Here is a 233260-nt window from a genome sequence, read left to right on the forward strand (position 1 = left end):
TATGATTTCATACGTTTGTATTAGAATTAACCACATTAACTATATTTCCGTACCAACATACAGGGTACATACAGAAATCCTTCCTTTTGAATTGAAAAGTAAAGCAGGTACAGTGCCCGCAGATTATAAGGATATTCATCCATCCATTTGCTTTACCGCTTATCTTCACTAGGGTCGTGGGCTGCTGGACCCTATCCCAGCTATCTACGGGCGGGAGGGAGGGTACACCCTGAACCGGTCGCCAGCCAATCGCAGGGCACATAGAAACAAACAACCATTCGCACTCACATTCACACCTATGGGCAATTTAGAGTCTTCAATCAACTTACCACGCAAGTTTTTGGGATGTGGGAGGAAACCGGAGTGTCCGGAGAAAACCCACCCAGGCACGGGGAGAACATGCAAAATACACACAGGCGGGGCCGGGATTTGAACCCCTATCCTCAGAACTGTGAGGCAGATGTGCTAACCAGTCGTCCACCATGCCGTATAAAGATATTATTCAATTTATTTTATATTACTGTATTACATTGTTCTAAGTATTCATAATCTCACTATTCTATAGCCATCTTCTAACAGCAAACCAATAACGATGAAGCACTGATTTTGGGTGTTTTCATGACTGACCTGGGAAATGTGTTTGTCCTTTCAGAGGAGCCTTATCAGAAACTGGCAGTGGAGACTCTGGAGGAGCTGGACTGGTGTCTCGACCAGCTCGAGACACTTCAGACCAGACACTCGGTCAGCGAGATGGCGTCTAATAAGGTGAGAATACGGACCGCATAGCTGTATCAGCTAATCACAGGTCGTATTAGCTGTATGCTTTTGCTTTAAGTAAATAAGTTGATAAATACATAAAGCACACTTAGATGTGAGCTGTCCATTTTTATTAGTTTTAATGTTAAGATGTGAGCTTTCCATTTCATTCAAAAGTTTTTCTTTCCTAGAATAAACTGTGGTATGTATTTGGGTAGCTCATGTCAGCGTCATCTCTCATTCCATTTAAAAAAAAAAGTGGCACACTTAATTGTGTTTGTTTCGCCAAATAAATTCTGGTCAGCAGCAATTTCTGCATTCAGCAGTGTCCACTCTGACAAGAAAGATTAAGCAGATGGCAAGGAATGGCATACATGAATGCAAAAGACGAGGATCTAAAACTCTAAGCCACAGTGCAAAGCATAAAATCTTCAATATAAACCAAAAATGGCAGCACTGTGTGCCAGTGGTTCGCATGTCTGCCTCACAGTTCTGAAGTTTGGGGTTAGAATCTCGCCTGCGGCCTTACAGTGTGGAGTTTGCATGTTCTCCTTGTGCTTGTGTGGGTTTTGTGCGGGTACGCTGGCTTCTTTCCACATTCCACAACACAGAATATGCTCATGCTGAACTAACTGGTCAGTGCCCAACTGCCACTCACTAGGCCACACCTTTTATCATGTGTTATTTACAGTATATATGTGTGTGTGTGTGTGTAATTTCTTTATATTCCCTTTTATTATGTTTTTATATTTATATTTTACAATACAGTGGTATTTTTCTTATGACAACATTTAACAAAAAATGGTGGGTTTTTTTTGGAGGAGGGACTGGAACACATTGGCATTTAATTTCAATAGGGAACATTTATTTGATATAAAGTGCTTTCTCACTATATCTACTGCGAATTCAGTGCATTGCAGATTTTTTTTTCATATTCCACCTAATTCGCCATATCGTGGGATTTTAAACATGTGAGCTGTCATTTTTTTGTGATAAAATAAACGCTTCCTTGCTTAACATTAAAACTAATAAAAACAAAAGCACATATCACAAGGAATAAAATACAAAGTGTGCAGTACTACTGTGCATTAATGTATGTTTAAGAGTATAGAAAGTCTTTATAAGAGTATAGTAGAGGTCTATAGTGTGTAATAGAGTGGGGTAGATAGTCTGGGAAGTATGAAAATGTCCGTATAAAATATGTATAAATAATCCCCCAAATTATGTGGTTGCTACTTTGTGGATTTCACTTATTCCAGGGGTCGGAACCTATTGTACGAGTAAATTAATTACGAGCTTGGTGAACAAATGACACTCATCAGTTAAGGTAACCATTATATGATATATCTGTACTGCTGCTTGTGTTTTTGGGTATACACAAAGTCATCTTCCAGCCACATTTAAGGCGACAGAGCCAGTGGGAGTGGCTCCTGTAAAGTGATTTCGGTTAAAGAGTTAACCCCCACCCATCCCTGGCTGCGTCTTTCAAACCGCCCCCATTTCCAAGTCGGCGAATCAGCATCCTCTCTTCTGCCCGGCCTCTGAAGGCGGCCAATCTGATTGGACAATGGCGAGCAAAGACTGTGTTGGCCGGGGGAGGGACTCGGGATTCTCACAGACTCTGCTTTTTTTTTTGTTTTTCATTGACAGTGTGGGAAAGTACTTGAATGGGCGATATCAGTCGCTCCTTTTGTCACCCTTTACCACACCACATTTCCAGTTCTCCCTGATGCACCCCCACCACACTCTTGCCTTGACCACCCACTCAACCTTTGTAACACCTTCAGGACTGTAGAAACTTTCATTTTGATGCGGGTTTCTTTTTTTTTTTTTTTTCAACCATCCATGCTGAGTGTAAAGCAGTGCAGGGAGCAGTTATAGCCTGGAACTGAGCAAACCATTAATTTGTCTGCCCACTGGATTGGATTTTAAGCAGAAAAAGATCAACATGCATGGAATGGCATGCCCCTGTTGGTTCTCTGGGGTTGTCTGTGCTGGGGACTCAGATAGGTGAGCATGCCTTGTTTACATCTGTATCGTTCTTTGTATTGATCAGTAGGGCGGGCTTTGCAGGGGGCTGTGTGACAAATGACGCAACGAACAGATGAGCAGGACATGCATGTTGGAGATGAGAGCAGGCATTATATAGAAAATGTTGCATTTTTATGTGGAAAGTGTAGAGTAAACCAGGAATGACATGACAGAGTGAGAGCTTGTATTAAGGAGTTAGAAACAAACTAAACCAGATAAAACAGAAACAAAATGTTTGCAACAAGACTATCATTATCCTTATGTATATGTGTTTGCAGCGATGTCACGCGGTATGTGTTACCGCTGCACCATTACACCCAGATTCCCTCCTTATTGCCATACTTGCCACGTGCCACTGATGTTACATAACCACTTGTGCTGTGATCAAACATAAATGCTCAATGCTTATATTTTGGGGGAAAATGAAGGGTAAAGTTATGAGGTTTTTATGTTTGCGCAATATTCTCCCAGTTGAGACCAAACATGCTGCATAGCTGAGTGTGTTGTTGGATGGACATAACTGGCTCCACATCTATGAGCCAAATTATAGCAGTGATCTTGCGTCTTACGTAGTAAACAATAATAATAATAATAATAATAAAATAGTAAATGAATTGACTGTGATTACAATGTTTAGTTACTTGAGATTACTTGACCACTGATCACTTCAATATTGTCTAAATGCATATACTGTTTCGTCAATAACAGTCATTCTCAAACCTGTTATACCAAGTACCACTTGAAAAAAATAGAGTGCTCCAAGTACCACCATCATGACCAACATTAGAACACAATAGTGTAGTAGGTGTCTAAGTGTTCATTAAAATAATATTATTGTAAGTCATTGTAAAATTATGCACAGTGTGAACATTAAACTACACTTAAAAAAAGGAAATTTGTCCTAAAAAGTTAACAGTTGAGCTGCACTTGGGCAGTGATTCTTTTTAGAGTGAGCCTGAGTACCACTACTAGTACTAGTACCAAACTTTGAGAATTCATCCATCCATCCATTTTCTTTTACCGCTTATCCTCACTCGGGTCGCGGGCTGCTAGAGCCTATCCCAGCTATCTTCGGGCGGGAGGCGGGGTACACCCTGAACCGGTCGCCAGCCAATCGCAGGGCACATAGAGACAAACAACCATTCGCTCTCACATTCACACCTACGGCCAATTTAGAGTCTTCAATCAACCTACCACGCATGTTTTTGAAACCGGAGTGCCCGGAGAAACCCACCCAGGCACGGGGAGAACATGCAAACTCAACACATTTTTAAAATGTTCACATAATATCCATCATTTTTGATGTGGTAAGTATAGCCGGTTATGTCACTTACTGTACTGTCGTTCGTGCAAGTGTTCAAAAATGGTTCACTTCCTGGCCTCTTACTGTATGATGCTAAGAAATATGGTTTCCGGTATAGAATCCCAATAGCGCTCTATTATTTCGTTGCACATAGTCCAGCCCACATATCAAAACAATTATTGCATTAACCACTTTTAATGTTGTTTTTGTTGTTGTTGTTGTGTCCGCACAGTTTAAGAGGATGCTAAACCGAGAACTGACTCAACTATCGGAAGCCAGTCGCTCAGGGAATCAGGTGTCAGAGTTCATCGCCAATACCTTCCTTGGTGAGTTTTCACACAAAGCTGAAATAACAAAAGAAACACAAGCAATAATATGACATCATTGATATCATATAAACACTAAGAAAAAAAATAACTTTACGTAATTTAATCCGTGTTATCAAATATAAAATGCAAATCATGTACAGTACTGTGCAAAAGTCCCCACTAGCTTTGTTTTTATAAACATTTCAGAGCATTAATTTTGTCATTATAAACCAGTAAATAGTAGGGCAAATACACTTGGCAAAACTATACAAAAACTACAAAACCATTATCCTCAAACCTTCGTACAGAGGTGGTATATGAGACAAGGAAGAAAGAACACAAAACTGGTGATAATCTAACTAATGAAACTGTCCGCTCATCAGAATCATAATGGCACCTCTCATCTGTTTGTCATCCTCCATGAACCTGGAGATAGCCTGCTAACTAACTGACAAATAGGCAAACCAACACAAACGCTGTACGGTGCTCTATGAATTGTTTTCATTTTTATTATCAGTTGAGCTTTTGTGAAGGTCTGCTCTATACTGAGACGTTATAGTTAGTGTTCCCTCGCTATATGAGGGTTCACGTATTGGACATTCAGTGCAATGGATTTTGTTTTTTTATATTCATATCACGCATAATTCACCATATCGCGGGATTATTTTTGTATATGGCATAGTATTTTATTTTTGTGGTAAATGAAACGCTTCCGGCGGCACGGTGGCCGACTGGTTCTAGTGTCAGCCTCACAGTTCTGAGGAGCGGGGTTCAATCCCCGGCCCCGCCTGTGCTGAATTTGCATGTTCTCCCCGTGCCTGCGTGGGTTTTCTCCGGGCACTCCGGTTTCCTCCCACATCCCAAAAACATGCATTAATTGGGGACTCTACATTGCCCGTAGGTGTAAATGTGAGTGCGAATGTTGTTTGTTTGTATGTGCCCTGCGATTGGCTGGCAACCAGTTCAGGGTGTACCCCCTCGTGTCAACATTAAAATTGTAAAAAAGAAACGAGAAAAATTAAAACACATATTACAGGAATAAAATGTACATAGTGTGCAATACCACTGTGCCTTACTCTATGTTTAAGAGGGTAAAATGCGTTTAAGAGTATGGAAAGTGTTTATAAGAGTATGGTAGTGGTTGATAGGAGTGTGAGGAAGATTAATAAGTTTCTGGGGAGGTTCATACAGCTTTACAATATGCACATATAAGGCAAAAATATGTGGTCCCTACTTTGCGGGTTTCACCTTTTGCAGGGGAATTTACTATTGTTAACTGTATTCAGTATATGGTCATTGTAGCATTAATAACACAACAATACTAATGGTGGTCAAAGAATTTTTCATGAACAAAGCTCAGTTTTATTTTTGATTTAACAAACAAATTATATCAGTGATGCCTAAAGTGTAACATTAGAATAGTCTTCATCACGGTGGGAATGAAGAGTATTCTTCAATTGTGTCCATATGCTCTGTCTGAAGGGAGAAAATAGTATCATTTAAACATTTTAAATCCAAGGTTCGAAGAAGAAAGGTAAATATCAGAACAGATCTGGATTGGAATACGGAGATTTTTTTCTAAATGAGAGCTGGGAGAAGAAAATTGCTTCTTAAGCAGACAGAGAGCACCAGGATTATTTTCCTACCCTAAAAAAAGGAGGCACCGTGACAGACAGCATTCTCGGACACATTGTGTGGCGTTGTCGTAGCAACAGGGTGCAATATTATTAGAGGGCATGTTGCATCAATAGAAGAATCATTCTACATCAGCCCTGGTGGGAGGATGGCGGTTGAGCTGAATAAGGAGGGAGCCGTCACTCAAGCAGTGTTTTGATATGGATGCCTCGACTTCAAGCCTGGCTGTGCTCGGAGATGACCACCATGGTTTCTGGTGTGAGAAAAAGAAGGCACTATGAGAGAGGTGAGCGGGGCCACACAGCTGCTTATGTGATGCCAACACTCTGCTTGCTGTGCATCCTTGTGGTGCCATGTGTTTTTCTAGGCTTGGGTTTTCAAGGTATTTGATCGTTCTTATAAATATAAGGCATGCTTCGTAAATACCGCAGAGTTTACGTGGATGTGATCTTAGGCTGGTTGTCCAATCTTGCGACTCCGGTTTGGCACATGGAATATTTTTTCTGCATATGTATATAAAAAAAAAAAAAACACACACACACACAAAAACTGATGAGTCACTTTGAACACGCATGTGCCTATGGGAACAGCATCTTTGTGTCAATGATGCGTTCTTTTTATTATTCTCATCTTTTTGCATAAAAGAATGACAAGCTGTACTCACTGGGCACAAAAAAAATGACAAACTGTATATTAAATCCCAAATCCAATAAAAATGCTAACTTATGAATCAGTTTACTGAACGTCACTTTCTGCTGCTGTTTACACAATCCATCCATCCATTAATTTTCCGTGCCGCTTGCCCTCACTGGAACCTATCCCAGCTATCTTTGGGCGAGAGGCACGGTACACTGGTACATCTTCGCCAGCCAATCGCAAGGTACATATAAACAAACAACCATTCGCACTCACATTCACATCTACGGGAAAATTTAGAGCATAGAATTTTGAGTCTTCAATGAATCTTCAATGAACCTACCATGCATGTTTTTGGGATGTGGGAGGAAACCGGTGTACCCGGAGAAAACCCACTCAGGCACGGGGAGAACATGCAAACTCCACACAGGCCAGGCAGGATTTGAACCCAGGTCCTCAGAACTGTGAGGCAGATGTGCTAACCAGTCTTCCACCGTCCCGGCCACACAATCCATATACATGTTAATAATGTAACGAATACTCCAAAGAACAATGGTAGATTGGATTAGACTCTACTTACTTATTACTTTCGTATTCGCACAGTATACTTTATATTATAAACACTGAGTTAAACATATGATTTGTTTTGTCTGTATTACACCGAGGCTTTATTTGAATCCTTTCATTGAAGAATATAGGCTGTACAGCTATACAGCCTTTTTTTTGTTGATTGTTGATTAGGATTGGGAGGTTTTGGTCTTGAGCAAATCCCAGTGGAGAAACACCTTGCTATTTAACAATATTGTGACCCACATTTGAGGTGCGGTGTCAGAAAGAGAATTTGAGGGGAATTTGTCTGGCATACTGCCTGGAGAAGAAGTGTAAATCACAGTTTATTTCTCTGCTAAATGCAAAAATATTTCAACATTCACAACATGCATGGTTAGAACAAAAATCACAGATAGATGACCAAGTAATTGACATGTACTGTACAGTATATGATGCGTATCATCATGTGTGCCTGCACTCAAGATGGACATGAATGCCATACCAATGTCGGCTTTTAACTGTTTTATCCTGGTTTTAAATTTGTTTTCTTTCTTTTTATTGGGAAAAACATTTGGTTGCATAAGTGTGAATTAAATGTTTCTTTCTGAAATGAACACAGGTTAAAGAATATAATCACAGCAAACTCATTGCAGTATTTCACAAGGTGACTTCCTTTGGTTGCTCTCTGACTGAATATGTGACCTTTTTTCTGAATGGATCCAGACATTCATCTTGTTCATCTTCTTTTTGTAAATCGTCTTTCTCAGGCCTTTGACGTTCCCATCGAACTGCACTGTTCAATGTCACTGGGCTACCAAAGTGCCAATTACAAAATATATATATGTTTTAAATTGAAAATAGAAGTGAAACAAATATGTTGTAAAACAGGCCCAGGGATTACATTTATACAAACACACAACTATTTGTATGTCCTGGATGATTACTTATGTACATGGAATTTATGGAATTACAACAGCATAGGCCACCTGAGGACGTGTTGCAGCTTCACATTTTCGAAAGCAGCACAAATTTAGTACATATACGTTGCAGGTACAATTCTACAATCTATACTGTTCTTATTGCAGAGAAACAACATGATGTGGAAATCTTGTCTCCGCCGCCTAAGGAGAAGGAGAAGAAGAAGAGGCCCATGTCACAGATCAGTGGTGTGAAAAAGGTCACACAGAGCCCCAGCCTTGCATCTACCTGCGTCCCTCGTTTTGGAGTCAACACCCCACAGGAGAATCTGCTGGCCAGCGTGCGTCTACAAACAGAAAAACACACAGAAGGAAAGAAAACGTGTTATACATGTCATGTTTCACTTCCTCAGGAGATTGAGGACCTTAACTGTTGGGGTCTGGATGTATTCAAGATAGCAGAACACTCTGGAAACCGCCCTTTGACGGTTATCATGTTCTCCATCTTCCAGGTAGGAACACTGACATGAAGTTGAACCTACTGAAAGAATTAAGAGTTACAGTGACCCCCGCAGGTGATACGTTCAACATCAAATATGCAATACCATATTAAAACATGTTTTTCTAGTTTTACACCTTGCACATGCTTTAAACACACTCAAAATATGATTCCCAGCCAGTGTGCGAAGTGTACTGTGGGAAATTCTTCCAATTTTACTAACTTGGTCCCCCATTTTTTTTTGAAACTACAAATAATGTAACTTTCAGCTGGGATAGTCTCTAGCACGCCTGCGACCCTCGTGAGGATAAGCACTACGGAAATTGAATAAAATGGATAATGTATCTTTGTTCATCAATCTGTATAGTGACAGGCAGAACAATTAAATGTTCTCCCACTAGATGGCAGAAAGTACATAATTAACTTGTGTATTCAATTTTTGTGACATTTGTCTGGTGGTGTGCTATTTTCTTCCAACTGCAAAATATTTGCCTTGGCTCTATAAGGTTTGGGAAACAATGCCTTAGCGCTTGTTCTCTCCCTCGCTGTCAGGAAATTAGAGACTGTTTAATAACATCATCAAGAGGAAATGAAAAGAAAACTCGAGCTTGCAGAGTTCTCCAAATAAGATGCGAAGCGTGCAAACTGCTACTTTAACACACAAGGAATAGCAACACATACAGTAAAAACTGAGAATACAAAATGTGTCTGCTCTGTGGGAACAATGACTATTACTGCATCTTAGTAGGTAACTTTCTGTGTCTCTGCTTCTGGATGTACATCCAGTAGACCTCAGTGCTGCCCAGCATGTTGCAACACAGCATTGTATGACACTGAAGGAGCGCAATTCTAAATAGACTGTTTTCTGTAAAAGCCCATTTAAAAAAAGCACACGCTTAGAAATCTGCGATATAGCGGCAGCTCGAACAGTGAACCGCCGAGGGCTGACTGTATTGTGATGGTTGTTTGTGTTTTATACTGTTTGCAAACCAACCTGGATCTCTGAGTTGTCAAGATAGTTAACATGACCCTTCCCTTTTGATCCCGCCAGGAGCGAGACCTTTTAAAAACGTTTAGGATCCCGATTAACACCTTCATCACCTTCATGTTGACCTTAGAGGACCATTACCATGCTGATGTAGCTTATCACAACAACATCCATGCAGCTGATGTTGTGCAGTCCACACACGTGCTCCTGTCTACCCCTGCTCTAGAGGTGAACTGTGTGATGATTTGGAATCAGATGTAACTAATACTTAACAATTCAATATGAGTAAGCCGTTTCCAATACTTTGTGTTTGCCCATTTCTTTCCAGGCTGTATTCACAGATTTAGAGATCATGGCTGTTTTGTTTGCCAGCGCCATTCATGATGTTGACCACCCAGGCGTCACGAACCAGTTCCTAATAAACACAAGTAGGTCTTCTGCTTTTTGTATCTGTATTTAGGTGAAAAAACATGAATGAGATCAGGATACTGTTTGACTGACAATGTCAGAGTGGTATTCATTTGATATTTTGGTTGGGTCTGAAAACGTTGTTGAGTGAGTCTCCTTTTTTTTTTTTTTTTTTTTAAACCTGTCCTGTTTGGCTATTAGGTCAAGCATAATGGATAATCTGTATCCCTTTTATGGCAGAACTGTTTTACTGTGCCACAGTGGAGTTTTTATACTGCCACTGTGGTTCTTTTTATTCTGTTAGACAGTGAGAAGATAACTACATTATAATAAAGGAAGAGAATGTGAGTGTGTTAGCGTAACTCGTGTGTTGAGTGAGTTTCCTTGTCACATTTTTGAAGAAGCTTCCAACATTTCCATCACAGGTTCTGAGTTGGCATTAATGTACAACGATGCCTCAGTGCTAGAGAACCATCACCTCGCTGTGGGCTTCAAACTGCTCCAAGAGGACAACTGTGACATCTTCCAAAACCTCAGCAAGAAACAACGTGACTCCCTCCGCAAGATGGTGATAGACATGGTGAGACCTTGTGCATTATCGTATTTTATCAGTTCGTGAGATAACCTATATGCAACGTGCCAAAGCTGTTCTTTGCTACAATCAATGAACAAATAATGCTTACAAGGGCACCTCGACAGTAGTCAGAAAGCAGCCTTTTTTGTTATTGTTGTTGTTGTCTGGAGCAGGACTTGAATTGGTTCCAAAGACCAAGTCCTTACAGATTAGCTACTGCCAGACCATTAAAATAAATATCATTTTAATGACACAGTATATACAAACCCCAATTCCAATGAAGTTGGGATGTTGTGTACAACTAAATAAAAACAGAATACAATGATTTGCAAATCCTTTTCAACCTATATTTGATTAAATACACGACAAAGACAATAATTTTAATGTTCAAACTGATGACTGTTATTGTTGTTGTTGTTTTTTTCAAATATTCTCTCATTATGAATTTGAGGCCTCAAGCAAATTCCAAAAGGTTACAAAAGACTGGGAAAGTAGAGGAATCCTAAAAAAAAACAAAAACATCTTTTTGGAACATTCCACAGGTGTACAGGTTAATTGGAAACAGTTGAGTGTCATGATTGTGTATAAAATGAGAATCCCCAAAAGGTTGAGTAGTTCACAAACAAGGATGGGGCAAGGTTCACCGCTTTATGAACAACGGCGTGAGAAAATAGTCCATCATTTATGGTGTGTAATATCATCAAAAGATTCAAAGAATCTGGAGAAATCTCCGCACAAGTGGCAAGGCCGAACACCAACATTGTGTGCCCGTGACCTTCGATCCCTTAGGCAGCTCTGCATAAAAACTGGCATAATTGTGTAAAGGATATTGCCACGTGGACTCAGAAACTCTTCAGAAAATCATTGTCAGTTAACACAGTTTGTCGCTACATTTATAAATGCAAGTTAAAACTTTACCATGCTAAGCGCAAGCCATTTATCAGCAACACCCAGAAACGCTGGGTGTTGCTGATAAATGGAAAGATACATACAAAGAAAGTAGGACAAATACGATCAGAAATGAAGTTGTGTGTAATAATTTCAGATAACGATACTTGTCAGAAGTGTAGCTTATTTGTTGCCATGAAGGCTATGATTACTGTCTTACGCTGCATAGACAACAGACGCGAAGCAAACATTTGCCTCTGCGGCTTGGCATTGTAACTATTTGCATTAGCTTTAGCTCGTCGGCAGCTGGGGGGGTGCAACAAGCATTCCCTCGTCGTACCCGAACAGCGGAAAGCAGGGAGGTGAGGCGGCTGTTCGAAGTGGTTACGCCGTATTTTCTTCTTGTTTGTTTTTTACAATATAGTGTACATGAACACACGCTGAACCGCGGTTTTTGCTTGCCTCATAACAACATCCTGTTTCGCCCATATTATTTAGGTGACAAAAGTATTTCGGTCCGAAACCAAAAATGCACTTTTGGGCCATTTCCGGACGAAATATTTTCAGTGGTCGAACATTCGGTGCATCACTAATTGTAATGTATCTGCTCTGATTTTGTCATCAGGTGCTAGCCACAGATATGTCCAAACATATGAACTTCTTGGCAGACATGAAGACAATGGTGGAGACCAAGAAAGTGACCAGTTTAGGAGTTCTGCTGCTTGACAACTATTCGGACCGAATCCAGGTTAGAGTGCCTCCTTTTGACACAAAACACAGGAGGTTTGCAATTGTTGCAAGAACCGGGCTGTTTTTCACACAAAATGGCAAAATGTAACTGGAGTGTAACATCATCTTAAAATGCTTTTGCTACCATGAATATCTAATAATACTGTACTTTAAGTATAAATACAATATATCCTATGATTGTTCATGCACTCACTGTTTTATCACATTGCACAATTTGCATACTGTTCTGGATTACTACAGGCCACTCGTGTTTGAGAACTCCGCACCAGTTGCACAATTGTCACTGTACCAGATCATCACACTATTATTCACATTAAAATGCTCTAAATTGCTGAAGACTGGCTGGCACGGTGGGCGACTGGTTAGCACATCTGCCTCACAGTTCTGGGGACCGGGGTTCAAATCCCGCCCCAGCCTGTGTGGAGTTGGCATGTTCTCCCCTTGCCTAAGTGGGTTTTCTCTGGGCACTCCGGTTTCCTCCCCATCCCCAAAACATGCGTGGTAGGTTGATTGAAGACTCTAAATTGCCCGTAGGTGTGAATGTGAGTGCGAATGGTTGTTTGTTTTTATGTGCCCTGCGATTGGCTGGCGACCGGTACAGGGTGTACCCCGCCTCCCGCCCGAAGAAATAGGGCTGCTGGAATAGGCTCCAGCAGCCCGCGACCCTAGTGAGGAGAAGCGGTAAAGAAAATGGATGGTTGAATGCTTGAAAACTCTGCATCATTTGCACAGTTGCATTATATCAGCATCACCACACAAAAATGATCCACTTCTGTTGCTAAATGACTCTCCGAAAGTGTGTTTTTTAGGTCCAAAATGTATATTTTGTCATTGTGGTTGTTTGTTGTCACACAAGAGTAGCTCCAACTACCGGAGACTTACTCCTTGTGTCTTGTAAACATCCATGCATTCATCCATTTTCTGAGCCGCTTCTCCTCACTAGGGTCGCGGGCGTGCTGGCGCCTATCCCAGCTTTCATCGGGCAGGAGGCGGGGTACACCCTAAACTGGTTGCCAGCCAATCGCAGGGCACATACAAACAAACAACCATTCGCACTCACATTCACACCTACTAGCAATTTAGAGTCTCCAATTATTGCATGTTTTTGGGGTGTGGGAGGAAACCGGAGTGCCCGGAGAAAACCCACGCAGGCATGAGGAGCACATGCAAACTCCACACAGGCGGGGCCGGGGATTGAACCCCGGTCCTCAGAACTGTGAGGCTGACGCTCTAACCAGTCGTCCACCGTGCTGCCTCTTGTAAACATAATTGGCCAATAAAGCTGATTCTGATTCTAATGTGCTCCAGTAAAACCACACCTTTAATGTTGTTATCAGAAAATTTTGATTGAGTTACAAACAAATAAAATAACCTTTGGAACATGTCATCATGTTTATGTCCAGCTATCCCTTTGTCAGCGTTATTGGTTTAGAGTGGGTCTAGAAAAAGATAAGAAGACTAAATTAAAAACTTCCTGTTTCCCGATATCTACTTTTTAAATCCATTTCTCCTCCAGGTTCTTCAGAACATGGTTCATTGTGCCGATCTGAGCAACCCAACCAAGCCTCTGGAGCTTTACCGTCAGTGGACGGACCGCATTATGGTGGAATTCTTCACACAGGGAGACAGGGAACGCGATAAGGGCATGGAGATCAGTCCCATGTGTGACAAACACAACGCCTCCATTGAAAAGAGCCAGGTAACACCCACTTACACATGCATTGAAATTGGGAGCAAACCGAGCTGACGTCTTTTTCTTTTCTTTTAAATACTTGTTTTTAGGAAAAACAACTTTAAATGTTGCTTGTGTTGGAGATTCACCCCCAAAAAACATGTTAAGATTGAAGACTGAACATTTTGTATTTGTGCTACATCCAACAAAACCACTCGCACAATTTAAACCAGTATCCGATTTAATCCAACATAAGAGCTGTATTACAAATTCCCTGTCAGAGGGGGTATGTTAAGACTATCTTGTGCTTGTGATGTAGAACTGTACTGCATCGTATTATAAAAAGTTTTGTTATTCCTCCCATGTAGTCAAAATAAGGTAACCAAACATTTCAAAGCCTAATGCAATGAAGTTCTACACAACTTAGTACGACTCCAATTGCAATGACGTTGGGTCGTTGTATTAAACAGAATACAATGATTTGCAAATCATGTTCGACCTATATTTAGTTGAATACACGACAAAGACAAGATATTTAATTTTCAAACTGATAAACTGGATTGTTTTTAGCAAATTATCATTAACGTTGAACTTTATGGCTGCAACACGTTCCAAAAAAGATGGGACAGGGTCATGTTTACCACTGTGTTACACAGAACAGTTTTACACTTTGCGTCAGTCCATCTTAGATGAGCTCGGGCACAGAGAAGCCGACGGCGTTTCTGGGTGTTGTTGATAAATGGCTTTTGCTTTGCATAGTAGAGTTTCAAGTTGCACTTACGGATGTAGCGCCGAACTGTATTTACTGACATTAGTTTTCTGAAGTGTTCATGAGCCCAAGTGGTAATATCCTTTACACATTGATGTCGGTTTTTCATGCAGAGCCGCCTGAGGGATCAGAGGTCTCAGGCATTCAATATTGGTTTTCGGCCTTGCCGAATCTCCAGATTCTCCAAACCTTTTGATGATATTATGGACTGTAGATGATGAAATCCCTAAATTCCTTGCAATTGTACGTTGAGGAACATTGTCCTTAAACTGTTCGACTATTTTCTCACGCATTTGTTCACAAAGAGGTGAACCTCGCCCCATCTTTGCTTGTGAATGACTGAGCAATTCAGGGAAGCTCCTTTTATACCCAATCAGGGCACCCACCTGTTCGCAATTAGCCCGTTCACCTGTGGGATGTTCCAAACAGGTGTTTGATGAGCATTCCTCAACTTTCTCAGCCTTTTTTTTTTACACCTGTCCCAGCTTTTTTGGAACGTGTTGCAGCCATAAAATTCTAAGTTAATGATTATTTGCTAAAAACAATCAAGTTTATCAGTTTGAACATTAAATATCTTTTCTGTGTATTCAATTCAATATAGGTTGCACATGATTTGCAAATCATAGTATTCTGTTTTTATTTATGTTTAACACAACGTACCAACTTCATTGGAATTGGGGTTGCATATACAGTATACTACTCACAAAAAGTTGAGGTCAAGTAAGGTTCACCTGTAAAGTTCCTTGGTGCATTTTAGGTTCATCCTAAAGTCTCACCCGAAAGCCAAATATTTTTGTGAGTAGGGCATTGTTAAATTAATAGCTCTCTGATAGTGTTTGATACAGCTCATGATTTTCAGTGTCAATGTACGTGTTGTCATCGCAGATATTTTTCATGTCTCTCATTTGTAGGTGGGCTTCATTGACTACATTGTCCACCCTCTGTGGGAGACCTGGGCGGACTTGGTGCACCCTGATGCTCAGGACATCCTGGACACCCTGGAGGACAACAGAGAGTGGTACCAGAGCATGATCCCACGCAGCCCCTCACCTTCTAGTCCCGACGAGTCCCACGACGAGCTCCGACCGGGAGGAAGTCTGGAAGGGCCAAACCCTTCAACCGGGGTGGGCGGGGACAAGTTCCAGTTTGAACTGACACTGGAGGAAGAGGAGGAGGAGGAATTGGATTCTGACCTAGAGAGTCCACTCGAGGATGACCCCCAGTTGGGGATGGAGCGGCACCAGGACTCGTCCTCCCCCTCGATATCCCCAGACCCGCGCAGCAGGTACCGCCCTCCTTCACCTCATCTGTCACGGCCCACCAGTCTGACGCTGCAGAGCCCACACCCTCACAGAACGACAACCTCGCCCAGCCAGGAGGAAGCTAAAAGTGAGGATGACAGTGACCCCTATCTGCATGAAGGCACATAACAACCAGCACAACCTGCCTTGCCAAAGAGACAAACAGCAGCACTGAGAGGAAGGCAGGGCAGGCCCTTACCTACCAAAAGTCTGTAAAATCACCGCAGTCCCTTTACACTGGAGACAGCCTCTCTGTAGACAGAGGGGTGATCCCCCTCTTTTTAATTTCATATTTATATTGGCCTCTCTTTGGGTTCCTACTAAGTCTGTTTTTTCCCACCCTGGTTTGGGAGCTTCAAAAAGAGTGACTCCCTCCCAAAACAAAAGGTAACAGAGATGTCTTCCTCTCAAATAACAAACTTTTGGATGTGAGCAAGTGAGAGTTGCAGTGGTATGACAGGGTCTTGGAAATTATTTTGCACCATTTTAAAACAGAAAAACCGTTATCTAATCTTGTGAAAATCTGATTTTTATTGAAAGAGTTTGAGGTGAATTGATGGACCTAAACCTCAGGGTATGAAGAGAAACAAAATGAATGTAGCATGGATGTTGTTGTTGTGCATACCCTAAAGTCATTCTTATTTACCTCTATCTACACATGACTGGTACTTGTCTAACCAGTTGAAACCCTTTAAATTGGGCACCGAAAGCAATCAAATAATAGACCAGCTTGTACCGCCACAGATTGAGCACTGAAGACACCACCTGTAGTCTAAACTGCATCCCTTTTTTTTTTTTTTCTTTTTTTTTTTAACCTGATATTAATTTATATGGTGCCCTTTTTTCAAACTTATGATGTAACAATTTTTGATCATCCATTTGCTGGTCTTTATGTGGTGAAAATCTTTTTATTTTATCAGGATGCATCCAATCCTCAGTAGCACTTTACTATTCCTGTCGCTTAGCTCTTCGAAGGCGTTACAAAGGGCTTCACCTACTGTAGGCCTACACTTCATAAATGCAGTACAAGTTACCTAAAGATGGGAAGGAAACCATTCTGTTGATTTGGAAGTTAAACTAGATTGAACATCTCTACAGTGAGTTCTAGGTTAAAACACGTTTTCAGGCACAAGAAAGATAAATGTCCCATCTATGGAAAACATGAACCAAAAGCTTTTTCGGACAAGCTTTGATGACCTTCACCAAGCGTGAGCACAGGGCAGTATGTGTCTTAAATAGGGATGCGTATTTGACAACACTTCCTTGATTGGCCAATCATAAAATAAAATAATAAAATAACTCAGTGTTATCCTTGGTCTGTCACTTGCAGGTCCAACAAAAGTTGGGGGGTTGTGGGGGGTCCTGGGTCTTACCCTTTATTGGATTCACCCCTCCACAAAGTTGATCAATATATACCTTTTTCCAACCGATCCGTTTTTTCGTAATGAGGTAATATTGTAGTTTTGCTCATGACAGCTGATTGCATGAAAATACCAAAAACTCAAGGATATATGTCAGTTTTTCTTCCTTGTGGGCCTGCCAGTCCTTAAACCATCATTTGAAACTGGTGCAAATATAGTCCAAAATATTTGATCAGTGACTCAACTATAACTTTGCTTCTATTTTTTTTTTAGAAAATGTAAATTTTTCTTTGTAAATTGAAAAGAAATAAGTAGCATACATTTTAAAGATTTTCATTGGAAAATGAATACAATGTACTTTTTCAGAAGTTCTGCGGTTTGCTCAGGCATACCAACGATATTTGCAAATTCAGAAACAAATTAAAACTGCTTATTACAAACGTAAAAACAATGCACATCAGAAACTAATGCAGCAACATTGGCGATTCACAGAGTCACTGCCAAAACATTTGGCTTTCATTCTTTCAAAGTTGAATTTATATTTGCCCTCAATGCTTAAAGCTTGGTGTTTTTGCCTTCACATCTTAACTAAATTCACAACCACAGTGCCTGATTTGTCAGTGAAGAATCAAGTCACCTCAATTGTTTATTGCTTTAAAATTGTTTTCATCAGCGCTGCACATAAATCAAGCCCTCTTCATGTTAAAGGGACCCGATGACTGCTGATCCTTTAAAGAGTTTTGTAAGCATGACTATGAAAAGAATCAGCCCATCACTATTTCCATTTCACATAGAAAAGGCAGGACCAAGGTTCATAAAACAAACCTCAAATAAATTAATGTCCTTATTACGATTTAAATGTTGGTTCTTCAGCCCATATCCAGCCCACAAGTAGCCTACAGAAGTCAACCCAGAAGTCACTGAAACTATTTGGAAGTGCTAGACTGTGATAATTCTGTGCCAGAGAGGAAGAAGAAGAAGAAGAAAAAAAAACTGCCAGCCTACAATGCTACATTTTTTTTACACTAGAGATTTTAAATGATTGTATCAAATTCATTAACTTTATAGTGATAGTTTCTACCAATGATAGCTCGACTGTATTTAAAATTGGCGATTAGTTTTTGTGCAACTTAGATGTGCTCCGACTTTCTAATCTGATAGTTGAGACTGTGTAGTTTGAGGACTCCTCCTGTCTCTTTGTGTACCAAGTGTGTGTCCATTCTGTAGATGAGCATTTGTGGCCAACAGAGATTTGGGGGAGGTTAACCAGCATTACACACATTTTAGTGCACTTCCTGGCCAGGAAACAGTAGTCGCAAAGTATGTCATGAAAACAGTATGCTTTATTGATCAGCCTTTTTATTGATCATGTGATTTAGGATGTTGGCCGTGAAAGTTAAAGGATCAATTTCCTTTTTTTTTGACACACGACCCACTGGATGTTAAAATAGAAATACTGTATGACTATGCTCGTGCGTTTTTGCTTACCCACAACTGCAACTGTAGGGTGAACCTGAATCAATTGACCACTTTTAATAGTCAAAAACAAACAAACATTTCAGTCTGGCTTTCATCAAGTCAAATGGAAAGAATGGACTGAAAGGCTGGTCAGTTAAACTCAGCACTGCGGTTCTTTACATGTAAACACTAGTGCCAAAAAGTATTAAATGTGTTGTTGCTCACTTGTGTTGAGCCCATGCTGCCATCATGTTATTAATGTTGCTCAGGCTATGTCGTGCAAACTTCTCTAATGCTATTTATTCTTCATAAGTCTGTTGAGGGAAAAGTACTGTTAAAAAAAACAAATGTTGACCAGGAATATCTTATGTTGAGCCTAAAGATCACATAAGTATGTATACAGCTGATCTGCCACTCACATTTTTGTCAAAGAAAAATTTCTCACTTTAAACCAAATGATGGTCAGGAGTTTAGGGTGTTTTCTGGGGAAAATGCCAATAAATGTGGAAATTTATGTTACTGTCTTTTCATGATTGTCTTATTTACACCATGGGTTAGTATGACTCCAATGTAATGCATGTTTAAAAATCAATATATGTCAAGTTAATGCAGATGTTTTCAGCAAAAACCTCTGTCAAGTCTGACCGGGGCTCCGTTGCAGGCTGGCGGCCTCACCCCCTGAAATGATACAGTCACAGCTCAGACATGGGACTGATCTCCATGCCCGATCCAAAAAGAATCTCTACAAACATAGCTGAAGTCACCAGCCACTTCATAAGATACTCATGCACAATCAAACAAGAATTATGTACAATGGTTCTTCTTTTATAATATAGTTGCATTTTTGATTGATGCTGCCAGAGAGATTAATTTAATGGGGCTCTAAGCAGATATCGTTTTTTTTCCTTCTAAATACATTAAATATGTTTGAAGTGCTGAAAACATGCAAACACATAATATCCTGCTAAATTGTTGAGCTATACTGTAGCTTAAGCATCTTTTTCACCGTTTGAATTGTCCTGACATCACGGGCTGGGGCGTATACCTTCGAGCGAGAGTTCCCTCCCCCACTATATAAGGACAAAGTGACGCCATTTCGTTTGTCTGCGCTCAGTTGTGAGTTAGCCGTGCTTAGCTTCCATAAGCCCCATTTATCACTCCAGTTTGCAAGCTAACGATCGCTGCGCCCCAAAAATGGGTCTTAGCTGGATGCCTCAATTTACAGACCAGCTCAGTGGCGTTTTTTTATGCTCTCAAAAAATGAGGAACTAAAAAGTCGATGTTGACTTTTTAAAGAAAAGACAAGCAAACACCACCAGCCAACTCTGCAGTGTGCATTTTACAACGGATAGTTTTGCCAACTTTCACCAAAGACAACATGGCTTCGTGGCTAACTTGATACTAGCGATTGGGGCAGTGCTGACTAACTACATGGGCTGCCTCCTACCGTCCTGCTGTCTCCAGGTGCCGTGTTCGGCAAGGTTAAGTTGACTTGCGTGCTTATTTTTATGATTATCGTCCACAATAACCATTGAATTTTGAAGTTGAGCCTCCTAACGTGATTTTACATCGTATAAGCTATCACCCCCTCGGTATCTTGGATTGTTTTTGGCGCATCCATTCGACACGCCCAAAGCATTTAAGAGCTGAGAGATGGCCCTTATTAACGTTTTGAAAAAGGATTTTATATATGTAGCGATTCAATATTATTACTCTTTTTGTATTCATTCAAATTTGGTTGGGTTGTTAACATTACTCTTTGTGGTGTGGCGAATTTACAAGACATTTTTTGGGCCTGCTTAGTTCTACTTTAACATTAGACTTTGTGGTAGTGCTATCCATATATTTAGTGTATTGAGCTCATCAGATTATGCAGATATACCCCTGTATGTACTATATGTGCATCTTTGTGGTGTGTCAGGTTATTAAAGTCACATTGCAGAAAACAGCATTACCAGTAACACAAAAGCTATTGTCAGAAATTGTGCTAAAATTACATGAATGCAAAATTCAGCAACAAAAATAATGGATCCTCTCTCACCTTGTAAAGTTGACAAACAAAATGGAAGAGGGAGGACATGGCCTTATCTTCATACTCCTCTGCGAATTCCTGCCAAATAGTTAATTTGTATTATTTTATGACACCTTATTCACGATGTCATATCAGTTCTTAACTGTAAAGCAGCTAGATGTATGTCGACTAACAGTTTTATTAACACTGATGATTAACTTGCGCATATTTAATCTTTTTTGGGGACCCAAAATTCTCTCTCAGTAATAAAGGTATGTATAACAATTTTGGTTTGTTTAAAACCTTGTGTTGTCAGATGTTGGACTCACAAATTGAATATTTTGCCTGTAAACAATTGAGCAGTTAAATTGACAGGATAGCAGTTCATTGTTAGTCCTTAGATAGATCAACAGATAAATAGAGAAATATCAATCTCCGTACATGCAGAGGGCATATCTGATTTTGTATTTATTTATTTTTTAAATCCCTCAAATAAGATACTCACTGACTGGGCTGCACCGAGAACATCCGCAGCGGATTCCATGGAGTAGATGGTCTGAAAAGACAAGTGGTCGGCCAAGTGGAGGATGCAGGCCTGAGGGGATGAGCAATTCATTGCAAGAGGTCACTTGACTAAGAAAAGTGATGAGTGCATTAACAAACGGTGGGCAAGGTATGGCCTGTAGGCACATTCATTTAGAGGTTTTCCCCCTAAAATTAGGTATTTAAAATGTATTCATTTTTAGCAAGTAATTAACATTATTTTTTATTAAAGTGGTTAATTAATCGCAATTACATTATAAATACAAAAAGAATTCTGATTTATATGTATTGATTCTTTTTTATATCATTTAAAAATGAATTTTTCAATACAAAAAATAATTCAATACCGCTGATTTGAGTTACCCATTTGTTGTTAAATTGTTTAAACGATTTATAAATAAAATGAAAAATATGCATTTACCCATGTTTTAGTTATTTTGTTAAGTGAGTGAGTTAAATTATAATTCATTATAAATGAAAGACTATCTAATTTTATTATTTTACATGTATTGATTCCCCCACGCACTCATTTCATTAATTGGTTAATTGATTTGTTGATTGAAAAAGCCAAATGTTTGTTTTATCTTAAATATAAAATAATTATAATTAAATACATGACAAATATGAAAAAGGTTATTTGATTCAACCAATTAAATAATTGGTTAATTTATGTAGTGTAAATATTTAAAGTTACTAAAATTAGTAATGTTATTTTAATGACTTGTTGTAATAAACTCGATTATAAATAAAATTTCACTAATTTAAGTTAAAAAAAGTAATATAAATTTGAATGAATTATTTTATTAATATTTAAAAAACATTTTTGTATCTAGTCTAGGAATGAGCTAGCCAATCTGTCCATTTTAGAGTTGTGCAGTAGTTGAGCCACTTTTCCATTCATTTTGTGCGCGTGCGTGCGTGTGCGCGCGCTGAGAGGTCGTCAGCGCGTTTTGACGTGACGTCAAACATCGTGTCAATGCAGAGGGCATCTGACGGTCAGCGTTTTCTATTCGGGACCTTTGACGCGATAAGGTCAAAAAGCCAAGGGCCAATGGGAGAGAGGGTGCTGGCGGAGTGATTTCTCAGTGCTATTTTGGCGGACTATTACTGTAAATGGCAAGGGGGGAAATGGAGGAAAGCGTAATAATTGCGGTGTCCCACTATCCCAAACTTTGGGCCAATAGAAAAATAATATAATGAGACGTCTCTGCGGATGGCTTTCAAAGCTCTCTGCCAACATCCCCGGACTCACTGCTGTGGTGTCCTTGAGCAAGACACCGATACCCCGAAATGCTCCCCGGGCGCTTCAGCTGAACAAATCCGATGATTATAAATATTTAGGATATAGCTGAACACAAAACTGGTGTATGTATTTTTCAAACGTTTGCAGGATCAGTATCGTGTAACTGTGATGATAAATATGATATGGGACTCAGTGAACATTTCAATGTAGATACATTGCTTATTGGTACCAATTTGTTTCTCAGATACATAAATGAGTGTCTGAATGGGTAAACGAGAGGCATGAACTTTGCACACGTTGTAGGTTGTTGCTTTATAGTTTAGTCCTTTTACTTGCTTAGTCTATGGGGCAGACCTTCCACATTCAATATGGTATATTATATATATTATATTAAATATATAACCCGCTCCAAGCGTCAATTATTAGACGTCTATGTCCACGCTGACGACATGGCAAGGTGACGACAGCCAGGTGTGAAAGGCTTATGATGAGTTCAAGGGCCATCGTTCACTCAAATGTCTCGTTACAATCGAAAAGAGTGACTTTTCAATTGGTCCAAAAAAAAAAACCAACATAACCACGTAGTTTTGGGATGTACAGGTTGTCAGCAAAGACGTCTCTCTACCAATTGGTGGCCACTGGAGGGCGCGCGTGCTCCAGCTTGTTCTGCACTGTTGTTTATTAGCATAAATCCCAATCGTGTGCTTCCTCACGCAACACAATCAACTTTATACATCACATAGTCTCATGTCCCATTGAACGGAAACAATTGGTCGTGTGTTTCAAGTTTCATTAGCATCGATTTATGGCGTACCCTACTGTTGTTTTGTTAAATTTTTGAATAAGACCATGAGAAAGCTGTATCGGCCACAGTTTGGTATGTCAGGTCCCCGAAACTTTAACACATTTTCAGTCGTCGTCGTCGTCAGTCCGTCCGCCCCCCTCCCTTGACGGAGAAATGCCGAAAGATTGCATCAATCATAATAATGCTAAGAACACACTCGGAATTCAACAGGAGCTGCTTTTAAGGTAAGACAGAACAATTTTACTCGTTTTATTTGTTATCCTGTACATGTGAAAATTACATGTGGTATTCTGTGTTACACAAATTGTTATTAAGGTGGTTCTGTGTATGATGGCCACTAATAGTCACTAAACATTTTTAAACCTGATTAGTCCTGTAGTGTTTTGTAAGCGTGTGTAGCCACCTAGCGGCGAAATTGTGAATTTTCCCACAAAATATTCAGTAGTGATGAATGGACCGACGAGTTTAATTTGCTCCAGGACCACGCTCGTAACTTAAAACACACATCTCTTAAATCCCCCCCATACACCAAAAGATTGTTGGGGAATTAGTTTTATAACAAGAAAAATAGAACTCCACAGTATTGTACTTTTGAAAAAAAATGTGCAGTACTAAATATAAATTAAATAAAATGGACATAATTAATTTTGTGCATCATGATTACAGTACATGCTTGCAGTGTTGGGATGATTACTTTGCAAATGTAGTTTGTTACGATTACAAGTTACGCTGTTGAAAATTTAATAGTGTAACTATTTGAATTACTTTCTCAAAGTAATATAACTAATTACATTTGATTACATTTTTAATACTTTTCTTAATTTTGAATGAATGCATCAGCAGAACCCTTGGATGTTTCCTCTAAAAAAGTGGATCAACCCAATAGATCATTATTTTGGAATTAACCATATTTGTTTTTTACACAAATAATAAACTTGAAAAACTCAAGTCATTTCAGTTGCAAGTCGAGGTACCACTGTACAGTATTGTACTAATGCACAGGAATGTACAGTATCCTATACACTTACTCGACTTCATTTCATGCACTTTCAACACTGTTTCTTATTGAGGTTAGTGTTTCCAATTATGTATAATTGCTTTTTCCTCGTATTTTGATCACTTTGGCCAGAATATTAGAAATAGTTCTCCAGTACGATGAAGTGTCGTTGTATATTACTGCAAACTGCAAACTACAACAATAATATGTGAACATCTAAAAAAAAAGAAACTTGAGCATGATTGTCTTTTAACGGCAGAGTTGTTTGTAAAGCTTGGTCATTGATGATTTTTGCAGTTGTCTGCCTCTGGAACAATTTCGTGAATTCGACCACTGTGGAATTTTGTCTACAACGAGACACAAATATTGTTAAATGAGATGAATATACACATTTCTTTATAAGCTTGACTTTATTTGGTAGTTAAAGTGCATACATGGACAAAGGTTACTCTGTAAGAAGGCAAACAAGGACAGGGAATTTCACACCAACTTAAACGTTTTAAACCCACACATTTCTTGAGATGACTGACTCCTAAAAGAAAGACAAACTACCACGACACAACACACACTCGCACAGTGTCATTGCATAATTTTAAATAGTAAACAAACATTTACGTGAACCTATATTTCTTCACAGCAACGGACTATTAAGTGCAGCTAAATGATTTGGATCAAAACAGAGGGACAAATTCCTACGGTCACAACAGCAACAAGCCAAGGACACAAAAAACAGTACGTACTTTGTTGTGTGTACTTCAAAAAAAGGTAGAGGTATTTCATCATATGCACAGCTCAAACTGAAACGAAACGTTCCCTTATGTATAAAGTCACAGGCTATTTTCTTGCTAAATAAGTCTTCTGGTTTATCTGCTGTTGACAGGGTTTTGTTGTGGTTTGGAATACTCTGTTTGATGGATCGACAACATTAAAGATAACATCTCTCTTTGTAACACTTCCCTTAATCACACTAATCCATATTTCATTTCCCAAAACGAGCCCTCTTATGGCAATTCATTTATGCCAAATCCACACTCATTCTGCATAACCATTTCCCAAACATATAACATCTACCAACATCCGGCTAACCCTCTAAAAATGTTGATAATCTGATGACTTGTAAAGGTTAATTGTCTTTACAGTTGTGTAAAATTCGATTAATTAGAGCACTCCCACCAAAGGGCCATCATATTCATATGACCTTTTATGTTTTCAAAAAACATTTGGTTCCCCGAACCACGCCCACTGTCATTATTTCGTCATTTTAATCATCCACACCACAAACTAATAGGATCTTGTGCTACTGGTATATGTCAGATCAGTCAAAAACCCAATTTCGAGGCCTGAGTATTTTTTTTTTTTAAGCTTGTAAGAAAATCTGAGGTATTTTAAAGACCATCTCAATGGCTATCCTTTTTAAATTGGTTTGTTCATGCACATGGCCATTAGAATGAGCTTTCACTGCTACCAGAAAACAAAGTGACCATTTTAAGTGGATTTAACTAGGCTATTGTATTTCTTTCCACACAGTGATGAAACATTTAAGGTACAAAACACAACAGCAACAGAAAAGAGAGACCCCACAATTACAACGTTGTCTACATAAAATAATAAAATACTATTGTGATCATGGTAAGGATGCCACACGCAAACACTGTCTCTGAGTCCTCTGTCAGTCATAAGACATCACTCAACACGTTTAGCACCATCACAAATCGGCTTGCTTCGAAAGACAAATAACATGACATGATAGCATGAAGACGGCCCTCATCATCTACATCAATTCAGACGTATTAGTGCAAATTCTGTGCTTCAAATTGCCCCCATTTTAGAGCTGCTGTGCAAGTCTTGTAATGTGCATACATATTTAATATATTATCTTTCATCAAACACTCACTTTTGTCTAATACGTGCATATATGATAATGTGTAGAACAGAAACAACAATACAAGCACTCAACGTACTAACTGACTGAGTATGTATCACACAATATGCCAATAGACCAGGGGTTCTCAAGGCTTTGGGCTCAACAATATAATTAGCAATAAATTATTATTATTATTTTTTTTTTTAAGATAATTTTTTTTTTTAATAGAATAGAAGGCAATATTATGAGAATAAAGTTAATTTTGTTTAAATTCACTTAAAATTTTATTTTATTCCCTTGTTCAACTTTAACTTTAATATCATAATACTGTGACTTTATCTGGGAAAAATACGACTGTCAGTAATTCTCATAACATTGCAACTTTTTGTTGTCTTTAAGGTATAGCTTTGTTATTGTATCGTTACAGATTTTTTTGTTTTTCAAAAATCTGCAACTTTTTATTTCTTCTGACTTTTAGGGGTACACATGGTAGTTATGCTTAGTGGTCGTTACGATCATGAGGGTATCCGTGGAAAAATTTCTCGTTGGACCCAAAATGTTTGAGAACCCCTGCCATTAAGTGACCTACAGTAAGTCCTAGTGTACACGACTTGTGCTGTTTGTTCGATAGCGCTGATCTCACCACAATAACAAACTTCACATTTTGGAGCTTCAAGAGTTACCAAGCACATAGATCAGTCCACAATCTGTGCAGTAGCAGCGCTTACGGGTTATCAAGTACACAGCAGATCCCGCCAGGCATGCATGTCTCTAACCCTAAGCACCGAGTGACTGAGACCAAGCACACACTGTGTAATTTAAAAAAAAAAAATAATAATAAAAACTGCTTCAAACTTGAGAGTGTGGTGGGTGACACACGACAGACCATTAATTATATTGTATTGACTAATGTACATACCCCTAAGACAACCTTTTCCATTTAGGTCATAATGTACTGCTCAATGGTGTTAGTTTATTACTATAAAAATAATTTAGAGTCATTAAGTGTTATTTGATGAGCACCAGTCCACCTCCACTCAGAGAGCACAATCAAAGAGAACAAACCTGTCCAGGGCTGACAGGACCTGGAAAGATCTGAAATGTAAACATGTTTCGAGAGACTAAGAATCCTTATCACGGACCACTGTTTTGATTGTACCTCACAAATGCTTCAAACAACTCATACTAACGTTGCTACTCTGCACCGATGAAAGTGTATTGGATTTCGATTCTACTTGTCAACAGAACAGAAACAAAAGCTTCCTGAAAGCAGAAGTCATGAGTGATCTGAAAGCTAACCTTCCAATACCCCTAATGGACGTTTTGTTTTGCTTTTACTTTGCAAATATAAATATCATTACAAAACCACCCAAAGGCACTTTTAATCCATAATTTCCTGGATTACTTTCTCCAGTCCAAATCATTTAACCTGGATCTATAAATGCAGATGCATTAGAATCAGCAAAACAAATGTTGCTCTAGTTCATATTGTGCATTTTTAATCAATTCATTATTCTGCTTTGTGGTCAGTTCTCATCTCTCATCTCATCTCTTCATTATAACACTTAAAATGGTATCACGCGCCTTTGTCATTGTGTTTTAACTTTTCACAGTGCTGCAATGCGCACGCGTTGTCTTGTGCGACTTAAGGTGCAATGGGGACCAAGCATAACCATGAAGTGGATTTTCTTTTTTGTTTTTTACAGTAAAAGAATGAGCCTATATCTAATTTTATTATGAAAGAAATCCCATGTTTGCCACACAGGCGTAACCTAAAGGGAGAATCTATTAAGTTAAGTATGAACATTTTACCTTTTTTGGGTCAGTTCAATGATCTAATCTTTCGAAATCATGATCAAGTATGTACCCACAACACAGGGAAACTATCAACATATCAAACATATGGAACATACATGTGTGCATGCATGTATTTAGAACAAATACCTCAATACAAACATATTTAGATAGGCCTACCTTAAACAAAAAAGAAAAAGGTTTGTAATGAACGTTGTCATTTGTGTGTGTGTGGATTTGAAATTTTACCACAACATGACCTTAAACACTTCATTTTCAAACACTTTTCTGCTTTGATTTCACCTGTCAAAACTGTCTGAAATCTAAACATTTGGTATTATTTTGACCTACCTTAATTTACAATAAAACAAGTTAGTATGCTAATCCAAAATTCTATGGGTAAAAGAAACATGAATGAACAATAAATATTAGAGGTGCACTAATTGATTGAACAGTTGTTGATCTATCAGTCTTGAGATTTAAACTATAAATAATGGGAAGATCTCTGAAATACTTGACACCATCATCACTCTGAAAAAAGGGACAACACTTAAAGGCGCAAGCAGTTAAATATAACAGAGCTATTCACGATCTCACCTCCTCTATAGTAGCATAAAATCAATGAGAATACTGGCACTGGATGTTGTCCAATATATTTTGCAATATTTTACTTGAAAAATCTGTGTTTTCACTGACAGTCAATCAGAGTTGGTAAATCAGACAATCAGTGCATCTCTAGGAATGATTTAAAAATAATATTTCACCGGTCACTTTTAACCGGCAACTGAGAAACAAAAATGAATGAGAAACATGCCAGACAAATGAAATAATCCAGTTGATTTTAGTCTTGAGAAACGGCCCGATCTATTCTTTAATCTGGCCCAACAACCATTTACATTACCAAGAGTCCTGTACTATTTCTTGCATTAATTTAGCAAATGTATTTTGCCTAAAATTGGTTAATTAAAATGTATTTATTCATTTTGTATTGGTTGATTTAATTAAAGAAACATTTTAAAGTTAATTGGTTTATTGTAATTAATAAAATACAAATATTAAATTAAAATACAAAATAAAAACAATTACATGTACAGTATGTGTAACATTTTGAAATGTATTTTATTTAATTTTAAATAAAACAAGTGAGCATGAATTATTTGGTTATTAAAGTTAACAATTTAATATATTTTACACACTTTCGTTTTTTATAAATATAATTTCAACTGCTTTGGAACATTGGAAATGGTGGTGGGCTTTTTTTTTTTGTATTTTGATGCGGCATCATCATTTTTTCAGTTTGAGCTGATTAAAGGTGTCCCTCTTTTTTTCTTCATTTTTTTCTGAGTGCTCATACAGTGAAGCGTTGAGAAAGTGCTATCAGTGTGACATGCTGGTGGTTTCTCAGCTGGGCTGCTGGCTGAGAGCAGGCCAGGCCAGGGTTACATTCAGCTGCTGGTTGTGTTGGATCAGCGATGTGTGCTGATAGTGGAGGACCAGCTCTCTGAGTGATGAGTACAGGTTGTATGGCTCAGCAAAGCCGTAGCCTGTGGATGTCCTGTTGATCACACAGTGCTTCACATGCCCGTCCACACTGCAGAAGGACACCTGGCTGTCACTTTCTGTAACTTTACTGTTTATAAATAACACGAGCCAATGAAGTAAAGGTAAAGGTACTTACACAACAGAGCAGGCAAAGGATCCTCTTTGACTTTGGCTATCTCTGATGAGGAAGGTGCCATCTCGTTTGCCCTTCAGAAGCTCCTCTGCCTCCCTCCGAGTCATACCTCCAACATACCATGTCCTCTCCTCATGGTGCGTATCATCTGCTAGAGTGTACGGGCTAACAAAAAGTAGAAGAGTCAGTTTTGTTGGAGTAAACTCTGTAAAGCACACAACACATTTATTCTCTCTGTGTTTTATGGTTAATTACACGGTTTATGATCCAATGAACATGCTGACAATAGCCAACCTGTGGTGAGCCTCCTCATTCTCAAATTCCGTTTTTGCAATTTGCATGCAGTACAAAGTGTTCTGCTCACTTTACTTGTGATGTTTCTTCATGAATCAATAGGCAGTTACGAACCAGCATTATGTTTCTGTTCTGTATGGTGTGGTACACATTGTTCATAGTTTCCATTAAGTGACCCAAAATATTTGAACCTTAGCGTCCCACTTTTTTGCAAACTTTCAGTGGCATACTTTCGTTTGTGTAGGGTGGAGCTCGACGTTTTCTGTCTATGTAGGCGATAGAGAATTGTCTGTTTCTTATTAAAAGGGTCATCGGGTTGTGCCGGTCTCTAAGTAGATGAAGAATACAGTAGTTCTTCTTTTTGTTAACTCTTCTTCATTTGATTATTTTATATTTATGGCCTGGAACTGTTTTTTATACAAATATTTGCATACAATATTCCCTGTAATTATGATTTTGCTACTGCAGTAGTGATAGAGCAGGGCTCAACACTAACTTTTCCACTGGCAGCACATGATTTGGTCGCACCTTTTTGGTATTTTTATATATATATTCGAAAACCTTTTTTGACGCCAGAATGACATTCATCAGGCAGAAATGAAGTTCAGTTCACTACGGTACACCGGAAACCAAGAACTCCCTCTCCAGTGGAATATCACACTAGAACTCATTATGCTGTGTCACATTTAGCGTCAAGCTCATTCATTCACAGTCTAGCTGAGTGGTATTTGTGACTAATGCCACTATTGCCATCCAGGTTGTAGTTTTACACTGTTGTGAACAACCATGTGACAATCAATAAGTGTGTTTTATTTATTTATTTTATTTATTTATTTATTTATGTCTTTTAAATGACCTAATACTGCGAACATTGGCACTTATTCCACAGGTCTTAAAAACTATGTCTCCAGTGAAAATCCCCAGCCCCTTGTTTTTTGATGACATATTTGATTTTCAGCCATATTTTTGCCGGGCCACATTTAGGTCGAAACTGTGTCAGAAGGCGAGCACATTTCCTTATACGAGTATTTGTTCCTGGTTGCTTCACAAATCAAACAATTGGTCTGTCCCCCACTTGATCTGTTATTATTATCATGCAGTATTAACCAATTTAACATGGTGAAAATAGCTTGAAAAAGAGCTATAGGTCCTGTAAAACATAATATCTGGATACATGATGACACTCACTCTTCTTCATGCCGTACGCCAAGCCAGTCATCAATCTGGCTCTGCCTGGTTCCTTGCTGAGAGAGCCAGCTGTAACGTAATGCAAAGTCACTGTAGATCACTGGATTTAACATACCGGTACAATATGTACAGTAACTTGCTTTAAGCCAGTCTGCACTTTCTCGGCTAATTTACTGTTCTAACAATGATGCACAATCCTTAAAAAAATGGCCACTTGGCATGCATACATTTTAATGAAGTATACACAACAGCTCTGAAACAAAGAAAGTGTAACCTACAACAAATATTGATCTCTGATCCTCCTGAGGTGCACAAGGTCTGGCTTCAAGTGGTTTATTTTTCTGTCAACCTCTGTGTGGGCCATCACCTTCCTCCTTAATTCCTCCTCCAATTTAATTTTGCTGTTGTGTATTTCCTCCACTCTCAATTGCAGCTCATCAGGGTTGTTCTGCATCCTGGAAGCAGGCAGAAGAATAGCATCCTCAATAAAAAATTATACTTCCCATCTTCCTCTTTTGAATATTTTCTACAAGTTTGCATTACAGAGCCACTTTGAGTTAATCACATTTTGTTCATTAAGAATGCCCAGAGTAATATAACCTGTAAATTACAGATCACAAAAAATAATTCTAAAATGTGGCGTGTGACACTGAAATATTACTAGACAATGTAATGTGTACCAACACATTAATCATTTGATGACCTGCAGTTACTGTTACACTGACAACTAATAAAAGCACGTTTTCTCGACATTGGTAATGTGTCAGGATTTTCAAGACCCAGCCTTTGAGAATACTCCAAAATGACTTACAGTATTGATTTGCAATTGATGGAAGGACATTGTATATGAAGAGCTGATTCCCAAAATAAAAGCCAAATTATTGTTATAATTATTGTGTACAAACTTTAAATTTGTTCAGAGGGAGGCAACAAATATTTTTTAAATTTGCAGATCTGAGTAAAAGTCATTTTTGATAAAATAATCCAAAAGTCTTTATTAAAAGAGTTGTTTATACAGTATGTTATGTAGTCATCAACCCCCGCTATGCAGGCACAGCAACTACAGGACACGTTATACGTTTATAATTTACATAGCCACTCCCCCCAAACTTCCGTTGTAGAGCCCAGTTCAGGACCCTTGTCCAACATGCTTCCCCTCCTGTCCTTGTCCTGTCCTATCTTGTCCTGTCCTTCCCTCACAGGGTGTAGCACTACTGCCCCATACAACATATCATATCTAATGTGTCATTGTTCTAGGTATATAATGATTTACTTTTGTCATCTAGTTTACAGCTAGTGATTTGTCTTTTGTTGTCTTTTCTCACTCCCTTCAAGAAACTTTGTTGTGTTCAACTGATTCCCTTTGATTCTCAATAAATATCCATTAAAATACTAAGAAACCACAGCGGCAGCTTAAAAAGTCCACTGTGACACAGTAAAACTGTTGCAGGATAAAAGGGATACAGATCTTCCTTTCTGCTTGACCAAACAGTCGAACAGGCCAAAAAAAAATACAAAAAATATAGTCATCACATTTTGGAGCATGTAGTTTTGAATAAGTGAATGATATCAACTAATAGTGTTTGGCTCCATACTTGTCAGTCTCCGTATTGTTGTCTAATTTGAGGAACATGTCGATGTACTCCTTGCTGTAGCGTTCCTGCGTTTCACACTCCTCCTCAAAAATCCGAATGATTTCACTAAAAGCCTCAATGGCCATCCGTTTAGTCTGCAGTTCCTACATTGGAGAGAAAAAAAACACATTTTGTTTTAACATATTTCAACTTTACGTGATTTAAAAAAGTACCACTGTACCTGTGATGTTTGGTTCAGCTCCTCATGGAGACGGTCATACTCTTTGCTCTTCTCTTCATATTGGTCCTGAAATACCTTGAGCCGTTCTCCAACTGCCTCAATGTCGACCTCCATCACAGCCTGCTGCACAGTCGAGAGTAAAAAATGCTATTGATAAAAAAATTCTAATATTGTTGGCGGTTAACGACTATGCTAATTCCAGATTTTCCACTAAATGTTTTATCATTGCAGCACAAAGTTGAAGTTGTAAACACTGTGTATATATCTTCATTTCGTCAAATGTGGTCGCAATTACCGGTACATGCATTTGTTGCTGCTTTACATAATGTATTCTGCCTGGCATGAGTATAACATTTTTTTTTTTTTAAAGTCCATAATAACACATTTAATATGATACAGTATAAAAACCACAGACTCACCTGCAGATATTTGGAGATGGGAAACTGCAGTCGTGTGTCCAGTTTAGAATTGTACTGGGCCAGTGAAGTGTGCTGGTAATACTGAATAAGGTCCACTACAGAAGGAAAGGTCAATGGCTCGGAGAAGCCATACCTCCCTCCATGATGGAAGATCTTAATCAGTCTATTGGAGCCATTTTTCCTGTAAGATTCAAGTACAGTACATCTGATGGAAAAAGCTGTAAAAAAAACACTGACAGCAGAGAGCATTACTACTATACATCCCTAACCCCTCATCCTCATCATCACTTTGTGAAACTGTAAAACAGAGTTAGGTACTACTGATCAGTAAGTACAAGAATTGCTACCTTTCACTAACAGATTGCAAACGGGTCATAAAAAAAGAATTTGCCTTCATTTATTTTATGATGACATTTGAAATATTCCCAAAATGAATGCCCGCTGTCTTAACAACGAAACATTATTTGCCAGCAGAATGAAAAGTAGGAAGAGAAGGTTGTGGGGTGGGGATTGAGACTGAGCTAATGGTCTTCACATTGAACTGTTTGAGCCAACTATCAGTAATTCCAACCTACTCCCCCTTGTTGAAAAATATCAGCATGTTCACATGAAAGCAGTGTAATTAAAGGTCAATCCAACAGCTGAAAACCCCTAGCCAGATTGCCAAAATTGCAACGATATTTAGTATGAACCACTCCATTCACTTTTACACCTATATCGTAATGCGCTGCAGATTTTATATCTAGCTTTGAGTGTAGCCTTCAGAATCCTACTGTAGAGAAATAAGTGATATGAGAAATAAAGTAAAGTTAGTATCCATAGCTGGATACTTTTATTTTTTTTAATGAAAGCAAGGCCTCTGATTAAATGTGTCCACAACAGACAGGACTAAAATTCTTTACCTCAGTGTTAGTGTATATTCCCTCTCGACCTTGCTGGAAGCGTCACGGACCAAAAACGTGCCATCGGGTTTGTTTCTCATCATTCCATTCACTTCATCTCTGGTCAGCAACACAACATGGAGTTTTTCATAAACTTATTTTCATAAACAAATTAATATTTCTGGGGAATGTGTATTACTATATGAACTATTAATTATGAATTAACAATACTTGTCTAATGCCCATCTCTGTATTGGTGCATGTATTAAAAGCTTAAAATAAAGTATCTTTCTGGCCAATTCCAGTCCCCATTATCTACATGTGTTTTCTATCAAGTGAGGAAAGCCTGTACACCTTTCGATGTTGCCCCAGTACCACTCTGCATCAGCCAGCTGCTTTTGCTCCAAGCAGGAATCACACGCTGCCATCGCTTTGGTGATGATGTTATTGGGTTGGATCCCTGCTCACAAAAATGTATATATTTAACAATATAATTTTACAAATATTTTTATTAAAGGCATTTCCTACCCTAATGCTCATAGTGTATGCTTATTTATCCAAGTGTCTGGTTTGTTTAGGTAAGAAGATTGTACAAACCCCAATTCTAAAGTTGGGACATTGTGTAAAATGCATATAAAAACAGAATACGAACTGATTTGCAAATGCTTGCCAACCTATATTCAATTGTATACACTACAAAGACATTTAATGTTACTGTTTTTTTGCAAATAGTCTCTCATTTTGATTTCATGCCTGCAATACGTTCATAGTAAGCTGGGACAGGGCCAATAAAAGACTGGGAAAGTTGAGGAAAGCTAAAACAAAACAACCAAAAAAACACTTGTTTGGAACATTCCACAGGTGAACAGGTTAATTGAAAATAGGTGAGTGTCATGAATGGGTATAAAACGGGCATCCCCGAAAGGCTCAGTTGTTCACAAGCAAGGATGGGGCTGAGGTTCACCACTTTGTGAACAACTGTGTGAGCAAATAGTCCAACAGTTTAAGACCATTTCTCAATGTACAATTGCAAGGAATTTAGAGATTTCATCATCGATGCTCCATAATATCATCGAAAGATTCAGAGAATCTGGCGAAATCCCTGCACGTAAGCGGCAAGGCCGAAAACCAGCATGGAATGCCTCTGACCTTCGATCCCTCAGGCACTGCATTAAAAACCGGCATCATTGTGTAAGTTCACTGTGCCACGTTGGATCCTGGAACACTTCCGAAAACCATTGTCAGTAAATACAGTTGGTCATTACATCTACATATGTAAATTAAAACTCTGCCAACCAAAACGAAAGCCATATATCAACAACACACACCGCCGATTTTTCAGGGTCCGAGCTCATAGATGGATTGACAAATGACACTGACAAAGTGGAATAGTGTGCTGTGATCTGAAGCAATAGTCCATGCCTTTGTCACAACCTGGCTGGACTACTGTAACGGAGTCTGTGTGGGGGTCAGCGCGTCTGCCATTAGTCGTCTGCAGATGCTACAGAACGCTGCTGCACATTTTTTAACTGGTACACGTAAATTTGAGCACATTTCTCCCATCTTAGCCTTGTTGCACTGGCTGCCAGTGCACTTCAGGATTTATTTTAAAATTATTTTATTTGTTTTTAAATCATTAAATGGTCTTGCCCCACCCTACCTCACAGAGCTTCTTCACCCTTATGAGCCCACTCACTCTCTCAGTCAGCTAGCCAGCTGCTCCTGACTGTCCCCAAAGTCAGGCTGAAGCTCAGAGGAGAGCGAGCCTTTTCTGTTTCCACTCCAATACTATGGAATTAACTGATTCAGCATATTAGACACGCTTCATCTTTACCTGTTTTTAAATAACTTCTCAAAACTCATCTCTTCTCCTAGGCCTATGCTACCCAGTGAGGTGTTGACTCTTTTCTCTTTATATATATTTGTTTTCAGATTGTATTGCTCTTTTTACGACTGATATTTGTGTTCCAATTTTTTCTTACCCGTTTTTGTATTTTATTGCATTTTATTTGATTGGCTGGTGACCAGTTCAGGCTGCACCCTGCCTCTCGCCCGAAGATAGCTGGGATAGGCTCCAGCATGCCCGCGACCCTAGTGAGGATAAGCGGTACAGCAAATGGATGGATGGATATATTTTATTTTATTTGAACCGCTCTCGTATGTGTTATGTATTTATTGCTTTGTACAGCACTTTGGTGCACCGTGCATACTTTTAAAGTGCTTAACAAATAAATTTGGATTGGATTGGATTGGCTCTGTGAAGGCACAATTAATGCTGAAAGGTACATACAGGTTTTGGAGCAACATATGCTGCCATCCAAGCAACGTCTTTTTCAGGGACATCCCTGCTTATTTAAGCTAGACAATGCCAGGGCACATTTTGCACGTGTTACAACAGCGTGACTTTGTAGTAAAGGAGTGTGAGTACTAGACTGGCCTACCAGCAGTCCAGACCAGTCTCCCCTTGAAAATGTGTGCCCTGCCAGCAGTCTAGACCTGTCTCCCACTGAAAATGTGTGGCGCATTATGAAGTGCAAAATACGACAACAGAGACCCCGGACTATTGAGCAACTGTACATCAGCAACAAGTTGTACATCAAGCAAGAATAGAAAATAATTCCACATACAAAGCTTCAACAAATAATGTCCTCAGGTCTCAAATGCTGTGTGTTGTTTAAAGGACAGATGATGTAACACAGTGGTAAACATGCCCTTGTCCCAGCTTTGTTGCAGGCATCAAATTCAAAATGAGTCTATATTTGCAGAAAATAACCCAATAAAGTTTATCGGCTTGAACATTAAATATCTTGTCTCTGTAAGGTATTCAATTGAATTTAGGTTGAAAAGTATTTGCAAATCATTGTACTCTCCTTTTATTACTTTTTATTTACACATCATCCCAATGTCATTGCTATTGTGTTTTTTGTATGTCTTCCATGATACTTGGTGGGAGACAAACTAATGAAGGACAATAATGTAAGTGGTAATAACTCTATAGCTTAAGAAAACCTATATTTGGAGATATACAAGATCCATTATTTAAGATGCATACTGACGCAACAGAGATTCCGTTAGACTAAGCAAGTTGCAGAGAGTACCGTCTTCCATGGAGACATTTTCCAAGTCTTGAAACACATCATTATCAGCATCTGCGATGGTGGAAAGGTCCTGCAGAAACGCTGCCGGAGATTTAGCCTCGCTGTCATTTCTGTTCATCCTTGGCACTGCAACATCAAATGTAGAAAATTTCAGTGTTAGCCATCCTGTTCACCCAGACCGGTCAATAAATAACTATCTGCACCATGTCTGTGTTGTTCACACACTGCTGTCCTACTGACAAGGACTCCAGAAAGGGATATGGTTATATTGCTGAGTACTACACCATGGAGGAGACACTGCCCAGACTCGTCCACTGACAGGTGACACTGTCTGACTTCCTAGAATACCAGAAATGGCACTCCTCAATGCTCAGGCACACTGGCCCAGAATCCATGTTGCTCAGAGCTCAACCTCGCCTTGCCTCGCCTCGCCTCACAAACAACAGCTGTCTGCAGAGAGATTTCATGTTACACAGAGAGACTCAAGCTGCTGCTGTGTGTTTAGCATGTCTGTGTCTTTAAAGCGGTGTGTCCTTAGGCTTTCCATAAATGTCTAACATCTATTTGAGAAATGATTTCATTCCCCAGAATATGGTATTGCGTGGGTGACCTTCAGATGTGTGCAGACCACCACATGGTAATAGCAGTTGATGAAAGTTTATACCTTTGACACTTCATGATGATCTGAAAAGAGATTTGTTAAATTATATAGCCAGAGCTGTATGTTGAAGGGACAACATGAATGACTTGTTATAAATAGAAAGGCCTAACTCAAGATTTTGTGCCCTCCATGAAGGAAATTTCAATATGGTCATAAATTGTTTGATCCCTCTGGCTGATAAATGTTTAATGTTTGACACACGATGATGTCATCAAAAGTGACTCTACGATCTTCTCTGATCAGTGCCTCGACCCTAGCACTAGTCCCAGAATTAACCGCTGAAGAGGGTGTGCCGCTCCTTTGCTTGTCACGGAGGTCACTCAAAGCAGACTCTTGCTCTTCGGGTTTGACCCTGTACTGTGCTGTAGACTATTGCAGCTTCCCCAAAACACTTTTCAACCTTTCGAAAATGTTTTGTGGTGGTTCCCCCTCAAAAAACAAGAAATTCAATCACACCCCTCTACTTCTGACTAGCATCCAACAGTGAGCTCATTTCCGAAATGGCTGACAGGAAGAGGGCAGGCTTAAACAAAACCTTTTGAAAATACATAAAGTATTTAAACTACAAACTGTGAACATTTCAAGAAAATAAATATGATTTGTAGGTTAAATTAGATTGGACTCTGGTCCGGGTTAAGCTATTTTTTGACTGCCCTTTGTATTTTTGTTGATATTTTTGGGTCAACATATTTGTTGTGCCAATTTGAGTGAGTAAAAAAAAGAAATTTTATATATATATATATATATATATATATTTATATATATATATATATATATATAATTTTTTTGCTACAGTTTTTGTGAGTGTTTTTGTCAGCATTTCAGTGTCAGCACTTTGAAAGCATAAACAGAGTCAAGTTCATACATCCACATGCACCATTTAATGAGATCCAACACAAGAGCTAAATAAAAAGTTCTGCCTTTGCAAATATATTAATGCTTGGTTTTGATTCAAACTGTCATTAAGAGATTAATTTTAGACTATGATTATTATTGTGGTTATAGCTGGGATAGGCTCCAGCAGCCCACGACCCTCGTGAGGATAAGCGGTAAAGAAAATGGAGGGATGGGTGTATTTTTCCGAGGTGGATAACTGTATAATATTGTACAAGAGATTACATGAGAGGCATTTCTAATGTTTTGGTTGCCCTATTTAACTACTGTTCATGAGATAGTCAAAGTGTTGGAAACAGCTGTCATTCTAATCATGCAGTACAGTTCCACACCACTCCAAACGACAACCATAATAATAAAATTAAATTGTTAAATTAATGTCTCAATCAAAACTAAGCATTATGAATGCTTTAAAGGCATAATCTTTCATACAGCTCTTATTTTATGAGATGGTCCTAATGGTCATGTTGTCATTATTTGTGAATAACTAAAAGTATGTTCGCAATATTATGTTAATTTTATTACATTATCTGTGGCCATTTGTTTTTGGGCCACACAAAATGCCATATCCGTTATCTGCTGTCAGCTTCCACAAATAATCCCCATCAGTTAGCTGTTGGAGCACAATTAATTTGGAACAGACTGCAAGATTATTCTTATATTATATAACAATAGCCGGTTATACACTTGACATCTCTTTCCTGCCTTTTTACCATCTCCCTGCTCTGCATTTAAGGTTTGTAACTTAGTGGAGTATGACGTTTAATATCCAAAACTCAGTGCCCATGCCCAGTTGTTCTGAAAAAAATTGCCGCTGTTGCTCTGACGTTGCCTTACATCTAATTGTCTCGTGGCACGACGTCACAGCAGCTGTGTAAATGCCCACTTTGGGAGAATACTGTGTGAAAGGAAAAGGTGAAAAGTTGTCTGCTCTCCTGGTACATTTCTGATATACCAATTTACAGGGAAACCAGTGTGAAACTGACTAAAAGTTACATAGCATACTGGAATATTTGCATCATTTTACAAATGTTTCCCTTAAAAACTAGTTATTCATTTGTTCTAAAAAAATGATCAAAGACATACGCAATTAGATTATGATATGAGAAAGAGAAGATACATATCTATAGCTTTACATTCACTATTTACCATAATTCTGACGTGACCCAAAAGAACATTTGACACCTGGACAACAAGGTACAGTACATAGTTGAAAATGGCTGTCCTGAAAAGATTAGTGTGGATGCTGCCACAGATGTAGTATTATCAGATGGTGGTCATCAGAGGTCATCCAGTTCAAAATTAATCTTGGTGTTCTCCTTTATTTAGTGTATCAAAACATCGAGTGAAAATTTATTTTATTGCATCATTTTATTTTTAAGTCACTGCTGGTGTAGCGGTACACTCGCCTGACTTTGGTGCGGGCAGCGTGTGTTCAGTTCCCACTCAGTGACGGTGTAAATGTGAGTGCGAATGGTTGTCCGTGTCTATATGTGCCCTGCGACTGACTGGCGACCAGTTCAGGGTGTAGTTCGCCTTTCGCCCGAAGCCAGCTGGGATAGGCTCCAGCACCCCGCGACCCTAAAAAGGATAAGCGGTGTTGAGAATGGTGGATGGATGGTTTTTATTTTAATTTCTCCTGTTAAATCTGCTAAATGACATTTGGCCTCAACATAAATGATTACAGCCCCGTAATCATGGAAGATTTTTATCGATTTCTCATTCAACATAAAAACTATTTTCAGAATTTTGATGATTAAACTAACTTGTGGTTCTTGTGAATTAGTTATTTTTTTAATTGTGAAATTTAGCTTTGCTACACTTTCATTGATGTGTCCTCATTTCACTTGAATTACAGTTGAAACAAGACATTTGCATACACTATATAAAAAGACAAGCTCTTTTTTTCTCACGGTCTGACATGAAATCAGATGAAACCTTTTCAGTTTTAGGTCATTTAAAATTACCAAAATTATTTCCATTTGCTAAATGCCAGAATAATGAGAAAAAAATAATTTGAGACAATTTTTCATTACTCTCTTCAAATTCAGAGGTTTACATGCATTTCATTAGTATTTGGTACCTTTGCCTTTAAACTGGAGTTGGCAGGATTTTTTTTAAAAACTGTAGTTGATATGAATTCTTTTTAAACTGTAGTTGGCAGGATTGATGGTGGCTTGATATGATAACGCAATGGGTGCTTGCTTTTAGTGTGTGTGTGTGGGCGGTAGGGGGGGGGAGGTATGGTTAAATTTGCGAGTGGGGACTTCACGCAAAGAGTTCTGTCGAACACATGGATTATCTTTCGCGGTGTTAGGCACTTGTTTGATTTTTTGATGGTGTCAACATGGTTGAATATTAAAAGTAGTGCTGTCAAGGTTAAAGTGTTAACTCATGATTAATCACCCAAAAAGATTATTGGATTAATCATGGATTAACTCAGATTAATCTCACAGTTTATGTTGACCATTTACGCTCCTTTACTTTATCCACGGATGGATATCTGAAATGCGGTGCAGGTTGCTACTGTACAGTATAAGGTCAGTGATCAGGTCAACCCTTACGCCAGTGCAAAGATAAGTAAGGAGAATTTTCCTTCAAAAATCACCCCGATGGGACTTCAAAAAACAGGGCTAATTTGCATATAGTGCAGCGCTGAACTCTCTTAATTGAAGCACGACAAGTTTCAAATATCATCTCAAAGCAAAATGTGGTACTATGTGTGGTATATTTGGTGCCTGTGATTAATTGCAATTAATCATAATTGAAAAGTGTTGATTAATCGGATTTTTTAAAATTAATCGATTGACATCTCTAGTTAAAATGATGTTATTCTTCTTTTTTTTTTTGTCCTATTCAGATGCATGGTCATGCAGAATGGTGAATCTGTGTGTCTTTAAATACTGGAACAGCAAAAAGGGGGGGAAATGCTGTTATTCCACACTGTGGGCTCTGCTTCCACTGGTAGGAACGAGTAGCCAGTTGGCACGAATACTCGTCGTCAAGCAAGGCGGAAGAGAAGAAGGCCAAACGGCGGTAGGGACATGTCGTCGACCTCCAGCCCACTGGTTGTCAATGTTACGAAAGCCGGGCTCACCACGGTAAGAAATATGTCGTAAAAATATGTCTAATTCTTGATACTTGGGGTAATTTGACAAAGCATGCCACAGACATATTATTAAAACACCTTGGAACTGTTTTCAATTTGGAGAAAAAAATGCATGTCTCCGTTTTCTGGGTAACCTTAAAACAAATTCATAATTCATGAACAAATTTCTCTTGCAATCAAGGGTCCATATTTGCAGGAATATTTTCTAGTTTATCATAGAAAGTATTTAATCCGAAAAGGAATTTCAAGGTTTTCTAACCAATCTGTTTGGATGTACTCATTTATCTTGAGCTTTGTAGCTGGTATTTATTTGTAAATTATTTTTGTGCTCACTCAATGAGCTTATTTATTCCACACACACACACACACACACACACAAGCACAACCACATTTGAGCCAGATGGCCAGAAGGCCAGATTGTTTCACGGAGCCATCTGTGAACTTGTCCTTGGAAAACACAAAATACTTGACAGGTGATCTGATCTGTCTATCATCATCTAGGCAATCTTCAACCAGAAAATAATTGAAACATATTTTGTAAAATAAAATACAAATAAAAATAGTAAAGGATCTTAGTCGTGATTTTATTGTGATTTTACCAACCTTGAGGTGTGTTCAGAGGGAAAGGACAATTTGATCCTGGAATGGAATGGAATTAAGTTTTTCTTAAGTAGAAAATAGTTAACAAATTGGAAGTTGACCAGCATCCCAGAACAGATTGTGTTTTAACAATCAGAGGTTCAACTGTATTTTTTTAACTCTACATTTTAATTCCTTCCTGTGTAGGTCTGTCACGATAATTACTCAATCGACTTATCGTTGGATAAATAAAATGGACAAGAATGTTTTTTCCAGATTCAATAAATTCTCATTGTAGTGGTAACCCAGCACGGTGTGCTCACACGGCTACTAACGGCGAGGCTTGTACTTATTAGCCGCTCGTGGGCCGCCGGCGGACCGACATTTTGGCCGTCCAATACTCCACAGGTTTGCTCCATGTGCTGCGCTTAGGTCCACACAACTGAGACACTTTCGGGAAAGTTAACTCTTTATTATGTTCGCTATCCCGCAAGCTAAACAGCTAAATAGCTCACTTGACCGCGGCAGCGTCGTTTAAAATGTCAGGTCCTCGCTTTGAGTTGTTGTGCACACGTTATCACTATTCAGCCAGTAGTTGACTACAGCAAACATATTTGATTGACAGGTGAAGGGCTCACAGTCATGCAGCTTTCAGAGCCATACTTTACATACATGGTGATTTATTTTTTATTTTTTGAATTCTTTCAAATTTGAAAAGCTTTTTAAAAACACTTCTTGTGGTGTGTCAAATTAACGAGACTTTCTTGGATCCTTTTTAGTGTGTTATTGACTCTCTATACCGCTGCCAAATGTTTATTTGTTTAACTGGACTTTTTGTAAATATAGCCTGGGTCTGTTTTATTTATATTTTTTATTCATCCTAGATGTTTTTTTTCTTGTTCTACATTTCAGTGATAATGTTCAATATTCTTTAGAATTAAAAGTGAATGTATAATAAAAATGATTAATTATTATGCTCTAATATCATTATATCAGTGGAATAAAAAAAACATCAAGGATACAATCATTTATCGTGATAGTTTTTGGCAAAATATGTAGTCCTTAGAAAATTGCTATTGTGACAGGCCTATTCCTGTGAACTGTAACACACAAACATCCCTCTAGTATTATGCTGTAAATATTCATAAATATACCTTGGGATGAATAAAGTATCTAGCGATCGATGCCTAAAATGCAATTTGTTCCTTTGCCGTACCGCATTTGATCAGCATGATGTGTCAGTAAACGACATCTTCATTTTTACCTTGATCTGCTGGTGACGGACTGCAGCATGATGCAGAAGACATCCCCGTCTCCTGTTGTGATTGGCTGGATGGTGATGACGTTATCGGAGGACATGCAGAATGGGGTTCAGGTTCATCCCCCGTTTGGTTGGTTTTCTCGTCCACGAGATCGAGTGATGCTAATGGTGACGTCAGCAAATCTGCGGCCTGGAACTTGTCGTCGGTCCAGAGCCAGAAGCCCGCATCTGCCATTTTCTCCGACAAAGACGGCTAGGTTTTATTGAGGTGGTATAGCAGCAGGATGCTGGGTCCCACAGTAGTGTTGATCACATGCTATCAGCTTCCAGTTACACTCATGGCCAGTGATAGAGAGGGAGACAGAGCAGATTTCATGGATGCCATTTGTTCAGGAGGTAGTGCTCATTCCTCTGCCTGAATCCCTCGTTGAACCACTTCCTTGAGCAGAGTGACATGTCAGTAGATCTTGTTCCATCGAGTGCTGATTGCATTGAAAGTCATTTTCTTAGTTTCATGCCTGCTTTGTGCAATGATTGGCTCATTTAGTTCCTGATATCAGTTGCTGAGCTAAAACCCCGTGAACAGCCTGAAACCAGGAAAAGTACACAGTCAGCATTGTATAAACTGTATTTTTACATTTAGGAGAAAAAAAAAATCAATCCTCAGTGGATTTTTATCTATCTATCTTTCTACATTTATGTATCCTTTTGAAATAAAAATTACTTTCCGTTTGTATCGAGATATATTTAGGCTTTTAAATTCAAATAGCTCCTCTTTCTGGCTTAAGATTTTGGAATCGATCCTTGATTCTTATCAAATCATTGTAAATGTCTTTTCCTGCAATAATTCTTAAGAGGAAATGTGCACTTGACATTTAGCGTTATTTGTTTTATAAATATATAATATATAAATATAATTGTTTCTGTATTCCTTATCCAATAACATGTTGTTTTGCGTATAATAGTAATATATTTTCCTTTATATCAATTCATCTGTCACAAAGATAGCAAGTTTTGAAAAAATAGTGCGGGAATAAATAGTATTTAAAATGCGTATTTCTTTTGCAAACCCATCAAGGACGACCGTAACATCAAAATAGACAGACATGAACCTTTTGTTTTTCTTCTTTTTTTAAATTCAGCCTCAATGTAGCAGGTTATTCCCCCTGCCACTTATGCCCATTCCATAGATTAACAACAATATTCAGGGGAATGCCTCTAAATCCTTTCCCAAGCATCTGGAATTAGTCAGCAATTTAGGATGATCTACCTTATCTAATGGGTATCAAACAGCTATGATGTCTGTTGGGTTTTCTTATTACGTCAATGCTTGACAAACTATAAATACAATTGTATTTGGGGGTTATTTTCGTAATAATGAGAAGTTGATATCCATTAAGCTTATACTACCTTAATAAGATGAAACTGGGAAAAAAAAACTGATGTCAACTTGATTTCCAACTTGAAAAAAAACAACAGGGGAAAAAAATCAAACCTTTATCCAGGTCATTGATTAAGACTTTCTGATTCTGCATTCTTATTAATACAGTGACTGCTTTACACCACTGAATTTATTTTTCCTTTCTCTTTATAATGTTACACATTACTCGTGACGTTTTCTGTTTTCTTAAAAGAAGCATTATGGTTCAATCCGAATTTATAGGCCGATGCAGATCGTACGACAATACATATTGACGAAGAAATATTTTAAGTGAAATGCGGACGTGACGCAGTTTTAAAATTGTATTTCTTGGTTCTAAGAGAATAATTTAAGACACAGGTCATAAATCAATTTACAGATTACCTTGTTTTGTTTTGTTATAATCAACTAATTGCGTCTTCCAATTTCTGATGGCAGCTATCAAGTCAAAGATACGAGACCCGATTAGGATGGATTTTGATGATGCCCTAATCGAACCAATCTTGTTTGCGCAATTCACGGATCTACAAAAGATGTAAGATCTACCATAATTGTAATAATTCAAAAGTGTGGTTAAAATACGAAATAAATACTACTTTGAGAATTTTTTTTAAGGACTCTAGTAACTGAGTAACTAATATCTACCGCATAAAAACTAAAGATCGAACAATTTCTGCAGATGGGACAGCTGACATTCGCCATATTTGCACGAAGCCTTCACGCTGTTCTTTGCCCCATATGTATGCTATGAAGGCTAAACGTGCATAGAACTTTTGCGATGGCAACTTTTTGGGGGTAATACCCAAATTGCCTAAAAAATTGAGCTATAATTGGGAACGCCAGCAGTAAAGGGGTACGCACTCACCTGGTCCGGGACCGAAGAGAGCGGCCATCAGAGGAAGCAAACGTTTCGTCGCCATCCATGAAGCGGCGAAGAGACGTGGCTGGACGCACACGTGGCTTAGATCAAACCAACCACCGGCTTCGGTCCTCACGCCATCTTAAGCCTTCCGCTCCTCCTCTCCTCCTATCCTGTACCGCCTCTTCTCCTGTACCGTCCATCTTTGAAAATCCTCTCCTCTTGGCGTCTGTATATCTCGTCTGAGTACAACTTCTTCCCACGATGTCATTCCTCCTGAGTATGTCTCCTTTTTTCCATTAAGACAGTTAATGTCCTCATTATGCTCAAGTGTTTTCCATGACTTTGTCCCATTTTGTTTGTTCTTTTAAATGCTTTACAATAAAGAAAAATGAACTTTTCTCAGGTGTCAGGTAAAAAGGCTGACATATAAGATTAAAGCAGAAGTTCTGACAAAAAAGAAGAAGAAAAAAAAGCTTTTAAAAGAACGACACCAAAAGATATGTTATAAGTAAGAGAAAGGTACAGATAAGCACAGCACTGCTCTCTTCTCACTGGAACTCTTTTTCACAGTTGAAGAGCATAGTGTGCCAGCTCAGTGTGTGTCAGAAGCATGAGAATGAGTCGGGGGGTGGGGGGGGGGGGGGGGGCTCTAAAATAAATAAATAATAGAAGGATGCCACTGTTGCTATACAGAGCGAGGTGCTTAGTGGGCTCCTGAAATTCTATTGGCCAGCTTGTTGCCATGTGCTTAGGAATCAGCAGAGATGCTGCTAACAAATCAAGGAAATGTTCTAATATTAGACTGTATGTATCTAGGCAGTAGGAGCCCCTGACCTCTCTACTCTGCCGGCATTACGTTCCACTTCACAGATCAACATAATGAAAGAAGTGGTGTGGAAGGAAGTGGTTAAAAAACTGTTAGGTCATCGTAGACAAAACAGGAGACGCAGCCCCCAGTTTTTTTTCCTCTTGGTGATATTCGAGCTAGCACATCTTGTGTTGTCTCGGGGATTTTGTTTTTCTTTTCACTTGTTTGGTTCAATACAACAACCTCTTCTGAGCAGGTTATTTTGGTAAAAGCTCGTTTTAACATAAGCTGTAGTCATTTATTACTGTGTTTACATGTAATGATGATTGTTAATCGTCATGCAAAGCTCTCCCTGTCAAATCCGGGTGCTTTTTAACCATTTTCCCCTGCTGAAGATAAATTGAATCAACTCATATGTTTTATTCAATATCCGATGCTCGTCTTCCATGTAACTAAGTGAGAATGCACATCACCTATGTTAAGAAAAAATATCCCAGGACACAATTGGCTAACCACTTTTGCAGGTAATCTATTTGTATAATCATGCATTTACTGTTATTGCTAGAAAACGGATTCATGGATAATATATTTGTTTCTTTGTGTTTAGGAGTAAGAAAAAACATTTCACAAAATTTGGAGATCCATGATTTTCATTGGATAATGATTACCTATGAAGTGATAAGCAGTAAAGATAAGAAATTAAAGGATAGCTGTGTCGATTTACACCTTGAGTATTTTTCACATTCCAATAACATATCAACCAAAAAAAATCATTTCCTCAAGAGACAGCAATTCACTGACATGCAGACAATGTGGATATTAACATCTGTACACATTGCCTCAGCTGAACCACCTGAGGACCTCACAAAAACAAATACAAACAAACAAATAAGTCATTCTTTTATGGCGAGGGCAAGGAACTCCTTCCTGGTCTTGGGATCATCTTCAAATGCTCCCAACATGACACTTGTAACAGTACCGGCGTAGATCATCATCATGCACATGTGACTGGAATTAACGAACAGCATTGTTGAATTTAACTTAATGTTCCTGAAACTGACTCCATGCACAAGATTTGAAAGGAAGAATAGAGAAAAGGGATTCTTATACCCACATGGCCTCGATGACCACTGCCACTCCCGCAGGCTCCAGTGCCTCTTGAATGGCCAAGGTGATCTGTTTGTTTAGACGCTCCTCAACTGGAGAGTAAAACACTTTATTTGTCATATTCCAAATATATCCATAATCAAGTTGTTTTTGTTTGTTGTTACCTTGAAGCCTCCTGCTGTAGATTTCAGCAATCCTGAAATCACATAAAAATCATTTCAGTCTGAAAACAAGTTTCAGACACCACCTTGTTAATGTCACAATAGACTTTCTTATCTTCCATATGCATCAGTTGAATGGGTTTGTATTTTCATTATATCCTGAGACTGGCCATCAAAGTCAAGCCAATCAAGTCAATATTGTGCTGATTTTTTTATTGAGTTTTATTTTGTTTGTCGTGCTTCCATACTATGATCATATTTTTGAGATTCTGTTTGGTTTGGGATCCGGTTATGGGATGAAGTGGCTGTTTTGGCTAGCATATTTAAATAAGTTGCTTCGTGATGTATCATTGAATGCATATTCCCACTCACTACCAGGTGTGTCTCATCAAAACATACCTTGCAAGCTTGCTAAGACCAATGGCGACCTTGTTTGGGATGTATGCAATGTGAGCCTGAAAAAAAATTATGATTTAAAATGTTAGCTGTTAATTATACATTAACAGCTAATAGGATGTACTGGAATACTGCACTATAGATTACCTTGTCAAAGAAGGGAACCAGGTGAACAACTCAATGTCCTTGACAATCACAATCTCTCTGTGATTTTCATCAAAGATGGCATCATTCAAGATATATCTGTGAAAGTAAAACTCATTGACTGCATTCTGTTTTCAACCAAAGCTCTAGTGTAGAATATAATCAAAGCCGAACGGGACTATCTAGATTTTGGGTCGTCAACTACTTTGAAGGCCACAATTATTCTGAAACATACCGTATATTACAGAACGAACTTTGAGAATGACCTTGGCTTTCTTAAAAATATGTTTCTTTGAAGAAAACAAGGCTTGCCTGCAGGCTCCAATTGAGAATGAGAAAAATTGTATATCCTAAATTGCGGCAGTTAAGATGTTGCACACAGGAAGGAATGAGAATGAGAATGAGTCGGGGGGTTTCAAATGGGTGATCTTCCCCACACGGCATTTGAGATGGTCAGATCTCTCATTATTATGCGATACGTACATGCGCTTTGGTCTGATTGGATCACTCATCTTCCTTAATTTAAATGGAAAAACAGCTTGGGTCTGCTTGGTCCATATCGCGGCGTCTGCTAGATAGATATCACATCCTTTGATGCCTAGTTCATAATAAAATCCCTCGCATTAGTTTGATCGTGGGAGTTATTTATACACACAGAACGCACATTTAAATACGGTGTATAAGTATAGATATGTGCTGTTCTACAACAATACTTAACCATATTTGTACTTTTTAATGTAACTGTGGTGGATGAAATAGCAAAGCTCGCATTCGTTGGTGCCAGCGATGGTCGTCGTGGCCACTTCCATTCACATGAATGGGAGCGTTTCACGCGCTCAAAATAGTCGCCTCTCTAATGTCACCCACACGTCCAAGCTCAGCCAGCTCAAGTTCTCTATTAGTGGGCCAACAATCAAACACATGATGAATTTAACTTCACATGTCGGCACATCGGTGTGGCGTCGGTGAGGCGACTTAGGTGAGTGCCCGTTCAGTGTGTATAAATAATTTGTAACTATTCTAACTAAACTAAACTATATTGCATTAAAATATTAAATAATCTTATAAATCCAGTTTATCTATATAGGCCCACCTTTCACAATGATCAACGACATTCCCTGGACTACACCTCTCATCCCGGCAAGGGGAAAAGAATAAAACCTGGGGGAACCTTGAAAACGGATCACACATAGAGGGCTCCCCCTTCCAGGATGACCAGGCTGCAGTGAATGCCGAGTGGGCAACATTTATTACATGGTATGGTGCTGTACATTGTGAGTTAATACAACATGAGAGTCCATTTAATAAAATGACACGGCACAGGTAGACGCCTCCGGGGAAGTGGTTCTCCTGAGGACCTGTCCCAGTCGGTCAGTGCAGAATCCTCCACAGCAACGTCTGCGGGTAAGTGATCCTCCTCAGATCTTGTCTCGGTCGGTCAATGCAGAATCCTTACAGCAACATCCTCACTTCGATAATCGCCACCAAGCCCCCTCTCCGAGCAGGAGGGCCGGAGGAGAAGCGGCAATAAAACAGGCCAAATTCCATGTGTCAGGGGGTAAGGCAAGAGGCAAATTGCACACTACAGAGGTACCCGTTCTAATTTCTGCGGGTAGGAGATTCCAGAGTACTGGAGCCAGAAAAGAGAATGCTCTGAACCTGCTGACTTCGTTTTTGACTCAGAGTCACCAAAATACTAGCATGTTTCGAGCGTAGGTCTCAGGATGGAACATACGGTACCACAAAATCAGCATCATACAGTAGGAAGGTGCTAATCCATGTACCGCATTATTTTATGAGTAAGTAAGACAATCTTTCAATCACATCGTAACTCGACAGGAAGATGTTGGCAAGTATAGTGGTAATCCAATCAAACTTTCGAGTCCGCATCAAAAGTCTTGCTGCAGCATTTTATACTAACTGCAGGCTTTCAAGGATGTTAGGTAAAAGCCCCCCAGCCAAATGGCTGCCCTGCGGTAGAGCTAGAGAGGGCTACAGCTAAATGGCTGTTCTCTGCGAGCTCTAGTGTTTAATACTAGACATTGGAAGACCAGAAAGCAGCGCATACAATAGTCAAGGCGAAATGTACCAAATGCATAAAGTACAGTCTCTGTGTCACTCATGGATAGAATGGGCCATATCTTAGCAATATTGGGAACTTGCGAAGATGTAAATACGCAGTTCTAGGTATGTTCTTGATGTACATTCGAAAGGAGAGAGTTGAGTCATACATCATAGATTTTTTTTTTTTTTTTTTTTTTGCTCACTCACTTTGATCAATGGTGATTTTATTGAACCTCAGAGTGGTGTTCGTAAACAGGTGCCTGTGTCTGGCCGGACCAATAATCAACATCTCAGTTTTCTCACGGTTAAGAATCCAAATGTTACAGAACAGCCATTATTTAATCTCAACAAAGACACTCTTCCAGATAACAGGAATTGCATGAGTCAGTTAGTTTTAAATGCATAAATTGTTGAGTATTGTTAGCATAACACTCGACGCTGATGTCATATATTTGCATACGATATCTCCAAATGGCAGCACATAAATACTGAACAATGGAGGACCGAGTATTGATATTGTGGGTCTCCGCAAATGGCATTACATTTCTCAGTGGTCACATTGCCACATGGTGTGTCCTCTCTGAGACATGACATTTCAATGTGTAAGGTGCTAATCCTTTAATGCCAATACATGTTTCAAGGCGATCGAGTAGTATGTTATGATCAACGGTATTACCGGTACTTTAAGGTTCTTAATATTTGGAAACTGACACCCTCCACTGAAATTAGGCATTGCCTTAGTTTTGTGGATATATATATATTTAAAATAAAAAACTTAGCAAACTGGCCTGGACAAAAAAATATGGCAGCCATTACATAATATTATGCTAGACGTTCTCTGCACGTCCCTGAACTAAGGTAAGCAAAATATTAGGACTTACATATAGTATGTTTTGACATGCCACATTAGCTAATGTGTATATATTGACTTGAATGAAATGAAACAATTTGCAAAAACTTTTGGAACTTTATTTTCAACATAGATATACATTGTTTATATACTGTATATTGTTTTATTTAGGAATCCCAAAATATAGAGAGTGCAGACGGTGAAGCTGAGAATGTTCACACATCATGGCAGGAAAGACTAAATCAGCACAGGTAACTAAGTTTATGAAACTTGGATCATAGGTGTGACATTTGCAAAAATAAAGACATCCCAACAATGTAATGTTGACACTTCAACAAAATGTATCAGAGCAAAATAAAAAAATGTCTACGCCTCTTTCCCTGTTCAGGATCACAGGGAGCTGGAGTCCATCCCAGTCCATCACAGGTCACATACGGAATATCGACAGCCAACACTTACCTATATTCCCATCTACACAGAAGCTAGGCCAGTAGTTTGCTTTTTTCCTGTGTGCAATTTAAAAAATACAAAATAAAAAAAATAACCATTTTATATTACTAAGATCAACCCTTCTCCAAAATGTTAAGCAAAATGCCTCAAACTTGATTTAAAACACATTTGAGTAAAAAACAAACAAACAAAGGGGCTTAGATAGTTAATGTGAATGCTGAGACAAACGTTCACACTTAAAACTATTGTACGTACACAAAAAATATGAACTTTTATTTTGTGTTCGATTCCTGTTTTGTTCATAATCACACATGCTGACTTCCTGAAATCTTGTACATCTTTTTTTTTCACTTAAAACACTTACTCAGGGCAAAACACCCGACTTAACCGAGATGAAGGCATCTGACATCACCAAACAACTGCAACGTTATCGGAAGTGCATGTCTATGTACCTGCATTTATTGGCTACGCTGGCTATCATCATTTATCGCAAACCTATACAGTAGATTTTTAAGGCCTCATACATACTGTACATACAGTACATACCATCTGGGAACTGCTTTGAAGTACTGTGATGTATTCAGTGGTATTTCTGCTTAGCGATTGCTAATCTTGTTGCATTCTCATGAACTTTCTCAGGGAATTGTAGTTTCTTCTTGAGTTTTTTTAACAGTCTTGAACTTAAAAACGGTAGTGTTAAAGTTGCCGCTCATACATCGAGTATAAAATGTTAGTGGAGTGCAAATAATACAATCTCCTGTAACTGACATGCAAGAAGCTCATTAGTCAAGGACATAATATAACCTTTCATAATCTTTATGGAAAAATAATATTCTCATATTAACAATACTTTAAATGCAGGGCATATTACAAGATATAAATACATTGAGACTTCAGTCAATTCCAGTGGAGCTTTTCACAGCCCAGATTCAGTTTGCGTTGCTTTTCTGTTGTCGCCACGTTACTCCGCAGGCCATGACTTGTGGCCGCTGGTCGGGCTCCTCGGAGCCTTTGGACTTCCCTGAAACACACAATGTAACGCAGGGTTTCCCAACCTTTATTGTGCCAAGGCATGAGAAAAAGAATGTCATGAAAATGTTTTTACTGAACACTGAAATAATGATGATCCCGCGTATCAGTTTACTGACAAATTTACTTGATCAGTGTGTAATCTTTCCCTCTTTACTTAACTTTATTTATAGTGTTATTTATATATTTATAGTCCTGCACATAAATAATTATCATAAGTAAAACAATTTAAACATTAAGTTAAAAATAATTGAGTGAGAATCTATAAACAAGCCTATTTTTTTGTATACAGTGACCCAATTTCATATAATTGGTAAAAAAAAAAAAGTTTTTATTTATTTAATACAAATAACTTATTTTGGTCATTAGGGCGGGGTATGGTTAAGAACCTCACGATTCAATTCAATTTCGATTCTTTAGTTTGTGATACAATCCGTTGTGATTTGATTCATTTTGATTGAAATACTTTGATGTCGAGTCAGTAAGAAGTAGAAATACACAAATAGACCTTACTTTTGTCTATAACCTGTGTTCCGGAATTACAGAGGAGTCCAAATTAACCTGAAACGACAGATAAAAGTTGAAGGCGCCGGCTTCACCCCTTGCAAAGCCCCCCCCCCCCCCCCCCCCACTGGCCAGGAAGTGAATCGATTCAGAGAATTTGTTGAATGCCGCTTATCCTCACTAGGGCCGCGGGGGTGCTGGGGCCTATCCCAGCTATTTTCGGGCGAGAGGTGGGGTACATACACCCTGAACTGGTCGCCAGCCAATCGTAGGGCACATATTGAGAAACCATTCACACTCACCTTCACACCTATGGCCAATTTTAGAGTCGCCAATTAACCTACCATGCATGTTTTTGGGATGTGGGAGGAAACCCGAGTGCCCGGAGAAAACCCACGCAGGCGGGGCCGGATTTGAACCTGGGTCCTCAGAACTGCGTGGCCGATGTGCTTTTATTTATACATACACACACACACACACACACACACACACAGTGGGTACGTTTTTTTCCCTCATTAATGTACACACAGCACACCATATTGACAGAAAAAAAACTGTTGAAATTTTTTCAGATTTATTAAAATCGAAAAAGTGAAATATCACAGAGCCCTAAGTATTCAGACCCATTGATGTGGCACTCATGTATTTAACTCAGGTGCTGTCCATTTCTTTTGATCATCCTTGAGATGGTTCTACACCTTCATTGGAATCCAGCTGTGTTTGATTATACTGATTGGACTTGATAAGGAAAGCCACACCCCTGTCTATATAAGACCTTCCAGCTCATGGTGCATGTCAGAGCAAATGAGAATCATGAGGTCAAAGGAACTGCCTAAAGAGCTCAGAGACAGAATTGTGGCAAGGCACAGATCTGGCCAAGGTTACAGAAAAAACTTCTGCTGCACTTAAGGTTCCTAAGAGCACAGTGGCCTCCATCATCCTGAAATGGAAGACGTTTGGGACGACCAGAACCCTTCCTAGAGCTGGCCTTACGGCCAAACTGAGCAATTGGGGGAGAAGAGCCTTGGTGAGAGGTAAAGAAGAACCCAAAGATCACTGTGGCTGAGCTCCAGAGATGTAGTCGGGAGATGAGAGAAAGTTCTAGAAAGTCAACCATCATTGCAGCCCTCCACCAGTCGGGGCTTTATAGCAGAGTGGCCCGACGGAAGCCTCTCCTAAGTGCAAGACACATGAAAGCCTGCGTGGAGTTTGCTAAAAAAAACACCTGAAAGATGGTGAGAAATAAGATTTGCTGGTCAGATGAGACCAAGATAGAACTTTCTGGCCTTAATTCTTCTATGTGTGAAGAAAACCAGGCACTGCTCATCACCTGTCCAATACAGTCCCAACAGCGAAGCATGGTAGTGGCAGCATCATGCTGTGGGGGTGTTTTTCAGCTGCTGGGACAGGAAGACTTGTTGCAATCGAAGGAAAGATGAATGTAGACAAGTACAGGGATATCTGGGACATAAACCTTCTCCAGAGTGCTCAGGACCTCAGACTGGGCCGAAGGTTCACCTTAAAAAAAGACAATGACCCTAAGCACACAGCTAAAATACCGAAGGAGTGGCTTCAGAACAACTCCGTGACTGTTTTTGAATGGCCCAGCCAGAGCCCTGACTTAAACCCAATTGAGCATCTCTGGAGAGACCTGAAAATGGCTGTCCACCAACGTTGACCATCCAACCTGACAGAACTGGAGAGGATCTGCAAAGGAGGAATGGCAGAGGATCCCCAAATCCAGGTGTGAGAAAAAGACTCATGGCTGTATTTGCTAGAAAAAGGTGCTTCTACTAAATACTGAGCGAAGGGTCTGAATACTTATGGCTGTGTGATATTTCAGTTCTTCTTTTTTAATAAATCTGAAACAATTTCAACAATTGGGTTTTTTTTCCTGTCAATATGGGATGCTGTGTGTACATTAATGAAGAAAAAGATTAACTTAAATTATTTTAGCAGATGGCTGCAATATAACAAAGAGTGAAAAATTTAAGGGGTCTGAATACTTTCCGTACCCACTGTATATGTGTGTGTGTGTGTGTGTTTGTGATTAATAAATGGTGATTTTCGATCAAATTAAGTGAAATAGGATAATTTCCCACAGTCCCCTTGATGATCTCTCAAGAACCTTGATAAAGAATCACTACTCTTGTCTTTTAATAAATAATACCGGACTGTAGTTAAGACAAAGAAATAAAAAATAAAACGTCAAGAGCTTTATGATGCCAATAGGGGGCAGCAAAGTACTGTATAATAATTTGCACGTGTTCTCATGAAGACAGTGAAAAATAAGTCTTCATGTTAATTATCGCTAAAACCTGAAATCAAACGTGTTGCCTGAGGTTTCATGCTGCTACAACTTTGTTTGTATGCCGACAAAATGCACGCAAATGAGGAGGTGCACTTACCACAGCACATTGAGTTTTGGCATAGTTCATATGGGCGTAGAGTAGCACAGCAGTGTCGTTGTGAGATGCCTCCAGCGCAATGGAGAGAGCATTGCTGCCATCCTGCAGTCCGAAGGGAGGAGGATAAAAAGATTAGCAAAGACCGGAATAGACTCCAGCTTCCATCCGACCCTGAATTGTGAATAGAAATGAACAATTACTGCTGAACTGCACACTCGGTACAACAACTTTCTTGTTAAGTTTGGGAAACTCTGAATCCAGGACTGATACCAGGCAACTTAAATGGGTGGAATTGCTTTGCCTTCAGTCCTGGTTTGTCATGTTTTGTAAGTGGAGTTGTGTGAAGTTGGAGTTCCCCCCACCCTCAGTCCAGCTGTGCAAAAGTGAAACACAACCCAGCAGCGGCCAACTCATTCTGGCTCAATGTCAGCTCGGAAATGTCGGCTCGTCTGGACAGTTTCCCCCAAGCATGCTGACTAATACAATGCAAACTTTTGGTTTGGGCTTGGTTGATTGATTGGTTGAAAGGGTTGATTGGTGAATCTTCATTTTCCAGAAGACCTGAGTGTCATCCATGTGCATTAGTTAGAGATTTTCTTTTTTCTTTTGAATTTTTTTATACATTTTATTTTTATTTTCTTCTAAGTCGCTCACTGTATTTCCTGTCAAAAGCACAATTTAGGGTGAAGTGAAGACAGACAAAAGTGATCAAATGCTGGTTCAATCTTGCCGAAATAGAAATAAAAGCATATAAAAAAAAAAAAAAAACTAAAGGCCAGTGAACAAACTGCTACAAGCTGTTTCCTGAGAACAGATGAAGCTGAATCACAGATGTGAACACGCTCATGTTTTTCGCTAAGATTCAGCCATCTGCAGAACAAGCAGGCTTCTGCCACAAATACAATGTATACTATAGCCTGTTTTTTTGTATTGTAACAGTGAGGAAATCTGTTGTTATTTTCTTTGACATAAACAATCACTCATTTGATACTAAAATATTGGGTATACGGTTAAGTACTTAAAACAAAGATAGGATTTAAAAAATCCTATCTCTTTTAACACTGTACTGATTTGCAAGTCATCTCAGATAGTATTTAAATATATAGCTATGGGAACATTTAAAATATTTTACCAACTTGCATCGATTAATACTTGAACTTTCGAGAGTTCTTACTATGACTGAGAAAAATCTTCTGGTTTTGCAAATGAGTTGAGATTTGTGGCCAGAAGAATACTAATTTGACCTTTTACTTCAGCTGCACTGGCTCTCATCGTTCTGTGGATCATTTATGATCAAAAGTGTTTTTTCAGTTACAGAGAAAAAAGAAAAAAAACAAGGCATGAAGTTGAGAGCTGCGTTCATTAGAGCACTCAAGAAGGAACACATGCGGATTTGACCTTCAGCTGTATTATACTAATTTGCACTAAAAAATCATTAGCATTGGAAAAAAAAGAAAAGAAACAACCCCAACGTTTAAAGCTGAACGGTTGATAATTGTGACAAGGGCAACGTGCCAGTTTCACCACTACTACTACATATTATGTTAACAATCACTCAAAATACACAGTGCCTAATTTGACAGTGGACATTAGCTCCATTGTGTATTATTCAAACAAGCATCCTTTCGTGTGGCATAAACAAACAGATAATCCCAACAGTTGCGATCAGTGAGTGCTGACGGGAAAGCTTTATAAACAAAGAGGCCAAATCCAATCTCAATAAATTAAAATATCATAGGAAAGTTAATTTATTTCAGTGTAGGTAGTTCCATTCCAAAAAGTGAAACTCATACATTCCTTAAAAACATAGGAAAATACTTTTTTTTCCCTCCACTATGAATTCAACTACTGAAATCAAGTTTTCCACGATATTCTAATCTATTGATCTGAACCTATAGTTGTGGCTTGACAGGGACAAGTAGCATTGAAGCAATATTGAGTTGCCGTTACAAAACAATGCACAGTTAGTTTCGGGTGAATGAAGGCATATCTCACATTATCAACGATGGCGATATCACAACCAGGTTGCTCCAAAAGCAGTTTGACAATCTCAGCTCGGCCGTGTTCGCTGGCGCACATCAGCGCTGTGGAACCTTCGTCGTCCTGCACGTTGACATCACCGCCGCATTCCAGGAGCGCCTCCACCATCTCCTGTCGGCCGTGACTCACAGCTAGCATCAGCGCCGTCTGACCTGCCTGCATCGGTAGAGCATAATAACAGATGTTACACACACGCAGGGTTGACAAATGACCCGCGCATAAGAGTCGAACCAGGTCTCATATTGATACCATCCTGGAGTACCACTATGTCAAATGGTGACAATGAAGAAAATTAAAACCAAAACCAAAATAGACAGCAAAGTCTCTTTTTTTCCTGCACAGTGATTTTAGGTAAGGCAATTTGCTCTACTGGGACACTATAAGTGAAGAAACTATTGAGCTTCCAAAAACAAGCATGCGTCGCTTCTCCTGAAAGCTGTTGCTTCTTCTGTATCCAATTAATGATTTAGCATAGAAAGAAGTGTTGTCGCGAAAGAGCACGCATTGTTCGGAAAAGCCAAAAGTTCGTCATAAGTGGTTGATTCACATCTTAAATGGCAGTTTTGGGAGCTCTCAAATGGAAACCTTTGTGTGGCTATTTCAAAGGAAATTATAAATAGCCTAGCAGCGTAAGGTTTCACTGCATGCAATGTTTTACGCTCCTCAGAGCAACAACAAGCGTCAGTAATTGGATTTAAAGCCCAGGCCGTGATGGCAGACAGTCTTATGGCTTCCTATTGTGAGCGCGTGTCTGTTGCATAGATTTCACAACCTGATTGAGTCATCCAAACAGATAAGACCACATGGGATCACATTTAACGTGGAACCAATAGACCTTAGCCTGGGAACGCATTAAGCATTTCCGGTGGAAAGGTCAGGTGGCATAACCATTTCTGGAAAAAAACAAAAAACAATAACTCCCTACCTATATAAAGCACTACATAAATAAAGTAGCGGTGAGTAATAGTACTGCTAATCATTCCCCAAATCAGATGATCCCAAATCAACTCCAAGAATCATGTCCAGGCCTTGTTTTATACAAGGCTAAGATGAAGTGTAATAGACAGCGGACTGTCACATGCCTGGCTGGCCTTGGCGTTGACGTTGCCCTTGCTGAAGAGCTTCTTGACGACGGACATGTCGTCGTCGTCCTCCTTCACGGTGGACAGAGCAGCCAACATGATGGCCGTGTAGCCCGCCTTGTTCTGCTTGTCCACGCAGCACATGTCTGGAATAGGCAAGTGTTTCACTGAAGTCATTGAGACAACAAAGGCAAAGAAGATTCAATAATAAAAAAAAAAAAACTCTTGCCTTTATAAAGATAATGCTCACCGAACATTTACATTTTCAAGAGTTCTGTAATATTTAATATAACATCTAAATGAAATTTATATTTCATTTAGATGTTTTTTTCTTCCTAAATTTAAATCTACTGATTATATTTTTATGCATCTAGCTCATTAAATTGTTTGATTGTTTGTAAATAAAAAATTAGTCAAATAATTTAATAATCTTTTTTTTAAATTTATGTATACATTAAATAACTGGTTACCTAATTAAAACAATTATAAATACAATTTAAAAATATGAGTGAATTATTATTTTAATATTAAAAGAAACATTTACATGTACATTTGACCTTTTCTTTTCTTTTCTTTTTTTAACCTAATCCATGAATGACCTGTCATATCTGTCCATTTTAAAAGTCAAACGTTTGCCCATTCCTGCACTAGATGGAGCTGCAGTGCAGTTAGGATTGTTGGGTCTAGACCACTGTTTCCCAACCTTTACTGAGCCAAGGCAACCATTTTCCTTTGGATAAATTGCACGGAACACCACCAAACTCAAGTGTCACAAAAATTGTATGTACTGAAATAGACAGCGGACTGTCACATTCTCTGTCAATTGACTGTCTGTTGTCGTACGAGAGCGGCTCCAACTACCGGAGACAAATTCCTTGTGTGTGTTTTTTGGACATAGTTGACAAATAACGTTGATTCTGATAAGGATGATCTCATCTCAAAGATTTCACACTAAGCAAGTCAATTTAGTAAATTATTTGATATGAACTCATCATTATTTCAGTACATACAGTTTTTGTAAAATTTCAGCTTGGTAGTGTGCCGTGAGCTTTTTATTATGTTAATTGAGTCAATGAATAAATGTTGGGAAACAGTACTGGTTGAGACTCTAGATCAGCGATAAAGTGTGGCGAGCATACCACGAGTGGTATGCAAATTAAATGTTCGAACTGTTCATATTTGTACAGTGGCTACAACGTTTTTTGTTGTTGTTTGTTTTGTTTTTTTAAATCCAGTACAGTGCATTTATTAAGTACAGTTCATCTGTATTTACATTTTAAGAACGATACAGTTTCATTTAATATTTTAGAACTGTTTGTTTTCAAACGTTTATTTAGGTACAATTTTTATTCAACTTTTCTTCAATACATCTAAATTGAATCGTTATTCAAGTAGATGTTTTATTTTCCTATATTTAAGCGCAGTGTTAATGTTCAAACTGTACATAGTTTCACAGTTTCTTACAATAACACTATATTAAATATATTTTGGGAGTAAACCTGTAGGTCTACTACGCTACTGTATTTTAAAGTTGTTCATTGGAAGTACTTGAAGAGCCAAGTATCTTTTGAGGTGGTATTACTACTTTGTGTAAAAGGTTTTAAGAGCCACTGCTCTCCATGCGCTCAGTGATCTTTTAAAGGGGTGTTTTTGATACAGTACTTGTATTGGGGTTTGAAGCGTCTGGTGTAGTACAACATGTGATTGGAATCTGATTGAGCTTTAGCCTATAGAATAACAGAACATCCGCTGAGGAGAGCAGTGACCACGCACGTGTGTCCAGCAGCAGGTCCACAACACCAAAGTTGGAGTGTGAGACGCTGTAGTGAAGAGCGGTGTTGCCGTTGCCATCGCTCATGTTGACGACGTGCTCCAGCAGCAGCGCGGACACCTCCGAGAACGCCGTCAGGTAGTCGGACACACGTGAAGGCTGAGCCATTTTGGCGCTGGACACGCGGAACCACTCGAGCTGGACCGTGTGAGTGCTGCCGAGCTGTAAGTACATTTGGCAACACAACTTCCATCAGAATGTTCTTTGATAGTTTGGAATGTGTTTTTTTTGTAAAATGGTTTTGTACTACCAAACATTCCACTGAGTGATGATTCCTCAGTGTTAGCATCTACTCAGTTCATTTCCTATTACTGAATTTAATGTAAGAAGTCTGAATTATTGATGCTAGAAACTGTCTCAAAAACTGTGAAACTGAAATCATCAGCCTTCATTAAATATACAAAAAGAAATAACATTGTTCAGGTGATTACTGTAAATGGTTTCAAGAAGCATGGAGAGACGCACCACTTCCTTACTCTTCAGTGTTTGGATGTCATCATTGAGGTGATTCTTGAGAATAAAGCAAGCTTCACGCATTTTGGAGCTCAGTTCAAACCTGTTAGGAACAAAGCAGTTGCTCAATTGCCCATAAAAACACGGCACGTTGTTTTCACACGTTTGATGTGAGCGCTCCATGAATCGAAACCGACACAACACCGGAGTCCATACTTCTCTTTGATGTCATCAGATGACCCATTTGATGCTCTCAGAATTTCCTCATCAGTGTCGCTCTCATCCATGTTGACCTTTCTTTCCTCCTCTGACGTTTCTTCCTCCAGATCCACTTCATCCTCCTCCGTGCTGTCTAAGCAGTCCCCCTCTCCACTTTCTTCAGAGGAGCCTCCCTCTTCCCCCTCCTCTTCATCTTCCTCTTCTTCACTGGATGTCGATTCATACCTAATCAATACAAATACTATAAAAACTCTGAAGGTCACACTTATTGACTGACTTTTTTTTAAGAAATGTTGAACATACTGAACCCCCCCCACACACACACACACACACACACAAATTATATCATCATTCTTTATGCGACAGTATCAGATAGTGTTAACAGATTTTAAGCCAATTATGAGGTGTTTTTGAAACTGGGGCACCCACCCTCCGTTTAAAATGCCAACAAACTGCAGGCTCTTCTTGCCTGGTGTGCGATTTTCACCTGCACCGTTGCCATCTTTCCTCTTCATGATTGATTTCAGCATACCTGTTTCCAGTAGGGATGACAAATGAAAGAATATATAATATGATTTATTATTATAATAATTCAACATGTTTAACATTTAGTTCTGTCAAGGGATATACCAATCTCAAGCTTGCTGCCATGAATGGTGCTCTCACATCCTTTGGTATGTTTTGCTCCAAACAGTTTTGTGGTTCATTTGGTCAGAATTACAGTTCAAGTTGGATTGAGGTATAGTTTATGGTGGCATAACTAAAAGTAGAGCCAGTTCACTGAGCAATAAAAAAATTATCTTTGACTTAGCATGTTTGTATTTCTGTCTCACAGTTCTGAGGTTCAGGGTTCGACTCTCAGTGCTTGAGCCTTCCTGTGTGGAGTTTGCATGTTCTCCCTGTGCTTTGGTGGGTTTACGCAGGGTACTCCGGCTTCCTCCCAAACTCCATAAACATCCATTGATTAAAAACTAACAAAAATGGTTTACATATGCTAGGTGCGAATGTGAGCGTGAATATTTTGTTTGTCTATAGTGGCCCTGAAAGTGGCCGTCGACCAGGCCAGGGTGTACCCTGCCTCTTGACCAAAGTTACCTGGGATCGGCTTCGGCTCGCCCGAGACCCGAATGAGGACAAGCGACTCAGAGAATGGTTGGATGTCTGGATGGATATTTGGTTCAGCATGTACAGTAGTATATCGGCTGGTAGCAGCAAGTCTTTTCTCTGCGTAAAAGACGATCATTTGCTATAGACGTCCCCTTTAAATGCACTTGGCTATTTACTGGATTAATGCAGTCTGGTAGAGCGTGCATAAACATATTTAAGTTGTCAACAAGGGCCAACTTTACTCCAGATGGTTTTTAGTAGAGTTGTTTTAATCACTATTTGATACACCAAACCTTTTCTGTTTACATTTTTTGAGAGCAATAGGAGAAGAAAGCGATCTCTCGTGGTTTGTTGTGACGCATTTTGGTTCACTTGGATTTTTTGGACTGTGTAAAAATAAACAGAACACGCTTACAAACTCATCGACTGATTCGGACCAGAGAACGTGAACTCAACGTGAAAGCAAAGATAATTACAGTCATGTTAAGTTACCTGTCTTGATGTTGCTGGGTGTCATTATGACGTCTTGGTCTTCCTCTTTCTCCTCAGACATACTAACTGCCTCCTCTGGAAAGATCTTATAATCATCTATGGTTAACTGTCTCTTCTTGAGCACGGTAACGTTCTCATCTTCAGTCTTGTCATCAAGCATGTTTTCGTACTGGCAACCAATGGTGGCCATTGCAACCGATACTGGTTCGTCTGGTGTCGTTCTAGCATCAGTTTGGGCACCTTGCTCAATCAGGTCAGCTGGAACGCTGTTACCTACACATACATCCATCACAACTGGGCAGCACAAAACCGCAGCATCTTTTAGGGTCGAGAATGTAGTCTCGATCTGGGCATCCTTGGCATCTGGTTTGGCAAGAACTCCCTTCTCAAGCGTGACTTTTAAGGCTATCTCCTCAATCTGTGCTCGGAGTGTTCCGAGATCTTTGTCTGCCCCGCTCAGCTGGCTCTCTAGACTCGTAATAGACTCTTGCTGGAATTTAATGGTGTCCTGTAAGGTGTCCATCTCACGCTGAGCCTCAGATGTCAGCCCAAGTAGTGACTCCATAACCCAAACCCCAGCCTCTCGTGTCTCTGCTCTGACCTGTGTTCCTTCCTCACGGACCACAGGGTTTTCAGTTCCTGTGCCCTTCTCACAAACACGGAGCTCGGTTCCCACAGCGGCATCTTTCACACTGTGGCTGTAATAGAAAACAACTGAGTCTATGGGCTGATCATCACCCACTGCTACGGATTTCTTGTCAACAGACAGTTTCCTAGTAGCCTTCAAAACTACTTTGGATGGAAGTTCTGCAGCGCAATCCTCTTTCCCCTCAAATTTCTCAGCAAGCTTCTTCAGTTCCCTAGATTTTCCATGGCCTTTGTGATCAGGTGATGCTGGGGAACTTAATCGACTCTGGATATTAGGGTTGGATTGGGAAGTCTCTGTGGTCTGGGTAGAGGATTCTACTGACTGTTTGTGTGGCTGAGGAATCACATCCACGGTTGCTTTCTTCTCCTGAAGTGCTAACAACAGCATGTCTTTCTCAGCACGAAGCTCAGCCACCTCTTTTTCAAGAGCTGGAACACCCTTTACTCTTTCCTCCATCTCCTTCAGTTGTTTCAAGGCTGTAGCCATCTGCTCTCTAACTGTCTGCAGTTGGCTGGGGGGGACTGGAGTCACTGTAGTGCCTGTAGCAGGAGTGTTGAGTCCAGAGGTTTGAGGACTAGGTTTAAACCAGCTGCTTTGCAGAGGCTGAGCCGATGCAGAGGTTGACACCTGCTTGGGAGGATCTGCAAGCTGGAATCGCCCACCATTGTGGTGGCTTTGTTCCTGCTGTAGTCGCCGGCTAGTTTCCAGAAGAGTTCGCTCAACTCTAGGGTTGCGTTGTGGTGGAGGGGGTGGTACTTTGGCTCCGGCAGACAGTGAGGGGACACTGAGAAGGGTCACAGGGGACAGAGAAAGCACTTCACACGGTGCAGAGCCAAGGCGGTTTCTTGGTGGCGGCAGGGGAGGCACCCTGCCATCCTCACTAGCAGGAGAGGCAAGAGACTCTGTGGAAGTCCATCCACTTGTGCGCCCCCCCACACATCTCTGAGAGGTTTTCAGCCCCCGTCCGGAACGACGAGATGTGACAGCTGCCCTGCGAATATTATGTCCGCTTTCTATCTCTTCAACATATTTGAGGAAGTCCAAGTCAAGCTGGAAACCATATGGCGTTTGGACAGAGTACGATGCCGGCTGGTCAACTTCCTCTTGACTTGGGTAGAGAAATGGAGAGGCCAAATCTGTAAGAAAGATTGGACATTTGACTGAACAAAATAACACACAGAAACGATCATTTACACACATTTGGTACACCAGGATGAGATCCAAAACAAATGTTGTATCAAAACTAATGCTGTTATTACAACCTTTGCAGTGATGCAGGAGCTAATATTTTAGTCAGTATTTGTAAATGGTTGGTTAGTACTATTTTGATTTCTGATTTTTCCCTTCTTTATTTCTGCAGCCATCCTGACATTTCGTCTGCTTATAATGAGCTAATTTTGTTACTTGCAGACAAATTGATAGTTCTGAAGTAAATTGCTTTTTTCACTTGTTTTGTTCCTTCGCCATACTTTTGTACACAATTATGTTTTTGAAGAGTACAACAGCCGTTAACGTCTGTTCACAATAGTATGGCAGCTAAGAATGTTAAAATGTTACTTTATGTATTGACCCAAGAAAGGATTATTTCTATTTTCCAGGGAATCATTTATTCTAAACCTAAACAAGTCGGACTTGCGTCCTGGAAGAGATTATTTTTATTTTAATATAGAACATGCTCATGTACTTACCAGGCAGCTTTGGGTTAACTTGCACTGACTGAGTCATCTTTCAGGTGCAGGGTCTTTCAGCACACACTGCCTCAAACAACACCTAGCTAAGAAAACATACAGTGACATGATTGCATTTGTCATCAGTGACAAGGGAGCAAAACCGATGTCATATCCAAAGCACTCCCCTTAGTTACGTTGATTTATGAAGAAGAAAAATTGATGACCCTAAGGCAAACAAGCCTCTTCTTACTGTAAGTATTACAGGGTGATGGGTCTATATAGTATGTCATCATGACTTTAGTCCACATTTCTACATAGCTAACTTTGAAATAAAATGAGACCCAACTGCTTAGCAAAGTCCAAAGAGGTTTGTGTTTTCGTAAAGCTCCTTTGTCCTGTGCTGTGTGACAGCCTGTAGCTGAATTGGAAAGAATGTCTCATACATCAGCTGTTTGTTTTTCAACAGAATGACATCACCTAATACCTAATGTCAATCTTCTGACCTCTTTACCCTGGGGGTTCTTTCTACTGTAGTACACAATAGCATTCCACTGCAGGTATAGATGCATGGTTTGAGCGCTGGTGTGCATTGCTGTTGGTCGTCAAATGCAGAACGATGCTTTCGGACCTACCTCGATCAGGCTAAATGTAGGATTCATGCAGCTAGAGTCCAAGGTGATTCCCTCTTCTCGACTGAGCTCAGCCCTACAAAATAAGGAAAGGCCATGAGTCTGTGATAGCAGAACATGAGTCACTCACACACTTTGACATCTCAACTCTTGGAGTGAATTCACTAGCCCATTGAGTGGGACTTAATCCCACAATGGCTGCATTATAGTCTGCTATGCGAACCACTATATTACCAATGGCCATGTTCCCAAACTTCCCACCAAGGAATTCCGTTCAGTTCTGTAGCAAGCATTTTTTGTATTCCCATTGTCAAACACGGTTGTGAACGGCACGCAATGACCTGGCACAAGAAGGCACACTTAAAAGACAGAACGAAGCAATAATTTGCAATAAAGTGTTGTTGTGTTGTTCACCAGCATCGTGACAAAGAGGAAATGACAAAATGTCCTATTTATGAAATGTGACTAATTGTTAGTTACTCATACAGACCCATTTCACACAGAAAACATCAAGTACATGCAGTCATTCATTTAGGTTCAAACACAATAATACGCACACAGATGTGTTTCCCAGCAGCCTCAGGCACATTCCTACAACTTGCTGTTGAAACACGCCAGTCGCCCTTGTATCTGACTGACAACTGATAACCCCCACACACGCTCACCTGTCAACTCAGTCAATTTATTATCAAAGTATAAACCACAAAGCCCACAACAAACAAGACACTCAAAAAAGTGTTATGGGATATGATTGCTGGTGGATTAATTCATAAACAGAATAATACGTTGTAAATTCCAGCGGTTTCTGCACAGTATCGTCTTATCAGCTACTGACTGTTTCTACTCAGTGTGTTGGCCTGTTTCTTGTCTCACTACAGCGCACAATGACGAAGACAACACACACGCACACAGTTTTCAAAGGTGCAACCTCAGGCAGTGGGTTTTGTTCCAAACCAGACAGAAGCAATTAATTTTACTACTTTTCTTTAAACTCATGCTCATGCTTTGACTTTGTTTACTTGTTTGCTTTCCCACAAAGTGCACCAATTACATAACACTCAGAGGGCTTCACATGCTTGAAGACTGAACTGATTCTTCTACCAGTAACCAGTGTGTCTAACTGAGTCATAATTGCTAGTTCACTGGTGCCACAAATTGGTTACGTGTGAATCTATCAAAGCAGGGATACACTGACAAGACACTATCTTGCCATCAAACAACTTTAAAAAAGTTGGAATGTGGCTGAAAATTCTTAATTTTGCCAAACCCAATCAACCTTGGTGTTGACCTCTCCCAAACGCATGTGGGAAAATGTGTTGTTTTCGATAAAACCAAGCTTGAACTTTTTTGGCCTTAATCTCAAAAGGTTTGCTTGGCACAAACATGACACTGCTCATCACCAAAAGAACAACATACTATACCTAAAGTGAAGCATGTTGGTGGCAGCATTATACTTCCACACGTACGTCCATACGTTCCAAACACCTGCCAGTGTAAGGACAGAAAGCTGAAGATGAAGAGGAACAAAATCAACAAAAGAATAGCTTTACCAGAGGAAAATTAAGGTTTTTGAATGGCCCAGCCAGAGTCCAGGCCTGAATCTGACTAAACATATGTGGGGTGATCTGAAGAGGGCTCACAATCTGATGGATTTAAAGTTTTTTTTGCAAGAGTGGGTAAATATTGCCACATCAAGATGTGCCGTACTGATGAGTCTCCGACAAAAAAGACTTGAGTGCTGTAAAACCCTAACCCCCGCCTTTTTGGTAGTGGGCAAACAACTGTTTCTAGCTTCTTTAGCTATTAGTATATACAGTCAGCTAGTTATCTAGCTTTTTCATTTTTTTTTTACTGTTAACACTATAACTTTATTTCAATAGAACAAATATTAGCTCGTCTTTTCATTTAAGCCTATCTGTTTTTGTTTGTTTTGTCCATTGTTGCCCCTTGAGAAAGCATGTCAATTTACTTCTTTTACTTAAGTACATTTATAAATGTGTACTTTTGTACTTACGTAAGGGAGTGACTTCAGTACTTTTACCAGAATAGTTTTTTTGTATCAGTACTTTTACTTAAAGTTGTTTACAACTTTTTCTAGTATTTGGGATGTAATACTGTCTCTGTGGTGCATCAGTAAATGTGAAATATGAATTAAAATCGTCCACTCATTCCTGATGTCCAGACATTTTTCTGTAGAGAGGCCTGAAATCAGGTCATTAGAATTTCTCAAGCTTATCTATGTCACTAGCGAAGATCTCCGCCTACATCTCCGCTCCCGAGCCAGCGTTGTCAACAGAAAAAACACGTGCGTTCTCACAAGTGGGTCTTCAGAACTTTAATTTTGACTATCATAGCTATGTACGACACACAGTTAGTTATATCTAGCAGTGTCTCCGATGACGACAGTCCAATGGAGTTGAGTGTTGTGTCACTGTCTAAAACAGATAAATAACTGGATGAACCTAAATTTTCTTCAATTAAACCACAACAAAACCGAGATAATTGTTTTTGGCAATAAAGAAAAGAGGATTGCTGTTAGTTAATATCTGGAGTCACTCTCTTTAAAAACCAAAGACCAAGTCTGAAACCCTGGTGTTCTGATAGAGTCTGACATGACTTTCAACAGTCATATCAAATCAATTACTAAAACTGCCTTCTACCATCTGAAGAACATATCCAGAGTGAAGGCTTGCATCTGTCTAGCAGACCAGGAGAAGCTCATCCATGCTTTTATCTCAAGTAGACTTGACTATTGTAATGGTCTTCTGACTGGACTCCCTAAAACAAGCATTAAACAGCTGCAGCTCGGGTTCTGACCAGAACAAAGAGGTCAGAGCATATTTCTCCAATTCTAAAGTCTTTACACTGGCTTCCAGTCAGCTTTAGAATAGATTTTAAAGTTCTGCTAGTGGTCTATAAATCACTAAACAGTTTAGGTCCTGAATACACGAATTAAATGCTAATGGGATATAACGCCAGTAGGGCTCTGAGATCGACAGACTCAGGTCAAATAGTGGAGCACAGAGTCTAAAGCAAACATGGTGAAGCTGCATTTAGCTATTATGGTGCACACAAATGGAATAAAGTGCCAACAGAAGTGATGTCAGCCCCAAGTGTGCATGTTTTCCCCCCCAGGCTTTTTAGAACATTTCCACTTTTAAATGATATTTCTTGCACTGTACGCTGTTTTAATTGTATTTTTAGTTTTATTTATAATTTCTTTATTTTTCTCTTCGTTTTAAATGTTTATAAGCTGTTTTTAAATGCTTTTAATCATGTGAAGCACATTGAGTTACCCTGTGCATGCGCAATATAAATAAATTTGCTTTGCTTTGCTTTGCTTCTACACGGAGGAAACCAATCAGAGGAAAGGGGGCTGTCTTAGCCAAATAGGGATAAAGCGGATACAAAACTGGGTCAAACAGAAGTAGCTAACAGAGGGGCCTCTTCTGGACATTCGTATGATGTTTTTTTTTTATGAAATTGACCCTTTTATACTAAGTCCAAGTGTTAGAGAGTCACTCTATGGAGGTCTAAATAGCCAAAATATAGAGGACCTGTAAGTACTGAATACACATTTGACATCTCCGGTGATATTTATTGCATTTAACTGCTTTCATTTCTCACCGTCCCACCCTCTTTACCCTCCTCATCTCACATGACTGTTGTTATTCTTCACACACACACACACAAACACACACACACACACAAATACAGTACACTCCTGTCTGATTTGATGAGAGGTAGCAAATTACAGAGTGCATGGGGAAGCTGCATTCCTTCCCTCGACACCCTGAGCTGTGAGCAGCTAAAACCCACACACGATTCAATACTCACATTTGTTCGACAGTCCAAATTAAGTCAGTGAAAACCCCCAAAATCTTTAAATATATAGCTAGTACACACAAAAATGTGAACTTTTTATAAAAGAAAAACTTTCACTCCTTTGAAGAAGCAGTTTCAGTTAGTTCATTGTGTGGCTATTGCCGATCATAGTATTTATTAGGCATGGGCATAATAATCGATCAGTTGGTTAATTGTTTGTGGCAGAAATTCTGCTAAAATGCTAACCAGTCATCCACCGTGCTGGCTTGTTTGAAGCTATTGAGGCAAATATATGAGAATGCACTACTTGGGTGTGATCAGCAGAGGCGCTGCTCATTCATCTATCCATCCATTTTCTGAGCCGCTTCTCCTCACTAGGGTCGCGGGCGTGCTGGAGCCTATCCCAGCTGTCATCGGGCAGGAGGCGGGGTACACCCTGAACTGGTTGCCAGCCAATCGCAGGGCACATACAAACAAACAACCATTCGCGCTCACAGTCATGCCTACGGGCAATTTAGAGTCTCCAATTCATGCATGTTTTTGGGATGTGGGAGGAAACCGGAGTGCCCGGAGAAAACCTACGCAGGCACGGGGAGAACATGCAAACTCCACACAGGCGGGGCCGGGGAATGAACCCGGGTCCTCAGAACTGTGAGGCTGACGCTCTAACCAGTCGGCCACCGTGCCGCCGCTGCTCATTCAATGTCAACAAATTAGAGACCTCAAAACATACAACATAGGGAGCCTGATGATTATTAAAAGTTTGTGCCTGCCAAATTGGCCGCAAACTTGATTTGTCACGCAAAGTGGGATTTTAGGCTTGCGTCTACCGAATGCGCTAAATTGCCGTGCAGTTAGTTTTTTTGCATTATGTTAGGAGTATATGCAAATAGAGACGAATTGCGGTGACTGATTTTGCGTCTTTAAATACAGGGTCGGCTAGGCAGGGGCAAACAATTCACTGTGCGTAACCATGTCGACGAGACGCAGGGAAAATGAGCAGAGACAGGAAGAACAGATTTTTTTTGCTTGTGTAAACATTTTTGAAATATCAGAAATAATTGTCATGTTGTCGATGAAGCAATGCAATTTTGTACCTTCTAAATGATCTAAGGGCTGACTTGGAGCCAGTCACAAGAAGGAGTCATGCCATATCAGCAATGACAAAACTCCTGTTACAAGTTTTAAACGCAATGTAACGCAGAATGTGATGAGTTAAATCAAACAAAACATGGCTTTTATGCGGTTGCTGGCTTCACCATAATTACTGGAACAAATTTTTTTCTGTAACTCAGTAATTTGTTTGTCTTCCACTAACACTTCCATTTCCATCACTTCCAACTTTATTTGGTGCTTGCAGTGCTCTCCAAATTTTCCATGGTGAAAACCATCAGTGGTACCTAAAGTGCAAAACCCTCTTTAAAACATGGTGGTCTCCACCACTTTTACACCTGTTGCCAACAGCACGCAATCTGTTAGAATGAACACTCGATTTAGATGACTTTGTGCAACGGGCCAAGGTGTGAGATTGGCTCGCCAGTCAATCACACCCGGCAACTAATGCTCCAATGAATTGATTGTCACAGAAAAAAATTGTCAAATGCCATTCCCATCATTAATGATATAGTTTCCGTGTCAATTCATATCCATGTTATAACAAAAATTACACCAAAATGTGACATCACTTCTAACATCAATGTGTGTCACATTGCAGTCATATTCTTTCTCATAAATGTATAAAAATGGTATCGCTCAAGGCCCAGTTTTGTTGATCTTGCCAAAATGACCTGCGTCAGCAGCCTGCACCAATGTCTTCATACTTTATACTACAAACTTGCATTGGTAAGATGAAATGTAATAACCACAGTCATCTTACCATATTTATTTAGGCAAGGCAAGAACCACCGATTTACAACAAGCAGATTTATACAACTGCAATTTAATGAGTTGTACTGCAACAATAAATGCCCTATAATATGGCCAATAAAGAGCACCTATTTGATGCAGATTAATTTTTTCCCCTCTTAGGTGGTGTAGGAACATGTGACGAGCGGCACAATCCCATGTCTTCACAGAGAGGGAATCAGGAAAAAAGAGAACACACTGGATCATCCAAATTTTCACAGAAGAGGAAATGTACTGCTTTGGGTCTCAGGATCACGTTTTGCAACAATGACCTCATTTCCCCACACCGGCCATTTTCTCGGAAAAAGACGTCAGGGCGAAAGAGAGACACACTGGCAAGGGACAATATATATATATATATATATATATATATATATATACATATTGAACGGTCCTAAATGTATCTGTATATACAGTCAGAGCAAGTAATGAATGGTCTCTGCTTCCCTGGTAGGATTTTTGGGGGGCACTTTCATACATTCCAATGCGAAGGGACAGCATTTGACACCAAATGAAATGGGAGCAAATATTGCATATTTCCATCATTGCAAAATCGATGATCATCTTTATTATAGATCATATCATTTGAAAGAAAACCTACTTATGAAATTTACGCTGTGAAAATTATTCATACTTTTTCACTCTCATCCGATTAAAACCTAAACCCATGTTATCTTATTTGTAATTCCTTGTAAAGGTGAGGATCTGACATTCATCCGAAGGAGATTTAATTCACGTCTTCATACATGTAAATACAGAGGGGCCTCTTGCTGCTTAGACAGAACTGTGCAGTTTCCTGAAGGGAAGGCCACTTTTCCCCTAATAAATTCCACTCATATACTCCCACCCACCCTTGTATGCCCCTGCAGGAGACCTGCCATTGTCTCCGAGTAGGAATCGGGGTGGAAGTGGTGGAGTGTTTGGGAGGAGGAGGAGGAGTGGGCAGGAAGCCCATCAGGCCATCCTGAAAGCTGCTTCCTGAATGCAGCAGGAAAACACAGAGACAGAGAAGACAAGCAAAAGAGTGAGCACTGAACAAATAGAGTCAGCATGAGCCATCATGAACCAGAGGTCACACGAAGCATGGCTCCGAGGTTTTTGATGGCTCTTCATCAGTATGTTGAGTCCACTGCAAACACTGTCACCTCTGTCTTTTACAATACACATTTAAAGATTAACCAGGAGCTACTTCCGGCCTCCCGTCCTTTCTGCATCCATCACACCCGCTTGTGTGTTCCAGTATGTGTACTTCAACCACAGTCCGGTTAACTTGAAACATCACATGCAGGCCTTCCCCTTTCCTTCCAGATTGTCCACCAAGCACAATTGAGCACATTGAGGCTCGACAATGAAGCTTTATGCCTCTTTGGTGGCGACACACTCTGTGTTTTGTAAGGCCTTGTTGTTTCCTTTCATACCAGCATGCCTGTTCATTCTCTCACAAGTGTGCACAGGTTCATAATGTCGCACAGTCAATCTAATAAAGTTAGCCAGTGTTCGGTGAGCGTGCTTGAGAACCAGCTGGGCAGTTTGACACAAGTTCTATTATCCAGTGGGTGTTTCTAATGCAAAGTGCAGCTAATGCGTGGATTGAAACTTACAGTACATGCACAGTGGACCCCCTGCATATTTGTGGTCCAGTATTCGCACATTCACATTGTTGCAGGTTTTTGGACAGGAACCTATCCTGTGTTATTCGGCGACAAGAACTCACCTATTCACTGTTTTTGTGCTCAGGCCAAAGCAATACAAGTATTTTCCCCCATCTTGTTGCATCTTGGTGTCAAGCAACTGTGCTGAAGTGAGTTAGAGTTTTATTTAGATAAAAATAGAGCTTTTCCATGGCGTCTATGGGCAAAAAAAGCCCTTTTTTTTCTATTCCTCTTACAGGGATGACTGAGGAAACGAGCGGAAAGGTTAAACTTATGTCAGTAAATTGTGTTCCTCTACAAACTACAAATTGGAACTCCTTCCCAAATGTTATAAAAATCATGAGACATGCTATACTTAAGATGAAATGCCCCCCAAAAAATATTTCAGGACAAATGCACCGCTTATACAGCATAGCAAACCCTACATGTCATTAGAATATGCCCCCTGAGGCCCTGAGCAATGTAGGGGTGACATCAGGACAATCTGATTGCAAATTTAGGGTAAGTGATGAGCATTCTAAGTGACTGACTACGTCACTATAAAATATTATTTTCAAATTGTGGCATTGATGCCTTACAGTGGCAAAACACAAGGTTTTCAGTTAAAAACATTCTCAGTTTGAGGGACGGCAAAATGTTATTGCTGCATGATTGCTTTTCTTGTTTCTGTTCTCTCCCTGATTCTTGCAGAAAAAGTCAAATATTTCAGAACAGGCAATAAAAGTAGTAGCTGCCCCACCGCTAACAAGCTAAACATTATAATATTTCAAGGAAACAGTATTTGTGACAGACTAAAGTGTGAGTGTCAATGAAGAAACATGTTCCAGTGGCAGTTCTGCGTGTGGGCAAAGCAGCGTTGTGGCTTTTTGATCCAATTGCAACATTCCAAAAAATGTATTACCACAGCAACCAATGCTGACGAGATGTGAATTATTTCTCGGAATAGCAACATTTTGTCTGTCATTTTTAGAAGAATGGTGTTGCTGGCATCCTTTTTCATCCCAAAAGAGTACAAAGAGCTCACAGTTTGCATCTCAGTAGCAACACTCAGTCAGGCAGCTAAAGATGTTCCATGCTGGAAGGCAAACACCCGCTCCGGAGTAAAGCAGGGCTCACAAAATGGGGTTTTCCACAACTGCAACATCACATTGGGTTTTGGACCAAGCACACCTGGTTCTCCCTTCATCAAACTCTGACACACTCAAACGTAATGGTCGTAGCAACTGAAATTGAAATATAAATACCCATGCCTCGCCGGTCGTTGTTGTCTCTCATTTTTATTTTCACTCCTCACCTCAGCACTTTGTTTTCTAGCAAGCACACACTAAAAGTCAAGCATCTTGTGTTGACCTAGGTCTGTGCCCAACAGAGTTGTGTTTAAAGACTCGAGTCTTCTTCACAACACAAGCGACTGCAGTCTCCAGATGTTTGCATCTTATATTTAGGGGAACGGACCAGATGGCACCAGTGTTTTCTGCTTCGAAACAACAGAAATATGTTATTTCCTTCGCTTGCAACAATTATAGCACTGCAGCACATCATTGGTGGAGTGGCTGGAGTAATGACAAGGTAGATGATGTGTAGACATCCCAAGTACACGCCTTTGTCACTGTGGGGACACTATCAGTAATGATGTGCTTTTTGCTTCAGTTTCCGAGAATGGATTAATGCGGTTAACGTCTAATTGGTGTTCTCTGTCACTGTCTGACATCAGATAATATGATAACTACTTGTATTTCTTCTCGGCTGTTTAACGAGTTTAACTTTATAGCCCGTTTCATCCAGCTGAACAGACTAACCCTGTGGAAGAGATTTCTCTTGACTGTGTTGACCCCCAACAGTTTGCTGCAAACATCAAGGTTTGTGTGCAGAGTAAAAAAAAAACAAAAAAAACAGTTAGTTCGAAAGCAAAGAGAAATTTGACCTTTTCTCATGTTCTCCTTTTGGTTGACCACCGTGTTCTGTTCTTTAAAAAAGACATCCAATAAGACCACAGTATGCTGTATATTTTTGTCAGATCTTTTACTAAAAATTGTGTTTGTTTCATTATGAAACATTTTAGGAAGGTGCAGCTCCAGAAAAACCTTTTGTACCTGCTCAGACAAATACAGTGAAACCTAGATAGAGCAGACTAATGGGGACGTGGGTGGGGTTCGATATAGCCGATTGTCCCTTACAATGAAGCACTTGTTTTTTTGTTTTTTTTTTGGAGGCCACATGTACTCATATTATTGTACAGTACAAAATTGTTTTGTAGGGTTTTTTTGGTGGCCTAAAACGGCCAGTATAGTACAAAGTTATTGTAGATAAATATTTTTTAAAAAGCTTGGAAATGTTTGAAAGTTTCAGATTTTATCCACCCTTACCACGCCAAGTGTGCTTGGTCATGACATTGTTGACGTACAGTTCTCATCCTAGGAGAGTTGCTTTCATGAGCTACGAGGAAATAATGTGCTTCCTAGTTCCAAATCTGTTGCCAAAGGCGAATGGCTTGACAAAAAAATTTACTGTACCAAAAGTAGCATGTTCCAGACTCCAGAGACTTGTGTTTTGTATTACTCAGAGTTAACACTGACACCATGCCTCTCTCTCTCTCTCACTCTCACTCTCTCGCTCTCTCTCTTTCTCTCTCTCGCTCTCTCTCTCTCTCTCTCTCTCTCTCTCGCTCTCCACTGCGCTCGACAGCACAAAAGACAGTAGATATAACCATCATGACATGGCCGCCACATCAATCAAAAATCACATTGATTTGCGGCAAATATTCATTGCTTTTGCTTTTTGTTTGAAATTCATATTCTGTTGGTTTTGCTCTTTGAACACTGTGATTTTTTTTTATGCAACTGATGCATTGTTAGTTTTGTGCACTAATAAAAAAATTAATTTGGAAAAATAAAAATCACACGTTTATTTTTCCATTTACAAAGGGTTTGGTGACTGCACATATGAAAGTTGTGGGGCTTAGTACCGCCAACAAAGTTATGAACCACTGTGCTAGATTATGCTTCCAGTTATAAGGATCTTCTTACAGTCTTTTGCCACTTACACTTGTCATTTCCAACCAGAAAAGTCTTTTACATCACTTTTACTCAAACAAACAAATAGAAACTATTTTTTGAACACATTGTTCTGTGCTGACGGTCCGTTTTTATCTGATATCCGTTATTTTGGGGTCCATTTTATCGAGGTTCCACTTTATTCACACGTTAATTTGTGCCACTATGTGGACATTTCAATCTCTTCTGTTGACTTGTTCATATTAAATGAAATTAAATTAAAAAAACTTTTTTTTTTTTTTTACTTGGTGAGGTAGACTATGGGAAACAATTAGATTCAATGATTTCAAGAAATAAATAAATCATGCTTGAGTTGGCTTAAGGTTCTTTGACGAAGCACTGTTGACACCAAGTTCAGCCTTTTCTAATGACTTCATAGGGCGGGGAAGCATTTCTACAAGCGACACAACATTTCCATTTGGAGCCAATGAACGGAAGAGTTTACTGTATGCAAACTGAAAATTGCGCTCATGTTACCGAAAGAGGCTATTCTCAAAGTTACTGTTTCGTTAGGGGCAACGTGTTTGAATATACTGTATGTTATCCCCACATTGCATCCCGACTGAATGACATGCATTTCCCTCGTGAACTTCATCACATCTTAAGTAACAATTCTCCCTCAGCAAGAAGCATGTGTTCTTGTCTTCACTTGTGTTAGAAATAATCTCGCTAACTGTCGTTCAACACCAAAACAAAGGATGATGATGATGAGGTGATAAAGCCAGTGCAGTATGTACTGATGTTTCTTACAAAAATTCTTGATAGAAGTTAAAAGTGACATCCAGGTAATTGCACGCACCCTTCCATTTTCCATACTTCTTCCCGTTCAGGGTCGCAGGGAGCTGGAGCCTTTCGCAGCCCACATTGGCTGCAAGGCAGACTACACCCTGTACTGGTCGCCAGTACATGTAATTAGTTGAGATCAAAATTAATCCTACATTCATTTGGTTTGGTTACAGTATATAAATGCATCATTGTCCAATGTTATATGTGCATGGTTGAATAGGATGTGTTAGATCAGTGATTCTTAACTTGGGTTTGATTCAACCCTGGGGTTTAGGGTCTCTGTAAGGCAACAGCAAAAGTCACATTGATTTGCGGCAAATATTCATTGCTTTTGTTTTTTGTGTAAAATTCATATGCAGTTGTTTTTTGCTCTTTGAACGCTGTGATTTTGTATGCAACTGATGCATTGTTAGTTTTGTGCACCAATACAAAATTGAATTTGGGAAAAAAATCATTTAAAATCACACATTTATTTTTCCATTTACAAAGCGTTTGGTGACTGCACATATGAAAGTTATGGGGTTTAGTACCGCCAACAAAGTTATGAACCACTGTGCTAGATTATGATATTTGCACTGACAGAATTGACATGACTTATAACTATAACTAATTACTTATTAGTTATAAGGATCTTCTTTTGCCACTTTCACTTCTTCTCATTTCCAGCCAGAAAACTCATTTTTTACGTCACTTTTACTCAAAGTGTAACCACAGTATGAATGACTTTTTAAGCTCTACATGTTAAGCAGCAATGCGATTGAGACAAGAATTAAGTCAACCCTCGTTTAGCCGAATGTGATTTCAATTAGGTTTAACGTCAGCCTAAAATTCTGTGTATGTGTCCCATGTGCTGTTCCGGTAATGCAAACTTTGATTAAAAAAAGAAAAGTGTTTGTGGGATCACTGTGTTTCTAAAAGCAGTCATGGTTTTGGTCTTCCAACAATCAAGCGGTCACTTTAGAATTGAACCTTTTTGGTGATCCGACCACGACCTTGTAGTACACTGAAAGTGATTTACTTTCCCACTCAACTATTACAACCATCAAATATGTGAAAGTGTGTGTGTCACTCTGTGGTTAGTGTGTGTCTTCTCAGACACTGAGCAGTAGATTAATGCCTCATCCCCAATCCCTGCCAGTACTTCAGAGAACAAGTATTTTTAGCATGTAGTGGACACAGCGGCAGACGGAAGGTACCGTTGGGACACACGAGACAAACAAATCTATTTAATGTCTACTATTGTTTTAATTGATCAGCTGGCATCATGTATCTAAATTTACCATGAAGATGAATTAACTCCTATAAGTAGCCACAATGGCTCAATCCCACACCTGAAGTGTGTCCAAAGACTATCGGACACTCATCAGTCAATCTCGTGTATCAGCCATCAAGCTCCTGCATTCCCATCAGCATGGGCACCACCGTTTATTTTAATACTCTCCAATGTACTTAACTGACAGACAGTTGTAAATACGTTTAGTGTGCTGCTCCTCAAAATACATCCTCTAGTTCCTAACAAGAGCATGGCTTACTCTTACTGTACTGTACAAATGACCTTAGCCACAGAGTCCCCATTTTCAAGATTTTTTTTTGTATCCATTCCTCATTTAAAGACAAGAACAACTGATAGAATTTTGATGATGAGTTGACTCAACTAGGGTTACATTCTAAAATGTAGCTATGCTATACTTCCATCGGTGCGTCATCATTATTGCAACATAAAAAAAATGATTTCAGATACGTTTTTTGTGTTTACGTTGACAAATCATATTTGCAATCAACAGCCCAGATTTGTGGGAGCATTTTGTAGAATTGTAGGACACATCAAATGCAAGGAAACTCGAGATTTTCGCCAACGTTTGAGCTCAATATCATTTTGTAATCTGCTGGAGTGCACCTCGTTTTGTCGAGCACTGAACATGAGGGTGAACACATTGTGAACTACATTGTGTTTAATATAACTTTCTCATGACTTGTGGACAAAGATCTAAATATGAAGTATGATCAGGCCAAGCAGACATTTGACCTTTTCACTTTGTATTATACTAAAGAGCTCAAACCGCTTCATAAAGATCACAATTTCACCGTATAACCTCTTAAAATAGCATTAGCACACCCTTTGATGCTGCTACTTGTTCCTCAAGGCAAAGCTGTACGAATGGCCAAACAAGACTTTCCTCTGGAAAATAAGGAAATAAATCTGGAGCCCAGCCATTACTGTCTCCAATATGCCCCATGTTACTGCTAACAAGAGGCTAACACAATTGGAATTTCACAAAGCTCTGATTTAATTCCAATTTAATTCACTCAAACCGCAACAGACTTGGAATGCTGCAGAAAAAGCGAAAAAGTAATTACATTTATTCCAAGCCTGTGGTAAAAGCAGATCTGTTATCGCTGAGTTCCAATTCAATTTGAAGAGAACCGGCTTAAGAATGAACTAAATTATCTTCGTGACTCACTAATAAGTTTAGGATGAACAACATCAACTGGATAACAAAGGGCAAGAAAGTCAAACTAAATATTTTGGGGCTTTCATAGAACGGCTTCAACACTTAATGAAATCAACCTGGGCAGTCATAAATAATAGGGTGTAATCTCCATATTTAGACCACCACATCCTCTACTGTTGCCCCAATCCACTGTTGAATATTTATGCTTCTCCTGATTGGCCCGCGGATACTGCTGGACTGTATGACTGAACTGTGTTCTTCCTGGAGCCATTGCTTTGGAGAAAAATGTTTTTTTTTTTTAAAAGTAGCAATAACGCTATACATCAAGGAGCTATACTGCTCCATCTGAGGGTTTTTCACTTAGGCAATGTGAACATATCCACAATAGTGTTACCAGCATTGGTTTCTGATTGCCAGCACATATCAAAATGTCCAGCTAAACTATCAAGGTCGAGTCGGGGGTATACAGTATGTGTTTGGCGATGTGTCAACTACATGTGCCACATGCACAGATCTGTGAGACTAATTAAACTAATTTCAATTAGAATTCGGCTGTTTGGTGACGAAGTGCTGTCGCCGCAAGTGAAAAGACAATTAAATCCTGCTTTTGTCCCCTTCACACGCAGGGTTGGAAGTAGTTGCCCTCACTTCACCCCAACACCTTATCTCCGCCCCCATTTCCGTTACCATTTCATAACGAAAATGGCTCACTGGCATGAGACAGAAACACATTTAATTTCAACCTGAGTGGTAAAAGAGGGTGGGTGGTTAGTATCCTGTAATTCTTTATCCGTTGTATACTTTGACTTAAATCGCTTCTTATGAAAGACACTGGGAACTGTAAGAACTGTTTTGAATTCAAAATGTCTCCTTTAAACCATGAGATAACTTGCTAACTAACAAATACAGGCAAACAAACATACATATTGCATTCCACAATCCACATATTAGTTTAGCCTTGCAAGAGGTCGGCAGCCATTCCATTTTCTAACCGTGGTAAACAAATGCCGTTAAGTCGAGCCTTTCTCGCCTCATGTGACCGTATGGCTGATAACATTACTCATAATAGGGCTAAAAATGGAAATCAGCGGCATGCATTTAATCAAGCATCAGGACATTGCATGACTACAGAGCTAAATTTAATAGCATTCGATTAAATGAACTCTGCCTTCTAAACTGCAGACACAAGAGGAGCGTGTGCACGGAGCAGCATGCGTGTTTGTCTGTGCAGAAGCAGAGAGTTCCTTTGGCCTCCTGACACGTCTGACTAAACTTACAGAAGGTCTATTTGAGGCGCCGCGGCAGTCGGGCACAGCTTAAGGTACAGTTGTATAAAGACGCCCGAGGGAACGGAACAATGCTGTTTGGCACATCGCACGTATTGTACTTAAAGGAGCTCCAGCTCCAGCAGGCTTCTGCACGGGTTCTCTCTCGTTAACTTGATTTGGCCAATACTGAGGTCACTTATTTTGATTCATATGTCTTTACATTACATCCTTATCTACAGTATTATCGGTTTATAACTTAAGAGGGAAATACAAACTTCCAAATTAAAAGAATCCGTACAAACAGGAAAGATTCTGTGGGTTGAGACTTTGGAATAGTTTAGGTGAGGGCTTCAAACAATGTCCAAATATAAAACAATTTCAAACTACAGTAAATATCAAAATGATACATTCATGGAATACATGGATGAAAGGGGGTGTGACAGTCACCATTTGTACACAGGAGAGTATTACTGATAACTGTGTATTTATTCGAGGTGCAACGATTAATCGACAACTAATCGGTGATCAAATTAATCGACAACTATTTTGACAATATTCTCACGATTTCGGTAGTCCTTAATGAAAGCGGAGTGATTATCTTTGTGTTTCTCCTACTTTGGAAAACTATGATCAACATATTTGCTGATTTTCTGACGTTACAGACCGTTGTGCATTTTCTGCACTGTTGATTGGAAACTGTGTTCTTTTTTTTAATAAAGGGATGGAAATTAAAAAAATATATATTAACAGATTAATCGGGACAAATTATTAAAGTAACACATTAGTTGCAGCTCTTGTATTTATTTATTATTACAGTATTTGATACCTGTCTGACTATGTTGTGTTTTTGTAATTGTTAGTTCCTTTGTCTACGTCAATGTATAATTGTGGTGTACCTCGTATCATTTATTCATGCATCGTCCGTACCACTTATCCTCGCAAAAGGCCATGGGTGTGTTCGAGCCGAACCTCGTTGACTTTGGGCGGGAGGCTGTATTATTTGTTATTATCATATACTATTATGTTTATTGGCGACATGGTGGACGACTGGTTAGCACATCCAGTTCATAGGTTGTGGGTTCAAATCTGGGCTCTGGCCTGTGTTTCATTGTCTATTGTCGATTTTTCCCAAATAAAAGAGAAAAACTATATCGATTGACAACATTCCGAAACAGGTTGTGTCCTGCATAAATTAAAGAAAAATCTGCCCCCCGATTTTGACGACATGAGAATATAGTCATCGTAATAGATGTGCTGACAGTAGCGGAGTAAATCCTGTAAATCCAGAAAAGCCTTCAATGTCCATTTTCACTCTTGTTTTAATGAAGACATGTTGCACTGCTCAGCATGAATTACAAGCTTGCAGTCACTTCTCAGTTAATACAGTGAACCTCTAATGACAAATGATTATACGATTTGGAATCCAATCTGCTTGAACCGCTGTCATGAATTACGTGTCTCGTATGAGGCGGTGAAAAAATTCACAGTCTGTCACAAGTCTGTTTTTCTTTTTCTTTATTTTGGGGGGTTTAGTGATAGCCCCAAAAAAGGGTGACCAGCGTGATAAGGACAATACAATTGGCAACGTCTCTGCCCTGGCTGCTTAGTACAATACAGCTAAAGTTGACTTCAGTAATAAAATAATAACAGGATGTAACCACAAAATCTGCTGCATTTAAGCATTATTATACAGAGAATGTTTTGCTAACTAACTTGTATGACCGCTAATAATGTTAAAAATACAATTAATAAAAGTCTTATGAGTGTGGTCAAGTTTGACTCTGGAATAGATGACTGTATTCCTATTAACATCCATTTTCTAAAGTGTTCGTCCTTATTGGGGGTTGTGGCCTCTGTCAAGCGACTTTGGGCGCGAGGCGGCCAGTCAATCACCGCAGGGCACATATAGACAAACATTCTCACACACATTTACACCTTGGGACAATTTAGAGACTTCAATTAAACCTTCAACAATTACAGCAATACGACTAAAAAGCAAAAGTCAAGAACCTCTTAACCACCGGTCCATTTTAGTCAGGCTGTCATGTCAATTCTGTCAGTGCAAATATCACTCAGGGTACTTTGAATTCATCACAAGGTAAACAACACGTCAATTGTCCATTTCTAAGTGCAGAATTAGGATGCACAAATCCAGCACTGTCAGTACTGATGGCCTGATGAACACACAAGCCCGAGGTCATCAAAATGGACACGCTCTCAATGGGGATTTCTTTTGGGTCACACCCTTTCCCTCTATTACTGTGTAAACAGTCCGACACAAGAAATAATGATGATATTGTGCTATATACACTCTTCAAAACTAATTTTTAAAAAAATAATAATAATCTTGTGTTTGAATGTACTTTGCAGAGGGCTGCAGCAATGTCTTTTGCGGTGGATGATGCCACAATTGCCCAATCAGGAAGCTGCCATAAGACCCCCAAAGCCATTGACGTGCGTCGTATGTATATCATGAGATCTAGCTTGTATTTGCAGAATAAACCAATCAAATGCAATGATACTGTTGCTGAATATGTGACAACTTCATAGTATTGACATATTAATAGCATTTTAGCAGCAGCATCACAAAGGGCAGCAACCTAGACTTCTGTCAATAGCAGGAGGGGAGATTTGGGTGGGGGGGGGGGTCCTTCACATGTTTGCAGAGTGAAACCATCTGAGGAAAACGGCTCATAATTACATGTCCATAGAATCCATTTCTAAGTGGTAATTTATCTGTAGACTAATGGAATTTGGATGGTTTCGCAACATATTTGCACTTATTTTCATTTGAGTTTTGCTGAGTTTAGTAAACAAAACAACAACGTTACCCCTGTGGAGAAAGTGATGCATAATAATAATAATAATAATAATAATAATAATAATAATAAAGAACTACGTAACCGTCAGCAATTAGGTGTCATTAAGTGGGATAACATTGCAAGGACGAATGTGAAGCATTAACATCATACATAATGCATACATAGTTGAACTCATGTCACACTTTGTTCCAGTAGGTTGCGACCACGAAATCACTGATTCGAGTGGACAGAGCGTATCGATCAGGCAGGCAGGCAGCCAATCAATCAACTTGTGTGCTAATCGACCCCGCGTCTCTCGCTTACCTTCTGACTTGTCTCCGGGGTCTCTCGTCACACTGGGACTGCTCATGCCTCCCGTGGAAAGCAAGGAACATTTCAGTCCCCTTAAAAAGTTCAACAGAAGTGTCGACCGAGGCGAGAGGGTGGAGGGTTTCCGTTTTGGACTTTCAAAATAAAATAAGCAGAGCTCTTATAAAAGCTGCATAGAAGAAAGAAAGAAAAAACAAAAAAGACAGCAAAATTATATCCTTGTTTGTTACCCACAACTTTCAAGTTGTAAAAAAAAAAAAAAGTTTTTTTCCTCATGAGTTCAAAACATTGTGAGCAGTTGGCATTGTGTCGTTTGGCAGGAAAATGTTCACCTTTGTGGGTGATGAGCACGTTTTCCTCACAATTCCGAGTTTCAGGGTTTGAATCTCAGCTAAAGTCTTCCTGTGCAGAGTTTGCATGTTCTCTTGCTCGCCGTGTGTTTTCTTGCAAAAACCTGTATTTTAGATTCATTGAAGACTAAATCAGGGGTCACAAACATGGTGCCCACGAGCACCGCATCAAGACCACATGAGTAGGCCGTGGACCTACTCTAAAATTAGCTGCTGTTGCTTGACATTAACACCTGCCAACTCGCCAAATGCATGTGAATTTCAGATAGTTCACTACAGCCACTTTGGCGGGTTGTATTTTGATCGGCAGCCCCGTTGACGACTGTATTTTGATGGGGGAAAAGTTCTATCAGCATCATGGATGGATGCTTGTCATTGGGCAGCCATGATACGCTATATTCATGCTAATAAATGAATACGCTCCCTATTGAAAACACAACAAATCATTAAATTTGAAGAATTATGAGGGGGGGGGGGGGCATTACACAGAAAAAAACTGAGAAAAATAATTAGTCAGAAAACAGAAAGAAATACTCAGAAACACAGAAAAAAAATATTCAAAAAAAACAAAGCCCTCAAAAAAAAATTTTTGTTGTTGTTTTTTTTAGGGGGGGGGGGGGGGGGTTAATCCAAGTGAATGCCATACGCGTCCGTACAATAGAAATGAGCAGACTGTCGGGAATAAATTTCATGGAACAAATACTAGAATGCAGGTCGTAGATACTGTGCATCCTCAGCAGTTGCTTTATTAAAAGCATTTAACAGTGTTCAAGTGCACGTTGCCGTCGTTGCTGCAGCAGGGGGAGCTGCTGCTTTATGCTTACAGTCTTGTACCTAAAGACAAAAAATCCCTACAGTACAAATTCTCGGATTAAAGTCATGGATTTCTGCCGCATAGTTAAAAAGAAAATGTTAAAATAACTACTTATCATATCAAGTACAAGTGATGGAGGAAGCGTCTGGTTTCTCTCGGTTGTTATGGAAACCAACATCATCTATGCAGAAATATCTTTTTTGAGTTGCCTTTGTTGGGGTGGGGTGTTTCCACAATTTTAATGACAATAATTAATGTGATATGAGGGTCACACGGACAACAATTACGGATAAAACAACAGCATAGAGCAGTGGTTCTCAAACTGTGGCATGGTGTGGGCGCCCTCTACTGGTACCTCAAAGGATCCAAATTAAAGGTTCAAACTGCCTATTACAACGGTTTCAACGTTTTTTTATGATTCGTTTAAAAAAAATGATATTAATACAGTTTAGTACTTTTGTTAAGTACAATTCAGTTGTATTTAACATTTAAGTAGAATTCATTTGCATTTAATCATTTAGGAATGTTTTTTCAAGCATTTATTGAGGTACAATTTGTATTTAACTATGTGCAATGCGTTTGATTTGAATCTGTATTTCTATAATGAAGCACAGTGTTAATGTTCCTACGGAAGCGTATTGCATTCACTTGGATAAAAAAAAAAATCCTGTTTTTCAGAGTAGTCTTTTTGAGGGCTTTGTTTTTCTGACTTTCTTTTCTGTTTTTCTGACTAATTTTTTTCCTCACCTGTTTTTCTGACTATTTTTTTCTGTTTTTCGGACAATTTTTTTTCCATCTGTTTTTCTGACTTTTTTTCTGTTTTTCGGACTAATTTTTCTCCATCCGTTTTTCTGACTTTTTTTCTGTTATTCTGACAATTTTTTTTTCTCAGTTATCGGGACACATCGAACTCACGCGAGAACCTGCGACCTGCAAGTGACTCTTTGCGGAAGCAACATGACCGGTTTATTCAGTTTGATCAAGTTTTATTTTGATATGGGTTTAAGACACTGAGAGATACTCCTGTCTTTGAGTCACATAGATGGTATTCTTATTAGTTTGTTGACATTACGCAGGCACCTTAATTGAACCGGTAAGGTAAACGTGTATGGCCAGGTCGAAGGTGTGTCGAAGGTGTGCGAGCAGTAATCCGCCATTAGTGAGTCCGCGAAAGAGTCACTTGCAGTTCGCAGGTTCTCGCGTGAGTTTGATGTGTCCCGATAACAGAAAAAAATTAGTCAGAAAAACAGATGGAAAAAAATTAGTCAGAAAAACTGAAACAAATAGTCAGAAAAACAAAGCCCTCAAAAAAATGACTCAGAAAAACAGGAGGTTTTTTATTAATCCAAGTGAATGCAATACGCTTCCGTATGTTCCAACTGTGCATAATATTAAATATACTTTTTAGAAATAAAACCTGCACCTCAACAACACGGGCCGACGATGTCACTGTATTTTAATGTTGATCATCATGGTGGTACTTCGAACTTACTCATGGACTTATTTTTGAAGTGGCATTGTTTGAAAAGCACTGGCCTATTAGCTTTTCAATACAAAGCGGTCATAGCCAGTTATTTCACAGAACATCGTCGTTAGCACGCTGCATTTGGCGGGCCGGGTGGAAAAGATCATCTGAATTTGTGGTTAAAACATTTCAACTGTAATTGGCGGGTGAGCCGCCGTGACGATGACGCCATTGTTACAACATGGCGGCTCGCTATCAAAGATTTACCCAGAAGCCAGAGCAACATTAAGTTTTTTCGTTTATGTTTTTTTTTTTAAATGCTGTTTTATGAAAGGTAAATAACTAATTTCATAACTATTTGTCATAATGTGAACGTTAATAGAGCTTGTCTGTTTCTGCAGCGTTTATCGTGTCTTAACTTTTTTTTTTTTTTTTTTAATAAATCTTGCAGAATGACACAGGCCTGTCTGTCACATGTTAATACGTGGGAGGTGGAAGAATGTCTTTATTAAACAGCAGTGCCTATTTATACAACTATTTCATTAAATGTTCAAATGGAAATAAATTACACCTGTGTGTGACGCACGAGATCTTAAAAATCGACTGCGAAAATCTCCAAGGTGCATATTCTCAAAATATATTTTCAGCAGTCCAGCAATAATAATTGTACTCAAAGTTACTGTATTATGCTGCAAGTAATTCAAATGAGGAAATAAAACCAAAGAATATTGAGTAACCACAGTAACCCTGAATCCCAATCAGTGCACTTTGTCTACATAGTGTGACCCAAAAACTGATCGTGCTTGTGTTTGACTGCAAAGTTGTCAAAAAGGAAATCTTAGCTCTCCTGTGGCTTGAGAGGAACAATGCGGGGTTTGGCAGGTCACTGTGACCTAGCAGAAACAGGAGGACATCCTAGAAATGAATCACCAATACTAATAGTACTAATGCCCTCAAAACAGTCTTCAAACCAGGTTGCCTTTAACTGTTGAATCCCGATACATTTTGAGCACACGTTCTCATTTTCTCATTCAAAGTATTAGTAGAAAGTTTTGGATATGATCCAGGCATCTCAGGAACAGCGGATTTTGACAGCAGGAACTTTACCCTAGAACGAGAAACTTTTGACAGGATGATCATTTGGACCTATTGTCTAAATTTGGTTCTGGGGTAATTAACAAGGCTGAAAGAAGACTCCGCTTGGGGTGGGTGGGGGGGGGGGGGTATTTTTGTGGGCTCCAGCTATCTTTTGCGTGGGGTCTGCAGCCCAGAACATAAACTATTAAGGCTGGATTTACACAAGTGCCCAATTTCCATTCCATGCCTTTATCAAATCTATTTCCATGTACATTTCAACAGATACGTCTGATATACAGTAGCTTTGTTTACATGGATGGAATACATGAAACAAACAATGAGATGCCGTTTGTAAAGCAGCCCACGCTGGAACAACAACAACATTTTGTTACATTTAGGCTTAGCTTCAAACAATGTTTACATTTTTGGGAGTAACTTTTCCGCATATTTCCATTTACAGTATTTGTCAACTTTGACATATATTAAATAGTTGAATCCAAATATGTATTTAAGTGTGACACAAAAAATGTTAAATCTAAACTAAATCGAAATGTTAAATCTACATCCATCCATTTTCTGGACCGCTTATCCTCACTAGGGTGGCGCGCATGCTGGAGCCTATCCCAGCTCACTTCGGGCAGGAGGCGAGAAAACCCACGCTTAAATCGACATGTTGAATATAAATATGAATGTTAGATTTAGGGGCAATATCTATAAAACAGGCGGCACAGTGGACGACTGGTTAGCACATCTGCCTCACAGTTCTGGGGACCGGGGTTCAAATGCCGGCCCCGCCTGTGTGGAGTTCGCATGTTCTCCCCGTGCTTGGGTGTGTTTCCTCCGGGCACTCCGGTGTCTTCCCACATCCCAAAAACATGCATGGTAGGTTAATTGGAAACTCTAAATTGCCCGCAGGTATGAATGTGAGCGCAAATGATCGTTTGTTTCCATGTGCCCTGCGATCGGCCGGCGACCGGTTCAGGGTGTACACCGCCTCCCGTCCGAAGATAGCTGGGATAGGCTCCAGCCGCCCGCGACCCGCGTGAGGAGAAGCGGTTACGAAAATGGATGGATGGATGGATATATTCGTAGATGGCGCAATGTGCGTCGGAACACAAATGTTGCACAGCTTGATATTTGTGCCGGTGTAAGGCTTTGGGCGTGTTTGCGTATTTGGCAGACGGGTGTGCCCCAAGGTGGGCGGTGCCGACACAGTGAGGGTTTGTCCTTTGGCTTCCGCCCGGTGACTGGGGGCTCTATTGACAGTCATGGGTCATGGATTAGTTTGAATATATGACAATACTTGACAAGATAACATCTTATGCCTGTTTATGTAACAGCATCAAACACAAGAGCAAGCAAGGAGCATCTTGGCTCCAGACCAACGAGATTAATGTTATGTAGTGGCCAGCCAAATCCCCAGACCTTAATCCAACAGAGAACTTGCAAGACCAGGGAGGTGACACCAAACATGCTGACAAAGAAATGCAGAGAGGAATTGAGGAATGTAGTCACATTGTCCTGGGCTGAAATACACACTGATGCCAGAAGTTGGTGAGTTAATATCGCCATAATGTGCCCTTGAAACATCATCCCCATTTCACCCCAAAAATGGAGATTATCCATTGAACTTCATGTTTATTGTATTATAAAGATGTTATGCTATTAGAAATGCATATTGGTCCATCTCCTACACGTTTTAAAAAAATAAATTGACTGCACGGTCCAGTCTGTACGCAGTGTGCATGCAAACCAAAATTGTGAGTTTGCTGACAGGGTGGACATTTTTGGCTAATAGCAGCATTTAATGCACAAATGATGGACATTCACTTAGCACTATGATTGAGTTAGTAGCCTGACTGTCTTGTTTAACAAATTTCTGAAAGATTTGTATATCAATTGATATTTTACTGTAACAGAGTAGACATGTTAAGCTTGACAACATCCAACTACACACATAATATGACGGAAATTATGAAACATAAGTGATAATATTTATTCTGGAACTGTCCACTGTTTGAGCCTCCATTGAAGAAAGCAAAAAAATGCTGGTCGCAATGCCAAACATCAGAGGATTTCTTAAAGGGGCAGTTACACCACACAGACAGGGTGGACAGCAATTTCAGGGACATGTGCAAAATGACTTGTTTCACCAAAAAAAAAAAAAAAAAAAAAAAAATGTAGTGGATGATAAAAGAATGTTAAAAAAAAGTACTTTAGTGTCATTTAACCACTTATTACACACACTGTTGTCAACATAGCAGCCTGTGAGATATAGCAAAATCCAGAACATCCAGTGAGAATTTTTTTTTTTACAAATTAAAGGAAAGACATGAAAAAAGTCTGAACATTGTTCTGGTATGTGTGTAAATATTCGACCGCTTATAATAAGAGCGCAGTTTCAAAATGTTGCTACATTTCCATGATGGCGATGATGAGTAATTCTGATGAGGAGACCAAAGGTACATCTTAGTGATATCGACTCTGGTCAGCACAGCTGCGAAGTCGTTCTCAAAAACAGCGGATATAAAAAACGAAATAGGTCTGTGATTCACAGAAATGCAAAAATCTTCAAGCATTTTTCAGTTTATACAGTAAGTGTTTTGAGTTTGTAAAGGCACACACTGCTATTACTCTGAACAGAACTGTGTCAACCATCTCCACAGGTTATAAATACCATGTCCTCCTATGCCCTGGGTACCTCTCTGCCACAGCTGACAATAAGATCCCGCAGATTACATCAAGCTTTTTGTCTCGCCGTCGCGATTTGCATGGAACTAATATTATCAAATGGAGCGTCCAGATTCCTCCATCTGTTTTCATCATCTTGTTCCTCACGTTCAACCTGACCTCTCGCCCATATGTTCAAACTCTGTGACCCTGATTGACCACAACACACAAACACTGAGGAGCAGCCAAAATCCATCACGATTTCGGGGTCATTGGCCAAGAGTTGCTTTTCTTTGATTTACTCTATGATGGCTAAAACTTCCTTAGAGTGTATTTACATGTATCTCCACAAAAACACTGAACGTAATGTATTTTCCTGTTTGTCTGTTTGATTGTTTGTTTGTTTTTATGGTAATTACTTGTATCATACGAAAATGGTTATAAAAACACCAAGACTCTTCATGCACAATATTATTGGCCTCTTTTGCTGAGCTACTCCAAACAATTTACTTGGGGGAAGAGCGGTAGTAGCTGTACAAGTCAAATTCATTACAATGAAATGATGCCCTGAATGAATGTGGATAAATGTAATTGGAAGATAACCTTTTCTTTTGAAAAAAACATTTTAAAATAAGGAAACCAGTTGTCAAACTGGACATCAGGGAGGTCTATACTCTGCTTCTGGTCAAATAGCCCGCTACTCAAACCCCCCAAAATTGAAATTGAATTATTGTTTTTAACACATAAAATTATTCCTCGCCGAGTTCCCTTTGTGTTGTCTCTTTGGCCCATACTGTACATACACAACAACTAGATGTTCATTTTCGAGCGGTTTTCCTCATTGCATGACACGTTGTGCAAATTACATAGTCCGACCTTGAAAGTCTGAGGCCAAAACATATCTTTATCAGAACAATAAAATAACGCTGCGCTAACAGGATGGAGATAGCACAATAACGGTCCGTCACATCGGAGCGCGCATCAAAGTCCATGTATGTTGGCAGCAAAACATGTTTTTACTTTCCTTCGATAGGGTCCAGTGAACAAATCAGGAAGAAGTCATAAACCTTCCTTGCCTGCCTTTTGGATTAAACCAGTGATTTCCAACCTTTATGGAGCCAAGGCACATATTTTACAATTGAAAAGTCTCACAGCACACCAACAAACAAAAATGCCACAAAAAGTCGATGCATGAATTACTGTATGTACTTCCTGGCATCGAAGAGAAGAGCATTTATTTGTTCTGTCTGTCACTATGCCTCAATGACATAAATAGATGAACAAAGATACATTATTTATTGTAAATAAAACATTTTTTGGAGCAATTAAGTAACATTTTATATTGTCCCACGGCACACCTGAAAAGCGCTCACGGCACACTGGTTGGGAATCACTGGCTTAAACATTAGATAGTACAGTACAGTACAGTGTTTTGGTACAACAGAAAACCATTTTAAAAAAAAAAAGTGAAGTATGGTGTTGTACAGAGGCCTCAGAAAAACAACATTGCTTTCTGGGTTAAAGTGCAAACTGGAGAAGGGAATTGTAAAAAGAATGGCAAGAACAGGGCCCAGAGCAAGGGACACAAGGATACATACTCTGTGGGTGGAATCTGGGTAAAAGGTCATTACGTATGTGAATGAATAAAGGATCAACATTTGGAGTGCAAATAGCAGCTGTTTTTAGTTCCAGGAGGAAATGAATTCCTCATGGCAGCAACATACACATTTAAACAAAGTATTTTCATTTTTATGATCATCAGCTTCTTTTGCATGCTCAAGAAGCAGAACAGCACCGGAAATTGCCTGGGATTTTCATCCAAGTACAAGTAAATGGAATTTTTTAAAAGCCAGCGCCCCGCGACCCTGAATAGGATAAGTGGTGCAGAGAATGGAAGGATGAGAATACATATGAAGATGTTTCTCACATCACAATGCTGCTATAGGAGGCGACAGGGAGTCCTTGGTTTATGCCAGAACGCACTGTCGTCTATACCCAACCTACACCAGCACAGTAGTAACGTCATCATTACAGTAAACATATGGTACGAACAAAGCCTCTTGGCCATAACTATAAAGCGATCCAATGAAAAACAATAAGTCGTGTGGTGGTTAAGAGGTGTGCCTTCTTGTGCCATGTGACAACGTATTCTTATGCCACTGTGTAAACTTGTTCATTGCGCACTGTTTAGAACCTGGAAACGATGCATGTCGAGACTGTTGACCACAACAATATTGAGGTAAAAAGAAAGTGTTTAAGAATTAATATTTGACCTGATACATTAGAATTGAACGAGAAGCATGATATAGCACTAATATTGCTAAATGTTGCTAAATTTGCTCGGTGGCTACTGTATCTAGCTAGCATCCATCCATTTTCAGTACCGCTTATCCTCACGAGGGTCGCGGGCATGCTGGAGCCTATCCCAGCTTACTCTGGGCAAAAAGCGGGGTACACCCTGAACTGGTCGCCAGCCAATTGCAGGGCACAAACAAACAGTTTGCACCCACATCCCAAAAACCTGCGTGGTCGGTTGATTGAAAACTCAAAATTGCCCGTAGGTTTGCTTATCGTTTGTTTATATGTGCCCTGCGTTTGGCTGGCGACCAGTTCAGGAAGTACCCCACCTCTCGCCCGAAGATAGCTGGGATAGGCTCCAGCACACTCGCGGCCCTAGTGAGGATAAGTGGCAAAGAAAATGGATGGATGGATGGATGGATGGATACTGTACCAGGGGTGGCTAACTTGGTGAGAGCAAAACAAAAAACACCCCACATCATCGTGTAAAGGTTATAGTGCATTTTTGGTTGATCCAGAAAAAGCCAACTATATTCCCAACCTTTTGCAAGTAGTGTATACAGAGACTGACAAATGTATGATATTACAATTACAAAACACACATGGTGTAACATCACCACACAGCACAAGAAGGTACGCTCAGTTCCTACAGTATTGTTTGAGTGCTCTATATTTATGGATTAGCATCATGATTTACCTACAAATTTGGGTTCTGTCAATGCATTACGAACATTACAAAAATGTAACCCCCTGTAGCTGTTTTTCACAATATGTTTTAGCAGGAGAAATTTGATCTCTTAATTTGGTTCTGGTTAGAACTTTTTCACCACCATTATGGACCAGCGAGAGGGTCTTTACAGATTTGGACAACCTAAAAGCAAAGTTTGCCATAATCCAGCCTCAATGTCACAAAAATATGAACTAGTTTTTCTGCCTGAGCAAGTGGCAGGAAATTTAAGGGAAAAAAAAGGCTCTTGTTGCATTGGGGAATTAAAGGACAGATCCTGATCAAATAGAAGGCCAAATTCCTTACGGTGCCTCTGAAGATAATTGCAAAGCCATCTAGAGCTGCATCAGTTGAGACCGTGCCTCTGAGGTGCTGGTAGCCAAGGACAGTAGTTGTAGTTTTATCGGAGTTCTGTAATAAGAATTTACCACTCATCTAGTTCTTGATGTCTTTGAAGCACACCTGGAGTTTAAATAGCCGACCGGTTTCCTCGATAAATAAAGTTGTGTACCACCCGCATAGCAGTGAAAGGTAAGAGAGTGTTTTTAAATAATAATTCCTAAGGGAAGCATGTAAAGACTGAACAGTACTGGTCCAAGCATGTCCCTGTGGGACACCACCTAACTAACTGACTGGCTTATAATTATGACAGTGTCAGAGCGCTATTAATTTGTCTGTAGTGTATGTTTATCACTGCAGTTTGCAGTAGTATAAAACAATGATCAACGATGTCTTTATGGCAACATTTTGGACACATCTTTTATTAGTGTGCATTATTATGGCCGGTGAGTGTACCGACTTCTTATTTGTGATCCAGCAGCAGCATTTCAAACTGGCTGATGCAATAGAGCAGGCACGTGACGACAGGCTCACCTTTCACACACTAACCCACTGGTATCTAAAATCACATTCTACCCAGTGGAAGGAAGCTCGTGTGCTGTGCACGTGCAGAGGTGATGGGACATATGTTGTTGTCGTCACATCTGCAGCGGCCTCGAGGATCATTAACAAAAATTATGGAATGCTTGGGGACGTTCAAGGGATAAAAAACATCCATCCATCCATCATCAAGAATTATTCCGAAGGGTTTGACTGATTGTGTCGTGTTTTATTTGCTGCAGAAAAACTGGAAATGTTTTAAATTTAGTTTGAGGAAAATTGAATGGTGAACAACCTCCAGCAAGACTTTTAGAAAAAAATTCAAATAGAGTCAAAGATTGTTTTAATTTAGATGCTCACAATTGGCTAAACCAGGCGCACCCAAAATATGACCGCATATTGCCACATATACTCTTTCATCTGTCATTGTCAAGAGTCCTGTAATTTTTGTTGCATTTATTGGTTAATTAAAATTTATTAATAATTTTGTAATGTCTTTAAATAACCGGTAAGTTAATTTAGTGTGAATAAACAAAAAAAGTACAAGTTGTCAGAATCAGAATCATTTTTATTTGCCAACTATGTCGAAAAAACACACAAGGAATTTGTCTCCGGTCGTTGGGGAGCCGCTCTAGTACGACAAAAGTCAATTGACAGAGAACACTTTTGAGACATAAAGACATTGAGAAAAACAGTCACTGAGCAATTAAGAGTTATCTGGTAATGCCGGTCCAATTTTTTGTATGTTTTTTTGTTTTGACAATTATGAAAAAAGATGCAGAGTCCTCTAGCACTTAATGCAGTTTGAATGACTAATCTCGCAATAGTCCGGTGCAATGACCATTGTGCAAAGGGCGCCGAGACTTCATGCAGTTTAAAGTGACGAGTAGTGCGATAATCTGGGACAATGTTGATTGTGCAAATGTTGCAGATACTCCTCAATCAGTGTGAAGATGGGGCAGATCCTACTCTGGCATGAGTGCCCAGTATTGGTCAACAACAGATATGCAAATAGTGTATGTGGCGAGACTATAGTGAGTGCACGAGTAGTATATAATTGGCCCGACAAATTTGTGACAACAAACTCAGACAAAAGAAATTGGCAGCATGTTGCAAGGGAATTGTAAGTTAGCTGTTTAAGAAGTTAAGAAGGGAAAAAGCTGTTGGAATGTCTGCTAGTTCTAGTCTGCGTTGATCGGTAGCGCCTACCTGAGGGAAGGAGCCGGAAGAGCAGGTGACCGGGATGTGGAGGGTCCGAGAGGATTTTGCACGCTCTTGTCTTAGTTCTGGCAGCGTCCTCAAGGGTGGGTAGGGTACCGACAATACTTTCAGCAGTTTTGATGGTCCGTTGCAGTTGCAGTCGGAGTTTGTCCTTTTTTGTCGCAGCACCAAACCAGACTGTGATGGAAGAACACAGGACTGATTCGATGACCGCTGTGTAGAACTGCCTCAGCAGATCCCGTGACAGGCCGTGCTTTCTCAGAAGCCGCAGGAAGTACATCCTCTGCTGGGCCTTTTTGAGATCGGAGTTGATGTTGATCCCCCACTTCAGGTCCTGAGAGACTTTGATTCCCAGGAATTTGAAGGTCTCGACGGTTGACACGAGGCAGCTGGACAAAGTGAGGGGCAGCTGTGGCGAAGGATGCCTCCTGAAGTCCACAATCATCTACAGTCTTGAGCGTGTTCAGCTCCAGGTTATGTCGGCCTCACCACAGCTCCAGTCGCTCCACTTCCTGTCGATATGCAGACTCGTCACGGTCCTTGATGAGGCCGATGACAGTGGTGTCATCTGCAAACTTCAGGAGTTTGACAGCCAGGCACGTTGAGGTGCAGTCGTTAGTGTAGAGAGAGAAGAGCAGCGGAGAGAGGACACAACCTTGGGGTGCCCCATTGCTGATGTTGCATGTGGATGAGGTGGTCTCCCCCAGCCTCACCTGCTGTGTCCTGCCTGTCAGGAAGCGTGTGTGTGTGTGTATATATATATATTTAACAGGCGGCTCGGTGGACGACTGGTTAGCACATCTGCCTTACAGTTCTGACGACCGGGGTTCAAATCCCGGCCCGCCTGTGAGGAGTTTGCATGTTCTCCCTGTGCCTGGGAGGGTTTTCTCCGGGCACTCTTTCCTCCCACATCCCAAAAACATGCATGGTAGGTTGCTTGGAAACTCTAAATTGCCCTTAGGTGTGAATGTGAGCGCGAATGAGTGTTTGTTTCTATGTGCCCTGCGATTGGCTGGTGACCAGTTCAGTCTACCCCGCCACCCGCCCAAAGATAGCTGGGATAGGCTCCAGCAGCCCCCGATCCTACTGAGGATAAGCGGTAAATGAAAATGGATGGATGGATGGATATATTTAACAAGCCACTGATGGTGTAGTGGTACACTCGCCTGACTTTGGTGTGGGCAGCGTGGGTTCAGTTCCCACTCAGTGACGGTGTGAATGTGAGGGCGAATGGTTGTCCATGTCTATATGTGCCCTGCGACTGACTGTCGATCAGTTCAGGGTGTAGTCTGCCTTTCGCCCGAAGTCAGCTGGGATAGGCTCCAGCGACCCGTGACCCTAACCAGGATAAGCGGTGTTGAAAATGGATGGATGATATAAAATTCAAATTTGTATTAATTAATTCTCCCCTCCTTGAGATGTCACCTTATCGTGGTGGATGGGTTTGTGTGTCGTGATGAGCCTAAGACCTAAGGACTGGGACTTTTCGCCCATGGTAGGGTCACTCATGGCAAAGAGGTCCGAGGTGAGGGAGCAGACAAAGTACGGCTCATAGCCTTCTTATGATGATAAATATAAATGGACCTAGGTTTCCCTTGCCCGGACGCTGGTCACCGGGGCCCTCTGCAGCCAGGCCTGGGAGTGGGCCTCAAGGAGAGAGCCTGGCGAGGTGCAGCAGGTACAGCCCAAAGAGGCTGGTAGTCCGATCCCCGGCTACAGAAGACCCGCTGGGGACTCCCTCATTCTGCTCGGGAATTTCAATGCTCACGTGAGCAAGGACACAATGAGACCTGGAAGGGCATCATTGGTAGGAACGCCCCCCCCCCCCAACCAGAACCAGAGTAGTGTTCTAATAGTGGACTTATGTGCTCGTCATGGACTGTCCATATGAACACCATGTTCAGACAAAAGGGTGTTCACATGTGCACTTGGAACCACGACACCAAAGGCCGCAATTCAATGATTAACTTTCTGGTCGTGTCATCGGACTTGCGACCGCATGTCTTGGACACTCGGCTGAAGAGAGGGGTGGAGCTCTCCACTGGTGAGTTGGCTCCGATGGCGGGGGTTGGAAGCCAGTCTGACCTGGCAGATCCAAATGTATTGTGAGGGTCTGTTGGGAAGGTCTGGCAGACTCCCATGTCAGAAGGAGTTGCGACTCCCACCTCTGGCAGAACTTCGTCCATGTCCCAGGGGAAAGAGGGGAAAGTGAGTCTGAGTGGACCATGTTCCGCACCTAAATTGTTGAGGCGGCCGACCGGAGCTGTGGGCGTAAGCTGGTTGGTGCTTGTCGTGGCGGCGAACCCACTGGTGGACACCAGTGGTAAGGGATCGAGCTGAAGAAGGAGTCCTATCGGGACTTTTTGCCCTGTGGGACTCCGGATGCAGCTGATGGGTACCGGCTGGCAGAGTGAAATGTAAAAACCCGGGCATGGGAAGAGCTCGGTGAGGCCATGGAGAATGACTTCCGGACGGCTTCTAGGAAATTCTGGTCCACCATCCGGCTTCTCAGGAGGGGGAAGCAGTGCACCATCAGGCTTCTCAGGAGGGGGAAGCAGTGCACCATCAACACTATGTATAGCGGGGACGTCCTCAACTCAGGACATTGTGAGTCGGTGGGCCGAATACTCCGAAGACCTCAATTCCACTGACACGCCTTACCATGAGGAAGCAGAGTCTGGGAACTCTGAGGCGAGTTCTCCTATCACTGGGGTTGAGGTTACTGAGGTGGTTGGAAAAGCTCCTCGGTGGCAGGGCCCCCGGGGTAGATGAGATCCAACCGTAATACCTGAAGGCTCTGGATGTTGTGGGGCTGTCTTGGTTGATACGCCTCTGCAACATCAGGGACAGTGCCCCTTTTGACCGGACCGGAGGGTGTGTTCCAACTATAAGGGCATCACATTTCTCAGCCTCCCTGTAGTAATGCGGACTCTGTATCGGTCTGTCGTGGTGAGGAAGTAGCTCGGCCGAAAGGCGAAGCTCTCAATCTACCGGTCAATCTACGTTCCTACCCTCACCTATGACCACGAGCTGTGGCTCGTGAGCGAAAGAACTAGATCGCGGATACAAGTGGCCCAAAATGAGTTTCCTCCGCATGAGTTCTCCCTTAGAGATAGGGTGAGAAGCTCGGTCATCTGGGAGGGGCTCAGAGTCGAGTCGCTGCTCCTCCGCATCGAGAGGAGCCAGATGAGGTGGTTCGGGTATCTGGTTAGGATGCCCCCCGGACGCCTGCCTGGATGTTCCAGGCACATCCCACCAGGAGCAGGCCCCGGGGACAACCGAGGATGCACAGGAGAGACTAAAGTCTGGCTGGCCTGAGAACGCCTCGGGCCCCCAACTTAAGCTGTCGCCCCCGTGACTTCACCGGTAAGCGGAAGAAAACGGATGGATGAATTAATTGTATTAAATAATTGCTTTATTGATTATAAATAAGCTCATTATAAGTAGTACAATAAAAACTATCATTAATTATTTCATTATTAAAATGAAGTAGGCGGCACGGTGGCCGACTGGTTAGAGCGTCAGCCTCACAGTTCTGAGACCCGGGTTCAACCGGGTAGGTTTTCCTCCGGGCACTCCGGTTTCCTCCCACATCCCAAAAACATGCATGAATTGGAGACTCTAAATTGCCCGTAGGCATGACTGTGAGCGCGAATGGTTGTTTGTTTGTATGTGCCCTGCGATTGGCTGGCAACCAGTTCAGGGTGTACCCCGCCTCCTGCCCGATGACAGCTGGGATAGGCTCCAGCACGCCCGCGACCCTAGTGAGGAGAAGCGGCTCAGAAAATGCATGGATGGAAATAAAGTATTTTATGTACACATTTCATCTTTTTTTGTCTGTTCATTTTAAAAATTAAATGTGGCCCTTGAGCACAAAGATTTGCCCAACTCTGGCCTAGATGTCAGATTTTTTAATTGGTGAAGTGCTTTTAGTGTAGAACATCACTACACATCTAAACATTTGGTACTGGAATCAGAGTTCAGGAACTTATATATCAATTTATTTTTGATTTTTTGTTTACAACAAAGGGTACTTGATAACTATTTGGTATTTAATTTACTGAAATAAGAGACATTTTCTACAACGTTATAATATATTGAGGTCCCGCTGTATATAAATACAGTATATTCGCATTCTTTCCATTTTGCTTTATGTGTCCATTCTGGGATGCTGATCATTTCATCAGTTTATCATAGAAAAGAAAAGAAAAGAAAGAAAGTGCTGAGAGCAAAAACAGAAGACTGTTCCCCAAATAAAACCAAGCTGGGTTTATTGTCTGGTGACATTATATAGAGAAGGATATGACATTATAGTCAACATCTGACAAAAGCGTTATAGTGAGGAAATTAAATTAAATTAAGATCCTTAAACAATAACTTAATTGCCTTATACCTCTTCCTGGGCTTCTCTCAATTACTGTTACACATTTCTTCCACCAAAGAGAAAACATTGTTTTAAGTAGGCTTAACCTCAAATGGAACAGTATGTTCTGACATGCAGGCGTCCAGCTCACCAGCTACGGACGCTGTGCTGTGCCTTACGTCAGCTGAGGAAGAGGATTCTAAGGGATACGTGGAGAGCGGCAGCAGGGAAACGTGCTTCGGATCAGCGCCATGGACTGGCATGCCCTCTACATCGCACCAATGTTCTTCTAGATCAACGGACATTTAAAACAATTTTGCAGACTACGATATTTTGTAGAAAGTTAAAATGTGTATGGTATAACAAAACATGATTTTTTTTAAATAATAAAATAAATTCTCATTTTATTCTTGTATTATTTAAAATTCATTTAATTGTAATTAATCAACCCATTATTTAATCAAAATTATGATTACATTTGAACTATAATAAATAGTACCATTTTTAATGTAGGTGTAAAATTATTTTAATATTTTTAGTTTTGAAATAAACTAACCAATTGACAAATGACTTTTTTTCACAAAAAAATATCAATACTAACAAATTACGATTTACAATTTGCAAAATTATTTAATTATCCAATTTTAAGGGAACAAAACAGCTAAAATTACTGCAACAAATATCACAGGACTCTTGATAATGTAAATGCTCGGTGGGGCGAATTAAAAAAAGGAACGGACTTTATGTGACCTGCCGGTCATATTTTACTCAACCCTGATTTACAGTCGGCCAGTGATTCTCAAAGTGTGGTACTTGTAGCACTCGTGGTAGATAGGCTCCAAAATAATCAGTTCAGTTTTATTTTAACTTTTAGTACAATACATTTACATTTAATCTTAAAGAACTGTTTGTTTTTAAACTTAGATGCAATTTTATTTAACTATTATGTGTAATAAATGTTAATCGAATCATTATTTTAGTACAGCTTTTTTTTTTTTTTTTTTAGCTATCCTAGATTTAAACAGTGTTAATGTTCAAACTGTGCATAATGTTACAGTGGCTTATAATAAATAATAATATACTTTAGGGACAATTTTTTTTTTATGAACAGCAAGGCCTACTATGCTACTGTATTTCAATGTTGGTTGTTATGGTGCCACTTAAAGAGCTAAAACTTTTTTTTTTAGGTGGTACTTGGTGAACAACGTTTGAGAACTATTACTTTCTTGGCTTTAGTGTTGCCCTAAAAGTTGGAAGCTTTGCTGACTGACTGAATACACCAACAAGAATCTTCTTCAGACTTCTCACTTTGTAGTAATCGCAAAAAAAAAAAAAAAAAGATTTTGCTTACTGAGCCAGACACTGTATACTCCGTAAAAATCTGTTTTATACTATCATGTAGTTTTGAGTCTGTCTAAACAGACTGTACGCGTGTGTGTATTCAGTGATTGTGCGGGGCGTTAACCACATGACTTGTGTCTGGGTGTGCGTGTCCTCGTGTGTGTGCCATTGTTTGGGATTTTGATGTCAGGGTGTAAAAAGCCCTGCAGGGTGAACTTTCCCCTACTTCCCACAAGTTCTCCCGAGCATTCCTGATTCCTGGTTGAAAACTAGCAGCTACTGGCCCAGTACGCTGATTCACATAAACAATATTTTACTTCCTAGAATTTGTTTTTCTGGGCTAGGCTATATATATATAATAGTTATCTTCACTTGATTTGTGAATTTTCACTGCGACTTTAATGGGAATTGGAGAACTACAAAAAGTGTTTAAGGGCATGATTGCAAATGTACTTAATTCATGCTTGAAACTTATACAGAATCATGATTAATTTTCATATAGGTGTGATCCTATTGATGGCAAGTGGAATGGAAAATAAATAGATGGTTGGATGTATATTATTTCATATTATCCATCCATGTAACAATTTGTTTTTATTTTCTTTAGAGAAATGAGTGATGCTGGAGTTGTTATTCTGATATAAAGTTTAAGGTTGATTGGGTCCATTAAAAAGTGAAAAACAAATATTTGACATTAATAATTAAACATTTAAACATTGCATTAATATATGGTGTCAGAAATAAAGTATTACATCAACAAAAATGCTGCTTCAACTGCAAAATAATAATAGTAGTATAATATTTTACATCGGCCAGAAATGTAGACGTTTCATTGCATCATTTTACAAGTGGTGACCACTATGAAATGTTTCCATTTAAACCTTCCTCCATGCCCACCTCCAAAGCCTTGCGGCCAATCAGCACAGTCCTCTGCTGCAGCGCTCAGCTATAAATACCTCACAATTGCATCGCCAGCACACAACAACAAGATCAGCATTCGAATCGAAACAGCCCAAAGATGAAGACGGTTCAGATTGTCATCTTTGTCCCAGTGTTGCTTTCAAATGCAGCAGCGGGTTTCCCCGTGGACAGAAGGGACAAGTACGCCTCCTGGGACGACGTCAACGTGGTGGCCCACGGCCTGCTGCAGCTGGGCCAGGGTCTCAAGGAGCATGTAGACAAGACCAAAGTTCAGATGAGGGACGTCAGCAGCCAACTGAAAGCCTTCAACGCCACGGTCGCCACACTGGAGAGAAAGCAACGCGAGCAAGACGCAGCCCTGAAGGCCAGACGGGAGGGGGAGGAAAGGATAGATGAGCAAGTGGTGAAGCAGGCCAAGGAGATCCGCTCCCGCATGAACACACTTGAGAAGAACGTGGATGAAATGCTTAAAGTGACACCGGAAGTCAGCTTCAGAGACAACAACTCAACAATGTCATTTATCCAGGTGAGCAGAAAGAAGCTTCAGTTGTTACATGGTGGGAGTGGCTTCAACAACTACAAACATACTGCATCACCTCCACTGCCTGACAGAAAGATGTTGGGTGTATGACATTCTTCCAATGTGTGTTTCCAGAGAGCCTTGGCAGCGCAGAACAGACGCATCGACCAGTTGGTGGACAAAATCAAGCAGCAACAAGACAAACTGGACAAGCAGAGTGTACACCTGCAGACACTGCAGAGCAAGGTGAGTTGCGAGACCAAAACGCACAACAGTGTGCTTTTGTCCATTGCGACTGACAGTCTCTGTCATTACTCCAGGTTGCACATAGGAGAGTCAAATTCCTCAGGCGAAGGGATGAGGAGACAACACTGAGGGGAGATGCGGCGCTGAGCGATGCCAAAACAGGTCATTAAATAACAGTGAAAAAGTGAATAGTCACTACTTTAGTGCTGCAAATGAGCTACAGAAATGTGTTCAAAGTCAAATATTAGAGCTCTCAGTGACATGTATCTTGCATAATGTCACATGTTCTGGTGTGGAAACCAAAACTAATATTAAATGTTCAATATGTTGAACTTTGACAGTGTGGTAAATGTCAGTGTCATGACAACTAGCGGCAAAGACGGATGAGCTATTTAAAGTGATACATTTCAAAATCAAAACTAAACCTTTGTTCCTCCAAGAACAAAGTTTGACTTGTTGGCAGGGCTGTTTGCAGACAGTCCAAAGATCAGGAAAAGGAGGGCACTGGCTTCCACTGCATGATCTCAACAATCATTGTCGTTCCTTTTGGCACCAACATGTGTGACAATCTTTGAGCATGGCAGCAACGATATAGTTGAGCAGCTGAAGACTTATGTACAACTATTTGATCTGTTTGTTTTGTTTTGCTCAGGTCTAGCTCGGGATTGCCACGATCTGTTTGTACAAGGGCAACGAGCCAGCGGCATATACACAATCCAGGCACAGAACTCGCAGCCGTTCAACGCCCTCTGCGAAATGACCTCAGGTGAGGCAAGAAGACGCCTAACTCTAATCCTAAATCTGTCTCGATTACCTACTTTCAGCCTGAAAGCTCAACTTCTCTTTGTTGCTTTCACAGAAGGTGGATGGAACGTCATTCAGAAACGTTTTGATGGCTCGCAAAACTTTAATCAGCTTTGGGGCAGCTACAAAAAAGGCTTTGGCAGCCTGAATGGTGAGGCCAATGTCAACGTTATACATGGAATACATCACAAATTGTACCAAAGAACCCCAGTAAGAATAATGGATGATTCCCTTCCCCTCAGGAGAGTTTTGGTTGGGCTTGGAGAACATTCACGCAATCTCCGAACAAGGCCAGTACCTGCTCCAGGTGGAGCTCACGGATTGGGCGGGAGAGACTCAAGCGACACACTATCGCATCCAACTTGATGGAGAGGACAAAAACTACACTCTCCACCTCGAGGAAGATTCTACATCTGGAGTTCAGGGGGGAGGCATTCTGACGGGTGCCTCGGGTCTTCCTTTCTCTACAGCCGACCGCGACAGTGATCTCGCCGCGGACGTCAACTGTGCTGATCTTCACTCAGGTGAGATCTTCATCTGATCTGTTCACGTCAAGCGTGACAGAACAACAGCATGGATTCTAACTGGTCATTTTGTTGCAGGAGGTTGGTGGTTCAGCAACTGCGGCGCCTCAAACCTCAACGGCAAATATCCCAGAAGACCCGCCACGCTCAGGGCCAGGCCAAGGAGGATGTTTTGGACCTACGCAAAGAGGCAAAACAATTCTTTAAGGACAACTCTTATGAAGCTTGCACCGATTTCAATAAACCAGCAATAGATTCTTACGCATGTATGCAGCAGAGGACCAAACCAAGCTGGGAAAACATGATGCATTTGTGATGGAACAACGAAAAATGTAACTAGGCTGACAAACTCAACACGCCGATTTATCATCTGTTTATTGCACTGAATTATCATATATTGCTATGCCATAAGATTTCTCTCAGTCACATTGACAGTTACAAGTATTCCCTTTATAAGGGCTTTAAAAAAAAAAATATATATATATATATATATATATATATAATCTGTGTATTATTTTCTTCAATATTTTGTATTCAAATATACCATTTGTAAGAACTGAATGAAAAGTGTTTTTCATAAGGTTTGTGTCCCTGGTAAATAATACAGTAGTTAAAAATTCCACACAATGTTTAATTAAACACCCAGGACTGGTCGCCAGTCAATTATAGGGAGCATTCCTGTATGATACAGACAGACAAGCATTCAGGCTCACATTCACTCCACCACTCACCGCTCATGCTGCAGTCAGTGGTCCATTTCACCACATGCTATTCATCCATTGAGCCATCATTTTTTTATTTCTTATCCTGGCAAAAAAAAAAAAGCAACACAATAGCAGTTTAGACTATATGTCTGAGAGTTTTTATATTTTTTTGTATGGATTTTTGCTTTTTTTTTTTAATTACTTAAGTTTTTCTTTCCGAGTATATAGCTTTAGTATTGGACAAACATCTGTGGATAAAGTAGTGGCATTTGAGGGGGATTTGCATTCCCATCAGAAAAAATAATGGGAATTTACTTCCCAAATAATGGGAAGTAAATGAATGTACAGTGGGTACGGAAAGTATTCAGACCCTCTTCAATTTTTCACTCTGTTATATTGCAGGCATTTGCTAAAATCATTTAAATTTCATTTTTTTCCCTCAATGTACACACAGTAGTAGTAGCGAGGATTTACAGGACCAGGCAGGTTTATATGCGGGTGGTGACGAGGGCTGATTGGTGACAGGTGCTCGGCTTGAGGAAGGTGCTGGAAAGAGAGCGGGGAGGGGAGAGAGAGGGTGAGAGGGCGCAAAGCGCCACCCAGGCTCCAACAATAGTACTGCAGGGCAGTTCATGACACATTATTTACTTTGTGTTCATTTATCGAATCGAGTCATTGGTTTATCGATTCGTCAATAAAATAAGCATTATTTTACATATACATTTGAAATGTCAAAATTCCCAAAATTGTTTCATTGATAATCATTAAAACGATTATAAATCATAAAACTTTAAATATAATTAATAATTTTATTAGTTTAAAATTCTTTGTCTTTATTTATTATTGTTTTTCATTTATCTAATGTATAATTCGTTAATTGATATATTGTAAATTAAATAAAACAGTATACAATATATTGCCAAACAAGATGACATTGTGATCTGCAGTGAAAGCAGGGAGCAGGTGGAGGAACAGTTAGAAAGATGGAGGCATGCACTGGAAAGCAGAGGAATGAGGATTAGCCGAAGTAAGACAAAATATATGTGCATGAATGAGAGGGGTGGTGGGGGAAGAGTGAGGCTACAGGTAGAAGAGATAGCAAGGGTGGAGGACTTTACATACTTGGGGTCAACAGTCCAGAGCAATGGTGAGTGTGGTCAGGAAGTGAAGAAACGGGTGGAGGAAGGTGTCAGGTGTGTTATGTGACAGAAGAGTCTCTGCTAGGTGAAGGGCAAAGTTTATAAAACAATGGTGAGGCCAGCCATGATGTACGGATTAGAGACAGTGGCACTGAAGAGACAACAGGAAGCAGAGCTGGAGGTGGCGGAAATGGAAGATGTTGAGGGTCGCCCTAGCAGTGGCCAGGTTGGACAAAATTAGAAATGAGCTCATCAGAGGGACAGCCAAGGATAGATGTTTTGGAGACAAAGAGACTTCGATGGTATGGACACGTCCAGAGGAGAGATAGTGAGAATATTGGTAGGAGGGTGATGAGGATGGAGCTGCCAGGCAAGAGAGCTAGAGGAAGACCAAAGAGAAGGTGGATGGATGTCGTGAGGAAAGACATGAGGGCAGTTGGTGTTCGAGAGGAGGATGCAGGAGATAGCCTTACATGGAAAAGGATGACACGCTGTGGCGACCCCGAACGGGACAAGCCGAAAGGAAAAGAAGAAGAGAATATATTGCCAAAAGTATTCACTCGCCCACCTTGACTGAGATATGAATTTATGTGACATCCCATTCATAATCCATAGGCTTTAATATAACATTGGTCGACCCTCTGCAATTATAACATCTTAAACTCTTCTGGAAAGGCTTTCCACAAGGTTTAGGAGTGTGTTTATGGGTATTTATGACCATTTTTCCAGAGGCGCATTTGTGAGGTTTAGACACTGATGTTGGACGAGAAGGCCTCGTTCTCAGTCTCCGCTCGAATTCATCCAAAAGTGTTCTATAGGGTTGAGGTCAGGATTGTGCAGCCCAGTCAAATTCATCCACATCAAACTCATCTGTCTTTATGTACCTTGATTTGTGCACTGATGCACAGTTATGTTGGAAGAGGAAGGTGCCATCTCCAAACTAGATTCCCACAAAGTTTGAAATGTCCAAAATATTAGCCCCTGAGCTCCAGTGAAGGGAACTCTGAATGTTTCAGCATACCCAGAGATTCCGGACAGTTCAACAGTTTGGAGATGACCCCTTCCTGGTCCAATGTGTCTCTGCACCAGTGGACCAAGCAAGGTCTATAAAGACATGGATGAGAGGATTTGGTATGGACGAACTTCAATGGCCTGCGCAGAGTCCTGCCCTCAGCCCGATAGAACACCTTTGGTTTGATTTCGAGTGGACAGTAAGCCAGGCCTTCTCGTCCAACATCAGTGTGTGACCTCAAAAATATGCTCCAGGAAGAACGGGCCGAAATTCCCATAAACTCACTCCTAAACCTTCTTGAAAGCCTTGCCCAACATCGTATTTAGAATGGGGAATCACGTAAAATCATATGTAAGTCAAGGCAGGTGATCGAATATTTTTGCCAATATAGTGCATTTAAAGAACCCAATATTATTTAACTATTTGAGTAAATAATGTTTAACTATTTCTTTTGATCTACAAATGACAAATGACCTGGCCCGTGTGTCCATTGTAAAAATCCAAAGTAGCGCTTGAGCACCAAAAGTTTGTTCCCCCATGCAGTCTAATTGGATTCTCTTTGGCTTCCAAATGTGACACGTCATGCATATCCCATTTCATTTGCTGCGTATTCATATACAGTAGACTGTGACATTTGGGTCTACAAGTCAAGCAAAATTGTTTTAAATAACAGTATGTTAACAGTAAATGTCAAATAGTAACTTCTTTACCTTTCGGGATGTCCCGTTAGGGGTGGGCACAGCGTGTCGTCGTCTATCATGTAAGCCTATCCTGCGTCGTCCTCTCTGAACACCAACTGCCCTCGTCTTCCCTCATTTGAAACTCCGCTCTCACTCGTGCATCAATTGCTTCTCTTTCCTTCACTTCTGCTATATTTTCATATGACTAAACGCCTTCATTAGCACCTCAAATACCAAGGGGGAAAGTATCAGTAATCTGACGTTTCTATCGGTTTCCAGTGAATCGACAAATCGGGGCTCCACTGATGATGTCTTTTGGTGAAAGAGCTTAGGTCAAAGGTGAGCGTTCTTAAGACTTTAAATAATTCAAATCAACTGTTCTGCACCTTGAATGATCCCAGTTTTTGGGTTCAGCGGAAGTCGAGTCCGAGCGCACAAATTTAGATTAAGATCATTTTGAACGGGCGTGTTTAAATACCCCCGATTACAAAAGACCAGATACAATGACAAACGACGGTCGACTGGTTTCATTCTCTTCAAATTCGGTGAAAATAATCACCACCATTGTTCTCTGCTTTTCACACCGAGTACGCTGCCATCGGCTACAACGCACGCCCCATGACTTGAGCCAACTTTGAATCTTAAAATATTGTCATTTAGAATGTTCCTCCGTTGTTGTTTTTTTCCTGTTTCATCTTTGATGACGACACGAGCTGTAATAAAAGGCCCGCCCTTGATGTGCCACACTCAAGAGAATGTGCATTGTTACCACCAGAGGTCATAAAGCGCCTGTTATCCTTGATCGCATATAAGGGCATAACAATACTTAACTCACTAAAAACAATTCGGATTATTAGCAGCGGTTACTTCAACATTAAAAATAAATAAATAACGTAAAACAAGTGGACAAATCAAATCTTTAAAACTTTTTTTTAATATTTTTTCCTTTTTGCATTAGTGCAAAACGCACCCAAAACTGCCACCTGAGGGAAGTCTACATCTTTAAATAAAATAAAAAAAAGCAAAAGTGTACATTTTAGTACAAAATCCCTTTTTAAAAAATTGCACAGTTTGTGTATAATATAGATCTATAATCTCAATTTCAAACAAACTTGAAAGGCTCAGAAAGTAAACAATATTGACCAAATAAAAACAATTTCCCTAGAATTTAAAGCTGGGGAAATGCAAAACCCTGTTTTCATTTGTGTCAACCATAAATATACATATTTATATGCAAGTTTCTTTCCATATAGACTATGTGCTAGTGTTCAACAAGACAATCAAAATTATTGCAAAGTAGTTGTAGTTCTACTATAAAACATTGTTGAAGTAACAATAAAAGCATCTTTCTGATGAATTTTCCTTGAATTGGGTAAAGAAAAATATTTTTACAACTCTTTTGACCAAACTGACTTTCATTAAGGTTTCCATTTCACAATGGGCATTCGAAGTAATCCATAGAACAATCCACCGCACATTTTCCTGACTCCTTTCCCCCCCAGATTATTTTTGTTTAACATTTTACATAACATCTTTGTCCCAAAGTTACAGTCAACGTCGATACGGGTGGAATCCTTGCACGTTGTGGTTCTGCCCTCTTCCAAACGCGCTGGCAGCTGACTGGGGAGCAGTGGCGTGCTGTGCTGAGACATATGAGGCTGTTGTCTGACATGGGTCTGCAAAGGTGTGGCTGAATGCAGTCAGGTCCTGAGCGTAGCCTGCAGTGGACGAGGAAATTTGAGGGAAAAGGAAAGATGAGCTGACTATTGACAATTATCGAACATGTAAAATATCCATCCATCTATTTTCTATAGTACCACTTGTCTTCGTTAGGGTCGTGGGTGAGCTGGAGCCTATCCCAGCGAGAAGCAGGGTACACCCTGTATTGGTCAACAGCTAATCGCAAGACACGTAGTGGAGACAAACAACCATTCACACTCATTAACACATATGGGCAGTAGAGTCTTCAATTTACCTAACATCCATGTTTTGGTAAGTAGAAAACCCACCCAAGCACCAGGACAACATGCAAACCCCACACAGGAAGGTTCACAGCCAAAATTCAAACCCTGGTCTTTAAAAATTTGATGCCACTCCCCCAATGTAAAATACATCATGTAAAATAAAAAAAAATATTTACAAAAAAAAAAACACAGTTTGGGTATAAAAATGTCCTCTTTAGGCTATGCTAATTTAAAAAAATTATAGCAAACGGTAAAGTACTTTATAGCCACTGTTGCCTTTTGAAGTTATGAAAAACAGTCAATGTCAGTTCCATATTAGCTTGCTCTTTACAAACTCCTCAGGGGAAACAGCATCCTGACCAATCAGTGGGACATTCTTCTTCGTGGACACTAGGTGGGAGAGTACCTCTGCAAATTGGATGAGAATCATTGACAGCCAGTAAAGGAAAGTCAAGCAGTCTGTAAAGAAACCAAATCTTGCTGGTCATGAGTTTTCTTTTTCTGTTTTGTTTTTTCCAACGGGACAAAGTTTTCTAAGTCACAAACACTGATACATGGCACCTTATACTAACTGGAATTGGCGCAACAAGAACTAATTCAACAAAGAGAAACATTTTGGACTTTTCATACTTGCTTTAAAACAAAAAATAATAATAAAAAGACCAACAGACTAGCAGACGGTTGTCTCTGAATGCACGGGAACTGTGTCCTCTAAATTAGCCAGCATTTTATATGACTTCAGTTATATTGTGGCATCAGGACATAAAGGGGAAAGTACTGGGTAAACAGGCTGTTGATACAAAAACACAACTGAGCCATGAACATACTGTAATTTTAACCATTAGATCATCCTTTTTGTTAATGGCCAAAGCAATGCAGACAAGACAAAAATAAAATAAAATAGGATTTGTCTTGGTATCGTAAAGGAACAGCCACAGCGGGAGACAATAATACGTTTGGAGGTCTGACAGCTAACTTGAATGTAAATTACTTTCAAACACCCTCACAACCAATGGCCACATTTTGCTTTACATGCAGTAGTTTGAATGTACATGCAAAATAGAACAGATACTATAGTAGTGAAGAAATGCTTCTTTTGTTGTTAGAGAATATGATGCCGACAGCTACATGCGCTATATCCTCCCTGATAATCCTGACCATAAGTGTGTGAACGCGTTGGTCCATAGGCAGAGGGGTCCTGAGGGTAGCTACCCAAGCCTAGCAGGGAGACGAGACCACGTTGACTGAACCCAGATACTGCTGGCTGACAAATTAGTAACCCCTTATTTTAAGTTGACAGAGCTTTACAGTTCTACTCATTAACTGGGTCTACACTTCACATCACCAAGTCATTTGGAAGTGAAAATATAGAGTGAATATTGTAGCCGTCAGGCAGAAACCCTATCTTGTCAGTTTCATATTTTTTCACAAATCGATACTATTGGTCTGTCCCCAGGTCGTCTGTTATTTTTATATATTGTTAACCAATTTAAAGGGTTGCAAATAGCTTTAAAATAATCTATTAACTCTCTTGGAAACGAACTGTCTGAGAAGTGTCGTAAAATGCCTTTTCCTCACGCTGCGAGAGGCTTGTGGCATTATGTCGCATCAAGATTGAAAGTCTGGATGTATTTAGACACCAAGTGAGGTTAGATACATTTGCATGAGCCTGTTTTGTTGTAAATGAAGGGCAGTAATGCTTCAGTGCAGAAGGAAGTGCATCAGCTATGAAGGTAAGCGCATACCGAAATATTTCCAATTATGTGACGATCCCTAACAGGAAAAGGCGAAGGTCACTTCTTGTCATAGTTCTAAGTCTTCGAAAAAAAAGTTGGAGAAAATTATAACGACAGTTGTTTGCTTTTGTGAAGTACTAAATGCTTTTTGTCAGGCGGGAGGGCGGGGGCACAGAATGAGTGCATTTTGATGTCGAAGGTTGGCGTCGGCAACGTGACCTATTTAATCAATGACAATTTAATAAAGTTCCGATTTTTTTTAGTTTATGAAATTAGCAATTTAACATGATTTTGGGGTGGTGGTGTGTTGATGTTAGAACGCAACAGCATATGATATTAGTATAAGGTATCATACCATCTTGAACAGTGCTGTGTTTGGTAACTCGAGCAAGATGGCAGGTTGTTTTGTTATTTTCCTGAAAAGCTGCGATTCTGGAGATGCGAGGATTCCGCCTGACATCGAGTGCCTGCCTTTATTGACACACAAACTTGGTTTTATAAAATATGCAAAATATTCCATGCAACTGGAGTGGTGCCTTAAGATATGAGTGACCCGACGTTACAAGATTTTTCAGATATGTGTCGTCATTGGGCCGATTTTTTGCTTTGACTTGTGAGAGCAAACTTGAGATACGAGCGTTGGATTGTGGCAGTGAACTCAATTCAACGCACTTCACAATAAGCAGCAGTTTAGTAAATAGTGAACAAGTAACATATATTTGAATACAAATGGTGGAGCAACACATTTAGACATAACAAACAGGCATATATTCTTTATCCTCTACAAAAAATGACGAATATTACAGCATCCTACCCAGTACTATTCTTTTTTGCTTTTGTCTGCATGAGTCTAGTATTATACTGCCTCCAGGTGGCCAAATCGGGCACACCAGAAGGAGGAGCACAATGAGCATTAAATTGCAGCATTAAATCATGATGCACAAACTGTTTAATTCTTTACATTCTATTTAATGGTGTTATTACTCAATGTTTTTATGAAGCGCAATATTATAGTGTTTTTTCCACTTATTAAAAAACTAAAAAAAAATTGTGATGGCAGGCTCTAACTCATTTCAATGGGGAAAGATGATTTGAGATACAAATGTTTTGAATTAAAAGTGTGGTCACGGATCATATTAAATTTGTATCAAGACACCAGTGTATTTTGAGCTATACTGTACACCTTTCCTCTAAATGAATATCAGCTGAAGAAAGTAAATGACTGCAATAATTAGCAGATTTGTTTAAGTGTTGTATGATGTGAATGTACCGTATTTTCACGACCATAAGGCGCACATAAAAGTCTTAAATTTTCTCCAAAATGGACAGGCGCGCCGCCTTCCTTATGTGTGCACCGAGTTCCAAAATCTGTGAATGTTGTTGTGTGACTTTGATGAGTGCTCCACTTGACTGACTGGGAGCATTTCATGCCGACACGCTGCTTATATAGAGGAAAGACGGACATGACTGAGGACAGCGCCGGTATGTGCATTGTCCAAAACAACATCGGTGTGGCTAAGGAGCCCCGAAAATGGCACCAACGAAGAGACACGCTTACGAAGCAAAGTTTAAACTGCAAGCTATCAGTTACGCAGAGGAACATGGGAATATAGCAGCCGCGAGAGAATTCAAGAGCCATGATTCGCAAGTGGAGGAAGCAAGAAAACGACCTTCGCCAAGTCAAGAAGACGAAGCGCGGGGCCAGTTACGCCACCATATGTGAATGGATTGTGGATGCCTGGGCTAAGGTATCAGCTTTGACTGTTGTCCAAGCTTTCACGAAAGCCGGCATCATTGCTGAAAAGCCCCCCGGCAACGAGACTGACTCCGACAATGACGAGAGGGAACCCGGCATGTTTGATGGAGAAATTGCTGTTTATTTCGGATACAGAACAGGAGGACTTTGATGGATTTGTGGATGAGGATTGATAAAAAAATAACATGAGTACATTGTTAAATACTTCAATAAAGTACAACCGAACTCAGTTTTGCTCCCGCTGCCTTTTTAAAAACATACGCTAGCATGCATATGTGTTAGCGTCCGTGCATGCTACCGTATGTTTTAGCATGCCTGCGTCCAATAATACGGTGTGCCTTATGTATGCGTTAAATACAGAAATAGGCCCCGTAACTGAGACTGCGCCTTTTGATACGGTGCGCCTTATGGTCGTGAAAATGCGGTAGTTAGCTTCAAGTTCCAATCCAGGTAGTACATCAATCAACTTTGTCTATGAAAACTTGAAGACAAAACTTTCCAGCCAATCAAATGCAGGATAGTGATGCGTCCTTATTCAAGAACTACTGGCAGAAAATAATTGCATTTAGGGGACATGTACTGTACTTTATTTAAGGTTATAAAGTGGGTACGGAAAGTATTCAGACCACCTTTGTTATATTGCAGCCATTTGCTAAAGTCAAAGTTCATTTTTGTCCTCATTAATGTACACACAGGACCCCATATTGAGAGAAACAAATTTAATTGTTGACATTTTTGCAGATTTATTAAAAAAAGAAATATCACACATCCATAAGTATTCAGACCCTTTGCTGTGACACTCATATATGTAACTCGGGTGCTGTCCATTTCTTCTGACCATCCTTGATGGTTCTACACCTTCATAGGAGTCCAGCTGTGTTTGATTATACTGATTGGACTTGATAAGGAAAGCCACACACCTGTCTATATAAGACCTTACAGCTCACAGTGCATATCAGAGCAAATGAGAAGCATGAGGTCAAAGGAACTGCCTGAAGAGCTCAGAGACAGAATGGTGGCAAGGCACAGATCTGGCCAATCTTACAAAAAAAAATTCTGCTGCACTGAAGGTTCCTAAGAGGACAGTAGCCTCCATAATCCTTAAATGGAAGACGTTTGGGACGACCAGAACCCTTCCTAGAGCTGGCGGTAAACTGAGCAATTGGGGGAGAAGAGCCTTGGTGAGAGAGGTACAGAAGAACCCCAAAGATCAATGTGGCTGAGCTCCAGAGATGCAGTCGGGAGATAGGAGAAAGTTCTAGAAAGTCAACCATCACTGCAGCCCTTTATCAGTCGGGGCTTTATGGCAGACTGCCCCGACGGACGCCTCTCCTCATTGCAAGACACATGAAAGCCCGCATGGAGTTTGCTAAAAAACACCTGAAGGACTCCAAGAGGGTGAGAAATAAGATTCTCTGGTCTGATGAGACCAAGATAGAACTTTCTGGCCTCAATTCTAAGCGGTATGTGTGGAGAAAACCAGGCACTGCTCATCACCTGTCCAATACAGTCCCAACAGTGAAGCATGGTGGTGGCAGCATGCTGTGGAGGTGGTTTTCAGCTGCAGGAGCAGGACGACTGGTTGCAATCGAAGGAAAGATGAATGTGGCCAAGTACGGGGATATCCTGGACAAAAACCTTCTCTAGAGTGCTCAGGACCTCAGACTGAGCCGAAGGGTCACCTTCCAACAAGACAATGACCCTAAGCCAGTGATTTCCAACCTTTGTGGAGCCAAGGCACATATTTTACCATTGAAAAATCTCACGGCACACCAACAAACAAAAATGCCACAAAACGTGGATACATGAATTACAGTATGTACTTTCATTTGTTGTGTCTGTCACTTTGCCTCACTGGCATAAATAAATGAAGAAAGATACATTATTTATTGGAAATAATTTTTGAGCACTTAAGTAAAACGTGATATTTCCCACGGCACACTATATACAATACTTTTCTTACCATACTGGCTATACGGAAAGTCAGGCTGCCCAGAGGAAGCTTTGCTCAAGTCCTGAGTTGGTGTAGTGGTGGGAGCAAAGCCCAATGTTGCAGTTCCTGGAGTAGTAGGTGGAGGAGGAACCTGCTGAACATACTGTTCTGCTTGAGGAGTGCCAAAACTGTAACCTGTTGTAACACAATAAAATGATACTCAATGACTTTTCTCGAATCATGATTTGGACATCAAACATCTCATACAGTAAATTGTCTTTCATCAGCTCACTGGGGATGTTAAAAAGAATACCTCCAAGTTCAACACTACCTTAATGAGCTGTTGTCCACTTTATGACTTAACAAAAAGTGTACTTCTCTGTCTTTTGACAACTGTCTTGTCAAAATATAAAAACATAGACAACAGTACATCAACATTAAAAAGGCAAGGACACAACAGGATCAGAACAATTTAGTAATTTGTGCAATAATGATATATTGAAATATACAACTCAAACATCTGGGTGTCTTCTAATGGACAATTGAAGTTTTCTTTCAAATTATTATTCAATTATTTTGTCCACGGCATAAACATTGAATGTTGGAGATATGGTTTGCTCACAAATTCTTTTTTTTTTTAGCTCTCCGAGAAAAGGAAACGCTCACTATCTTTGCTTCACACTCTTTGGTATAGTAAGGACCATCCCTGAATATGAAGTGTCTCAAGAATTTTGGAGGCTTCTGCATTCTGTTAAGGAAGAAATTGGACATCTAATATACTCACATTACTTTATTATTACTTTATTACTATTGTCCATGTGGTTGCGATCAGCATGTTAGGCATCACTCACCAAATTGAGGTGCGGTGGTGAAGCCCTGTGGAGGGTAGGCCTGAGGTGCAGCAAAGCTACCCGCTGGGGTGGTGACCAGGAATGCACTAAAAGGTGAAGGGGGCTGTGTGGGGGTTCCCCGGCCTGCTGTTAATGGAGGACCATATCCACCTGATCAATTGGAGAACACAATTTCTTAGTCAGTACTTCCTATTAAATTAATATGTGCCATCTCAGTTTACAATTACAACTGCTGGTATATCATGTTAATTAATAATTGCAATATGCACATTATCCTGTCTGGTTTGGGTCAGAACCGACGTAAGTAACATACTGCATGTATTTGTCCTCTGCAATGTGATTAACTATGAACCAAACCTCTATCATCATCACCATTTTAACAGCTATAAGTTGTGTAGTAGATTTCTCAGTACATCACAAACTTTAATTAAAATTGTTCATTATTTTCACTCATGCCATGAAGCCATAGTGTGAAAGCACTTGATTTTGAGTAATTTTGCCATCATAAAGTAAAACGGACTTGACTCAGTCATTATAACATGGACAGAACATTAGCAAATACATTATTATTATTATTATTTTTGTTGTTGGCAAGGGAAGGTTGAGACCCTACCTATAGGTTGACCAGTAGTGGAAACCCAAATGCCTTCAAGATGAAAACAAAATAATAAAATGGTTAACACAAAGGGCAAAATGGTCATCTGACAAGTACAGAGTAGTTAACAAAATCCAATTGAGATTTTAAATATACATAAGTATGTATGTACAAATATACATACATTTTCACAGAAAAGTACATTTTACTCAAAACACTAATAATGCCTCTGTATTTGCCTCTTCACACTCACCTTGTGGCCCATAAGGCTGTTGCCAACCCTGGGCAGGCTGTGCTGGCCAACCATTAGCTGCACTCAAGATGGTCCTGGGTGCCCACTGGCCTGGGCCTAGCTGGCCAGGAGCTTTATTGTCACGGGGTTCTGCCTTCTTTACTTCAACCTGGACAAAGGACAGGGAGAATACATTTGGTAACACCAGTAAAAGGTCCTTGACGTCCCCCACCTAGTCAGACCGGTCCTAACCCAAATTTTAAGACTTATATCTCATTGTATGGGGCCAATTTCAAAAGTTTTTCTTTAGGACAATAGTATGGATCGAATGTCTAAATCAACATTATTGTGTAACCAGGAGACAAGTAGAGCTATGTGTATCAGGTACTACAAATCAAATAAAAAAGTCACAATTCCATGGAGTTTTTTATGAAATATTTTGCAAAGATCTAAATATTTAATGTACCTGAGAAACATAGCCTTTTTTAAATTCAATTAACTGCCTTCTATAAAAATGATAGTAATCTAATTTAAAGTTACGACTTACCTTTCTCCAGCTAAAGCAAACGAAGAATTTCAATTTATTCTACTTGGAATAAGTTTCAAGGGGGGATGGATGTAGAGAGAAAATTGTATCTCAACTCTAACAGAAGGTAAACATGCAGAAAGAACAAATGAACATTTTTCAGTATAAAATTGAATCTTCATACTGTGTCAAAAGGTAAACCTTGGTTAAAAATATAAAGAGTGACAATGACACCAATAAAACCCATCTCTGCAGCTGGACACAAAAACAGTATGACTAATGATCGTAAGCTTTCTTCGTGGTTTCATTTGGTTGTTGATGGGTACAGTTGAGGTCACCAAACCTATGTATATAGTGTGTGTGTGTGTGGGGGGGGGGGGGGGGGGGATATTTAATCAGCCACCAATTGTGCAAGTTCTCCCACTTAAAAAGATGAGAGAGGCCTGCAATTTTCATCATAGGTATACCTCACCTATGAGAGACAAAATGAGGAAAAATAAAAAAATCAGTCTGGTTTATTAGCAAATGATGCAAAAATAAGTATTTGGTCAATAACAAAAGTTCATCTCAATACTTTGTTATATATCCTTTGTTGGCAATGACAGAGGTCAAATGTTTTCTGTAAGTCTTCACAAGGTTTTCACATACTGTTGCTGGCAGTTTGGCCCATTCCTCCATGCAGATCTCCTCGAGAGCAATGCTGTTTTGGGGCTGTCGCTGGGCAGACTTTGAACTCCCTCTAAAGATTTTCTATGGGGTTGAGATCTGGAGACTGGCTCCAGGACATTGAAATGCTTCTTACGAAGCCACTCCTTTGTTGCCAGGGCGGTGTGCTTGGGATCATTGTCATGCTGAAAGACCCAGCCATGTTTCATCTTCAATGCCCTTGCTGATGGAAGGATTTTTTCATTCAAAATCTCATGATACATGGTCCAATTCATTCTTTCCTTTACACGGATCAGTCGTCCTTGTCGCTTTGCAGAAAAACAGCCCCAAAGCATGATGTTTCCACCCCCAAGCTTCACAGTAGGTATGGTGTTCTTTGGATGCAACTCAGCATTCCTTCTCCGCCAAACACAAGTTGAGTTTTTACCAAACATTTCTATTTTGGTTTCATCTGACCATGACATTCTCCCAATCCTCTTCAGGATACTCCAAATTGCTCTCTGGCAACCTTCGAAGGGCCTGGACATGTACTGGCTTAAGCTGGGGGACATGTCTGCAACTGCAGTATTTGAGTCCCTGGCGACGTAGTGTGTTACTGATGGTAGTCTTTGTTACTTTGGTCCCAGCTCTCTGCAGGTCATTCACTAGGTTCCCCCGAGTGGTTCTGGGATTTTTGCTCACCGTTCTTGTGATCATTTTGACCCCACAGGGTGAGATCTTGCGTGGAGCACTAGATCGAGGGAGATTATCAGTAGTCTTGTATGTCTTTCATTTTCTATGAATTGCTCCCACAGTTGATTTCTTCACACCAAGCTGCTTACCTATTGCAGATTCAGTCTTCCCAGCCTGGTGCAGGTCTACAATTTTGTTTCTGGTGTCCTTTGACAGCTCTTTGGTCTTGGCCCATAGTGGAGTTTGGAGTGTGACTGTTTGAGGTTGTGGACAGGTGTCTTTTATACTGATAAATTTAAACAGGTGCCATTATAGAGTATAAACGAGGAGAGGAAAGAGGAACCTCTTAAAGAAGTTAGAGGTCTGTGAGAGCCAGAAATATTGCTTGTTTGTAGGTGACAAAATACTTATTTTCCACCATAATTTGCTAATAATTTGATCTTGACAAATCAGATGTGATTTCCTGGATTTTATTTTTCGCATTTTGTCTCTCATAGGTGAGGTATACCTATGACGAAAATTACAGGCCTCTGTTCTCCCACATTTTAAGTGGGAGAACTTGCAGTTGGTGGCTGACTAAATACCTTTTTGCCCCACTGTGTTCTTATCTACTTAGCATGGATGCATTCACAGTACATTGCATACCCTAAGGTGAGAGACACATTTTGAAAACAAAACAAAACTGGGTGACAAGGCAGAAGCCACTGCAACAAACAGGGAAGGAAATGGGCAGCAACTAAGGGGGAGCCGACCAGAAATAGACTGAGGGGTTGAGTTATTGGGGTCACCTTGCAGGAGGAAAATGAATCACAAATTCCACCCAGCTTTAAAGGTGTTGCTGGCAACCCCAGCCTTCTCTCTTTTTTTTCTGTCGACCCAATTACGCGCACGTCTGGTAGTGGCCCCCGCTGCCGCCGGCAGCTACCAGAGCGCTTTCTCCCGTGGGCATCACAGCTTCGTGTGATGGATAGTATGACTTCTGTAAAGTCCCAAACAGCAGAACTGGGATTTGGTCCTCAGTTTGATGTGCCCCATTTTCTAATTTTGTAACTCAAACCTCCCAAGCAACCTCAGTCCCAGTGTAAGGTAATGTCAAGTCAAGAACAATGGATTAAGTTGAGCCTTGATGCCCGCTCAAAAATCAGGGCAAAGTGAAGGGGGGGTGTCTAACTGGAGAGTTTATGGGTTGAGCTAAATCCATTATCAATGAGATTGGATTCAACCTAGATATAAGAAAGGGACATTTTGGATGGATGGATGGATATCATGGGTGCCTACTTTAGGTCAAACATTTGAGATAAAAAGACTAAACTGAGTCAATTGCCACTTTTAAGTGGAAACAGACACTTGATATAATTGATGTTGTATTACTACATTTTAAATCTTCGTTTAAGACCAATCTGAATTGCAGTACATTGGGTATAAATAATGGTTTTACCTTTCCACAGACAAGCTTCCAGGTGGGTGATGTTTGCCACATAAAACAGCATGAACAACAATGCCAAAATATAAGAGGATGCCCTTAAACATTGCTCTATGGCGACTTATTTTATTTTCTCCCAGTGGAAGGTTTGCCATAATCTGATTCACTTATCTACTCTAAACACAATACAGCTGGCATACACAAAGAAATGAAAAACAAAATACCAACTATTTTCTCAACTGTGATTATAAAGAGACCTGCAAAAGTATTTAGTATTTGTAAGTTGGATGGACACAGTATGGAGATTCTTTGATTGAGGTCACTCGGGTTTTTAATAACGTAAAAGAAGACATGTTGACGTGGAAGTGACCTGCCAACCAAATATCAAAAAACAAAAGAAACAGAATTAATTGGACCAATCCTTTAGGTGAATTATATTCTGTAATTCAATGGGTCGTGAATGATTTTTATATTTTGAATTACAGTACAGTACAATTACGTATGCATGAACGTATATAAGGGTTTTTTGATAGTTTTTCATTTAATTACTTCTGAGAATACATTTGAGTAAACTCAATTACACCTAACACATCCTAAAGGAGTGGTCACTTTTAAACAGAGCCTTGGGTGACAAGATCTGAAATGCTGAAATATGACAGCATTTGTCAGCGTATACAGAAAATGCTGTTTTGAGCATGAAACTAGGAAGCCTAATTGTAAGATTCTGCAATGTGAGCAGAACTTGAAAATGAGCCAAACATATAGCAGACTCACATTATACTGTAATTTAATCAGTCGTCCAAGCCTCTGTTTTATCTCAAGGTTAAAATAAAACTACAACTACACACTTTTTTGCCCATGATGTCGTGAAAATGCATGTTGACAGCCTGGTCCACTGATTGTTCAGCCTCGAAAGTAATAAATCCAAAACCTAGCCAACGACCAAGAGTGAATCAAGGTAGCAGGGGGTTTGTGACAACACAAGATGAAGAACAGTTTTGGGCTTCGGCAGAGTGAGGATCCATCAAGATTGAGCAAGAGGCTCCTAGGGTTTGGATGACGTCGCACAAACACATAACAGCACAAAATCCAACACTACACAGCCTGGTGGTATGAAGCAAACATTACTCTAACATTTTAAGAAATAACTGACTGTTAGACATGAACAATGAAGGTTTGTTTATAAATATTAGTGCATCTACTGTATAATAATACAATCTAATACTAGCAAATACAGCAATACTACTACATATACATATTTGATGCGGTTTCATCCAAACCCCACCTTGAATTGTCCTGGGTATTTTGCTTTGGAGCACACATTCGTGGCAGCCATTGTTAATGCATTACAAAAATATGGAGAAAAACAAACTGTAGAATGCCTAAAGCTTTCTCCAAGCTTTCCCAAATTTAATATTTTACTTTGAGTCAGCCAGGATAAGCCAAAATTGGACAATAAAACACTGCAGATGGTAACACAAAGATATAGGCCATAACGTCTCACAAAATGACTTGTTTCTGAAGTTTTCATGGGGCATATACAAAGATAATCCGGAACACAAAAAGTAAGTTGCAAGAATGTAACAGAAAAGTAACATTTACGTCTTAAAAGTAGTCTCGCAGATTGCCCCCCAAAAAAAAAAAAAAAAACATACAAAAACTTCTTTATCTGACAAACTGTAACAATACTTTTTAAAGTGCTACATTGATCTACTTTCAATTTGATTAATTTCCCACTATGGCAGAACTAGGTTGAGTACTCCTCTACTTGGGGACCTAACCTGAATCCGCTTAAACGTCCTAAGAGACAACAGAGATTTTAGAGACCTCTAGCCAAGCATCCCCAAGATATGTGGCCTATTGATATTAATAACATCTGTCAATGTCCTGTCCTCAATCTGAATTTAGAACCACGTTTTGCTCCTAGTTGAAGGAATATTTTGTTTTGACACTGGATTTATTGCATAATAAATTACTCATTCTGTGCTATATTATTATTATACTGTGACAACAATTATTTTTAATATGTATGCATTTTCTTGCTCTTTAACTATTTTACACAAAAAAAAAAAAAACAACAAAGAAGACCTTCAGCCCAGTTCACAACAGATACGACTTTGTGTACACCCCAATGACCAATTGAATGTTTGGGCATTTTCAAAAGTTTGGCCTGTACCTCTGTGGTACCAGTCAATGTACAGTAACCTAAAGGAGAAAAGACAAATCTTAAGAGACACAGTTAATCACATTCAAACAATTCACAAGGAGAAGGGGGGCAGAGAAAGAAAAATAGAAAGGACTCACTTACAAAAATACTTAAATTTCTACATTTGGGAAAACATACTATGCCAGTTAAAGTACATGTATCATTTATGTGCAAAATCAAGGTGAAGAAAACTTAGAGACTAAACATCTAATGATTTTAATGTTTTAAAGTTACATTAATAAAGACTGTGCAATGGTGTTAACTGGTGCATCATGTTAAATTCCAATGACAAACTACTCTCTTTCTCTCCCAACAGAGGGTAAATGAAGTGAAGGAGGAACCGTAACAAAACATGTTGTGGGTCACTGGTCGCAGCATCATTGCTATGTAGGACAAATGTAGACGAAACAGACGTGACTGGAGCTCAGCGGGCAGAGGCCGACACCAACATTGCCCGTGGCAGGTCTGATTCCCAGTGAGGCAATTCACGCTACAAGCGTCTACTGTCAGGGAATTAGGATGGACGCCTTTTTCAGTACCAAACACATAAACCCTTGTTCTTGGGAAATACAAGCTCACCATCATGGAGGCCCCTTTGAAGGAAAAATCCCTCTTTGGTACTCAAACTGTTCCCAGTGCTTTTTGCACATTGACCATCTGGCTACCTCTAATGTCTCCCCTTTTCGTTGATGCTTTGCCTCCCAAAGCATCTGCTAACAACTTGTCATTAACTTTTTGCATTCCCTATTTTTCTCTAGATTAAAAAATAAGGCTATGACTCCTTAAAACATCTTCTAAATGGGCTATTATGGAGATAGCCAAACTCTAGAATGTTTTTATGACGTTTGGTAGTTTGCATTACCTTTTACTTTCAACAAGTCAAACAACAGTTGTAACAGATACAGTAACTGCTACAGTGTTCAAAAGCCTGTTCTGAGGTTCTGCTTAAGAACTAAAACGCAAACTAATATAATATAGAATATAATATGGTATAATATGTACTGTATATGTGTATATACACACTGTACATGTATACAATATAGAAATTTGACATTTTTAATCTTATATGGGATGATTTCTTTTTTGTTTAATGATGAATATTGAGGCGGCATGGTGGAGACTGGTTTGAGCGTCTGCCTCACAGTTCTGAGGACCGGGGTTCAATCCCTGGCCCCGCCTGTGTGGAGTTTGCATGTTCTCCCCGTGCCTGCGTGGGTTTTCTCCGGGCACTCCGGTTTCCTCCCACATCCCAAAAACATGCGTGGTAGGTTAACTGACAACTCTAAATTGCCCGTAGGTGTGAATGTGAGTGCGAATGGTTGTTTGTTTGTATGTGTCCTGTGATTGGCTGGCAACCAGTTCAGGATGTACCCCGCCTCCTGCCCGATGATATCTCCAGCACGCCCGCGACCCTAGTGAGGAGAAGCGGCTCAGAAAATGGATGGATGGATGGATGGATCGATGGATGTTGAGATGGTCATCAGATTGACTCAAGATAATGTTAGTTGAGTTAAAATGTGCATCAGTCTCATCATGTTAAAGGTCATAAAAATAAAAAAATGGAACACTGACATAAAAGGGTCCAGACAGGAGAGACTAAGAAGTGTTTTTGTGATAGAGAGAACACATCAAAAGCTGTCTATTTTGTGTATACTAATATAGCTTGGTATGACCTCAAATGGAGTGCCCACAGACAGGAAGTGCCCCCCCCCCCCAAAAAAAAAAAAACTAATGCCCTGCAGTGATTAAAACGAGGGTAATTTTTATAGTTGAATGGTCTGTTTCTCTTTGGGCCAGAATAGTTTGTCATTAGATTTAAGATGGTAAGGTATGGAGGGAGGGAGGGTTGAAAACAGGATCAGCTTTTACCTCGGGGCCTCTGCTTCTCCGCATCATAGATCATTACCACCTCTGTGACCTTGAATTGGACAAAGGGAAACAATGGTTTAGAAAAGCAGGCAAGGTCCTTTGTTTACCTAAATGAAGACAAATATCAAGATTGCTCTTTCCCATTCCATGAAATGTGCTTTTTCATTACACAAGTATGACCCAATGTGTCCAAAAAGTCCTAAAACTAATATGAACTGATTGTCATTGAGCATACTCACCACTCCGAACCTATTGAAATAGTCCCTGAGTTCAGGCTCGCCACAGTTATGGGGGATTCCACCTACAAATATCTTCTTTGATTTATTGCTATCGGCTTTGCTGCCCTTCTGAAAGAAAACAAGGAGTGTATGGATTACAGTGTCTGTTAAAAGATCCCTCTGGGAAGGGCCGCTGAACCATCATCTATTCAGGCAGCGCAACAGAAATTAGGTTCTCCTCTTGCCCTGGGGTATAATTCTTAACATGTCATGTCAATGCAAACACTAGTCTCCACAGATCAGGGAACACTGCTTCCTCCACTCACTCCCTTCACAATCGCAGTGCACTGCACTCAAACTGTAAAGGCTTGAGGCTGCTCCTACAAGAAAGACTTTAATCAAATGCATCTTTTGCTTTGCCAGTAAAACACTGAGACTCACAATAGCCTCTGACATTCAGAGCCCATGCTTGCAGACAAATATGTGACAAAAGGCAATTAGTTAATCATTTGCTACTCAATGAGACAACGTCTGTAATCCCTGAGTGGTGGCCAACGTACAATTTCTTTTCACGTTGCTTTCTTTTTCTGTGATGACACTTACACATTTCCTTTTAGCAATCCCCTTCACAGCTATAAAGCAGTTAATTATATTAGTGATCCACATTCATGAGGCATTTCTGTCACAGCAAAGAAAATACCTCCTTAATGTGCCAGTCACAGGCCAGTGGAGGCTGTTCCTGAGACATTCTGATTTTGTTGCAATCTTTTGGTTTCAATCATATTATAAAGGTCCTTCATCGTCATCTAAATCACCTAAATATTAGAAACAGCTCTTAGTGCAGTCCTGTTCTACAACACTGCAAACACAACAAAGATAATGTTGGAAAAAAAAAAAATGACTGTCAATCAAAACTGAGCCATAACCCTGAGAAATGACATATGAAAGAAAGAAGAATCGATAGAGACCACTTTTTGCAGATTGAGTTGAAGACTCTAAATTGCCCGTAGGTGTGAATGTGAGTGGGAATAGTTGTTGTTATATGTGCCCTGCGATTGGCTGGCGACCAGTTCAGTGTCTATCCCGCCTCTCGCCCAGAGTCAGCTGGGATAGGGTCTAGCACACCCGCGACCCTAGTGAGGATAAGGGGTAATGGATGGATGGGTGTACGAGTACTTACAGTACATTTCCATACTCGCTGATACTTGATAATGCCATAATGTCTTGTAATTTTGATTAAAATGTGTTTTGTTTTAATCAAATATGGTTCAAAACACAAACTTTTATTGTACATGGCATAAGTTTCACCCAAATACAGCACTTACACACACACGCAATCAAATATTTTTCAGAAACACAAGCTTTTATTGATCGTGGGTTGAATTTTACTGAACTATAACATTTATGTTTTTTTTTTTTATTATTATTTCATATGATTGTTTCATGTTTTTTCTCTATTATGTACAGCATTTTGTTAGAGTTGCAGTTTTGCAGTACTCTATGAGTAAAGTTGATCTGATTTGAGTTCTTATTCACACGGAAAAATCTTCTTCCAGTTGCCCGGAGGTAGCCTGTATGTGCTGCTTCTGTTGTGCTCGTTTTGTCGCCCAAGGGGGCAGTATGTATTATGTATGTATGTATACCTTTACAAGACGAAGCTATGTGTTTGCTTAAATTAACAATGTGTAAGTCTCTTAATTTTGTGTTAGTTTTACTGTAAACTTGAAGTGGGAGGGTCAATCAACATCTTGAATTGAGCACACATTGGCCCTTTTTCAAGAACTGTTTGTTATCTGCCAAATTGCACACCGCACACTCAGGGAGGACAGAATAGTATAGTATATGACAAGCTGGTATCGCAGACATATAGTATCGGCTGAGCTACCCATTGGTGCATCGCTAATAACGGTTTCTGTTTGTTGGTCTCTTCCTTGCTTAGTGAACAGGATTGTGTAAAAATGACTTGACAAAAACACAATAGGATGGTCTTAAACTTTTCAAAATAAACCAGCCTTGGTTTCTCTGTGTCTTGAGTTGCGGAACTTGTGGCTCATTATTACAACTATATAATAATCCATATAACTACTCTATGGTTTCAGGATAAAGACCTAGCATTGTCTGGCCAGAAGAAATCAGATTCTCCTTACCCAGCCTTCCTTAGATCGAGACTTTTCAGGTTGCATTCCTCGAGGAGTGCATGGCTTCGGGTCAATCTGACAGCATAGAGAGGACATGTTTAACCATTAGAGTGTGTCAAATGTTTTTCACACTGGATTATCTGAATACATGGTTGATGAAATACTGCATTTCTCGTGATTAACACATGATAGAGTTCGGGAAACTGTGTGTTTCTATGCAGTCAGAATTGCAATGTGAACTGCCAAACTGGTCAATTTTACTTTGAACAGGTAAGTCTTGTTGGGCAAACAAATGTCAGTCTTTGCAAGGAACGGGTATACTACATAATACACCTGTACTTAACAAACATTTAGCTACTGTTAATAATCAAATACAGTTCAGTTTAACTGGTTACTACAAAATGTCATAAAACATACACATATTGTTTCATAAGCCTTTTAATATGAAATACTTACATTTCTGCCATCTAAATTATGTGGCTTAGTCTCCAGCACTGTCCGTACACAATTGGGGTCTTTGAATTTGACAAAACCAAAGCCTCGTGACTGATTTGTTGTTTTGTCCTTCATTATAACGCAATCCACAACTTCCCCATATTGTGAAAAGTAGTTTCTAAGGGTTTCTGAGGGCAGAAGATAAAACAAGAAAATAATGATAAAACACAACACAACACATGAACACCGCAAATGTGAAATGGTTATGAAAGACATGACTCAGCCCTGCTTGTCTCCTGAACACGAGGGGTAGACGCATGCTTTCAACATGATTATGAAGCTAGGGAAATACCTTCAGATCGGTGTTAAAAAGCAAATGAACATCTATATTGCTTTTAGTCATTGTAGTTAAGCAATGTTGAATTATTTTTTTTTAGATAAGTACAACATAATATGAAAACGCAGAGATGTCATGTATCCAAATTCCTAAAGGCCTGACCCAATGCCATCTTCCATAGCACCAAGCACAAGCCACCACCCTGAGATGTCAGCACACACCCACTGAGCCGAAATGAGCAAGTTACAACAAATGAGGAGTCTGTAATTGCTTTTCTCATTGCTGGGAAGCCCTGCGGACAATGCCAAGGGAACAAGCAGAGTTCCACAGTGCTGTGCTTGTGATCTTTATGGTACAGTGCCGTTAAGACACACACGTCCAAAGTTACACAGTGGTCAAACGAGCAAGCGCCAGTGCAGAGCTCGACACAAGCTAGAGCAGAGGAGGTTGTGGAACTACTGTAGACTAAAAACATTCACCAAAACTCATGTAAATTGAGAACGATTTTAAACATTTACATTTCTCTTAAGCCAAAATGTCACACAAGAATCCAGTTTAGAGTGCTGAAAAAAACAATGCTTTAAACCTCATTTCACTGATAAAAATGAGCAAACACTCTGTAATACATTATCGTCACACAGTCGTTCAAGCTTTACCTGAATTGGATTGTACAACCCCAATTCCAATGAAGTTAGGACATTGTGTGAAACATAAATAAAAACAGAATACAATGATTTGCAAATCATGTTCAACCTATATTTAATTGAATACACTACAAAGACAAGATATTTAATGTTCAAACTGATAAACTTTATTGTGTTTAGCAAATAATCATTAACTTAGAATTTTATGGCTTCAACTCGTTCCAAAAAAGCTGGGACAGTTGGCAAAAAAGACTGAGAAAGTTGAGGAATGCTCATCAAACACCTGTTTGGAACATCCCACAGGTGAACAGGCTAATTGGGAACAGGTGGGTGCCATGATTGGGTATAAAAGGAGCTTCCCTGAATTGCTCAGTCATTCACAAGCAAATATGGGGCGAGGTTCACCTCTTTGTGAACAAGTGTGTGAGAAAATAGTCGAACAGTTTAAGGACAATGTTCCTCAACGCACAATTGCAAGGAATTTAGAGATTTCATCATCTGCGGTCCATATCATCATCAAAAGGTTCAGAGAATCTGGAAAAATCACTGCATGTAAGCGGCAAGGCCAAAAAACAACATTGAATGCCTGTGACCTTCGATCCCTCAGGCGGCACTGCATCAATAACCGACATCAACGTGTTAAGGACATCACCACATGGGGTCAGGAACACTTCAGAAACCAATGTCAATAAATACAGTTCGGTGCTACATCCGTAAGTGCAACTTGAAACTCTACTATGCAAAGCAAAAGCCATTTATCAACACCTAGAAACGCCGCCGGCTTCTCTGGACCCAAGCTCATCTAAAATGGACTGATGCAAATTGGAAAAGTGTTCTGTGGTCCGACGAGTCCACATTTCAAATTGTTTTGGGAAATTGTGGACGTCGTGTCCTCCGGGCCAAAGAGGAAAAGAACCATCCGGACTGTTATGGACGCAAAGTTCAAAAGCCAGCATCTGTGATGGTATGGGGGTGTGTTAGTGCTAATGGTATGGATAACTTATACATCTGTGAAGGCACCATTAATGCTGAAAGGTACATACAGGTTTTGGAGAAACATATGCTGCCATCCAAGCAACGTTTATTTTCCATGGACACCCCTGCTTATTTCAGCAAGACAATGCCAAACCACATTCTGCACGTGTTACAACAGCGTGGCTTCGTAGTAAAAGAGTGCGGGTACTAGACTGGTCTGCCTGCAGTCCAGACCTGTCTCCCATTGAAAATGTGTGGCGCATTATGAAGCGTAAACTACGACAACGGAGACCCTGGACTGTTGAACAGCTGAAGCTGTACATCAACCAAGAATGGGAAAGAATTCCACCTATAAAGCTTCAACAATTAGTGTCCTCAGTTCCCAAACGTGTATTGAACGTTGTTAAAAGAATAGGTGATGTAACAGTGGTAAACATGACCCTGTCGCAGCTTTTTTGGAACGTGTTGCAGCCATAAAATTCTAAGTTAATAATTATTTGCTAAAAACAATAAAGTGTATCAGTTTGAACATTAAATATCTTGTCTTTGTAGTGTATTCAATTAAATATAGGTCCAACATGATTTTCAAATCATTGTATTCTGTTTTTATTTATGTATAACACAATGTCCCAACTTCATTGGAATTGGGGTTGTATTAAACAAAACACCTATTCAAATGATATCATTTTCCATCCATCCATTTTCCGTACCGCCTATCCTCACTCGGGTCACGGGCGTGCTGGAGCCTAACCCAGCTATCTTCAGGCGAGAGGCGGGGTACACCCTGAACTGGTCGCGAGCCGATCGCAGGGCACATAAACAAACAACCATTCACACACACATTCACACACAAGAGAAATTTAGAGTCTTCAATCAACCTACCACACATGTTTTTGGGCTGTGGAGGAAACAGGAGTACCTGGAGAAAACCCACGCAGCCACTGGGAAAACATGGAAACTCCACACAGGCGGGGCCGGGATTTGAACCCCGGTCCTTAGAACTGTGAGGCAGATTTGCTAACCAGTCTTTCACCATGCCGCCAGCATCATTTTCCCCAAAGACGTATTTCAATAAGCTATATGTATCACGCTTGTACGTTCAATACGCTGTCACACAATTGTTCACAGTTTTAGGGCCATCACACAAAAAGATTGTAAAAAAACAAGAATCATTTCAACATTCAGCTCTGCTTTCCCAGGAAAAATGAGACAAAAATCCCTTCTGCTTTAATGCAACCTTTTCCAGTCCTAATAAGCTAGAAGCCAATTCCTCCTGTATGACAACAAAAATGTGCTACTACTTCCCAGAGACAAATGGCTGTTTATTTACGACACATTGCATACAAATTATCTGAGTAGTTACCTGTTTAAAAATGATATTTAAGATGCATACCTTGTGTGGTGCTCCAGTCTAGGCCACCAACAAATAATTTTCTACAAAAGAAAATGGAAAAGAAAAAGTCCATCACAGGTTCACAATTACTGTACATATAAGTGTAAAGAGTCAGGTCAAGTACAGTGGTGCAAAACGTCAAATACATAAGTGGACACACTCAGGGGCATGTGTGTACACAGTCAGGTACACAAGTGTAAACAGTCAAATACAAGTGTGTACACAATCAGGTACAATGATGTAAACGGTAAAATACATAAGTGTACACAGTCAGGTACACACATACAGACAGGGAGTTCAAAGGTGTAACTTGAAAGGCACAAAGGTGTAGACAGTGAAATACGCAAATGTGATGCAATGTCAGTTACACAGGTGTAAACAGTCAAAAACACAATTGTACAATCGGGTACACAGGTTTAAACACCCAAATACATACTGTAAGCGTACCCAGTCAGATCGACAGGTGAAACCAATCAATTACATAGGTGTACATAGTCAAATACAAAGGTGCACAAAGTCAGATACAGTAAACAAGAAAGTACGTAGGCGGAAACAGTAAAGTACATATGTACACAGTTGTAAACAGTCAGATGGATGGGCGTAGTATGCTCAGGTACATGTGCTGCACTGTGTACACCTATTAGTTTAAAAGTCAGATACAGAGGTACAGTCAAGTAAATAAGTGCACAGTCAGGTACACCATTGTAAACAAAGTACCCAGGTGGAAACTGTAAAGAACACATCTGTACACACAAACCCGTGTGGACAGTCAACTACATAAGAGTACACCGTCGGGTATGGCGTAAAAGTCTAGTGAAAAGGTGTAAACAGAATAGTACATTTATATACAGTCAATCAAGTACATAAGTGCACACAGTCAGGCTGTGTGTAAACAGTAATGTAAACAGTAAAGTACACATGCGGAATTAAGTACAGTAGCGTAAACAGTCAAATACATTAGTGTACACGTCCGGGTACACAGATGAAAGCAGTAAAGTACACGTGTACACAGTCAGATACACTGGTGTAAATGCTGAGGTACACATGTGTACACAATGTAGCACATTAGTGCAAAGTCAGACAGAGGTACAAGTAGTCAAGTACACAGACAGGTTCGCCGATGTAAATAGTAGACAGGTGTACAGTGTAAACATTTAAGTGCAGTAAGTGTAAACTGAAATAAAGAATCAGGTGCCTAGGTGGGAACAGCATAGTTTTAGAGGGAGGAAAAAATCCCACAAGCTTTTGTCACATTTTCTCACAGCCATTTAGCCACGTATGTTCGTTTTCACCGTCCAGATGTGACAAAATTGTGAAGGTATAACCAACATGAAACAGGCTGGAGCCGGCTGTATCCAGTCTGAGCACGGTACGTGGTCCCGGTCGGAGAGATGCTCCCGGTGTACACAGACCGCTTCGCTCGGATGCTTCAACTTCAAGAGCACTTTTATCATCCGCACTATTAAGATCTTTCCATTCAGTGTGGTCGACGACAGACTTGACGACTGTACCAAAGGTGGAGGACGAGCGGGAGAAGAGATGCTTAATCCTCCTGCGGTGCCCGCTAAGTGTCCTCTTGGTCAAGTCAGACAGACTTGGACTACACTGGCGAACGTTAGCTAGGCTAGCTCAGATGCTTCGAACCGAGAGGGGAAAAAAAAAAAAAACAACAACCGGCATAAGTGAATAACGTGACACTTTAGCACATTTCCATGACCGACAATGCGCCAGACGCCAACGCCGAAGTAGCGCGTTTCGTCTTAAGATACCGTACGCGCCACTGCCACCATAAATGTCACTTTTTTCCCATAGTTGCAGGGGCTAGCGGTCTCGCTAACTTACTGGAGCTAACCTAGCTCGTTAGCAAACGCTAGCTGTCAAATGACAACTCGGCAAGAGGGCTGACAGAGTGCAATTGAACAACAACAAAAAAGTGATTTTCGAAACCGACCGAATCCCTTGTGACACCGCTTCGTAGGAAGGAGCTTACCCGACTTCATCGCCGACCAAGTTGTTGTTCATTTCTGAGGCTTAAACGGGAGGCTGCGTGAGCTGTGGCCGGCTTCTCGCTTGAGTGCTGCCCCTCTCAGACTGAGAGCGAAGGAAGGTCACTCCGCTTTTTGGTTCAAAACTGTTCTGCGCAATGACGACACTGCAGAGTGCTCCGCCTTTAAAGGAACACTGCACCACCACCAGCACAGCAGTGAAAATGTTGGATTCTTTCATGAGCAAGGTCAACTCGAGAGTGCCAAACTGGGCTAAATCAATCTTGTTATGGCAAGCATGTCCAAAACGACCAAGGCATGATGCACATTATTTGGATTATTGTCATTTTATTTTTTTAACAATTACTTAATAATTTTGTCATGCACAGTGTTGGGGTGTAACAAATTACGTGTAACGAGATTACGTAATTAATTTTTTTTAAATTATGTAATTGTAATCCATTACATTACTGTGAGGCAATGTGTTGTTAATTTCAGTTGCTTTTGGAAATTTCCATGATTACAATTTTAGTGGCATTTGAAAATAACAGCAAAAGCCTTCTTAAACCGACACTTGTGATTGGCTCTCTCTGTTCATATGCCATTCTGCTGTAAAGCAAAGCAAAGCAAATGTATTTATATAGCGCAATTTCATACACAAGGTAACCTAATGTGCTTACCATGATTAAAAGCATTTAAAAACAAAGAAAAAAACTGCTTATAACCATTTCAAACAAAGAGAGAGAAAAATAAGATAAAAATACAATTAAAACAGAGTACAGTGCAAGAAATATCATTTAAAAGTTAACCTGGGTTTAATCACATGCACACTTGGGGTTGACGTGACTTCTGTTGGCAACTTATTCCATTTGTGTGCAGCATAATAGCTAAATGCTGCTTCACCATGTTTCCTTTGGACTCTGTGCTCCACTATTTGATCTGAGTCTGTCGATCTCAGAGCCCTACTGGGTTTATAATCCATTAGCATTTCATTCATGTATTCAGGACCTAAACCGTTCAGTGATTTAAAGGCCATTAGCAGAACTTTAAAATATATCTGTAGTCTCAAACATGTCGTATTTTTCCAAATATGACCTCGAAGCATCGCCTTGTGGTGCAATCGATTAGTTGATCTGAGAGTTTGAAAATGTTAGATTCATAGTCATATAAAACGATATTGTCTAAATTTGCACACACTCTTGATGCAGAGGAGCAGCGGCTCTACTCTGAGCCCCTCCTGGATGACCAAACATCTCACCCTATCTCTAAGGGCCTTTTGGCTCAGCTCACTTCTTCACCACGACAGGATCTCATTCCTGACCCGAAGAGGGGACTCCACCCTTTTCCAACTGAGTACCAGGGTGTCAGATTTGGAGGCTCAGATTCTCATCCCGATCGCATCACACTCGGCTGCGAACTGCACCAGTGAGAGTTGAAGATCGTAGCTTGATGAAGCCAACAGAACGACCTCATCTGCAAAAAACAGATATAATACTGAGGTCACCAAATTGGATCTCCTCAACGCTTTGGCTGCGACTAGAATTTTTGTTCATAAAAAGTATGAACATTATTTTTTCTAATATTATTTTCCATACTTTTTTTAAAATTCCACCAAGTCCAAACTGCAGAACAACAGACACAAACACATAAACACACACACACATTTTGTTGACTTGTACCGTATATGTACTGGATGTTTTCCATGAAATTGGCAAAAAATTAAATTTTTCAAATAATCAAAATAATTTTTAACAAGGTTGCAAATAAAATTGCTACCAGTTCTTTTGTGTTGTTTTTTTATATGCTTAGTCAAGCAGCATGGCGCAGAGTGGTTAGAACGTCTGCCTCTTGTTCAAAGTCCGCTGGGATATCGGCTCCGGCTCACCCACAACCCCAATGAGGACAAGCAGTATAGAATTATAGAATGGATTTACAAATTTTGTACATTTGACACAGGATGGATGGATGGATGGATAGATAGATAGATAGATAGATAGATAGATAGATAGATAGATAGATAGATAGATAGATAGATAGATAGATAGATAGATAGATAGATAGATAGATAGATAGATAGATAGATAGATCACAGTCACGGGGATTGCTGTGACCTGTGACCCTCCTTGACCAACACAACAGCCATACAGATTGAGCTGCTGCTGCCGCCTAGTGGCTAAACTTGTTCAAATCAAACTTTTTTTTTTTCTTGAAACTCACTCTATAACTCTTTTAAATTGTGTCATTTTAAACTAATTTTGGCATCATTCATCATGTCTAAATACACCTCAGACAAAACGTTTTCTAACTTTTTCTACTTTGAGACAACTTTTGTTTTGAGGAAATCAGTTGGAAAAACATCAGGTAGGCCTACTGATAATGATGATCTGTTCGCCCTTTACCACTGATTACTGGACATTACCTTCACTTTGTGATGGACAAAACAATGCTGAGGACAGCAGTATTTTACATGTTATAGGAAGACAAGGGGATCGTAAAATATCAATACACAAGAGCTGTGTCAAAGGAGAACATGCAGTAAAATGTCTCTATTGATTGGACAAGACTGAGATGTGAACACTGTCAACTGAATAGTTGAATTTTGTGATTTTGTTATTGGTGTTTTCAGATTTGTTCGACAAATGTTGTATGCTTGGAGTAGCCTACATCAGTGATTCCCAACCAGGGCACAGAGACACACACGAGTATACTGTGACAGATCTTCAGGGTCAGGGTGCCACGGGAAATTATCCTGTTTCACTAAATGTATTATTATCAGAAAATTGACTAGGTAGTTGGCAGCATGTCCCCCTCACAGTTTTGAGGTTAGGGGTTTGAATTGGGGCTTCGGTCGGGGCCTTCCTATGTGGGGTTTGCATGTTCTCCCTGTGCTAGCTTGGGTTTTCTCTGGGTACTTTGGTTTCCTCCCACATTCCAAAAACATGCATGTTAGGTTAACTGAGGGCTCTAAATTGCCCCTAGGTGTGAATTTAAGTGTGAACGTTTTCTATGTTTGTCTATACGTGGCCTGTGATTGGCTGGCGACCAGTCCAGAGTGTACACTGCCTCTCACCCGAAGTCAGCTGGGATGGGCTCCAGCACACCCGCAAACCAAATAAGGATAAGCAAGCAGTATATAAAATGGATGGATGGATAATTACAAATATATCTTTGTTCATCGATCTATGTCAGCAATGTATAGTGACAGGCACAACAATGAAATGTTATTTAGCTAGATGGCAGAAGGTACCATAAACCTGTGTATTCTCCACCTGTTGCCATTCATACCGCAGAAGTCATGGCTTCTTGCGAGTATGTCAGCTTTGCTTTCAATTAAACAGGCCCAGATTTTAAACTAAGTCAATTCATGAGTAAAGTGAGACGAGATCCTATTATTCAATATTCATACTTTTGGTGAAATTTGTTCGGTGGTGTGCCGTGAGATTTTTCTCATGTAAAATAGGTTCCTTGGCTCAACAAAGGTTGGGACTCACTGGCCTACATACAGTACATGAGCTTTGCTGTGTCTCCTCTCCTTAGCCACATTCTTGGCGAGTGCTCTTGAAGACAGAGTCTCACTGGCAGAATTCCAAGGGGTGGCTTCATTTTCAGGAATTTGTAAGACTGGATAAAGTGTATAATCTGAGACCACTACATTCACTGCATGTTAAAAGACCTGGAGACTGTAAAAACTAAAATACTTGGCAAAAGAAAAGGATCATTTTGGTAACATGATCACCCATATATACAGTGCATTATTGCATTCAACATTAATAAATGATAATCATTTATAATTGTATTTAGTTTTGCAGATTTCAACCCAATTACTTGTGCACAAAATGCCAGAACAGAAAAACTGCAGTAGTAACGTTTTGTTCTCACGTTGACTTAACTGCATGAACGTGAGCTCGCCATTAATATTCAAAAGCTGTGTAACTAAAGAGGCCCCTGCAAATATGAGAGGTAGGTGGATATTAAGGCACGACTGCACGAGGACCCCACTCAGCTTCGGCTAATGTGCCTGAAGTGCATGATGGGTAATGGCGTGACGTGAAGAGGGCAAACTGATCTGTTATGCCCATCGCAGTGCCATTGTGCCCCATGTAATATTGCACAAGGGAAAGGGTTAGACATGATTATACATGTATAATGAAAATAGGAACCTCATTTGAGATTGATGGTCAGGGGGGGGGGGGAAATTGCCAGTTGTCAACAAAACAACAACAACAAAAACATAATATACCCCACTTTTTCTGTCAAGATGGCAAAAAAAATATATATCTGTCTACTTTTTGGTACTAAAATATACACACCTGTAGAGAGTTGTGGTTTTGATGGCAATCTGTATAATTTAGAGTGACAACCGCATAGTACTACTACACAATATACAATATTGCTGTAAGAAGTCACACTATTAACACCTGCTACGTTTTGGTTTGTAAACCATGCAGTGTTCATTATTTTTGCACACCGAGGGGAGGCATTTAAACAGCTGAAGCCTGGAACAAATGGGCAGTGTGTCTGAACTTTGTAACCAGTGGAAATCTAAGCTATACATTGGAACTGTTGGATCCTATCAAGGTGGTTCTCAAATTTTTTTGCACCAAGTACCACCTAAAAAAATACTTAGCTCTCCAAGTATCACCGACATTCCAAAACAGTAACATAGTTAGCCTAAAAACAACTCAACAGTACCTAAAAAATGTACTGTACTGGATTTCTTTTTTTTTTAAATCAACAACTTTGAACAGGCTGTATGCATAGCTACAAGCTTCCTTTGAATATGTTTGATTGTATTTCATGTGATGTGTTTAGTGAAAGGCAGAACAATTACATGTTCTTAAATGTTGTTTGCACACCATTATTTCAGTATGTACAGTATATATTTTTTTTGATGCATTTTTGCTTAGTGGTGTGAAAAACAAAGCAGGCAAACTGCGATCGCAACAGAAGCCCCAACCAAAAAAGATGCGGCAGTGAAAGCTCGCTTTATCGTAGCTGAAGAAAGTTCAAAGTCTTTTTCAGAGGGTGCATGATGAAAGTGTGCGCGCAGGTGTGCCCGGACCACATAGAGACTTTTAAAAATGTCGGTTTGTCAAGAAACCCCATCGCAGACAGAGGCAAGAAGCTAGTCACAGCTATCCATTTTTAATAGAGGCGTCAAATCAGACCTGAGCTGCCATGCAAAACGGGATTGCCTGGGGGGGGGGGGGGTTTGGTTGGATTAGTGAGAGAACATTTTAAAAATTCTCACACACCTCTGATAAATTATCACCAAGAAGCTTTGCTCATCTATGCAAATGCATATGTAACATTTGAAACTTCAATAAGTAATAAATGCATAGTTATTTAACAATATGTTATGGAGTAGTTACATTTCTTATACATTATATTTGGTGACATTTATACTGTTTTACATTTACATCTGGCCCTTTTGAAGGCAGCCATTATGCTGATGTGTTCCTCGGTGAAACAAATGGTTCAATTAATCAATGGTGCACAAAGTCCGTAGCCCATGAATAAGGTGTTTCTCTTCTTGACTGCATCTTTGACCTTCGCTTCGCTGAGGGCTCACGCTTGCAAATTATTCACCAGAGTGACGCATCTCACCTTTAGAGACAATCTCTGAGCCGAGTGACCTCCGTTCCCCGCTTGTGCCTTTGACCCGCAGCGTCAGCGCGCCACAGCCAGACATAAACCCGGCCTCTCAGCTTTCTGTCCCCTTCGCTGTGAACACACAGTCCGGCGCAGCCATCTCCAGGGAACAAACAAAATGAGCGCCACCGCCTCAGCTGATCAGCCCATTTTCTCCAAGGGAGAGGACTGCAAAAATTCGTGGCACGACGCCAACGCCGGCTACAATGAAGCGGACACGCATCTGGAGATTATGGGCAAGCCCGTGATGGAGCGCTGGGAGACGCCATACATGCACTCCCTGGCAACGGTGGCTGCCTCCAAAGGTAAAGTACATTCTTTGTTAATGCTTCCATTATCGGAAAGGCCGATGTTTGCAAACGTTTGTTATTAATACATTTGAACTTTCACCTGTTACTGTTTTAAGTGTTTTTGCACTGATTATTTCATGTCATACCTATCATATAGTCTTTATGGCATTTTTATTTGTTTAACTTTATTCATTTTCTCCTGTAGTTCTTAGTTTTATTTTGTTCTTTGACTGTTTTAATGTCAGGCACCTTGTAACTGTTTCGAAGTGTGCTCCGTAAAGTTATTATTATTATTTAGAAATGCATGCAATTTGTTCCTTTTTGGAGCACACGTGTGTGTCTGTGTGTGAGCGTGTGAGTGTGTGTGTGTCTGTGTGTGAGAGAGAGAGAGTAGTCAAGCAGCTGTCATGGAAATAGGCCAAGATGTCTGCAGGGGGGCAGTTTGCTCAACTTATATTTGCTTTGTGTGAAAATAGACTCACACACTGAGTGTATGACAACGAGTGTCAGTGCTGCAACTTTCTCAGCATTGGTTGGTTTTAAATCATGTGGGTTCATTTGCTTCACTTGCATTCATAGTCTGATCATTTATGTTTCAGGTAAGAGGAGGCTATCTGTGGGTATTTTTGTTTCTTTTCTTAGAGCGTTCAAATTAAATCATTCAAAAACTACAATAGGAAATAGAAAATGCATTTAAAGAACACGGTTACAAAATGCTTCATTCACATAATGCATATACTTACGTTTAACACAGTATTTGAATGTATTATTTGAGGTCTTATCACCTAAACGAATGTGCCATTATTTTGTAAAGTTCACATTTAAAATGCTAACGGAACTCCTACTAATGGTTTAAGTAATCGAAGGCCAGCAAATCCCAAGGAACCCAGCAACGACAAATCTCAAGCCTCTCTTCCCATCTATTTATATTCTTGAAACCCTGTAAGCTTTCCTGCCACATCCAACCAACTGGTGTTCCTCGAATGGAAAAACAGAAAACCTTTTTTCACTGCAACACCTATCAACCCTTTATTTGATTAATTGTGGCCATTTTAGATGTCAGAATAAAGCTATTAAACCTCCTCTCTGCTTTCAGTGGTTAACATTGTGTCTGACTGTGTTTTCTGTTGTTGTTTTGTGATCTAGGCGGTCGAGTTCTGGAGATTGGTTTTGGCATGGCCATTGCTGCCACCAAAGTGGAGTCTTTCCCCATTGGGGAGCATTGGATCGTCGAGTGCAACGATGGCGTCTTTGCCCGACTGGAGAACTGGGCCAAGTCTCAACCACACAAGGTTCGTAGACCTCCGCTAGTAGGATTTTTGGAGTTTGGTTTATTCGGCTTACTGCTCTTGTGCTGACACTTAAAAGATATTGCTGAGTAACTTTTTGTCACTGTAGGTTGTCCCGCTTAAGGGCTTCTGGGAGGGGGTTGTACCCACCCTGCCAGATAACCACTTTGACGGTATTAAATCACAACAGATACAAAGGAATTGTGCTAACATTGACTTAACTGCAGTTGTCTGAAGTAAAGCAGCCTAGATGGCTGCAGACGTCTAACTAGCACTTTGTCTCTCTTCCAGGTATCCTGTATGACACATACCCTCTGTCTGAGGACACATGGCACACTCACCAGTTTGACTTTATCAAGGTTGGTACACAATTTAGGGTTGAAATCCCAGCATAGCTGGTTGGTGTTTGGTCTCTAAATGTAAAAACTGATTGGCAAATGACATCATATGTTGCTACAATTTGAAGGTCTGATTTGTCTGCACGTGTCTGTAGGGTCATGCTCACCGAATGCTTAAGCCCGGCGGGGTCCTTACCTACTGCAACTTGACGTCCTGGGGCGAGCTGCTCAAGGAAAAATACAACAATATTGAGACCATGTTTCAGGTCAGTTGCTTTCATCAGCAAATGTTGTTGCTGCACTAAACCTGTACAAAACCCAATCACAATGTGTCTTCGCGAAGACCACCACAAGCTAGCTTCATAGTATCCACCACACAGTTAGGTTTGGTTTCTGTAGTATGACAATTTTTCAGCAAGCTTTCATTGGGGTACAAGCTGCAGAAGTATGTTTCGGTTCACATGTGTAGGGTGGAGCTTGATAGGGCTGCACGATATTTTGTTTGAGCATCGTCATCGCGATATACGCGTGCGCAATAGTTACATCACAGGGTCTGCTGTGATGTTGGTGTACTCTAATGTACAGTGAATCAACTGTCATATTAAAAGTGACCAGCAGACGGACCTGTTCGGACATGCTCGGAAGATTGTATACTTGTTGGATGTCCTATTTTGCTCTTCAGAATGAAACTACTTTAGGCAGGCACCCGGCAGCTGTGTGAGTGCGCGACGTGCATTCAGGGACACTCCGTAAATGGGAGTGAACATGTTCTTTTGTAAACACTGTACATAATTGTAAAACTGTATTACTAGGGCAATTATTTATATCAGAATGCTTTAGTTAAAACACTGTATAATCACACTGTGATAATGTGGACTTGATTTTGTTTTGTAGTATAAGAATAGATACATTATTTTGTTAATATAGTCAGCCAGAGGAATGCAAAGTTATCAATGTCTTTTCGCCATCATTCCTGTCATATTGTGTTGTGCGTTTTTGTTTGCACATTAAGGACAAAATTCCTGTTTGTGTTTTAATTCCTCATTTTAAAAACACTATTCAAGCAAGACGTTTTTCCTCATGTTTTTGATATTGTAAGGTGAAAGCTGCAGCTGGCTACTAGTGTGGACTGAATGGTTGGCAACAATGGGGAAATGAAATGCCAGTATTTTCAGGGTAATAGCGCCGCTTATCCTCACTAAGGTCGCAGGCGTGATGGAGCCTATCACAGCTGACTCTGGGCGAGAGGCAGAGTACACCGTGAACTGGTTTCCAGCCAATCGCAGGCCACACATAAACAAACAACCATTTGCACTCACATTCACACCTCCGGGCAATTTAGTCTTCAATTAACCTATCACCGATATGTTTTTGGAATGAGGGAGGAAACCGGACAACACCCACCCAGGCACGGGGAGAACATGCAAACTCCACATGGTGACGCTGGATTTGAACACGGGTCCGCAGAACTGTGAGGCAGATGTGCTAACCAGTCGGCACTGTGCTGCCGCCGTGGGAAATTATCTAATTTAATTTAATTTGTCTGAAAATAATTATTTACCAATTACAAATATATCTTTGTTTATCTGCATAGGTATGCAAAAGATGTATAAGATGTATCCAAACGACGTATAATGACAGGCAGAACAATTACATGTTCTGCCATTAGATGGCAGAATATTATAATAATTCAATGAGGCAAATTTGCTAACTATAGTCATCCACTGTGCCCTGTCAGCAACATATTGAAATGAAGGGGGGGAAAAAAAAAACTGGTCCAAAAATTTTTGGGGGGTAACCAGTGAACTGAACTTTGAACTAGTTTGCAGAGAAAATGAACTTTCCCAACATTGATCCTGTATTATATGCAATATATAGCGTAGGTTCAAAAATAAACTCCCAATGTATTTTTTTTCCAATATCGTGCAGCTCTAGAGCTTGACATCGTGCTGTTCACTGATTGGTCAGCCGAGAACTGTATTACAAGAGTGTTACAAGCGAGGTATGGAAGGGGGGAGGGGGGGGGGGGTGCGGTGGACTCTTCATTAGGACAGAGAGGAATGATGTAGTATGTATCACTTATGTATCCATTAGTGACGACACACTGAAAAGCACCTAAAGATTAACATGCCACGTGTATCTTGGACACACACACAGTCCGATTTATGTATCTTTATGGCAATAGCAAGACAAAGTTAATTTTTGATTAGGTTTTTAAAGGACTTGTCAGCTGAACTAAGACCCCTACCATTGAATCGACAGTTGACAACTAAGGGTAAATATTCACTCTCCGTGACTGTCAGGACAATCAATCAGTCTTTCTTGCAATTGTCAAATATTAATATTGAGTTCTTCAGACTGAATATTTTAGCCACCTTGTTCTTGTTTTCTTGATCTCCATTATGGGTTTGTGTAATTCAGAGCACATCATATCAGCCTTGCGTTTAGAGCAAAGCTCTGTAATATGCTGCAACAAGTTAAAGATTATCATCGCACCTTACTGAGCCACTGTTAATGATTTCAGGAGAGCCAGGTACCTCATCTGCTTGAAGCCGGCTTCAGGAAGGAGAAGATAAGCACCACCACCATGGACATTGTACCACCCACTGAGTGCAAATACTATTGCTTCCATAAGATGATTACCCCCACCATTATCAAAGAGTGAAGTGCAAAACACTTTTTTTCTACTGTGTGCCTTCTCTGACCTTCTCCTCCCTTACTTGTTTGCCTTCTTTCAATAAAACCAAGTCCATACCACCTATGCCTGTGGGTCATTGGTTTTCTCAATTTATAATAGCATGTCAAATGAGGATTACAGGAAACCTTTTACACTATACAGTTGCCCCTTTCTTTGGCAAAGTTAATGGGCACTTGACTGAATGTGCCCTAAGTGTTTAATGGCGAGATGTTAAGAAATGTTTCTTTTGTGTAGCCTACTAGGATGCTACAATGTAACTTTTGTATAAATTTCTGTCAAAAGACAACAGTGCAAGTCAACTGAACATGTGAATATGATGAACCCATGTGAACTTTGTCATTAGATGGACAGAAGAAGTCAGGTGGAGAAACTATGGTAGGTGGCAGATCCCAGATGTGTGTGCAGGTGCCACATGACTTGTATGTTAGAAGTTAGGGTACAGACCCTTTCCCAAAAAATAGAATGTCATGGAAAAGTTTATTTATTTCCATAATTCCATTCAAAAAGTTAAACTTTCTTAGATTGAGGGCCTACAGTTTACACAATTTCAAGTATTTGTTTGTACATAATTTGGGCTTCCAGCTCATAAAACCCACAAAATCAGGAATTCAAAGAATTTGAATACTGTGAAAAGAAATCAGCCCAAATTTTGCACGCCATAAATTTTTTAAACGGACTATCACACACTAATCATCTACTAAACTCAAAGCACCTGCACAGGTTTCCCCAGGTGTCATTAAATTGCTTCAGCTGGGTTCAATATGTGGAAGACTACAGACTTGACAATTGGCCAGAAGACCATCAATGATACCCTCCATAGGACGGGTAAGCCACAAAAGTTTGTAGCTAAGGAACTCTGTTCACAGAGTGCTATGACCAAGCATATCAATGGAAAGTCTAGTGGAATGACAACATGTGGCAGGAGAAGATGCACCAGCAAAAGAGATGACCGTGGGCTTCAGCGGATTATCAGAGTGGAATGAGGCGGGAATCACAGCTTCAAAAACCACCACATTCAGACACATCCGGGATATCCGGGATATGGGCTACAACTGTGGGGTTCCTCAGGTCACTGTATATCGACTGTACATATAAATCGCAAAATCAGAGAAACAGCAGTCTAAATTTTTTCCAGAGCTGTATATTATTAGTGTCATTTTCTACTATGATATGACAACACAAATTAAAGCACCACCACTAGTCATACAGATCTGACTGCTGGTTGGATTTTTGTTGAATTTCCCAAACATTCATGAAATTGTAAATTGAAACAAAAGTAAACAAAAATCTGAGTGAAACAACAAGACAGGTTTTTGCTTCTACTCTTATCTGCTTTGGGTCTGCTGTGACGTTGAGATTTAGCGTCACCTGGTGGCTCTTACTGTAAAGAACTCGAACAATCTAAAACTCCATAGTTATACCTGACTGAGTTGGAGATTTTAAGCGCAAATATTTTGTCATGTTACAACGCTAACCAGCAGACACGACAGTTGATTCAATTAAAAAACTATTTTTTGTTTGTTATAAAATGGAGGTTTGCAGTTTGTTTGAAAAGTAGCAGCAGTACAGCTAATTTTAAATAACATTGACTTTATTCAGATTTGTTGCAGCTCTACATTGAGGAAGAGAAAAGCCTCAACATTTAAAGCCCAGGTATACACACACACACAGTCTATATAATGCCCATTCACTTCCGATACCAGATTGCCAACTTCTTCTCACGTTTGATCTTCTTCTGCAACTGTAATGTTCCGTAGAGGAGAGCCTCTGCGGTGGGGGGGCACCCTGTATACAGCACAATGGGGGACAACAAAAATCAACATTTCACTCTACGAACGACCTCACCATTTTTCGTACTCCATATAATTTTACAAACTAATTTTTCAGATAATTTCTTGGGTTCACTAACTACTCTTTCTGACATCCACGCTCAATGCACATTTGTGATTTTACGTTTGTATTTACATTCAGTTTTATTTTGTTTTTATATTTTGCAATACAGTGTTTCTTTTTCTTTATTAAAAAAAACTCAATATTTGTTGTTGTTGTGGAGGGGCTGTTAAGAGTGTGGACATGGAACAAATTGAACTTGAATCTCAAGGCAACATTGTATATAATAAGCATTATTTACATGTATGTAATGAGTGCAAATAGTATACCTGGAACATAAATGTCCACTGGTACAATTCGGTCACAGCCTCTGACGACAGCGTAAGAGTAGTGATAGTAGCCTCCTCCATTGGCACAGCTGTATGAGCAAAGTTACAACAATCATGGGTCAAGCCTTTATTTTCAAAGAAGTTGAAAAATAAAATATTCACTTTAATGCCGAAATGAATTGAGAGCAGAAAGTAGCAAAGGCCACTGAAGAAGACACATCATTGGTGGAGGCTACATTTGCATGCAGCAGTCTAGTGTTTAGAAAGTTGTGTTTACCTGCCCATGGAAATGACGTATCTTGGCTCAGGCATCTGGTCGTACACCTATTGGAAAAAAGGTACCGGCGTAATATTAAATGGATTATGGCTAGTTGACTGTTTGTAAAGGTGGGGCAACATGATATATATCATAGCTATGATATAATCCTCTATCGTTTATATTGTTAGCTTTACCCCACAGCTACTGGGGGAATCCTGTAATTTATTTTCCTCTGCTTTCTAATACATTTACTGGATAAATGGTAGGCCTACTTGAATGTTACTTGTTATAACTGTGTTGTATTTATTTTAATTCTTTGCACTTTACTGCATTCCTTGAAACGTGGTTGTGTTACCAGATATTTTTCATGGTATTTATTTGGACATTGGGTTTATTTTATTTGTATTAATCATTTATTCATTTAATTGTGTGATCTATATGAAATATGTATTTATTAAATAAATAGAAAAAAGACAGAAAATGTCCATATCGCACAGCTCTAATTGTTTGTATGCAAATATTTGGGTCTCAGGAGTGTTTGCCCACATTTCAAGTGTGAAATTAAACATCCATCCATTTTCTATACTACTGGTGAGCTGGAACCGAATCCTAGCTGACTTTTGCGAGAGGCAAGGGACACCTTGAACTGGTTGCCAGCCAATCACATTGAAATTAAACAACCAAGTAAATATTTTATCTGCCATTGTCAGAAAACAGGTCTGCGACCAAGTTGTTGGTTGAATTTGCAAGTGTGGCTTTGTGAAAGCGCCATTCATTTGCAGCCTGGAGGCAAAGGAGAGAACATTTCTTTCTCCGGAGGTAGTCTTAGTTTCCAGTAGTCTCCAATAATACCAGAAAAAGTTGCTATATTTGTTGCCCATGACTGGAAAAAAAAAAAGTTGCTCGACTCGTCAGAAGTTACTGAATATAGCGAGAAAGTCACCAAAATGGCAACACTGAGTAGAACGCAGCACCTAAAATATAATGCCAACCGCAGAATGCAAAAGAAGCGAAGCGGCGTTGCTAGCGTTGTGGAAATAAAAAAGGGGGGGGAAAAAAGTTGCAGAGTGAAATTGTGAAAAAACATTTTATTACCACTCCAATCAATATATGTTGCGACTGGAGCAAGATTGTATGACGCGGCTTGCTTAAACCAAGTCATTACTTCATTAGACTTGCTTGAAATTTAGTGGCGACTCGACTTGACTTGCTTGATTTTGTTCCCCACAGCGACTTGGGACTTGCTTGAGACTTGAAGGTTATGACCTAAAACGTGCTTGTGACTTGCACATATGTGACTTACTCCTGCCTCTGGTGACTTATGAGTGAATGAATAATGCATGAAATTTTCTTATTCAGTGCCTAGAAAAACACTGTATAAGTTAATGCATTATTTGTTATTATTATTAAAGCAGAGCAAGTCAAGAACTTCAAGCACAACCTGAGACATGACATTACGTTACATTGTCCTGAGAATGTTTTTGTTGGTGTTTAAGGTGTGTCTGGACTATTAAATGCAATACAGGCATTGCAGCAGAGGATTAGACTTCTAACCACAGCAGATACTTCACCCCTCACCTTTCTCAAGGCTGGAGCCATTTTGTTGGTCAGCGTCCCAGCCACAATCATGACATCCGCCTGTCGGGGACTGGCTCTGAACACCACGCCGAAGCGGTCCATGTCGTAACGGGGCGCCGCCATGTGCATCATCTCCACCGCACAGCACGCCAAGCCAAAGGTCATAGGCCACAGAGAGCTCTGCGGGGGTAAACATAGCAGCTCTAAAGGGTAGTTGATAGTGATAGGAACTGTAATGTACAGGTGCCTCTCAATAAATTACAATTAGAAAATTCTATAGTTCAATTAAAAAACTCATTGAATAGATTCCTCATGGCTATGTTATCATTACTTTATATAATCATATATACATACATTATATGAATTGTTTTATTTTTTGATTATTTCAGTACCATCTCCAAGAAATTTGAATGTTACATAAATAATATAATATGGAAAAGAGGTTTGAATTGGCCTTCTGTGTTGAATGAATCTGTATAATTTATGAGGTTTCACTTTTGGAATTGCAATGCTGAAATGCAATGAACTCTTCTACAGTATTCTAATTTATTGAGATACACCTGTAGAAGCAATAGTGAGTGAATTAGGTTGCTATAGTATAGTCCAACTATAAAAACAGTACTATTATGGCATGAATGAGGTGGATATGACGTGGCAAATTATAAAGGCGATAGCATTTTTGAGTGGACAATATGAGGTGCATATAACATGATCTGTTTTAGAGTGGCAGATAAACATGTATCATCAACATTATTATACTGGATAACACCTATTTGACAGTGTCAATCAAAAAAAGAGCATCATTAGATCATGTGCATGTGTAATTAATATTGTAGCTGGTAAACGAATGCCAGGCACAAGTGGCTGCTTCTTTAAGCATAGCGGATGTGTTCAGGTCACAATTATTGCATTATTGAACAACGTGTCAAATTGGAATTTAAGTGGAATTGCAACCATGAACAAACAAAAGACTGTCGACTCACCCTGCGTGCCCAGTTAATTAGGTCATCCAGTTTGGTGATGACATACTCGCCCTTGCTGCTGGCTACGGATGATGGCATGGCAGCCGCTACCGCCGTGCTCTTCTCTCGGACGGGAACCACACTGCAAGAAGGGCAAGGTATCTGGTTAGAGGGTACTTTTGCAGGACTAACGAGGAAGAGAGAGAAACCTTTCAATTGCTAGATGGGCACCTAGCCAGAGTTATAGCGCTGCTTGACATTGCGCCTTCATTTTATTAAACATACTAGAATCTCACCTTGTGGTGGTGTTCTCGCTTTTAGTGGTGCTGTGCAGACTCTTCTGCTGGAAAACCACTGATGAAACGGGTCTGTGGAACAGAGAGCAGGTCGAACAGAGTCATAAAATCATATTAAAATGGAACCTCAGTTTTCGTATGCCCCAGTTGTTGTAAAATTCGGTTTCCAACAATATGTTGTCCCTGGTTTTGTACATCCAATCAGTTTGTCTGTTTGAAAATGGCCTGTACCAAACTCATCCAACTGCAGGAGGAACACGGGCACTCATTTCCTGGAAACAAGTGCCCACACATAGCATTGCATGCGCAACTTTGAGGGTTTTTCTTATAGGGCTTGTGAACTATGCTTGTGAACATGTCGTTATGCTTCATTTCATAATGGACATATCTGACATTTTCCTGTCTGTCAACTCCTCAGGCGTGCCCTGTCATGGTGTTTATATTTCTGTTGAAGTCAAATTTTGTCAGCCGAATGTAAGTGTGGTCAGACATTGCTGAGTTACTGTGTGCAGCATTCCTTGAGTGAAGCTATTGCACTGCCAACGGCTTACTGACTAAGGCCTGGTACACACAAAGATTTTTGCACTCCTAAAAGATTTTTTATCTGCTATAGACCCCGCACATAAAGATAAATTAAAAAAAACAGGCATTCAACAGTTTTGGTAGTCATGTGCATGGTGTACTCTGAGAATCTCAACACAGCACACCAAACACAAAGATTGTGTTGCACGGCCGAAATCTCGCGTGATCACACGTGAGCTAACAAAACCGAAGAAGAAGAAGAGACACTACCAGCTCCACGCCAATGTTTCCAGCGTGTTTCAGAAGGTTGCCGGAGCCGAGAGCCTTCTAAAACAGCAATGTTCTCAAAAAATGTTCGTCATTCTTGGGTGGTGCTTTGATTGGCTACATTCAGTTCCACGTCACAAATCTCGGTGACATGACTCGGGAGAAGTCGACGTTCCCCACACACGAAGAGTTTTGATCGTAAATATTGAACACGTTCATTATTTAAGAGAGTCGGCCCCGACCTGTTTCGGACTCTAAAATTGGGACAAATCCAGTCGTAACACACGTCACACCTAAAGAGAATCTTATAGGATAAAAATGTTATCAAATTTAGGATTGGCTGGCATTTGACAAGCTAGGTTCCGAATGGGGCAAAATCGGGGGGGAAAACAGACCGATTGCCTTTTTGTGTGTACCAGGCCTAATCTCCTCCCTAATTCACTGCTTAGCTGCAGTAAACGTTTTACCGATAGAAAGGGCTAAGGGACTGTAACATGGTCATAGGGACCATGACTTGCATTTGCTTAAATATGTACATCAAGGTCAAACCAGAATCAGAATGATCTTTATTTGCCAGGTTTGTCAACAACACAGAGAGAATTTGTCTCGGGTAGTTGGAGCCACTCTGGTATAAAGGTAAAAGTGATGTTTAATGTTCATTGAGCCACTTTATTAATAATTTATATTTATTTCACACTTTTCTGTATGTTAAACTCTAGTTATTCTGTAATAAATGTTTTTTTTTAAATAGTTTTGAATTAAATGGAAAAATTGGGTTTACATAATTTCCGCTGGGAAATATTGCTTTGGTTTTCATTTCATTTGGTTTTAGTGTGACTTTTTGGAACAGATTAAGCACAAAAACCAATGTTCCAGTGTTTAGAAATTTGAATATATTCCAGTTGTATTGGAGACTAATAGGCGCCAGGACAGTTCCAGGTGGTAGAACGTGAGTGACCATTGCTTCCCTGAATTGAAACAATAACAAAAACATATTGTGTTTGATGTGCCACCAAATATAGCCAGAAAGTTTTTGGGTTTTTTTTCCTTCTCAAAAAACCTAAATTAATCCATCGACATCGATGGATGAGAAGGACGCCTAGGGTGGATATCATAATAGGTGTACAAAGAAAATCGCAAAACTGCCTGGCAATGTAGTAACCACGTCTAAAGGGGCAGATTGAAAACCAAAGCTCCATCATCAGGTTTGTGGATTGTGCATTTTCTCACAGGTATGTGTAAAATGTTTGATTGGGTTGTCTTTGAATAAATTAGCAAGGTATACTACATGGTGAATTGGAGCACACTATCAAAAGAGCACATTTGTGCCATTAATCTCAAACTCAGGCGATTAAGGTCTGTTTAGTTAGAGAACAGGGATACAGACCATCTACCATATGGCCTAACAGATAGATAGTAAGTCAAATAGCATCATTCAGCAAAAGAACTACTCATTTACAATTAAAGGTAGTATGCTATAATTTAGGCTACATCTACCACGACAAAAGTTATGGGATTTCAATTATTGCTGTCTCCAGAATTTATTAGCCAATCCCTCAATGATCATCATTAACTATGTCTGAATTTCTACCAAATCTATTTTTGAATAAGCTTACCGAATACAAGTGATGGCTCACGCTCTGTGATCTTTACATTTGTTTTAAATTCACCTAATGTAAGGTCAAAATTCATCATTCAAGCCATTTACCCTGTTCTCTCAGATGACATTTAAGGGGTTGTTTACTGGTAGTGCAATCTTGCCACTAAAACAACGTCAAATTAGACGTCATGTTACAATGTCCCATCCAGACATGCTCAGGTTTATTCACTTACCTTGCACAATAATTGCCACAAAGGGCCAGGCGAGGCACTGCAAAATAAAACAAATGGTACACATTGAGCATTTTAGATTGTATGTTTTGTTGTTGTACCAACGTCACTTAATCATAACTCTTCGTGTGTGATAACTATCCTTTTAAATGGTCTTGTAGCTCCAGAGGATGACAAGGTTGCGAATCGTCAAAGAAACAAATGTAAACTTGGACAATGGATGATAACGAGCTTTGGCGGCTCGGTGCCGGGCCAATCTGCTTAGCTCACTTGTTAGCTGCCAAGCTAACAGACGCAGCAAGGTCAGCGTGCGTATGAGCTTAAAGGTTCCTGCCCGCATATTAAGCCAGCCCAAACATAACACCGTGACATTTGGTGCACAATATTTTTAAACACAGCCGCTAAATAACTCAATAAGGTTAACGAAAGCATACTATTTCTTTCAAAACATTACGTACCCACCAACGCCGCCATCTTTGGAAATGTGTTTACGTCACAATTCGTTTTGAGTTGATAACGTGGTCGTGCAGGCAGGGGGCGCTGCTATTACGCTCAAGTTTCTCAATTTATAACAACCCGATGGATATGAGCCATAAAGCCAGCTTTTATCAAATATATAGCTGAATACGGTGCTATGAATTCAGAAAATATTTCATGTGTTTTTCTCGAAATAATGGTAATAAGTACCGTTTTGTTCTGTTCGTGTAAAACAGGTACTTGCGTAACGTCCCCTAGTGGAGAAGACGTCCGTGGCCTTGAAGAAAGTTCCACTTGTGCTCATGAAATCTATTATAATCTTACAAATAGATATAGTATTTCAAAACAAAATTACAAATAAGATTACAATAGCTATTTAAAAAATAGTATAACGTACTTAAAAACCAGTGCTATTTTCACGAGTGGGTTTTATTCTGCCTTTTGGTTATGCTGCCTCACAGTTCTGAGGACCCAGGTTTAAACCCGTCCTCGTTTGTGTGGAGTTTCCATGTTCTCCCTGTGCCTGTGTGGGTTTTCTGCGGTTTCCTCCCGCGTTCCAAAAACATGCATGGTAGGTGTTCAAAGACTTTCAGTTGGACTGAGATTAAGACTCATTGCTGGCCATTTTAAAATAGCCATTGTTTTCTTTTCACCCATTCCGCTTTTGGATGTGTGCCTTGGGTCTTTGTCTTCCTGGAGAACCCATGATATTCGCCTCAAACCAAGTTTTCTTACACTGTGTAAGACATTTGGCTCGAAAATCTCGTGCTAAATTTCTTATTTCATGATACCTGTGATACAGTCAAGGCCTCCAGTACCAGATGTAGAAAAGCAGCCCCAAAGCATAATGGATCCTCCAGCATGCTTGACTGTTAGCAAGGTGTTTTTTTCCTTAAAGGCTTCATTGGGCCATCTGTAAAGATACTGTTTGTGTGCATTGCTAAAAAGCTCTTTTTGTTGCATCTGTCCATACAATATTATTCATCATTTGCTATTTTGTATCAAATACAAGTTCTTTCCAGAAATATGTTGTTTCACTTGATGCATTTTCGTCAGGAGATATTCACCATTTAGTACTTAAACTTCATGGGTGCCAATAATGGTGAGCATTACCTAACACGCATGTTTTTGTAATGTGGGAGGAAGTCGGAGTACCGGGAGAAAAACCGCGCAGGTAAGGGAAAACATGCAAATTCCACACTGGAAGGCTGGAGCTTGGATTTTAACCCATAACCTCTGAACTGTTAGGCGGATGAGCTAACCAGTCATCCACCGTGCCACGTTCGTTTATAACATGGCAAACTGTGAAAAGGTCAGAGCAACAAATTTTATATATTTTAAAGACTCACCTACAACACATTTAATAGTATACCTTGAACGCCGCTACAAACTACCGTCATGATCATTTAATTGACCGTGTCACATGACCTGCTGGGATGACCTTGTCAGTGTCAAAAGCTACATTATGCAAGCAAGCTATAAGATGTTGAACTGGTTGAGCCATTGTCTCACTTTACTACGAACACTGTTGTCATCAACACAGTATAGTTACATAAACAAATAGATTGAGGAAAAATGTGCACAGTGGTTTAAATATTGGTTTTATAGGTCAACGTCATGTAACATAATTCCCGCTGATGTTAACATTCTTCACTGACACGTCTAATTTGATGCCTAAATTGAGCCCAAAAAAATTGTCTGTAATTAAATTCATTTTTATTGGTTTTCTGTTGGTTTTCTATTTTCTGGCCTCATTACAGGCGCCACATACAAAGAGAGAAACAACAGCAGCAACAAGAACACCAGTAGAAGGCAGATGGCGCACACATAATGACAGCTCCAATGTTGCACGCACACACGTTTTTCCGAGAATAGCTCCCAAACTATGCCAGAGCAACCAGCGCTATTTCCACGAGTGGATTTTATTCTGCCTTTATTTGAACATTTGTACATTTAAGAGCTTAAAAATCGAAGTGATGGCTTTTTCTGTTTTTTTGTTTGTTTGTTTTTTGCTTTTAAGCTACATGAGACAAGACATGAAATATATTATGCTAGAATAGCTTGAAAGGACACATGTAGGAGGACTTGAGCATGGTTCAAAGGCACCCCCCACCACAAGCAGGCAAAGAGCTCTTGAGTTTCAAATAATAAACAATAAAGTCCAGTCTAGGAGGAGTTAAATCAAAAGTGAAGCCATCAAGGACTCAAAGGTTATCGTGGCAACTTCTGCAGCTTTGCCGGACTGCCGACCACAGGAATGACTTATATTTGAAAAGATTTTCCTCCTGCAAGAAGAGCACACACGTCCTCAGTGAAAGTTCGGGAAGTCTGTGGCCAGCACGTCTGGTTTGCCTCTCGGGCTTTGTGATGTCTCCCCCATCCAGGAAGACGGGTTGACCTGATTTATCCTAGATGCACAAGTGGGTCAAAAATGACCTAAAGGGTCATTTTCTCGCAATAACTTTGTAATAAAAAAAGATCATAACTTCAAGCGTCAGTGACAGCAATGGACTCCGAATCAGAAATATTGGACGATCAGGACCAAGACTATATAGTCCAGGTGGAGGCGTTGGCCGTCCACCTGAAAATCTAATTCCGCACGATCCTACGGACCTTGTTACAAATGTTTAAAAACGTTACCAAAAAAAAACATTCCAAACAAAAACAAACATTGTGGACCAAAATGTAATACACAACATATAATACAAATGATTATTCTGAGCCAAAGTGGCTTAAAACACATTAATTCTGATCCAGGTCATTTTTGACCCACTTATGGAAAAGTGTAGTGTCCAGTCACTGATGCATCTAAGGGTTAAAGACGACATCATCGGAGGGCAAGAGTGTCTCTTTGTAGGTCAATTTGTACAGGAGGAACACATTGTTTGCCACCATGGCGATAAGTGGGAAGATGGTCAGACCGGAACCGAAGCCTCGCCAGGAGCTGCACACGTTCAGGCTGACCCAGTAAACAAGCCTGTTTGAGGGGGGGGGACAACAAGGCAGAAAATGAACTGAGGTGTTTATGGAGGCAAGATACCACATACAGATGTTATTTTTCAGTCAATATACCTCATCAAACAAATAAGGAAATGTCAATACAGTAACTCCACTGAACAACTGCCTCTGTCAAAACAGACTTTGCTTAAGTTGTATCATTACAGTCACGATTCATGTACCAGTTGGATTGTAACGCTAAAGATGGTCACGCCACTACACTCTTGTTGTGTACAAATCCGATTTAGCTTCTAGGGTTTGGCTTTGTTGGTGATGACATTTTTTTTCACATTGTGGTTGTTTTGAGTTGAAAATAGACCTACTCTGGGCCATACCACACAGATCTTAACCACCACTGCCTGCAAAAAAAAAGAATTTGTGGATCTTTTGTAAACAATTGGCACTGTGTAAAATCTAACAATCACCGAAGTAAATAAGTCAAATGCATTATCTAATTTTGTGTTTCACAACCTTTACTGAGCCAAAGCATTGATTATACATGAGAAAAATCTCACACAAAACATCCAATATTTACACTGCAATAATGATTATTTTCATCATTCATTCATTCGTCTCATTTCACTCACAAAATTGATTAATCGTCAGTGTGAGATCTGGCCCTGATTAATTGGACACAAAGCTTATTATTCTGTTGTATAAATAGCAACAGATGGATACACAGGTTAATTATACCTTCTGTCGATGACTGGAAGAGCATTTAATTGATTTGACTATGTATATTGACATACATACAAGTACAAAGCTTTATATTATTTGTAGTGAATAAACAAAAAATGTTCCCATGACAGAAATTGTTAATCACTGATCTAATGAGTGTTATTCTGACATTCTAGAATTTCAAATTGGTTAATTGAAATTGGGTGGTGTTGTTGTTTTTTTTCAAGATTACAAGAAGTCTTTGTTCATCACAAAGTCAAATATACAAGAAATATTACTGGATAAAGAGAGCCCAAGTCATTCATTTTCGGTGCATTATAGTGCAAAAGTGTTTGGACACCACGCCAGTCAACATTACATCAAAGAAAAAAAAAAAAAAATTTTGCACAGTTGTGGCCCTTTTGTGTTCCAGCATTGACGTTGTCCAAGTGATCAAAGTGCGGTCCATAAAAAGCAAAGGCTGGATGCGCTTCGTGTGGAACCCGGACCTCAATTAACACCTTTGGGATGAACTACAGTTGACATGGTCAACCCGCAATTATTTGTGAATGGGTATCCTTTAATTGGAAATGACACAACAAATAGCAGAAGATTTTTAATCTGCATATTTATGAAAAATATTATATCAATTTGTAATTATATTTATTGACCTTATCAGGCCATTTTAAGGAAACATCTTTTTGCACCATCCTTAAGGATCTTGTAAGCTTCTAACATAATTTACCCTGTAAAGTGAATTCTGAGATTTGTTTCTATATACATTACATATTAAATATAATAGCTGAAAACATTGGCAAAGCCTGAGAACAATGTAGTATTGAATTGTTGACATATACGATTAAAACTCTTTTTCGCCTTTCCAGTCTTCCGGATTTTTTCTCATACTATGATTTTCATTTCTTAAACGATCTTTCTGGCACAATACATTTTAATTTTTAATTTTAGTAAGCTGTCTTTTAACCGTTTGAACTTTGTTTGTTTGAGCTGCCCTGTGTATGAAATGTGCTATGTGAATACATTTGCCTTACCTCGTCTTACAGTATGCTAGACATCCGAACTTATTTGACAGTTTATTATTATTTTTATTATTATTTAATCCATTCAAAATGGGCAGGCTTCTTAGCAAAACTCTTCTCTGCAGTGTGTCAAATTTACAAGAATTTTGTTTCGTTTTACAGGGACTTCAAAGAACATTCTAATAAACCTTCTCCTCTAAATGCAAGAACAAAAATATCAAACTGGAGAATCGCTGAACACATCTGACAGTCTCCTGCTATTTTCTTCAGTTAAAATAGAACCTTATAAAAGATCAAAAGTAAAATTTCACTTTAACTCAACATTTGTCTTAACTGTAGATTACAATGTGGTTCCAAAATCCAAACATATAATTATTTGTTTGACGGTTCAAAAAGAAACTACAAAAAGATGTTTAGTACGGAAAAGTGAAGCTTCGGTGCACTGTGGCTGTACTACTACTTGTAAATATTTGCTCTGGGATAAAACGCATGCACCATTTACCTGGCTAAACATGGTGCTCTAATCTAAATAATAGAATAGTGTCACAGCTTCCCATATCTTTAGTGTGGTACTTCGAGAGTGATACAGCTAAGCCTTACCTTCCCAGAATGAACATGGCGACCAGTATTGGTATCGCCTTGAGGTCCTGCTGAGGACTTAAGGCCGCCATGACGATGAGATTGAGGACGTAGAGGAATAATAACTCCAGGGATGCAGTGGCAAACATCTGCTGAATTGTGTGTCTTCTGGGAGGTGACTCCTGCAAACTGAATGAGGCGCTACAGAAGCGGCACACTGCGCCTAAGACCATCGCTGGAGTGGAGGGTGGGATGGGGGATGGGGGGGGGGGGGGGGGGGGCAGAAGAAACATGTCAGCTGCTGTCAGAATCTGTGTGTCTGTTGTCATAAATTCAATCGTGTGTTCGAACTTTCTTTGAATGCCATTGCGTGATGATGACCATAGAACAGAAGTGGAAGCTACTGAGACATTGAAAAGGGTTTTATGAGCGATACAATTTAAATGTCACAGGACCTTATTAATATCAGCAATTACTATGCAATGCCACTCGGTGACAAGTTTTTGGTTTATTTGGTTTTGGGTCATCATGAAGCAATACCAAATAAACAGTAATCAAGGGGAAAATGGTTTTACAATAAACTTTAATGCAAAATATTTATTTGATCAGATTATCCAATCAATCGATGGAATAATCCGTAGAACAATTGATTTAAAAAATATCCGATAGTGACAGCCCTAGTGAAGACACTGCTCTGCTAACATGTACAACTTTATTACATGGGGTACTCGCATTGTGACGGTCCCGATAAGGTTTTGAACGGCAAATGAAGTAGTTTGAGCTACAGTGTAAGAACACGTCATCACGCAGCACGAGAAGTTATGCTCAGTTATTGTATATATATATACATATATATATATACTCTAACATTGATAAATATTTGATGACGATTTGAGCCTTTAATAAAATCACTACAAGATTTCCAATGAGGGAAAAAAAAATGGCATGCAATTAGAACAGCTTGGAAGCCAGTACGCCTCACGGAACAGATTGTAATCCCCTTGTCAATGTTATGGCAAAACTTGAAGAATTATAATTAAGACTGGATCGCACATTACTAACGTGGGCCATGAGCTGCAAACGTTTAAGACCTTGGAAACCCTGTTTGAAAACAAATGCAAATATGAAGTGAGTTTGTTCCCATTTGAATGCTCATCGCCCGCGTGCAAATACTCGTGCTTGACATTGGCAGGCAAAGATGACTTGATTGGTTGTTGCCCATGGTGAATTTGAAATCTGACTCGTGAAAGACATAGTTACATTGGTAATATAGTTGAAGATACGTCCGCCAGCACAACAGATTCTGAAGACCCTGGGCAGAGTACATTAACACGGCAGCGCGTAGAGGCTGAAATCTCATTGGGGAATTATGATTATTATTATTTTTTTTTTTTTTAAACACGCATACAGTGCATGTGCAGTCAGGTCCATAAATATTGGGACATCAAAGTCTCATCGTTTAGGATCGAAATAAGACCACAATGAATTTGAAATGATACGAACAAGATGTGCTTCAACTGCAGACTTTCCAAATCAGGTTAACGGTGTAGGAATTACAACAGTTTGTAAATAAGCCTCCCGCTTTTTAAGGGACCAAAAGTAAAGGGACAGTTGCCTGCTCAGCCGTTCCTTGGCTAGGTGTGTGTTATTACCTGATTATCCCTTTTTCAAGGAACAGATAAAATGTCGAGAGTTCAATTCAAGCGAGCTATTTGCACTTGGAATCTGCTGCTGTCAACTCTCAATATGAGATTTAAAAAAAATAAATAAATTAATTTTAAAAAAAGCTGTCACTATCAGTGAAGCAAACCATCATCATTAGGCTGAAAAGGTTTAGCCAAATCAATTGTTTGGTACGTTCTTGAAAATAAAGAACGCACCGGTGAGCTCAGCAACACCATAAGACCCGGAAGACCACAGAAAACAAATGACCGAAAAGTTAGTTTCCCGGCGAAGAAAATCTCCTTGACAAAAACAATTGGCCAGATCAAGAACGCAAAGACAACAGACAACTTCACCAGACTAAATACAAAGGGTTCACGTCAAGATGTAAACCATGATGAGCCTCAAAATCAGGAAGGCCTAAAAAAAGTCGTTCCAGTTGTGGAACAACATCCTATGGACAGGTGTGACAAAGATCAACATGTGCCACAGTGATGGGAAGAGAAGACAACGGAGAAGGAAAGGAACTGCTCACGATTGAAAACATATCACCTCATCAGTGAAGCATGGCGGTGTTAGTGTTACGGCGTACGTGGGCACGTATGCCTTCCAATGGAACTGCTTCCCTTGTATTTAAAGGTCCCCTTCCATCACAATCCATTTGTATTCTACTGTTTTATGTCTATCATAGGTCAAAATGTGTCTGACATGGTTTAAGATGCTTTGATCTCTAGGATTTGAAATTGCCAACAGCGTGACGTAGTTTTGGTAATTCCATTCATATATTCATATATTATACCAGATCACTTTGTGGCTGTTAGCCGCCCACTCAACTCAGACAAACGGCAACATGGCCTTTGCGGGTTTTACGCGAGCAAATCTCTGCAGAGCCATAAATATATACGCTATATACAGTATACATACATACAGTATGTTGTGTTTTACAACAATGCTTAACTGTATTTGAATTTTTTTTTATGTAACTGTGGCAGATGAAATAGCGAAGCTTTTGCATTGATTGTCATCGGCGATCGTTGCTGCGGCCAGTTCCATTCACACGAACGTTTCGTGGGCCACCGCTCGGTGGATTGCGCTTCACAATGATTTCGACACCCTGAACGGCGCTCGGCTCACCTGCGCCACAGCGACATCCGGTGGGGAGCGGCCACAACCTGCGGGGGACGGGTGTCGCCACGGGGGCTCGAAGCGCTTTCTCATATCGCTCGATGGCGATATTGGGCGCAATAAAATTCAGACAACTGATTCATCGGCCGCTTAATTTAAAAGAATATATGATGAATAAAATAACTTCTTTTTTGGTCCCTTAACACTTACAATAATTAAGATATGAATTAAAGGCAGAACATGTGACTGTTTCACAATACTTGATCCTTTTGTATTTGTTGAACTTTACAACAGAGAGAAAAGGTGGCTTTTTTTTTGGTTTGCTTTCTTTGTGAATGCCATTATCTTTGTCATATCTTATAGTGTGTTCATGTGTAAATAAAAGAAGAAAAAAAACAGCTAATATCGGCAACTAAATAGTCCAGCCGATTAATCAGTCGGGTCTAGTAACCATATTGAATAAATGCAAAAATGTCTTGCCATAAACATGCAAGGCAAGGAAACTAAACTCCTCCCTCGAAGCATGAGCAGACGTCTGCTGTGTTGAGGCTGAGTGCGCACCAAATTAAAGGGGAGAGGAGATGTCGAAACATTCCAAGACGAGGCGGCCAGACAAACAGAATCCTTTCTAATCTTTTCGCTTCATGTGTGTCTGGTGCGAACGATGCCTACCAAGTAAGATGGGGAGCGCAGCCACCACACAGCAGCAGAGGGTGAAGACGAGCCGGCTGGTCACGTCGCGGCAGTCAGGAGGTTTAATGGGGACGTAGGAATCGAGTACGTAGATAATCGCGGATGCGCACAGAAAAGAGGCCAGCACTGAGAGGAAGGCGGGAACTCTGCCGCTCTGGCAGCATTTACACATGCAGCACCGACCACCGGGGGACATCTCGGGTGCGCCCTCGTGAGCGTCAAGCAGGCCTTCTGGGCTCCACACTGTCAGCTCCACGCTGTCCGGCGACGGACCGATTAGGGATCGGACCTCATCCACAGTACAGTCCAGATGAGTTGATTCTGGACTCCATTTCGCTGTGTCTGTGCCGTTGGGGATGTCTCCCTGAGACATGAGGGCTGGAGTGCTGATGCAGTTTTCCGTGGCGACGGCCAAATTGTGCTCTGTGGTGATCGGAGTGGAAAGAGTTTGATCCAGCGCTCCCTCCTCAGTGTGGCCGGCTCTCGTTTGTTCCTCGTGGAGGCCACTGTCAGGCGGCTGGAGGCAGGAGGCCGAGTCTGTTCAAACCAGAGGGACATCTTAAGGCAGCATCCAAAACCAAACAGTCACTCGTCACACGCACAACATCTACGGCGTTATCGCCGTATTAGAAACGTAGGGGCTTCCATAGTGGGGCTGAGGAACAGATTATCTTCAAGGCCAAAAATGCTGCCTGGATCCCAAATGATCTGCTCTGCCACATCCCATCAATTCCCAGAACATTAACACACCAGTTCTGGATACTGCAGTACACTGCAATTATTAGTTTGCTGAGTTTGTTTCGCATTACTGAATTCGCATCAACATTCCCAAAAAAAAATTTTTTTTCATTTATCAAAGATTCTTCTGACTCTAAATTTGAGAGATGCAATATGTACGTTTGTATTGTTTGGATGCTCATTGGTTTGGTTGGGTTGTTTGTTAGTAGGATTGCACAAAAACTACTCAACAGATTTTATGGAGCGGTGTCACAGCTGTTAAATTTTGGTGAATAGCCGGAAAAAAAAAATTCTCTTTTGCCATTGAAGTCAAGCAGGAAGGGGGTTTGTGTTTGGTGATGTGTCCAGCCTCTGCATTGGTCCAAAAGTATATGGGATGGGGTATCCAACCGTTAACTTGCATGAGACAGGGCTGCCCTTTTAAACTGCTTAACTTCAGCAAGAATAGAAATAAGGTGTGTAAAACATATTACAATTATCAAAGCTTGGAGTATTTTGATGAGAGCAAGTCACTGACGTGATTAAGACACTTGGGAACTGTTTAAAATTGTCCAAACAATTGCATATGTTTTCTACGAGCCCAAAAGTGAATTTGAGTCATCTTCTTCAAAAGTATTGTCTATCACAACAATTTGCATGAAAAAGGCTGTTATTTAGTGCACAGTTTTATTGTTCCATACTTTGGCACTATTACGCTATCCTCCCCTCACCCCCTGGCCGCACGGATCCTCACTCCACCATGTTTGCGTGTAAATCGCTTCATAATACCACGCTGCATCACTGCAACGTTTGAGACTTTCTGAATTATTTCCGTCATTCTGTTCATTTTTATCGTGCAAGGTGGCGATTATGATTAATATCTGATAGCAGGATCAATCGCGGTGATTAGACAACAGGTAAAAGATGGATGCCTGCGCTTGTGCATAAGCAAAGCCTGACATGGATTTCATTTTGTGGAATATTTGAAGTTGTTTACAATATTTCTTATATCGTTAGCCTAATAGCATATTTGCCAAAGTCTTTTTAAATGACAGTCACAGTATTAAGAAAAAAATACCAATGTGTGTGTTGTTGTTGTTTTTATTTTTTTTTTATGCCTTTGTAGATTCTCAGTCATCCAGGTCATATTAATCCACAAAGGTTGAAACGTGGCAACTGTCCCTGCTAAAGCTACTGCCCCCGCGATCCGACCTCGGATAAGAGGAGGAAAGCGGACATCCCAAAAACATACATGGTAGGTTGACTGGAGACTCTAAATTGCCCGTAGGTGTGAATGTGAGTGGGAATGGTTGTTTGTTTATATATGCCCTGCGATGGGGTGTGCCCCACCTCTCGCCCGAAGATAGCTGGGATAGGCTCCAGCACGCCCGCGACCCAAGCGAGGAAAATGGATGGATGGATGGATGGATGGATGGATGGATGGATTGATGAATGGACTACTCGATCCATGGAAAACGCCCCAAATGTAGAGAGAATATTAACAATATTTTTTGTTGTGCTCTATTTTCAACATGCCTTTAAGATTATAGATAGAAAATAGAATATCGCCACTCGTTTTTAGGAATTTTGACATTAACATTCTCCATCGGGAACATGTTCAAACTTTATTGTGAAGCCATAGTGCCATACCATCTGTGCTGGGAACTAAACTAAGTAGAGTTTTACTTCTGTATATTCTATTTCTATCACAGTAGAGTGAGGGTGGGATCCTCATAAGTTTTAAGGGGTGTCATTGAGGTATTGGAAAGGCTGTTGCAGAGGAAAAGATGGATACTCCATGGATGTCTTAGTCCTATAATAATGCGGTCATGACTAATATGCAGTATATCGCTTAGAACATCATTATGGCGACAAAGTGGTGTCATTGCTTAATTTAAAACTAGATACTTAAGAGTACATGAATCATTTTTGACTTGTCTTGAACTTTTCCAAATTAGTTCACAGTCCAGTGACATTGATAACATGTGCAAAGATTTCCATCCATCCATTTGCCAAAGCTAGTCAGTTCTCATTAGGGTCACAGTTGAGCTGGAGCCTATCGCAGCTGACTTTGGAAGAGAGGTGAGCTATAAACTGGACTGGTCGCCATCTCAAATTTAAACTGCATGTTGGTGGATTTGCGGGCAGATCTAAGTAAACATTCTTCCCCCCTCCCCCATCATAAGTTTTGATTTTGTTTTAAACCCGTTTGGATCAAGGTTGGACTCAAGTTTACCTGGATTTGACCTTCTACCTTTTTTTTTTTGCTTCACTCCCACAAAAACGTAGCAGTGAAAACTCACTCTTTGGCTCCTCAGCCAACGGTGGAGGCTCCAGGGAGCGCTGGGAGCCAGAGGGCGAGTGGGAGGCCGAGTGGAGCTCCTCCACGGAGGACTCTGGGCTGTCTGACACGGGCGCCATGCAGATCTGAGTGTCCAGGTCCAGGAAAGGGGAGAAGGAGAGCCTGGCGGGGTCGATGTCCTGGAGCTGGTTGATGATGTCGCTGATGGATTCCTTCATGCTGTCGAGCTCTTTTGCGTTCTGCCCGTCGCTGGCTTGAAGCCCTGATGTGTTGCTCATAGTCACACAGCCTGGCACCTGACTAAAACAACACAAACAGCCAACAAACAAACTTTAAATATCGCAAGATCAACATATCAATCAAACCAACGATCATACAAAAAAACACATTTGGTGTCTAGTTAATGATCTCTGAAGCAAAAGAGGTTTTCCATTCATCCATCCATCCATCCCTCCCTCCATCTTCTACAGCGCTTGTCTGCAGTAAGGCCGCAAGTGATCTGAAGCCTATTCCAGCTAGGTTGATACAAACAATCCACATGGACATGTAAACATAACGCCAGAGAATATTCCTAATATGGAAAAGCATTAAAAGATTCCAGAAAGGAGCCGCACTTTTACTCACTTTGAGTCATGATAATTAGGTCAGAACGATAGGAGGAACTAAAAGGCACTCCACCCATCCAACCATGAGCAGAGCAGAGGTTAAATGCAGTGAGATCAGCACGACATGTGCATAATCCTATGACTGCCACAATTGAAGACATGATTAGTTTCGAAATGATGGGTTCAAACAAAAGCCATCGCGCGCCATTTTGACAAAAATAGAGTCACGCCTACTAGCAGCGAGACTATCTGGTATCGTTCAACGGTGCATGCGAAACCGAACAACTGCTATGTAAAACTCGTTCAAAAAAAAAGTTGAGTTGCAAAAAAAATCACCGCGACGCGCCCGACGCATTCTGGTGCCGTTAGCGTCATCTCTTTTTAAGCCCATCACGTGACGCCATAACGTGTTTCTCGCCACTTGTCACTTCGTCTGGGCTGCACAATAAACTGCACGAAGATAAGTGACTGCAATCAATCACTTCTCCTTTTAAGGGTTCATTCAATGTTAGTTGAGTGTAGTCGCAGTGCACCCCACCTGTTATTATTTTTAGACACAAAATTATAATCCGATACTTGTCATTTCAGTCTAATTTCATAATTAGGCCTATGTGAAAAAAAATGGACCGAAGTCGTTTTCTGCTTTTGGGATTAAATGACATCAGACATCTTCGAAAGACATTTTAAATAAGTCATATTTCTCCATTACACCCCCCCCCCCCCCCCCCCCCCACACACACACACACAAATTAGCCTCTTTATCGTTTAACACATCAACTTACTATGTCCTAACGTGGACACAGAAAAACCTCTTTTTTACTCAATTCACAGAAAAATAATGTCTACTTTTGCATTTCGACTCTTCAAATAATATAAAATTACAGAAAAACAATGACTAGCCAAATATGATGATTAATAGGTTGCATGTAGTTAGGCCATGTATTAAATGCAAGACTGATTTGTAACACTTGCACATGCAGTAAACGATCCCACGTGTTCTGTGTTTAACGACTTTAACGTCACAATAACAACCTTGGGTTCAAGCTCCCCCACGTTAACTTTCAATGACATGTGCGGCTCAGGTTCTGCACTGATTTTAGATTGTTTGCTAATTTTTTCCCCAAAGGATGACGAGACCATATCGAGATAACTGGATTATTTAACACAATTTAAATGCTAGTGGTGGTAATCAGTGGTCCCCTGCATGTGGAAAATGCGCGTATGATCGAATAGTGCGCCTTTTCTAACTGCGCTTCGGGGGGGGGGGGGGGGGGGGTGACTTTTTCTTGCTGTGTTGTTCAATTCAAATCAGATTCTGGCTTAAATGTGGGCTCAAGATGTATTGGTCTCGAACTGAATCAAAACAAGACAAAATTTGGCCCATCGTGCGCGGAGCTCGACGTCATAATTAACCGCAATGAAAAGTCATGATCTCTGCCTCTTTTGTTTTGCGCCTGTACAACAACAATCGGAGACACCAATGAAACAACGTGATCTCGGTCACACCGGTCCTATTAGTTAATTACGTGCAAAAGTTGATTAAATAACTTACTTTCCCAGTATGTTGAGTTTACGCCTCTGGTGGTTCCAAGATGAAACCGTTTTTCCCTCCCCCTCTGGCTTTTCTTTTTGTCTTCCAGGATCCTAAACTTGTGAATCAAATTTCAGGACGGACAAAAGACTAGGCTCTCCCTCCGCCCACAGTAACCCCTCCCTCCCCGGGTACCATGTCAAACACCATATGGAGCAAATAAAGCAGAAAGGAGATGCAGCAGGAGGGTAAACACTTCACTTCCAGTTTAAGGCTCACAGTCAGCATGCAGCTCCAATCCAAACTTCCACTATCAACGATTTGGATTCATATCTAGGCTGACAAGTGTTTTCGCAACTATTACTTTGAACCTTGAATCATTGAAATGTTTTTATACTGGTGCGCGCGGCAATCAAGGTTTATATGCAAATTGTCAGCTTCAGGCTTTATACACTAATCCGGTTACAAAATTGGTATGCAACAATGGATCAGCATACGCAGAGATTTTAAGGAGACTGTCATAATGTTGAAAGAGGGCACCAAGCTGTAGAAGTCAAGCATATAAAAACATATGTAACAGAAAGCCTATAAAAGCAGTAACTTTGAGGCAAACGCCCAGTGAAAGCCATTGCGCTCTTGCCCAAATTCAGCTGAGAGGATAACCTTTAGCTCACCTGTGTGCCTTAAATGAGGTTAAAAAAAAAAAAAAAAAAAAAAGAAAAAAGATGGCTAGATAGGAACCCTGCAGCTTAACTATCTGTTCCACAAGCTGCTCAGTTAGCGCTTTCCTGCTGCACGGGAAGTGAAGACTTATTTTTACAGATGAGAACACCAGCGACGCGCAGCAGAAAACCCAGCTGAGAAGTCCAAAAGACAGGAGCTGTGCCATCAGCCTGCAAACAATTTATGACTTGGGTGTCGCATTAGAGGCTCAGAGGGTGATGGTAGTTGAGAGTTCAAGCAAATGAATCATTGGTGTTTGTTTAAGTGCTGTGTTGTTAAATGCCACAAATATTTCACAATTACATGAAAAGACAAATAGGACAAAATAGGCTTATTTTTCCCCACTATAAGGTTTGTTTTATTGCATTAAACATTGATCTAAAATAAACAGGACTAAATAATAGGGATTTGGCAAAAACAATCAATAAATAATGGACAATTATTTACAACATTTCAAATTTTATCTCTGGGTCTATTGCTCTGTGGAATGATTCGAGAGAAAGGCAGCATGACTGAAATATGGATGTGTCGCCCTTAAAAAACATGAGGGAGAGAAGACGTGCAGGTCCACCAACATGCAACACATTAGGTTAACTCAACCGAATTCTGCTTTCAAAGCTAAAGCAACAAGAATGCAAACAGAAGCTGTGAGAGTCAAGCAGGATAGTTGAAGTGGTGCTTTGGGTGGGGGTTGTTCATGTCAGTCCTCTGACAGCAGTCGGTGGAAGTGATCCTTCCTCTTCTTCAGCACCTCCCGAAAATCCTCCTGAACAAACAGGAGATTTTATGGCAGTGGAAGTGGAAAGGCTGCGGGTACAAGATAACCTCTGTGTTTTATTCAAAACTGACTGGAGGAGGAGAAGAAAGGAGAGAAAAAAAAAAAAAATAATAAAAAAAATAAAACCCAGAACAGGATTTAAAAAAAATATGTACAGTGGGTGTCTGACTGAGTGTAAAAGATGCAAACAAACTAGCAGTAAATGTGGGTAGTGAATATAAACAGACGAACCACTGCAGACAGTTTCTCCATGTAGGGGATGAGCTTCTGGAGTTCTCTGTCATCTGACTCACCAGACCAACTCTTGATGGGAAGAGTGTTCATCAACTGCAAAATTAAAATGACAAATCAACTTGAATTAAAGTGACACCAGTCAACATGGCGGACATTCATATCATAGAACCTCCACTCAGGTCTTGTCAATCTGTGCATACTGACATGGTAGGGGTAGGTGTGGGGTGCGTTGTCCAAAACCACAATCTTGGAGAGATCTCTCCCCAGGATGCTGAGATCTTTAATGTAATGGCCGAGGACACAGGCACACTCATCCTGATAGAGACGGTGGCTGCAAGAACAATCAGCGGAGAAACAGAGGAGTGTCACTGTTATTCATTTATTACATACAATATGCATACTGAAAACATAGTTTCATGAAGTCATACCGAAAGAGCTTCCTTTGAGGGTCCAGGATGTCCAGAATCTTCTCAGCGTACTCTTTCTTGGCACAGGTGTAAACAAAGAGCTGCAAAATAAAATAATTTACAAAACATGACTAATTGACATTTACTGGCTCAGATTATAGCACAAGTGAGGAGCGATTGCTCTAGGGTTCCCCCTACAGTTTCAAAAGTGGCATGTCAGAAGCTATGAGAGTCAAACCAAGGAAAGGTCACTGAGCAAGTGCAGTGTGAAAAGGCCTTAAGACGTGATCTGCTGCTGGTTATCAACACATCAGCTCTGCTATACCTCCTCCCCACATCTCCCCATTTCGGTCTTAACCGCTGGTGGGCATCAAATTTAGTTTGAGAGATACAGACTATAACTTAAGTTCTAAAATAGAGAATATAAGGAAGGCCTACAATATTTGGACTTTAAATAATGGGAAACTGCATCGGTGAGAACCGCCAGCACAAACATTCATTATAGAGCCAAGGTACATAGACACACACCTCATATACTTTTGCCACAGACTGTAGGAACTCCTTCACATGTGGTCGTAGGATCATGTAAACCTGTTAATAACACAGAATAAGAAATCTTTGCCATCAGACAGGGTAGACAAATGTTTACCGCCCTAGTTGAAGTCATTTTAATTCAATACATCTCTCTGGGCAGCCAAAACATGTTCATGCTAATAAATCAATGGGGATTAATACCGCCAGTCTATTGCTTTGTGTTAAAAAGGACCCTCATTTTCTATCAGGAATACAGGAATGTGGCAAAATATTTGAATATCGAGGGAAAGTCCATTTATTTCAATAATTTGTTTCAAAAAGTGAAACTTGTATGTTGTATTAATTCACCAGACACAAAGTGAAATATTTTAAGCCTTTGTTTCAATTTTAATGATTTTGGCAGAAAGACAAAAAAACAAAACCAGTATTTCACAAAATTAGTATATCATGACAAGGTTGAACATTACAGGCTCCCGATGTCCCAATGTTGTGACCTAATTAACAAAACACCTGCAGAGGGTTTCCTCAGCGTTTAAATGGTCCAAGTCTGGCTGAGTAGCCTTCAGAATCATGGGGAAGACTGCTGACTTGACTGTTGTGCAGAAAACCATCATTGACACCCTCCATAAAAAAAGGTCTCAAAAAGAAATTGCAAAAGAAGCTGGATGCTCACAGAGCGCTGTATCAAAGTACATTAACAGAGTGTTGAGAGGAAGGGGAAAATGTGGCCAGAAAAGGTGCACAAGTCTGTCGACAGGGATGAGTGGAGCCTCTAGAGGATTGTCAAGCAACGGCGATTCAGAAATCTGGGGGTGCTTATAAGGAGTGGACTGAGGCTGGTGTCAGTGCATCAAGAACCACCGCATACAAACGTCTGCAAGACATGTGCTAAAGTTGTAGAATTCCATATGTCTAGCCACTCCTGAACCAAAAACAACACTAGAAGCGTCTGTGCTGGACTAAGGAGAAAAAGTACTGGTCTGTTGTCCAGCGATCCCAAGTGTTCTTTTCAGATGAAAGTGAATTTTGCATTTCATTTGGAAATCAAGGTCCCACAGTCTGGAGGAAAAGCTTAAAGTCCAGTGTGAAGTTTTCAGTCAATAATGGTTTGGGGAGCGATGTCATTTGCCGGTGTGGGTCCATTGTCTTTTATCAAGTCCAGTCAACGCAGATGTCTACCAGGAATTTTTAGAGCACTTCATGCTTCCCGCTGCCGACGAGCTTTTTGGAGACAATTATTTTATTTTCCAGGCAGGATGTGGCACCTGCCCACAAAGCCAAAATGACCAATTCCTGGTTTAATAGCCATGGAATAACTTGATTGTCCAGCAAACTCGCCTGACTTGAACCCCATTCAAAATTGATGGGGTATTGTCAAGAGGAAGAGGAGGGAACAGAAACCCCGAAATGCAGACAATCTGAAGGCCAATATCAAAGCAACTTGGGCTACAACACCTGAATTGTGCCAAAGGCTGATCACCTCCATGCCACACCGCCCTGTTGCTGTAATTAATGCAAAAGGAGGCCCAACAAAGTACTGAGGCCATATTACGGTAATACACTATTCAGAAGGCCAACATTTCTGTTTAAGATACTTTTTTGTTGTCACATGAAATATTCAAATTTTGTGAAATACTGGATTTCTTTATTTTTTTGTCTTTCTGCCATAATTACCCAAATTGAAGGCTAGAAATATTTCACTGTGTGTGTTTTGAACAAATTTAACATCCAAGTTTCACTTTTTGAAAAAAGAAATTGAAATATTCTAAGTTCACATACCGGTATATACAACAATAAGATTAAAACTTTCACAACATGACCACATATCCTCAACCATTCATGGTTACAATCACAGATCTTTGGATGTTTGTTGCGTCCAGTTTTAGTTCACCTTGTACTGATGATCCTGAAAAGCTGTGTGGAAAGTGTATTCAGGATTGTCAATCACATTCAGGGAGCCAAACATCAACGTTTCCTCCTGAAAGCACAAGGATTACAAATTGGGGTTATTTTATTACATTCTGGCTACTGGAAAATGTTCACAACTGTGTTCCAGTTAAAAACACATCAGTTATACCAATGGTACTCAACTGTTGTTGCCCTGGGACAACATTTTCCTATTATGGATAATATAACATATAGAAATGGTAAATGGACTGCACTTATATAGCGCTTTAACTACACAATCACAGTGCCCAAAGCGCTTTACAAAGCCTCACCTTCACCCACACATTCATACACCAAGGGGCGACTGGTGCCATGCAACGCGCTGCCAGGCCCACTGGGAGCAAATTAGGGTTCAGTGTCTTGCCCAAGGACACTAGGACATGCGGACAGTCGTAGTCGGGATTCGAACAAGTTACCGTTGGTACATGACAACTCCATGTACAAAAATGGATTTAGTAAAATCAAATCACAGTTACAGAATATGGCCATCAAAATTTCACTAAAGAGATTGGCTAATTTTGAGGAAATGAAGGATGCCGTCAAGCCTCAATTGTTATGCCATGAAAACCACAGTGACAGTTATATGTTAGAGGCTGTTAAAATGATGCTGGAAGTTATGTTTGCACTACCCTAGTTTTCTTTCAATTTGCATTGATATTCAACTGTGTTTGAAGTGGCGCCAAGTTTGCCAAAAGCCTTTTGCTAGCCAGGATGTCTGTAGCTAAAGGCTGAGCTGCACTGAATTTACAGGAGTAGCCATGTGACAAGAGCGCGAAGCACATACATTTCATGTCCCTTACACTCCGTATGGGGACTCGGTACGGTACCAAGGGACACTGAATACATGTACCGTTGCACCCATAAGACACCCTTTCCTGTCAAAATATCCAAACAGAAAGGCAAGCCCGACCTGGGACCAATGTTAAATATTTCACTCTATAGGGGTTCCCCATTTTATGACAGTTTCGCTCATACTGCGGCGATGCAACACAAATGTCTAAGCAGTCATAGTGTATCACTAATACAGTAGTGTTAGAGTTACAGTGAATATTTGAGAGTAAAATACCTAGGCTATGACTGTAAAACAATCAAATGAAAAACAGTAAATACGGTTAAGTCAGCATGCCTTCTTGTGCCGCATCACTATATACTCTTACACCACTGAGCAAACTAGTTCGGTTTACAACCTTAAAACTTATGTTGGTCCCGTCGCACACCTGGGACGCCCTGTAATATTTTACTACCTGTTTGCGACCCACCCATTATGAGTCCACATTTTGGTTCCTACACAACAGTTGAAAATCACTAAGTTAGCGCAGCCCTTATTATTTGGGTCCATGCAAAGTTTCATCCTTTCGGCGTCATGACAACAGGCCAATTATGCATTCAACATTCACAAGTAAAGGCCTCTTTATACTCCCGCGGGCGACAGCACCCGCATTGCATCACGTAACCAGTGCGCCCCTACGAGACACTTGACATGCACAGGGCACAAATTATCGCAGTGCGCAGAATGCAGCGGCGATCATATCTCGTGATTGGTCTGTTTTAGTCACATGCTGTGATGAAGTACTCAGCTTTCCCCTTGGTTCCTCAATACCGCCATCTTACAAAACATCTACGCCTTCTTGATTGATTTTGCAATATAATTAAACTCATCATCTGGTCATCTAGGTCCATTTGTTCTAGCAGGCACTGTTCCACGGTCGCCTTTGTTATTGCTTTGTTCCTTGTTCCGGAAAGTAAAAACAGCTACCGGAATTGGGCATAAAATGCAGATGAAACACCACCTTGTGGTGTCCTAGCCAATACCAGCCATAGCGACACCCCCGACTTGGACGAGGAACTGCAGCACATTTTCAAAACAGTGCGCGTCAGTTGCGCATTTAGGCCAAAGCAAAAGGTGGTTGCTGGACGAGCAGAAGTATTTCAGAGGGTTGAACTCACCAGGTCAAGCACAAGCGTGGCCTCTGGGGTGCTCCTGGTCTTAGGAGGGATGTCTGGCAGTCTGGGCTGGGAATACTGAGACCGTGATGGAAGGTTCTTGATGAAAGTGAAGCTGAAAACAACCAGTATTTTAAGAATAATGTCAACTGTTGTTCAGTTCAACTGATGATGAAAACAGAGGAAGGAAGCCATTGAGATCTGGAACAAACCTACAGTTCATAGACATGGAAGCTTTAAATATGTAATCAGGCTGAGAGTAGCACTTACGGACTGAAAATGTGGTCATCCTCGTCTCCCATCAGGAGGTCAATGGAACCATAACCAAACACCCCTTGTTCAGGGCTCATCATCACATTATTTACTGGACTGTTGTAATCTGGAAAAATATTGAAAGATGACATTATTTTCGCACTTAATAGTAGCCTTGAGCCCCACATAAAATCTTTCCACCATAAAGTACATTTCTTTTAATAGACCAGTGAACAACAGGGTAAGAAGAGTTGAGTAGGAGAACAGAAATTTACAGATCATCAAATGGATGCACTCGAAAGCTCACATCAGGAGTCTCACTATTTAGCCTTTACATTCATGGGCATATAAAGGTTGTTTATTACACAGGTCTTGAAATTAGGACCACTCATTATTTTAGGGGTATTCGGCATTAGGGTTCCCCTTAGAGGGCTGGTTTTAAACCTATATTTCAACACTATATCTCCAACCAAACAACTAAGTAAATGACTGATCGAAAGTATCATCGACTGTGCATCACAAGTGTCAAACTCGATGCCCTGGGGACAGATACAGCCCACCAAATCATTGTATTTGGCCCACTAAAGCAAAAAGTGCATCTACTTTAGCTTTTCTGCTAAATACATTTTAAACGTTCTTTTCATATTGCCAGAAAATCCAGACCGAAATTGTAATTTTTCAACTAAATTGAATATTAATGAGGGAATTCTGCCTAACTAGACTTGTGGACAGACAATGGCCAGCTGGGGTGACAACTATTTTTCCTACGGCCATCGGGACCTCAACCGGCAGCAACAGAACTAAATCTCGCAGCCGCCACACTGCAGCAGTGAAGTGGCGCAGACAAGAGGTGAGGATTTCCTTGTATATACCTACAACTATTATGGTTACTATGCACTGGGGAGAAGGGGGGGAGAAAGACCCTGCAGCAGTTTTCAGTACTGGCGTCTGTATTTTTGCCTATATTACAAGCCAAGAGACACACGGCAAAGACTTTGTCACACGTGTGTTATAACGCAACTCGAGCGAGGGGCACACAATATATAGGAATACTGCATACTATGTAAAAGCTTGTGCCGTGTCACTGAAACATATATGAATATATATTGGGTATAGTCGTGCTCAAAAATATTGGCACCCCTCTCTTTTTTCTGTTGTACAGCTCCTACTTGGCTGCTCGTCGTCATCACTGTCTGATCGGCTCAAACATGTACGCTTTGACGATGTCAAGTTCAGTTGGGTGCTCCCGTAAGTCAAAATCCTCCTCCTCCACATAGTCCAACACGTTGCTCGCCATTGCGTATAGTATGTAGCGCGCTGTGTTTGTCAATTGCAACGTCACTTCTGGTAGCCCTTGCGGTGGATAGAGTAACCATACCCCGGTGTTTTGAGCTTCGGGTATATTCGGGGATGACTCAATAGGAATCATAAACAACTCATTTTTAGCTAAACTATGGTTGAAAACTTGCTGGAAGTTACCTGCATGTATTACATAAACAATGCAAATATGAATTTTAACTGAACCCATAACATCTTTGTCATCTGACCTTTAAACAACTCAGGACAGAGCACCTTTTGTTTGCAGCCACCCACTTTTCAAGTGAGCAAAAGTATTGGAACATACATTATTAAATTAACTTAAAGTGAATAACATTTAAATATTTGGTGCCATAACCTTTACCTGCAATAACTGCATCAAGCCTGCGACCCATTGACTTCACCAGACCGTTGCATTCTTAATTTGAAATGCTTTTCCCGACCTTTAACGCAACCTCTTTCAGTTCTTTTCTGTTTAATGGGGGTTTCTCCCTTCAGTATCCTCTTCCGGAGGTAAAATGCATGCTCTACTGGGTTAAGGTCCGGTGATTGACTGGACCAGTCTAAGACCTTCCACCCCCCCCCCGATTAAGTCCTTTGTTGTGTTGGCAGTTTGTGTGGGTCATTGTCTTGCTGCATGATGAAGCTTCTCCCGATTAGTTTGGATGCATTTTTCATTAAATTGCCAAATACAATGACAGAACTGAATCATGTCAGTTCCAATACTTTTGCTCACTTGAAAATTGGGTGGCTTCAAACAAAAGGTGCTGTCCTGAGTTGTTTAACACATCTAGATGTAAATACCATGAAATGAAAGATGAAATCCTTAACTTTTGTTTTGTATACTTTTTTTAAATAAATCTGAAACCCAAATGTCTTCAGTATACAACAAAAACAAAGGAATTGACCTTTCCGTTTCCAACACTTTTGGAGGTGACTGCATGGGGTTTGGGGCGTGCCTCCAACTTGGAGCATAAATAGTTGAGTTTTTCCACACCAGCTCAGGCTAGTGAGTCCTAACTGAGCCTTGTTGCATGAACTGATGAAGCCTGTTCAGGAGAAAGGCAAAATGTCTTCCAAGACAACCAGAACAGTCCAGATGTGATTGTTTCAATGCCCCGAGAACAGAGGAATGTAATCTATCCAAGTCTATTGACTGCGTCTCATCTGTTCATCAAGGACAAATTGTGAGATATGCATCTTTACCGCTTAATCATCACTCAGCCCTAATTAAGACATTTTGACAGACCGTCGTAGCCACTAAACAGCGAGACTGAGACGCCCACAGAGTGTACCACCTCGTTGGTGGCTCACCCAAGGTTTATACAGAGAGGTGCGTGCTGTCCCTGGTTTTTTCTTGAGTCATCTCAAAATCCTGTTGCCTTTCAGCTGTAAACGGAAAATGCCCCCATTTTTCGGCCCAAAATTCAGCACATCACTAGCGATTGTACATTTATACAGGTTTCATTGAGAACAGCCCTTTGAGGAAAAACATGATGTGGCCCACGATGAAAATGGATATGACAACCCTTTATAGGTTGTCAATACCCAAATAAAAAATATGCATTGTGGGACATCAAGCTTATAGGGTTGGTGAAGAAAAAATTTAAATGGCTTGGTGGGACAGATTCAGTCTTGACCTTGTCATGCCTTTCACTTGATGCGTTGGTCGTAGGAGCTTACACCAAGAGCCACCAGCAAGATGCTGTGGCCTGATATTGTGCCTTAGGGTTGGGGCGGAAAGATTGTTTAATGAACAACAATCAGTAGCTTCTACTTACTCTCTTTACTCGGTGTGAGAAATCGAACAATGGGGGTGTAGCTCATCCTGGCTGCTGAATTATGAGGAGACACTGGGTCCATCTCAGAAAGTATGTGCTCATGGCGCAAAATGGACCGGAGTGGCGTCTTGAAGGCAGAATCTTGAAATTGTAAGCAAGTTAAATGCAGAAAATATACGCAGTGTACCATCACAAGGGTGGGGGGGATAAAAAAATAAAATCACCCGTTTCTTTGTCATCCGCAGCGATGGCTCTTTTTCTTGGCCGCCCACGGGGCAGCAGGCGCCTCGTCATTGTGGGGACATCTTCAGCATCACAAGCCTTCTCAACCTGTATGAGAACAAGAAGTTCTCGTTGAGCATTGGCAGCTTCTTTACATTTCAAACAACTTTAGCCACAATAATTAAGTCATCTAGCCAAACCCAAGTGTTCAGGTCATTTTGGAGCAGTATGGATTGGTTCTTTGTAGTGTCATATATGCAACATAAAACAGGGTAGAGCTTGGCGATTTAAAGCTATTGTCACCTCCTAGGCTGCATTTCTGCATTACATCACAACCGTCCCTTCAATATGACGTAGGCCGGTGGTTCTCACCTTAGGACCTGCATTTTCCTATTGCAAAGTCACGACCCACTTTTATAGAAGAAGAGTAAAGCATTTTTTTGTTTAAAAATAGCTTCAGGAGTCAAGTCAAAAGAAATGCGAATACCCACCACCCACCATATTACCATGGTTCCCAGGTCCCCGACGAGCAAACATTATCCCTGTATTGTGATAGTCTGTGGTGGGGTGTTGTGCAATAAAATTGGGGAGACTGGTGGGGGTGAGGAGAGACATTCACAGGCCAATTATGACCCGCAACCGTCACCCGCACCCAGGTCAATCAGCTCGCCAAAGGATGTGGTGCATTAAAAATCCGTGGGGGAAAGGCATGGCAGGCCAGAGAGAAGGCAGTGTGTCCTCCCTAGCCTGACACTGCCGTCTCCCCCACTGACAGGTCTATGATACATTAAAACTGGAGGACTGGCCGAGCAGAGAATGGGGGCAACCAGACCGGAGACCAGCACAGATATGCCAGGACCCGGGCCGGCGTTCGCCTCATCATCCCTCAGGCCAGCGCCCCAGGGGACCATGAATGAGATGTGAATGTGCAAAATATGTACAGTGTGTGTGAAGTAAGAGGCTAGACTCCCACGGGCTTGGCCCGACCGGCTGGAAGACCCTAGAGACAAGGGGGGCAGTTCTACATGGCCATCAACAAGGCCACCCTTAACTCCTCGAACACAGTGTGGTACCACTGGTGCCACTCCTAGGGACAGGTACACACTGCAGCGCACTGTGCGACCTTCTGAATAGTTGATCAGTTGTAAGCTTCAGTACATTCATTCCTGTACGCCTCTAGAACACTGGGGGATGCAGGTCGGACCACAGTTGACCCTACTCACCCTCGTCACAGCCTGTTTGACCCTCTCTTCTCAGGGAGGAGGCTACGGTCCATTCGGACCAGGACCCCACCACATGTACAGCTTCATATTCTCGGCACCGACCGCATCATGGAGCGGACGTCACATGGTGGACTAGCGAGAGTAAATCATGCCGAGAGAAAAATTGGGGGATAAGGATCATCATGCGGAAGAGTTGGTGCCTCGAAAAGGGATCAACATCTGTTTTCTGGACACATTTTGATTCAGGGCAAGTGATGTGACACAAGAAGTCATATGTAAAGAGTGCAGCAGTGCTGTGTCTGCCCCACACGGTACAGACAAAAAAAATCCAAAACATTGGACAAGAAATATGTGATCCCCTCATGCATTTATTTCTCCAAAGTGGGATTGTACAAAAAATGCAGAGTAAATGGGGTGGGAAATCTGTACAGTTTGTTGCAACCACGACTAACCGATGGTTAAGCAGAACAATGGAGCCGTACATGTCCTTGAAAATTCACTTTTTGACGGGGACTTCCAAATGAAGTCTGTGCTTGAAGCCTAACGTTATGTTTAGTTTATGTATAAACTGCATTTGCTTCTGTAATAACATACAGGTATGTGCCCAAAAAATAGAATATTGAGGGAAAGTCAATTTTCTGTTTGGAAAAGTGAAACTTGTATGTTATGTTACTCCACCACACACACACAAAATATTTAAAGGCTTTATTTGTTTCAAATTTGATTGTGGCATAAAGACAAAAATAAAAAACCAAATCCAGTCATGTGACCAACAAAAATAGATCTTAAACAGATATGTTGGCCTTCTGAAAAGTGTATTAAAGTAATATGCCCTCAGTACTTTGTTGGGCCTCCTTTTGCATTGATTACAGCATCAAGGCAGCATGGCATGGAGGTGATCAGCCTTTGGCACAGTTCAGTTGTTATAGTAGCCCAAGTTAAGTTGCTTTGATATTGGGCCTTCAGATCGTCTGCATTTCGGGGTTTCTGTTCCCTCATCTTCCTCTTGACAATACCAAATACATTTTCAATGGGGTTTGAGTGAGGCAAGTTTGCTGGCCAATCAAGTACTGTTATTCCATGGCTATTAAACCAGGTATTGGTAGTAGCTTTGTGGGCAGGTCCCAAATCCTGCTGGAAAATAAAACCATTGTCTCCAAAGCTCGTCGGGAGCGGGAAGTATGAAGTGCTCTAAAATTTCCTGGTAGACTGTGGAGTTGATCAAAGACAATGGACCCACACCAGCAAATGACATCGCTCCCCAAACGATTACTGACTGTGGAAACTTCACACTGGACTTTAAGCAGCTTGACTTTTGTGCTTCTCCAGTTTTGGAACCTTGGTTTCCAAATGAAATGCAAAATTTACTTTCATCTTAAAAGAGGACTTGGGACCACTGCGCAACAGACCAGTACTTTTCCTCCTTTTCTCCCAGCACAGACGCTTCTGACGTTGTTTTTGGTTCAGGACTGGCTTGACACATGGAATTCTACAGCTGTAGCCCAGGTCATGCAGACGTCTGTATGTGGTGGTTCTAGATGCATTGACACCAGCCTCAGTCCACTCCTTATGAAGCTCCCCTAGATTTCTGAATCGCTGTTGCTTGACAATCATCTCAAGGCTGCGGTCATCCCTATCACTTGTGCACCTTTTCCGGCCACATTTTCCCCTTCCTCTTAACACTCCAGAATCTTTTGCAATTTCTTTTTGAGACCTTTTTTCAGTGATAGTCTTTTGCACAACAGTCAGTCTGTGTTGTAGTGGGGAAGAGGCAACTCATGCTGGACCCCAAGTGCGCCACTGAGACCCACGATTGTTGGGAGATATCTTATGCATGCACTTAGTACAGTAATAGCACATACAAGAGCAGTAAGAAAATTTTGTTCCTTATCCTGTGAAGGGTTTCTCACATTTTAGCAATCGGTTGAGATGGTATTAATCACTATGCATGTAACCTGCTTTAAACATGTACCCTGCACAATTATTATTTTTTTATTTGAAAGTTTGCATTGTATACACTAAGTCTCTAATTTCATGCATTGAACAGATTTGACGCAGATTTACATGCCCTGTTCACTCTAAAGTGACATTACAAAGGCGCAGTTGAAGCTTTTATCTAGAGTAACTCTTTAATGTGTACAGCCATGCATAAAATATGACCGCCACGTGCCTCAACTCTGCAGTATGTGTGGACAGTATTACCGCGGCGCAGCATGCATGTTGACCTACTTAATGGGATCCTCTCACGTGGAGCTGGCCCATTTAAATCTGCCCCAGTCAACAAGACATGGTGGTCAACTAATCCTCGCAATACTATCAACAGGATGACAACAAAACAACCCCCTAAAAGGCCACATTCGTTTGAACGCACAGTCTTGTGCTTGCAGCGCACGTCTCCGAGAAGGGGAATGCATTGAGTTGCACGCCACAAACAAAAACATAACAACACGTATATCGAATTCAAATAACCAGGCCGCTTGACTTAAACGTGTTATTTACAAGGCGACCGTGAAAATGCAATCGTCTATTTGCAATAAGTTTAAACAGGAGAGTTGATTTGCATAGCTAATTAATCAGGTGGCTGTACAGTAAACGGCACACACATGGCGATGTAACTTCACGGCCGGGCTGTTTGGCTCTCATCTTGAGACCACAACATTAGCATGCTAGCTATTAGCCACCTAGCAAGGCCGTCAAGTTTGGCAAAGCAAAGTTGCACCTGAAGGTACGAGTATAGCTTACATTAAGGGGTCGTCAATATTAGGTCGTCGTCGTCAAGGAAAAACATGCTAATAAGAGTTTACTTTACCTTGTCTTGTAATGGACTTTGTGGTACTGACAGACGAGTTCGTCTCACTGTCGGTGTGGCATTGTTGCGAGACGGCTGGCGAGTTTTTCTCGGCGTCTCCGCGTAGGGCGCCACAGTTCTCTGTGACCGGAGTTTCATTTTATCCTTTCCTTACACGTAAAGTTATTAAGCACTAAATTTATAACTCATAACGCTAAGACTTGTTGTTCACAGAGTTTCGCTGGTTTCCATCGTTTCCCTTTCCAACGAGATCCTTTAGCTCCGCCTCGCCATTCCCCGCTTGCTCTCGAATCGTGCTCTCCTTTGTGTGTGTTGAAATATGCTGGGTGCGATTGGTTCCTTGCCAATGACAGGATCATTGGGCGGTGCTTAACTGGTTCCTTTGAAGCGGAATTCACGTTACATTACGCGAAACTAACATGACGAAAACGAGATTATTTACCCTTGAATGAACTCTTGGATTCCCTTATGTACTCAGAATAACGCCGTAGAGTATGTGAAATGTAGATAAAAGAACAGGGCTTTGAGAGGTAACGTGAAGTGGAAGGGCATAACAGTTGTAGTTTTATTATTTATTTTTTTCACCAACAGGGGTCACATTTTTAACAGGAGGAAACCGTTGGTGTGGGCAGCATGGTGAACTAAAAGGTTAAAATGTCTGCCTCACAGTCACCATTTTTCTGGGTTCTGTGTGGAGTTTGCATGTTCTCCCTGTCCCGGTGCGTGTGTGGCTTTTTTATTCCTCCCACATTCCATGCATGGATGTTTTTAACAGAGGTAAAGGGTACTGATTCAACACCTTCACCTAAGAAAAAAAAAAAAAAACACGGACTCATATACTTAGGACGAAAGTAAAAATGTTTGGTTTTTGGATTACAACTGAAAAATGCAGATTGCCTAACGTTTTTTTTTTTAACAGATTACAGAATTTTTGAATGCCAGAATCTGGTGGTTTTTTTTAGGTTACTACAAGACAACTCTACTAATCATGTAGCTGACAACATTTCTCAATAAGGCCATGGGTGGGGAATATCTTGCTTCTCTCTCTGGGTCCATGTGCACTGTTTTTTTTTCTGATGTATACATTAGTCCCCACAGATTTCAGAATCAAGAGCTCCACTGTGGTTGACTTTATCCTGCTCTCTATTATTTACGCCTTTTTTAAACATGGGGTCATCATTCGTGAAGGTTGAAAAAAGAGTATTTTGACAAAGAGGATAAAGATAAAGATATCCTATGTAGTGCATGCAAAAAGCTTAAGTCTGCATAGTTACTGTTTTAAGATGTATGCAGACTCAGTTTATATTTTCTTTCTGTTTTAAAGTTCAGACTCAATATGTTTGGATTAAAATGTAAATAAAAATACATCATATGCAGTGGTGACATTTAAGAAAGTTGATATTTTATTAATTTCAGATCAAATGTAAAGTATTCACACAAACACATTGAGTAAATAGGCAAGAATAACTTCACCATTCAAAACAGGAAAAAAAAACTTGCATTGTCTTCCCACTTTACTTTTACAATGGGTACTAGAAAACATCCCATTCATCATCATAAGGTATAGCTAAAAAAGGAATGAGCACACATCGAGTGAACATACTGAAGACTACTTGCTGTGCTAACAGTGGTACTATAGAAGCAGTACTGTTGAGCTGTGGGATCCCTGCTGTTGCATCAGCAGAAGTTGGGCTGTAACATGCCTTCTCCGTGTACCCACTAAACGGGAACTTCACACCCAACTGGGCTAAATGCATCCAACTGGAGGTAGAGGTAGATTTTCCTGAGAAGTTTTAAGAGACAAGACATAATGCCTCATTTCCTGAAGTTCTGAATTAAGTTGAAGACGTGAGGAGCACACGTGCTTCCGTAAAAGTCACATTATCATCATCATCTCTAAATAAATCTGCTCTAAAATGTATTATCTGTGTGCTGGTTTGTGACAGCATGAAAAAAGCAAAGAAATGGCAAAAACAAACATACATGATATAATTCATAGGCTTAAAAAGCAGTATTTCAGAAATATTCTACTCCATGAATCTTAGTAATACATGTTAATCCATACAATTGTCACAGCAGAAGGCATATTATTTTGTCGTCATCATTGTCTGCAGTCCACCTTATCCGAGGCAGAGGTGATGTTCCAAAGGCATTCTGACCCGTAAGTAGTGGCTGATGGTCCATGAAGGGATTGACAGCAGCAATTTTTCAAGTTATGACAGTCTTTAGGTTTTCTATTTCTATTAACTGGATAAAATGAAATTGTCCAATCTACATACAAAGCACTGTAGATCCACCAAAAGACTGCATTCAATCCAAACTAACTGCATTAATAACAACAAAAACAAGAAGTAAAATTTCTTTGCCGAGTTAAGACTTATTACAGAAATGTTCCATTTTACACAGAGGATCCTGCCTGACAAGAGCTACAGGAAATGAAATAATGAAGTGTGACAATTTAAGAGTCAATCTTAACGCATCTGAGATCCACACTTTAAAATGCTGGTTCCAAAGTGTTTGCATCCAAACACAAAGAAAACAAAATATTCTCAACCACTTGGAGGATCTAACTTCAAAACCTTTCCACTAAGGGGAGCTCTTACCACAACCTTCCTTTGCATCAGGCAATGGCAACAAATCAAGAAAGAAAAGTCCCAATTAGCTAATATCTGATTGTCTGTGGTCATTAATGGAGGGCTAATCAATATCATTATCAACAGGTTGTTGTTGTCTTTTCCAGCGTGTCAAAGTCATTGAGGTAGAAAGGTGTCAAAACAGTGGCTGAAGGGATATTCAAGAGTGTAAGGAGGTATACAGTGTTGTCACAATATCTCCTGATTGTCACGGGCACGCACACACAAAAACCAAAAACACGGCAATATCACGTTGCGATGCAGTTATTTGAGAGAGACAGACAAAGCAGCAACTGTTCAAATGCAAATATCTCACTGAGCAGGTCGATCAAACACAGATCCATACAGCAGGGAGGGAGGGAGGGGCGTGGGGGGTGGGCTGGGGTCGGGCAGGTGCGTGAATGCTGCCTTAGGGGCCAAAAGGTCAGAGACACAAATGTTTAAATTAAAAAAAACAAAAAAAAAAACAAAAAAAAAGCAATGTTGATCCTCTAGCTCGAGATTGATTGAATTTTGTTTTCTATAGCATACCTCCCCCAAAGAGATGCTTTTAACTAGAGTGCATTGATTTGATTGTCAGCTCTTTACAGCATCTCTGACATCTGCTACTTCAGACAATAACAAAAGCATTTCCCAAAGTACTATGAATCACCTCTTCTTCATAAAGTAGTATACAGAACCTAAAGCAACAGTTTACACAATGTAAGAAAAGACCAGCAGGTTAATTCATAGTTAGTCCCCACTCTAACATGTAGGTTTGTTATTAAAAAAAACAACAAAAACACTTGACTCATGTTTTTAGTAATGCTTTGTAAGTTAGCTCAGCTTCAGTGTGTATCTGTACTATTGTCCACAGTTAGAAGGCACTATCTGTCCTTGTTTCTTCGCCTCCACAGAATCTACTGAGAATTTCATTAAGCCGCCTCAATCATGCGTCATACCTTCATGAATACTATTAAACATTAAAAAGGTGTATGTTTAATTAGTCTTCTTACTACATCTCTGAATAGAAGGGTATAATCCAGACGATGTTACAATGAAGACTGCTGTGTATGTAGTATTACACTCCTATAAGTGAGGTTGCTAATCATGGATTGTATATTTGTATAGACTGATCTGACTGTTAAATGCAACAGTCAACCGACAGGCACAAGACATACAATGCTGCTGATCACACTATTTTAACCCAACTTCAGTTTTTGAAGGTACAATATTTAGGTAAGAAAATAAATCGTTTGCTAATCCTTTACTTACTTCTTGGCGGCGTTGTAAACCCCAAAACACAGTTTCCAGTCAACACTTGGAACACCAGGGTAATGGGACATGTTCAATCAGTTCTTGACTTGTAGTAGCAGGTGGTACCTCATGAAATGTGACACCCCAAAAGACACTGTACGACCAATGACACCAATGAGCAGCTGCAATTTATGTTACTCTTGCTCACATCTGGTTTGGCAATGACTAGACACAGCGCCCACTAGTGGAAAAGCGACTTTCTTGTCAAGGTCCCATGAAGGAGTATTATGGATTAGTAATACTGGAATATTATTCCTCAAAAGGATATAAATATCCCCCCCCCCCCCCCCCCCCCACAAAAAAAAAAAACCCAAAAATTTACTAAATGGTAAAGTTATAAGAATCAAGCACAAATGTAAACGTAACAGTCTGAAAAACAGTCAAGAGTTCCTTCCACTTTCTATAGTCTTTGTCCTTAGGATCACAGGTGGGCTGGAGCCTATCCCAGCTGGCTTTGACTGAGAGGGAATGGTGCACCCAGGACTGGTGGCAAATGTAAACAAACCACAACACAACACTCACATGAACAACTCTGGACAATTTAGAGTCTGCAATTAACCAAATATTTAAGTTTTAGGAATGTGGAGTGCCCCGTGAAAACTCAGGCAAGCACAGACAGGACATGCAAACTCCACACAGGGACTGAGCTGAGATTCAAACCAGAACCTCACAACTGTGAGGCAGACATGCCAATCACTAGAACACAGTGCTTCCTATATCGTACTTTATCTCACATTACTTTTTTAGAAAAGTTATTTTCTCTAAATTTTGATATTGTTCTCATAGATGAATAACTATTCTCACAATACAGTATTTCCCCCCCCTCTTCAGTAGGTCCATAATACTCCTGCATGAATTCCATTTTGTCTTAAAATAGTAAAACTAGTGAAGCGAGAGTATACATTCACAGTGTGAGCAGCGCAGCGTTCTCTCAGACATGTTTGTGTAGCAGCTGGTGGTGGCCTGAGGCAGAAATGCAAGGCTCTGATCAAAGCAGCAGCAGCTGGTATTTCGGTACTTGCCCGGAACAGTAAAAAGGTGACAACTGGTCATCTCATACTGTTTAAGGCCTCCAAAAAAAGAACCTATATGCAAAGCATGGTTTCGTTCCTATCTTCAGTAGGAATGAGGTTGTTTGGGATAGTGTGGTCAGGGTTCACAACCACTGGAGAGGTAACAAAAGCTGAATGATTGTTGTAAGAATCTGAGTATGACCTGGTCCTCCAAACAGCAGGATAAGGATAAGAAGCACTTAGATGAGAAGCACAAAATTCATGCTCAACAAAACACACAATATATATATGTATCTGACATCTATACACGAAAACATAAGAAAGCGCCAGATATAAGTTTAACTACATCAGGTCCTCTTGAGACACAGCTCGCGCCTCCTGACACCTGATTGTCCACGTGAGCATCTTCTCGACAACAAGAATTAAGTGGACAGACAGGTACTGTGCATTCCTGAACGGAAATCCGTGTTCCTTCAGGCTTTATCCACAAATACAGGCATGCATTTGACATTAAAACAATCACGAGAAAAACAAGCTAAAAACAGGAAATTAAAGATAGAAAATGATCTTTCTGCAGAGACGTAGAAAAGCATTGCGAACAAGTCATGTGGACACCTGAGAGCAATCTGAGTATTATTTATGTGACGTTTGCAGGAACATCATGTAGACGCCATCAAGGCCAGAGCATGTTGAAGTACAGCAAAAGCAAAAGCTGATCTTACTCAGTGAGAATGGCTCATGGCCTTGCGACAGGAAAACAACAATGTATGAATTCAGCAGGGACGTCGAGCTATCACCTCGTCTGGTCACCGCATAGCAACCAAATATATTAATAAAGACTGCTCTACAACGGCTGCCGTGGGAATAACGCATCTGGTTTTACACACAAGTAGGTCACAACGGTGCATTGCTATACACCCTGAAGAAACAACATATACTTTTAAAGCTTTTCTGATTCAAAATAGAAAATATTTTGTACTCTTTTCTTTCAATAGATTCTAAATATATAAATGTTTTCCTGCAGATAGAGGATTGATAAAGATTTAAATGATAAAACACTATAATGTTTAAAAATAATGATAAACGACTAGTAAAAGGTCAAATAAAAAGAATCTCTCCCCTAGAGGATTAAACATTACTGTCAGTCAGTTGCTGTGTTTGTGAGTGTAAACAGTGCCCTTCCTGGTTATTACCTTCTCTTTTGCTCTTCCATAAACTGTATTTGTATGTAGAAATAAATAATTCACAGGTTGTACATACATTTTTGTTTAACATGTACTGGCTCTCTTCTGGTATATTTTCCTCCAAAATTATTGTGGCCATAAAGAACAAAAGAGGTGAATTGACAGAACCTGAGAGGGTATTTCGAGGGATCGAGTTGGTTTGTGTCTTTGTGTATGCATTCTCTTTTTGGCATCGACTATTATACAAAATGAGGTTGTTGGGTTTTTTTGTTTTGTTTTTTGGCTTTACGTAGCAAAGTTTGGGAAAAAAAAAAAGGAAGGGGAAAGGCTGAGGCTTTGTTAAGAAACTGGGTTGCTGGAGGTTGAGGTAGGTGTGGTCTGCTGCTGCAGATGATGAGGAGAGACACGGCTGCCGACAGCCTTGCTGGAGAGGGACGCGCCCGATGGGGCTGACCCAGCTGCTGCCTGAGCAAAAAGGACACCTGTAAAACAAAGAGAAAACTGAATTCTAGGAAACAAAATGTGCCTCTTTTCTTACACACAAAATATTTATGGCACTGGCACATATGGGTGTTAAGAAAGAAAATGAAACAAGAGGCCTATACTTTGACTTAAGACAAAAGGGAAACAAGGGAAAAAGAGCAAGCCCTACCCTGTGTGATTACAGGGGATCCTCTGTTTACGATGGAGTTCCGTTCCAATGGTCGCAACATAACCCTAATTTGTATTTAAGTTTGAACCTACTCTAACACAGAAAAGTCATAACTAGAAAAATTCCAGAGGAAATTTTGAATGGGCCTACTAATTGCATCCTCAACAAAACTAAAGGTCTTACAATGGTCCTATTTTGAACGACTCTTGCTAAAATACTCACAGTTAGTATGCTAACGTGACAAGATAGCATCCTAAGTACAGAAAACACAAACGCTTATCGATAAGAATTTAACTTTGTGTCCTGTGTATTAAAGAGAAATAGCTCAAATGCTAACATGCTAAACGTTGTTATGCCAAGAAGTTTAGCAAGATTACATCCTGAGTGGAGAAAGTGTTGAGATACATGGATAAAGATTTCAAATTTGTCCCTGTCGTTGCATACTATTTGTAATGAGTATGCATCAACAGTTGTTATGCTAACATATAGCCAGTGTTGGGAAGATTACCGTATTTTCACGACCATAAGGCGCACTTAAAAGTCTTACATTTTCTCCAAAATGGACGGGGCGCCGCCTTATAATGCCTTATGTGTGCACCGAAATCCAAAATCTGTAAATGTTGTTGTGTGACTTTAATGAGCGCTCCACTTGACTGACTGGGAGCATTTCCTGCCGACACGCTGCTTATGTAGAGGAAGGCGGATGTGACTGAGGACAGCATGTGGACGTAAAGGGGGAAGGGTGCGCGTGACAGAGAAGTCTAAAGACACGTCCCCAATAGGTATATAGTTCCGGTATGTGCATCGGTTTGGCTAAGGACCCCTTAAAATGGCACCTACGAAGAGACACGCTTACGAAGCACACTTTAAACTGCAAGCTATTAGTTATGCGGAGGAACATGGGAATCGAGCAGCCGCAGTCGCAAGAAAATTCAAGATCAACGAATCCACGATTCGCAAGTGGAGGAAGCAGGAAAACAAGCTTCGCCAAGTCAAGAAGACAAAGCTGAGTTTCCGTGGAAAAAAAAGAAAAACAAAATGCGGAAACAAGGCGAGGTGGCTCGAGTTGGAAGACCAACTCGAGCAATGGATTAATGAGCAAAGAACAGCCGGGAGAAGCGTCTCTACAGTCACCATTCGACTGAGTGCAATAACTCGGAGCTTACAACATTCCGGGAGGCTTGACGAACCGCTGGACATCCGTGTAAACAGGGCGTTCAAAGTGAAGTGAGCGGCGTGGGAGCCATGGTTGACAGATGGCGAACACAGTTTTACTAAGACTAGGAGGCAGCGCCGGACGAGTTACGCCAGAATTTATGAATGGATTGTGGATGCTTGGGCTAACGTGTCTAATTGCACTGTTGTTCGAGCTTTCGTAAAAGCCGGCATAATTTCTGAGGAGCCGCACGGCAACGAGACTGACTCCGACAACGACGGGAGGGAACCCGGCGTGTTTGTTGGAGAACTTGCCCAGTTGTTCATTTCGGATACAGAAGATGAGGACTTTGATTGATTTGTGGATGAGAATTGATCAAAAAATAACGTGAGTACATTGTTAAATACTTCAATAAAGTACAACCAAACTCAGTTTTGCTCCCGCTGCCTTTTTAAAAACATTGTTTTAGCGTGCATGCATGCTACTGTATGTTTTAAGCTAGCGTATGGTTTACCATGCCTGTGCCCAATAATATGGTGCGCCTTATGTATGTGTTAAATACAGAAATAGACCCCGTAACGGAGACAGCGCCTTTTAATACGGTGCACCTTATGGACGTGAAAATACGGGACTTTGGAAATGTAGTTGGTTACAATTAGAAGTTACACTGGGGGGGGGAGAAGCCCTAACAAGTACAAACATGTACATCGGTTGCACATGATTAAAACATGTTAAACTAACATATGATTTGATTATTTCTGAGGAAAAGAGGGTAATATTATGTCATTTTACCATATTTCAATTACTGTATGTGTAACCAAAAAGTAATTACTTTTTTTTAGTGCTATTATGCATCAAATATGAAAAGTCTTACATAAAAACCTACTGTACAATTAGCCATTCCTGTAATTTGAAATCAGTCAATGAAAAACAGGAAACTTCATTAACTATTATATAATGTATTTAATTACAGTTTTTCTGTATACTTTAGTTATTGTACTTTCTTATGTTTAATAAGAGAAGCAGACGTGAAATAAGCTTTAAATTGAGCATGATGAAGCAACTCACCAGTGTACATGACTCCGTTAAGCTCTACTGACATGCTTATGCTGTTTGTCCCATTGGTAGTGAGGTTCATTGCAGAGTCCTGCCTGCCATCTGAAACACCAGCAACCAAATTGGAAAGCTGTATTAGCAAAAGCAATGCAGTCAGGCCAAACTTAAAATTTATATGTATGTTCAGTGTTGACAGACAAAACCAAAAGTCACCGAGTTGCACCAGTGACTCCCACTTACAACTCTGGGTATATATTTGTGGCCACTTAACGTTTTTCCAAATTGACATGTAAAAGCTATACCGAGATAGACATCTGCAGATATGAAACCAACAGCAAGGGGACTAAAGTGTGAGCTCGCGAAGGGAGGGAATCCCCCCCACGAGCACATGTGGTTGCATGTTTGTCTCCACGTTTGTTACTTCTACTACCTGCATAAGCTAAACAGGTCAACGTATAGGCCCACTATCTCACCTACAGGTGTTGAGGTTTGTGGTAACATGTCAAGCTTGTGTTTAGCCATTAGACATTAGACACCAACTGAAACCAACCAAAGAGTATGTGGAAAGTATGTTACAAACTTATGAGGTAAAACGGCAAAAACCCCACAGCTCAAAGAAGAAAGGAAATACTAATCTGTGCATTTTTCACTTGCTGCAGAATTTTGGGACTTTTTTCCCTTTTTTATTGTGACTATTTACTATTGTATCACTGTAGGAATACATACAATACAATTAGAAATATTGGGCTTTTTGATGAAACTTCAGGATGAACCTAAAATGCACTATAACCTTTATAGGTAAACTTCATCTGACCTTCTCTGAACTTCTAAATGCACTTATCCAACTGTTAAGTGTTCACTATTTTTTGGACAACTTGCTGTTCTCTATCAAGGAGTTTTTTACATTTCCAAGAATGCCCATTTCTACGCCTTCCTGTGACTCGAGTCTCTCTGATCTTTGTTGCAACTGCAACTTGCTGATGACACTCAGTGACACTCCAAACTCAGTAGCCAGTTCCCTCTGAGAACATCCTTATTTTATTTTTGTTTAACCAATTTTGATTGGACCAGGAAATGCATTGATCGATCCATGGATAAAACACCTGTTGTGAATTTTGCTGTCCACCTACTTGTTACAAGATTTGCAAAAAGTATTAAAACGAACCGTTGGACTTGAGCAGTAAAAATTTTAGAAATAGCTTAACTTATTAGCAACTTAAATTCACCTGTAAAGATTATAGTGCATTTTATGTTAACTGTAACCAAATACCTCTAACTGTATTTGTGCTTTGACTTTTGTAATTTTGATGACATGAGCATAGACACTGTAGGTTTTATCTCTCTCTATATATGTAAGCTGGTGTTTGTTAAACCAGAAGATATCATTAGATTTGTTTAGTTTGCTCAACCCAGAGGCACACTAGACTGTTTCCACTCGATGGCCTTCTGTGCCCAATACCTTGTTGGTTGATGCGGATGTTCATGGGTATCTGACCCGTCATGGCCAGCAAGTTGTGTTGTAGCGCTCTCTGCAGCAGTCGATGGTGCTCCTCTGCTGGCAGCGCCATTTTCTTCTCTGGTGGCTCTCCGGCCTCCAGTTTGTCCCTCAGCTGTTCCAAAGCCGCAACCTGTGCCGCCATCGCCGCCTGGGCCGCTGCCGCCTGCACGGCAGCAACTGACTGACCCCCTAGGGCTCCCACTGGCATGCGAGGCACACAAACTCCATGAAAGGGCTGCCCGCCCTCTTCTTCTAGTTGGATAGTAGGGATGAAAACATACAAAAACAATGACCTTAACACCATGTATCATGGGGGTCAGTAATAATGTATGTTTTCCTTCTCAGTGAAAGAAAACATGAAACTTTATATGACAACGTTATGACCACATTTGACCTCATCCGACTAAGATGACAGCATCTACATCACAAACAACCCAACAAGAGAGTAAAGGCCAGCACAAAAATACAGTATTAGGTTTGAAGATATAAAATACAGTTAAATAATGTAGTATTTTATCAAATCATAACTATAATTGTGGTACATGCCAGAAAAACTAATTTGGTAAATAAGTAACTGATGGCAAGAAAAAATTTATATCCAGGAGCAGAATCAGTGGCAGAAATGTCACACAGTATTGGTCGCACTAAGCCAATAAAAAATTATTCATTCACATCACCCCTTATGATGATGCTGCATAATCATGTTGCCGTGTTGTAAATATAGATATAGATGTTTTTGATTTGTGACAGCTCTTATTCAGTTGGCTGCTGAAAAACAAGTATTCTTCTATCTGTGGGATGAATAAAGACCTATTCTACTTCTTTTCCAACCCCCCCCTCATTTCTAAACATCAATGCCATTTGTGCTTTGCCTTCACCTTTCTTGATCTTCTGGATGGGGGTGAGCGAGGCCCCATTGGTGCCTATGGTCAAACCCATGGTGGACGTGGAGAGCTTTGGCGAAGACAGCATGGTGGGTGTTCCGTTGGGGGAGTAGGTGAAGAGGGAGCCACCGAAGCTCTGTCGTCTGCCTTCCCGGCGATTGCTGTCGATGGCGGCCTGGAGTTCGTTGGGGTTGCTCAGACCCCTCTTGTCACATTCATATGGGTACAGGTACTTCATGTATCTGATGGGAAACAAATCCATTTTAAAAAGGAGGCAAACACTGCGAATGGTTGGCGATCAGTCCAGGGTGTACCCCGCCTCTAGCCCAGAGTCAGCTGGGATAGGCTCCAGCACGCCCGTGACCCTAGTGCTGAAAGGCTGCATGGAAAATGGATGGATGGATGGATGGATGAGGGCAGGCAAACAATCACTGCACTAAGCGAAGTGATTGTTATATTGTAATGTGCTTTTAATAGAAGACATCTGTGGTGAAGCTAATAGGCAGCAAGTGAGCAACCTGACATAATTACAAACGATAACGTTGAGCATATGCTAAAGGTTCCAAAGTGTACTCACACTTTGATTTCTTTTCCAGCAAGTTTCATTAACAAACCTGTGTAGCTTCTGTTTCCCAAAAGTTGGGTTGACATTCAGATGAATTGGAACCTCCCCCAAAAATTTCAATATGTAAAATGATCTCTGAGTTGAACCACAAGTGTAGTTTCAATTCCTCATTCTATCAGTATGTTCAAAACAGGTGAAGTGTGGTCATCAGTGCGACTTTTAGCCTAAGAACAAAAAGTCCAGGCATTTTCCTTAGTGCTTGTCCTCATTCGGATTGCAGGTGAGCCAGAGCCGGGGCATGCCACTGGTACTGGCCACCCGCCTCTTGGAAGGCACATACAGTGTTCCCCAACTACAGTATACCACAGTTCATTTGTTAGTGACCACACTACATAGAGTTGTTTGCTCTGTTGCGGATGTACTTTTCAGCAGTTTATTGAACACTGGGGCAAAACTATAAAAAAGAAAAAAAAAGTTTACATAAGGATGAGGACACATTGGTACGTCATTAAAAGGTTGTGTGGACATGGTGTGTGTGTGTGTGTGTGTGTGCGTGCGTGTGTGTGTGTGTGTGATTACTGACTGTGTGCGGAGAGTGAAGGCTGCACTGGTGATTGAGGTAGGCAGATTGAGTCCCTTAGTGATCTCCCTCCACAGTTTCTTGTTGATGACCTCCACCAGGCCGCCCTTTTCCGTCACCAGCCTGTAGAGCATGTACAGATCCAGGACCTGCTTGGCCATGATGGGAATACGATTCACAGGGGTTCCTGAAACAAAACCTCTTCTGTCAGTATGCGTCTTACAACGAGAGCTTAAATCGCATTCAACTTAATTATCAAACAAACTTCATTTTCCGGAATGGTATTGCCATTTATCAAAACTTCAACCAATACGGGTGAGCGCACTGGGAAATGACCTGCAGAGGGCGCACTGAGCTTCTCAGATCAGGCTCAGCAGACCCACCTAGTGTAATTGTGACAACTTGTTGTAGTGGCATTTTTCTTGTTGTAAACACACACCTTTTGTCTACCATATTTAGTTGTTGGCTCCTGATATATATCAGCCATGAATCATCAAACTGTCACACTAAGTAGGCCCGGTAATGATGAAAGGGACATTCATCTGTAATGAACCCTTGAGCTTTTCTGCTGCCAAACTGGTCAAACAAATTTTTTGCTTGTGTGTGTGTGTGCGTGTGGGTGTGTGTGTCTGTCTGTCTGTTTATCTGCCGTAGGATGTTAAAGGTAAATTGATCCCTTCCCAGGCTTTGATACAGTGTATGCCTGTATTGCGAGCCCATCCTGGGAGCCAGGCTTTATGACCAACAGCAATCCTATGTGAATTCAATAAAGACCCCACCCAGCTGAGTGAAAGATGAGCACACGGCTCTGGGTCGGCACTACTTGAGGGTTCATCCTCCTCTATCCCACAATAGAGTGTGAGTCTTGAGTCTGATACTGCAGGTTGCACAGAGTGTGAGGAGATCGTATGCGTTACAAGATAAGAATATGTTACAGAGCTGCAATAGTGGTAACAACAGTGATTACCTAAAGTAACTAAATAAAATTAAAAAGCAACATTACAAATAAGTTCTTCCAAAAGTGGTAAAATTAATCAAATTACAAATGACTAATTAACCTTTTACCTAAAAAAATAATTTCACTTCACTAAACAATGTTATTTCACCATTTATTCACACGATTGCATTTGTTGCAAATTGATGCAACATGAGCCATTTTTCCAGTTTTATTTGACAAAATTCAGATTGTGTGTAAAATACATAAAACTTGACTTATGACTAAGTGATTTAATTATTGTGGCATGTAATCATTATTGACACATTTCATAGTTTTATTTTTCTACAATATTTGTATTTTTTCCATTATTGTTCTTTGAGGAGTAGTGAGTTATGTGGGGTCCATTTTGAACATTGACTTAAGTTATAGTGATTGTTCCTCATCATACTGCTTACCTCTTTTCTGCATGAAACTGAAGAGGTCATCCAGAAACTCTTTCCTCTTTGGGTCTCCATTTAGTTCATACAGCTGTGGAGTGAAAGAGGAGGAAGATGAGGTGTTTGCTGATACAACATACTAGTACTACAAAAAGGATCAGCAGACAGGTGCACAGACATTTTTGAGGACAGGTGCTCAAACCCAAAAAAAGGGCTCCCATTGCCAAAATTATTCATACAATTAAGACAAATTGTAGCATATATTTAACATGGATTTTGTTTTGTTAACACAATCAACACAGTCAAAATACAACTACTAACAAAGAAGGTGACTATAAACAAATGTCAGATTTTTATAATATACAAAAATGAGACCAAGGAAAATCATTTAAAAACTCTTTTCCACTATTAGTTAACCTATGACCTCTACAACTCAATTGAAAAACCTCTACAACTCAATTGAAAAAAAGAATTGACAAATAAACAGCGATGATGTGGCTGCGAAAGTGTACACATCCTCTTATAAATGGGAATGTGTCAGTGTTCAGAATTAAGCAATCACATTCAAACACGTTAAACTGGGGTCAGCACACACCTGTCACCATTTATTAAAGTGCCTCTGATTAACCCCAAATAAATTAAGGTGAGAGCATATGCACACTTCTCACAAGGACTCAAACAAGTGCCCCTCAAATACCAAAACACGGGGTGGAATTGATGGCAGTGAGGGTAATTTTAATTTTTTTAAAATATTGATGAATGAAGAAAAAAAAAGGGCCTGCAGCAAAACATTTTTTTTTTCATCCAGGGCAAAAGACCAGGAGCTTGAGCACCACCTGGTGGCCATGTGTGCACATACCTGGTGATCGGCCACAACTGAAGAATTGCACGGAACAGAACATGGTTGCAAGATCACAATTACAATGACAACTTGTCAACATTTCTATAAAAAAATAAATAAAAACAGTGAAAAAAAACCAAGCTTTTATCTGAAAAACTACCAGTCGTCCGGAGTCAGGTCATGCAAAGAGACACACATTGAGGAAAATGATTTGGGTCAGTCACTTGATGAGAACTTCATGCAGGGCCAGCTGCCGGCGGGGCCCAGAGTGCCAGAAAGTTCAGTGAAAGTTTGCAGTAAATGTGGGGCACCCACTTTGGGGAGTACAAGGAGTCTATTGAGCCTATGGCTGTTTTTCTGTTCCAGTTTGGCAGTGTACCCGGAAATGATCATAACATTTATATCGCATCAACAAGAGAGAGGAAACTCGAGGCTCAGGTTGACCCTCACATTGCATATGAGAGCAAACATCACAGGAAGACATTAACCTCTCCACACATATCACACAACTAACCATTAGGCCCCAGACCTGAAGTGATTATTGATTTTCCGACTGATGGAAAATTAATCTTTAATGAACTATTCTGGTGATCAATCAATCATTTTAAAGCAAATGGCCTACAATATACCCTCCTTCTAGCATATTAAACTTCTATTTTTACTCTTATTTGTCTTATAAGACGAGTCTGATTTATTTTTTATTTTAATTTGTTTGTGAAAGGTTTTGCGTTATAAACATCCATCCAAACCCGAGCAAGCATGGGGAGAACATGCAAACTCTATACAGGAAGGACAGAGCCTGGATACGAACCCATGATCTCTGAACTGTGAAGCGGACATGTTACCCAGTCGGCCCGCTATAGACATAATTTGATAACAACAGAACATTAGGAAACTTATCAGAGGATCACGTGTAATCATTGTTTTTCTGGGTTAATAATTGGCCCACCCTTTGTCAAAACTAGATTTAGCTGAAACACAATGTCTCACTTTCTGTGCATATTGGGCAATGCACAACCAGTGAACCACGAATGTGTTTCATACATTTGCTAGAATATGAAATAAGACCATTAATTCCACATTAAACTACAGTCTTTATTTAGCAACTGTATTTAGTTTTAATCCTGTGACCTGTAATTGCCGCGTTACTGACTAAGTCCGCAGTGAATTAACGTAAACGTGTCACTGACAGACAAAACTATACAACATTATGTGGTTTGTTTTGAATGTTGGTGTGCTATGATTGATGCCAACTTTTATGGATGGGAGCGCAGTTATTTTGTGTGTGCTTGCCTATAGCTGCCACCGAGAGGAAATGAAAAGCTTGTACGGCTGAAGTTGTGTAGGATGTGACAGAAGTGCCCTCTAACCAGTAACAGACTGACCCTCATTGGGGCATTCAGCCCTCATTAGAAGACTTCAAGCTGCCATCAGATCTTATCGTGTGTGTGTGTGTGTGTGTGTGTATACGTGTGTGTGTGTGTGTGTGTGTGTGCGCGCGTGCATGCCTGTTTGTGCATGCGTAAGGGGGGGTTGCTGGATTGAAGAGGCCTGAATGAGATGGGGTGGTGGTGGGGGATTCCTGCTAATGTACAGGGCTGCTGGAGACAAGGGGGAGTTTTAATTACAGGATGCATGCATTTTGTGAAGTGCCGCACCATAAATCTTGGAAATGACCCCCTTACGCCCTTCCCCCACCTATTCTTTATTTGCTCTCCATCCATCCCTCTCTTTATCACACAAACAAATGTTTCCCAAGTGCCTGGTGGTTTTACTGTGGTATGAAGCCATGGATGTGTAGAGAAACATGCCCTCATTACTCAATGCAACTATTCAAGTAATTTATTAAAAACAAAAACAAAAATGATGCATGTTTCATTATGATTAGAGTGGAGTATGTAATGAGGCTTTTTAACTGGCTGCGAGAGGTACACCTGCACAATCGGAACAAATATGAATAAAAGTTGCATCAGAAAATTCATTTTAAAATATAATGATGCTCAGTTTTGATTGACAGTCAGATATTAAAAGAATAACGTTCCTGTTGTTCAGTACGTCCAGTGCTACACCACTGCAAACTAAACCACAACAATGAGCAAATTGTTAATTGAGCATTAATTTGATCATTTATCTTTGGATCTCATTAGATTGTACAAGAGGTTGTGGCCACTCAGGGTATAAGGACCTGCAGATTGGAGGAGTTTGTCCTCTATAGTTTAGTGTGTGAAATGCATAGTATCCCTTTGGCGATTTCGTATCGAGTTTCAAGTCCCATTCAGTACTCACTGTTAACACAGATATGGACGCGCATCCTTCTTTGTGTTAGACTGCATGCAACAATAACAGAATGCTGCACCAATTAGGGGGGAATGGAGCTGAATCCATGTCTGTGTATATGGGACAACCGGAGCAGTGAAGGAGTTCATGCAGAATGCGGGATGGTTTTGACACACCTCCATTACAGAATGCCTGATGAATCAGTTCACACTCAGTTGCCATTTTGCCACCAATGATTGGTTGTGTGTTAGCAAACAAGGAGCATTTGTAAGCTGAGTGAGCTACAGTGATTTTGGTGCATTTTCCATGTAGATGAGGCAAGTAAAATATAAATAATCACATATTATGCTCAAATGACTGTAGCTCTGAAAGTAATTCAATTGAGGTAATAGCATTTATTTATGGCAAGTAAAAGCATTTGTAGCTCCAGTATAGATGAACATTTGACAAACTTTCCTTAATCGACCATTAGGAAATAGAATAATAATTTTGAACAAATATTTTATATGGCAGAGAAAAGTGTCTTAGTGGAAGTAACTCATCTTCATGTAGTTCTTTAGGCCGCAGATGAGTTGAGACTTACTCGACCATGCGTCTGCCGTTTGCAGTGACGAAGTGCACTCCATTTTTCCTTGAATTACTTTAAGAGTAAAATAACCAATTCCCCACAACCAACTTTAATAAGTATCAATTTGTCCACTAATTAATTATTATGGCCATCACTAAAATAACTGTTGTGTGTTGGAGTCTTCAATTGTGCCTAAATTCTGCAGACATACAAATGAACCCAAATGGGACACCTTGTTGACCAAATATTCCCATTCAACTGTCACTTCAATGTCACTTTCCACTTTTAGCTTCTCTAAACACTAAACTACTCATTTAAACTGCCCGCCTGACATTATTTATTTATCCAGTTCTATGGTCTGTTAATCTATATCCTGTTTAACTTCCTTTTTGTCTTTTTCTCCTTTTCTTTTCCATTTCCAATGCTATCAGATGATATCGTTTTATGTTTCATTCTCACCGGTTCAGTGATTATAATACTGATAATGCACATTAGAGCTCCCCTGCCACCACCTACACCCACACACACACCTTACATGGCAGAGCTGGGTGTGGTTGGTGTAGGATTACTGTATGGTTTTCATGTTTCTAATGTGTGAGTAGGGCCTGGGGCCCCTCCTGGATTAAAGCTCTGCTATTCAGATAAACAAGGAGAAACTAGAAAAACGACAATAAACCGGGCCAACTTGTATTGCTTGGAATCAGTTCACGTGCTTAAAAGCAGTTACCGTAAATGTTACAAAACCATGAAACACACTGCATTTTAACTTTCAAGATGTCACAGAAAATGGAACACTCATTTTGTCTTATTCGCCAGAAAGAATTTTTTTTTGTCACATTGGATTGTATCAGACACACATCTTGACATTGGTGACATGCATTGGTAGCATTTACCACTTCACAGCCACAGAAAAAGTATAATCTTGTATAAAACAGGCTGATCAGTTCCCACACTGGCTGTATATGTAGCAACAACTGCCCTTCTGCTGATACTTTATGAGGCCTCAACCACAGAAATCAAAGTGGTTTATGATGAAAATAATCAGTAACTACAGAGTAGCCTGTTGCTGCAGATTTGCCGTCATTAACATGTTGGTGGAAAGTAAAGGCCTCTTTATACTCCCGCGGCCGACAACGCCCGCATTTCATCACGTGACCGACGAATTGCCCCGCGCAGCACCTCTGCGTAGCTTGCCGCGCACCCGACAAAAACAGTTGCTGCGTGTTGAACGCCGCAGAGATCATCTCTCATGATTGGTCCGTTTAAGTCATATGCTGTGATGACGTACCAGCATGCCCATTGATTCTACATACCATCTACGTCGCCGCCTTCTTTTGCAGCATTATGAAACCTGTCATCTGGTCATCTAGGTACATTTGTTCTGTTGCGGTCACCATTATTGTTGCTTTGTTCCTTGTTACTGAAAGGAAAGTAAAAAGGGCTACCGGAAATGGCAAAAAAAAATGGAGAGGAAACTCCACCCTGTGGTGTCCTATCCAATACCAGCCGTAGCGACACCCCCGACTTGGAGGAGAACTGCAGCACACTTTCAAAACAACGCGCGTGGGTTGCGCTCGAGTTTAAAGGTAAATTACGCATGGGACAATCGCAGTGACATCAGCGCGGTCGCCGTCCGCGCAAGTATAAAGAAGCCTTAATACTGTTTGGCCAGGGGATTTATTTCAGTGCAGGGGGAGGGTTCACTCCTGTTAATGCAAATGGAGGTTTGTAAGCCAGCGGCACACAAGTGTCACATAGCACCTAATAAGGGCTTTGCAACTAAAAACCAGAACCCAGAGGAGACTGGAGTACGTCTACAACTCAACAAGCTAACTATCAGGAGTGAATGGATTATCATTCATGCATTCCGTTTAATGTAATCTTTTTTTACAAAACAAAAATATGAGCGTCAAAAGCATATACTGTACTAAGAACATACATCACAACATACAGCAGAGCATGACAACAACCTAAGCATAACTCTAAATCAAACAATGGATTGACCAGTACACGATTGGCCTCAACGGAGCCCAGATTTGAATCAGTTTCAAGATCTATGGAGTTACCAGAACACATTGAACACGTTTAGAGCACTTTTGCTTAAAGTTAAATAGCAACGTGACAAGCTCAACCCCCTTTCCAAACACCTTTAATGCTGTAATAAAATCATGCTTTAGAATACTTATCATGCTTTAAATGCTTCAGCACCACATAAAAATTTTTTTTCCTCTATAAATGATTTGAATGTTTAACTGATTTTTTCCCCACTTTGATAGATTTCCACCCCAAAAAATTATTTTACATAAGCAGTTGATGTTTCATATTCATAGTAGGATATGACAAAGACTGACGAAAGTCATTGTAAAACGGCATCATTGCCTGCTGGACATCTAGTCACTTGATGCTCTTGCAATGAGTCAAGTTATTAAGTTGCGTGATTACTGGTAACAAGCACACCTGATGTGATTTGCATATGCGTAAAGAAAGTCTATATATACTGTGTCCGGTGCAAAACAGAAACCAGATTTATTTTTTTAATATTTTTTTTTATAAATGTTGCAGAACTAGTTACTCCATTTGTTCATCAAAGTGTGTTCATGTATCCCGCCCTCCCCCACAGGGGAAGAAGCATGAATTTTACCTTATAAACTATTTAATAGGAAACCATACTCAACCGGAATGAGGAGGAATGGATTGTGGAAAAGAAAAGCTCAATAAGTAAATTTAGCTAGTACTAAGTGACTCATAAAGGTGGGGGAAGGGGTAATGTAGCTGAAAGGGGTCCAGGTCGGGGAGTTGATACAGCTCTTGAACACATGATCAGCCATTTTCAAACAGTGCATTGTATCAACTCACAGCCCTTTTATGGATGCCCTTAATCTCCCCAAAACAAATGGATGAATATTCTTTGCTCCAAAGAACATACTTTACACAGTATAGTCTGTATCAAAGACCCATTTATGAGGCACAGTAAAACACTACTAAGCATGTTTCACATTGTTGAGTTCAATAACAACAGATTGTTGCTGTAGCAGTGGAAGACTTCTGTATGCGGGAGACAGTTTTATATGATATACACTAACCCAATTACAGTATAGCCGTGTTACCAATGCTACAATATGATTATGAATGAAGGGAACCATTAGATCATTCTAGGAAGCCCGGAGAGTTTGTAAACATGTAGATATGTACGTGTATTTGAGAGTTTTAATGAAAGAAGACCCTTCAGTGACCTTTTAGTACTGCATTTGCAGAGAGAGAACGCTATGCGACGCTGCAATTAACAATCTGGCTGTACTTTAACAAAGAGCCAAGTCAGAGGGACCAAGTTTTAAATCAGGGTTCACTAATGGATCACACTACAGCCCTAAAAGGTGCGTGGGGCAATTCATATTGGCCAACTTTATCTTTTTATCTAATTACTTGGAGCACTGTACAATCTGTGTGCACACATTCTGAAATGGCCGGAAAAGAGCTAGTAGTCACAATGTAACAATAAAGTATGTGAAGGTTGTATATAACTAATAGAAGTAATATTTGGTATATATAAATCATACATTTTCCAACTCACATTTCAAGAAATAACTACAGAGATGAGTGATTAAATGTATAAAATATTCTCAATAGACTGATACTATGTAATAACCCCACAAACCATAGACACATTGAGTATGCTGCAATAGAGTCTTGAAAAGCACAAAAGCAGTCTGTCAAGGCAACATTTCCAGCTTGTAGTAGATCACTGCTTGAATCCTGTGTGAACAACACCTACTGAATTGTACTTCAAATCAAACAGAGGAAACAAGCTCCTCTCCTTCTCAGTCTGATATTACATTGTTTCCATATGGAGTTGAATTCAGCTGGAAACTGTGGCCTGACAACAGCTGTGACAGAAACATCTCGTCCGTGTGTCCATAAGCTGACATCGATAATGATTCCATCTATGTCCGCTCTCCACAACGTCCCATCCTCCCCTCCCCCTCGAGCACACAATTAACAGCAACAATAGATCTGTTTGACTGCAGTTGCATTCAACATTGTTTTATTGACAGGCAAGATCAAACGCATCATAATCCACAGTGACCAGCCGACCTCAGAAAATTCAAACGCATCGACTCAGTGTGAGGAGCTGAGCCGCCAGTCGAAGACAAAGACGAGCACTGTGACAGACCGATCTGATGTAGCTCGGTCTGTGAAAAATCGCTCTTCGCGGAAGGAAATGATTGATGTGTAGCTGTTAAAGAAACCAAATATTTACGTCTCAAACATTTTTCACCAAGTACCACCTAAAAAAATCCTTAGCTCTCCAAGTACCACCGTAATGACTAACATTAAAATAGAGTAGTGTAGTAGGCCTAAGTGTTCATCAAAAACAAGGCGGAGATTTTAGTACTAAACATTTGATTTCATATTGTGTCATCCCCTGAGAATCATTTGTTTCTCCCTTCATTTTCTTGACATACAGTGCCATGAAAAAGTATTGGCCACCTTCTCAAATGCTGATAGTTTTGCACAGTTTCCACACTTCAACATTTAAGATCATCAAACAAATGTAAATATCATACAAATATAACCCAAGAGAACTTAAAATTCTGTTTTTAAAAGGTGGTTTCATTTATCAAGTAAAAAAAAAAAAAACTATTCAAAGTTACCTGGCCCTGTGTGAAAAACTAATTACCCCCCTTGTTAAATCATGAATTAATTGTGACTAATCACAGTTTTTGGTTAATTCTGGTTTTTGGTTTACTGATCACACCCGAGCCCGACTACCTCCAGACCTGTTCAACCAAGAAATCACTTAAACAGACTCTTCCATCCATTCATCCATTATCTGTACCACTTATCCTAACTAGGGTCGCGGTCGCACTGGAGCCTATCCCAGCTATCTTCGGGCGAGAGGCGGTGTACATTCCCAACTGGTCGCCAGCCAATCGGAGGGCACATATAAATAAACAACCATTCACACTCACATTCATCCTACGGGCAATTTAGTACTTTTCAGTTCAATTCAGTACTTTTAGTGTACATTTACACAACAAAGTATTAAGTAAAACAGAAACTTAAGTTTTTCTTTTGTGTTTTTTTAATACAGTTGCCACTGCTGCCTGAAACCAGAGTCTTGAAGAGTCTTCAATCAACCTACCACTCATGTTTTTGGGATGTGGGAGGAAACCGTAGAAAACCCACGCAGGCGGGGCCGGGATTTGAACCCCGATTTGAACTGTGAGGCAGATGTGCTAACCAGTCATCCACTGTTTCACCTAAACAGAATCTGTCCCGACAAAATCAAGTCTGACAAAAGATCTAAAAAAAAGACGATCCAAAGAAATTCCAGAACAGTCGAGAAATAAAGTAGTTCACATCTATCAGTCTGGAAAGGGTTACAAAGCCATGTCTAAAGCTTTAGGATTCAAGTGAACCATAGGGAGGGCCAACATCCTCACATGGAGAAAACATGGAACAGTGGTGAACCTTCCCAGGAGTGGCCAGCCTACAAAGATTACCCCAAGAGAACAGCAATGACTCATCCGGGAGGTCACGAAGGAACTCAGGACAACCTTTTAAGAACTGCAGGCCTCCCCTTGCCTCAGTTGATGTCAGTGTTTATGACACAACAATATGGAAGAGACTGGGAATAAATGGCATCTATGGCAGAGTTCCAAGGCGAAAACCACTGATGACCAAAAAGAACAAAAAGGCTCATCTTTCTTTTGCAAAAAAACAGCTGAATGATTCCCGAGACTTTTGGGACAATATTACATGGACTGAATGTGTGTGTCTCGTTACATCTGGCGTAAATATAGCACAGCATTCCACAAGAAGAACATCATACCAACAGTCAAACATGGTGGTGGTACTCTGATGGTCATGGGCTGCTTCGCTCCTTCAGGACCTGGACAACTTGCTGTGATTGATGGAACCATAAATTCTGCTCTTTAACAGAAAATCCTCAAGGAGAATGTTCAGCCATCAGTTTGTGACCTCAAGCTGCAGCGCAAAACACACCGGCAAGTCAACTTTTGAATGGCTTAAAAAAAAAAGAGAGAGGTTTTTGAGTGGCCTAGTCGAAGTCGAGACTTGAGTCTGGTTTAAATGCATTGGCATGACCTTAAAAAGGCCGTTCATGCTTGAAAACCCTCCATTTTTGCTTAGTTTCAAACAATTCTGCAAGGAAGAGCGGGCCAAAATATCTCCACAGAGATGTGACAGACTCATTGCCAGTTATAGAAAACGCTTGATTTCAGTTGCTGCTGCTGAGGATGGCCCAAGCAGTTATTAGGTTTAGGGCGGCATTACTTTTTCACACAGGGCCAGGTAACTTTGAATAGTTTTTTATTTTCCTTTTTAAATAAAATCACCATTTAAAAACAGCATTTTAAGTTCACTTGGGTTATATTTGATATTTACATTTACATTTCAAGTATCTTGGGGTCTTGTTCACGAGTGAGGGAAGAATGGAACGGGAGATCGACAGGCGGATCGGTGCTGCGTCTGCAGTGATGCGGACTTTGTATCTGTCCGTTGTGGTAAAGAAGGAGCTAAGCCGAAAGGCGAAGCTCTCAATTTACCGGTCGATCTTCGTTCCTACCCTCACCTATGGTCATGAGCTGTGGGTCGTGACCGAAAGAACAAGATTCCGGATACAACCGTGCCGAAATGAGTTTCCTCCGCAGGGTGTCCGGGCTCTCCCTTAGAGATAGGGTGAGAAGCTCGGTCATCCGGGAGGATCTCAGAGTAGAGCCGCTGCTCCTCCGCATTGAGAGGAGCCAGATGAGGTGGCTGGGGCATCTGATTCGGATGCCTCCCGGACGCCTCCCTGGTGAGGTGTTCCGGGCACGTCCCATCGGGAGGAGACCCCGGGGACGACCCAGGACACGCTGGAGAGACTACGTCCTTCGGCTGGCCTGGGAACGCCTCGGGATCCCCCCGGATGAAGTGGCTGGGGAGAGGGAAGTCTGGGCGTCCCTGCTAAAGCTACTGCCCCCAGCCACCCCCGCGACCCGACCCGGATAAGCGGTAGAAAATGGATGGATGGATGGATGGATTTACATTTGTTTGACGATTTTAAACATTTAAGTGGACAAACTATGCAAAAACATAAGAATTTGAGAAGGGGGGTCAATATTTTTTCATGGCACTGTCGGGCGATAAGATACTGTATTGTCCTTCCTTCTAATATGTTTGACTGTATTTTATTATATTTTTATTTAATTTAGTGATTTTTTCGACAACCACTTGAGGAAGCACCCGTACCACTAGTGGTACCCGTACCACACTGAGAATCACTGCTGTAAATGATTCAGAAGCACCTCACACACATTTGCATAACAAAGGTTTAAGTAAAACAGAAACTCGAGTTTTTCTTTTGTTTTTTTAATACAGTTGACAGCCCTGCCTGAAACAATCTGTAAAATTACTGTAAATGCTGTATGTGCAATATACACTCATTTAAAAGAGAACACAACTCACATGAGCATAATCTGTATGTCCTCCCAAGTCTATGTGTGTGGGTTTCAAAACCATGTGGAATTTGACGTATGTAAGTAATGAGTTGCAGTAGCAGTGCAGTAAATATACACTTTGCTGTAAAAGAGCCATTATCTTGAGAAGCCCAAACACAAAGACAGGCAAGTGGCCTGTATACTGTTTTGGTTGTGACATACTCATGTATGCCTTGACTGAATTCTTCAACACACATTTTCACAGACCACTGTTCTTATCATTTACAAATAAACTATTTGTGCCATTAAAAAAAAAACCTAGAGACCCTTTTTAAGTGTTTCCGTTGTCAGGCTCCAAAAGCCAAAACAACAGTTCCCCCCCTGTCCCCATTTCAATTAAAAATGTCATTATGGCCCCTTGATGCGCTGACATGAGAAAATCAGTGGATGAAACAGGGGAGAAAGAGAATGTATTCCATGCTTCCATTCCACCACACTACCATCAGATAGCATGTCTTGTAGATTTGGATAAGAATCAGAAATAAACAGCGGCCAACTTTCCCAGACCCGCAACACCCAGACATTTTCTATCAGTGGGAAATCTCTTCTAACCACACTGCTGAAGACGAGCATCCCAATCATAGAGGCCAAAACTCAGGCAGGGCCAAACTGAACAGAGAAGCGGTTAGAACAGTCAAGCAACCCCGCAAGTCAACCCTTCAGCATAATCCTGCTGTCAATTATCCTTGAGAAGGATTATTCAATTCAAGCTTGAATGAGAATGTACTACAGTATATAATCATTAAATGAGACTTCTTTAAAAAAGTTATTTATTCACAGCTAGCGCAGAAGATGGAAAGCAGATGGTGGGAGAGAGGAATGAGGGTCACAGGGCACTGATGCAAACAAGATGAAGACATACATGGAGATATTTAATCTAACCTCGGAGAGCTGAAAAACTGAGGTTTTGGGGACAGTGTCACTCAAAGTGATAGATGAGCACTGTGTTGAGTTTAATGGATGACAGCTGAGTCCTTTAAACCATATCTGGCCCACCCAGCCTGCATGCAGGCCTGATATGTACAGTATGTATGGGGCTCTATAAAGACAGAGATGTTGTGGCCACCTCGCCTCGCCCGTCACTAACCAAGGTGGTGACTCTGCAATTTGCCCTCAAGCAACTCCTCAATTTGTCCTCCCCATGCAAAACCCTATGTACGATACTTAATTAAATGTGTCAAAGTTTTTTACCCACCTCATGCAATGATTTCAGTGACAAGACTTACACTTCTGACATCCACACGACCGTTCTATCAGTCTTCTTTGTCCTTTCTACTCCACTCGCTAAAGACAAGCACAGAATTTCACAAACAACATACATACTAGATACGTCCGTCCATTCATTTTCCATAGTGCTTGCGTATACTCATTAGGGTCATGTGTGAGCTGGAGCCCATCCCAGCTGACTTTGCGCGAGAGCTGAGTAGACACCCTGGACTGGTTTGCCAGTCACTCGCAGAGCACATATACACAAACAACCATTGACACACCTATGGACGGACATTTTCCTTTTAATGTAGAAGGAAGCTGGAGAATCTAGAGAAACCCCACGCAAGCACAGGGAGAACATGCAAACTCCACACAGGAGGGCCAGAGCCAGGTTCTAACCAAGAACATCAGAACTGTGAGGCAGATGGGCTTAACGTTTGTACCCGCGCTGCTACTATCAAGTCGTACAATGGAAAAGAAAAGCACACATTTGTATTTGTGGCTAAGTACAAAAACATGAAAAATATAATAAGATTATATATGCTGTGTTATGAAAGAGAAGTGTGTGCGCGTGTGTGTGTACACACCTCGCCTTGACAACAATGGATCTAACACCTAATGGTTCCCTAGTGACAATGAAGAGTTAGCTGTGCTTTTCATCCTGTTTGAGCTTTCATTGTGCAGCCATATTGAAAATACAATATATATTTTCTGCTCTCTCATCCAGTGACATTTTGCACAAAGAGCCATTCTGACCTTGAAAATGCTTGGCGAAGAATCTTAATGTCTGACCCAGCACTTAATTGATTCTTTCAAGACAAAGCTTGCACCACACGCTACCTTTTCAGGGGCATCTGAAGGCAACATTGGAATTTCAAAGCTTTGGTTCAAATGAATGCCTTTATCTGGGTCATTGTATGAGAACATGCAACTTTTTTTCCATTTGTCAGCTCTGTGCATTCAGCGACCATCTACTTCCAGGCTGGTATTATGAAAAAGTCAAAAGGCAAGAATGCAAGCAGCGCCCTTGTTGTTTGGTGAGAATATACGTCTCACACAATATAGTGGCAAAGACAATGGGGGATGTGGGGCATCTGTGATTCTTGCTGTTGCTCAAGAAATGGTCATTTCCTCATTTCCTGTGAGAGGGCTTGGGGGTTACTACCAGGGGTGGGAATCACAAGGAATTTGTCAAAATCTAAAGGATAAAAACAAACTTACAGCAACTAAAGAAAGGAGCTGGAGTCTTACTTATTCCAATCTTTGTTTACATTCCCACGTCAACCTTCCCTCCTCCTTAGTGAGCAGGAGCCAGTTTCCACTATTAGTTGATTGCACACTTCTTGACAGTGGTTCAAATACCATACAGTGCTTTTGTTAAAACGACATTGTGTTACACACTCTACTTGGCACAGCTTCAAAGCGCAACGCCAACTGGCTGTTGTTTTGTTGCTCCTCACCTACCCTCTTTTTTCTTTTGCCTCGCCGCCCCCCCGACTCCCTTCACACTGAACAGGAAAACCCTTACAGGTCCTCCCGTGCAACCGCTGCCTTTGTTTCGCAGCCTTTTGTTTTCACGGCACAGACAATACCCATTAAGCCTTGTTTCCCTTTTGTTAAATCCGTATCACTGCACAGGGATGTGTCAGGGCAATTAAATGATAACTAGCATGCGCTTATTCATTCCAACCCAAGCAACTTACACGAGAAAAAAAAAAGATGACCTTTTGAATGCATCGCAATTTTATATCACTGTATTTGCTATTTTGTCAAGTAATTAATACATATTATTACTGTATTCATCTAGCCATCCATTTTCGCTTGTCCTAATTAGATTCGCCGGTGAGCTGGAGCCCATCGCATCTCACCGTGGGCGAGAGACAGGGTACTCCCCCATTTGGTCGCCAGTAAATCGCAGTGCACATACATTATATGGAGTAGAAAAACAAGCCATCACACTGACATTCACACTTCTAATAATTTACAGTCTTTACTCGCTAAACCCACGCAAGCACTAGGAGAACATGCACAGTAAGGCTGGCATCAAGTATCGGACCCCGGACACAACTGACAATACAATATTAACAAGATCTTGTCTTTTAAATCATTGATCAATTGTCTGAGAATGTCAGCTTCAAATCTGTAGCATTGCTTTTTTAATCATTCAAATTATCGTGAGAATTTATACGGTTGTATAAAATAAAAAACATTGTCATATGAATTCATACAAGACAGATTTAAAGGATCCTGTGAAAACTCGAGTGGAATACAAAGCCAACAAGGACTTCTTGGACAGCTGTATCAGCAAAAAACTGACAGGCAATCCCAATAAGTGTCGCTCCCACTTGGCTCTCATTCAAGCTATACTTCCTGTTGTCCCAGTCAACCCCATCCCCCTCTTCACAGTGCGTGCATGTGTGTGTGTGTGTGTGCGCGCTTGCGTGTGTGCGCAATTTAATGTTTAATGCCAAATGCCCTCCACTCACCCTGATCATGGTGAGTGCCATGAATTTTTAAAGACATCCCTTCTTTGCTGTCCATCTGGGCTCCATCTGCCCTGCTGCTGATGTTTAAGGCCCACACAGACTAACTTCAAAGGCCCCGCCTGGCCTCTGAACCTTTTTGGCCTGATGAGGATACTGCTTATTAAGGGGGCATGAACCATTTGTACAGGACCGAAGCTATTATAAAGCCATTCAAACAAAAGTTTTCCCCAAATTAACAAAAAAAAGTTGACACAATTTGTCTCTGTCGTAAAAATCACCTACTTGATTGAATTCCTGCATTGATAAAGAGGCCTTTACAGACTGAAAAACCCAGGACAAAGCTGAACAATGAAGGCGAACAAGCCAATATAAACAACATACATCTATACTAAAAATACTGCCATGCAACAACTATGTATTGATCCAGATTATATTGTATGTTAATCTATAGTTCAGCTGCTGCATGCATGTTGCATGATAGAGCTAGTCGTCCTCAAGCCGATAACACAAAAGGGGTCGAGGACCCTCTTTTTGTAGGTCACCAGGGCCCACGATATGACATTAAAATAAAATCTCAACCAAAAAAAAAAAAAAAACCAAGTTCGGATTTCAATCAGTTTTCCTCCCTTTGCATAAAACAAGCAAATGACATGACAATTATTTGTTTTCTTGACGGAATTAAGAAGAATAATGTACCGCTAACAAGATAAAATGCGTCGTCAAACTGGATGCATCAAAGAGAAAAACCGCAGCTCCTCTAGCTCTCTCACACTTTTTCCGATGTAGAATTTTACAGATGAGGCAAATCGACCATGGCAAAATATTTGGATCTTGGAAGCACATATCTCGGGTCAAAAGTTTCCATCATGTCGATAAGTCACTGCTTTTGCATTGTACAAATATGCACCATGTCTTTGGCAATGTTTAGCATGATAGACTGTGATTGTCTTCCACCAGGAAAACAATGTGAAAATGTTTCCACTCATGTTGTCCGTTTCTTCGTGGCAATTAAAATTGCTAGTCACTTTTTTTTTTTTGTGTAATAATCACTCGAGGGGTAGGAGAAGTGACTAAATATAGTGGTAAAGCCACTAATTTGGCAACACAGACTGTGCTTTTGTAAACTAGCCAGAGGTGGATAGAGTAGCCAAATATTGTACTCAAGTAAGAGTACTGTTACTTGACAAAAATGTGACTCAAGTAAAAGTAAAATATAGTCCTCCCAAAAATTATTTAAGAGTAAAAAGTACACAGTGTAAAAACGGTGAAGGTACTCACCATTTACTCAGTACTTGAGTAGTTTTTAGTAGTAGTAGTAGTTTTTACCACTCAAGCACTGAGTAAATGGTGAGTACCTTCTGATTTTTTTAATCAGAACATGAACATCAATGAAATAAAAATAACAAAATAAAATGCGAATGTGCAAATTCTCATATTACTGTATGTGTGTGTATACAGTGTGAGCGAGATTAGCACGTAGCCCAAGAGATCCATGTTTTACAGTTACTTGTGATAAAATAGGGCTAATGTGGGCTAATATGCACATCCAAAACAACAAAAAAAACATCTGCAATTTACCACAAGGTGTTTTCTCACGTTAGAAGTGTTGCACATTGTTGCCTTCAATGGTAACAACGACCTTCCCAACATGGTTGCCACATAGGCACGACGATTAGCCGGGCTGGCCTATGTAGTGTTAATACCAACGTCACTAGCGCTTAAATTGGATTGGCGCAAACAGTGCCCGATGCGGAAGTCGAACTCGTAGACTAAAGTGATAGGTCGCGCATGAAATAATAATAATAATAATAATAATTGATCAATAAAAGTAGCGAGCGGCAAGATCATTGTAACTGAGTAAAAGTAAAAGTACTGTTTCTTCTTAACATAAATACTCAAGTAAAAGTAAAAAGTCTGCAGTATTAAAAATACTTTGACAAGTACAATGTATCCAAGATGCTACTGGAAAAGTCAATGTACGTTACCCACCTCTGAAACTAGCTTTATTCTGTTTCCAGTCATGTGGTAAAAGCAGTGCATGTCAGTCGGGGATGCACTTTGAAATGACGCGCAAAAAAAATAAATAAAATCCCGACAAACTCAAAATTAATGAATAACTGTCCTGCCCTAAATATTATTTTGTATTTTTTAGTTATTTTGTGAATGAAAATTAATCAGGCTGCACGGTGGAAGACTGGTTAGAGCGTCAGCCTCACAGTTGAGGTGCGAGGTTCAATCCCCGTTCCCGCCTGTGTGGAGTTTGCATGTTCTCCCCGTGCCTGCGTGGGTTTTCTCCGGGCACTCCGGTTTCCTCCCACATCCCAAAAATATGCACTAATTGGAGACTCTAAATTGCCCGTAGGCATGACTGTGAGTGCGACTGGTTGTTTGTTTCTATGTGCCCTGCGATTGGCTGGCAACCAGTTCAGGGTGTACCCCGCCTCCTGCCCGATGACAGCTGGGATAGGCTCCAGCACGCCCGCGACCCTTGTGAGGAGAAGCGGCTCAGAAAATGGATGGATGTATGGAAAATTAATCACAGAAGACAAGCAATCTTGTTATATAGCAACAGACTAAACTAACACCTCCACATCCCCTGCACATGCACATGCACATTTTGGCTGAGGCAGCACTGAGGGTGACCTCTGTAATTGACACACCCTCAATCGCGTGCATGCTATCAAAACAAAGATAGTCCTTGGGAGAAGACAAGGGAAGTCTCAAGACACTTTTTTTTTAAGTTTCTAAGGATTGAGAGTGATGATGTTTAACAAATATTTATTTTTTGTGAAATATGTTTGTGCATTTAGCTGTATTCAATTTTACAACTCAATAAGTCATTGAATTTCTGGGAAAATATAATTTATTTATTTTCATTTGATAAAATCATTTTGCGGCAGAATTTTTCTTTTTCTTTAATGAGAAATACCTAGGTGGTTCTTACTTTTACCACTACTACTGGTGCGAGCCCTCATGTAATTCATAAAAATATGAAGTCATGATATTCATATCACATCAGTCTATTATAAATGTCCAACAATAAGACTTGCCCTGGATCTATGTTCTGTTATTTTTAAATTTTTTGATCTTATTTGTGGATTTATTGAAATCCCATTATTAAAGTCCTCCAATCAGTAAACTTTAAATAAACTGTAAATTTATCCTTCTTGCACCGTTTGCTCTCCATCCCTCCAGCTTGATCATTTTCCCTCTTAAATTTTCAATTACCATGATGTTTGACATTAGCTTTTTACAATAATGTGCTTTAGAGGAAAGAAAGGGAAGTTTTTGGTTTGGAAGCACTCCAACTGCCATCGACTGATAGACATACATAAGGTTTCTGCCGAGGATTTGATGTTCCAATGGCCACATTATCACCCTGCCTCAGGCACATTCCAGTAGCCTCCACCCACCTGCCCAAAAATAAACTAAACAGCTTTAACTCCTTCCTCTCCACCCAGTGCCCCCATAATGCTTAACAACCTAAACATTAAATCATGTACTGTAAGCAAAGAGTAGTAGATTTGGGTTATGTGCTGTTCAAAACTTAAACCGCAAAGTGGTTTCAAATCATCAATATTACAATTATAAGCGCAGTTTTAGAGCCTGACCAAATTTTATTTTTTTAACAAAGGCTTCCATTGTTTCCATTATGTCATTGCATATGTATGTGCTATGAAGAAACTGTGCAGGGTGCATGTGGACAGCATGATGAGTCATATTTTAGAACACGTTAGGGCGTGACCAAATGTTTACATGCTGAATAATAATCTAGGTCACCATAAATATGAAAGACAATAAATCAAGTTATATTTAATGCTGACATTGTGATGTTCTACCTCTTCAGCATGGAAAACTTCTTATCAGTTGTTTTTGTCCCATATGTTAAGTGAACCCTTTGACAAACTATTTGCGATTACTACTACGGAAAATGGATTCCACAAACATTCGCCTGTAGATAAAACTACAGACTTCACTTCACATGATTAGACAAAACCACAAAATATAGGCAACCTAAATCATACCCCAAACGACAGAGCATGAGGTTTGAATTATCATGGGAAAAACTGCTTTTACTATCATAGGTAGGTCATTTTAACTTTACTCACACAGTCATAGCACATTCACACTGCAGTATTGCACTGCAGTAAACCAGTCCAGTGTTAATGTGACAGCAACACTGGATTCCCACTACAAAAGTGTGTGTTAGGCTATGATCTTAACAAGGAGTGTTTTTACCATGTTATAAAATATCCATGTGAGATGTGATTGCCCGTGTTCTGTTTCTCCAGTCAGAGCAATGTGACTTTGTGTAGGCAGAGTTTTTAAATCAACACTATCTTGTCAGCCAAGATGCTGGCTGTCTTGATACACAACTGCTCGAGAGTTGAGCCGATGACTGACATGTTATGATGAAAACATACAGAATCTGATGTACAAAAACCACCAAATCCAGAGTGAGTGTATTCATTCACCACATTTACACCAAGTTGGAGGGAGTGGCGAGCTATTTAGAAAGAAAAGCATAAGTCTTATGGGGGTTATATTGCATACATTATAATCACAAGACAAACATCTGAAATTACAGACTGTATGGTGAGGTTTGAAAGTGAAATGGGTGAAATATGTTGAATTGCATATTGCGCACACACACACACGCACACACACACACGGTACACATTTACATAGAGGAAAAACTTGCTTGGTGGTATAAAAGAGCTCTCAGGGACACATTACTTCTCTGTCAAACATGTTTCATGATTTTGCTCCACAAGCATGTATGCGAGAAAAGTGTCAGTTTAGTTCACATATAAACAACAGTTTAGGTTCAACATGGAAGTGGGTTCAAGTAAGATAAAATCAGTTTCATAAATTACATGAAAAATACTGGTCAAGGATTACAACATTTTGCAAATGCATGAATAACCACATAAGTAAATCAACACAGAGACCATTTGTAATGGAAAAATCCATTATGACAAATACCATTTCTTCAAAATTAGCAGTTTCATCGATAGTAGATAAGAATGATGCATGCACAAGAGCAAATACATACAGATATCCATCCATCCATTTTCTGAGCCGCTTCTCCTCACTCACTGGAGCCTATCCCAGCTATCATCGGGCAGGAGGCGGGGTACACCCTGAACTAGTTGCCAGCCAATCGCAGGGCACATACAAACAAACAACCATTCGCACTCACATTCACACCTACGGGCAATTTAGAGTTGTCAATTAACCTACCATGCATGTTTTCGGGATGTGGGAGGAAACCAGAGTGCCCGGAGAAACCCCACGCAGGCACGGGGAGAACATGCAAACTCCACACAGGCGGAGCCAGGGATTGAACCCCGCTCCTCAGAACTGTGAGGCAGACGCTCTAACCAGTCGTCCACCGTGCCGCCACATACAGATATAAAAAAAAAATTATTGAGAGTGCCGTTTTAAGTCAGACTCTCAACCGAAAGCAGCCCTGTCAACTATGCTTATGACAGTTCTAAATCTCTTCTTGTAAACACGTACCAGTTTACTCCACTAGGGCCACCTTATAATATACAGTCCACTTGTATATTTACAGAAAGCACACGCGTAGTAAAAGATAACAGCATAGAAAAGTTGTTGTACAAATACCTACCGTCACATCTCATTCTACAGCGCTCAGATTCTTCCACCATTGTGGTGCTAGTTGTGGCATAATACTGTATCTACATCTAACAATGCAATAGATTGGAAATCTGATATTGTCAAAGCTTCATCTTAAATAATGTATCACAATATCATAAGATGAAGAATTAGGTTTCTGGTAAAACTAAGAGGTATATGCCAACTCTGATTGTTTAATTCATGAATTAAGAAGTATGGCTCAAATTTGTCCATATTGTGTACATGAATTTAAATAAACTCACTTTCATATGTACATTATACATTTTCTTGCACACAGATCTCCATATGCAATCCTACCTGTCTGAACTGTTCCTCGTAGGTCCATTCCCCGTGGTCTTGGCCAAGATGGCTGTGTGCGGGGTGGGGAGGCAAGATGGCTATGCGGGGCTCTTGGTCCACACTGGGCCGAGCCTTCAGGAGCTGGGAGTGAGGGTGGAGCTGGCGGTGGGGCAGCAGGAGGATGCCTTTCCCAGGCACAACTGCATTGTGGCCTGTGGGCAGACCCTCCTCCGCTAGGTCATCATCAAAGTCTTCTTCCATCTCGCCTTCAAAGTCCTCCTCATCCCACTTTTGTTTGCTGTGTGGGTGTGGGAAATTAAATATTGTTTTTAAAAGCAATGAAGATAAAAGGGTGTACACTGGTAGCTTGATTTACGAGTGCCCCAATTGACGAAGAGATTACGAGCTGTCGTGCAGTTGATTTTTTTTTCCTTGTGTTGAGAACTTAAATTTGACTTAAGAGTGAGTTTCACGCACAGCGAACATTCACACACCATCAATTCATGTGGTCACTTTGCAGTGAAAGTACAGGTACAGTTCATTTGTGCTCGCACTTTCCGAAATTTGTGCAGGTATTTTGCCAACTTTTTTTTCTTCAAAGGGAGTGCTGAGACAAAACTCCTTGTAGATGAAAGAGAGGAAAAGTTAGGCGTTTAAAAACAAAGAAAACAGTGAAGATGGCGAAGTTCAGTGGAAGAAAAAAAACAGTGATTAAGGAAAAAAACATTTACATTGCACTAGCTATGGCTTTATACAGTACAATACTTTACAGTAATATTTTTAATATTGAATGTTTTTTGAATGGCTGGAACCGATGCATTTCCATTCATTTCAAATGGGGATGTTGATTTGATGAGAGATTTAGCGGTGAAATTTGGAGCTTTTTTTAAATTTTATTTGTAACAATTTTTTGTTATATGTTAAAACTGTCTGTATTTTATATATAATTATATTCTATATTATAGAATATTATTTAAATCATCTTTTGAAAAATCACCCCTCTCAGGGCCCCATTTTAATTATAATTTTACAACTGGTCACGGCCATTCAGAGCGTGTAGTGAAAGGAGGCGTGACCAAATAATCTTTCAATCCTCTGCACACGCCCACCGTGCAGACAGAGGCTCACGGGGATATATAACAACCTCTCACAGAGTATACTATTATAGTTTCTTGGCCGTATTATTTAACTCCAGGTGGCAACAGAAGTTTTAAGGGAAAAATTGGAGAGCTCTCCATTTCAAATCAAGGGTAAAAATATATAATGGTGGTGTGTCCCCTCTTATATATGCGGACAGCTGCATGGTTGAGCTTGGAAAGCCACACCATTTTTCATGTCACCGTGCTCACCGAGTCGTCTGGTAAGTTGATCACCACTCATATTTTCAATTGATCGTACATTCCAAAAAATATAACATCAAACCGGTAACATTTTGTGTAACATTGTGTGCTCACGGCCAACCCAAAGGCGCACTTTGAAGCAGGACGCAGCGGTCTCTTCATCCAGGCCAATTCCAGTGGGCCGTCGACGCTCTCAGACAACCGAGTTGCACTCTGAGGCATCCAGGTGAGCACGACGAATTTATATATTCCTGAATCTTTTTGTTGTGCAAGATTAGTGAGTTGGGGGAGTTTCTTTGGGCAGAGACCCAAGGTGGTGAGGGCTGAAATAAGGCTACATTCAAAATATTGCAACCAGTTTGAAAACGACATATTCTCCCCTGAATTTACAAACATGGTCACAGAATGACAAACTCATAAGTCAAGGTACCACTGTATATTTACAAACAAACAAAGGTAAATTTTTTGGTTCTTACATTTGCTCTTCCTCATCCGACCCCATAATATCTTTGTATTGTTCTTCTCCCTCATTGTCATCGTCTTCACCTTCATCCTCACTGCCGCTGCTGCGCTCCGACATGCGGCTGTCCGAAATGCGGCTGTCTGACACCCTCTGTAACCCGGCCGCTGCCGCACGCATGGCTGCCAGGGCCACCAATTGGGCTTGCTCCGTCTCAGGGGCCGGGCTGTTTTTAGAGTCATCCCCTGCTACTCCACTTGGGTGCTGGATGGCTGCTTGCTGCTGAAGCTGCTGCTCCATCAACAGCTTGGCCCTTTGCTGCCTGTGCAGGTTCTCCATGACGGCCTGCAGCTTCATCTCTGTGGGAAATGGCACAGTGATAAATTGCCTTGCTTCCCTTCCCTCCCCCACTGAGGGAGCACCAGTTGTGGGTTCGTTTGGTGATGATGATTGGTATTTCTGCCTTGAGAAAGCAAATTGCAAATCACGCGACTGGCTAGCAGCTTATTGGAGAATCTTGAATGTGATGGGGATGATGAACTATTTGTCCTTGAGGAGAAATGGAAGAGGTCCAGTTGTCGAGATGTAGACTTTTCACTTGTCTTGATGTAAAACCAAAGATGGACGTGAGGCAGCCAGTGGAAACACAGGCATATGAGACCTTGTTCACAACTACAAAAACCTGTGTGTGACAAAAATAAAAAATTGTCAGATTGCTACTTCTGTGTGCTAACATAAAGTAGTTTAAATGCAAACCAGAAAATTCTAATTCACATGCCTTTTAACATTAATATAAAGACCTACATTCAATAGCATCATGTAAGATTTTCTTCTTATTGATATAAATGTATTGATCATAACACTAAGTGTATAGATTAAATCTACAATTATTTGGTGTCATGATTTGTTAGTTGGCATTGCAATCGACCAGTTGCTTTCATATCAACAAGCTACAGCTACAACTATGACACAAATACAATTGTGACCGAATCAATTGTCCATAAAAAAAGATGACTTCCGTCGTAAAGTAGAATGGCACTTAGAAGAACCAAAACCCAAACAAATGTGGATGAATCCATGATTAATCTCTGCTGATATATTCCTGCATTAGTCACTAAGAAATTTAAGAGTATGGATTTTTAAGGTTAACAAATTTGCTGGATACACATCAAAATTTTATGTGCTGACTCATTCCTCCACAAAGTTCTGTGGAACTCCACTATTAGGAATTTCCCTCAATCCTTCCAAATAAACAGAGCTGAAAACAGAATCTGCTTGGCGGAATAAAGAGTGATTCCACACAATACATGCAGTCACAGATTTCATGTCCTCTGTAGGAGGTGTGCTGTGGAATGACTCACGCAAAAAACACACCAGACAGAAACATTGCAGACTCAACAAAAGGAAATGAGCACTCATGGATAAACTTATTCTATTTGCCTGGTTGGCTCAAATCCAAGATTAATGTTAGCCAACTAGCGAAACTACGTAATGTCAGTGGCGTGGTGTCATACCTGCTCTCGAAAAAGCTCAGTTGTGAAAAGTAGGTATCGTCAAACTAGTTTAGTCTGTAAAGGACAGTTGTCACTTGTCATCCCTGATTTACTGGTGTCTACCACAGATGTTAAACTCAAGGCGTGGGGGCCAGATCCAGCCTGCCACATAATTTTATGTGGCCTGCAAAAGTAAATCATGTGCATCAACTTCTATGATTCTTGCAAAAATCTGTACCAGAATTTCAAACGGTCAGATGTAATAAATATAGTAAATGTAGTAAATGTAGTAAATGTAAATGTAGATGTAGTAAATGTAGTAAAAAATAAATAAAAATAAAAAGTTACACACATTTTTTTAACCAAATTCCTTTTTATAGTAATTCATCAAACTTTTATCCTTGAATTCTGATTTCAAAACTAATTATCCATCAATTTGTTGTGTATACCGTATGTAATGATATGTTGAGGCGATTAAACGTTTATGGTTTCACAGTCATAACAGCCCTCTGGGGCAAACCATAACTACATTGTGGCTTGTGACAAAAATGTCTTTGACACCCCTGCTCTACACACAAGTGCAGTTACCACCGCTTTTGAATTCTAGTTGTGAAGAGGTTCGTGGGGCAGTGACCTGTCAGGCATTTTCCTGTTATCACTTTTTGTCATTCAGATTTCATTGTCACCTCTCATGACATTCCTCACACTTTCTGTGCAAATGTAACTGGGGGGGGGGGGGAAACTTGGAATGCAATAGTTGTCTTTTATGCTTGAGACTCACATTTGCTTGTTTGTGTGTTGACATCAAAAACACTGAAAAAGTAGTTCATAAATCTAGAACAAATTTGTTGGACAGTCTATAATTTTCATTATTTGAATGAATGATTGATTAAAATGATTTTTAATGATTTAACGGAACACCTGTGCTGCTCTTTGTGACATATTTTCACCTTAATAGTTCCCTATTGTACTGGTTAACAACGCTGTTTTTTTTAAATTGTGTTGAATTGCGCAGAAATTAAAGAATATTTATAACGTCTTCTACGGGCAATTTTCTTACCCTGTACTGAATATACTACATGCATGACCTGAAAGGTTGGATGTTTGGTGTCTTGCTCCAGGGCAGTTTAAGTCCTCTGAAATAAAACTGGCACGTCTCCAGGGGCCAATTCTCATGACTTAAGAAGCCCTTAAGAACTGGACTCAAAATAGCCCGCCATCTCTGGTCCCTGAGCCCAGTCCTTACAGACTGAGCTACAGCCACCCCACTGCTATGTTAATCAACACTTTACCATATCATATTGTACACGTCTTCATTTGGACTACTCTAAAGCCCTTTCCATGGCTGCCAAATGAGACTAAATTTAAAACAGACCGAACATGAGCAATGTGTATGCATACTATACTATACTGTGCTGACACCTGCTCCCACGTCCAACATAGCATCTGCTCATGCGTCGTATAAGTCATTTGAAAAGAAGAACGAGAAGTGACTAAAGGCATTCTCTTCTCTTGCTTCTTCCTGCACAGGAGGAAGCAGAAGTGGTCGCTTTGTTTCATGCCACTGTTCATCCTTCATGATTTCCTACATGCTAGATGGTGCAAATTACATTGCGCCACCATATATGTTCGCCCTGCTTCCTCAAATGAAAGCTGGGGAAAAAAGTTATTATGACAGCTGACATGATTCAATGAAAATGACTAAATATTCTTTCAGTGTATGTGGCGGTCAAAGTTTTTTGTCAATTCTACAAAAAAAAAACTTACAGAACAATGTTATACCATATTTATTGTGATGTACTGTTATTTTTATTTTATACCCAATTTACTACCATGCAGAGTGAGTGGAAATACTGTAAATTAAGGGAATAAATGCCAACCAGTGTGCCGTGGCACATTGGTGTGCCATTAGAGATTGTCGGGTGTGCCTGCGGGAAATTATATTAAATACCGAATTCAGTTCTCTTGGAAAGCTGCACGATTGAGTGCCTACCTTTTTCTTCTTCCTATGCCCCACTGTGCACAACCTGGCCTGCACCCTCTGCAATCCACGGACTTATAAACCAATCAGAAGAGGATTGCGGCAGGTCTTAAGAAACACAACCTGAGATTCATTCAAGTCTTAGCAATTTGAATTAAAAGCACATACAGATTTAATCTTAACCATCCTACACATGACGAGGACAATTTAATTTTTTTTATTTTTAAATCAGCACATGTATGCTTACTGCTCTTCTAGTGTTTGGTGTGCTTGAGAAGACCAACACAGCACAGCACACACATAATGATACCTCAACCGACAAACGTTAGTCTCCTCCCTTGGGAGAGACACAATCCCAACATTCAACACAACCAGTTGCTCCTCTATTTGTTTTCGGCAACAGGTCCCTTCCCAATTGGCTATCGTTCTGATTCATGTCACTGTCACGGAGTCTGTGGCTCGACGTTGACCACAAACCCTCCCCCCCCCCAACCCCCACACACGAGGATTCATGATCGTAAATTTTGAACACGTATTTATGATTGTTGCACCCAACCGTTTTCTGAGATGATCGGGGAGGAAAATTCTCTTAATACAACACATAATAAGATATATCATACGATGTCCTCGCTCAGGATAATATATTATAAACTTCCGATAATTGGGTTTGCTGAACTTGGTCACAAGGGAGGAATTGGGCTCAAATTAGGCCTGATTATCAGTATGTGAGTACCACGCTTTATTTGCAATGTTGAATATTTATTGCACTTCATCACTGTTATTTTTGTAAAGAATGAAATGAGAGATAATGACACATATACTGTGTATCACCCACGATACAGCAAAAAAAATGCTGCAATGTGTGATGTGTAAAAAAAAATCCTCATACATGCAACGTCTTCACCAACACCTTAATCGGCTCAAGTAATGTTAGCTAGCAAGGGTAGGTGGTAGGCTCCTATATGAGAGTAGGGAGGAGCCACACAGATAAAGAAGTATAAACGATGACAGCTAATGGGTTAATCCTCTTTTCTTTTTTTTCTTTTTTAAAACCCACATTCGAGTAGAAGATTGCAAGGTCTAAGCAAACAGGACAGGGTGATAAGAAGCTGAGCTAAGGGTCTAACTCCAACTAGATAAAGAGACTTGCACTGCCTCACATGCATGCACATAATGTGCATATGTTCGCATCCAAAGCTAATACCGCTTGCTGGCATTTGCCACTCCAAAATTTCAGCCTCCTAGGACACTTTTAAAATATTCCCCCCCCCCCACAAAATTGGTACACATGTCACAATTATTGAATTATATAGTAAGATTTCAGCAGACCAATCTAATTGTAAACATGCGTACAAAGATGAATGCTTTTATGCGCAGTGACTACTAAAACTGCATGTTGACAACCAGCTAAAGTATGCTGACATACTGAAGCAGGCCAATAAAAAACACAATAATACTGACGGTTTCCTTTGAACCATTGAAGAATGATTCTCTTCAAAAACGGAGCCTGTGAGCATATGAGTTAACCAACTACGAAACTTAATTTTCAAAAGTTTAACACCTGATACTCAGTTCTCCAACACTCTGGTGTTGCATTTCATACATCACACCAGATGTAGACATTGCCGTCCTTAGGCCTATAATTATGTCAATGCCGGAGTCGGTGTGGCTGTGTAGAAGCGTGGTAATATCCCGCTTTGCTGGTTTTGTAAAAAATGACTAAGGCATATTTCTGATGGGATCTCTGTGTGAAAGAGGCCATGTTTATTTGCCAGGAGAATAAAGTGTATTGAGGTTCCCAGGTAATCAAAAAGTACATATTAGCATTACGGGAAGCCAGGGGAAATACCTTTAAAGATAATAAACCAGAATGCAAATAACTGGTAGGTTGTGTACACAAAGCCCTATTCAGTTTATTCCATGTAACAGGTTTGAACTCTTCTCTTTGGCCAAAGTCACATTAACTCAAGAAGAACACATTCTCTCTCGCTCTCTTTTCTTGAATAGGATTGGGCTGATTGAATAATTAATTCCCACATATGTATGCCTTCACATTGTTAGAGTCAAACATACTGTCATGAGGGCTTGGAGTACATATACATTTATTTTCAAAACTTGTTTATGGTCAAAAATGCCTAAGAGCAGTGTAAAATGTGTTTAAATGTGAAAATTATGGTTTGAACAAAGTTTTTTTTATAGTCAACTATAACGTGATAAAAGTCGAGTAAAAGTTGATTAATCGATGACGTCATTGATCATCTTTCAGCAAAATACATTGGTCTCCAACCTTTTTTGGGCCACGGAACATTTGCATGTAAATTTCAATGGACAGGCATAGAAACAAATAAAAACATATGGTTAAAAATACAAGTCCTGTGAATGTTTCTCTTCAACAAACCGGCCTGTGTTTTCTATAGCATATCGTGTTGTGAGACGCGACATCGAAAGCGGGCTCCATAAAATTAAGCATTTCTCTGTTTTACTGTTTCAATTCCACTTGTGCTTTTATTGTATTTGAGGACAGACTTGCATATTTTGCAAGTGACTGTGCTGCCGGTCTCATTTTTAGTCAAATATTTCCACACGTTGCGAAAGTGTTGTAAAGTGACCCAGGTGTTGTGATGTTTGTGCATATTCTGATATGAATAGTTAGCGTTTTCACACAGTTATTGCTTGCGCACTATTTGACATAATATTTTGGGGGCAAAGATGGAGCTTCACTTCACGCCCCTGCCTTCATTCCACACCTCCAGTCCAGCTGGTATGAATATTTCAAGACTTGCGGCGATCGGAATAGCCAAAGTTAGCAAGGCTAATCGCTATTCCCATCCACAACCATCTTATTTTCATTCTCTCGGTCCTTTGCATATTAGATGATTCGAAGACAAGATGCTATAAACATGTGATAAGCGAATAGTCGACTTCTGATGCGGAGTAGTCGACTTGTCATCTAGTCGACTAATCAGTTGAACACAGAGTGTGAATAGAGCTATTTTAATTAGAAAGCAGTATCTGTAAAAAACAGTGTAGTAAATAGACTTTACACGATCAGGATTTTTGGGGCCGATCAGCGAGTTTAAAAAACGATAACCGATCACCGATCCGATCACAAGATGGTGCGATGTGTCTATTTAAATAACTTGTTCATTTACTGTATATACTGGTTTACTTAATTGCTCAAAAATATATATTTACAATAAATAATGTATCTTTGTTCATCTATTTATGCCAGTGAGACATAGTGACAAAAGAATGTCTTTCCTGCCATCTAATAGAAGACCATACAGTAATTAGTGTCTCCACTTTTTGTGACATTTTTATTTGTTGGTGTGCCGTGAGATTTTTCACTTGTAAAATATGTTCCTTGGTTCATTAAAGGTTGGAAATCACTGCTCTAGTCAGGTCATGTAATTCTAATCAGTCAGGTCAAACCAACATTACAACATGATAGAAATCATGGGTGCTAACTTACTTTAATTAAATTACTTTATTGTAATTAAATTACTTCACCCTCACCGAAACTTGAGAGCATGATTCGACAGAACGGCAGCATCTTTAGCCAGTCTTTAACTGTTAGTGCTAGCAGCAGCTTGCTTGGCTACATAACGTTTTGTTGCCTGCTTGCGAGCATTACGTGTTGTCTGTCTCAGACGTGTTGTCTGTCCCACACCGCCGACATGTTTTTTTTTTTTAATAACTTTATTGGTGGTCAGATAGTTACAGTACTACGTCAAAAGACACACGACAAGGCTAAAAATAAACTAGCTTTTGGATTCAAATATACCGTACAGGATGTCGACACGGAGTAAATGTCTTTTGCGGAGCCGATCAATGACGTCATTGATCGGATTGGCGAATTATGAGATTAAAGCCGATCAGCCGATCAGCATAAAATGCTAAGTATCGGCCGATACCGATAAGGCCGATCAGATCAGTAGTAAGTGGCAAAAAGTAGTCACTTATGATCCTCTATTACACTCACAAAAACAACATAGGCACAAGAAGTCGGTCAGTGGTGCCGGTCTTGATTATGCGTCACTCTCTCACATTCCTTGCAGTATTACCTCGCATTGGAAATAACACAGCCTCTATTGAGCTCGGCTGCACCAACAACAAGATCATTGAGGAAGTGTCACACAGGCTGGTCACGCACTTTCCACTGACCTCTTCCAATAAGCCACAGCAACACAGTGATCCAAATCTCATTAGCCTCAGCTATTCTATAAATTAAATGGGCATACAACAAAAACAATCCTGTGATCCACTTCAGGGCAAGCATACAGTACATCAGCGCAAGCAATTTTCTTGGAATGTGCTACTAAATAATACAGGAAAAAACAACGGAGCATGATATGCTTGATTTAAAAAAAAACATACAACACTATATTATATGAAAATAATCCAAATGAGCATTATTTGAAACATTATGCCAAATTGTATCTCATATTGTGCAGATGTAGCTGATGAAGTGTGTGAATGTCGTCGACAATTAGTTTTATCCTAACTTGTACACTGTTGACTGCTGTCTTTTCCTTTTATTGAAAAAATAATAATAAATCCATCCATACAGCCAATAATTATGATATGGAAAGAGGCAAACATTTTAATCAGCTCCTGAGGCAACAACATTACATTACAGCAAAAGGAGCATCATCAGATAAACGAGAGACAAAATGTTCTGCTGATTCAGCTGAAATGTTCTGCCGTTTATGTTGACTGTTGTGCTGCTAGATATTGACCGCGCCTAGTTGAGAACCTACCATTAGCTTCATAAGGAGACTGTAGCCCTATGAGAGCAAAAAGAAATCAGTCAGATGACAGCTTGAGTAGAACGACACGGTACATGCTGAGAGAGACAATCACACGTTGGCTCAAATCAACCAGTGTGTGGCAGTTTCTTTTGGCAATAACTTGATAATTGTCGGGCTATTATGTAGGACTGTATTGGTTAGTGAAGACCACAGTCCATTGACTTGTCCTCATTTATTGTCACTCTTTGACCAAAGCAGATATAGATCACGTTACAATTTGAAAACACAAACGGCTTTGTCAGGAGACATTATTCCTGAAGTATTTTACGTGCATGATACACAAAAGGTTTAATACAACTAGAGCCCTTAAAATGTGCCTTGGTGACCAATACTTTTGTACATTTCTTTGACAATGTGAGCTGTATGCTCTGAGTGAGAGGCATCTAAATTCCTTTTGTGTTAAAAAGGTTGTTGCCAATAAAAGAGACTGAGGACGCAGGCTGCATGTTGTAGCTCGCAGCCTCGAAACACTGCTTTGGTAACTCTAGACGTTATAATGATAGTACGTCTAGTGTGTGGGGGGGGGGGGTTCAACTTCATTTGGAATGGCATGAACATCCCCAACTGGATTAACTTGTTAGGTTTATATGTCGACTGTTGTGTTGCTATCTTTTTTCTTTTTCTTTCTTTTGTTCTTTTACAGTCAAGCCTTTTGTTTGCAGAAAGGCACACAGTAATAGATAGAGATTTATGTTGTCAACATGGTGACATCCAGAACAAAATGGCTTACAGGCCGCGTTACGCTCCCGTTTTTCTGCACACAGAGACAAAAGGATGTAATAATTGAATGAACCATTTGTTGCAATTGTTTATAGTAGTATGTGATCACACACCTTTGTTACTTACACACTTTTGTTACAGAACCTCATAGGATGATGAATTGTTGCAAAAAATAACTTTCCACTGACCTCTTCCAATAAGCCACAGCAACACAGTGATCCAAATCTCATTAGCCTCAGCTATTCTATAAATTAAATGGGCATAAAACAAAAACAATCCTGTGATCCACTTTAGGGCAAGCATACAGTACATCAGTGCAAGCAATTTTCTTGGAATGTGCTACTAAATAATACAGGAAAAAACAACTGAGCATGATATGCTTGATTTCAAAAAAACATACAACACTATATTATATGAAAATAATCCAAATGAGCATTATTTGATACATTATGCCAAATTGTATCTCATATTGTGCAGATGTAGCTGATGAAGTGTGTGAATGTAGTCGACATTTAGTTTGACACACCAACTACTTAACCGACATAACAACAAAATCATAGTCCGTCATCTTACTGTTTTTTTTTTTAACTTACATTATCTCTTAAAACACCAACCACATAGACAACTACCGGTACTTGGTGTGATTAAAACAAACAAAAATATATAGCTTGTGACCAGGCACAACAACATACATCAGCAATTTTTTTCCTAGATGTGTCTCATATTTCGCAGCCATTTGTTGCTAAGCAGAATGTCATGACTAAATCAAAGCTCAATAAAAATACAAATAAATAAATACGTCAGTCATCATAAGGCCAGGGAGAGTCAGCAGGGGAAAAAAACTCATGGTAATGACAAAAACAGCACTACAAGGATGATGATCCAAGTTTATATATACACATTCCGTTTGGAGTTGAAACGTTACTCTTTAAGAGTTGTTAGCCATGGTAAGGATAAGCTTTACACGATCAGGATTTTAGGGGCCGATCACCAAGTTTAAAAAAACGATAACCGATCACCGATCCGATCACAAGATGGAGCAATGTGTCTATTTACATGACATTTTCATTTATTGTAGATACTTGTGTACTGTATACTGAGTATCGTAAAGCATTCTCTAGCATTTGAGACAAAAGTTAAAACATCAATGACCTCTAGCGGGCATTCAAGGATTGGCCACTGACATAAGTTTAGGTCAAATCAACATTACAACATGACAGAAATAATGGGTGCTAACTTACTGTAATAAAATTACTTTATTGCAATTAAATTACTTTAACAAATACTGTTAATGATATGCTTACTCTAACTTTCTCACTGTCCCGGTGACATGGACGGGGTGTTGTCCAGAGTTTGCGTCCGTTTGACTTCTTTCTTTTTTTTCTTTTTTCCCCCACGCTGCATCGCTTGAACGCGGCATCCTCCTCCTTGTGTACATTCTTCAGAGGCCCGATCAAATTTGGTGTGTTGAAGCATTTAGATGACGTTCCCCACGACATACTTCAGTTGTGCACAGACTGCAAATAATGTACGTGTCGTTTGTCTGAGACACCGCAAAATAATCCCACACCGACGACGTGTTTTTTCACCGACAAGATTGAAAAACCTTTATTGGCCATCAGATAGCTACAGTACTACAAGGCGAAAAATAAACTAGCTTTTGGATTCATACGCGACGGCGACACGGAGTAAATGTCTTGTGCGGAGCCGATCGATGATGTCATTGATCGGATCGGCGAATTATGACATGAAAGACGATCAGCCTAAAATGCTAATTATCGGCCGATACCGATTAAACCGATCAGATCGGTGTAAATTCTAGTAAGGAGTCCAATTTTTATTCAAACTGGACTGAGGGCAGTAAGTAAACAGACAACTGAAGCCAACCGGAGACTTAGAGGATGTATATATATATATATATATATATATATATATATATATATAATTCTGAAGAATGTGTGTTGTCATTTTTGGCCATGTAATCCCAAAAGTTGCAATGTTGCTGTGATGATGAATCGATGTGCAAATAAGAGTTGCGGTTTACGTCACCCATTTTCTATTAGTTGGCCAAGTAGGCCTACTAGCCTGGTAGTACTTGGTTTTACCAAAGGACATTTTCTTCTATGTTTAAAAAAAAAAAAAGGTTACATACAGTTCAGGAGTATGTTCTCGTGCAGAGTTCCCATCAAGTTCAAAGAAGAGACATTCACACTGATTTGATATATTAGGCAATCTGCCAGGCCATAGTATGAAATGTGAATGTATCAGGTTTTACAGACACATGACCGTGTTGCAGAATGCAGCTGCATGCTAGTATCCAGGCAGACAAGTAACAGGATAGAACATTCTGGCTGATAAAGATCCCACTGTAAGACATGGACTGAAAACAAGACCTACAACTGTTCCTAACAGCTTGCTTGCAAAACTGCGGGGCATCCCAGAACTGCAAGGCCCTTCTGTTGGCTGCGTCCTGCCTGCGTCACGGTCAGGGATTCCCCCATGGCTCCAGCACAAGTGGTGAAGTAACTTGTGCTTTTTGGCACGATAATGCGGTTAAAGCCCCGCGTGCTGCCCAGGCCCGTCAGAAAAGTAACTTTTGGCACAAGAACAGCTGAAAGACAGCCAAGCTGCTTCTGTCTTCCTTCGGGCACACACAAAAAGTGTGTGCAGGCAACTCACATTCACTGAAATACAATCCAGTCCTATACACACAGGAGGGTAATTACTGGAACATTCGAGCAAGTCTTATCCCACACCCTTAACAAACCTTGAAGAGATATTTGAATGTCGTGACAACATAACAGTCTACACAGGCTCGCCAAGGATAAGAGTTTGATAATATGAGAGCAAACAGGCATCAGACCAGTTTGTCTAGTCCGCACGTTTGTGAGTCATTTATTCACAGACACCAACCAGTTTAGGGGCCAACTGTGCCACTGACTCACCTCACAGTGGAGCATGTTTGTATATTACACTTGCTGCTTTCTCAAACAGTCTCCAGTTGAGATTAGAAATCTGTCATGGCCGTCATCTATACACTGAACTAAGTCGCCAAAAGTCACCGAATGTTTCCCACAACGAACACAGCGTGAGATACTTATGATTCATTCCAAAGGTGGGCCTCAGTTGGATTAAATGCAGGACCGATCCAAATACGTGCTTAGAAAAAAAAAGTCCACAGGGAGCTGTTCACATGTTGAGGAAGAAGGCAATGTAAATGCACTCCGGGGAAATAAGCAACTAAAAAAACAACGGTGTGCAGATGTACACCAGAAAGAAAAGAGCAGTACAACTAATGAGAAATAACAACATTCAATCTCTGTGCACCTTTGATACATTGTCTCATATGACGCACATTAACCATGACATCAGCTATTGTTTCAAACAGAACATTTGCAAAGGATAACAGCATTGACTTAATGATATGTAGTAAGGCATTCAGTCTGTTGTTAGATATTAAAAAGCATTACTTTAAATGATCCAAATCAATCAATAATATCAATCTAAGACCCCTTTATGGTGGTCAAAGGCTATTGGCAACCATTCCACTACTGCATGGCAAATGACATCCCATAACGTCCCATAGCCTCCATCTGCCCTTCCATTTTTCAAACCATTTATGCAGTACAGGGTCACGGGTAAGAATACATTATCCAGAGGATCCAGAAGCTACTTTATGTTAACCTAGTTTTATAAAGGCACATCAGATCTGTTACATACACACGGAATCCTCAAGAATTTGCTGGTGCCAGCAAGAACATAGCATATGCCAGATTGGACCAAACAGATTAGCAACATCAAGGCAAGCCTCTAAGGTGATTGGACACCAACGGGATGTGAGATATTTTAGCTATGCAGTGTCTGTATATTTGTTGGTAAATGTTTAATAGCGACAGTGGTAGAAAGCACCCGCACCCACACACACCGCCCCCTTTTCACCACTAGTTGTGATTTTAACATTTGCTGCACATATGTCTGAGTTCGTGTTAAAATTGTAATGTTTCATCATGCCTAGGATATGTCATAACCATGTTCCTGTCAAACGAAATACACACAATGGAAGTCAGTTACCAAATTATTACACCATAATTGTCTTGGACAGGGGTACCCAATATACACATGCAAAAACTTGGATTTGGCAATTTTCAATGACAGTTTGCGTTCTTCATCTTAAAATAAGAAGCTGCTTTCATTGAGGGGTCAAAGAACATATCAAGTTTATGGGCGCACAGAAAAAGGTTGGCAACTGCTGTTGGTCAAGACCCAGCATCTAGATCAGACAAGAAACCTTTAAGTGCTCATACTTTTAAGGGAAGAGACAAAGAACTACACAAGACCAGCTTCCTGTGCCCCAAAACACTCACAGTGAGAAAATGTGACACTACCCACAAACCAGATGCCAGCCAGTATCACAAGTGGAACTTGGTGTTTCTAAGGCAAGTAAACAATGGGAGGATTGCCCAGAGGCATACACTAGGGCTGCACAATATTTTGTTTGAGCATCATCATTGCGATGTACGTGTGCGCAAATCTGCTGCGATTTTGGTGTACTGTAATAGACAGTGAATCAACTGGAATATGAAAAGTGACATTCTCAAAAGATTAAAAGATTGTAGACTTGCTGCATTTCTTATTTCACTCTTCAGAATGAAACTAGGCAGCTGCGTGACTGTGCAACATCAAATTGAAAGTCGAACTACTTTGTGTAGAAAATGGGTTTTCCCAACACTGATCCTGTATTATTTTCACAACACAATAGGTGTTCAAAAAATATATAATAAAATATTTTTTTCCAATATCGTGCAGCCCTAGCGTGTACTGTGGTTGTCTACAACCATACATTTGAGGTTTTCCAGGCCTGTAGACATACTGCAATGTTGCACAAGCACATTGAGTGCCTCCACCCCACAGATGCAGTCAAGGCATCTCTTTTCTCCTGATATGCTGGACTTGTCGAGTGTATGTTTTGACTTGAATTGTCATTAATCTCAGCCATTGATGTGTAACTGACTTTTGTAACTGCCCACGCCACTATATTTCAAACTTTACTACTACAGTTTTATGGGGCTTATCTTTATCAGAGTTGTGCACATTTCACAAAATTACACAAGTTGGAGAGCGTTTAGACCTAGATCAGACCAGGATCCATAACCATGAGTTTAATATTCAGGCATCTTTATCTAAAAACCAAATGACATTAGTCTTATTCACTTGAAGGCAAATTGTATCATTATTACAACCATCCTTCACAGCACATGACATTTGTATCAAGATCCACAGCAAATAATTAGGTGTGCAATATAAGTCATTTTTTTGTCCATCAAGGAAGAATGTAAACCAATGTTACTAGGGCTAATTACTGGACTTCCAGGTTGCATTTTCCCGCACTAAAAACAGTCTGTTGCCAAGCTTTAAATGTAAGCAACCAGTGAAAAGAAACGGTAATCCTAAAGATAAAGTGATGTAGTTTGCCACATGACTTTTATATCAGGCGGCAGGGGGGGTTGAGGTTACACAATCTTATGGCGCATGACGTTTGTAAAAGTCAGCAACTCTCGATTGGTGCCTTTTAATTCGAGCCAGCAAGCTGCCATGACTGAGTTGAATGTGAAAGCACGTTAATTAGCCTTTCTACCCTCGAATCCGATATAATAGGCAGTTTGTTTATCCGTTATCTAGCCTCTAGTTTACCGGATAATACTGTTAACAATCGGCTTGTTAAAACTGTTGGGCCCAAGCTGTGGTTATAAACGTGACAGGGCAATTTTGCCCTCAAGTGAAGGGAAACGCAAAAGGCGGTCGGAAATGTTAGCTATTAATCCTTAACCATTTTTACTGAGCGTAAACAACGCGAACAGATGATGTAGCTCAATCAATTGAATGGCATGTTCTTTTAAAAATATCGAATACATGCTAAACTCGAGTTACAATTTCGTTGAAGTGCCATCTTTTTGGGCATGAAATAGTGCAACACTCGGCGGAGGTGGAACTCTCACAGGCGAGGTGACATATGGCACTGACTTCATCCTCCGCCTGGGCGATTGGTTATCGATCAGGCCGTATCGATGAAAAATATACATTAAGCGAGCAAAACGGAGCCAGAAACACACATAATTACATCGTTATGTTTTTAAAGGTGAGGGGGCGGGGGGGGTATTAAACTTACCACTTGGACTTCCGCTCGTTTTTTACACTCTCTGGGACCGGAAGAAGCATTCCTGATTTTCCCTGACTCCCCTAAATGACACACAGGGCGCAAAAAAAAAAGCTCCACAGACAGAAAGAAGAGCGACGGCTCCTGTGTTTATCTGTCGCAAGTACACTCCTTACATGTGACTGCATGGTATCTACCGCGACCTTCAGCTTTAACGTGTAATTGTGTTTTCGGAGATTGGGTGTCGATTTGCGAGAGAGCCCGGATCGTGGACACACACACACACACACACACACACACACACGCGCGCACACACACGGAGGCGTGGGGAATGAATAGTCTCCGGCCTGCACACTCAGGCCATTGGTTGACAAACAGCAATCAAATGCAAATTCCTAACCTCTGAATCAGCAGGGGCCAACCCCTCAGTCATCACCCCCACCCCCTCGGAGCAGGGGGGTGTCGCTGCTCAATGCACCCGTGGCAACTATAGTGTGTGTGTGTGGGGGGGGGGGGCGTGCGCCACCATGTAGTCTTTACACTCTAATTTAGATTCATTACACTCTAATTTAGATTCATTAAAATAGCGGGTTGATTGAAGTAATGTGGAAAATATACAATTTAAAATAAATAAATCCCTTTCGGCGACTGCCATAAACAAACAAACAGCAACCTCATGACATTATATGCACGATGTGTGTCAGAAATAATGGTGAAGTGTAAATAAAGTTCACTTTTGACTGACACAGTAAGAGAGGTATTTCATTTCATTTTTATCGTGGTGTAGAACTCTTCCTACTGTTATGCCCAAGTAAAAAAAAAAACCTTAGAAACATCTGTCAGTATGATGCAGTACACGTTTGCAAAAATCTGAATCACTGTAAACTACAACCACAATATAATGCTGTACTGTATATTGTTAAATCAATAATTCTCAGTCAAAACTGAACACTACCTTTAAAAAGGCAGAATTTTTGATGCAGCGCTTATATCGAGTATCATTAAATTGTGCACGTGTACCTAATGTGTACATCAACATGCTTTTAACTTTACTCCTCCATACTGCGAAATCAATATTTTAACAGAAAGAAAAAACAACAACACTTCATATGAAAATATTCTATGGCTAAAATCAATTTTTTATCTTTTTCCACCAAGGTGTGATGAAACAGAAAAAAGAATTGACAAGTCAACATTTGTTCAAAAACTGGAACAATTTTGTCAACAATGCTATTACATATTATTACAATAGGGAGACAAATGCAAACCCCCAAACTGCTTATCATTTGTGTCAACAGGAACAGATTTAAAGACATGTAGGTAAATAATAAAAAAAACTCCAACCTGCTAGCAGTAAATTATCCAATAAAAAAGTCTTCAATGAACACAATAATGTGTACAATACAACAAAGTTCAAAACACCTTAAGTTTTTGTCTTTTCAGGAAAGTGCAACATCAATAGTTTGTCTTCTTTTTAGGAAACCAATGACACGGACAATTTCAACAGTAACAGTGTGAACAGTCTGAATTACAGGGGGTCCTCAATTTACAGCAAAGTTCTGTTCCGATGACAGTCACGTAACCCGAATTTATACGCTTGTAAGTCATAACGCCCAGTCGCAAGTCATCATGACAAGTACACACCACAATTCCAGCGAAGTTAGGGACAGTATGTAAAATGTAAATAACGACAGAATACAATGATTTGCAAATCCTTTGCAACCTATATTCAATTGAATACACGACAAAGACACGCTATTTAATGTTCAAACTGATGAACGTTATTCTTTTTTATTTTTTACAAATATTCTGGAAGCCATCCGGATTGTGATCTTTGCAAAGTTCAAAAGCCAGCATTTGTGATGATATGGGGGTGTGTTAGTGCCCATGGCATGGGTAACTTACACATCTGTGAAGGCACCATTAATGCTGAAAGGTACATAAAGGTTTTGGAGCAATATATGCTACCATCCAAGCGATGTCTTTTTCAGGGACATCCCTGCTTATTTGAGCAAGACAATGCCAAGCCACATTCTGCCCGTGTTAAAACAACGTGCTTCGTGGTAAAAGAGTGTTAGTACTAGACTGGGCTGCCACTGCTCCATAACAGTCTCCCATTGAAAATATGTGGTGTATTGTGAAGCACAAAATATGACAACGGAGACCCTAGACTGTTGAGCAATTGAAGTCATACATCAAA

At 40.3% G+C, this 233260-nt stretch overlaps 11 protein-coding genes and 2 long non-coding RNA genes across 24 annotated transcripts in view; 3 read left to right on the forward strand and 10 right to left on the reverse strand.

Annotated features, from left to right (window-relative positions):
- The window catches only part of LOC133406187 (cAMP-specific 3',5'-cyclic phosphodiesterase 4C-like), a 91274-nt gene extending 71969 nt beyond the window's left edge, over positions 1-19305 (forward strand). For all 5 annotated transcript variants that reach the window (XM_061683590.1, XM_061683595.1, XM_061683594.1 and 2 more), the window contains 10 exons: positions 653-765; positions 4323-4416; positions 8304-8476; positions 8549-8647; positions 9686-9850; positions 9951-10050; positions 10456-10610; positions 12118-12240; positions 13759-13941; positions 15595-19305. In XM_061683590.1, the coding sequence (XP_061539574.1) occupies positions 653-765; positions 4323-4416; positions 8304-8476; positions 8549-8647; positions 9686-9850; positions 9951-10050; positions 10456-10610; positions 12118-12240; positions 13759-13941; positions 15595-16113 (1724 nt within the window). In that variant the 3' untranslated portion in view covers positions 16114-19305. The remainder of the gene's footprint in view (positions 1-652; positions 766-4322; positions 4417-8303; positions 8477-8548; positions 8648-9685; positions 9851-9950; positions 10051-10455; positions 10611-12117; positions 12241-13758; positions 13942-15594) is intronic.
- LOC133406188 (uncharacterized) lies at positions 7738-8669 on the reverse strand. The gene is made up of 3 exons (XR_009769038.1): positions 8567-8669; positions 8425-8482; positions 7738-8339 (listed from the first exon to the last, which is right to left on the reverse strand). It is a non-coding gene; the product is annotated as an uncharacterized LOC133406188 (long non-coding RNA).
- Positions 19306-24807: 5502 nt separating the features above from the next.
- Positions 24808-46799, reverse strand: LOC133406435 (phosphatidylinositol 3-kinase regulatory subunit gamma-like). 2 transcript variants are annotated; one of them, XM_061684050.1, is made up of 12 exons: positions 46220-46799; positions 43938-44521; positions 37431-37556; positions 34687-34792; positions 34354-34452; positions 33452-33632; positions 33033-33152; positions 32813-32955; positions 31496-31672; positions 31218-31286; positions 29739-29900; positions 24808-29651 (listed from the first exon to the last, which is right to left on the reverse strand). In XM_061684050.1, the coding sequence occupies exons 2-12, from the start codon at positions 44167-44169 to the stop codon at positions 29462-29464; spliced, it is 1605 nt and encodes a 534-aa protein (XP_061540034.1). In that variant the 5' UTR covers positions 44170-44521; positions 46220-46799; the 3' UTR covers positions 24808-29461. The 2 variants fall into 2 exon arrangements, with proteins under 2 accessions (XP_061540034.1, XP_061540033.1); XM_061684049.1 differs by having other exon boundaries at positions 33033-33155.
- Positions 46800-47917: 1118 nt separating this feature from the next.
- LOC133406520 (GTP cyclohydrolase 1-like) lies at positions 47918-50380 on the reverse strand. Its single transcript, XM_061684185.1, is given in 7 exon segments — positions 47918-48032; positions 48139-48223; positions 48296-48327; positions 48692-48747; positions 48836-48861; positions 48864-48931; positions 50289-50380. Coding segments are annotated over 7 exon segments (474 nt in total).
- A 1469-nt stretch (positions 50381-51849) lies between these two features.
- Positions 51850-84465, reverse strand: kank3 (KN motif and ankyrin repeat domains 3). Of its 4 annotated transcripts, none has more exons than XM_061683522.1 (13): positions 84377-84465; positions 67731-67816; positions 66313-66385; positions 65699-65784; positions 63362-65146; positions 62192-62294; positions 61760-61987; positions 61556-61646; positions 61033-61252; positions 59256-59405; positions 58133-58329; positions 56138-56239; positions 51850-53217 (listed from the first exon to the last, which is right to left on the reverse strand). In XM_061683522.1, exons 4-13 carry the CDS (start codon positions 65733-65735, stop codon positions 53158-53160), a joined length of 2973 nt encoding a protein of 990 aa, XP_061539506.1. In that variant the 5' UTR covers positions 65736-65784; positions 66313-66385; positions 67731-67816; positions 84377-84465; the 3' UTR covers positions 51850-53157. The 4 variants fall into 4 exon arrangements, with proteins under 4 accessions (XP_061539506.1, XP_061539508.1, XP_061539507.1 ...); XM_061683524.1 differs by having other exon boundaries at positions 67731-67794; positions 84377-84458; XM_061683523.1 differs by lacking the exon at positions 67731-67816.
- Positions 84466-102549: 18084 nt separating this feature from the next.
- On the forward strand, positions 102550-105334 carry LOC133405859 (angiopoietin-related protein 4-like). Its single transcript, XM_061682837.1, has 7 exons — positions 102550-103034; positions 103164-103274; positions 103349-103436; positions 103927-104040; positions 104134-104229; positions 104321-104602; positions 104681-105334. The coding sequence occupies exons 1-7, from the start codon at positions 102606-102608 to the stop codon at positions 104854-104856; spliced, it is 1296 nt and encodes a 431-aa protein (XP_061538821.1). The 5' UTR covers positions 102550-102605; the 3' UTR covers positions 104857-105334.
- Positions 104338-109010, reverse strand: LOC133405861 (uncharacterized). Its single transcript, XR_009768996.1, has 4 exons — positions 108168-109010; positions 105759-105852; positions 105334-105409; positions 104338-104780 (listed from the first exon to the last, which is right to left on the reverse strand). It is a non-coding gene; the product is annotated as an uncharacterized LOC133405861 (long non-coding RNA).
- A 43-nt stretch (positions 109011-109053) lies between these two features.
- Positions 109054-132816, reverse strand: dazap1 (DAZ associated protein 1). 2 transcript variants are annotated; one of them, XM_061682839.1, is made up of 12 exons: positions 132697-132816; positions 130707-130747; positions 127379-127545; positions 126932-126997; positions 124806-124910; positions 124567-124615; positions 121340-121422; positions 117226-117373; positions 116991-117023; positions 116378-116527; positions 115557-115721; positions 109054-109855 (listed from the first exon to the last, which is right to left on the reverse strand). In XM_061682839.1, the coding sequence occupies exons 1-12, from the start codon at positions 132726-132728 to the stop codon at positions 109689-109691; spliced, it is 1206 nt and encodes a 401-aa protein (XP_061538823.1). In that variant the 5' UTR covers positions 132729-132816; the 3' UTR covers positions 109054-109688. The 2 variants fall into 2 exon arrangements, with proteins under 2 accessions (XP_061538823.1, XP_061538822.1); XM_061682838.1 differs by having other exon boundaries at positions 124806-124913.
- Positions 132817-138349: 5533 nt separating this feature from the next.
- gamt (guanidinoacetate N-methyltransferase) lies at positions 138350-143009 on the forward strand. Its single transcript, XM_061683862.1, has 6 exons — positions 138350-138648; positions 139780-139925; positions 140032-140095; positions 140214-140281; positions 140416-140526; positions 142785-143009. Exons 1-6 carry the CDS (start codon positions 138462-138464, stop codon positions 142923-142925), a joined length of 717 nt encoding a protein of 238 aa, XP_061539846.1. The 5' UTR covers positions 138350-138461; the 3' UTR covers positions 142926-143009.
- A 1519-nt stretch (positions 143010-144528) lies between these two features.
- Positions 144529-151328, reverse strand: ndufs7 (NADH:ubiquinone oxidoreductase core subunit S7). The gene is made up of 8 exons (XM_061684668.1): positions 151290-151328; positions 150835-150871; positions 148213-148284; positions 147938-148058; positions 146955-147134; positions 145395-145441; positions 145118-145206; positions 144529-144743 (listed from the first exon to the last, which is right to left on the reverse strand). The coding sequence occupies exons 1-8, from the start codon at positions 151303-151305 to the stop codon at positions 144646-144648; spliced, it is 660 nt and encodes a 219-aa protein (XP_061540652.1). The 5' UTR covers positions 151306-151328; the 3' UTR covers positions 144529-144645.
- A 2746-nt stretch (positions 151329-154074) lies between these two features.
- Positions 154075-165320, reverse strand: LOC133406450 (uncharacterized). The gene is made up of 5 exons (XM_061684078.1): positions 165235-165320; positions 163079-163377; positions 160038-160595; positions 156600-156813; positions 154075-154285 (listed from the first exon to the last, which is right to left on the reverse strand). The coding sequence occupies exons 2-5, from the start codon at positions 163353-163355 to the stop codon at positions 154117-154119; spliced, it is 1218 nt and encodes a 405-aa protein (XP_061540062.1). The 5' UTR covers positions 163356-163377; positions 165235-165320; the 3' UTR covers positions 154075-154116.
- Positions 165321-166281: 961 nt separating this feature from the next.
- Positions 166282-179682, reverse strand: ctdspl3 (CTD (carboxy-terminal domain, RNA polymerase II, polypeptide A) small phosphatase like 3). The gene is made up of 11 exons (XM_061684549.1): positions 179385-179682; positions 175355-175460; positions 175131-175271; positions 172051-172159; positions 171784-171895; positions 169781-169867; positions 167884-167946; positions 167377-167456; positions 167153-167279; positions 166946-167041; positions 166282-166702 (listed from the first exon to the last, which is right to left on the reverse strand). Exons 1-11 carry the CDS (start codon positions 179520-179522, stop codon positions 166637-166639), a joined length of 1125 nt encoding a protein of 374 aa, XP_061540533.1. The 5' UTR covers positions 179523-179682; the 3' UTR covers positions 166282-166636.
- Positions 179683-183628: 3946 nt separating this feature from the next.
- On the reverse strand, positions 183629-231161 carry arid3a (AT-rich interactive domain 3A). 3 transcript variants are annotated; one of them, XM_061684744.1, is made up of 9 exons: positions 231073-231161; positions 215918-216583; positions 214120-214399; positions 193294-193366; positions 191905-192088; positions 190751-190998; positions 189834-190121; positions 188387-188476; positions 183629-185992 (listed from the first exon to the last, which is right to left on the reverse strand). In XM_061684744.1, exons 2-9 carry the CDS (start codon positions 216256-216258, stop codon positions 185850-185852), a joined length of 1647 nt encoding a protein of 548 aa, XP_061540728.1. In that variant the 5' UTR covers positions 216259-216583; positions 231073-231161; the 3' UTR covers positions 183629-185849. The 3 variants fall into 3 exon arrangements, with proteins under 3 accessions (XP_061540728.1, XP_061540727.1, XP_061540729.1); XM_061684743.1 differs by having other exon boundaries at positions 189834-190124; XM_061684745.1 differs by lacking the exon at positions 215918-216583 and having other exon boundaries at positions 189834-190124; positions 231073-231159.
- Between the last annotated feature and the right edge of the window lie 2099 nt (positions 231162-233260).

The sequence above is a fragment of the Phycodurus eques genome, chromosome 8, assembly GCF_024500275.1.
Source record: "Phycodurus eques isolate BA_2022a chromosome 8, UOR_Pequ_1.1, whole genome shotgun sequence".
NCBI lineage: Eukaryota > Metazoa > Chordata > Actinopteri > Syngnathiformes > Syngnathidae > Phycodurus > Phycodurus eques.

Bases quoted from the DNA above. Each gene is read 5' to 3' on its own strand.
- LOC133406435 (XM_061684049.1), bottom strand. From the start codon at position 44,169: ATGGCAGATGCGGGCTTCTGGCTCTGGACCGACGACAAGTTCCAGGCC. The intron at 33,633-34,353 runs GTAAAGAATTTT...TGAATCTTACAG, and splicing joins GAATATACACTAACACTGAG to GAAAAATGGCTCCAATAGAC. The intron at 31,287-31,495 runs GTAGGTTACACT...ATTACGTTACAG, and splicing joins ATCAGAGATCAATATTTGTT to CTGGCTCTCTCAGCAAGGAA.
- kank3 (XM_061683523.1), bottom strand. From the start codon at position 65,735: ATGACTCAGTCAGTGCAAGTTAACCCAAAGCTGCCTG. The intron at 61,988-62,191 runs GTGGGTGCCCCA...TGTATTGATTAG, and splicing joins GTTGGCATTTTAAACGGAGG to GTATGAATCGACATCCAGTG. The intron at 61,647-61,759 runs GTATGGACTCCG...TGTTCCTAACAG, and splicing joins TCTGATGACATCAAAGAGAA to GTTTGAACTGAGCTCCAAAA.
- LOC133405859 (XM_061682837.1), top strand. From the start codon at position 102,606: ATGAAGACGGTTCAGATTGTCATCTTTGTCCCAGTGTTGCTTTCAAAT. The intron at 103,035-103,163 runs GTGAGCAGAAAG...GTGTGTTTCCAG, and splicing joins CAACAATGTCATTTATCCAG to AGAGCCTTGGCAGCGCAGAA. The intron at 103,437-103,926 runs GTCATTAAATAA...TGTTTTGCTCAG, and splicing joins GCTGAGCGATGCCAAAACAG to GTCTAGCTCGGGATTGCCAC.
- dazap1 (XM_061682838.1), bottom strand. From the start codon at position 132,728: ATGAACAACAACTTGGTCGGCGATGAAGTCGG. The intron at 126,998-127,378 runs GTAAGTATTTCA...CTATGCTGTCAG, and splicing joins ATAATTTAGATGGCAGAAAT to ATTGACCCGAAGCCATGCAC. The intron at 124,914-126,931 runs GTAAGGAGAATC...GTTTTCTTTCAG, and splicing joins CTCGATCTAAGGAAGGCTGG to AAGGGCAGCAAAGCCGATAG.
- gamt (XM_061683862.1), top strand. From the start codon at position 138,462: ATGAGCGCCACCGCCTCAGCTGATCAGCCCATTTTCTCCAAGGGAGAG. The intron at 139,926-140,031 runs GTTCGTAGACCT...TTGTCACTGTAG, and splicing joins CCAAGTCTCAACCACACAAG to GTTGTCCCGCTTAAGGGCTT. The intron at 140,527-142,784 runs GTCAGTTGCTTT...TAATGATTTCAG, and splicing joins ATATTGAGACCATGTTTCAG to GAGAGCCAGGTACCTCATCT.
- ndufs7 (XM_061684668.1), bottom strand. The intron at 148,059-148,212 runs GTGAGATTCTAG...CCCTTCTTGCAG, and splicing joins AGCGAGAACACCACCACAAG to TGTGGTTCCCGTCCGAGAGA. The intron at 145,207-145,394 runs GTAAACACAACT...TTGCTCATACAG, and splicing joins TACGTCATTTCCATGGGCAG to CTGTGCCAATGGAGGAGGCT.
- LOC133406450 (XM_061684078.1), bottom strand. From the start codon at position 163,355: ATGAGCAACACATCAGGGCTTCAAGCCAGCGACGGGCAGAACGCAAAA. The intron at 160,596-163,078 runs GTGAGTTTTCAC...TGGTTTGAACAG, and splicing joins GTTGGCTGAGGAGCCAAAGA to ACTCGGCCTCCTGCCTCCAG. The intron at 156,814-160,037 runs GTAGGCATCGTT...CCTCCACTCCAG, and splicing joins TGCGCTCCCCATCTTACTTG to CGATGGTCTTAGGCGCAGTG.
- ctdspl3 (XM_061684549.1), bottom strand. From the start codon at position 179,522: ATGAAACTCCGGTCACAGAGAACTGTGGCGCCCTACGCGGAGACGCCG. The intron at 175,272-175,354 runs GTGATTTTATTT...TACAATTTCAAG, and splicing joins TGCGGATGACAAAGAAACGG to ATTCTGCCTTCAAGACGCCA. The intron at 166,703-166,945 runs GTTCGTCTGTTT...CTGTTTGTTCAG, and splicing joins TGGAGAAACTGTCTGCAGTG to GAGGATTTTCGGGAGGTGCT.
- arid3a (XM_061684743.1), bottom strand. From the start codon at position 216,258: ATGAAGCTGCAGGCCGTCATGGAGAACCTGCACAGGCAGCAAAGGGCC. The intron at 193,367-214,119 runs GTAGGATTGCAT...TTCACTCCACAG, and splicing joins ACGAGGAACAGTTCAGACAG to CTGTATGAACTAAATGGAGA. The intron at 192,089-193,293 runs GTAAGCAGTATG...GTTTTGTTTCAG, and splicing joins CAGTTTCATGCAGAAAAGAG to GAACCCCTGTGAATCGTATT.